The sequence below is a fragment of the Silene latifolia genome, chromosome 5 (genome assembly GCF_048544455.1).
Source record: "Silene latifolia isolate original U9 population chromosome 5, ASM4854445v1, whole genome shotgun sequence".
Lineage (NCBI taxonomy): Eukaryota > Viridiplantae > Streptophyta > Magnoliopsida > Caryophyllales > Caryophyllaceae > Silene > Silene latifolia.
In genome coordinates this window covers 20,404,026-20,689,095 of record NC_133530.1, presented here as the reverse complement: position 1 = coordinate 20,689,095, position 285,070 = coordinate 20,404,026, and the positions used below count along the sequence as shown (strand labels likewise).

The following is a 285,070-nucleotide window of genomic DNA, read 5'->3' as shown; positions in this document are numbered from 1 at the left end:
TTTCAAAAATTCGTTATAAGTTCGTTATTTGTGGGCCCATCTTTGGTGCGCCTCTTCCTCGATGCTATTTTACTCTTTTGGCCCATTCGACGATTTTCTTTCGTTCCGGTCCGCATTTTATCAGCTAGCAGCAGACTGTTGCATATTATCATTCATTTGTCCCCAGCGCAGTAGTATTTTGCAGTATTGCTCACTCAAGATTTCTTCCATGACGATCAAGATGTTCCTAGGTCGTCAAAGTATTTGTCCCAGTAGAAGCAAAGATTTGAGATTGCTCACTCAAGATTTCTTCCATGGCGATCAAGATGTTCCTAATCGTCAACACATTCCCCAACAAGAGTTCGCTTGAGATCGACGCAGGCAGGCTCAACCTCAAGTTTTTGCCAGAGTTCGCTTGAGACCGACGCAAGCGGATTCCCCAGCAGTTTCTACCGACGTCCTGCTGTCCCTCACTATATTTTGTGTTTCCCCGCGGAGTACGACAGGGTGTCGTTCTCCAGAAGTTCCTATATTCGGGATAACCTTCGATTATCCTTGACCCTTCCCTTTAGAGAGAGTTCCTCTTCGAGAGAGATAGCCTTCGAGTTAGCCTTCGAAGTATTAAGAAGTTCCTTCGTAATCCCTCGTGACCCTAATGCCTTCAGACACCAAGTTATCTTCGGACCAAAGAGTTTTGCCGAAGCGTCTTGGCCCCATTTCACCCAGGAGTATCTCGGGTATGGTCTCTTCTTATGGTGGCGAGCTTCCTTACGTAGTCTAATGGACTTTAAACGACCCTCCCCGGAAGTCGACGGACTCTAAAATGTTCCCGACGACGGGTCCTGGCTCGGACCCTTGAGCCGCCTAGCGTCGCCATAGTCGTCGGGTTGTAATCTTCGATTGACTGATGGCTATACTTTGACTTTCGCCTTGTCCAAGCCTCAGTCAAAGTGGGGGCTCTGTAGACACCTCATTTCTGCACCTCCCGCCAAACCACCCGGTGATGATTGGGCCGCATGTTTGATACGCGGAACGATTTGTGACAGTTCATAAGATTATCGTCAAGTGATTGCTCAAATATTAAATGTCTACCTCTTAGTTGTCATCTGCGTCCCGATACGGTCGTTTTGGGAGTAATTAGAGTAAATTCGGAGTCCGGGTCAAAAACCGTCTCCATTTTCTGATAACCGTTAAATCCCGAGTCAGAATATTCTGGAATGTTCCGGATATTTCTATTCCATATTTTAACAAATTTTATCTTTTGGCAAATAATATCCCGTAATATTCATAAGATAATCGAATTATTTCCGTCCTACCATAACTCAAACGCGGAAATCTTTCTTCAAACAGAGGAAACCTCTGGGAATAGACGCACAGTGCCGCGCCTCTTCCAAGAGACGCAGTGGCTGCTGCGCCTTTTCTCAGGCCCTTCTTTGCATGTCTTACGTATCTTTTTCGTACCTTTCCGAGATTCACTTCCAAAGAGTCTCCGAAACCCTAATTCCGTCGTGTGATTAGTATAAATAGGAGCCTTCGTTCCTCATATTTCTCACGCGAGTGTCCGCCCTTCTCTTCTCCCTTTGCATTCTAGACTTTGTTCTTACTTACTGGCGCCTACGTGCTTGAACTTTCGACCACGTAAGCTCGGATCTTTCCGGGTACCAGCCTCTCCGTTGCATGACCGACCAATTTGACCAACTACACTCAATCAACTTAATTAATCAATCGTTTTCCTCTTACGAGGGCACTCTCTTTGCATTCGCGTCGAGCATTCACTAATCGATATCTTAGTTCATCTCGTTTCGTCAACATGTAAGTCTGAGGGTGTATAATTCCTCTTTTATTTATTGTATTTTACTTTTCGTATCATCAATTGTAAGGTTTACGTCGAAAACACCATTAAAACCGATTTCTAAAACCGTGCTTTAAAACTCTTTTTTACAGATTTCCAGTAGACAGACGTCGAGAAAAGACGTAGCAACTGCTGCGCCTCTTCGAAGGAGCGCAGTTCCTGCTGCGCCTCTTCGTGAGGCAACCGCAGTTCCTGCTTCTTTTCTTCTTCCTCGTCCTCTGTATTTCGCTCTTTTTTTATTTGCTATTTGTTTGTCCGTTAATTCTTTGATATAATCGTCACTGATAATTCACATGTGTATTGTATCATATAATTCATCATTCATTAGTATGTTTCAATCATCATAAATCCGACTTAGATCCTAAATAATCCATATTTACGGGTTTTCGCCATTAAATTCAAACCCGGATTTTAGAGGTTCAATTTGTTCATATTGAGTTTCTGGAATTCGTCATTGATATAGTTTAATCTGTTTATTCGCATGTTCATCACATATTCGTTGTATATCCGTCGTATTTAGCCTAATTGACTTATTTCAATAGAGGACTCATTAATATTTTCATCATAATTTCATGTAAATAATCCGTTTTCGATTCATCTCATCCATGTTCATCGCTTTTATGACCATCATTCACATGTAATTAATCTATTAATCACTTCCATCCGAGTAAATAATCTAATTAACCATTAAATTCATCAATCCAAATTAACGATTTGCGCAGCTAAGCTCACAGCCTGAACTCACCCCTTGGAACAGACGCAAGAATCGGGCGCGCCTCTTCCGTGAGGGCGATCGCTTGCTTTGTTCCAGGATGATTTCTGTCCCTGAACTCCGTTTCTGCCTTGACCTAGTTTGTTTAGTTTACGTATTAATTGACTATTATTCGTATTATCACCTTCTGTCGTGTTCGTTAATTCTTTCTTTTATTCTTTTATCAAATTATCCGTTTTAAAGGTATTTTCGACATAAATCGCCTATCCAATGTAATTATTGTAATTTATATTCATTGTAATTCTTAGTCATTGTATTTCTTTCATCATTTGTATGTTTTCACATGTAAACGAGCATTAAACCCTACTTCGACCCAATTGTATGCTAAATTACGTGTCAACCGACTTAGTCTAATCTTCACATGCTAGGATTAATCTATGGATGTTGCATTGCATGCATGTAATCGACGATACATCGAGTATAGACAACTTCCCTAATCATTAGTAGAGGCCGCTATCGAGGCGGGCGGGATTAGGTGTTCGATCAAAAGAGCTTCCTAATACGTACCCTCACCCCTTACTCCAGATCTCCGTGAGCACCCGTGTTCATTGGCATCCACGAGAGTCATTCTAGACATAGAATGCTAAGGGTAACGATTGCTTAGTGTTCATGTCACTACTTTGTGTCTTGACATGACACGAGGTATTCGAACGGTTCCAATTTCCCATAAAAATTGGTGGCGACTCCATACAAAATGCAAACGCTTGTTTTTCGACCTTCACCAAGCGCCCCCGTGGGCGGCCCGCTGTCCACAATATTACATCGGTTGTTACAATATTTTGCGCGTAACACTCGTGACCAAAGCCGTGTTGGCTCGGCTAGGACCCTCCACCCGAGCTTAGTCAAAAAAGCCGCGTTTGCTTGCCTCGCTGAAACAACCCCTAGGCTACCAATAGATTTTGGCTTTTGTAAATTCTCCCAAGACACAAGATGGATCGATCTCTTGCTATCATCTCTGCCCCATAAAAATCTTCGAGTTTTCTTATCAATAGTATCACATATAGAGCTTGGGATTTTAGCCGATTGCATACTATAATTGGAAATTGTATTTAAGGTAGATTGTACGAGAGTAGAGCGTCCCACTAATGATAACCGCTTGGTGGCCCATCCCGCCAGTCTCTTGTTAATTTTTTCCTCGAGATGGGCAAATGTGTGACGGGTAACACGACCATTAATGATCGGCATTCCTAGGTAAATTCTTAGGTCCTCTATCTCTTCGAATTGAAGAATGGAACTCACTGCTTCCTTTGTACTATGGTCCGTATTGCTAGAGAAGAAAACTCGGGATTTTGCCTCACTAACTTTTTCTCCTGATGCCCGACAAAAATTATCAAGAACGTACCTTAAAACAAGAGCTTGATCCTCCGTGGCTTCGGCAAATAGTACCATGTCATCGGCAAAGAACAAATTAGTTATGCTTGGTCCATTGCGACAGAAAGTAAACGGTCTCCAGTTATTATTACGTATTTCCTGGTCGATAGCTTGTTGAAGCTTCTCCAAGCACATGACGAATAAATATGATGACAGGGGGTCCCCTTGCCGGACTCCCCTCGATGGAATAAATTGATCAGTTGGTTCTCCGTTCCAAAGAATCCTCATTCGAGTAGAAGATACACACTCCATAATAACATTTACCATTAGTTGAGGAAAGCCCATATCCTTGAGAGTGTCGTATATAAAACCCCAACGAAGTCGATCGTACGCTTTTTCGAGGTCGATTTTAATGGCCATATAACCTTTTCTTCCCTTCTTTTTTCGCATTGTATGAATCACTTCCTGGAAAATAACTATATTGTCCGTTATTTGTCGCCCCGGAACAAACCCACTTTGCGTTTCTGAAATCACGTGTGGAAGAACCCGTTTTACTCTATTTGCCAGCGATTTACTAATGATTTTGTAGGGTACATTACATAAATTGATCGGGCGGAATTGGGTGATTAATTCTGGGTTATTTTTTTTTTGGAATAAGAACCAAATGCGTGTCATTGAGTCCCTCTAGCATGCCTTTTCCTTCTAGTGCATTTATAACCATTTCACATAAAGAGGAAGAAATAAGATGCCAATTCTTTTGATAAAAGAGAGCTTGAAACCCGTCTGGACCCGGAGTCTTAAGTGAACCCATATGATTAATAACTTGCTCTATTTCAGCGATAGAAAACGGTTTATTTAGCCACTCCCAATCATCATTATTAAAATCTTGAAAAAGGTTCCAGGGGAATGTATCATTTTCTATTACTTGTTGCTCATCCGTATATAAATTCTTGAAGTAATCAACCACTATTTGCTTTATACCATCCGGGTCATCAACCAGTTCCCCTTCTTCATTTTTTAAAGTGGTGATCCGGTTCCTCCATCTTCGTACTAGGATGCTTACATGAAAATATGAGGTATTGCGGTCTCCGTCCTTAATAAAATCGACTCTTGATTTTTGATACCATAATAATTCTTCTTGTGCTAGTACATCATCCAAGTCTTTGCGCAATTTTGCTTCCAAAATAATCAAGTGTCGTTTGCGAGCGATGGATAATTCACGTTGGCAGCCTGCTATGCGTGCTAAGAGTTTATTTTTTCGTTTGAAAATATCGCCACACACTTCCGAGTTCCACGTTTGAAGCTTTTGAGAGAGGCAATCCAAACGAGATGGGAAATTACCAGTGGAAGGCCAATTATTATCCAAGAATTCCTGAAATTTTTCATGTGTGAGCCAGCAGGCTTGAAATCGGAACGGTCTTCTCACTGCGTTAAGAGGGGCAAAGCCATTAGGGGAAATCAAAAGCGGGCAGTGATCAGACTGAATCGCTGGTAGGTGGCGAACCATAGCATCTTCAAAAATAGTACTCCATTCTGAATTGCATAAAGCTCTGTCGAGCCTCGCACTTTGACGGGTCTCAACTGAATTTCCTCTCGCCCATGTGTGAGCAGCTCCAGTAAAGGTTAATTCGATAAGATCGCAATTTTCAATCCAATTGTTGAAGTTATTACATCTCCTCGCCATATTGTCATCTCCCCCATGCCTTTCACTGAGAGTTCGTGTTTCGTTAAAGTCGTCTGCCAATAACCACGGTCTGTTGTTATTCCTAGCAAATTATTCTAGTTCAACCCATAATTCTCGTCTATTTGAAGGGTCCGGGCTGGCATATACTGCAGAAAAAAACCATGGAGGCTCGCCATTCCTTGAAATTTCTAGGGTCATATACTGAAGATGCTCTGTTACTGGTTGTATTGATACAATATCAGTTTTCCAGTACAGCCAAATACCTTCTCTAAACCCTATTGCATTAACTCTCGAATGCCCATCATAGCCTAGAATATTACCGAGTTTGATAGCAGGTCGCCATCCATATGAGTTTCAACAAGCGCAAGAACAGTTGGTTTATAAGTTTTAACCACATCCTTAATGACGGTTATTTTCTTTTTGTTGCCTGTACCTTGGACATTCCAAACCATGAAGGTGATATGGGGTAGGTTGGGACACAAATTTGGTATTCTAGTATTCATAAAATCTGGTAAATAATTTAGGGAAGATAGATATGCATTGCTTACAAGTTTGAGAATCCTATCAATACTCCATGGTATCGACATCTCCATTGCTAGACTCGAAGGTTTGTCCTTCACTAGGTTGATCTTGACCTCCATTACTGGGCATTCCGATATCATCACTACCATGTAGGGAGCCTCCATCTCCGGTGTCAACGAGACTTGTATGCTCGATATCGGGGGGATCACTATGAGCTGCGGGTGTTGTGGAAGATATCGTGGCTAAGGAAGAGGGCGGTCGAGATAAGAGAAGTATGGGTGGGGGTCCATCTCGTGTGGTGGTGGAGGTACAGTTCAAAGTTTGTGTACAGGGTCCCTGTAGAAGACGCTCTATATTTTGCTCTGTGTTTGATTTTACTGGAGGGTTAATTTTTTTTGCGTGGATAGGAATATTTGTTATATCTTGTAAAGCGGGTGTTGGATTACTAGGGTTACTGGGTTTAGATACGGTATTATTGATTGGAAGAATATTATTGTTGATTATGGAAATTGTATTGGAGGATTTGGTGGATTTTTTGTGATTGACAAGATTATTTGCTTGCCTATTAAAATTGGATACTCTTTGCTTGATTTTGGTAGATTTTGAAATATTGGAGGTATTAGCAGCGTAATTAGAGGGATTGGGAATATTATTTTGACTTGGTGTAATTTTGGGAATTTCCGTATTATTAGAAAGTATCCCGAATCTTGAACCTGTATGATTTGAGCTTTTGCCAAAATTAAAGATCGACTTTTCCGAATTCGGTTCCCTCTGACCCGTATTACTTACAGGTTTACGTCGTGGTGGTTTTTTTACCATCATCCAATCCCCGAAGTCCGTTTCTTTTTCAGGGCATAGTTCTGCCTCCAACGATTTTGCATTGGGTTGCTGAAGAAGTGTCTCTGACATCGAAGTTTGATTCTCTAACTCCATATCATTATCTCCTTCAGCGGTTTTTAGACACGAATCTGAGTTGTGACCCATCCTCCCGCACTTAAAGCATATCATCTTCAAGCCTTCGTACTGGATTGTGTACACCTTCCCATATGACCGAAATTTCGACAGTAGTGGCATTGATATGTCTACCTCGACACTCATACGAGTGAATTGACCACGTTCAGCTGCAGCAGTATTTTTGTCAATTCTGACAACCTTACCTATCTTAGACCCAATCTTCATCAGAAAGGTCTCATTAAAGTATTCGACATGAAGATTTGGTATTCGAACCCACGCTGTCAAATACTTGATTCGGTTTTCGGATGGTACAAAATTAGGCACCCATTTCCTAATAGTTAAATAATGATCATCAATCATCCACGGCCCTTGAGTAATGACGAATTCATAGTCCTCTTTTGATGAAAAACGAGCAACATAATATGAGTTAGTAAGATCAGTCAGGGTTAATTTGCCCTTAATTGACTACTTTGCCTATAACTTTCTTATTAATGCTAGATAACCAATGTTCTTGTCGAACATTTTAATAATAAGAGAGTGTCTCCAAGGCTTTCGAAAGATGGCCTTTTCCATCTTGGTAAGGCATATCCGAGGGCACAGATGATCTTCATCATCACCGCTATCCTCTACATCATCCTCTGAGTCCATATCCAAATCATCCATGGATACTTCATTCGCAGAGAATGATGTCCCAAAACCTTGGACCTTATCCTTGTAGGACAAAATTGATAATGGTCGATCATGTTGAGTATATTTCAATAAACGTAAACAGTATACATCGAGTATAAAAAAAACGTACCTTAAAAAGCGGAATATAATAATATTTCATAACAATAGCGAAATAGGATAAAAATTACGGGTTGAGGCTCAAATCAATGCATAAAAAAGCGGAATATAATAATATTTCATAACAATAGCGAAATAGGATAAAAATTACGGGTTGAGGCTCAAATCAATGCATAAAAAAATTTATTCAAGCTTCAAGTATGTAGTAAGAATCGAACCTAGGACCATTTAGATAGCACTAATGTCTACAAATCTTTGTCAACTCAGATATTGAAACTTATTGTCTATGTTAGATAGTTATATTTATTTATTCTAAATTCCAAGATTGGCCCCCTTACATACTTGGGCCCTAGGCATTTGCCCCTCCAAACTACCCCTAAGTTCGGGCCTGCCTGCCTGTAAAGGGATCGTCATCCGGCTGTAGCACAATTTTTGATAGACATCTCCTTCGACGCCAATAGGAGGTGCAGAGGCAGCACACTAATACTACTTTTTCAATATGTAATTTGTGATATAAATTGTTTAAAGGAGCTTGAGTAAATTTATTCTTTGAGTAAATTTGTGCAGAGACATCTCCTTCCCCTCATCAAATTTATTCTTTGAGTAAATTTGGGGAATTTTTATGTGGGAATTTTTTTGAGGGAAATTGAGGTTGAAGAGATGAAATAGGGGGAAAGTAACACACAAAACTCAGTAATAGACGCGGGGGCAAAATCGTCATTTCATTATTTTTTTCGCCTGAAAATGGTGTTGGGTGCAAAATATAACCTGGACTAATAATTTGGGTGTAAATTAAAAAAAAAATGACGTGGGAGTAAGGGTAAAAAACGGAATTAAGCGTTGGTAAAATTGATAATTTACTCTATTCTATACGATATATTCTAATACACCATAATATTCTATAAAATATATTCTAATATACCGTTTCCTTGTCAGATTTCCTAATATTAATTAGGGTTAGAAAAACCCAATTAATATTCGTCACTTGCATACTAAAAAAACCTAAAGTAGGCATGCTATTTCCTAATTCAAGATAGCTTGGAGTTGTTACGTACCAAATCTGTCACAAATCCAATTATCAATGCTATATATTAATTACAGAAATTAAAGAACTTTAATGTAATTAAAGAAATTTATACAAGTTAATTATACTAAATAGTTTTATATTGATAGAACCGTGTGATGAACCCGATAAAGGGAACGACTCAATGTAAATATTAGTCCCTTCTATTCGGAATAATTGTCCCATTTGCCATTTCCGTCTATTCATATAACTGTTCCATTTACCATATTTGGACAGGTTTAATGACTTTTCTACCCTTGACTCTTTTCTTTATTTACGACCTCAACCACCTCTAACCCATCCTATTAGTAAACTCTTCATTATTTAACTCTCCTATATTCTTACCCCTATACAATAATTTTCATTATTTAACTACATTCCTTAATTTTCGTGCCATTGTCCATATGAGACAGTTATTCCAAATTGGAGGGAGTATATAGTTTTGGTTAAAAGTATAATATAAAGATGCCTTGATGAATAATACTTATGAAATTAACTAGTATCATCATAGAATTATAAATTAAATTAAAAGTAGTAAAAGAATAATAGTAGCAACAAGACTAATAAAATTTAACGGTATTAATGTGAGAGTAGTGACACTTATAATAATGACAATAGGAGCAGTGAATGTAACAACGAATGTAGTGAAAGTAACAGTGGTAACAGTGAGAAAAAGTATGAACAATTAAATAACCAATCGACTCAAGAAAATATTTTATTTATTTAAATATAGGCCGGATAAAATTAACGAGAATAATGAATTTAACAGAAAAAATAAATAGAGGAATTAGTAAAAGAAACAATAGTAACCACGGGAGTAGTGAACGTAATGATATTAACAAAGAATGTTGTGAAAGTAATAATATTAATAGCGGGACAGTGAACATGTCTCATAATTTGAAAATAAATTTTACATTTCATCATAATTACAAGATATGCTATAGAAAAATATATTACTAATGGTAAATGTGTGAGTTAGACAACTCCAACATACTTTAACATAGTTTATTTAATTGAAAATATTAACGGTAAAAAAACGTAGTATGGGCAAAGTCGGGCACCAAACCTAGTATATACGGAGTATACTAATCTAACGACCACAATAAAATTAGAGGATAATAATAATAATAATAATAATAATAATAATAATAATAATAATAATTGTCATTGTGTTACAATAATGTCGAGATCAACTATGGAGGAAATTCATGAAGACATACATGAACCTTTACCTTTTATTTTATTACTAGTTTAGATCAGGTGCAATATATATTAATAAAATTTTACTTTTTAGTGTACTCCATATTATTTATGGATTTTAAATTGATAATTCACTTATTTTTTATATTTCTCACCACTTTATTTTAGTTTGAGCAATAAAAATTAAAATTGTAAAAAGTCATGAAATAAGTATTTTAATGAAAGTTTATAGGGGATTTGTATTTCCATTACCTTTTATTTCTTCTTTTTGCAAAAGATTACCAATAATCCACTTCTGGCAAAAAAAAAGTCAATATCTCGACGTTTTAACGACGGTTATGTTAAGGGTACTATAGGCACAAAAATAAAACTTCAAAAATATTATTTGACACAATTAAGAGGTACCGTTCAAATTTTTGCTAATATTAATATTTTTCACGTGCATACTATGAAACATAAAGTGTGCATGCCATAAAAAAAAAACCAAAGCATCTTGCTTGTGACGAAAAGAGAGAGGGGATAAGGTGGGGCATCCCATGTGCTTCCCCACTCACCTCTCATGGGTATTTTGTGAGAGGAAATGATATCCGTCGAAGCTTGTGACGGATATCGCCGTCTTCAATGAGATTTTGTGTAAAACATATTCATAGAAGTCTATACCCGACATGATGATGAAAAAAAGAAATATAGCATCGCAATTTCCTAATCCGAGATAGTTTGGAATTGTTACCAAATCTGTCACAAATACAATCTATATATATACTAATCTGACGACCATATAAACTTGTTTTGATCTCCATAAAAGTTACTTTTAAAAAAAAAAAAAAAAAAAAAGAAGAAAAAATCAGGAAAATCAATGGAAGGAATTCATGAAGACATACATGAACTGCCATTAGTAGCGGATTGTTTTAGAATGTTGCCAAGATTTATAGTAGAGGAAAGTCAGGACGACAAATACAAGCTGCCGCCGTTCGCAGAAGAACCATGGCTAATCGCAACACATGACAATCAGAAGTGTAATAAACTTGAGAAACAAATATTCAGAACCAACATTAATTTCTACATCAAGACAATCCCGGAGTTGGACCGAAATATTATCCTGGCTGCACATCAAGGTTGGTTGGTCTTGAGAGACCGCGAAAACTGCACTATCTACTCTCTTTGGAATCCTGTCACGTCCCAATTTTTACAACTCCCTGAATTACCACTAGAAGACGATATAAAACCCGCACTTTGCCTCTTGACATGGTCCCTTGACCTTTTTAATAATCCCGAAACATGTGTGCTAGTGTTATTTTTCAACTGTGGCATAATGTTTTCGTGTACGCCTACAACAAGCCATGATTTTAGTTGGGTCAAGCAATGCATTGAGCTAGACGGTACAATTTTAAGAATAAATACAGCTGCTGTAGTTGAAGGCATTATATACGGCCTCGCCTTTGCTGTTTCTCCTAATGCTAATGGTAACATGGTTGAGAAGCTTGTGTGCGTTAAGAAGGCAAACAACGGTAGTTCTTGTTCTTTGACCATAGAACAACCTGTAAATATAAAAAGACCAGATACAAATCTCGGTCTCGGCTTCATGCTTAGTAAAGTCTTTTATTATATGGTTGAATCTGATAGGGACTTGTATTATATTTATATAACGGCCGTGTCTGATGATAATAATGCTAATAATAACATAATCCTTGATATCATTAAGGTCTGGATTTGGAGTTTCGATTTCACCAATATGGATTGGATTGAAGTTAAGTCTTTGAGGAATCGCGCTTTTTTACTAGGCACTAGTTGCACCTGGTGCTGGGCTACTCCATCACGGCCGGGAGAAGCATTCATCGAAGAGAATTGCATATACTTGGCTTTGACGGACGATGATAAAGTATATTCATACAATCTAGATGATCATAGTTGTACTATTTTGTTGCCTCATCCCTCCTTTCTCGCATCTTACTACGGCCCTACTTGGTTTACGACCCGGGATCATCAAGGGTAATGTCGTCTTATTTTTGTTTACGTGCAAATTAAATCTATTAGGGATATTCTCTCGTGTATCCCTCAACTTTAACGTCAAAAACTCTTAACGATAAGTTCAGGATATGATAATTTTTTTTTTTTTAAATTGACCGTCTTTAAGAGGTGTTCAGTTTGAAAAATAATTCACCGACGCCTCAACTCGTAGTCGGGAATTATGGTCGGTCAAAGTTTATTCGTTAAAAAAGCTTTGACCAACCATAATTACTAGCTACGAGTTTAAAAAGCGGCGAATTTTTTTTTTTCAAATTTAAAGCCTTGACGAGATAATTGGTTTGAAAAAAAAAATTACCGCTTTCGGACCTCGTAACAAAGAATTATTATCGGTCAAAGTTTTTTTGTGAAAGACAAGGGATAAAACTTCAGGGTACGCGAGAGAATATCCCTTCTGGAAAAAAAAAAAAATTATGTATGTCTCTTTCTACCGTAAAATTGGCAGGTTATTGAGAAAACAGGAAGTGTACGAACTGATCAAAGAAGAACAAGAAGAGCAAATTCAAAACATAATAAATCTAGAGTTTCAAGAGCGGGTGGAAGATACAGATACCCAAGAGCCGCCATCAGGAACCTTGTTATCTGAACTTCCTCTTGATATCTTACAATCAATTACAAAGCGTATGAATTTGTTCGATTACATGAATTTCCGTCTTACTTGTAAGAGATTTCACGAGGTAAACCCGATATCCCAATGGCGAGATTATTGCCGTTACCCTCTGTTTTTGTTTCCTAAGGATAGCAATGGGACATATGAATTATTAGATCCATTTGAAAACATTTCGCGGCTAATTACTATCCCTCACATCTCGTCTAATGTTCTCTCATCCATCGAGCACTACAAGGATGGTTGGCTACTCGTACGTTTTGGAGGAAGATCCCTAAGGTACATGTATCCTTTCACTTTTACGCCGGAGAGTTGGAAATACCCCCCTCATATATTGGGTTCTCCGCGTTTTGGATTTTCAACTTGTCCTACTTCTTCTAATTGTTTAACTGTTGGACTTTGTGGGCTCTCAACACCGTGCTTTGATTACTCTGAGTCTCCAAATGGGGAGTGGAAGTTCTATGATACGGAGTTTAACCCCGAGGAAGATATCGCCTTTCAACCTAATTATAAAACCGGACCCAAGTATCATAATAACGCATTTTATTTTCTTGGTAAGGAAGGATGCTTAGGGGAATTTAGAAGTATTCAAGGAGAAATAAGCTGGAATGTTTACAAATATCCATTTACCGAAGATAGAGATACATTGTTTGACTCGTGTTATTTAGTTGAGCTCGATGGGGAACTTGTTTCGGTTTTTATCAAAGCAACCGGAAGATGTCTTGAAATGTTTAAGTTCGACATTTCAAACAAGTGTTGGATTGAATTAGATACATTGGGAGACTACATCTTGTTTTTGAGTACTACATCGTCATATTCCCTTAAGGCAGAAAAGAGCGAGATGGCAAATCGAATATATTTGCCACGGCGTAAGGGTAATGAGATCGTCTTCTATTCGCTTGACACGCGTAAGTATCATACTTCGGGCAGTGCAGATTATGGACATGATGATTTATCTGGCACAAAGTCGCAAACATCTTGTTGCTGGATTTGGTAGTACTACGGAGTTTTTATAGTCCCTTGTTACGTACTTAATCCTATTAAGCTCATAGTTCCCCTTTCTCTAATAGCTTATATGAATTGTAATACTCGTAATAAACATCGTTTCTCGCTCAATTATTTACGATATTTTAATTAAGTTTAAATAAATGATTACAACGGAAAAAGTATTAACCGGAGTTTAACAATTAGGACAACTACTCCTCTCCAACTTAAACAACCTAGCAAAAACCCCAACCAAAGGAGCCGTATTGTACGTACAAGCTTCAGTTTGAGCATAGTTACTTCTTTTATCAATAAACCGGTCATTTTCATCCGGTCCACCAACAAGTGCACCAATTAAAACATTCACATTTGGATTACTATGTCTATACCAATTAGTGTACCCTTCCATACATCCAATAAACCTTCTTTTCCTTCTATATGATGGCAATGAAGCTCCTCTATGGTGAACCCTTTGTAGATATCTCGACCCGAACCCGACCAAATAGCTTAGTCGCATCGGGTTCGAGCCTAAGATATAGTCTACTTGTGACTTTGCAAGTGAGATTATTTCTTTTGGGGTTACTTGTCCTTTTGGACAATTCAGGGTAAGTCCAGATGTTTTGAGGTGATCGGAATATATAGTAAGGAGAAACGCGGCGTTTGAGACGTGTTGCATGTTGTTCCACTCTCGAGTGTAGAATAAACCTCCTTGTGTTCGATTCATGTTTTCGGCTGTGTTTTTGTTAAGACATCCACAAATGTAGTGTTCTGCTTTCAGTCTGTATTTGTCTAGTATGTATCTGTGGTAGTTGTTTCTCTTTTCGTCGATCAATAGCTGCCAAATGTTTAGAAGAACATATAATTAGACAGCGACGCCAGGTAACAGGATTTCGCACACCACAATATTGATATTAATAATGGATAATGATATAGCGTTAGCAGATTGATATTGAGTTTAATTATCATTCTCTCAGACACAATATAGACCCACACGGCCACACAGCAAAGAGCGAAATATGTATAGTCCACATTTTATTTACATGTGAAAAGGTGATACTGAAACTCAATATCACCCGGTGACGTTGATGTCTGGTCATAATATCATTTAGGACTATGTATTAATGATACCAATGAGAAAAATGGTAAGAATACAATAGGAGTATATATAGATTACCATGGAAGCAAGGATTTGAACACCAGCAAATTTGATATCCCAACTGAATTCATTGACACCCCAAGTAACTCCCCTAAATGAAATGGCATTCCCAATCACATACTCTAAGTACCTCTCTTTCTTTGTAGCTTTGTAAAGCCACAAACTTGCCCATAAAAGTTCATCTTCATACCCACTTTCTGAAGGGTAGTAACCTTTCACCTCTTCTACACTTTCGTCGTATTTTCCTCTATATTTGTCAGCAAACTCGAACAACTGTACAAGCGATAATCAAAAATTATTCTCGTGTAAGACAGTCTCATTTATACAGGCAGGTACGTCAACAATGCAATAACACTTCTAACATACAAAATGAACATTATACTTCTAGCTAGATTGACAATTTTATATTTTTATCTTGTAAGATTTGTTTATATACTTACTTCACAACAAAGTAATAAATTACTTTTTCCGTCTCAATCATTATTTATCTTTCATATTCATTTATGAATGATATTTGGATCAAAGGTAAACAAATGATTGCGACAACAAAAAAATTATAAGGAAAAGACAGCTAGTACTAGTACATACTTGAGATTTATAATTAGTAAATTATATGCTTACTTGTTGAGCATGGTCCAAGAGAATATTAGGGTAATGTGTGTCGGTTGTCTTAAACACTAATGAAGCGGCCGCCATTGCCATACCTTTGATCGACTAATAAATGAGAAACTCCAAAATGAAATAGGTATACAAATAAACGAGACAGAGGGAATATATTATTTTTTAGTTTGATTGATTGACATGCCTTTGATTGACTAATATATTAGTGCTTTAATTCTTTTTAATATATGGAGTATATATTATTCCTAGTAGGTAAAAAAGTATTCAAGTGTTGAACTTTAGGGACAAAATAAAACAAATTTTGTTTTTTGAGTGTTAATTTAAACGAGTGCAAAGTAGGAAGTATATACAATATAACTCCATTAAAGTAGCCTACTACACCAATCCTAATAGTTAATCCATGTTTAATTTATTTAGGCGTTTTCAGCATGCAATTTATAAGAGGTTGTACATTTTTTTATGCTAATTTGAACAAACAAGTTATTGAGTGAAGTAGAAGCTAAGGATTACAAATGATTGGGTGACATGATGGGATATTTTCTCTAAACAATTCCAAAAAGAGACTTAGACTATGAACTCAAATTGCAAATAATAAGATACTCCCTCATCTCGACCGATAGTTTTATCTGCTAGTATTACTTTGGCATAAAAACAAGGAAGCCTAGACGGATGATTTTGAACCACATAAAATACATAATCCACCTGCACATGAGAATGTCCCACAAAATGTTATCAAAAATGAACTATCGTCTGATACACCCCAAAATAAAAACAAATAACTTCTCACTAGAACACAGGGAGTATATATATTCCTCACCAAATTCTAATATTTTTATGAGATGAATTAAGATGAACTAACTTGTGTTTTCTTCAATCCTGATCTAATTTAGTGTACCTTTATTTTTTTTTTCATTTATTGATAAGATTATAAGAGGACGATAGTTTATTATTGAAATAATTGTGTTGTCATGTTATATAGGTATTTGATCAATAAAGTGCTCTGATACCATGTAGAAATTCAAGAAGGATGTGAAGTATTGCATAAAAAAGTGTTATTAATCTTAACAATAGTATATTCCATAATAAAGTCGTATTCTAAGTTGATCGTAATAGTGAAAATAGCTTTGAAAAGTAAATGGATAGATTGGATTGAATTGGAGATAATTTATGTTTTCTTTAAATGTATCATGAGTTATACACTAGATGATGTATATTTTTCAATTATCACATTTGCATACCTCGAATTTTGTTACACAAGGGCAAACGGTCTCTAAATAAAATAGAAACATTATTTTCAATTCTGAATAAGGTAATTTAATCTCTCTTAAGACATACAATATCAATCACAAATGTTATTTGTGAACATCAACTTGAACAATTCTAACAAACAAAATATCATATTTTCGGATAAATTGGATAAGTTTTCCCGATAAATATTCTTAATTTTCCCATTTCCTCATCCTATTACCTATCCAAAAAGGCAAAAATAGCCAAGTACGTCTTACATCAAGTAGAAAAATCCTTGATGCTACAAAATTTAGCTAGAATTCCAACCAAGGGAGCAGTATTATACGTACAAGCTTCAGTTTGAGCATAATTACTCGTCCTATCAATAAAATGATCATATTCATCGGGTCCGCCAACAAGTGCCCCGATTAAAACATTCGGGCTTGGTTTCGGATACCCGTACCAATTATCATACCCTTCGGTACACCCAATAAAACCTTTTTTTATTTTATACGATGGCAATGAAGCTCCCCTATGGTGGACTCTTTGTGGATATTTGGGCCCGAACCCAACTAAATAGCTCAAGCCCATCGGATTTGACCCCAAAATATAGTCCACTTGGGTCTTGATAAATAAGCCCATTTCTATTGGGCTCACTTTTCCTTGGGGACAATTAAGAGTGAGTCCGGATGTTTTGAGGTGATCGGAATATATACTGAGAAGAAACGCGGCATTTGTAACATATTGCATGTTGTTCCATCTACGGGTGTAGAGTAAACCTCCAAGGGTGCGCTTCACGTTCTGGCCTATGTTTTTGTCAAGACATCCACAAATATAGTATTCTGCTTTTGATTTGTATTGATCGAGTATGTTCTTGTAGTTTTTGTTGTCGTCCTCCGTAATTAACTGCAACATTTTTATTATACAAACATGATAACACAAAACTAAACAGAAGCATGAATTCTAGTCTAAAACTGCCTTAACTTAAAACGGCTTTCACATTCGATTAAAACAGAGGTCAAAATAAAAAAAAAAAATGTTGCAAACGATCTTATGTTAAGAAGGGTTTAAGCAAAACCAACTAAGAAACACCAGTGGAATATATGTTTACCCGGTTGGTCTCCCTTAAGATGGGTCATTTTAGTCTGAAACAATAACACGGGATTTTGAGACCATGTTACACTTAAATGTGACAACTTATGAAAAAACAAGTTACCATAAGTTGTAACACTACTAGTTGGTCATTGTGGTTACATTTGACTATAAAATGGTCAAAAAATCCCACGAAAATGGTCCGTATGAAACAAGAATTCGTGATGTTTACCATGGAAGCAATGATTTGAACAGCAGCATACTTGATATCCCAACTGAACTCCCTTACAGCCCAAGTAACTCCTCCAAATGAGACAGCATTACTAATCACATAATTCAAGTATTTCTCTTTGTTTGTGGCTTTGTAAAGCCATAAACCAGCCCAAAGTAGCTCATCCTTGTACCCACTTTGTGAAGGGTAGTACCCTTTCACCTCTTCTATACTTTCATCATATTTCCCTCGATACTTGTCAGCAAACTCAAACAACTGCGTGTTCAAAAAATTCAAATTCTTATGTAAAATGACTTGTATATACGTCTAGATGACTAGATTTGTTTCCGCGCAACTAACATTATTTTGGTTTTAAGAAGAGAATCACCTTAGAAACGATAAATTAGTCGCAAATAGCGACCAATTTGACGATATTAGAAAACTAGAGATAGTAAATTAAATTAGATGCTTACTTGTTGAGCATGGTCTAAGAGAATGTTAGAGTAATGTACATTGGTTGTCCTAAACACTAAAGACGCGGCTGCCATAGCCGCGGCTGTCTCTCCTGCAACATCTGACCCTGGATTGTTCTCGTCGACCTTATAAGCTCGTCGAGAAGTTGTCATGTCCTCCGGCCGTTGCCAACAATAGTGATCAATGCTACCATCACCAACCTAAACAAATTGTTCATATATCAATCATTATCTATTCTAGCACTACATTTTGTATACTGTTAAATTAAGAATTATTCAATCAGAGCCAAGTAATAATTCCATTAAAAATTTAGACAAATAATTTCCATCATACTCATATATAACTAAATGCAAATTATATTATGCGACCGTCATATGTGGTGATGATAAAAAAAAAGTTATCATTTTACGATAAAAAGTGACTATTTTAACTTTTTTTAATCATAAAATATTCATTTTCTCCGTTGCATAATACAACGGTCGCACACAATAACTACCGTTATCTAAAAACACCTATAACAAGAATGTCACATGAGAGGTCGTTTCGCACCCAAAATATGTATTCATTTGACACAAATTTTAGTTTCAGCTAACGTAACCGTCTAAAACTTAAAACAGGTTAAATATACACAATAAGTAAAATGTCTAGGACTAGCATAAAACCTGTATGAACTATCTAAATGGAGATACAATTTAACCCGTTTTAAGCTATGTCCGTCTTAACTCTTAACAGAGATCAATAATTATTATTCATTAGTTATTTATTTAATTTCAATTTTTTAATGGTAAAAAATCTGGTTAAAAGGTAAAAATCAGCATTCGATTATTTACTAATTGAAATAATAAATTGGTGTACCTGAACCCATAAGACATTAGGATGAGTATGAGCTTTGATGAAATAATCAGTTCCCCATTTAATTGCTTCAAGTGCATGACCATATTCCCCTGCCTCCATCAACTCTTTCCCATATTCAAGTACTCCCCATGACAACATTGCCACCGTAAATGCCATCGGAAACCCGAATTTTACGTTGTCTCCTGCATCATAATATCCTCCTACCAATTCGACCTACAAAATTAAATTAAATTGCCAATAGACTAAAATAAAATAAAAACAATTGCAAATAATTATATAATCTTGTTCAGTGATACACGTCAGGACTTTACCAGCTAAACAAAATGACGGATATTGTCCGAAAAATACTTACCCCTTGTTCAAGGCCATCAAGAAGGGCAGAATGGTACCTCCACGTGACTCTTTGGTTATGAGGCAAATGCCCTGAACGTTGTGCTTCAAAGTATAAGAGACTCTTATAAAGGGCATTTTTGTAATCTTGTGCAGTAAAATTAGAGAATGTGAATGGTAAAATTGCTAGAATGTATATCATCATGAGATTAATACTCCATTTAATTAATCTCTCCATGATTTCTTTTCTCCAATGTGATTATTTCAACTAATAAATTCCTCTTTACAAAATAATTATGTTGATATATAGACTCTAGAGGAATGAACAGTTTAGGCCCTGTTTTTTTCGGCGGATAGGAGTTGAATAGAGCTGAAATGAAGAAATAAACTGAAATTAAGCCATTTGTCAAAGACCTGTCTTACAATTTTTTTAGTACTCGTAATTACTACTCTCCTTGTATCAGTCATTTGTTTGTTTCACGTATTCTTTATAGCGAGTATTTTAACAAAGGTAAATAGATAATTGGAAAGAAATTAAAGGGAGTATTACTAGTTACATTACATGAGTACATATTAAGAAGAAAATATAACTCTACCAATTGTGTACATATTCTGTATGTTGTTTGTACATGCATTTTCATTGAACACTTTGAAATAATTAAGACTTGGACTATTAGATCACATTCTAATTTAGGAGTTAATTATTTAACTGACGAAAAAAAAAAAATTATGAATTTGGGCGAAACTCAAAGTCTCAAGTAAGACCCACCAAGAGCAATTCTATGGGGGTTATGGCTTGAATGCTATGACTTCTAGAGTTCTAGGTTTCGAGTCTCTTGCTCCCTTAAGAAAGGCGGTTGACATAGTATACGCGGTTTGCAAGCTATCAAGTATATTCAGAGGTTTTCCTAATGCACACTAAAGGCAGCTGCTGCGATTCCTTCGTCATCAGAAAAAGATGGCGTTAAGAAGTCTTCTTCAAAATTCTTTTTTATACATGGGAAATTCCGTCAAATCTACAACAAAATTTAATTTTCGAATTACTAGTAGAAAATATGTTTTTTAGCTGAAAACCAATTATGAATGAATTTTTTAGTTGCTAAAAACAAAAATTTAGAAAAATTGAAGTTTTCATTTGCAAAAATTACCTTTTGCTAGAAATTAGGTATGAAATGTTCATACAAGGATGTGATTAAACTACTTGATGATTGAGCGTTATATCCACTATTTCAATACTAATCAAACGCCAAACATAATAAAAAAATAACTAAACATAATAGATTGACGAGTCAAATAAACTGAAATCCTCGAATTCAATAAAATAGAGGAAAATTAAAAATGACATCATCGAAGAGGAAATGTACTTAACCACTCGTTTCTGAGGGAGAATATTACTTTGATAACTTAGTTTTTTTTTAACAATTGTAAAAAGACGTAACTACATACGGTTTTGGCTCATGGAATAAGTTGTGCATAAGACAATGCTCAAACAGTCAATAACAAGCCAAACATCAAGAACATCGTCAAAGATCTCTTGTGTTTGTTTTAATTTAAGTTCTCTTCATTCCAAAAAAAAAAAAAGCAATTATCTCATCTTCATCCTCCATTTCCAGCTGCAACACAAATTGGGAAAAGAGTGGGATATATTATTATTCAACAAGTAACAATCTAAACCAAGCAATTAGTCTTCATGAAATCCGTCTCACAAATGAATTTGTGACACATAGATAAAAGGGAGTGAGGGAAGGAAAAAGAGACCTGATGAGGAGTGTGATCTTGTCGAATGCGACGTCCAAGAAATAAGAATGCTAAGGACCAAAAATCCAGAGAGTGGGAGGCACAGTAGGCATTCATAACCTTCTTGAGTTTAGTAGACCTCTTAATTAGGAAGACGGTATCATGGCCATCCTAAAAAACCAACTTCAAACATATTAACCATATATATAGTTAATGGATTATACAACCGGTTGTATATACAACTTATTCAGTGTTGTGGAGCTTTGTTACAAAGTTGTCGAGCTCTATTAACAAAATTATCGAGTTATGATACAAAGTTGTTGAGCTTAACAGAATAATTATTAAGATCAATAACTTCGTCAAATAGCTCAATAACATGTAAAATAACTCAACAACTTTGTGTGAGAGTTCGATAACTTTGACGCGGTTGTACATAGCTCTTATACAACCAGTTGTAGGATAATATGTGTGTGTGTGTGCGCGCGCGCGCGTGTGTTATCCTGTTAGAATGGAATTTTTTGGTTAATGAGTGTTCATTAGTAAGCTAATTAGAGAATTAGTGTTAGTTTCAAACTATTTGGTCCATAGTGTCCACTTCATCACTTTTTATTTTTATTTTCAATTTTTATACAAAACGTTAAGAAACCTAGCGGCTTTACAAAATGTCATCGTCCAAATCTTTGTGTTTGTTTTATTTAAATTAAATAAATGAAAAGCAAGGTCATTAAAACTTCAAATGGCTTATTCCAACCATTTTTACCAACTTGCATTAGAGCATCCGCAAAGGTGAGGCTCCCCATATTTTCTCTTTCCTTCTCTTATTCGTCCACCTCATTTTTCACTAACTTTTTTATTTACCCTTCTCATTTCATAACTACATTTATGCAATGAAGCTCCTCAATTCACACACAAACATTTGGGAACCTCCCTAAAAGTAACACAAATTCTCTTGCTTTTTTTTTGGGGGGACCTTCTCTAAAAGCAGTGGAGCCTCAAATAATGGGAAGGTTGGTGCAACAATGATGATGCCCATATGAGGAGAGAGGGTGCATATGAAGAGCTATTTTTCCACCTTTGCGGATGCTCATAGGTACACTATAAAATCACCGTACTAATATGGTAAGCCGCTAAGATTCCTAGCGGTTTTGCCTTAAAAAAAACGAAGTGAAGTCACTAGATTTCTTAGCGGTTTCATATAAAAATTGGAAAAAAATAAAAAGTGATAACGTGGACACTATGGACCCAAATAGTTTCAAATAAACGCTAATTACCTAATTATTTTAACACTAATTAACTAAAAAATTCTTAAGAACGTAATTGAACTTGGGTGAAGCACACCCAGAAATACAATAATACTCCCTCCATCCCATTTATTTCGTTACAAAAATATCTATTTTGATAGATCAAAGAAAGAACGCAAAATAGGATGTAGTTACGTCTTTTTATTCGTGCGCCCCAGGTTCCATAATGTTGGGAAAAATGGGCACAAAAATTAAACGGAAGCAATAAACCAATTTTCCCCCTTGTGTTGCTAGATGGGAAATCAACTACACCAACCAAGTAACACTTGAACCAACCAAAAATACGAAAGCAAACAAGACAACTAAAACAGCCCACACAAACAAATATAACAAGGAGACACGGAGACACAAAGATATACGTGGTAAAACCCCAATGCGGGAAACATCCACGGGATCGTAAGCCGATAGCAGCAAGCCCTTCCACTAATTAATCAATAATCAAATTGGTACACCAATAAGTCTTCCCTAGAACATCTAGAGGTATACACATACATCAAGGAATAACCTTGGAACACCTAATCTCCCAAAAAAAAAAAAAACGAAGTGAAGTCACTAGATTTCTTAGCGGTTTCATATAAAAATTGGAAAAAAATAAAAAGTGATAACGTGGACACTATGGACCCAAATAGTTTCAAATAAACGCTAATTACCTAATTATTTTAACACTAATTAACTAAAAAATTCTTAAGAACGTAATTGAACTTGGGTGAAGCACACCCAGAAATACAATAATACTCCCTCCATCCCATTTATTTCGTTACAAAAATATCTATTTTGATAGATCAAACAAAGAACGCAAAATAGGATGTAGTTACGTCTTTTTATTCGTGCGCCCCAGGTTCCATAATGTTGGGAAAAATGGGCACAAAAATTAAGCGGAAGCAATAAACCAATTTTCCCCTTTGTGTTGCTAGATGGGAAATCAACTACACCAACCGAGTAACACTTGAACCAACCAAAAATACGAAAGCAAACAAGACAACTAAAACAGCCCACACAAACAAATATAACAAGGAGACACGGAGACACAAAGATATACGTGGTAAAACCCCAATGCGGGGAAACATCCACGGGATCGTAAGCCGATACCAAACCCTTCCACTAATTAATCAATAATCAAATGGGTACAACAATAAGTCTTCCCTAGAACATCTAGAGGTATACACATACATCAAGGAATAACCTTGGAACACCTAATCTCCCCAAAACTCACAAAAGTGAAAAAACAAGGAATTTGTTACCGGTGAATAGCTGCTGGAAATCAGACCTCGGGAGCTCGAATCGACGATTTAACCGGTGGAAATGAAGCCCTTGGATGTAGGAACAACTCCCCAAAATTTGGAGGCAATCCGAGTTCGTTTGGATGCCCAACCGACACTTCAAATTTTGGGTTTTTCCCTCTATACGGGTTTGCTCTTCTCACCTCTTTTCCTTTCCCTCTTTTCTGATTTCTCTTGCTCTCTTTTCTCACCTCCCAAACCCTAAAGTTGTGTCCCAATACTTACAAAAGAAGGCAGAAGTTAGTAAGGGTAAAAATAGTCATCTTATTACCCACTTACTCAACTCTCTCACATGAGTTAGGACACATAACCCATATGGTATACTAGCCCAAATAAATTAGGCTCTTCCTCCTTATGGAGGGAATACCTCAACAAATCTCCCCCTCCCGACTATAAGGAGGAACCTACCATACCCGCTTTCTTTCTACAAGCATTAAGCTTGTCTTCGGGCAAGGCAAAAGTGACTCTCTTGGATGCATCTCCAACAATCTTCAAGTTCTCATGTTGTCCCAACAACATGGACATTGTGGATGATTCACAACTCCAAGGATAACCAATGTCAAACACATCTTTCACAGCTTGTTGCGCTACACGTTGTGAGCTTCCCTTCTTGAACACCTTTTCATGCTTCTTAGATGCGCTCTTGCCATTTGGCAACTTTACCGGCTCATGAGTGAGACTCTCACACAAGGACTTTGACCCATCTTGTATGGCTTGTACCCACTTCGGTTGGTGCACCACTTCTTTCCGGTAGCTAACTTCATCTCTCAAAATAGGCTTCCTTAGTGGTGGATGTGAAACTCCATGTTTAACATAAGGAGACTTCACCACTTTGTCATCACAAGCAACACCATCACCACTCTTCTTAATTCCTTCTCCCCCATGATCAAAACACCTATGATCCACCAAAGTAGTTGGAGAAAGAGAATTACCATTAGGGAGACTTTTCTTTTCTTTCTTCTTTACCCAACCAAGCTTATGTATGGACTCCATGAAAGAACATGGCACATCACTTTTCTTCCCTTTACATACTCTAGCTTGTATCAAGTAGCACTCCAATTGTTTCTTACCTCGAGCCACAATCAATGAACCTTTAGTGAGCTTCCAATTTCCTTCACCAAAGCGATTCACATAACCATCTTCATCAAGTTTTCCCACCGAAATCAAATTCAAGCGAACATCGGGGACATGCCTAACATTCTTGAGCATCAATTTGCAACAAGTGGTAGTCTCCAAGCAAACGGTACCCATACCAACAATCTTGGACATCTTCCCATTTCCCATCCTTACATAGCCATAATCACCACTAGTGTAAGATGAAAAGCACTCCACATGTGAGGTGTAGTGATAAGAGGCACCCGAATCAACCACCCAAGAAGAGTCTTTGAATGAAACATCAAGCTTATTACCATCATCCACAAATAATAATCCATCACTAGTTGCAAATGCGGAAGTATTTTCATCATCTTCCTCCTCACTAGAATCTTGGCATTTTTTCTCCTTCTTCTTCCCTTTGTCACGCTTCCATATTCGGCAATGAATCTTCTTATGTCCCGGCTGATTACAATAGAAACAAATAAGCTCACCCTTAGACTTCCCCCTAGATTCCACATTTTTTTCCTCAAACTTCCTTGTTGTGCTTCTTCCACGACCATAATTCTCCACAACATTTGCTCCCGAATAATCTGAAGAAGAACTCAAATCTTTCCTCCTAGCTTCTTCATTCATCAAGCTAGACTTCACAATATCCATCGTGAGCTTTCCCTCCGGGGCCGAGTTACTAAGTGACACAACAAGAGTCTCCCATGTATCAGGCAACGAATTAAGGAGCAACAAAGCCTGCAACTCATCATCCAACACCAATTTCATTGCAGACAATTGATTCACATAGCCTTGAAAATTATTCAAGTGTACAACTACACTTTCACCATCCTTGTATTCTAATTTAACAAGTCTTCTCATAACCGAGGCTTTATTCAAGGCATTCTTCCTCCCATACATGGACTCAAGTTTACTCCACAAATCATAAGCATTGGTGTCATTAGCAACATGTTGTAAGACACTCACATCAACAAATTGTCTTATGGTCCCAACGGCTTTACGGTTCAAGATTTTCCAATCTTTCTCAATTACTCCGGTCGGTATCTCCTTACATAGGATAGGTTCATACAAGTCCTTACAATAAAGAAGGTCCTCCATTCGGGTCTTCCATGTAGAATAATTACCCGAGTTCAACATCACTATCCCACGAAACATATTATTATCATCCATCTCTAACAATTTCACAGGTCCACAAACCTATGGCTCTGATGCCACTATGTTGGGAAAAATTGGCACAAAAATTAAGCGGAAGCAATAAACCAATTTTCCCCCTTGTGTTGCTAGATGGGAAATCAACTACACCAACCAAGTAACACTTGAACCAAACAAAAATACGAAAGCAAACAAGACAACTAAAACAGCCCACACAAACAAATATAACAAGTGTTAGATATACGTGGTAAAACCCCAATGCGGGGAAACATCCACGGGATCGTAAGCCGATACCAAGCCCTTCCACTAATTAATCAATAATCAAATGGGTACACCAATAAGTCTTCCCTAGAACATCTAGAGGTATACACATACATCAAGGAATAACCTTGGAACACCTAATCTCCCCAAAACTCACAAAAGTGGAAAAACAAGGAATTTGTTACCGGTGGATAGCTGCTGGAAATCAGACCTCGGGAGCTCGAATCGACGATTCAACCGTTGAAAATGAAGCCCTTGGATGTAGGAACAACTCCCCAAAATTTGGAGGCAATCCGAGTTCGTTTGGATGCCCAACCGACACTTCAAATTTTGGGTTTTTCCCTCTATACGGGTTTGCTCTTCTCACCTCTTTTCCTTTCCCCCTTTTCTGATTTCTCTTGCTCTCTTTTCTCACCTCCCAAACCCTAAAGTTGTGTCCCAATACTTACAAAAGAAGCCACAAGTTAGTAAGGGTAAAAATAGTCATCTTATTACCCACTTACTCAACTTTCTCACATGAGTTAGGACACATAACCCATATGGTATACTAGCCCAAATAAATTAGGCTCTTCCTCCTTATGAAGGGAATACCTCAACACATAACATGTCAAAGACCAACAGAAAATGTTTAATTCCCGCATTTCTGATAGCAGATATGCACTGAAATCTTCGATATCATATTAAGCTTCCCCATTGCAGCAACCATTAGGCCGTGTTTGGTTATTAAAAAATGGAAATGAAGGGCGTCATCAGGTGACACTCAATTTGCGCGCCACCCTCTCACATGGGGTGAATAAAGACCCCTTCAATTAAAAATGGTTGTGAGAGGTGGCACCCAATTTGGGCGTCACCCGGTGACGCCCTATCACTATCCAATTAAAAAATTACGGAAGGGTGAATGAGGGAAAGGAAAGAAGAGAGGGAGAATACAAACAGACCTCACCCGAGACTTTGAGTTTGATATGAGCAGCCTGGTCACCCGGTTTCTTGTCTTCCTCTTGTCTTTCTGACATCTCCATTGTTCTTCTTCTCTTCTCACCTACTAGTTTTAAACCCGTGCAGAAAATGCACGGGTCGTAATTAATAACATGCGTTATCAATTTATCATTGTATATAAGAGCGCTTAAATGCGTATGATTATCCTTGACTTTGTTTATTGCCATCGCAAAACAAACAGCGATGAGAATATATTCAAGCAAAATAAAAGTTTTTTTTTTGCCAGCGGTAAAGATAAAAGCAAAATATAAGTGTATGCTTTTAAATGAATTTTAAATTCATGATCAATTTAATTGGTTAAAAGTATCTAGTGAATATAACATGATTTTAATACATTTAAACTGGTATAAAGAACAAAGAAAAATCTTATATGGAGGGTCGACGGATGTGAAAATAACTATATATTATCTCGACATGTTAAAATAAATGTACATCTATAAATTATACTCCTATAATATTTAGATCAACAATCCTAATATGCCTAAATTGTAATTGTGCCGACATTTTCAGTTCTTTAAATGCAAATATGACTAAAATATGAGTTCAAAACTATTATTCCCTCCGGCCGAATCATTTGTTATCTGTTTTTATTTTAAGTATATTATTCATTCGTTATCTATTTCCATATCAGGTAAATAACTTTTCACAAAATGACAAATATGCCCCTTACACAAATTATAGAATAGTATGACATCATACTGTAAAACGGTCTATTTTTATTAGAAAACTTTTTATTTAATGCTAATAAATAATTTGTATTTAGACAATAAAATCGTCTTATCGGCAAAACCGCTTCACAAAAACTACCATATCCCATATTATTCACTACTATCGTACGCTCTATTATTCACTACTACGTACTCCGTAAGTCCGTATTACCTACCTATAAATTCTGATTTGACATATAAACGGGTAAACCTACCAAAACTTAAAAGCTAAACAAATTATACATAACCAAAAATATGTTTTAAGTAATTAACCATACCCAGCCACCTCCTCACTCATTTTACCCCCTCGTCCCATTTCATGTGGCTCTCTACCCCTATCTTAAAGTTCCGCCGCGCTCCTCACCAGTCACCTCTTATATTTTTAAGTTCATTTAAACCAATCTTTGTTTATCATCATCTTTCTCCTTTTGCGGTCCTACCCATTCTCAAGTATCACTTTTACACTTTTCACCTCTTATTCCGATCTCTGTCGGGTCTCCACCCTAACAGAAAAAATAAAAATAAATTTTCCTCTAATTTTCCGCCTATCGACAATTTACATCAATATACATATTCTTTAATCTTTAATGCCTTTTAGATTCAAATTTAATAAATTTAATGTCAATATTGGAGTTAATTGAAGAGTATAAGTAGAAGAAATTCATGTAAGTATGATCCAAAAATTATACTCTGGGTTCTTTTATTCGCTTGGTCCATTTCAAAGTACATATTTTTTTTTCGATTTTTAAAATTTTGTAAATATGTTTTTTCCAAGATTTTTTCAGATCTAATATGCTTCTTATTTGACCATTTCTTATTTATTATATTTTAGTATATTCACTAAAGAGTTTTTTTATGTTTCTTTTAGAGAATTATTCGTAAATATTTTTTTTTGCTTTTTTTCTCCGAAAATCTCCACTTCTACATTAATTGTTACTCGTATTTTTTTCATTTTAAAAGATTTATCAATATTTTTGTTTCGAAAACCTTCAAATCTACAGTTTTTAAAAGATTCAGTAGTATAATTATAATTATTATGGTGATTTAATTTTTTTAAATAGGTCGATATATTCCGAATGATTAAATTTATTTCCGCAAAACAATTATACACATAATATTTTTAGATACCTGGTATTTTTTTATTAAGATATTATTTTTTAAGGAATTTATAATTATTTACTATACTCCGTACTTCTTTTTTAAACATCATTTTTTTTAACATGAAACCTTTAAAGAACCTAGCTTTTATACTAGGTAGATTTCTGGGAGGGGCTGCTCACAAAGCCTCGTTTGGGACTTTTTATGTTTTGATGTCTTGCTAACTGGAATTTAAAAGATTGACCAGACTCGAATGAACAGATCTATATCGGATACTCCCTCCGTCACCACTCATTTGTTTACTGTCAATTAAAATATCTCTCACAAAGACTACAGGGTAAACAGATGATCAGGACGGAGGTGTAACTGAATATCAATCTCAAATTTATCGGAATACTAATCTAGCCTCAAACTACACTCTATTAAACTGTATACTGTTTACTAAAGATGTAACTGAATATCAATCTCTAGACCGTCTTTAAAAGCTTAAGACGATCTCAAACAAGATTTTGAACCCAACTAATTACATTACTCATCATTTCTCCACAAAATTAAGTAATTAACATGCTTAAACATCCAAAATTAAATTAAACTAAAAACAAAATCAAAATCATACTAAAAATTAAACGGAATTAAATGGGGAGAAAACCTTGAACAAAGATCTATCTCATCGCCATCCTTCATTTTCATTGCAACACATTCAAGAAGTAGAATACCGAACCAAGCAATTAGTCTATTGTAGTCCGTCTCACAAATGAATATAGGTTACATTAACGTATTCACGAGTAAATAAGTGGGTGTATGAAGCGGTCTCAAGAAAAATATTGGTTGAGAACTACTCTTTGATGAATTTAAGTAAACCAGCTGCACGTTTGTATATATGTATGTATGTATGTATGTATGTATGTATGTATGTATGTAGTGTGCGCGTGCATGAGTAAATGTGTGTGACAGAGATGAAGGGAGTGAGGAAAGGAAGAAGAGACCTCATCAGGAGTCTGATCTGGTCGAACATAACGCCCTTCAAAACAGAATTTGATGGAGTATGCTTGGAGATCAACAGTTGCAGACCCGTGGTCACGGTAGGCATCCATAAGCTTCTTGAATTGAGTAGACCTCTTCACTCGAAACAACACCTCATAGCCATCCTGATCAAAAACGTAACTTCAAACGTATCAACCTTATATTTATTATTGTGAGGAGTATTTTAATCAAAAGTAAACAAATAATTGGGACGGAGGAGTAATTCTAACCCTAATCCACATAGAAAATGAAGACGAATCCTTCTATTTCAGTCAAGTCTAAATTAAATCGCTCCAATGTTGTAAGATTCCGAGGGAAAACTCACTTGCTCCATTCCCGACCCCTTTCGCTTGTCTTTTGTAGACAAAAAGGAAACTTAAAAAGAAAGGACAGTGCATAGGATTTACTATTACCCCTAACGTAGAATGTCAGGCTTATCTTATGTAATCGTCTCATTTTACTGCTGCGAGAAAAAGCGGAAAGAAGAAAGGGGGAATACAAACAGACCAGACCCTTGACTTTAAGCTTAATGCGAGCAGCCTCGTCGCCTAGTTTCTTGTCTTCCTCTTGCGTTCCTGACATAAAGTTCAGTTGATCAAAAGGGAGTTTGCTAAAGTATTTACGGTATAATGATCTGCCTCTTCCATTCATTTCGTAATGTATTAATAGTACATCGGTAATTAGGGTTGGGATTAACCTAAGCCCAACATATAACAATACAACTCGATACGATACGGGCTCAAGGCCTTATAATACTACGACTCTATTCTATTACCCCCCCTCAAGTCGGAGCATAAGGATTCAAAATGCCCAACTTGCCAACTAAGTTAACAAACTGAGAAACGCCAAGAGATTTAGTAAGGATGTCCGCAAGTTGCACAAACGTAGAGACATGAGACGGGGTAATAAGACCATCTTGCATTGCATCACGAACGAAGTGACAATCGATCTCAATATGTTTTGTACGTTCGTGAAATACGGGATTTTGAGCAATATGCAAGGCGGATTTACTATCGCTTGAAATCGGTACAGCGGAAGGATGAGGCACACCCAAACATTCCAAGAGACCTTTTAGCCATTTTATTTCACAGGTGATGGACGCAAGGGCACGATACTCTGCTTCGGCCGAGGAAAGCGATACAGTTGGTTGTTTCTTTGTCTTCCATGAGATAGGCGAGGAGCCTAGATATACAAGCCAACCCGAGAGTGAACGACGAGTATCGGAACAACCGCCCCAGTCGGAGTCACACCACCCGGTGAGCATCAAAGAAGTACGAGCACTTAAAAGGATGCCTTGACCGGGTGTGCCTTTCAAGTAACGAACGGTGCGCAAAGCAGCATTCCAATGGTCCTGTTTTGGCGCACTCATAAATCGAGAAAGAATATGCACCGCATAGGAGAGCTCAGGTCGTGTAACTGCAAGATAAACCAACCGACCAACTAGTCGTCTATATGAGCCAGGATCATCAAGTAGCTCACTTGTTGAACATTCGAGCTTATGATGTTGTTCCAGCGGGGTAGGTGACGGTTTACAGCCAAGTAGTCCTACTTCCGAGATTATGTCAAGAGTGTACTTACGTTGGCACAAAAATATACCATCTGAATTTCGAGCGACTTCGATGCCTAGGAAATACTTCAAATCGCCCAAGTCTTTCATGTGGAAACATGAATTCCGATATTCCTTAAAATCAGAGAGTGCTTGCAAATCATTGCCGGAGAGAATTAAATCATCAACGTATATTAATACATTGATACGGACCGTACCATGAACATAGGTAAATAATGAATAATCACAATAACTCTGTAGAAAACCATACCGTTTCAGAGCAAGCCCAAGTTTAGCGAACCAACACCGGGGCGCTTGTTTGAGTCCGTACAGCGACTTTCGCAGGCGACATACCAGGCCGGGTGTAGGAGATTGAAACCCCGGAGGCAAACGCATATATACTTCTTCTTCCAGATCACCATGAAGGAAGGCGTTATGTACGTCCATTTGGTGAAGATACCAATTCTTTGCGGCAGCTACAGCGATAAAGGTTCGGACTGTGGTCATTTTGGCAACGGGAGCAAACGTCTCATCATAATCCACCCCCTCTGTCTGATGGTTTCCAAACACAACAAGACGGGCCTTCAAACGCTCAATCGTGGAATCCGACTTATACTTAATTTTATATAACCATTTACTACCAAGAGCTTTCTTTCCCGGAGGAAGGCGTTCCATGGTCCACGTACCGTTATCAACCAGAGCTTTAATTTCTGCTTCCATAGCTGTACGCCAATCCGCACTTTTGACAGCTTCTTTGAAATTCCGCGGTTCCGTATGAGTATTTAAGGCTGCCAAGTAAGTACGATACGGTGGCGAAAATTTATTACAGGAAAGGTAATTAGCTAGGGGATACAACGTACCTGAGGATGACGCGGACACAGTGTTGGTGGAAGCGCTTGATGGACTACTACCCACACCTGGAAGATCAACCACATAATCACGGAGATTTTTAGACAAGAATTTGGGACGGTGACCACGACCCAAAACTTCAGGAGCTGCTGTAGGACCCACGTCCTCTGTTTCAGATGAAGGAGGAACAGAGTCGGCTGAGGCATCCATGGCCGTGGTCTCGGGCACCGTATCCGAGGTAGGGGACGAACCAGTTGCATCATCACTCGTATTGGGACCTGCCGAATCAGTGGGAGGCTCATCCCACTCAATAACATACTCACTTTCAGACCCATTGTGCGAGTAACCACCTTCCAACGTGGACTGTTCGGGGTTCGAGACAGTTAGAAACGGAAAATGCTCTTCATAGAATTTAACATCCCGAGATACAAAGAATTCCCGACGCTCAAGATCATACAAATACCAACCTTTTTGACCAGCCGGATATCCCATATGAACACATTTACGACTTCTACTCGCAAATTTATCTCCTTTCGAACGTTGGTTATGGGCATAGCATAGAGACCCAAAAACTCGTAAGCTTTGAAAATTAGGCGGGGTATGATAAATAAGCTCGTACGGTGTCAGACCATCCAATAGTCGGGAAGGAGTCCTATTGATTAAATAAGCAGCAGCTAATGCACATTCACCCCAAAACGCGATAGGAAGACCGGCTTGAAACCGTAATGCGCGGGCGACGTTAAGTATATGCTGATGTTTGCGCTCAACTCTCCCGTTTTGTTGAGGCGTCCCGACACAAGATGACTGAAATAAAATGCCATTGCTCTGAAAATACGGTTTAAGCAGATTGAATTCGGTGCCGTTATCGCTCCTAACAATTTTAATTTCAGCGGAAAATTGGCGTTTAATCATGGCGATAAATAGCATAAATTTTTCATAGACTTCTGTTTTCGTATTTAATAGATATATCCACACACCCCGAGAACAATCATCCACCAACGTGAGGAAATACCGGGCACCAGACGACGAAGGGGTGTCATACGGCCCCCACAAGTCACAATGAATCAGTTCAAACAAACACGAACTTTTATTATTGCTTAACGGAAAACTAGTACGAGTATGCTTAGCCCGATGACAAACCTCACATGGTTGTGACAAAGAGTGTTTACTAGAACGAAAAAAAGGAAGTAATTTAACAACTTGTTCGGACGGATGACCCAACCGATTATGCCATAAATGAAAATAAGAATCTACTGCCACGGAGCTCACAACATCCGGCCGCTCTTGTCGTAGGTAGTATAGTCCATCTAGCCTTTCACCTGTGCCAATCGTCAGCCTCGTATCCCGGTCCTGTATAGTGCACAAAGTTGCATTTGTTATAAACTCGCAATTTAACGCATCACTTAATTGAGAGGCGGAAATTAAATTACAATGTAATTTAGGGACGTAAAGAACAGGGTTAAGAGAGATGGACGATGTCAAAATCACACGCCCTGCTTGTGATGCGGAGATCGTCGAACCATCAGGCAACCCTACAATCCGACTGGGTATAGTGCGAATATCGCATAACAGTGATAAATTACCAGTGACATGGTGAGAGCACCCCGTATCAATTAACCACTTACCATATTGAGTATGGGTAGGCGTACCATACACTGTGACCACAGGCGGCTCCGATGTGCCAGGAACCGTTGCAGGAGTGGCAGTTTGTGTGTGAACAGCATTACTACTCTCGGCTCTGTTCTCATCGGTACGACTGTTGCTGCTGCCATCTTCACGAGGACGAGAGCCACCACGACCGCCTCCCCTGCTAAAACCAGAGCGCCCACGACTCGAATTTCCTCCACGGTTGGGCTGCTTGATACCCTTCAGTTCGTACCACCAGGCTGGTACCTCATCCATGAGGTCAAAGCACATACTTCTATCATGACCCTTGCGATTGCAGTTATTGCAACGTAATTGCTGGCGCTCAGTACGAGACAACTGCGAAGATGGGGTGTTCGCAGAACGAGCAGGAGCATGAACATTAAAACTCGCAACTTCAGGAGTGGATTCAGGAAGACGGTCACCACCACGCACCCTCTCCTCTTGAATAAGCATATGGAATGCCCTAGCCACCGTAGGTAGCGGTGTTTGAGACAAGATAACAGAACGAAGAGAGGCATACGGAGTGGGAAGCAGACCGAGCATAAACTGATGAAGACGATCAGACTCGCGACGCGCGGCATGTTGTTTGCCACTGGTACAATTAGCACAACACTTGCACTCAATTAAGGGTTCCTGCTTATCAAGGTCATCCCATAATTGGCACAATTTCCCATAGTAGACAGCGATAGACATATTTTCAAGCTGTCGACAATCACGGAGGCTGGCTTTAATGTGCTGAGTACGCGGACCATCAACAACACCAAAACGCTCCTGTAACGCATCCCATAAGCATTTGGCGTTGTCAAATTTTGGAAGCAAAGCACGTACCTCCGTCGTGATTGTGTGAGACAACCACGAAACCAACATAGAATGAATAGTTTCCCAATCATCCTGTGTACAAGGAGCTTCTGGCTCGTTAATGGTACCATTAACGAAAACATACTTACGACGGGATTTTAGGGCAATACGCACATCGTGGGCCCATTCATCAAAGTTATGTAAGGTTAAACGAACAGGAGTGATAGAATCACCTGGTTTGTCTTGAGGACCCAGGAAATACGGGGAAGAGGGATCAATTTTGGTACTCGGACCTTCGCCGTTAGTCATGGCGGCTAGGGTTTTTGTGTTTAAGATCTTAATTTTGTATTTTGATTCACTGATACCATGCTAAAGTATTTACGGTATAATGATCTGCCTCTTCCATTCATTTCGTAATGTATTAATAGTACATCGGTAATTAGGGTTGGGATTAACCTAAGCCCAACATATAACAATACAACTCGATACGATACGGGCTCAAGGCCTTATAATACTACGACTATATTCTATTAGAGTTGGTCTTACTTAAAGACTGTCTTAAGCCTACAACAGTATACAACTATCAATAAATGAAAGAATCACGTAACATAAATTGACGGTCTCAAGACCATTTTTAAAAGCTTAAGACGATTTTAAACAAGATTTTGAATCCGCCAAAATACATTACACATCATTTATCGACAAAATTAAGCGATTAACCTAAACAAAACAAAAAAAATGAAACAAAAAAAATAAACGGAACTAATAAAGAGGGAAAACCTTGAACGGCGGAGATTGGAGGACAAGAATCGTTGGTACAAGATGAATGTTGTTGAAGTAATTGAGATTGGAGAAGTGAAATTCGAGCTTCAATTTCTTGTTTTTGAGATTTCAAGGTTTCGATTTCATGGTGGATTTGATTAGGGTTTATAATTCCGTTAGACGTCATTTTGTCTCCAATTATTTTTGCGGGAAACGCTAATAATTTGATCTAACTTACGGTTGGTGTATCCTATATTCGGGGTTTGTAGGTTATTATATTGTGTGTACGAAGCTGATTTTTAAGTTATATTTTTTCGATCATTAATTGATTTTGGGACGGATTTGTGCACGCTATTTGTATGGACTTGTCATAATTGTTTATATGGGGAATTAAACAATACTTTCGGTTTTGTACTGATTAATTAGGCGGGTAGTTAAAAGAATTTCCCCGTACAAAATTGTATGACCTACGAAACAACCCCTTAGTCTAAATAATTGGAGTCGGCTTATATGAATCATAGAAGTAATCAACATCGTTCCAGAAAAACTTGGTTTAGATCGAGTCACAACACCTAGCCTATCCTTCTCGAACCAACATCTCTTGCACTAAATTCGGTTCCATTAGCACCTACCATCGCTAGTGTTTATGACTCTGCATTTGGCAATTTGTTACTCGTATTATCTATCAGCTAGTCTTCCTTAGCATAGATATATATGTCTTAATATTAAAACAGATCAAAATTCATTCCACATAGGTATATTTTACCCGTTTCAAGCTTAAAACAGATATAAAATGAGTTTCTAATCATAATTGATTGATAGGGACTGCATAATAAAGTTTGACAGAAATTGATTACATTATGAAATATTCGTATTATTAAAAAATCAGTCAATAAACGACTAGCTAAATAAAGATCATCTCAAAAATTTCTAAATTTGAAACAATTACAAACTGATATTAACCCAACAACAAAACGATTGCGCCTTTGTGCCATAGAAATCGTCCATAGCACCACTCGAAGTGTGATACTTGTCTGTGTCGAGCGAATAGAACACAACCTCGTTCTCTTTGCGGCGTGGCAAATATATTCTATTTCTCATCTCGCTTTTTTCCGTCTTAATTGAAAAAGATGATGCAGGACTAACGAACAAGGCGTGTTCTCCCAAGCTATCTAACTTCTCCCAACATTTGCTTAAAGTGTCGAATTTAAACACTTTAACCCAGCTTCTGTGTCCTCCAATAAAAACCGAAACAAGTTCCCCGTCATGCTCGACTAGATAGGACGAGTTGAGCGATGTTTTCTTATCAAATGGATATTTGTAAACTTTCCAACTAATTTCTCCTTCTACAAATTTCAATTCCCCAATGCAGCCATCCCTCCCGAGAGAATAGAACGCGTTCTTGTTAGAATGTGACTCGTGTGTCGCATTGATATGTCGAAGTTTGATTACGATGAGATAAATTAGACTAAGGAAGAAAAGGAATAAGAAAACAAATAGCTGCAAGACGGGCGACATGTCTGCGGGTCGCATGGGATCCTGGAATATGGCGTTTATGCATGCGTGATTTTCCTACGTGAGAATTGATCTTATTGGCTTGTTTCTAAGCCTTTGACTTTTTCTTTGGTTTCCTTATTTTAATAAAGTGAGTGGGTTTATCACGTCACTTTTATTTCCTTAGCTAAGTTGGTTTAGTTTATTCCGTGAGATTTGTTTATCATTATTTCCTAATTGTATTAATCTTTGTTAGGGTAGCTTAATATATAAACTCTACCCTAACCTAGTTATTTTTTAAGGAGAGATTTGTGAGGCAAACACATTGAGAGTTTTAAGAGGCAGATCTAGAAAAACTCTGTGCTCATCTTTTGTAATCTGTAATTCTCCCGACATAGTGAATTATTCTCCCTCGCCCTGGTGGATGTAGCTATCGCATTGATAGTGAACCACGTTAAATCTTTGTGTCTTTTATTTTTGCATCTACTCCGTATCGCTTCCGCACAACAATTGGCACCAGAGCTTAGGTTTTTTGGATCCAGGGAGGAGAAGATGGCAACTGACACTATAAGGATTGAGAAGTTCGACGGGAGGAATAGTTTTGCACTATGGCAGATAAAGATGAGGGCTTTGCTAAAGGAGCGGTGCATCTGGAAACCCTTGACGCCGGGTTTCTCCACGAAGGTGACGAAGACTGAAGCTTCGGCTGCGGGTGTTGAACCTAGGGTGACTGAGACGGAAGATCCTGCCTTGTTAACAATGGAGGAGAGGGCTCATTCATCGATCTTGTTGAGTTTGTCAGACGATGTCCTAACTGAGGTAGTCGATGAATCGACTGCAATGGGGTTATGGCTGAAATTGGAGAGTTTGTACATGACAAAGTCGCTCACCAATAAGTTGTTGTTGAAACAACGTCTGTTCTCTTTCAAGATGCAGATAGGTATGTCACTTCGTGATCATCTAGACAAATATAATACTATATTACTAGATCTGCGTAATATAGATGTTAAGATTGAGGATGAAGATGCTGCTTTAATTCTGCTGGTTTCTTTACCTGCGTCATATGGGAATTTTGTGGATTCTTTTGTTCTTGGTAAAGAAACATTGACCCTAGAGGAAGTGAAGTCAGCACTTTGCACTATGAGTTGCGACAAAAAGCAACTGTTGACTTAGAAAACGGATCAGGGGCAGGTTTAGTTGTTGATAATACTAAAAAGGGTGGAGTTCGAAAGAAAAAGGCTAAGGCTAATATTCCAGACACCAATACTGCTGATAATTCTGTTATCTGTTATCTATGTAAGGAACCCGGGCATAAAAGACCTAGTTGTCCTAAGTTGAAAGCTAAGTCTAATGCGGCTGTAGTTCAAAGTAAGAATTTGGAGTACGATTCTGAGGCGGACTATGCACTTGTGGTTGATTCCGTTCGTCCTATTGATCGTTGGATTCTAGATTCAGGGTGTTCTTATCATATGTGTCCACACAAGCATTGGTTTAATACTTATGAGTCCTTTAATGAAGGTCGCGTTGTTGTTGGTAACAATGCTACTTGTGAGGTAGTGGGTATTTGGTCAATCAAGGTGAAGACTGCTGAGGGTAAGAAGTGTACTTTGACTAATGTGAGACATGTTCCAGCTTTAGGGAAGAATCTTATGTCACTTGGTTCATTAAGTGATTTAGGATATGAGTTCCAGAGTAAAGGGGAGATTTTGTCTGTCACGAAGGGTTCTAGTTTGGTGCTGAAAGGTGTCAAACAAAATTCCTTGTATGTATTACAAGGTGAAACACGGACTAATTTTGCAAGTTGTGCATTCGTAATTCACAAGAAGAAGACTAAGGTTTGGCATAAGCGGCTTGGTCATATGGGTGATAGAGGGATACAACAATTGTGCAAGAGGGATCTTCTTAATGGTGTCAAGGTGAGTAACCTTGAGTTTAATGAGCAGCGTGTGTTTGGTAAGAAACACAGATTTAAATTTAGCAAGAATGTTCATAAAACAAAAGAAGTCCCTGACCCTTCGGGGTGCTGAGCTTAAGGTGGAGCATCCTTGAGCGGCCCGGTCCAGGGCTAAATGGACGCAGGCCTAGTCCAGGGCTTATTGGACGGCAGACCCAGTCCAGGGTATATTGGATGGTTATAGACTCAAGGTGGAGTCTATGGTGTTCTAGTGTGAGAGCTCAATTTTCTAGAACATGGCAGATATAAGTCTACTTGAGTGACTTGTATAGTGGTCGAGTGATTTGGAAGTCGTTTGCTAAATGCGACTGTCCGAGTCAAGGTGGATAATTGTTAGAATGTGACTCGTGTGTCGCATTGATATGTCGAAGTTTGATTACGATGAGATAAATTAGACTAAGGAAGAAAAGGAATAAGAAAACAAATAGCTGCAAGACGGGCGACATGTCTGCGGGTCGCATGGGATCCTGGAATATGGCGTTTATGCATGCGTGATTTTCCTACGTGAGAATTGATCTTATTGGCTTGTTTCTAAGCCTTTGACTTTTTCTTTGGTTTCCTTATTTTAATAAAGTGAGTGGGTTTATCACGTCACTTTTATTTCCTTAGCTAAGTTGGTTTAGTTTATTCCGTGAGATTTGTTTATCATTATTTCCTAATTGTATTAATCTTTGTTAGGGTAGCTTAATATATAAACTCTACCCTAACCTAGTTATTTTTTAAGGAGAGATTTGTGAGGCAAACACATTGAGAGTTTTAAGAGGCAGATCTAGAAAAACTCTGTGCTCATCTTTTGTAATCTGTAATTCTCCCGACATAGTGAATTATTCTCCCTCGCCCTGGTGGATGTAGCTATCGCATTGATAGTGAACCACATTAAATCTTTGTGTCTTTTATTTTTGCATCTACTCCGTATCGCTTCCGCACAACTGTTCTTATGATACTTGGGACCGATTTTTAAATTGGTCAAAAATTCAATATCCGTTTCAGAGTTAAATTCCGTTTCATAATACTCCCACTCTCCGGCTGCAGCATCGAAATAGCTAATTATCTTGTTTTTGTACCCAGTAATTCCAACGGTTAGACAATCGGAAGAAGTAGGACAAGTTGAAAATCCAAATCTTGTAAACCATTCTTGACAAGGAGGGTACTTCTCTGTCTCGTTTGTGAAAGGATTCGAGTACTGTAGGTACTCGCCCGAACTTAACAGCAGCCAACCATCCTTACAATGGTCAAAGTTTGAGATGATCTCACCAGGTTCATTCTTGGCCGAAATAATGCGTGAAACGTTCTCAAACGGATCCAACAGTTGATATGTTTTGCTAAAATCCTTATAGATCATCAACAGAGGATACTGATCACCATTAGCTCGCCATTGCGGCAGAGGGTTAGGGTTTGCCTGGTGATTCGAAGGCATAAACCATATAGGACCGTTAAAATACCGGAGAGAAGTGGAATGAGGCAACAAAGTAGTATAACTATCATCTTCAAGATTGTATGAATAAACTCTTTGATCGCCCTCTGGAGCGAAGTATATACAATTCTCTTCAATGAAACCACCTGACGATGATCTAGACCCTGCCCAACACCATGTGCAACTACTATCGTCTATTAAAAATGCGTGATTTCTCAAAAACTCGACTCTAATCCACTCCATTTGTGAGAAATCCAGTCTCCAGACTAAGACCTTAATGATATCCAAGGTGTTGTCGTCATCAATATCCCGAAACATCATAAGTATAAAGTAGAAGACACCACAACATTCAACCATACGGTCCAACCTTGCATATTCGTGGAAGTTGATTTTAGAATCCGGAAAATCTAGACCCATGGGTTGTAACGTGATTGGACTCGAACTGTCCTCGGTAACATTGATATGCACAAATGTATTTACATATCTTTTAACATCAACTGGATTTTTTATGCGACCATAAGCGTAACCATAAATAACCCCTTCAAATGCACAAGCTTCGTGTATTTCAACTTTGCTAGTACCGTCAAGCTCAAGACTTTGCTTGACCCATCTACAATTAGGGCTCATTGTAGGCCTGCACGAGAACACTAGCCCCTCCTTGAAAACCAATACAAGCTTACATGTTTCGGGATTATTATTAAGGTCAAGGGACTCCGTTAAAAGACAGATTGAGGGATTTATATTGCCAGGGACTGGTGATAATTTAGGTAGACGTAAAAATTGGGAGGTAACAGGGTTCCAAATAGAGTAGATGCTGCAATCTTCGCGGTCTCCCAGTATCAACCAGCCTTGAGACGAGACGAGAATAATGTTTTGGTCTAATTCTGGGATTGTCTTGATATACGAATTAGTGTTGGTTCGGAATGTTTGTTTTTCGAGTTTATTAGACTTTTGATTCTCGTGTGTTGCGATTAGCCATGGTCCTTCTGCAAACGGTGGCAGCTCGTATTTCTCGTCTTGATTTTCCTCCGTTATAAATCTTGGCAACATATGAACTTCCTCCATTAACGATTTTGATGATTTCTAAAACAACTAAACTTGTAAAATCAAACAAATTTGTCTACTTCATACTTCGTATATATATAATTTATATCAATTTAAGAACGTGAGATTTGGTAAGAATTCCATAAGCCGAAGCTAGCTCAAATTAGGAAATTGATGGAGATTGTATATTTGTATTTTATTATTATTTATTTACTTTATTATTTATATATAAATTAAAAAATAAATATTGGTTTCGGTGCACACTAATTCTAATGTAAACACTAGACGTGTCAAACTGGTCGGGTCCTGGGTTAAGCCATACAGGTCGAGTCAGAATACGGGTCAGCTCATACGGGTCACGGCTCAAAAAAACAGTTTCAAAGGCCTTTTTTTTAGGTTTTTTAAAATAAAAAATTATGTTTAAAAAAAATTAAAACATACCTCCTACTATCAAAAATTAATACCAGATCCAGCTTAATCAAATGCTACATGAAGATAGCGATAATATGACGAGCCGAATTGCCAGATGCTGTTTTGAGATCCCTAGTTTATAAGAAAATTATTTTTCTTTGGTTTCCATTGTTGGAAATAGGGGCTACTTTTTGCATAGTCTTTTTTCCATTTTGTCCCACATTGGTGAGGAATAGTGTTTGTGTTGTGTTTATATATGACCACACTCCTTACCATATCACTAGTGGGTCATGGGAGGCTTTTGTGGAAGCTTTGCGAGGTGCTTAAGTCGGCTCGCAGACACGCAGCACATACAAGCGTGCCCGTGCCCGAGCCCGGCCCGGCCCGGATCCGGATTCGTGATTTGGGATTTGGGATTTGGCAATCGCCTGCGGCGGGCTTTGCCTATCTTTTTGGGCCAAAACCGAACCGTTTGTTTTTGTTTTGGACTGGAGTGTCCAAAGTGCTGTTGGTGGAAGACTGTCTGATGGGATGCTATAGTGCTGCGCTCCTTTAATCCCTACCACTGACTGCTGGTGGGATGCTAGTGCTGCTCTAAATGCTCCTTTATTCCCTCCACTTCTGCTTCAGTGGAGCTTACCATCAAGTGCAGCAGCTCCCTTCCACTAATGCTGTTGATTTATTTTGCTATAAATAGATCACTCTTCAGCATTCAACAATTACACAAACATCCTCTCTTCTCTCTAATCACTTCTTCTCTTCTCTCTGCTAATAATTTCTGGGTGAAGAAATCATTTCTGTCTGTTCCAAGTCTCACAGTTCCGAGTGGGGCGAAACCGAGTTGAGAGGCGTAGTGTTATCCTTGGGGAACTACCTAGGCACTAGCCGATCGCCACCACGGTCGTATTCGAATATAGTTTTCAAGGCGTGGCCATCATACCACGTCACTACTAATCGGGTTATCTCTACTCTTTCTCATTATTCTTTAGATTTACGACTAACAATTTGAAAACTATATTATTATTCTTTGTAACAATGTCGATTATGTCTAAGAATGCTCCTGATTTGTCTAAAGTCGAACCCTTAAATGGTCGAATTATAAACGTTGGGCTCAAAAATTACCGATGTTTTTTGAAAAAGATGAAATTGATTACGTTCTTTTTTCCGACCCACTTTGAGCTCGTAAAACGAAATTACCGATGATGTGTGCCGCTTACACCTCCTGGAATTTTCGTAGTAAAGTCAAATGCAGAGGCTATTATAAAGCATGAAAAGGATAATAAAACAGTTAGGTTTCACCTCCTTAATCTTATGCATAATACCCTATTTGACTTATTTATGGTTTACAAATCTGCTAAAACCATGTGGGAATTACTAGAGAAAAATATGGGGTGATGATCTTTGGTAAAAAGAAGTATGTCGTTGGGAAATGGTGGGGTTCAGATGGTAGATGACAAACCTATAATGGATCAAGTACATGTCTATGAGAATTTATGTCGACGTAGTGAATGAAGGATGAAGCTAGATGAGATTTTTCTAGCAAATGTGTTATTGGAAAAATTCCCCCCTTCCTGGTCTGACTATAGAAACCATCTTAAGCATAAGAAAAAAGACTTGTCTCTCCAAGAACTAGTAGGACACATGAGGACCGAAGAGGCAAATCGCCTTAAAGACAAACCTGTTAGTCAATCTGTTAAATCTTCTAATGCTAATGTTGATGCTAATTTGGTTGAGTCTGGTGGTCCGTCCTATACTGAGAAGTTCAAGGGTAAGGGTAAGGCTAAATTTGGTCGGGTAAGAACCAGGGTCGGCCAAGAAGAATGGTCCAGGGAAGCACACCAAACCGGTTCCTAAGATTCAGAAACCTGCTAAGGGTCCTTTTGTCTGCTATGTTTGCGGAAAACCTGGGCACAAAGCCTACCAATGCTCCGAAAAGAAAACTGATGAAGCCAATGCTGTAACTGATGACATCATTGCTGCTGTGGTTGTGGAAGCTAATATGGTGGGTAATGTTCTGAATGGGTCTTGGACACCGGCGCTTCCCGACACCTCTGTCTTTGATAAGGGGTTATTTATCGAGTTCGAGGAAGTAGTGATGGGGTTGCGTTTTTATGGGTAACTCTTCATCCGCACCGATCAAAGGCAAAGGCAAGATCTTTCTCAAACTCACCTCAGGGAAAACACTTGCTTTAAATAATGTTTTGTATGTTCCCTCGTTACGTCGAAACCTTGTGTCTGGTGCCTTATTAAACAAAGTCTGGGCTGAAGCTTGTGTTTGAGGCGACAAGGTGGTAATGTCGCGTAATGGGGAATTTGTGGGCAAGGGTTATCTGTCTGGGGGTCTTTTTGTGTTGAACTCGATTCGATTTTTAATAATATTGCATCTACTTCGCTTATATCGTGAGTCTATTGATGTTTGGCATGGTAGATTAGGTCATGTGAATGTTGACTATATTAAAAAACTTAGAACTATGAGTTTAATTCCAAGTTTGACGAGTCAAGAATTCTCTAAATGTGTTAGCTGTGTTGAAGCTAAATTCACAAAGAAACCTAGTAAACCTGTCACAACTAGGAATACGAGTCTTCTTGAGTTAATTCACTCCGACCTGGCTGACTTCAAAAATATTGCAAGCAGAGGTGGAAAGAATTATTATGTCACCTTTATAGACGACTGTTCAAGGTACACCGTGTCTATCCGCTTAAGACTAAAGATGAAGCGAGAACAATCGTTTATAAACTTTAAAAATGAAGTCGAAAATCAACTCGACGGGAAAATTAAAAGGGTAAGGTCTGATAGAGGTGGTGAGTATAAATCTAGTTATCTAGCCGACTTTTGTTCTGCTAATGGTTTAATACATGAGACTAGTCCACCTTACTTACCTCAGTCTAACGGTGTAGCAGAAACGGAAAAATAGAACCTTAAAAGAGATGATGAATGCTATGCTTTTAAGTTCGGCCTATCGACGACATGTGGGGGAAGCTATACTTTCTGCTTGTCACATTCTTAACCGTGTACCTCATAAGAAAATTGACAAGACACCCTATGAGATGTGGAAGGGCTATCCTCCTAACCTAAGTTACCTTAGAGTGTGGGGGTGTTTGGCTAAAGTGGGTTTACCTGATTTTAGGAAACCTACTGTTGGACCAAAGACCTATGATTGTGTTTTTATAGGTTATGCTCAAAATAGTTCTGCTTATAGATTCATGTCTTTAAGTGATCGTTCTATATCTGAAGCAAGAGATGCTGTGTTTTTTGAGCATGTTTTTCCATTACAGAAGAATGTTGATTCATCTCCTAGTTTGCCTGTTACATCTATTGATATCTCTTCACTTGCTAGTAGTAGCACTTCTACTAATCATGATGCTGGACCTAGAAGGAGTAAGAGACCTAGATGTCCAAAGAACTTTGGAGCTGATTTTGTTTCAACTTTGCTGTCTGAACATGGATACACTGTTTGTGCTAGTGATGAATTTGTTTCAGCCTTTTTAATAGAAGATGACCCAAAAACGTATAGTGAGGCAATGAAATCCATTGATGCTAATTTTTGGAAAGATGCTATTAAAAATGAACTTGACTCTATTATGTCAAATCAAACTTGGAAGTTGACTGACTTACCTAAAGGTAGTAAACCCATTACAAGTAAATGGATCTTTAAAAAGAAAATGAGACCTGACGGTACAATAGAGAGGTTCAAAGCTAGACTTGTAGTTAGAGGCTTTACACAAAAGAAGGGTATTGATTATTTTGATACTTACTCTCCTGTGACCAAAATCTCGACTATTAGGACTCTTGTCGCCTTAGCTGCTATTCATAACCTTATTATACATCAGATGGATGTTAAAACTGCCTTTTTGAATGGTGAACTAAGGGAAGAGATCTATATGTCTCAACCTGAAGGTTTTTTGATTGAGGGTCAAGAGAGTAAAGTGTGTAAACTGAACAAGTCTCTTTATGGACTGAAACAAGCACCTAAACAGTGGTATGAGAAATTTAACAACACTTTAATAAGTAATGGCTATGAGGTTAATCATTCTGATTCATGTGTTTATTCAAAGGTAATAGAATCTGATTGTGTGCTCATATGCCTTTATGTTGATGACATGTTAATACTTGGTAATAATTTAGAGGTAATAATTAGAACCAAAGATTTTTTGTCATCACAGTTTGAGATGAAGGACTTAGGAGAAGCTGATGTTATCCTAGGAGTTAAGGTCATCCGAAACTCCAATGGAATCTGTCTAAGTCAATCTCATTATGTTGAAAAAGTGTTGAGAAAGTTTAACTGCTTTGATGATGTGCCTGCCAGAACACCATATGATCCTAGTGTAGCATTGTGTAAAAACTTGGGCAAGAGTGTTTCCCAAGAAGAGTATGCTAAAATCCTAGGTAGTGTGATGTTTTTGATGAACTGTACTCGACCAGATATTGCTTATGCAGTTAGTAGACTGAGTCGTTATACACATAACCCTAGCAATGAACACTGGAATGCTCTTCGTCGTTTACTAAAATACCTGAAAGGAACAATTGACTTATGTTTGCATTATAGTAAAAATCCTGTTTGTGTTAGAGGGATATCTTTGTGATGCTAACTGGGTTCAAGGTAACGATGAGATCTGTTCTACTAGTGGTTATGTCTTTACCATGGGTGGAGGTGCTATATCGTGGAAGTCTTCTAAACGGACTTGCATTGCACGCTCTACCATGGAATCGAGTTCATAGCTCTTGAGTTGGCGGGGCAAGAGGTGAATGGTTGAAAAACCTTTTAGCCGATATACCGATTAAGTGTGGGGCGGACGGCTAACACCGGTCTCCCTGCACTGTGACTCGCAGGCAGCAATTGGTGTTGCAAAGAACAGTGTCTACAATTCGAAAAAGAGACATATTCGAATAAGACACGCTGCAGTTAAACAACTCCAAAACAATGGAGTGATTGCTTTGGACTATGTGAAGTCCGAAAAACAATCTTCTTGATCCCTTTACTAAAGGGTCGACTAGGAGACTAGTCGTTGATACGTCAAGGGAATGGGGCTTAAGTCCTTAGGTCAAGAGTGAGACTTGACTAAGTCTAAAGCTTCTATTCCTATGACATTGTATGATTCATAGCCTTAATGGTAATGCTTTTGAGACGCACTTGATGAATCATACACCAGGTTGGACTTAGATCCTTAATGACTCATGTGAGAAGTGCCATTGAGGAGCACTTGAGTCACCTACGTAGGTGTAACGATCATTAGACTATGAGAAGTCTTCTGAACACATCTATCAGTACCGAGGTAAACGCATAACTCTAAAAGAGCGCGTTGCACTTTCGCGGAACGACCTTAATCTGAAGGTATGATATGTGTTGTGGGGGGTATCGACCGAAGCTCAGCTAGGAATTCAAATCGTAAGATATTCTCTCGCTGTAAGTAAGTTGTTTCCTCATTTCACTAAAGTGTCAATTCAAATCGAAAGATATTGATACCTAAGTATCCAATCCTTCCTTTACCCAGGAATTCTTCTTCTTTCTCTCTGGCGCCCCTAGTGGGGGATTGTTGGAAATAGGGGCTACTTTTTGCATAGTCTTTTTTCCATTTTGTCCCACATTGGTGAGGAATAGTGTTTGTGTTGTGTTTATATATGACCACACTCCTTACCATATCACTAGTGGGTCATGGGAGGCTTTTGTGGAAGCTTTGCGAGGTGCTTAATTCAGCTCGCACACGCGCGCGCGCGCGTGCCCGTGCCCGAGCCCGGCCCGGCCCGGATCCGGATTCGTGATTCGGGATTTGGGATTTGGCAATCGCCTGCGGCGGGCTTTGCCTATCTTTTTGGGCCAAAACCGAACCGTTTGTTTTTGTTTTGGACTGGAGTGTCCAAAGTGCTGTTGGTGGAAGACTGTCTGATGGGATGCTATAGTCTTTGCGCTCCTTTAATCCCTACCACCGATGTTGCTGGTGGGATGCTAGTCTTTGCTCTAAATGCTCCTTTATTCCCTCCACTGCTTCAAATGGAGCTTACCATCAAGTGCGTGACTCCTTCCACTAATCTTTGTTGATTTATTTTGCTATAAATAGATCACTCTTCAGCATTCAACAATTACACAAACATCCTCTCTTCTCTCTAATCACTTCTTCTCTTCTCTCTGCTAATAATTTCTGGGTGAAGAAATCATTTCTGTCGTTCCAAGTCTCACAGTTCCGAGTGGGCGGCGAGTTGAGGCGTAGTGTTATCCTTGGGAACTACAGCAAGGCACTAGGCGATCGCCACCACGGTCGTACCGGAATATAGTTTTCAAGGCAGTGGCCATCATACCACGTCACTACTAATCGGGTTATCTCTACTCTTTCTCATTGTTACTGCAGTTTACGACTAACATCCATTAGATTTGTTTTCGATTATACCTATCATTTGTAAGTGTCGTATGACGTTCTATTACTGAATTGTTCTTTAATTTCAAAAAAAATGAACCACAGTTAACACAAATGCCTACACGTTGAGTCACTAGGCAATATCGACACACACAGATGTAATCGAGCTCAATATCGACCCACATATATGTAATCGAGCTTATTGATACCAGTTGTACTGTGCAGATTGACACCTCCACATCGAGCTTATTGATACCAGTTGCCCGTGAGCTCATGTTGAAGCGGCTTAATAAGTCGACTCCAGGGATAACTAGTACAAACGGAAAGAGTCTTATGAACATACAGCCAGATTCTGATACAAATAAGTCGTGCATAAAACAAGTGTTTAAGCAGTCGATAGCAAGCTAAACATCAAAATCATCGTCAGAGATTATTTCTCGACTAAACGGCTAGGATGATAATAGAGTGATCCATTTAAGATACAGTTTTAAACATAATAATCCAGAGTCAATTAGAATACATAACTTAATTTCTGCGTCTGTGGGGCATCTTGAAAAAAGCATCTATCACATCGCCATCCTTCAAATTCAGTTGCAACACATATGATGATCAGTATAGTATGGGTCACATTAACATAATCACGAGTAAATGAAGCGGTCCCTAGAGAAATATTGTTACGTAACCAGGAGCACATATGTATGTATATATGTATGCGCGCATGAGTATGTGTGTGACGGACATAAAGGGATTGAGAGACGGAAAAACAGACCTCATCAGGAGTCAGATTTGGTGTAAGTTGACGTGTATTAAAAAAGAATGCTATGGACCAAAAATCCACAGACTGGCGGTCACAGTAGAGATCCATGAGCTTCTTGAATTGAGAAGACCTCTTCATTCGGATTAAGACCTTATCACCCTCCTAAAAAACCAACTTCAAACATATTAACCATAATGTTATCCTGTCAAAATTGTATTAAGCAAATTGCAAACTTTCCAATATATGGTGAGCGGGATAAAAAAAATATCAATAACCCTTGCAGAAGTCCCCTTTTAAGTGCCTGGACCGGATCTGACCCAGTGCAGCAAATGCGTGAATAGAAATAAATTAGGGTAGGGAGAATGAGCAAATGGAAATAGCCAGAACGGGAGGGACAGAGAGTTTTATGTCCAAATTTTTCTTTAAGCAATGGAACGCTTCATTTTTTATCCGCATTAAATCCTTACGCCTCCATTTTGTTATCCAAATAAAATAAAAAAGATCACTACCCAATGCATTTTAAAAGTTACAACGGCCGCAGCTATTTATAATAATTTAATTATGGTTGTTATTCCTCCAATATCGCTAAGATTTGGAGAGAAAACTCACATCGTCTTTTGTCGACAAAAGGAAAGTTAAAAACAAAGGAGAGGTAAGAAAGAGGAAGAATAATAACAGACCTCACCCAAGACTTTGAGAACGACGTGAGTAGCCTGTTCGCCTTGTTTATTGTCTTTCTCTTGTGTTCCTGACATCTCTTTGAGGTTACACACTACTATAACTATAACTTTCAAAATTAACCCGACTTGAGTGATCCGTTTAAATTGTCTTGATCTGATTGGACTCATATTCAAGCATTGAATTGAATACTCCCAAATCCCAATACGGCATGATTTTATTAACCAAACTTTGCTAACCCCAAATTAACTTTTACCTAAATGACTCGACATTTGACGGTATACAGTTTACTAAAGCGAACTTAGTCTTGGTTAAGATCGTCTTAAGCTACAACAGTCAGTATATATATATAACTATTGAACCACGTAGCATAAATTGACGGTCTCAACACCGCCTTTAAAAGCTTAAGACGATCTCAAACAAGATTTTGAATCCGCCAAAATACATTACACATCATTTCTCCACAAATTTAAGTGATTAAGGTAAACACAAAAATCAAACAAAAAAATAAACGGAATTAAAGAGGGAAAACCTTGAACGGCGGAGATTGGAGGACAAGAATCGTTGGTAGAAGATGAATGTTGTTGAAGTAATTGAGATTGAAGAAGTGAAATTCGAGCTTCAATTTTTTGTTTTTGAGATTTCAAGGTTTCGATTTCATGGTGGATTTGATTAGGGTTTATTATTCCGTTAGACGCCATTTTTGTCTCCTATTATTTTTGCGGGAAATGGCTCTATCAGGGTTTTAGGCTTTTAACGGCTAACCCTAATCGTTTAATGTAACCTTAGGTTGGTCGATACTCGATTCGATATTCGGGGTTCGTAGACTATCATATTTTGAGTGACGGTAATTTTCTATATCGGGAGTGGATTTGGAGTACGAGACTGATTTATAAGTTACTCGGTATATTTCTTCTATCATTAATTGGTTTTGGCATGGAATTGCACAAATAGGAAGCTAAAAAATATCGAGCTTATGGGTATATATTTTTCCTGAACTTATTTAAAATTATATTTTTATTGTATAAATGGATGAAATCAGATATTATTTAGTAATGCTCGTATTCTTTAAAATTGAACTCGAATTCTTTATTACAAAGCTCAGATTCTACACCGTACAACTGGTGTTATTGAGAACTAAACGATACTTTCAGTTCTTTACCGTGATTAATAACCCTTAAGTCTCAATAAGTCGACTGAATAAGCCAAAGAAAATCTCAGTTCAGACGGATTGGTTGCCCGCGAGCTAATGAAAGTCGGCTGAATAAGTCGACTCCAGGGACAACCAGTACACACCGAAGGAGTCTTATGAACACCAGAACATACAGCCAAGATTCTTATAACAAATGTTCAAACAGTAAATAGCAAGCCAAACATCAAAACCATTGTCAGAGATTTTAATTTGTCGACTAAACCGCTAGGATGAAAATAGAGTGATGATCCATTAACAATACAGTTTTAAACATAATAATCCACAGTCAACTAGAATCCGCAACCAAATCTTCCCGGGGCAATTTGAAAAAAACATATATCTCATCACCATCCTCCATTTCCAGCTGCAACGAACAAAATCCGTCTCACAAGTGAAACTGTGAGACTTATGATTATATGTGTGTTGACGGAAAAAGAGGGAGTAAGGGACGGAAAAACAGACCTGATCAGGAGTATGACGTGGATGAACATGACGCCCATATAATAAGAATACTATGGATTCAAAATCCACAGATTTGAGGTCACAATAGGCATACAAAAGCTTCTTGAACTTAGAAGACCTCTTCATTCGGACGACCTCATCACCATCCTAAAAAACCAACTTCAAACATATATATTAACCATCTGTTATCCTGTTAAGAATGTAATATAACTTGAGCGAAATACAATAATACTCGCTCCATCCCATTTATTTCGTTATTTTATAGATCAAACAGGGGGAACGCGAATCTATACTTCTAACAGCTAATGCCGAAGGCAACAAAGCAAATTATTAAGCAAACTGCAAACTATCCAATATTATGGTGAGCGGGATAAAAAAAATATCAAAAACCCTAGCACAAGTCCCCTTTTAAGTACCTGAACCGGATCTGACCCAGTGCAGCAAGTGCGGGAATTGAAATAAATTAGGGTAGGGAGAATGAGCGAATGGAAATAGCCAGAACAGGAGGGACGGAGAGCTTTACGTCCAAATTTTTCCTTAAGCAATGGAACACTTCATTTTTTTATCCGGATTAAATCCTTACGCCTCAATTTTGTTATCCAAATAAAAAAAAAATCACTATCCAATGCATTTTAAATGTTACAACGACCGCGGCTAATAAAAATAATTGTGAACCCTGGCATAATTGACGTGGAGAATGAGGATGAATCTCTCTCTATATCCCTCGAGCCTAAATTAAATTCCTCCAATATCGGAATTTTTTGGCAAATTGGTGTTTATTATCAAAATAATTAGGGAGTTGGGGTTGGTTTGAAACTATTTTGCCCAATGGTGTCCACGTCATCAGTTTTTATTTTTTTTTCAGTTTTTATGGTAAGCCGCTAAGTTTCTTAGCGACTTAAAAAAAATGAATAGTAAAGCCGCTAAGAAACCTAGCGGCTTTACTATTCATTTTTTTTTTTCAAAAACCGTCACCTTCAAACACTGATGACAGCCTATTCTAGAAATGAATAACCACTAAAGCCGCTAAGAAAGTTAGCAGCTTCCCTATTTCTCTATTTTTCATAAGCTTATGGCATTTATTATCTGAAAAATAACAAGAAGACAAAGCCGCTAAGTTTCGAATGAAAGTGATGACGTGGACACCATTGAGGCAAAATAGTTTCGAATGAACCCCAATTTACTAATTATTTTGCTAATTAACTCCAATTTGCCAAAAAAATTCCCAATATCGCTAAGATTTGGAGAGAAAACTCACATCGTATTTTGTCGACAAAAGGAAATTAAAGTTAAAAAGAAAGGAGAGGAAAGAAAGAGGGAGAATACAAACAGACCTCACCCGAGACTTTGAGCTTGATATAGGCAGCCCGTTCGCCTTGTTTATTGTCTTCTTCTCGTGTTCCTGACATCTCTTTGAGGTTACACACTAGTACACTACTATAACTATAACTTGCAAAATTAACCCGACTCGAGTGATCTGTTTAAATTGTCTTTGATCTGATTGGACTCATATTCAAGCATTGATTACTCCCCATACGGCATGATTTTCACCAAAATTTCCTAACTCCAAATTAACTTTTACCTAAATGACTCAACATTTGACGCACTGACGCGCGCGTCAGTATATATAACTCCCCTCATTAAATGAACCGTGTAGCATAAATTGACGGTTTGAAGACCGCCTTTAAAAGCTTAAGACGATCTCAAACAAGATTTTGAATCCGCCAAAATACATTACACATCATTTCTCCACAAATTTAAGTGATTAACCTAAACCAAAAAAAAAAACAATCAAACAAACAAAAACAAACGGAACTAAAGAGGGAAAACCTTGAACGGCGGAGATTGGAGGACAAGAATTGTTGGTACAAGAGGAATGTTGTTGAAGTAATTGAGATTGGAGAAGTGAAATTCGAGCTTCAATTTTTTGTTTTTGAGATTTCAAGGTTTCGATTTCATGGCGGATTTGATTAGGGTTTATTATTCCGTTAGACGCCATTTTTGTCTCCTATTATTTTTGCGGGAAATGGCTCTATCAGGGTTTTTATTTGGTTGGTCGATCCGATATTCGGGATTTGTAGACTATCATATTTTAAGTGACGATAATTTTCTATATCGGGAGTGATAGTATTTGAAGTACGAGACTGATTTATAAGTTACTCGGTATATTTCAAAATTAACCCGACAGTCGTTTAACTTGTCTTGATCTGATTGGACTCATATTCAAACATTGAATACTTAAACCGGTTCAGGTCCAAATTGACCCAATACAGCAATACGACATGATTTTAACCGAACTTTGTTAACTCCGAATTAACTTTTACCTAAATGACTCGATATTTGACACACGTGGGTTGTGGGGACTTTCCTAAGATGACCACATCCGATCCAAATGACCCACTTATTATATACAGAGTATATGAGTAGCGGCTTTAGTCACACGGCCCACGCTCAGTTTGTCGTGCATTTTTTTTAGAAAATCATTAAACAAAACCAGTAATTATACGATTTAAGTTCCTTAAAACCTTTCGGCTAAGGGAGAAAGTCTATCCCCATAGCTTCGTATCTCAGACACATTCTACATACACGAAGACGGGTTTTTTATAAGTGAACCTGATTAATAAAATATATACAAGGCCCCTTGTCAAGCTGTCGCTATACATTATAGCCACAAATTAGATAATCTAGATCAACATATTTCATTAATTCTTACAGCTCACCGCCATCTTTCCACAAATAAACCTTGAATGCTTGAGGCTGTCTGTTTGCAATTGAATCGTCTTGTTACCGTCCATAGCCTTGTCGTATGGCACTTACTTGCAAGCAGCTCTGCTGATCTCGGGCACAAGCTGCCCCAGCAGCAACCGACTATGGCCTGCCTTTGAGCTATCAATTATTAGTGAGGCCGATATGAGACAGGCTCACCTTATGTACAGAGCCGTGGAATAACCCATATGGCGTAGATAGTACAGTCCTAGTTGTCATGTGACATAATATACAGCTCTTGGCTAGCAATGCGGTAGCATCCAATGGCATCACCTGGTTCAACTATAAACTGCTCCTTAAATGTTCCCATTCGCCTGCTTGACAGATCAATGGAAATATCCCTGAAATTAGGCAAGCCCTCGACTTGTACGCCATCGCCACATATAATGAACTGATTCCCGAGGATAAACGATCCAGATACTCGGATTGCGACCCCATCTTGACCATTAGCACGACATTGCAGTTTCTCGACAACATGAACTAGCTTTTCGGGTGGCCATTCTCCCCCTAGTTTCCTCCGCACGTTTGATAAGCTAGAGAAGATATCATTTGGACCAACAAATTGTTTCCCAGAGAAGCTGCATAAAGAAATCATGAACGGAAAAAGAAAAAAAAAATTATTTATCAGACGGCAGGATGAGCTAGGCGCTACAGAAATGGAATGCAGCTTCGGCAGATGTCAGCTAGGTTCTACATGGTGAAGTCATTGAGTGGTCGACTGGTGGAACTCAGGTTTGAAACCCGTCAGTATCGAAACTCGAAACTAGCCTTATGGCTCCCTTAATAATGCAGTTCTATGAAAGCGAAAATGCCACAAGTCAAGACAACAAATACTACAAACCTGAAATTAGATTCGTCATTGTACAATGTCTTCATGTGCTGCCAATGTTCATCCGGTCCATCGAAAAGTAAGTAGTAATGTATCGCAAACATCTGCATGGACAAAATTAGTTAGGAAAAAAGAAGCAATATTTTAGAGACTTGGTGAACAATATTAGGCTATCCTGACAACCCTTTCAAGCGATCCTACCAAACTACAGCCTTTAAGCAGTTAAGTAAACTCAGTACGAAGATTTAGGGTATATAATAGTTTGACAGAGTAAGAACTTACATCTGCAAGATCTTTTAACCTTTGAACTGGATCAAATACACCTCGGACAAAAGCTGCCAAGTCAACTTGAGAGTCCTCATATTTAGTAATAAATGGATGTAAAAGAAGCTGCATGATGGCACAAATTAAGTGTCAGATAACATTGTATCACTGTCTCCTTACGAAAGCAAGTTGATTTCAAACTGAAGTAATTCAAACTTGAAAGGTGTATAGCTGACCTGCTCTGCTGTAGGCCTTGCATCTGCGTCCTTTTGCAGGCAAACGTCGATAAATGAACAAAACTCTGGTGAAAACTTTTGCCTGGATGGGGTAGGAGAAGGATCATCCAAGATCTTCAATAAAAATGAGGGATATGGATATAAGACAAGGATTATATCATTCTGAAAATTCTACTACCTCCATGCCAAATTTATCATCCATGTGTATCTTTGGTGGTCAACGGCTGACCATCAATTTCTCCAATATATGTAGAACTAGAATTTATGGTATTTGGTTTATGAAAAGCAACTACTTTCATATGTCAGGTGTCATTTTTAAAAGATACGGAGTACTACGTTTACCCACAAAGCCAACTGGAGACTGAAGCAGAACTATGAACCAATCTACTCCGTATTAGATTTATGAACAAATATGGAAGACTGAAGCAGAACTATGAACCAATCAATTAGAAGTCACAATTTACAGAACCAAAAAAGTGTGAAAATAGCTCACCTGTAGCATAAGATTTACGGGTCCATCATTGGCCGTGTATGGGAACTCTCCAGTGCCACACTCAAAAAGGGCAAGCCCAAGGCTCCATATATCGGCAGGATATGAATACGACTCATTACGTATTCTCTCAGGAGACATATAAGTAACAGTCCCGATAAACGTAGCACACTGAAACGTAATTAATTACACAGAATCTCAGAAACAACACCAGCAACACTATCACACTTGAATATTAAACGACTGAATGTTCGCTCTAAAGTCTAAGTAGAGAAAAAGTTTCAAAAAACTAACCATGGCCATTGAGTTCTCCAACCCAGCACTAATACCAAAATCTGTTATCTTCGGCTCTCCCTTGAGATTTACAAGCAAGTTTGCTGGCTTTATGTCTCTATGTACCAAGTGCCGAACACCATGCAAGTAGTTCAATCCCTAAGTAGTATTCACATATGAAAACTTAGCAGATGAGACTTGTCAAGTGCAAAACTAGCAGGTAACATAAAAGAGCAAAGAAACTGTAAGAGAGAATATCTGTACATGCAAAAGCCTCCGAACTATAGACGAAAGTATTGGTTCAGGTATACACTTCTGAAATTGCATGACATCTGCCAGGGATCCACCATTCATGTACTCCAAAGCAATGCTTATTTGTCCCGAGTCAGGAATATAAAACGCCCCGTAGAACTCTACCAGACCCTGCGAACAAGGTGCCTCACATAGCGTCCTTATCTCAGTCAGAAGTTGCTGTCTTTTCTCCTGCAGAAAAAAAAGACAGTATGATTAGTCGCACCCCCAAATACTTATAACTGTATACCGACTACTTGGAAAGGCAGCCTACAAATAGTGAAGAAAGCATTCAATAAGAATCTCAATGAATTTTGATTTCTCAATTATTCCCTTAGAAAGACCAATTTCAAATCAATATAAAAACTATTGGAAAACAAGTATAGTAAAAATAGCTGGAACATAAGCATAACTATGTGCAAATGAAACAGTTGCAGATCGTAATTGAAAGTCGGTGTACTTTACAAAGACCAATTACATAACAGCAACAAAACAAAAATAATCTAAGTTCGTCTAAAACTCCCAATTATGGCGACGCTAGGCAGTGCCAGTGGATAAAAATTTATTTGCAATCACCAAAAAAGTTAATATAAACAACTATCTGATCAGACTCAGAGTGACCCATCATAAGACAAAGACGTTATACCTTTTCAAAGATATTGATTTTCTTCAAGGCAATGATTCTATGTTTGGGTATGTGAATAGCTCGCTGAACGATACTACTAGCACCACTGCCTATAGCTCCAAAAACCCTCATCTCATTTGAAGCGCACTGGTATGTCTTCTCACTGTAATTTGATTCATCCACAGGCGATGAAGTACATTTTTGTAGCCCCATAGCATTAATGTTATACACTCCATACGATCTGCTCAATAAGTTAATGGTTCCACTAGTTGACGACTGTTGAATAAGGTAAACAAATTTAGCAACAAACAATCACATCTCATTGTTCAGACAATATAATTTCTTGGTGCCAAACATCATCAGAAATCGCATTCAGGCTTTGTTCCGATACAAATTAAAGAATAAAGTGGGGGCCGGAGGGAGCGGTATTAAGGTCACTATATCTTCCATCCATGTCTCATCTATATCGGAATGATTTTAAATTTACTTAAAGAGCGGAAAATGGTTCCTCAGTTTCTCTTCAACCCAACTCATTATGTTTATTAAGAACTACAGACTACATGAAGTTAGACTTTTGTTGAGATAATTCTCTAAGGGTGCGTTTGGATTGAGGAATTTGGAGGGAAAGGAAAGGGGGAGAGAGTAAGAGGGTTTAAATTCCTTTGTTTGGATAGAAAAGGAGGGTGGAGGGGTGGAGGAGTAGAGGGCCGGAGGGATTTGGAGGGATCCATTTTCCCTCTTGCAAGCCTAATCAAAATCTCTCCACAATAGGCAAGATTTGGAGGGAAATTGTATCCAAACACCCACATCCCATTCCCCCTCCCCTTCCCTCCCCTCTCTTTCCCTTCCCTACTTCCCCCTCCCCTCCCTTTCCCTCCACTTTTGCTATCCAAATATACCCTAAGATAATATCAGAATCTAATGACCTCGAGGTCTCATGTTCAAATGCTCAGCATCTTTTATTCTCTCATGCCATGCTACTCCCACACTTCACTTTGGTTGTGTGTTCGACACAACACTTTGACGCTTCATTTTAGACCAACAAATTGAAAATTTGGCGGAATAAAACCGTATGTGACACAGTGGCACTTGTAACCGAGTCAGAGCAACATTGCTCGCATGTGAAATCATTGGACAAACATTGGACTCGTGCATTATCCACTCTTCAATTCAGACAATTGATCGAACCTCAACTATCAACTTAAGCTTAATCTTCCAATTTGACTCCCCATCCATTTCCCTCCAAACTTTTCCATCCAAAAAAAGGACTAAATTTGATCACATAAAGATACTAGAACTAGAATAATGATCCATAAGAAGGCATACCATTTCGGAATCACTCCCATCGAAAGTGATACCGGAAGGAAACCCTTTCTCAGCATCAAATAATGGAGTAAGCTTCCTTTTCAATTCCTCCAATGCAGCCATTCTAGATTCACCTTCCAAGATCTACCACCTACATGAATAACCAACCAGACATCAACAACATCTTCTATAACATAATACTCCCTCCGTCTCAATCATTTGTTTACATTTAATTAAAATATCATTACACTTATAAGTGTTTCAGTCATTTGTTCAACTTTGATTAAAATAACCGTCACAGACAATAAAAATAAACAAATAATTGGGACGGAAAGAGTAATATATATATTCCCTCCGTCTTAATCATTTATTTACCTGACATGTATTTTAATCGAATGTAAATAAACGATTGAGACGGAAAGAATATCATTTTAATGCATTGGAGGACAAGAATTACAACAAGCTACAGGATTAGTTACAAATCACTGCAATATCTTTACCAAATCATGTTCTATAATAATTATAATTATAATTATAATTGAAATAATTATAGGAAAGAAAAGAGGAAATACCAGGAATTGATAGGCTTGTTTTCGCGATTTGTAGCTTTTGTTGTTTAAATTTGTGTTCAATTTTACAGGGATTATTAGTTGGTAGTCGATACATACTCGACGAAGATCATAAACTTTCCTAAACACACCGGGTAGGTGGGTACTGGGCTACTACTGGCTATGTCCGTATATGAGTAGGATTAGGAGATCGACCGGGTTTGGATCGGGTCAGTTTTAGTGTACCGAGTATCTATTTGGGCCGGGGTATGTTATCCCAAGTTTGATTTATGTGTGTGATTATCGGGCTATTTTTTGGTCGGATGCTTTTGAGTTGGGTTTGTTATGGGACAGAGAATATTTTTTGTTCAAAACAGGGTTATTTTACACAACCTATTAAAGATCGTCGACACATTACTAATTATCGTCGATAATTATTAATAAACTTCCTAAACTACCCCTCTCTCACACTCCCCCTTATAACACTATTTCAAACTAAAAACACTATTTCAAACTAAAAATTTAAAGAAAAAAAACTCGTCTCACATAACAACGAAAACACCGTCTTCAACCACATCATTTCCGTCATCAAATTCAAACATTCAACAAGGTATATATTCTTTAGTAATTTTTTTTTTAATATTTTCTTAGTTTGTATGTTTGTGACGGAATTATGATAGATGCCTTTATATGAGACGGAATTAGGATAGATGTTTTGATTTGAGACGGAATTAGTATGATTTGAGACATTTTAATCGAATTTTTTTCAAAAAAAAAAAAAAACAAAAAAAAACATGAATTGGGCTTTGGACGAAGAACATTTTCGTCCAAAACCTGGCCCAGACGAAAATGTTCTTCGTCCAGTATGGGTGTTGGACGAAAAACATTTTCGTCTAGGCCAGGTTTTCGACGAAAATGTTCTTCGTCCAAAGCCCAATTCGTGTTTTTTTTCTTTTTTTTTTTAAAAACTTATTTTTCCGTCTTGTTTTGTTTTCTTTAAAAAATAATTAATTATTAATAACAAACCCCGTCCGTGCCTAATTCATTGTTTTTTTTTTCTTTTTTTTTTAAACTTATTTTTCCGTCTTTTTTTGTTTTCGTTAAAAAATAATCAATTATTAATAATAAACCCCGTCCGTGCCTAATTCGTTGTATTTTTATTTTTATTTATTTTTTTGTAAAACTTATTTTTCCGTCTTGTTTTGTTTTCGTAAAAAAATAATTAATTATTAATAATAAACCCCGTTCGGGCCTAATTCGTTGTATTTTTATTTATTTTATTTTTTAAATTTTTTTAAACTTATTTTTCTGTCTTCACGACAAATAAAAAGAAATAGTGAAGTATAACATTATAATTAATAAATTTTTCGGTTTTATTAATTTAACTAATGAACGCTTTTTTGTTATTTTGTGAATAAATGGTCGGTGGAGGAAAAGACCGTCACGTTCGAGCTCGAAAGGGCACCAGTTTGAGCCTGAGGTAGCACCGGTGGGTGGAGAGGGTAGTACCCAGTCGTGGACTGCGCAGGAGTTGGAGGAGGAGGTGTTTCGGGCTGCTGATGAGGTAGCTGAGGATGAGGGGGTGCGGAGCGAGTGCGTAGGGGGCCCCGTAGACGGGACGAGGAGGGACGTTTCAACCGGATGTCGGATGGGAGTTCTAGTAGTGTCGTGGCTCCGAAGAAGCCGGCATTGCCTCCGAACCATCGTACTCCAACTTCCTCCAAAATACATGTAAGACATCTAGAGGGACTCGAGATCCGTTTTGAGAAATCCGATGAAGTGAACAAGCACATAACAAACCAAGTGTAGTAGTCTTTACACAATCGCAATCGATCATCAAGGCATCTTCCGTCATCTTGGCGCCTCTTTCGAATTCTCCACGCAATTCAAGGATGGCATTCTTTGAGATTTTATAAGAAGGTCTGGAGAATAATCGATTAATCCCAGTCAACTGTCTCGATCTAGATAACTCCAACAAGTGTCGGATCTCAACATGTTGTGTTTCCAACAAAGAATGAAAACGGATCCATATGCTATCAATGGCCAGTTTCGCGCTATTCAACAATTTCTTCAAATTCGCATGAGCCGACTCAACTCGGGATGTAGAAGTGTTCTCAAAATGAGTTATCTTCTTCATTCTGTACTTGGCCCATTTCTCCACGTGCGGGAACCATTGACCCTCAATATAAGCCGCCACTCCAGGCCATTGCCTTGCCAAATTGGCCCACGCCACATCAAACTCATCTCGGGTCTCCGCCTCGACTATCGCTTTAAACAAGTTACATGATATGAACTTAGCCCAACTATCCTGACCGGCCGTGATATGAAGTGCTCTCGTCTCCATGTTAGCATATATATGCCAAAGACATAGCAAGTGAGACGAATCCGGAAAAACAATGGGAATCGCGTTCAACAACCCTTGCTCGTAATCAGTAACAATAACATTAGGTTGAACGGCATCATTGAGAAGGGCCTTCAGTTGCTGTAAGACCAACCGATATCCATCCTCGGACTCATGCGTCACAAGAGCATAAGCGATCACAAAGGTCTTCCCAACGGGTATGACTCCAACCATCTCAACAAGCGGAAGACCGTATAAGTTTGTCTTGTACGTGGAATCGATTATGACCACATAATAGTATGATCGAAACATCTTAACGGCTTCTCGATGAGCCATGAACACGTGGGTTAGCTCCTCGGTCTCCCGATCAGTGACCCAGTAATGAACGTACTTATGCTGAACCGCAAGTGCTAACATCTGTTGTGCCGGGTTTCTCCCATCTCTTTCCTCGGCCCTTACTTTCTGAGAACGATTGTAGATTTGTCGCCGATTAGGTCTTGACTTTTCAGGATTCCGCTGATGCAAACCCGCACTAATAATAGCCGGTCTTACGTGAGCTCTAACTTGGGCGTCGATATAAGCCAACTCTTCTTCATCAAACTTTGCAAAGTATCTATCGCCGTCACAATACAACGTTAAAGCATGTTATGAAACCCGAATAACATGACAAGCTTCTTCCACTTATTCTCTTGTATTTCAACAACTTTCATTTGAAATTTGTAATTGCACCACACGGTAACCGTGTTAGCTCTCATTAAAGCATCGGCATCATTATTTACGGGACATCTTCCACCCATCCGACAAACAAAATAATCCTGTTTCAGACTCGTGTGACGACCAACTCTCTTGTTGCTTGCTCTTTTTATACCAAACCCGAGTTTAAGTCCGGTCTCAAATGCCTAAGTAAACCCTTCCATACTTGACGGAAATTTTTTGGAGGTCATAAAATGATTAGAGTAATCAATACCGTCGTCACCGATATTATCGTTATACACCTGCGCACGCATTTTGATAAATTAGTTAATAATAATTAATTATTTTAATTATTTTATACGAAAATAAAACGAGTCGGAAAGAATTAAAAAAATTAAATAAAAATATAATACAACGATTTGGGCCATTTACGGGGTTTATTAGTAATAATTAATTAATTTTTACGAAAACTAAAAAAGACGGAAAAAATAAGTTAAAAAAAAAATACGAAATAGGCCTTGGACGAAGAAATTTTTCGTCCAAACCCATACCCAGACGAAAAATTCCTACTTTCAGTATGGGCCTTGGACGAAGAAATTTTTCGTCCAAATCCAGGCCCAGACGAAAAATTTCTTCGTCCAAGACCCATACTGGACGAAGGAATTTTTCGTCTGGGTCTGAGTTTTGACGAAAATGTTCTTCGTCCAGCCCATTTCGTATTTTTTTTTTCGAATCCATTTTTGACTAATTCCGTCAACAAATCTATCCTAATTCCGTCTCAAATCATGGCATCTATCCTAATTCGGGAATCGATCGCTAATAAAACATAAATTTGAAACAAAATTAAATCGTACACTCACCTCGTTACTAGTTTCATTGTTGAAATCGTTGTTAAAAACGTTCTCGTTCATGTTGTTAATTACAAAACCCTTTTTTTTTTGAGAAACCGTCTTTTTTTTGGAGAGATTTTAGTGAGACGGAAATTGAGTTGTGTTAATTGCAAAACCCGCTGTTTTTTTTAGAGAGATTTTAGTGAGACAGAAATTGAGTTGTGTTATGGAGGACAAACATGGAAATTTACATTAATTGTCGACGATAATTAGTAAAAGTGTCGACGATCTTCAGCATGACCCTATTTTATAAACTATTTTACGTTATAGGCTCTGTTTGGCATGCCTTTTTGGATATCTGTTTTGACGAAAGTATTTTTTTTTTTGTCAAAAATTTCAAATAACTTATTCATTTGGCAGTATTTGGCAAGTAGCTTATCTGCCCAAATAAGCTACCTGAAATAAAACGGTTTTATACTTCAGGTGCCTATTTTTATTTTACTTACCCTTTTTGCCCTTCAATTATTTTGGAAACAAGAAAACTCACATCCTTTTCATTTATATCATGTCCTTTTACGTCATTTGACCAAATATCACTTACATTTTCAACTAGTTTTCCAAACAGTTTTAATAAAAATCAGGTACCTTTTCAAATCGTAATTTTCAGCTATCTTTTTACGTTTCAGCAAGCTTTTCAAGTTTCAAATAGTTTTTCAGGTTTCAACTAACTTTTCAGCTAGTTTCACCAAACAAAGCCTTAGGATGGGTTTCAAACTATTTCTCCCCATTGGATCAACATCATCATTTTTTGGAGTAGCGATTTACCCTAAAAATGGTGAAATCGTTAATTCAAGTAGCGATTTAACTAAAATTTGCACACACAAAATAAAAAGTGATGATGTTAGCCAATTAGGAAGAAAGAAATCGACCCTAAAATGTGAAATAGTTTGCAAAATAACCTCAGTTCGATGAAAAATGCTCCGACAAAATAATTAATACTTCCTCTTATTCACCAAGTTTTTTACATTTTCGTTTTTAGGTATGTTCATCAGATTCTTTATATTTCCTCTTTTGGATCTATATGTATGGATAAAATGACATAATTATACCTATAAAATCAACATATAGAATGTGAGCTTTTAAAACTCGACACTAAAAGCAAATGTAAAGAACTCGGTTGACTATACTAATTTTGCATAATGTAAATGTCTAGTTAGAGGGCCCGTTAATTGGAGTACTTAATTTGTTTGACAATATTCTTCGATGTTCGATTTTCCGCATGGTGTTTCCAACTTTCTCAACTTTGATACCATCTTTTGGAATTATAAATTGTTTTGGTGAAGTGAAGTCGGCTATGAGCGTATGACACCTTTTGTCTCTAATGCCGACTTGTAATATTGTACATATACTCCCAAATAAATTGTGTGTGATCTTATTCTGCCTTATCTTACCTATTAAGGTGATACGGTGTAATCAAAATTAAATAAAGAATTTAGAGAAGACTTATACATCAAGAAAATATTAGTTCAACAATTTCATGAAATAGTTTCTACGAGTTATTGATTAAAGCGGGTATAGAATGAGATTTTGTGTGCGGTTAAATTGTTTTCAAACAAGCTTGAAACATCGCAGATTTGTTGTTAAAGAGGAATAACCACGCTCCGAATCTTTAATCTAGAAAGTTACTTTTAAATCTTCAACTCATTTTCTCTCAAACTGTCTTAATAAGAATGTGTGGAGGCATGAAGCTAGTACTTCACATAACATAGAACAAAATGACTCAAACCTACAAAAGACACGCTACTTTCACATTATTAGATGTTACGGAGTAATACATTACAAACTACTCCGTACTAAACTAAGACATATTTTATTTACAGAATATCAGAATAGTGATCCGTCATACGAAACAAATTACAACTTTGTACACATACCAAAATAAGTCTTAAGAATAATGAATATACTACATCATGTCGTAAGAAAAATATACTTAGCTAGGTGGGATCGTAAACATCTCGTGGAATCCAAGCAAAGAAAGGTTGGCTACTCTTTAGCGTCATTATACGTATTTAGGTTACGTGCAAACTCAACATGCCCTAGACATGATCGATTATCACATATGCAAAAAGTCCTTCCACTTTTCTCATCTGTTGCCACCTTTTTCTAACCTTTAATTTTTTCGTGGAATTTGACAACATTTTGTGGACTTTCTTTCCAATTATATATATTATGAGTATCTAGTGACCGATCTTGGAGTAAATGATAAGAGTTAATCATAGCTAACTAAGAGAGGTTTATTGATGATAATTTTACACTAAAATATAAACAAAAAGCAGATTTAATTTCGGAACCCCTCCCGATATTATAACTTAATTAAGTCTCTGACTGCGAGTATCATTCATAGAATTCTGTTTAATAAAACTTAGTTTAATACGGAGTATTTTTATCATCATAAAGAGAGAAAAATATCAAAACGTACGTTAACCTTGCAACAAATTTTGTATATGGCTATATTTTAAGAGGATAATACTTCGTTTTTATCTTAAGACTGATATTGCCGTTATACTAAACAGGCAATCCAATAAATAACAATAATGAAAGGATCAAGTATGTGAAACCAAGTGTAATTTGGTTAGATATTTGTGTGCTTATTAAAGGCAGTATTCTTAGCTTGTAAGGGTAGATGTCCTTATGGTGCATGCAACTCGGTCTCCGATGGAGTATAAGTGTAGTTTTCAGTGCAGTTTGTTGCTTATGCATCACCTACATTATCTTATCTTCTTATGTGTAGTTGAAAATGTTGAAATTAGGTTAGGTATTAGTACAAGTTACGTTCATATAACTATTTGTTAAATAGTTGTAGGGTATCATAACTACATAAAGTATAATCCAAATTATAATAATTTTTTAATTTAGACATTTGACGAAGACATGTTAGTTTTCGGAATTTTGATGGAGTTAGGGTTTGTACTTAATGGATGCGAATGAGTAATGGTTTAAAGTTAATTCCAAAAATTAACTAAAAATATCGAAATTTTCATTTCTCGGCGAGGGCGAACACTCCTATTATACTCTCTGCGAGCTCTCCCCTAGCTCCACCACTACAACTCTACGTCTCTACTATTTTTTTTTTATTTGTATAAACCAAATTATGTTGTAAGTAGTGAAAAGGTAAATAGCAAAAAAAAAATTAACTATGCACGAGTCATGCAGCATGACGAGAATGAAACAAGTCGATGCACCAAGTGGGATTAAGTGGAGTAGTTAGGGTAACTTGTGATTAGGATAACCTTAATTGTGTTAGAGGGCTTGGCTTAATCAACTTGAAACTTATCGAGTTGTCGACTTATTTATGACGATAATGAAGCCACGAATATATTATAGAAATATAGATGTATTTTTTTTTATGACGTTGGAATTCGTAGCCGCTATATATATATATTTTTTTTGGGTACATATGAGGGGCAAGCCCCAAAGATTAACTAATAACTAGACGAGGAAATGAAACGCCTAAAATATCATCGCGTAGGGTAGATCTTAATTCTTCAGAAGGAGAATCGACTATAGTAGTAGAGATTAGCTTCTCTGTAGACGTGATTAATGTGAACTTCCCACCCATTCAAGGCTATCAAAGCCTTGCATCTTTGAACTAGCGGACGAAGATCGTTACTTAGCAAATGGTCACTTTTGAAAAAATCCACACACGGACGGTTGTCCATATGCACAAGAAGCCGAGGCACCTGAAGTAATCTAGCGTGCTCAAGTCCGCCTAGCAAATCTACAAGACTCTAACAAGATACCAAGTAGCCGCTATATGTGCATTGGGTATAACAAGATACCAGGAAGCACCCTTTTCACCAAGTTATAAGACTCTAAGATCATCCGCAACAACAAAAACATCTTTGACGCCCAAATTGGGTGCCACCCCCTCACAACCATTTTTAATTGAAGGGGTCCCCACTCACCCCATGTGAGAGGGTGTCGCCCAAATTGGGTGTCAGCCGATGACGCCCTTTCATTTTCCTTAATTAAATAGTAAGTACGATAAATCTTATTCCGAGTTAGGCCAAATATAGTATTATCATTTCGTCAAATTAGACAGAAAACGTACAACAATATGCAATTAAACACTTGCATTGGAAATCGACCGTTGTATATAATTGAGGACAAGCCATTTGATTCTCTATGTCGTCCAATCCAATATACTCCGTAATTTGTTTATAATAAAGTACCCCACCTTATCAAGTGTAATTGTTGATTTGTTGGACTTATTACATTTATCCGTTACCACTTTACAACGTTCTTAAATTCCCAACATGAAAAATAAAAATCAATCAAATGCATTATTTCATTCATAAATTTTTAAAGGCCCTACTTAAATTTGTGGGACATATATAGTTTGATTAAGTGAAAAACTGTGTATGGTAGGCTCAAGGCCTGCAGGATGCTTCAATTTTGCAAGTACATATTTGGATTATTTGAGGAAATTGATTGTTGGTGAATAGTTATACAGAATAGTTTGTCATTGATTAAAACAATTTTCGTTTTAATGGCAGGGTAAATTAATTCAAGTATATTGAAATGTTCGATGCAAGTTACTTTAATCTAAAATTAAACTCGATCAAATATTGGTTTGGATTGAATTTGATTAGGGTAAATGTGGATTTAATGGCTTCTGGGCCACGAACGAAGAGTAAACCGGTTTAAGACATGTTATGGCCGTTCGGTCTTACCATAACGTAATACAGTTCAACAACTTTTCTATAGGATCGTCTTATAGCATAGGACTGACCCAAAAGGAAAAAGTTCAAAGTTAACCTATAATTACATTCATATTTCAGTTTTATTTTGATTACCTGATATCTTATAATGAATACCGACATATTTAAATATGCAAGTTATCAAGATAAAGTATTATGTTACCAAAATAAACAATTTTTTACACATTTATTAACTTACTTAGTTGGGCTTTATGCCATTAGGCTGGTTTTTTGCTAAAAATGGTCCTATAGAACAATCTGTGAATACATTTTGATCCTTTCTCCTCTTTACCAAGTCATGCCCAACGGACTTGGACACATCCATCTAATTAAAATTAGTGTTCTAAATTCAAAGTAATAAGGGAGAGACGATTGCAAATTCCAAATGCTACCCAAATCTCAAAATATTGTAGAAATTATTGAGACTGAGGCATTACATGCAATATTTATACAGAAATGTACGATATATTTGTTGTTTGTTTATGTTCAATGGAGATATTTTTTTATATTTTGCATATAAGCTCATGAATATATAACTTTAAAAATATTATTACTCCGTAATGAATTAACTTTCTTAAGATTCCTTTGTTAAATCATCAACCACCTATTCAAAGACATAAATTTTTCCACCGGGAGGTAAAAAAGAAAATAACTGCCAATGAATGTGAATGAGTTAGTGGCATAGTGGATGGTAAACACTAAGCACAACACTTAATTAACCTTTGACTAAACACTAAAAACACTACCTTTTTAACCCAATTTTAGCGCGTCAAAATCATAATTAAACCGCCTTTATAAATTTACCATTCCTACCCACTCCGTCTACTACCTCTACGCCCCACTCTTTCGCTCATCCACTCTTTCCCAACTTCCTCTATTTATTCTCTCTTCTTCTCCTTCTCTTCTTCCTCATTTTCCCACCTTTATTTTCATTATAACAAAACAATAATGGTTTCCTATCTCCCTTGCCTTCTCTTCTCTTTACTCCTTTTATCGTCTTCCTCTTTCGCTGCCGGTATGTCTATTTACTCATTTGTCCCTAACCATGTGCATGTAACCCCTAGTATTTGGTGGAACTCAAACATTTCGTTAAAATACTCCTTACATATAATCAGTCAATGTTGCAATTCCCCGGAATAGTATAGTAATAATCTTGTTTACTTGTATTTTTAGCATTTTAGTTGATCTTACTAGGGTTAATATTTTTAACATGTATTTTAACTCATTCATTTCATAATTTCTTGTGATATTAGATTTTTTTGTGTGTGAAAAGTTGTTATTATTAGTATTGATTGATAATATTTTGCTTAGATTCTGCTATATCCAGGCAAAAACTCATATAAAACCGTTGCATATATACATATAACTTTGTAAATGATATATGGAGTAAATATAAATATATAATGCACCGATATTATACAAAACTAATCAACTTTTTGACGTAGTAAATATATAGTACTGTAAGAAGAGTATCCCTGTCGACAGTTGAGTATTTTACCTTTTAATTGCATGAAAATGAAAAACAATTGTATTGTAGTGTAATACTAATTCTTTACCCTACGTGATGTTTTGCTAATGTTACAGAAACAGGGAAAATAGGAATAAACTACGGAAGAATAGCAAACAACCTACCAACACCAACACAAGTAGTCCAACTCCTAAAATCCCAATCCATAACCCGAGCCAAACTCTACGACTCCGACCCGACCGTCCTAAAGGCCTTCGCCAACTCCGGCATTTCCCTCGTTGTCGCCCTACCCAACGAAAACCTAACCGCAGCCGCCAATAGCCAATCATACACCGACACGTGGGTCGAAACCAACATTGTCCCTTACCACCCTGCTACCGCTATTTCCGCTATCGCTGTAGGCAATGAGGTCAATGTGGATTCCAACAATGTCCCCCACCTTGTCCCCGCCATGTCGAACCTCTACGAGTCATTGAAGTCGAAGAAACTCGACGATGTTATCAAAATATCTTCACCTATTTCGTTCAATGCTTTGGGAAGTAGTTATCCGTCATCGTCAGGGGTATTTAAGGAAGAATTGGTTAGTACATTGGTGCAACCCATGTTGGAATTTTTAAAGAAAACGTCGTCGTATTTGATGGTGAATGCGTACCCTTTTTTCGCGTATTCTGGGAATTCGGATCAGATCGGGTTGGATTACGCTCTGTTTAGGCCGAATTCAGGGGTTGTTGATTCGGGTAATGGGCTTAAGTATACAAGTTTATTTGAGGCCCAATTGGATGCGGTATTTGCTGCCATGTCAGCATTGAAATTTGATGATGTTAAGGTTGTTGTAACCGAAACGGGTTGGCCTTCACAAGGTGATGAAAACGAGGTGGGGGCCAACGCCGCGAATGCGGCCTCGTATAACGGGAATTTGGTTAAGAGAGTTTTAACCGGTGGTGGGACGCCTTTGAGGCCTAATGACCCGTTGGACGTATATTTGTTCGCGTTGTTTAATGAGAATCAAAAAACTGGCCCAACTAGCGAGAGAAATTACGGTCTCTTTTACCCAAATCAAGAAAAGGTGAATATTTTATTACTCGTAAAATTTTTAATTTAGCTGATTCTTTACATACTCAGTATTTGTGATTTTGATCGTATTGTGAATTTATTTTCCGTGTTTAGGTGTATAGTATCTCGTTGACGGGAGCGGGAGCGGCGGCGGTGGCGCCAGCGGTGAACGAGGGGAGTAAGGTGATTGTTACGGGCCAGACTTGGTGTGTGGCTAATGAGGAGGCGTCTAAGGAGAAGTTACAAAATGGGCTGGATTGGGCTTGTGGTGCTGGGCAAGCGGACTGCCGTCCGATTCAACCGGGTGCCACGTGTTACAATCCTGGATCACTTGTGGCACATGCTTCGTATGCTTTCAACAGTTATTATCAGTTAAAGGCACGTGCGTCTGGTACGTGTGATTTTGGTGGAGTTGCTCATGTTGTTTCCCAATCTCCTAGTAAGTTATCCCCGTTTAATTTGTTAAATTTAACCACTAATTTTATCGTAATTTAGTTTTCCCGCGATCTCAATTATTTATTTATCTTTATTAACAAGGAGTTTGTTGCAATGCAGAATTTGGGGCATGCACGTTTCCCACAGGCTATTGATGGTAGAAATGACAAATTGACGATGAATATGATTTGGATCGTAAAGCTTCATCAATGTGTTGTTTATGGACTCAATTGTTAGACGTAGTATATTGAAGCACTAGGTTTTTATTTTTTTCAATTAGAGAACTATTGTAAAGCTCGACATTATTGTTTTTAGCTTTGTGAGCCTTATTCTTTTAAGTATGATTTCGTTTGTATTTATCACTCTAGAGATTATTTAGATGATATGAGGATGTTTGGTTATTGGTGACCTTTTGGTATATTGATTTTTCATTTAGAATTCTTTCTAGTATTTTCAATTGATGATATATTATTATTTATTAGTTCTTCAACTTGACCATGATATCAAATTCATTATTTGTACAAGTTTTGGAGAGAACTCTGACTTTAATTTTTCGTATTCACATTTAGGAATCGTAATAGAAATGATATTTAACATTATAGATGGATTATTATTGACAACACTATAATCATGAACTCAATTTATCGCATTGGTTTGCACTATTAATCATAATAATCACAATCTTAATCCCTTTCCTATCTACCATATAGCAACACATAAAGAGGTACGGATAAAATAGTCTCTCCATATAAATAACGCATCTCTCACGGTTTTTTGTGTTAAATATAGGACATTACACAGTTTACACATTTGTTAAGTTCTCATATACGTAATGCCTAATTACCTACTCAATTCCGACATTGGATGAAATAATGATTAAGAATGCATAACCAACATTTTCTTAGAATAGATGGAAGAAGAAGCTATACGAAATGATGTTGATTCATGTTGCAATTTGTCCGGATGCATTTTATAAGAACATGGAGTGTATATTGTAAACGTCAACACGCATTTACCTAATGTAATAATGGTAGTGTCATCAATTTGCAAGAGTTAGTTCAACTGCTTTTGTTGTGAGGTTAACGTAGGAAGTATTAAGTATGGCTACCCATATGCCTCTATGACTCTATCCGTACATAATTGTTGTGACTTGTTCTAATTGAGTTTTAGACAAAACTTAAAACATAACATTATCTTCTTTACATGTATTGTTTTTTCAATTCCTACCACTAGACATTAGCTACCAAAGAAAACAAAGATGACTTGTGTGAGATACGCTTTGAGCGTGTAAGAGCAGTGACGTAGTCAGAAGTGATGACTTATTAAAACAAAAATAAACCATTTGCTAGTATTTGAGGTTTCCTTGTGAAATACGGAGTACTTCGTAAGTGAATTTATGGCCACATATTTTCACTTTAATGTCGACTGTTCCACGAAATATTCTAAGTAGTATGGTAAATAAATTCTTGAGATAGTTGTTTTTTCCTGCAACATTTTATGTCAACTCTAAATCAAGCTACACTTCTAACTATCGCATTAATAAATTGAGTACTACGGAATAATAAATTGACGATTTAAAACAATTTATCGACATATTTAGCAATTGGTGCTCAACTCGACCCCCGAACTTGACCCTAAACCCGTATTCATCCCTAGATGACGTGACCCAAGTGTTTATTGTTGCAAATTGATCATTATCCCTAAATAACTTGATAAGAACTGATCCAGCCCAAATGATGTAAACCCAAAAATGACCGACCCGAATAAACCTGACCAGAACACGATTGGGTTGACCCGTTTGCCAGGTTTAGAACGTGGACGTATTTATGGCATCTAAATGGGCTTGAATAAGTAGGCCCAAACTATAGAGATCTAACACGAATGCCCTTAGGAGAGCTACGGCCCAAGGAGACATCACACAAATACACAAACACAACCTTCTTCTTCACAATTATTACGATTCAGTTAGGCTGGTTTCTCTCATACGCCGTCGATACCTGAACAAATTTTATCAATTTTTTCCGCTACTTCACTTGGGTAAGTAATATTTACCTCATTCTACAGTAATAATTATGTTTTACCTTTGGTTTTTACCCTTAATTATCCCTTGATCTATATTTCTTAATTGTCAAATTAATCACTGATTTGATCTGAATTAAAATAGTTGTGTGTCAATTAGATTTCGTTTAAGATTAAATAGATAAATATTGTTAGTTAATCTGCACAATGATCACAATGCCCGATTGTATGTGTAATTGTGTATACAATTGATTTAATGAGGTATAGGCCAAATCGAATCAAAGGGCGTAATAAATTAGAAGTGTAGAATTGCGTAGTTATGCTATAATGTACTATCTTCGTGTCAATCATTTGTTTACTTTTGATTCAAATACGTCTCATAAGGAAAAAGATAAAAAGGTAAATAAATGATTTGAGGCGAAGGGAGTATAAGATGCACCGCTCCTAAGGTGTCTTGAAGCATTTTGACTAATGCCTCACTGTCTTTAAACTAGCGATTAATGTTGACATTTATCTTGAAGAGATAAAATTCGTCAGTAAATTTGATATAGAATGCATTGCAGTGATGTAGATGAGTGGTAGAGTAAGACTTTGGTAAGTTTTAAGACAAGACTCACTTAAGATAAGATAAGACTAAAAAAAAAATTAAAAAAAAATGGAAAAGTAGAGTTGAGCTGAGTCTGACTGATAATGTATGGAGTCTGAGGTAAGTCTGAGATGAGTCTGAGCAATATAAAAATAATAAAAGTTAGTGGAAAGCTGATGTGGCAGAATCTTAAGGCTTTGGTGAGTCCGACTGATAATCTTACCTAAGCTTTACTAGTTTTTCTCGTGATGAGAAAATATGGACCGGAATTTGAAGCTTTGGTTAGTAATGTAAGAGAAACTAGAATCGCTAATGCCTGGCTGTTGACATTTGGTTGTGTGTTTTTGCAGGTCCTGGGTGTAGATAATCATGAATTGGCTGCAACGGAAGATTTTCCTTTACAATGTCACTTTTGGACTCTATATGCTAGATTGGTGGGAGCGTTATCTTTTCAGTATCCTTTATGCTTAGCAATATCGACTTACAATCATCTTCTGATCGTATTTGCTATGTGCTTCTAGTTCTTTGTTTTTCATATATAAATAGATAGCCAAATGTTCCCTGTAACAATCTATGTGCTGATAGTTATAAGTTAATGAATGCGTATTTAAGACTGTCGTGTCCAGGTTATAGAGTTTTGTAGTTTTATGTTACACAATGCCGTGCATTTGCCATTTAGAAGTGGAGAGAGTTATTTTTTCGGAGCTTCCTTTCGACAATATTAACCATACACCTACTGCTTTTAGCTGTCGTGGTATCTTGGTTTGCTGCTCAATTATAGGTCTGATTATATCTTCAAGTTTAGGTTCTTGTTGCTTTTTAAGTTAATTCAACCACATTCTTAAAAGCTTTGACGTAATAGTCAAGTGTTTAGCTAGTTAAACACCAATGTAATTAAAAGGAAGTAAAAGCAGACAAAAATTTAACTGTCTCTACATATCATCTGTGTTAATGGGAAGAGGCTACTGAATGTTCTATCACCGAACCTTTTGGTCGAATTACAGCCTATTTATTAGTTTGGTTGTTGAATCTTGATAGAGTGCTCAATGCGGCTCTGAATTAGTGCTTAAAATGCTAGCATGCAAGCCTTCCTCGTAGGCTGGTTTACCTCCTATCTAAATAGACAGTGCGGAAACCTACAGTTCCTACTCTTTATCCTTGTATGGCTATCTTTGAATTATGATTGAGTGATGAGTTAACCAATAGCCAATCAGATTTAAGGGGAGTTCTAGATTCATATCTATCTTTGGTCTCTCTTTGATTTCTCTGTGAGAAAAGCATGCTTTGCTTTGCATCAGTCAGTATCTTTTTTCCGCACCCTTTCAACTTTTCAAGAGTAAGAAGACAAGAAGTACTCATCATCGCTGCAACCTCTATTTCCCTTCCATATACGTGTTGTTATTTGTGCTCAAGTGATCTTTTTGTCCCTCTTGTTATTTGCTTGCTTGCTGCAAAATGGAAAAAGAAAATCTAGCAAAAAAAAAAAAAAATTTATAAACTTCTCGTTGTCACTTGGCAGTTACGCCAGTTAGTGTGACTGTTATAAGCTGTGCTTCAGATGTTAACTTTATGCCTATTGGCGCAATCAGTAAAAATGTGTGGTTTCAATGTTTCATGCTTAGGTTAGCATCTACATAGCTGATGTCTCTTTTGATTTTTGAGCTCCTTAGCCTGAATAGATACACTGATCATTGTGTTAATACTGTTTTTATTCAACATGGGATCACGGATTACGACAGACTTTTTCAAAAGGTAACACCAATTGTCCCCTCTTTTTAATTCTTTTATCTGAAAACTTAATATCTCCTGTGTTAAGAGCTCATGTTGGTGGTGAAGGGCATCTGGATGATGGAAACTTGACATCACCGCGGCTGTGAAAATGTGAAATATTGTTTTCTGAGGTCACCATGATTCATGTGAAAATAAATATTTGTTCTGGAATAGGTGTCCATCTAGTTTTACGGTGGTGGCAAATTTATCTGTTCCCTTTGTTATGCTCTATGTTGCTTTGACTCTTTACTTTTCGGGCCGCACTCAGTAGGTAGTGTTCAGTACGACACAACATTAGAGAATGAAATCTGAATTTCTGTATTCTACCCTTACCACTAAACATTGACTCTGGAGTTTAGTGATTTTGTGCCTTATTTCTAGACCTGGCAAACAGATCGGGTCGTGTCGGGTTCGTGTTCGTGTCACATGTAAACGGGTCATAAACCCTTCAACCCAAACCCGACCCGTTTAAATCTCGTGTCGTGTTCGTGTCGACCCACCTACATAAATGGGTCATCAAGCCTCAACCCTAACCCGCTAATATCGTGTCGGGTTCGGGTCGTGTTTTCGTGTCATGTCAATATTTGGAAAGTTTTAAGTATATTTATGTGATGAAAGATAAAAAAATTAGGATTAATTTATTAAACAGGTCATTCGTGTCGGGTTCGTGTTTAGAGAGCTCAACCCAAACCCGACCCAATTAAATATCGTGTCGTGTTCGTGTCGACCACTTACATAAATGGGTCATTGAGCCTCAACCCAAACCCGTTAATTTCGTGTCGGGTTCGTGTCGTGTTTTCGTGTCGTGTCATTATTTGCCAGCTCTACTTATTTCTCAAGCTCTACTTATTTCTCAAACATCTCTGAATTTCACTTTAGAAACACTGAAACACTAAAATTTCAAATTTATTAACTATATTTTCTAGTGTTAACAAAGTCCTTGTGTCTGGGTCATGGTGGGTCCGGCCATTGGATATGCTCGTTTCCAGTACTTGTACTCGAGTCCGGGTAATATTGGTTCGGGTAATATTCGTTCGAGTCCGAGTAACATTGGTTATGTTTATGCCTTACTTTACAATGGGTGAAAGAGCATACTTTTGCTGGTTTGGCCTACACTTTTGTGGTTGCCTTGTATGGTTTTCTTTGTTTTTGTTGTCCAGTGATTATAGACTGCTTAAGAAATCACATTCTCAGCTTCGAATGGCTAATGTTCTTGATTTGTTTTCATTGGGCATTTTTCGTGTAGGTATCTGTGGTCAGGAGTATAGAGGTTACATTCTGCTGGGAAAACTTGGTAAACATCGTCTTCTTTTTCTTCTGATTGTATTCATGACTAACTTTTTTTATCAATATTGTATCGTACTGGCATTGATCATTCAGTGTTTGTAGAAGAGTCCTTTTAATTATCGACTCACTAGTCATTATTCCTTCTGTTGCCTCTGGTCTGCGTTATTTGATTTAACTTGTGACATTGAATTTTACAGGGAGCCATAAATCCATTTGTGCTCAGTTGCTCACCAGTCCTCAGATATGATGAGGAAAACCTCCACATCTTTTCCGTAGAGTTCCTTACTTTCGTGCAAATATACTTTTCCTTAATACAGTAGTAGGTTTTTTAGCCGGGATGATTGTTATTGGATTTCACAAGTTCCACGAACGCTTATGTAGTTGTTCCTCACCTAGTTTGGTGACCGAAGAAATCCAGGATTACATGTTTAAAAAACCCGATTAACTAGGTATTTTATATAATTAGCCCTCGTGTCACTTATATTTTGTATATATTTTTTTTTGCTGTTTGATGTTTAGAATTTTTTTTGGGTTTTCACATCATTGTCATTGAGCTATCCACGGTGTCCCTGAGGGTCCTTTTTTTGCCGGAAACTCTGGTTGGAATATTGACACCATTTGCATTAGTTTAACAAATCGGGATTTAGTCAATAATCATGTACAACTGTACAAGTATTACTTATCCCGTCAATATAAAACTGGGTTTTATCTTGGTTGCTCAGTCTCCTTCCCCACACGTCGTCTTTTCTCTCCGCCCAGTCACTATCTGTATCTTTCCGACTTTCCGTCGTTTGTTCATTGATATAGGAGGAAATATCGTATACAAGGACATACTAGTTGGAAATAGTCTGTTTGCAGTGACCGTTTTTGACAGAATGCTAGTTTTGGAGATGGATTTGTTAAATAATCATATCCTTCTTTTCGCAAATTCTTATTTCAAACGGGCTATTTCCCGTCTGAAATAAGACGGATCAAATGTAGCCATTTTACGATAAATATTAGGATCAATTGATGAAAACACTCTTTAATGTTGCACTTTTAAAACTTAACACCTTATGAAAAGTTTTTTAAAACTTAATACCTTAAGGTGTATTTTATTCACATTTTGGTACTTTAATTGGATTTAGGCCAAAAAAATGGAATATACCTGCTTTAGCTATAACATTTTGTCATTAAATGATTACATTCTATTAAAAAATGGTGACATTTAGTCCGTTTTATTTCAGACCGTTTGAAGTAAGATTTATCGAGTATGAGGAGATTTTGCAAAATACGGTAAATTCGAAGAATGAGGGTATAACATTATAAATGACACACGTATCTTGTTAGTCAAGTAGACAACCGATACAAATGAGTATTTTAAAATTTATACAAATTCTTATTTAAGACCTTTTTAATTTAAGGAAGGTGTGAGACGTCCTATGTTGAGCTAGTCTTAAACAAGATGTACCGTAAAATTTAAGAGCATAATTACCTTCAAAATATTTAGGAGTATTATCACCAACAGTTAGTCTTGCTGAAGACGGGTCGGAGCAAGTGACGTATAATGCCACTCACAAAACGGATAGGGGGACAAGGTGGGGGCACCCCCATGTGCTTCCCTCTCTCCTCTATTTGGGTCATTTATGAGGGAAAATGATATCCGTCACTCCAAAGTGACGGATACGTGCCGTCACAAATGAGATTTTGTGTATCACCAAAGCTTAGCTTGCAGACCCTCATCAGCTATCAGCCAATCACCTTAAAGTTGTGCGATTGGCTACAACCACGGGTCATAAAATGCATAGACAATGACAACAGTTTGACTTAAACGAGTATGTTACAGATTTACGTTTTGCGACACGGCACGGATAGTGATGTTGAATTACTTGCTCTCCTTATAAGATACCCGTTTTGCTTGTAACGGTCACAAGCTTGTGATCTCTCACAACCTTCTTCCCATTTGCTCTCACTTGCTCTCCTTATAAGAGGCCACAAACTTGTAACGAAATAGTGCCGTCACAAATAGAACAAACCTTCTCGGGAAGTGTAGTACTAAATCTAGTAACGACAGTTCGTCTTGCTTGTGACGGTCAAGCTTGTAACCTTTCACAACCCTCTCCTACTTGCCTCTTTGTCTCACGTAACAAATTTGTGACGGATTTTGTCCGGTCACAAATGAGTTTATATTTTTTTCACGGGAATATTAGAAGTATGTTTTAAAATAAATAGTAATGACTAATGAGTAATGAGTTTTTAATTTCATGGGACAAGGGGATTGGCGATCAATCAAGGAATAACATGCCCATGTTGCTACAACATGATCTATGACCCAATCAAATTGAAAATGTGGCAAATCATTGTTGGAAGATCATCGCAATTGACGGTGTTTGATAATTGATAGGATCATAATATCTATATCTAATTATAATTTGATTTGAACAAAGTATGGGAATATTATGACAATGTTAACATGTCTTTGTCATCTACTCCGTAATTGTGTTTGTGTACACCTTTCCAGCTGTTAATTGTTTGTTCAATTGTTCATCTACCTTTTTTTGTCAAGGTCTTCCAATTATATGCACACCATTCTTTAATTGCTTTATGTATATAGTATACACAACACAGGCAATGTGTCACTAAGCTAATAATGGGATTATGGGACACTATTATTGTTCACTCACATTCATACATTTGGAGCATTATATTTGTTGACGATTCCTCATCGAGGATTTAAGTTTGAGTATGTTTAAAATGCGCCTTTAACTTAACTAAGAAGAACCCAACCTGACAGACACGTCTTTTTTTCTTTTTGGAGGAGGCTACTCTGAGTATGAGTAATGGGTACCTTGTCGGGGCCTCAACTCGCTTAATTCTGATCACCGCCATCCTTCTTTCCTTTTTGGGAAGTGTATTCTGTGTAGTGGGAATCTTGTAGGACCTCGACTTGCTTAATTCTAATCTCCGCCATCATATTCCGACCTCAACCCTTGCTTATAAATCTCAATCACCTAGCAACCACCATAGGCACCATTCCTCTCCAACCAACGCCACCAACACCAAAATACCTCAAACAAAAAGCTCTCATCTCATACGATGTCATTCCACCCTTCTTTCACCCCACAACTCTTTTCGTTAATCTTCTTTGAGATTTTTTTGTAAACAAGTTTAGGGTACGATTTTGCACTATTATGAGAGAATGGGAAATCGTTATCTATTACGGAGTACTTTTTTCATTCAAGTCCAAATCTCATATTGTCAGTGCATGTATTGTAACGTCAATAGTTATTATTACATGTTATGAAAATTTGATATTCTTATTATTCTCATGAAGGATAAATCAAACAATATCTTATATTATCATACTTTCTCTTATATATTGCAAAAAATCATGAACCTTTTTTTCGCTCATGAATAATGTAAAAAAGGTTCCCTTAATTTGAATTTCGAGTCAGATTTAAGATTCAGAACGTTAATAGAGTACGATTCATTCAATTTGGTCAGTTTTACCAGATCTAATCAAACATACCAACAACTTCAAAACAAATCCAACTACAACACAAGTATATCGTCCCGTCCAATAAATCAAAACCATATTCCAAAAATACACAAACAAAAAAACAAATCCCAACTCCAACAAATCCCCAATCTCCATTCAATCCCTCCACAAATCAAAACCTAATTTCTCCAATAAATCAATAATCCCACCTCATAACACCACACAACACATTCACATAACACTCAAACACCCCCACACATATATATACCTCACTAATAACCTTTCAAAATTCAATTAAACACAAAAAAAAAATGGAAGAAAATAACAATGATGATTCAACACAAAAACAAGAATCCTTACTACCAACAAACAATAACAACCTTAACCCTAACCCTAACCCTAACCCTAAAACCTACAACAGAATTCTTTCCCATGCACATGATGAACTCCATAGTTTTCGATCTTACCTACGTTGGATGTGCGTTGACCAATCCAATTTTTTTACCACTTTTCTCTCTTGGTTAACTTTCATCATTTTTACCCTTGTTGTCCCTGCATTCTCCCATTTTTACCTCTCTTGTCCGTCTTGCGATGCCAAACATGATCGTCCTTACGATGTTGTTGTACAGCTTTCTTTGTCGGCTGTCGCCTCGTTGTCGTTTGTCTCTTTGACTCATTTTGTAAGGAAGTATGGGCTTAGGAGATTCTTGTTCTTTGATAAACTTGTTGGTGAAAGTGATTCTGTTCGTCATCATTATACTACTCAGCTTAATGTATGTCCCAATTCCTTTTTTTCATTATGTTGGGTTTTTGTCGTGTTTTAAAACGTATACAATTGAATGGAACGGAGGAAAGTTTACATTGATTAGTTTTGAATTCTTTTGTTATGTTTTCGGGTTTTTGTTACATTTGATTGTAATATGTTGTATAAATTCCCGTGGCATAGTTTATAAAAACGTATACAATTAAATGGAACGGAGGAAGTATGCCTTCTAATTAATGAAACTTTTAATCTTTCTTAAAAGGGTATTCAATTATTATGTTTAATTAGGCTTTATTTGGTGATTTGGGTGAAAATTATTTCTGGGATTTGAGATTGAGATTTGTGTTTCTGGGTTTCATTGATTGATTTGGATATGTTAAGCTGTGATGTGATCTCAATTGTGTTTCATGTTTTACAATTTTGAATTTTTGATCCGACCCCATCTTATCCCGCAATTTGCTGGAGCTATTTTGCAGTCAATTAATTTGAATGACAATGATTGATTTATTAATTGTTGGAATTAAATGGTTCTTCTCTTGATTTTCCCTAATTAAATGCTGTTCTTCCCCAATAAAGCTTTTGCTGTGCAGATTTGTATGATGCTGATTTTGTTAATGTTACTATGGTTTAAAAATGGTCGAACTAATGTCGCTTATGAATGTGTTGGTGTCGGACTTGATTACTCCCTCCTATTCTTTAGAATCGCGGTCCTTTTTTAAACTCGTCTTAGATATTTTGAAAACGAAACATTTTAGTTCTGTGTTGTTGGATAACAAATTTGTGGCTCATGAAGCTCAGCATTTTGTTTCGGATTGTTGGACGAGTCACTGTCGAGTAGTGTCGATAAGCAATTAGGAGTAGACATCAATTTGGTCTTTGAAAGGTAGAAACTTTTATATGTAGAGTAATATATTAGCATTGACAAAAATAAAATAATCACTAATTATTATTGATTGGTCTTCAGATTAAGACAGCTTTTTTTAATCCTAGCTAAAACGACTCTATATGTTGTAGGCTTAAGAGGGTTTTAAGCAAGACTAAACCGGTGATTGGCTGTGTTAAAAGTTGGCATTGAGCGTGATCAATCTAAGCAGGATATTGCTGTCAGTCTGTCATGTGAAACTTCTAGCAAAAGACATGGAGCATGATATAACCTTTAAAGTATGAGTGGTTGTGTTCATAGATCCTACTTGTTATGGGCATTCTTTAATGTGGACAAAAAGCATAGAATGTGCTAGTCAAAAGTATCCAACCTGGATAATGCTAATTATCTGCTGGCCTTTTGAAATGTTTGCTTTTCTGCAATTACAAATTCTTATTTGAGACGGTTGTAAGCATGAAACTGATCTAAAGACAACCCATATACCTAGTTAGTGATGAGCATTTGTTAGTGCTATATATATAATTTTAAATTTGCTTTATGCTAATAACGGCTTTAAGAGAGACTTACTGAATGAAATGAGCAAAAATAGTATTACTTGGTATTATGGTGAAGCATCTTTGCTTTTTAAGCTTAAAGTCATCACTGTTTTTCTCTAAGGGCAATCTAGTCAGTTTAAAAGTGCGAAAATTTACCCAAAAAGGGAATGGTAATTGGTAAAAATCCAAAGAACTGCCGTGAAAATGATTATGTTTTACTTTTTGGTTTATGCAGAGATCACTGAAGATAGTATCAGTTTTTGTCGTCCCATGTTTTGTAGCCGAATGCATTTACAAAGTCTGGTGGTACGCCTCAGGCGGTTCACAAATTCCGTTCTTGGGTAACATTATCTTGAGTGACATTGTAGCATGCTCATTAGAGCTGATCTCATGGCTGTACCGAATATTAGTCTTTTTCCTAGTCTGCGTTCTCTTCCGTCTCATCTGCTATCTCCAGATCCTGCGGCTGCAGGACTTTGCTACTGTGTTTCAGGTCGATTCAGATGTGGCAAGTATTCTGGTGGAACACCTTAGAATCAGAAGACATTTAAGGATCATTAGTCATCGTTATCGCTCGTTCATCTTAGGAGCTTTGATATTGATTACAATGAGCCTTTTTTCCTCCCTGCTTGTCACTACCAAATCCCATGAAGGGATGAGCTTTTACAGAGCCGGAGAACTTGCAGTACGTCTTTTTTCTCTCATTCTACTAAATTTCTTTTACCAACAGTTTTTTTAGGATTATAACTAAACCCGACAAAACCGACCTGATCCAAATAACCCGTCCCAAGACTGAATATGACAAGAAACCCGCATTCACCAATCACCTGAACATTGTTGGCTGACCCGCTCCCTAACCTGAAACAGACTACCTTACTCATAATGACCAAATCCGTACCTTACCCAATTGACCCATTTGCAAAGTATAACCGAATTTCTGTATTTGACCAATTGCAGCTGTCCTCCATGACACTAGTGACAGGGCTCCTGATAATACTGAGAAGCGCTACAAAGATTACACACAAAGCACAAGCGATTACTTGTCTGGCTTCCAAGTGGCACGTTTGTGCAACAATTGATTCATTTGCTACGTCTGAGACTGAGACGCCAGTAGGCCACGTTGGCAATACTGTCTTCTCCAATTCTTGCCATGGGGATTCAGATGGGGATGATGCTGGAAGCGAGGAAGATGACGTGGACAACACTAAGTTTCTACCGGCTTATGCTTACAGCTCAATCTCGTTCCAGAAACGACAAGCTCTTGGTATGTAACACCTCCTTCCAAATCCTCTTATTAGTTCCTTCCTGATTGAATGGATCTTATATCGCCTTTTTTGTATATTGGCAGTGACGTATCTAGAGAACAACAAAGCCGGGATCTCTGTATACGGATTTATGTTGGACAGGGCCTGGCTGCAACTCATTTTTGGTATTGAAATGTCCTTGGTATTATGGCTTCTCGGAAAGACCATTGTCAATTTATAAGTCTCCATGGTTTTTCGGAACCTTATCTGGCTTTCTGCCTTGGCCTTACCAAACTGCCAAAGAATTAGAGAGAAAAATGTGACATAACTTGTTTCACTTGGTCTCGACGACAGCGAGTTTGTGAGCTATCACTTGGTTCAGTTTAATTCAGCTGTAGATACCAAACCCATTTTGGTATATAACAACATCACATTGATCGTGCATTTGATGTATAAATTTGTGTCGTGTTGAGCTGCTAGCTAGCGATTTCATTTGTTACTTTGTAATTCAATTCTTATTGTGATTTCATATGATTATATTATTACTATAATAAAGCTTATTTCACATTGTTCATTTTTTTTGTAAATGTCAACCAGTAGTATGAGAAGTAATAAAGTTATGAGAAGTAATGCTCATGACCTGGGTTCAAATCCCGTCAGTATCAAAATCGCTTTTGTGACTCCCTTTACACAGGAAGAAAAAAAACATCGTTCATCTTCTTTTAAATGGTTATCAACCATTTTTTACACCAGAAAATTTTCCAGCACGGATATTCAACTTTACCAAGAGCTATATATAGGAAACGAACAACACAACGTTTGGCACAAACGTTTTAGGTAACGCAAATTCTCATTGAAGACGGCGATATCTGTCACAAGCTTCTGACGGACACCGTTTTCCCTTACAAAATGCCCATTGCGAGGTGAGTGGGAAGCATATGGGGGGTGTCCCACCTTATCCCCTCTCCCTTTTTGTGAGAGGTCACAAGCTTGTGACGGGATTAGTCCGTCACAAGCAAGACTAGCTGTTTAGGTAATGATTTAGATTGGGAGACTTGACAAAAGTTGATTCGACCCAACTCGGACTCATTCTACGTAACAATTGATATGGTAGATAGAACGTGTGAATCTGGTGAACTATATAATTGAGCTGAGGAACGCAAGGTCAAGCAATAACCAATAATAACCTTGTATGTCAAGTCACTCAAGTGTCAAACTGTCAACCCATGACCCAACTCGGACTTGTTCGGATCAGTCATTAGATATAGTTCTCAACGTAATTTTCATCTTGGGTTATTCGAAAATAGTCTCTTTGTATTGCTAATATAAGAATAAAACTGCGTACATCCAACCCCCCTTACTCTGCAATTTGCAGTAGTCATTGAGACACTGAGATAATGCACAAATTCTCATTTGTGACGGCCGATATCTGTCACAAGCTTGTGACGGGTCAAATAAAACCCACATGGGAGAATAAAGACAAGTCATTTGTGATTCTATATACATTCTACTTTTTGTCTTATATATCCATGTGGGTGATAAGCTTGTAACGGATATATCCGTCACAAGTGAAGACCTATTGGGAGTAATATCCTTGTTATGGGATTCTAATAACACCAAGACAATTTCCTTGAATATTTTATTTTATAAATAATTTTTTTTTTATCAGACTAAAATAATTTAATACACCTAAGAATAGTTTTATCACATAGCAATTGAAATATATGTTGATAGCCTAATCTGACACTGATCACCCCACCCCAACACCCCCCATACAATATGTCAACCGATGACTCCACCTGATGATGACCCGTCATGAAACCAAATGTAACGTTATCTCGGCTCATAACCGACCCGATTACCAACTTTATTTTATTGAGGGGGTGTTTGGTTGGGAGGTTTGGAATGGAATGGAATGGATTCTAGTCATTCTAGTGTTTGGTTAGGGTATTTTGGTATGGAGTTAGAATCCTGATGGATTCTCATTCCACCCAACCCCTTGGAATCCTATACCCACCTCCTCCCATGGATTCAAACTCAATTCCTTCATGTTTATTTTTCTAATGAACCAAACATGTTTTGGAAAGTATGGACTTTGAACCTCATGCTCCTATGGTTTCTCATTGAGTCATTTCAATCAATTTCATTCCTAAGTAGTGAACCAAACGACCCCTGATAATTGTAGATACAAATGAGAGCGTGAGTTGGTCAGTTTAGATTAGGACTTCAATTAGAAAGTTTCCAACGTGAAAATATTCTCTAAAATATTCTCACCTAATAATTTGTTAATTTATGAAGTAGACTACAATTTAACATTATTTAATTTTTTTGATTGACACATAATCACTACATAGCTTTCAATCATCATAAATGAATTCACTTGCAACTTAGTACCTTCAACGTGGCATCAAAGCTGTACTTACTAAGAACAAAATGCCTCATAATTAAAATTAACACAAATCTAAGCTTATTATTAAATTCAAGCAAGTCATTACCAAGAAAGGTATGTCATTAACAGTTACAGAGTCAGGATTTAAACTGAAGGAGCTAACTTGATATTATGTAAGATTGAATAATTTCCTAGTTTAGGTGATTATGATATTCATATAGATAGCTAATTACAATATTTGGTTTCATAATTACAAAGCTTACAATATGAAAACAATATATACAGTTACCTAATTACAAGGTAATTAAATATTTACATAATATTACCTAATACCATATGACAATTGTATGATGCGACGACATAAAAAATGATCATTTTATGATAACAAGTAACCATTTTTTACTATAAGGGTCACAACAATAACTACCGTTAATTAATCAATCATCGAACATTTAATAGCCAAGTCGGCCAATAAAATTACGACAATCAATAATTGTCCTCTAAATCGGCCTACTTAGTAGTACTATATATATATATACGATCTAGATGATTAATAAATACATTTCGTTATCAAATTTTCTTCTTAAACATTACACATTATTTGCTGTTGTTATTGCGTGTACTACTGTGTACCAACAATTTAAGCCTTTACTGTTGTACTTCGTACCTCATAATTTTGTCAATTACATAAAATCCCATTTTATTAATCACACCTACAAAAATTCAAAATTCCCAATTTCACAAACAAAAAAAAAAAGAAAAAGAAAATCCTGGTTCTATAGGCTCGAATCCCGGCTATTAACCTTTTTTCTGAACTTTTGGTAATTACTTGTTTACATTTATATCGGTCGTGGTGTTTATAAATTGGGATTCGAACCCAAGTCAATCCCAAGTCATAAATATTAAATACGACGAATTTACCAGTTAAGTTAGCTGACAGCTTGACACGTGCGTGTCGATGTTATGTTTGTAGGGTGATATAAATATAAAGCTGCAGCATCAGTAATCAACAGTTGATGATTGTCCCCCAGGTTTGCCTCTTTATGTTATGTTCAGTATTAGTTACAACAAATTAGAATTAGTTGTCAACTTTTTGCTTAATTAATTCCATCATTTATTTACCTTTTATATTTATTGTGTCGAGTATTTTAATCAAATGTAAACGAATGATTGAGATGGAGAACGTCCCTCAGGCTGGTGTTTCGTATATTAGATGGTCTTACCTGTGAGATCAAGCCATTATCCAGATAATTGAACAAGGATATATATACCAGTACTTGGTTTGATTTTGATATAACATGTGAGATCGTCTCATGCAAGACTCACTCGTAATATAGTTGGGTTAAGTCATCAGTACTCAATTTGATGAAGTTTAGATTGAGGAATGTTACTGGAACAGTGATGATAACTTTTTGAGGAGACATTTGCACTGAGTGATCAATCTGTTTGTTATTTTGAAGGAAATTCCTGTTTTTTTTGGGGTACAATAGAGGGGACGAACCTGAAAGACAAACTAATTAGCTAATAGATGAGGGAGGGTCACTCCAAGGACGTCTTCCCGAAGAACAGTGAACATTTTTAGGAGACGTTTTTGTTATTTTTGCGAGTAGCGAATCTGAAATGAAGATCCGGTGTCAAATTCAATGCGAAGTATATCGTATCAGACATTAACCAACTGATGTTTTTAATTTTGCTTTCCTGTTTTACATTTTGTACGCGTTTTGTACTCTCTTTGAGTTCTTGATCAATGCTTTGGTTTGCTTTCAGGTGTGAAGTAATATATAAAAAAGATGACAGATATCGGAACTCTGAACAAGCAGAATAATGCAGATATTGAAGATAATACAAACAGGTTTTGAAACCGGTTCTTAAATTGCTGGATTTTCTCTTATATGTATGCTCTCTGTGAAATTGATATAAGCTCGCTTTGCAGGTTGCATGATACAAATCAATATCTGAAACTGAAAGATACAGGAAGCTTTGCGGCACCAACAGAATGCTTAATACCTAGAAAACAGAACAACCACAAGACATTCGATCGAGTACTCTCTTTTGCCAATGATGAATTACAGACTTTTCGGACCTGCCTCCGCTGGATGTGTGTTGACCAATCTACTTGGTGGAGTGCCTGCATTTCTTGGTTTGTTTTTGTTATATTTGCCCTCATTGTTCCGGCCTTTTCCCATTTTTACCTCGCTTGCCCTACTTGTGATGCTCATCACCACCGCCCATTCGACACTGTTGTGCAACTCTCTCTGTCCAGTGTTGCTGCACTGTCATTTCTTTGCCTGTCTCATTTTGTAAGGAAATATGGTCTCCGGAGATTTCTGTTCCTCGATAAGCTTGTTGATGAGAGCGACTCTGTCAGACATCATTATACTACTCAGTTCAACGTATGTTCCTAATTTTTATTGTATAAATTCTCCCAGCCGACATACGAGTTTCTAACATGCCTATCATTTTATGCAGAAATCATTGAAGATACTGTCAGTATTCGTCATTCCATGCTTTGCACTCGAATCTGCCTACAAAATCTGGTGGTATGCCTCTGGGGCCACCCAAATTGGATTCATGGGTAGCACCGTGTTGAGCGATTCCATAGCCTGCACATTCGAGCTACTGTCATGGCTGTACCGGACGCTAGTATTTTTTCTGCTGTGCGTTCTCTTTCGCATGATCTGTTACCTCCAAATCCTACGGCTAAGGGATTTCGCCACTGTATTTGAAATAAATTCCGATGTGGGATCTGTGTTAATTGAGCACCTTAGCATCAGGAAGCACTTAAGGATCATTAGCCACCGTTATCGTAGATTTATCTTAGGGTCCTTAATTTTGATCACCATGAGCTTGTTTACTTCCTTGCTGGTGTCTACCAGACCCAATGCTGATATGGGCCCTTTCAGAGCCGGAGAACTTCTCGTAAGTCATTCTTTCTTTGCAGAATTCATAAGTCTGCATTGAAATTGAAAAAACGAATGAAACGGCCTGAAGCTTTGGTATTTGTTTTGTTTTGCAGCTGTGCTCCATAACTCTTGTGGCCGGGCTCATGATTATACTGCGGAGTGCCACAAAGATCACACACAAAGCGCAGGCAGTTACCCGCTTAGCTTCCAAGTGGCATGTTTGCGCTACTATTGATTCGTTCAACATTTCCGAGGCTGAAACACCTGTAGCACACTATGCCCGTCATCCCTTTTCCAGTGTTAGTCCCGGGCATTCAGATGAAGATGAAGCTGGCGACGAGGAAGATGATGTTGACACGACAAATTTCCTCCCGGCTTACGCCTACAGCTCAATCTCATTCCAGAAAAGACAAGCTCTTGGTAAGCTAAGATTCCTGACAAATTTTGTGAAACATATTCTGTAATTTCTTATCTAATTTTCAGCTAGAAGAACACAAAAACTTAAATGAGACGGTAACTATGTGCGTATATAAGACTTGCTGTACAGGAGTATCACAACTTATGCTTGAAATTTATATTTGGCAGTGAAATACTTCGAGAATAACAAAGCTGGGATAACTGTTTACGGGTTTATGCTAGACAGAAGTTGGCTACAACTAATTTTTGGTGTTGAGTTATCCTTAACACTCTGGCTACTTTCAAAGACAGTCGGAATATCTTAAACAAAGTCCGCCTCAGAAATCAGACTCCTCCTCGGAGTTACTCTTTGTCGAAGAGTTCCCCTTCGATTTGTCAGTCGAAAATCAGAAGGTTTATGTTAGTATTTTTGGCAATGTGGGGTGTGATTATAGAATGTATTTTTTGATTACTTTGCAACTTTTCGAGATCAATGGAAACATGTTGTATAGTATGCAGTTTGATAAATTGAGTAATGGTGTAGTACTGTGTAGACGGTTGTACAAAAACTCAAATAAAACAACTGTACGACTTGCAACGACAATAATAAGGTAAATTCTCAAACATTCTACACCCTCCACAATTCACACCACGAGGCCACCATAATATCCATTAGAAATCATTATATAGTCTTCACGTTCGAAAAATCCCAAACCAGAAGCTCAAAAGAGGAAACAACCAAGAACATGAGTAAGAGAGATCATAGTTATACTCGAATTCATATGCTAATACTTTAACAAAGAAGTTAATTCATCGAACAAGAACCATAGAAGTTGGAAGACAAGCACACAGCATGAACAGGAACTCAGGTAATTCCTAAAGAACCAGAATCGAAGACAACCAGAGGCACACGGGCTTCCAATTAACAAAAACAATGACCATGAGGAATATTGTTTCAAACATAAGTAGGGCATACAATGTCAATAACAAATTACGGTTAAAAAACACATTCGACAATTTTTTTCAGTGCAGCTTAGAAAAGAGAGAAAAAGGTTGGACCAACCTTTGCTACTTTGGTAAACATAACTATAAACTTGGATACAAGAGGGGCTTGGCATCACTGATGCCTCGAAATGGCGTCAATGTTGGAATAACCTTTGTTACTTTGATAAAGTTCAAGAAGACCCGGTGCATCCTCCTTAAAAGGTTCAATAAATATCTTTAAGAACTGAGCCTCAGTTTTTTTCGCCGCAGTATAGAAGTTGTAATCTAACAAACCCTTCTCCTTCAAAACCAACAACACCCTATGCCTAGGCGCCATTCGCTTCTCGAGGCTTAAACTCAACAACACAGAATGTGTAGCTAAGTAATCAGGCTTGTAACCCAGCTCAGTCATCAAAAAACCCGACTTTTTCCTGATATTTTCTTCAGATATTATAAAAACTAGAGGATTTCTCCTCATTAATTCAGAAACATCATCTTCAGTCCATCCCAAGCTTTTGAACAGTTGACATTTCGACTCGATTCTCTTCTTACTAGAACTACACAATAACTGTATGCCATACAAAAACATCCCAGAATTTCGAGGAATCCCCAATTCCTTTTCAACCCTAACCAATACATTTCGAAAAAAAATTGATGTCCTCATAAAGGGTCTAGGACGCTGAAGAATACCATTCCGAATAATTTCAATATCAACACCATACTCATTATTCAACAACGCAATATTTGAATTAAAATTTTTCATACCCGATGTTGTCATGTAAAATTGAGCTCTCCTAAAAAACTTGATTATATTTTCATTACTACCCAGAATCGTTCTGAAATCGTTAAAATGATCCATATCCATATTTCTACGAAAACATGAAGGACTAGATGACATGAAAGAAACTAAAGCAGACCCATAAAAACCATGATCTTGGAAAAGTTTAAATTTGGGTTTTAGGGTTTTGTCGATATTAGCAGCTAAGATTCGAGGGTAGCAAGATACGACCTTTATAATATGGGCATCATCAAAATCTTGTTGCTTTAGAAAATCAACAACAGAATTAGCATTATTAGTGAATTTGGAGTAGTTACCATTCTTGGAATGTAGTTTGGTGGAAATGGAAAGAGCTTGTTCATCAGAAAAACCCAGATGGTTAATCAAATAATTGGTGTAAAATTGATTTGGGGATTTAGGGTTTTGATTTGGGGATTTGGTTGAATAGAGATGAAGATTTTGAAAATTATTGTGCAAGTTATACACAATTTGAACGCTGTATTTGCAACGAATTCTCAGCATCTCGCTTTCTTTGTGTATTCAACTCAAACTGAGAATTTGTGTTTAGTGATAATAACTACGGCCCTGTTCGATAATCAACAGATTTATATTAGCAGAAGCAGATTGGTCAAGCAGATTATAACGGAGAAGTGGTGATTTAGCCCCACAACTCTTTATAATTGTGAAATTAAGCCTCATAACTCTCAATTGGAGTAATTTAGCCCCAATACTTATACATAAAGTGAAATTGGCCCCAATTCAAATTGTATCTAATATCTCCCTTGAAATCAATATCTCGTCAATTTCTCCTCAATTTCTCCTTAAAATAATAAGAAAAAAAAACTTGTACTCTTCATATACGTATTACAATTTCACATTTTCCGTACATAGTTGTTTCTTCATAAACGATATACATTTTTCAAACTTCTGTAACAAAAAAAAATAAAAGCAGTAGCAGCCATAAGCAAACACTCCCATGTCTGACATGTCTATATATTGAACAACCATATAATATACCAACACAAATTCTCACTTTAGACGGACACTTTCCGTCTAAAGCTGTAGACAGATAGTGTCCCACTTGCCCTCTTACTTGTATTTTGTGGGAATTTGAATTTGGGCCAAATTACACTTTTTGTATAAGTAATGGGGCTAAATTACTCCAATTGAGAGTTATGAGGCTTAATTTCACAATTGTAAAGAGTTATGGGGCTAAATCACCACTTTCCCGGATTATAAATGACAGATTGGATTAACAAGTTTGACTGGTATATTTCAATTAACAAATTTAATAGAAGTGTTTGTTAATTAGTAGATTTTGGTTAATAGAATGTTGTATCTATGTGTAGATTGTTGACGGATTCATATTTCACAATCTATTAATGTAAATATGCTGGGTAGAGCAGCATATTGGAAAACGGTAGATTGAGCTCCAATCTACTCTTTCAGTATGCCATTTACCAAACACTTAAAATAGTAGATTGGTGAGTCAAACATGCTAAAAGTCTTGAATATGCTGAAAATTTTTCAATCCGCCGTTTACCAAACACGTACAGCTCCTGGAATAGTACATTAGTACCTGGAAATTTTACTCAGACAAATGGATCAAGATTTGGGTTTGGGTTCGGTTCGGGTCATTCGGGTTTGATTTGCAAGAATTCGAATCGGTTCAGGTCCTTTGGATTTGGCTTTGCAAGAATTCGTGCTGGTTTTCGAAGTTATTGGGAATAATAATCACTTTTCAATAATAAATGTAACACCCCCATATTCCAAGTGCCTTACCAGGACCACTTAGGTATGGGGGATGTCACCATCTCGGTTTCCCGAGGCAATGATACTCATAAGACAATAACGAAACAACATTTAAATAGTACTCCCTCCTATTTTCTTATATCTTCCCCTTTCTTTAGGGTACAAAAATTAAGAAAGGGGAAGAAAGAAGGAATAAAGTAGAATAAAGTATTGTAAGTGGTGAAATTTATAGGTGAGAGAAAATAATAAAGAATGAATGATGAATAAAGAATAGATAAAGTAATGAGAGTTGTTGATTTTTTAGGAGAAAAAAATTAATAAAAAATGAATGAAACTTACCAAAAAAGGAAAGAGGGAAGATAATCAAACTTGTGTGAAAAAGGAAAGAGGGAAGATATAAGGAAATTGGAGGGAGTATAAGTTTAGTGAATAAATACAATCCGGAAACCAAACTGATAAAATGTGAATACATGTTCTCCAAAAACCAAATGTCGAAAAGCTAAACATAATGTCTGACAACAGCGGAAGACTTCTAATCAAGAGTGATGACTCATCCCGGCTAGCCCATGTATCTCTATCATACCTGCTCAACAACTGCTCACCATCCCCGAATGGATCACCATAGTTTTTAAAACAATAAACGGGGTCAGTACTAATCACACAATTTATATAATCCAACAACACAATCAACACAGCTCAAACATCACAGATATACTCCGAACTCCATTCCCAACTCCACAATACTGACTACACACTAAAGTGTGTGGCCCTGCTAGAGTGCCCATCGCAACAGGTCACTCAACGCCGCCAGTGGGGGACCGCAGCCGTTCCCACCTAATCCCCGCTCATCTCCGTCGAGCGATAAACCCAAATCCATTAATGTGCACATCCCTTCTGTGACGGGTTCCACAGAAGGCGAATAATGGGCGTGAAGCCACTCCCGCAAGTGACTCTACTCAGCCAGGGACGCGCCCCGAAGAACACAGACAGATACAATCAATCACAACTACTATCAACAACCAAATCCAACAACCGTCACAATATGAGTATGATAATATTCAACAATCACAAATCACCACAACACATTATGGGACTAATACTGAGTAGGGAAAACCCTACCTGGAAAGCAACACAGTCAGACGATCTCAACAACTGTTATCAAAAGGCCTCTTCTACGAATCCTCCTCCTAACATACAATCATACAATTACTACCAATCAAGAAACACAACAAAACCCCCAAATCCCCAAATTAGGGTTTAACTAACTTTAACGAAATATCATAAAGACAGTACGTAGATCTTACCCTCGACGCAAGGATCACAAAGGTGTAAAGAAAGATGAATTCCGACCTTCCAAGCCCCGGGATTTGCCAACAATGCGATTGATGCGAAGAACGTAGATTGTTTTCTCTTTTGAAAGTAATTAGGTTGTAAAAGTGTATTATGAAAGTGACGGAAGTGTTTAAATATTAATTCGCATTATTAACAAAACCCGACAAATCATCCCCCCGTAAACCGGCTACTCGATCGAGTAACTGACATACTCGATCGAGTGCCGCCTACTCGATCGAGTATCAAGGCTACTCGATCGAGTACCCAACAGGTCAGAAACTATTTTAAATCGTAAACCACGCTTACTCGACAGAGTAAGGCCCACTCGATAGAGTACCCAGAGGCTCATAAAACCGTAGTATTACAGTAAATATTGGGGTCGAGTTGAATAAGTTCGGTGTCAATCCGAATTTTAAATTCAATTCGGGTCCTCACTTTGATTTGGGTCGAGTTATTCAAGTCGGATCACTTTTGTATCTACAAATCTGGAATAGTACCAGTATAGACTCAAGACTCGTATAGCCATATTCTAGCACCAGCTCGGACACTCTTGCAGTTGTATACTTTATACTTCCTCCATTCAACTCCACTCTACCACTTTGCTTTTTTACGTTCGCCAACGCGTGTTTTACGCGGTAAATATCGTTAGCTACGTATTTGCAAAAATTATAAAAGTTGGATATTTTTAATGTACTCGTAAAGACGAATCAAACAAGATCCGACATGAATATATTTTCACTTATGTATTGAGAGAAAATCAAGAATGAATGTGCACTTGTGAATAGTGTAGAAAATGGAAATAGGTAGAGTTGAGTTAAATGGAGGAAGTACATACGAAGTACTAGTGTTAAAACAGTACAAAAATGCACAGCATGTTTTTAAGAATTTTGTGGTTAACAAAAACAATAAAATCTGTAATTTGTAATTATCAAATAATAATTAGGCAATTTATATATATACTAGTTTAGACCCCGTGCATTATATGCACGGTATTTAAAGTTTAATATTTTATAAAATTATTTATATAATATTGATACCTTATAATTGTTTACATTTGTCATTATTGTATTTTACTTGGATAAATAAAAGCTGACACTGAAAATTATTTAAGAGAATTGAGTAATAAGTTGAAATATATTCTAATGAAAATATTTTTATAGCATAAAACTAATGAGTTTCAATTTATATTTTTTTTTTCAAGTTTCTTTGTCACGAAAGTAATAACAACAATCGTTTTATACAGAATATGGGTCAACTCATCATCTAATAATAGGATCATTAAAAAATTTAGTAATTTATAATTTTATATCAATTTTTTTATTTTAATTAAAATAATATAGTTTAGAGTTTAGTGAAAATAATCTAATTTGATGAAAAGATTAATTTTAATGAAAATATAATAGATGAATTAAATTGTAATTGTTATTTTTCTTATTTAGTGAATGAACATAATTATCATTAGTTTCCTTTTTTGAGAATATGTTTTTTTGGCGGGAAAATAATAGAGTTCACCTATTTATTTAGTAAATAGGGAATTAGATGTTTTTTTATTTTTTTTTGATAATGGGTAGTAAATTTTTTGGACAATGGTTTTGTTTTTCATCGTATACTAGGTTTGGTGCCCGGCTTCGCCCGGGCTACCTCTATTTACCGTTAAATTTTATTTTCAATGAAATAAAGTATGTTGGAGTTGTCTAACTCACACGTTTACTATTTGTAATATATTTTTCTACAGCATATCTTGTAATTATGATGAAATGTAAAATTTATTTTCAAATTATGAGACACGTTCACTACCCTGCTATTAATATTATTACTTTCACGACATTCTTTCTTAATATCATTACGCTCACTACTCCCGTGGTTACTATTGTTTCTTTTACTAATTCCTCTATTTTTTCTGTTAAATTCATTATTCCCGTTAATTTTATCCGGCCTATATTTAAATAAATAAAATATTTCCTTAAGTCGATTGGTTATTTAATTTTTCATACTTTTCTCATTGTTACCACTGTTACGTTCACTACATTCGTAGTTACTTTCACTACTCCCACTATCATTATTATAACTGTCACTACTCCCACGTTAATACCGTTAATTTATTAATCTCGTTGCTGTTACTATTACTTTTACTACATTTAATTTAATGTATAATTCTATGATGATACTAATTAATTCCAAAAGTGGGGCATGTTAATTTTAAGGAAAATCACTATATTCTTGTGTTTTCTAAATTTAATTACTTTAGTTTAATGTAATTTCCATAAATATTCTTCATCAAGACATCTTTATATTATACTTTTAAACAAAACTATATAATATTTATATTGAGGTCCCTTTATCAAGTCCATCACACGGTGCTATCGATTTAAAACTATATAGTATAAGAGCAAGTACAATGGTTGAGCAATTATGTACTAGCTTAACTTTGTCATATTAGATTTTAAGCAACAATAATTTTAAGATACAAATTACTCCAATGGTTTAGCCGGTGTACTAGTAGTTTGGATGAACCTCACATATTATTTTTTTTATTTTTTTATATCATCACTATTTCCCTATTGGTCAATTTATTCTTGTGGGGTCCATTTAAGCTAGTAGCTTCATGAAGCTACTAGCCTAAACTAAGCTAGTCTACATGCAAGGCTCCAATGGTTGGGCTACTAGCTTGCAATTTTAAAAAATTGCAAGCAAGTCCCCAAATCAAACCATTGGACTTGCTCTAATTAATTTGTATAGATTTCTTTAATTACATTGAAGTCCCTTGGTTTCTGGAATTAATATATAGTACTAAGTTTGGTGCCCGGCTTCGCCCGGGCTATATCTATTTACCGTTAAATTTTATTTTCAATGAAATAAACTATGTTGGAGTTGTCTAACTCACACGTTTACTATTAGTAATATATATTTTTCTATGACATATCTTATAATTATAATGAAATGTAAAATTTATTTTCAAATTATGAGACACGTTCTCTACCCCGCTATTAATATTATTACTTTCATGACATTTTTTGTTAATATCATTACGTTCACTACTCCCGTGATTACTATTGTTTCTTTTACTAATTCTTCTATTTTTTTTGTTAAATTCATTATTCCCGTTAATTTTATCCGGCCTATATTTAAATAAATAAAATATTTCTTGAGTCGATTGGCTATTTAATTGTTCATGCTTTTTCTCATTGTTACCACTGTTACTCTCACTACATTTGTTATTACATTCACTACTCTCACTGTCATTATTATAACTGTCAGTACTCTCACATTAATACCGTTAATTTTATTAATCTCGTTGCTGCTACTATTACTTTTACTACATTTAACTTAATTTATAATTCTGTGATGATATTAATTAATTCCATAAGTGAGGCGTGTTAATTTTAAGGAAAATCACTATATTATTGTGTTTTCTAAATTTTATTACTTTAATTTAATGTAGTTTCCATAAATATTTTTCATCAAGACATGTTTATATTGTACTTTTAACCAAAACTATATAATATTTACATTGAGGTCCCTTTATCAGGTCCATCACATGGTGCTATCGATTTAAAACTATATAGTATATTTAATTTGTATAAATTTATTTAATTACATTGAAGTCCCTTGGTTTCTGGAATTAATATATAGTATTGATTGATTTAGTACATTGTATTTGTTAGAGTTGATGTGCGGTCCCAAGTCGTCACATTTGCTTGAGAATCAACCACATAACTTTGTTGGTTGTTGCTTTAATAAATAAGGAATAAGACCAAAACAATACAAACGAGAAGAGAACGCAATTATAATGAATACCATTCATCTCTTAATTTAAAAATGACAGAAATAGCCGACCCAAATCGACCCATAAATAAAAAAAATATGTAGCAAGTTTGTAAAATACTTTTTGTTAGTCAAATTAATACTAATTAAAGTGTTTTAACCACGGATAGAAAATGACTCATACCCGAAAAGCATTGGATACACTATACTAACATCATTTGGTCTTCAATCATTAAATCAGCATAAACCTGAGAAGTCAGGGGCACGATCATGCCCATGAGGCCATGAGAACGAAGCAAATCTTTGTTTAGTTGTATGCCTCTTCGTAAAAGCACCCGCGATAAAAAAAACTTACACATTGTTGTCAACGATGAATCCTGATTTACAAAAAATAAAAAAAAAAAAAAAAAAAAAAAAAATTCTTAAATCTCCTTGCCTTCTTAATCTAGGTAACATTTAAGGAACAACACAACCTAGTTCACAGAAAAAAAATGCTTGCCATCACCAAAACTATGGTGGAAAAATCAACATTGCAAATACTTTTACATAATTGTTAATGTGATTTAATTTATTTTATTCTAGTTACATAGCATTAAAGAATGTATCAACAAGATTACGGGGGATTTTAGGAGATTATTAGACAAAATTGCATGTGTCAACTTCATAAAGACACAAATTAATAAATTTTGATCAAATCTATGAGTTATTTTCCTAATAATACATCTTTTAGTCTTTTACCTTTAAATAAAAAAATAACCCCACATCTCAAATATTTAATTAACTTTAATTAAATCAAATCTTATAATAAAGAATAAAAAGGGTAAACAAATGAAAGAAAACGGAGGAGTACATCATTGTATAAATAGACACACATCAAAGCTCATTCTACATCCATCATCCAAACTTCGCTCGGTTTATCTATTCTGGACACACTTGCATCTCCTGAACTCTGTAACATTCTTCGTGAAGACATTTTTGGGTCATCTATCCCCAGAGTAGTAGCTAATTAGTCTCTCTCTTTTTTCTTTTTCTTTTTCGGGGCTTCCACCTTCGATTGTACCCAAAAAAAAACTATGACCGTGACTAGGCTTAACCCTACCGTATTACGGCTAATCCATTTATGTTTACTAACCGTTGTATTTTTGTGTGAATATTCTCAAACAATTTGCACAAAACAAAAATCAAATTCTAAGGCCGGTTTACGTTTGAGAATGATTCATTCAAACTCCCCCAAGGCACCAACGTATCAACCCGAACTTAATGACTTAGAGAGAACGAATAAATTGTTAGCCATGTCAGACTCTAGGATGCGTTACCTTGCTAATAACGACACTAGTCGAGAAGGCGTGTCTAGGTATCATAAGCCAGATATGGCACCTGAAATGAGAAAATCTAGTAGTGATGTTTACTATGTCACGTTAGGACTCGGACAAATTAACGATGTCAATCATCCATTCCACGATATTTATCTTCTTTTTGATATTGGAAGCGATTTCACGTGGACACAATGTGAAGGATGTCGACAATGCTTTTATCAAAATTCACCTTATTTTCCGCGGACAAGATCTCAAACCTACCAACCGTATCCGTGTTATCAATGTCCCGGTGGGCAATGCTACCAAGATCATTGCACAATAACGAATAGCTACATCGATGGAACGACAATGAACGGGATTTGGGCGACTGAAACCTTCACCTTTTCCTCTCCGTATTTGTTTGATGAATCCATCCATGGACTCATTTTCGTTTGTGCCATTGAAACAAGTAATTTCCATGCGGGTATGTCTACCACACTTGCTTTATTTTCCCTAGGGATGGCAATGGATCCCGAATCCTGTCCAGATACTGGGATCCATATCCAAAGAGTAGAATCTAGATCTCAATATTTTGGATCCACTAGATATTGATATGGATCAGATCCGGATATAGATCCATATGGTTGAGATCCAGATCCTACCTGAATCCAATTTTATTCAATTTTAAAAACAAATTAAAGAAATAATAAAATTATATATTCATTTCTTAAAGTTTTTTCATATAATAATGTATGGTTTATTTTTCATTAACATTTTTCAATTTCAAATTTTTTTCTGTTATCGCTACTGTATTTTATATTTTATGAAACTTTATTTCGATATACATTTGTACTCTAATATAAAAAAAATAATATGTTCAGTTGTAGTATAAGTGTATAACTCAAAAATAATATTTTAATACTTAAAAAATGATTTTTTTTATCATAAAACGCATACGGGATAGATCCAGATCCAGTCCATATACTGAGGATCATCTAAGAATTGCACACCCTGTGGATATGGACCGGATCTGGATCCATCATAGCACATAATAAGGATCTGAATCTGAATCTTATAAGATCCTATCCAGATCATATTCATTGCCATCTCTAATTTTCCCTCTCAAAAAATAAAACAAGTGTAAAATATTCACTAGTATAACATATAACATATAACATATTCTTAGTGGCGGAGTCAGGAATTTAAGTCAGCGGTGGCGAAAATTTTCAACGAGGGCAAAACGGTAATATTATAAAGAGCCTTTAAAAAAATTCGAAAATTTTAACTAAAAATTTCGAAATTTTCAAACGGTAGCGTGGGCGATCGCCCCTGCTAGCCCCCTCCCTGGCTCCGAAGGTAAATAACATATACGAGTTTGTTACATGCAGCCAATGTTTACAACAATCAGATAACCGGAGTGTTAGGGATGGGAAAAGGAGAAAACTCGTTAATTTCACAGCTTGGACACCAAGGCGTATACAGATTTTCGTACTGTCTCCAAGATAGTAACGATCATGTTGGCGCTTATTCACAAATGATGCTAAGTTTTGGTGACGATATAGGAAGACCTCCAATAATGTCCGTAACTCAAATACTCACAAATCCGAATCAACCAAGTTTTTACTACGTCGATTTAATTGACATTAGTGTGAACAGACGAAGATTAAATATACCATATCAATACTTAATGATGCAACATCACAATTCAGGGGGAACTATTTTCGATTCAGGGTCGGCCATAAGTTACCTCGTCTCAAATGCTTTCGACATTTTTAAAAGGGCGATAGAAAGATATGTTGAAAGGAATAATGGTCCTTCCCTCAGACTGATCACAAATCCAAATGATTACGGTTTTGAGGCGTGTTGGGAACCACTTCATGATTCGCCGACTGTTAGTTTCCCAACCATTACGTTCCATTTTGGAAACGATGCAGATATGGTTGTACAGCCGAATCAAGTGATTTCCTCAATTCCTTCTCCCGGAGTCCCTAACCCGGGTTTGTATTGTTTGTTTTTAGGTGAAGCTACCACAGTCACAAATCAAATTGGGGCCTTCCAACAGGTTAATCAGCGGATGATAATAGACCATCAAACAATGCAATTCTCTTTTACTGCAGAGGATTGCTCTCAGAGTACTTGGTGATAATTTGGTTCGGACTTGGGAGTAGAGTTTAGGTAGCATAATACTCCCCTAATACACACATTATTATTCATGCAATTTCTCAATAAAACTTATCTTTCTAATACGTAATATATTAGCCTGGCAACTTGCATTATTAAACTACTCCGTATAAAAGTTCATACGGAGTATACATACTAGCTTCATGTTGCTGCAAAACTTATTTATATTATAAGATTGTTAGGGGGTATTTATGGTACGTAGAGATTACCTGGAATTCTATATCCACTTTGACCTTACCCATAAGATCAGAGCAACAACAGTGATTATGAAACTCAAAATGGATTTGTTCTTTGACACATCATCGACTTAAGTAACCCGATTGTCACTTCTACATTCATGCATGTAAGGGTAACAAATTAATTGTAACTTTAAAAGAAATGCGGGTATGAATGTTGATTTTGTAAGAGTATCGGTTAGTCTTGTTGAAGACGGGTTGGAGCAAGTGACGGGTAATGCCACTCACAAAACGGATAGGGGGGACAAGGTGGGGCACCCCCATGTGCTTCCCTCTCTCCTCTATTTGGGTCATTTGTGAGAGGAAATGGTATCCGTCACTCTAAAGTGACGGATACATGCCGTCTTCAATGAGATTTTGTGTACTCATGAAGTCATGGTGGACCCAAAGATTTTTATGATGGGGCTACAATTTTTTTGCAAATGTTGTCCGCTCATTGTACTTCCTTCAAGAGATGGAGTTATACGTCTTTCACAGAGTGACGGAGTCAGGATTTTAACTTAGGGGGAGCGAAAAATTTTAGGGGGGTGAACGACTAATTTCATAAGGCACCCCGAAAAAATTTCGAAAAATTTAACTAAAAACTTCGAAAATTTCATCCGCCGGGGGGCGACCGTCCCTACTAGCCCCCCTAGCTCCACCACTGCTTACAAATATCATTTTCTCTCACAAATGACCCAAATAAAGGAGAGAGGGAAGCACATGGGGTGCCCCCACCTTGTCCCCCTTATCCGTTTTGTGAGTGGCATTACCCGTCATTTGTTCCGACCTGTCTTCAGCAAGACTAACTGTACGTCTTACTTCCTCCAATTCACCATATTCTTCCCTATTTCCTAAAACGGTTATTCAGGTTTTCTTCCCCTTTCTATTTTTGGTAACTTTTTAATCTTATTTTATTCATACCTCTCTCCTATTACCTCACCCCACCCAACTCTTTTAATCCTATTTTATTCCTTACTTTAATATTTGTGGCCCACAATTCATTATTTAACTCTTAATTATTCATCCCTCTCTCCTATCACCAATGTAACACCCCCATACTCCAAGTGCCTTACCAGGACCACTCAGGTATAAGGATACTACCATCTCGGTTGCCCGATGTACTGAATATCATAAGACAATAAAGAAACATACTTTTAAAGTAATTATAGATTAAGTGATTACATGTTCAAACCAAAACGAATAAAAGGAATTACAAGGTTCTCATACGGTCTACTGACTAAACTATCAAAGCTACTAGACTTCGTCGACACGGAAGAAGACTAAGCGCCACGTGATGACTCATCCCGGCTATCCCATACGCGTCATATCACACCGCTCAATAATCGCTCACCACCCCGAATGGATCACCACGTTTTTAAAACATTTAAACGGTCGGTACTAATCACACAATCCAATACATATATCAACAATAAGATAAACAGCAATTTGAACCGTCACACACACACACACACCACCAAATCCCATCGTCTCAATCGACCGTCCCTTTGGACCGACCCCGCGATGGGGGACCGCGGCCGTTCCCACCTAAGCCCCGCTCATCGTACGAGCGATAACCCCGTCCCATTAATGTGCACATCCCCTTCCGTGGCGGGTTCCATGAAGGGCGAAACTAGGGCGTGAGATCACTCCCGCAAGTGACCCCACTCAGCCGAGAACGCATCTCGAGAACCATCAACAAAGACAACCACAATCACAATCACAATCACAATCACAATCATCATATCAAACAACTAACTACAAAGACATCACCAATATCCCATTATGGGACTAATACCGAGTAGAAATCCTACCGGAAAGCACAACACGCAGACGGTATCTACAATTTGTATCAAAACGGCTCCTCTACGAATTCTCCTCCTATCATACAAACACATAAAGACTACACATCACAAACTACACACCAAAACCCCCAATTCCTAAATTAGGGTTTAACCAATCTTAACAAAACATTATAAAAACTATATTAAAAGCTTACCCTCGACGCAAGGAATCCAACGACACGAAAAAACGACAAGAACCGACCGTCGAACTCGGAATTGCTAAGAATGCGATTAGGAAGATGAAGTGGTCGCTTTCTCTCTTAAACGGGTTTTAGGTTTTGTAAAAGTGAATTAAAACAATGACGAATATGTTTAAATACCTTAATCGCATAATTAACAAAACCCGAGAAAACTCCCGTAAAACCGGACACTCGATCGAGTACCCAAGGTACTCGATCGAGTACCCCCTTACTCGATCGAGTACCCTGACTACTCGATCGAGTACCCAACAGTCGAAACTATTTTATCTCGCAACTTACCCTTACTCGACAGAGTAAGGGCTACTCGATAGAGTACCCCAAGACTTATAAATACGGAGTATTACGGTCTTCCCTCCTTAAAAGGAACTTCGTCCCCGAAGTTCAACCCATACATAAAAACAACCATACAGACTCGACCAAGACACAACAACTTAGCTAAGGACTCAAGAACTCGACCGAACATAGAACATGAACTCTTAACACCCACTCCACCAACTATGTTTACTTCCACAACATGACTCACTATACCGTATCTACCACATATATATCTCTCACGATACCAACTCCATACATAACCAACTACCATCCTCTAATGCTGCTAGCTCCATAATATCATCAACTATCAAATCCAATACCAAGACACTCATAGACATCAAACGGGATGTTACATTCTACTACCCTTAAAAGGAACTTCGTCCTCGAAGTTTACTCACACTCGTAACCTCATCATCCAACTGTCAATACTAGCGAAATATTCTCACACTCCTAAACATCACGCTACTACAAGCACGGTCATGACCTTTAATAAAATCACCCACAACACGAATCGATCTTTTATTCTACATCAAGACTCAACTTCCGAATATATTACCATATGTACAACCATCAAAATCTGTTTTATCGCATCCTACTCCTCTTAAGACAAACGTTACGTCCTCGTAACTCACTAATACCAAACCATATCTATATCTCATTACCCTCTGTACCACCACATGTCTAAGATAACCGTCTATAACCCAAACACTCACCATTCTTATATCCAAGGCTCCCATACATAAACATTTCTCATTCCTCAACTCATTCGGCAGCGCACCTAACCTATACCATAAACTCGTAGCAAAACCATACCCACTCTTCATTATTACTGCTAAACAACATACCTCTATACGTAAGACACTTATCTCCCAGAAGCATAACTCACGGTCCGCACTCGTTACGTACACGCACACTAGATCCTCAAGTTCTTTCTTTCATTACCGCAAAATTCATACACAACTTAACATGACACTAATTTCCCCAACACCCTACACTCACTGTCTCAACAAAAGATTATGAACTATCTGCCGCTTTCAGCTCATTACAACACATGTTCAACGAATCATTTTCCATCACCATGTCTACCGATGTCTCATCTGAAAACAAGATCAAAATTACCGTAGCAACCTCTCACAACCGTGTCCCATCAACAGATTATCACTATCCCATGACCACAACGAAACATATACAACTCTATTTCACATCATACTCTACCTCATTCCCAACTTAACCTGGTAAAGAAAACATGAATAAGCAAGACAACCGTCTATCAAAGACAAACCGAAACTCGCAGAGAGCAACATCAAACAAAACAACAATCTATGTATAATCGGGTATGTACTTTGAAACTCGAATCATAATCATCCCGCCTACTCCACCACAACCGGTGACGGCATCACAACACCGCCACCAACAACCACACCGTAGTGCGAAAATACCCGCATCACAACACTATGTACCGTGCCGGGATCACCACCCGAGGCACCACAACCACATCGATAGACATCACAATCGCATACAATTCCCATAAATACCGACTCGGCTCAAAGATATAACTTCTCAGACAAGAAAAACTTACTCAAATCCACCTTATTAAATCACCATGCAACATATTATATGGATAAACAAAGAAAAAAGATAACATCTCATGAACATCATCTCTATCATTTCCGGAATACACATGTGTTATCAATACACATAAAATTATAACTAGCCATGTCAAATCAATCAAATTATTACCTTTTTGGATATCATTCAATTAAATTACCGTGTCCAACATATATATTACCGAACATTCATAAAACAATTTTATAATTATCATACCATACCACTTCTTGTGAGGTCAGAACCTCACACAAACATTTACACATATCATAGACCGTAATCACAACCAACTAGTCAATCCCGACCACGTAAGTTACCACTCGAAAAAGGTTACTGCTGCCCGAGTTTAACTCATATGCCCCTCATAACATATTCCCCCATTCGCACAACCATCACTTCCCGCCAAATATAACCATACCTTCACTATTCAACTAATAGCGTCCGCCTCATCTAACCACATCTTATACCCTCTCACAATCATACACAACAATCGGGTCCCTACCAAATCAACCTCTTTAGAATTGTTACCTTTCTAATATTCCATCACTCTTAACCATTAGTGATAACACCACAATGCCACCATTGCTCGTATATCAAATCTCTTACACTCATATCAAAATAACATGGTTTTTCTACCATTTTTGGTTAACATTGCAAATAACGAACATCAAACCCATCCACAAAATTACCTCAACATTATTCCCAATGCTATCTTATTTGTATTGTCATCCAACTCTCCACCAAATATCTCGTATCGTGCCAATACTCCACCAACTTCTTACTCCCTTAATTCCTCGAAACTCATTACCAATCATGTTGCCCTGAAACTCCTATATAACCTTTAGCTAACATCCTCGTGATACCATCACATATTTCGATGATTCCTTATCTTTATATCACATAGCTCCGGTGAACATTTTCCTCAGCTTACTTTTATCCTTCTTTTCTCTTTACACTCAATAATACCAATTAATAGTTCAACTCCTTATTCCTTCTAGCTAACTCTTTAGAAATCTGGTTACCCCTTCGTTGCTCCAAAACTCAATTCCATTATTTTCTACCGACATCATCTCACTCTTTCTTACCATGGATCTTCTCTTATTATGCTATCACTCATACTTGCCACTAATCTATCCATAGAACCAACGTTTAATATTCAAACAATTGCATCCCCCTTTTTACATCTCTAGAAATCAGAATTCATTTAATACCGTTAATTACCCAAGGAAATCACACAGTAGTTTCATCTTTTAATAAACCAAACCTCCCAAACTCACTCACTGTCTACAAATACACCTCGCGACATGTCTCCACAAAGTTCACTATATATTACTCTTCTCAACCCCTTTAAACGAACTTTCACTACATAAATCCATAACCCACACGACTCCTAACCATTTCCCTCCTTAACTCTTTACACATCTCAAGCTGCCACTATCCACATCCTTACTTTCAATCTTTTTTATTCTCACGTTCATTATACTCACATCATCCCTTGCCCATATTCACTTACTTTTACCTTACTCAACACACAATCATATCACTCATCCCGTCTCGCAAAACGTGCGCCATGCCTCAATAAACTATACCAATCTTCCTTTTCTTTATCCACCATCTATCATAATCACATATAACTCATGTCCTCCCCACCGAACCCATACTCATCATAGTGCCACTCTTTACATCATAGGATTGGGTAACTTACGCTTCAGGACCAACACATACGTAAAACAATGCATAAAGAAGTAATACAACACCTTTGAATTAAACATAATATGCAACGAATGTAAAAAAAAATAGACATATGACCCGAAACACGCATATGACCTGCACGGACCCCACTCGATCGAGTACCAGAACCTACTCGATCGAGTTGAGGCTACTCGATCGAGTGCCCAACATGCTCGATCGAGTGCCCGACTCTTAACCCAAACGGACCTTCGATCTCGACTTACTCGACCGAGTAGCCCGGCTACTCGATCGAGTGACCCCATACTCGATCGAGTGCCCGAGGTACTCGATCGAGTGCCCAAAAACACGATTCTGGTCAAAATAACGACAAGTACCCACTCGATCGAATCAAACCCACTCGATCGAGTCATGCAGACTCGTGAATACTACCCGCATGTTATCTCACATACCCCAACGTACTATGCATTCATTATTATTTCAACATTATGATTACAACTACGCATTCAAATCTGCGCGACTCCTCATACAATTAACAAAATAATCTACTTCGTGTTATCAAGTGCCACGTTATAAACAACCATCATGCTTTTCATCCAATTCGTTATATAAAACACATATCATTGAACCTCTATTCTTCATGTTACTACTCACCAAAAGCCAAACATTACCATCTATCATGCTCATATAACATTCAACTTTCTATTACCCGCATGTTTTAAATTTTCATAACTTTTCATAACACAAACCACACCCCTACACTACAAATCCTATTTCCATGTTGCTAATACAACAACATTACAAATCTACTTCATCACACATCATCATATACGAACTACTTTCTTTTTCTACCATATCATTCATCATTCTCATATACTTTTCCAACGATTCCAACCAACATGTCAACCAACTATCATGCAACATGCTTTCAACAAACCATATAAAAGACAATTAACATACACGTCGCACATATACACACGGACTCCACGTTCCCATACCATGTGACTGGCTTAAGTATCATGGGGCCAAGATTTTGAAGTGAGGGCGCCTACTCACCCAAAACCTAGCATCAGCCGGGGCTCCCATTACACATACACCAGGTTCATTTTATTAGACTCCCTATGTTCATTATGTTCATTTGTTACAGGTTCCAAAATCGTCGCTCTGATACCATTTGTAACACCCCCATACTCCAAGTGCCTTACCAGGACCACTCAGGTATAAGGATACTACCATCTCGGTTGCCCGATGTCTCTTGAATATCATAAGACAATAAAGAAACATACTTTTAAAGTAATTATAGATTAAGTGATTACATGTTCAAACCAAAACGAATAAAAGGAATTACAAGGTTCTCATACGGTCTCTGACTAAACTATCAAAGCTACTAGACTTCGTCGACACAAACGGAAGACTTCTAAGCGCCACGTGATGACTCATCCCGGCTATCCCATACGCGTCATATCACACCTGCTCAATAACTGCTCACCACCCCGAATGGATCACCACAATTTTTAAAACATTTAAACGGGGTCGGTACTAATCACACAATCCAATACATATATCAACAATAAGATAAACAGACAATTTGAACTGTCACACACACACACACACACACCACCAAATCCCATCGTCTCAATCTCGATCGTCCCTTTGGACCACCACTGCGAGTGGGGGACCGCGGCCGTTCCCACCTAAGCCCCGCTCATCGTACGAGCGATAACCCTGTCCCATTAATGTGCACATCCCCTTCCGTGGCGGGTTCCACGAAGGGCGAAACTAGGGCGTGAGATCACTCCCGCAAGTGACCCCACTCAGCCGAGAACGCATCTCGAGAACCATCAACAAAGACAACCACAATCACAATCACAATCACAATCACAATCATCATATCAAACAACTAACTACAGCACATCACCAATATCCCATTATGGGACTAATACTGAGTAGGAAATCCTACCTGGAAAGCACAACAAGCAGACGGTATCTACAATTTTGTATCAAAACGGCTCCTCTACGAATTCTCCTCCTATCATACAGCACATAAAGACTACACATCACAAACTACACACCAAAACCCCCAATTCCTAAATTAGGGTTTAACCAATCTTAACAAAACATTATAAAAACTATATTAAAAGCTTACCCTCGACGCAAGGAATCCAACGACACGAAAAACGACAAGAACCGACCGTCGAACTCGGGAATTGCTAAGAATGCGATTAGGAAGATGAAGTGGTGGCTTTCTCTCTTAAGCGGGTTTTAGGTTTTGTAAAAGTGAATTAAAACAATGACGAATATGTTTAAATACCTTAATCGCATAATTAACAAAACCCGAGAAAACTCCCCGTAAAACCGGACACTCGATCGAGTACCCAAGGTACTCGATCGAGTACCCCCTTACTCGATCGAGTACCCCAGCTACTCGATCGAGTACCCAACAGGTCAGAAACTATTTTATCTCGCAACTTACCCTTACTCGACAGAGTAAGGGCTACTCGATAGAGTACCCCAAGACTTATAAATACGGAGTATTACAACCAAACCCTACCCAACTTTTTATCAATATAATACTCCACTAGGTTTGGTGCCCGGCTACGCCCGGGCTACCTTTATTTAACATTTAAATTTTATTTTATATGAAATATGATTTCTCTAAATTTCCATATTTCCAATGGAGCCAAATAAAGACTCATTATTCTTTGGTTATGAATTATAATGGAATAAATCAAAATGGCTCACTAAAGTGGCCGCGCTTCTTTCTTTTGTAAAGTGGCGGTCCTTCGATGCAGTTCTCGACGCAATTTTCATCTTGGGCCACTCGGAAACAGCGTCTTTGTGTTGCTAACACAAGGGTAAGGCTGCGTACATCCGACCCCCCCTTACCCTGCAATTTGCGGGAGCCATTGAGGCACTGGGGTAATGTTGTTGTTGTTGTATACATTTACAATTTATATATTGAAATTATGATGAGAGGTAAAATTAATCAACAAATTATGAGATACGTTCCCCTCTCCCGCTGTTAATATTATTACTTTCACTACATCCCCTGTTGATACTATTACGTTCACTACTTCTTCGGTTACTGTTGTTTGTTTTACTATTCCTGCTATTTTTAGGATTAACCCGTTAGTTTTAGTTTTGTCAAGCTCGTATATTTAAATAAATTAATATTTTCTTAAAATAGAATTGTTAGTTAATTTTTCACACTCTTTCCGTTGTTCCTACTGTTACTTTCATTATATGTGTTGTGACTACTATTACTTTCACTTCTCCCGCCGTCATTATTTTTTCTTTCACTACTCCCGCATTTATTATTGTTAATTTTACTATTCCCGCTGCTGCTAGTATGACTTTCACTACTCTCATTGCTATATATTATTGTTGTTTTTACTACTCATATGGAAGGTTACTATCATAATAGTTGATTATTATATATTTAAATAAATCTGAAATATTAGTTTAGAATATTATTTAAGAGCAAACATTATTATTTACTAATTTACTACTCATATGGAAGGTTACTATCATAATAGTTGATTATTATATATTTAAATAAATCTGAAATATTAGATTAGAATATTATTTAAGAGCAAACATTATTATTTACTAATTAAATTACAAATTTAATGAATTATGGAATGTTATATTTTTTGGAAATCTGAATTGATTTACTTACCTTTTAATAGTTTCCAAAATATAACATATACTTATATATTATATTTATGTATGTTAAATAATTAACATATTTATACTAATTAGTACCATAAGTGGGACCCGTTTATTTTAAGGAAACTCGCCATATTCTAATATTTTCTAAATTTATATTTTTAACCAAACCTATATAATATTTGCATTGAAGTCCCTTGTTCAGGTCCATCACACGGCGCTAGCGATTTAAAACTATATAGTATAATTAATGTGTATAGATTTATTTAATTGCATGAAAGTCCCTTGGTTTCTGGAATTAATATATAGTATTGATTTCTTAATCCTTGTGCCCAAACTAAAGAGGAAGAAAATAGAGGATTGGAGGGAGTATAACTTTAAAATGGATAAGTATCATTTTATTTGAACATTTAAATAATTTTTTTGTTTTTCCTCGTGAATAATGCTTTTGTCTTATTTATCATATTTGACTCGTTATAAACTTAATTAAGACGGATACATAAACCAGTCTTAAAGAATTTGTTCAGTACTTTTACATAATAATCTCAACGTGCCATTAAAAAAATGTATCCACAAGATTACGAGGGGTTTGAGGAGATTATTAATTAAAATTGCATGTCTCAACTCTAAACGTAAATTAAAGAAACAAATTATGATCAAATCTACCAGTCATTTTCCTAAATCATAAATTCATAATAGAGAAAATCTTTCTAGTTTTTACCTTTAAATAAAGCCATAAAGGGAAATAAAAAATACAACGTAGTATAACATATTCATCATCTATAAACTTAGATCAATTTATCGATTCGCAACAATGACCAAGACTAAGATTAACCCGACCGTATTACGGTTAATCCATTTATATTTATCACTAACCGTTGTTTTTTTATATGAATTTTCTCAAACAAATTGTACAAAACAAAAACAAAATTACAAGGGTTTACGTTTGAGGATGATTCATTCAAACTCCCCCGACTCACCAACTTATCGACCTCAACTTACTGATTTAGAAAGAACGAAGAACTTGTTAGCCATGTCGGAATTTAGGATGCGTTACCTTGCTAATAACGACACCAGTCAAGAAGGCGTGTCTAGGTATCGTAAGCCAGATATGGCATCTGAAATGGGAAAATTTCAGGCTCTTTACTATGTCACGTTAGGACTCGGACAATTTAACGATGTTAATAACCGAGTCCACAATATTTATCTTCTTTTTGATACTGGAAGCGATTTCACGTGGACACAATGCGAAGGATGTCGACAATGCTTTTATCAAAATTCCCCTTATTTCCCGCGGACAAGATCTCAAACCTACCAACCGTACCCGTGTGATCAATGTCCCGGTGGTCAATGCTACCAAGATCATTGCAGCATAACGAATGGATACGTAGACGGGATGACGATGAACGGGATTTTGGCGACTGAATCCTTCACCTTTTCCTCTCGCTCTTCGTTTGATGAAACCATCCCTGGACTCGTTTTCGCTTGCGCCATGGAAACAAGTGGTTTCCAGTCAGGTAATTAAGTCTTCTACATAACAAATGTCAACTAGTTTAGTTGGTAAAATCACGAAAGATAGCTCGTGGTAACTAGTATGGGTTCAAATCCCCTAAAAAAAGCATATCTTTCCTGTCCGAACTACCTAAATTTACCAATTAAATTTTAATTTATTACTTCCTCTGTTCTTAAATAATTGACGTTTTCAATTTACGAGATGAGCATTTGAATTTAATTTATACAAAAATATACTCCCTCCATCCAACTCCACTTTGCAGGTTTCTCTTTTACACACTATTCACAAGCGGACATTCAACTTCAGTTTTCTCTCGATACATAAGTTAAAATATATTCATGTGAGATCTTATTTAATTCGTCTTTAAGAGTACTTTAAAAATATCTAACTTTTATAATTTTTACAAATACGTAGCTAAAGATATTTACCGCGTAAAAGTCGCATTGGCAAACGTGATAGAGCAAACCTGTAAAGTGGAGTTGAATGGAGGGAGTATTGGTTAGAAAATTATAAAAATTACACCATAAAATTCCTTACGAATAGAGTTTTAATATGAGTATACATTTCAACATATTTAGTCATATATTTTGAGAGATATTAAAGAGAAGTGAATCTCGAAAAGTGAGAATGACAATTAAAAAAAAAAAAAAAAAAAAAGAGGGAGTATATATTTATCATTTATAAAACATTTTTATATGACAATTTCAAAATTTCTGATTATTAATATAAATTTTGATAACCAAATTATATGGCACATTCATAAACTCTTTCCTGTTTATGTATTCATTTGAAATATTTTGCAGCCAATAGTTACGACAATCCGATAACCGGAATCTTAGGAATGGGTAAAGGAGAATTCTCATTAATATCACAACTTGGACGCTATGGCGAATACAGATTCTCGTACTGTCTCCAAGACAGTAACAATCATGCAGGCGCTTATTCACAAATGATGTTAAGTTTTGGAGCCGAGATTGGAAGAACTCCGATAATGTCTGTCACTCAAATACTCTCAAATCCAAATCGTCCAAACTTTTACTACGTCGATTTAATTGACATTAGTGTGAACAATAGAAGATTGAACATACCACATCAATACTTCATGATGCAACGTGACAATACTGGAGGAACTGTTTTCGATTCAGGGTCAGGCTTAAGTTACATCGTCTCAAATGCTTTCGACATTTTGAAAAGGGGAATAGAAAGATATGTTGGAAGGAATAATCCTTACCTAAGACGGAATACAAATCCAAATGATTTCGGTTTTGAGGCGTGTTGGGAACCTCTTTATGATTGGCCGACGACTGTTAGTTTCCCAACCATTACGTTTCATTTTGGAAATAACGCAGATATGGTTGTACAACCAGAACAAGTGGTTTCGTCAATTCCTTCTCCCGGAGTCCCTAACCCGGGTTTGTATTGTTTGTTTTTAAGTCGAGCTACCACCGATATCAATATAATTGGCGCCTTCCAACAGGTAAATCAGCGAATGATAATAGACGTTCAAACAATGCAACTCTCTTTTGCTGCAGAGGATTGCTCTCAGAGTACTTGGTGATAATTTGGTTGGGATCATCGGATTTGGGAGCTCGTTTAGTAGTATGATACTTTGTACTACATACATTATTATTCATGTAATTTTTCAATAGAACCTATTTTTCCAATACGTACTACATTAGACTCCCAAGGCAGCTAACATTGTTAAACTAGCTATATCCCTATTTTTCAATAAAACCGAACTTCCCATAACGTTATTTATGTTCGTGTTTTTGGCAATGTGAAATGTAATTATAGTATGTATCACGTACACTCGAGGGTTTACTCAATGCGCAAGATAGCGGCTGTGGTTTTTCTCGTCACCAAAAAAAAAGAGTAATAATGTTGTATAAAAGGTTGTACAAAAACTAAAATAAAAACCATTGTATGATTTGCAACGACATTATTTTTGGATGTGTTATTATAAGGCCAATACAATACAAAGGAGAAGAGGAAGACAAATCATAAAGCCAACCAATTACTCCACTTCGTATATAGCAAATACTACCATACTAATCTCCTAATTTAAAATGAGAAAAATGGTATCTATGAAAATGGTTTGATCAGTATGCTTGGATATAAGTAGTTTCGACTAAAGAAACTCAAAAATTGACCAAAAAAGAATTAATTTGAAGATGACCTGAAATTGAAATTGAGGTAATCCGTGTTAGATTTAAAAATGTACTGACCAGGTATAACCTTAGAAAATGAGATGGGTAGAGACCTAGAGTACTAAAGTTGGTTAAGGCTCTGTTTGGTAAAACTAACTGAAAAGTTAGCTGATTAGGTAGCTGAAAACTGAAAAGGTAACTGAAACCTGAAAAGGTAACTGATTAGGTAGCTGAAAATTAATAACTGATAAGGTAGCTGATTATATAAAAAGTGTTTGGCAAACTAACTGAAAAGGTAACTGATTTTGATGAAATGACGTAAAAGGATATGATAATTATTTAATAGTATAAATTTAAGGGGTAAAAACGGAAAATTAAATCAAAACAGGTACTGAAATCTCAAATGCTACTCTATGTAGTATTTCATTTCAGGTAGCTTATTTGGTTAAATAAGCTACTTGTCAAACGCGTACAAAAAAATAAGGTACCTGGAATTTTGGTCAAATAATCTACTTTGACCAAATCAGGTACCTGAAATGTCTTGTCAAACGGAGTCTAACTCTACATGTCTAAACACACTTACATCATACATGTCATGTCGGACAACAATCCTTGACTATTGTTGTAAAAAAAAAAAAAAAAAAAAAAAATCTCGAATACATTTGTAGGCACTACACCAACATCATTTGGTCTTGAAGCATTAATAAATTATGGATAGCGATAGGGCGCCACCGGGTGACACCGATTTTCGGCGCCACCATAATTAAAGAAAAAGGAAAATAAAAATAAAATATTTGTTTTCGTTTTTACGCCAAAGTTTAAAGGACATTTGTGTAATTTTATATCTATTCAATTAAAATAATAGTCTACCTAAACTAACTTTTATTTATAATATTTTACACCAAATAATTTATTTAATATTCATTATTAGTAATTACTTTTCTTCATCATTGTATTGTGTATTCATCTACTTAATTTTTATTTACAAGCCAATAAAAGAAAAAATAATACAGTAAGATCTTTTTGTGAAGACATTGTTGAAATTAGTTCTGAAATTGTGATATGTAACAAAGAATTTCTCTTAATTTAATCCGTCGCGGAGTCAAATATGAACTCTAATACCTACTACCGTACTCATGTACTCGGGTAGCCTACTGGCGAGTGGCTACTAAGTACTACCTATCAAGCACAAATCTGCATCATTCACTTGTTAAATACTCCGTACTACGTACTCCATAAGCTCGCACATGGTTGAACACGTTGTAAACAAACCAAGCATTTGGTTGTTGTAACATTCTCCACAAAAAATGGCATGACTCTAGCGAAATCCTACTAATTTTTTCTTTTTTTTACTATTAACTACAGTTAGTGATTCAATTTTACATACCTAAACTACCCTTTTTTATTAATTAGTTTAAAATTCAAATTTTAGAGAAGAGAAATGAAAAAATTTACGTAATTTACTATAATAACCCCGGTGGCGCCCAATTTGAGTACCACCGGGTGGCGCCATCTCATTTTCCATAAATTATTTGGTCAATTGTTTACCTTTTTGTACAATTTTTTTGCAAAAGCATGTGCAATGAGAAAATCATATGCTGTTGTCGACGGAAGATCTCTTTACTTTCTCAACCAAGGTAACATTAAAGGAACAACGACACAAATTAAATTAGTTCACAAATAAAATGTTTGTCATCACCAAATTACTTAAACTATCGTGGAAGAATCAACAAATACTTTTACATAATAATTATGATTTATTTTATTTTATTCTAATTACATAGCATTAAAATTGTATCAACAAGATTACTAGGGGTTCTAGGTGATTATTAAATAAAAATGCATGTCTCAACTTCATAAATTAAGAAACAAGTTATGATAAATCTTTCTTGTTTTTATCTTTAAATAAAAAAATACTCCATTTATCTCAATCATATTGTATTTATTACCGATTAAAATACATTTAAAAAAATTAAAATAGTAAACAAATGAATGTGACTGAATGAGTAGAATGTAGTATAAATACACATGTGAAAAAGCTCATTCTACGTTATCCATCATCTAAACTTAGCTCAATTTATCCATTTTGGACACTCTTATTGTCTCCGCAACATCCTTCGTGAAGATATTATTGGAATACCTGTCCCCGTGTAATAGTTAATTAGTCTTTTCTTTCCGAGGCTTCACTCCTCTATCTACCAAAAACAAAAACAAAACTATGACCAAGACTAGACCTAACCCAACCGTATTACAACTAATTCATTTATGTTTACTAATTTTTTTGTGTGAATTTTCTCAAATAATAATTTGCACAAAACAAAAACCAAATTATAAGGGATTACGTTTAAAGATGATTCATTCAAACTCCCCCAAGTCACCAACATATCAACCCGAACTTACTGATTTAGAAAGAACGAAGAAATTGTTAGCCATGTCGAAATCTAGGATACGTTACCTAGCTAATAATGACACTAGCCGAGAAGGCGTGTCTAGGTATCGTAAGCCAGATATGGCACCTGAAATGAGAAAATCTAGTAGTGCTATTTACTATGTCACGTTAGGACTCGGACAATTTTCTGATATCAATAATCCGTACCAAAATATTTATCTTCTTTTTGATACTGGAAGCGATCTCACGTGGACACAATGTGAAGGATGTAGAAATTGTTTCTATCAAAATTCACCTTATTTCCCGCGAACAAGATCTCAAACCTATCAACCGTACTCATGTGGTCAATGTCCCGGTGGTCAATGCTACCAAGATCATTGCACAGTAACTAATAGCTACGTAGATGGAACGACGATGAACGGGATTTTGGCGACCGAAACCTTTACCTTTTCCTCTCCGTTTTTGTTTGATGATATCATCCATGATCTCATTTTCGTTTGTACCATTGAAACAAGTAACTTCCATGCAGGTATGTCTACCCCAACCTCGTTAATCTCTTCTTCACATGTCTTGTACATAAAATTATCAAGGTAAAATAGTAAATTCACAATTTACTAAACTAAATTTAATGAATGAAAATGAGAATGATAAAAAAAATAATTAAATTATTTTACAGAGTATTACTCCGTATTTTTTATAAGATTCGGATCACCTTTTAAAACACTAAATTTTAGAATTTTAAAGTTTCTTCATTCAATTATTTACATTTTTATTTGTTTTAACAAATTACGATAGTAAGTTTTGAACGTGGATTTGAGATTTTTTTTCACATAGCTATTATGTTACTAATCTCACATAAGCTAAATTACTGCCACGTCACAATTAATTATCGCCATGTCACATTTATTTTGCCACGTCACATTAATTAGGTGTTTTAGTTACTCTTTTAATTAAATTGTATAGATTTTGTGTTACTATATTGCTCTTTATATTGTACTTCATCCATCTCGATAAATTTGCTTTAATTTATTTTTCCTCACAAAATAAAGTAAATGTAAACTATCACTCGGATAGAGGGAGTACCTGTATACGATGTTGACTTATTTGAGTTTGTTACAATGTTACATACAGCCAATGTTTACGACAATCCCATAACCGGAGTCTTAGGAATGGGCAAAGGAGATTTCTCATTAATTTCACAGCTTGGACGCTATGGCGAATACCGATTCTCGTACTGTCTCCAAGATAGTAACGATCATGTTGGTGCGTATTCGCAAATGATGCTAAGTTTCGGAACTGAAATAGGAAAAACTTCGATAATGTCCGTCACTCAAATACTCACAAATCCGAAAAAACCAATTTTTTACTACGTCGATTTAATTGACATTAGTGTGCACAAAAGACGATTGAACATACCACATCAATACTTTACGATACAAGGTGACATTAATAATTCAGGGGGAACTATTTTCGATTCAGGGTCGGCCATAAGTTACCTCGTCTCCAATGCTTTCGACATTTTTAAAACGGCGATAGAAAGATATGTTGGAACGCATAATACTTACCTAAGACGGATCACAAATCCTAATGATTACGGTTTTGAGGCGTGTTGGGAACCAATTTTTGATTCGGCGACTGTTACATTCCCAACCATTACGTTCCATTTTGGAAACGATGCAAATATGGTTGTACAGCCAAATCAAGTGATTTCGTCAATTCCGACTCCAGGAGTCCCTAATCCGGGTTTGTATTGTTTGTTTTTAAGTCGATCGACCAATGATGTAAATGTAATTGGTGCCTTCCAACAGGTTAATCAGCGGGTGATAACCGATGTTCAAACAATGCAACTCTCCTTTGCTGCAGAGGATTGCTCTCAGAGTACTTGGTGATAATTTGGTTGGGACTTGGGAGAGGAGTTTTATGTAGAAGGAGAATTGTTGCTTGATAGTAGTATGAATGTATGACTCTAAATTCCCTTTCAATCATTTGTTTAATTTTTATTAAATAAATGACTGAAATGGACTGGTAGCATTGTTAAAGCTTTTTATATTGGAAAATACAAAACAAGTACATTGGCTATCCCCTAGTACAAGTGTTGTCACATTTTTATTTACTCTGAAAATCATTTTCTTAAATAAGGAAGCTAATAAGGAAACTAACAATAATAATCTATTTCATTAATCGCAAATAAATTTTAATGCTAGATAAAGATAGCCCGGACAGGATCGAATACCAATACTAGTCTCTCTAAAGACGGATATGTCAGTCTTAAAATTAAATAAAAGGGTCAAATATGTTAAGTATGACAAAAGTAAAATGCCTAAAGAATAACAAAATATTTATCTTATCTTTACAAGTGAGATATTACTACTCCATTTTAAGTCTAAGAGGAGTATTTCGGACTTTCCGTCTAGCTCAAAATATGGTAAAAGTAATTTATGCATAAACACCCACGGCCACGGCTACATGACAGATATGGAGTAGTCAGTAGTGAAGTCATTTGTCATACTTAAACCCATGTAGGATTACACAATGACATTGGCGTGTTTTGACAACAATCAACGTCTTTATACGAAGTAATTGGGTGTTAAGTGTGTTGTATTTTTGTATAACAAAGATTACAAACAAGTAATTTATACAAACAAAGGCACTAAAACAGAAATGAAAACAATATAAGACGGTTTATTATACCCAATCGAATCGTGTTGAACACACTTTCCTTAGAGTATTTCGACCCTATAGCCTTTGGGTATCACGAAATTTCTGTAGGATAAGACAATTCCTTTGTCTAAGGCAAGAACAAAGAACAAATAAACAATAAGAGGGTTTGGTTTTTACTTTGTTATGTCAAAAATGCAGTGCAAAATGTCTAACATTTTATTTCACTCGTTTCATGTATATATATATACATAATAGATACAAATAGTGCACTGTTATTTAGAGGATAAGAATGTTGGATAACCAACCAATCATTATGCAATGACAACTTAACCGCCAAATCAAAGTATTAATCACGCGCAAAAAACGGAAAGAGAATACAACCCCTGTCCAATTCTTATACCATACACCCAGCTGGGTGTATGGTACTTCCTACTCTCACTATTAAAAATAAAATAAATAAGATAAAAATTCACTCACATGATTAAGCAGTTAACAACTCTTATCATAAACTCTTTTTCCTCCCCTTTTATACCTAGATCTTTCATACTTACAAAAAGAATAATGCATAAAATTTTATTTTATATTTCATTCAAACCTATTAGTTTTGTATTCTTAGATTTGTATTTTGATTGATAATCTTCTAACTCATCAGGTAAGTGTATTAATTGAATGAATTTTTATATTTTGTCTCATTATTTATGGTTAGTTTTGTGATTTTAGGAGTGTGATTCATCATATAGCAGTATCATATTCACTTTTATTTTAGTGAATATGATAATTTAGTTTGATGGTGGTCATATTCATCATATGACACTATTATAGTGAATATGATTGTGTAATTTGATGAATATGTATTATGGAATGTCATATTCAAAATGTGACACTATTATATTCACTTTGAGTTCAGTGAATATGATAGTGTAATTTGATGAATATGTATTATGTAATCTCATATTCACAATAAGACACTATCATATTCACTTTGAACTCAGTGAATACGATAGTATAATTTGATGAATATGAGAGATTAATGTCATATTCACTCAATGACCCTATTATATTCATTTTGATTTCGGTGAATATGGTGGTTTAATTTAATGATTATGAACTATTAACTTCGCAAATTTAAATACGACTAGATGAAACTATAAATTTGATGAATTTGATATGATTTTAAAATTGATAAGTTGAGTAATTTGCAAAAGAAAAAGAAACGTAGAATAAGTAGGGGGTAGTTATTCATGTACTGGGTAGTTAACTATTTTTTTTTTTTTTATCTTTTTCATAACTCCTATGGGAGTATCATGCTCCCTACTCCTGGGAGTATGATATAATTCGGGGCTATGTAACCCCGATCGGGGACGTAACAATTCCGTAATTGTCAATTTTTGCTTTTTAAAATCCGCTAAGTATGTGACATACTTTGACCTGAGTATAAAACCCCGATAGGGGATATAATATACTACAACACTTTTGAATAGTGTCTCTTATCCACTTTAACCATGACTCGATAAATCCGATTATATATGAGCGTACCCTCCGTACTCTCCTACTCATATTATATCGATTCCGAGCTCAAACCAATTTTGACACGAAAACCCGAATGCACTTAAATGTACTTGTGATCAAAATCACCAACAAAGTGATGACTGATGACTGATGACAAGAGTTTTGCCCTAATCAAAAGTCGATTATGGCCCTGTTTGGTAAACAGCGGATTAATTTCAGCATAAGTAGATTGCAAAAGCAGATTATAAATAGCATATTTTATCAGAAGGTTTGACTAGCATATTATAATTAGCAGAATTAATTTCAGTGTTTGGTAATTGGCAGATTACGATTAGTAGATTGTTAGTTTTCTTTGTAAAATAGAGAAAAATTTCCTATTTTACAATATGCTAACCAATATCTTTGGGGTAAAGATATTGTAAAAAACAAAGATATTGACCCCAAATATCTTTGTTTCAATATCTTGTTTACCAAACACTAAAATTAGCATATTGATTGGTCAAACATGCTAAACCCCTTGAATATGCTAAAAATTGGTCAATATGCCGTTTACCAAACAACGCCATATCTTAATCTATTATGAGAAGAAAAGGTAGATAATTATTCTCAGTTTCTCACAAACAATATATAGTCTTCCTACCTCGAGCACACCCTCTCAAAGTCTATTTATTTTGTCTCTTCCTTTTTGTGCTTATTTATCATCTTATCAAAGTTTCATACCTAAGGTAAATAAATGCACATTTCTTCTCTTTTTTTTCCTTTTACGGATTGCATTAACTTGTTCATGTTGTTCTTGTTTTCTTCAAGTATTAGGATTTGTTCCTGTCATTTGTCAAGCCCTCCCCACCCGGCTTGTGGGCTGATTTCTTATCACCCCATGAGCCCTGCCCAACCCATCACCTTGGCCAAGCTGGACTCCACTTTCAAAAGCCCAAGACCGCAAATAACACACAAAAAAATAAAAAGTAATATTCTACCCGATCAAGACCCTTAATTTTTCGACTTTCTACATAGACTGACTTCTACACTTTTTAAAACATACGTAGACCCTAATTATTGTCATTATCACTAAGTGTACCCCTTAAACTTTATTGTCCATCAATTAAACTCAGTTTTAGGCGTTAGGTAATGACTTGGACGCGTAACCAAACTTGTCTTTATTTTACCAGGTCTGTTCTAGCTAGACCTGGTAAGATGGATTAATCAAGTCGAATCATTTTGGTTCGGATCATTTTGAATTTGACACATATTTCGGGTCGAATTGGATTAGAACCCGATGTCTAGCTCTAATGCCATGGGTGTATATTCCAAAAAATTTAAAATTGCTATTAGTAGCCCCACATTAATAAAACACACGCACTAAACTATTTAATAAGTACTACTCCGTATTAAATTGGGTAAACACTTGAACAGTGAACACAGTGTTAGTGTGTTACCCTGCTACCCCTTTTCCTACCTGGAACACACGCACACACGCACACACTCGCAGTCTTTTTCTTTGTCTCTCCTTTTTTTTGTGCTTGTTTAGCATCTTATTATCAATCTTTCATACATCAGGTAAATCACAAATTAATGTACATTTCTTCACTTTATTTTTCTGGGTTTAACATTTACAGTTACAGTACTTGTTATTTTGTGATTCTTGTTTGAGATTATTAAAGTTGTCAGCTTTTTTGATTTTACTGCTGTTTCAATCAGTTAAACATTGAATTAATAGAATTCAGGTAATTTTAGTATTACCCAATTTAGTTTTAATCCTTAATATGTTGTTAAGAATTTAATTTGTTGTTTCTGTGAATTGGGCATGCTGTAATTTTAGTATTTTACCTAGATATTGTAGTAATACAGTAAATTTTTAAGAATGAAAGTAGTTGTTTTTGATAAATTAAACAGGACAGATTTTGCATTTTTATCTGTTTCTGTAATTGAAGAATCTGAATGGCTGGTACAAATTTATATTGATTACTGTGAATTGGGTATATGCTGTAATTTTACCGGATATTATAGTAATACAGTAAATTTTTAAGAATGATAGTAGTTGTTTTTGATGAATTAAAGAGGTCAGATTTTGCATCTGTAGTTGGAGAATCTGAATGACTGGTACAAGTTTCGGTTGATTGACCATCGAATTCAAATGGAGACGATATATTTGTTTTGCAGTTAGTCTCTTCTTAAGACAGAGGTATCCGTTTTATAGCTAAAACGGAAACTTTTGTTATTTCCTAGATACTATTCTTTTGTCTCATCTATGCAAGTGGGTAATACTTGACCCGTTTTAACTATACAATGGATATTTCCGTAGTAAACAAGAATTTGTGATTTGAGATTAAGGTAGGAGGAAGGTTATAGGAATTTGGCATGCTGTGATGCTGTATTGTTGAGGAATTGTAATGTCTAGTGATTTTTGTGTGAAAAGATATAAACTTTTGTTTTTTAAAATCGATTTTTATGCAGTGAAAATGCAAGCCTCACTTGTTATTCCGAATGTGAGCTTGAGCATTGCCTCTCCTTGTGGTTCAAGACGCGTTCGAAACCCTCAAAGCTACTGTCCTTTAAGATGTGTAGCCTCTGTGTCGGCCCCAACAACTTCACCATCATTAGAAACTGAACAGAAGCTGAACAAGTACAGCTCACAAATAACCCAGCCCAAGGCGCAAGGGGCGGCGCAAGCAGTGTTGTATGGGGTTGGGCTCTCGGAGGAGGATATGAGCAAGCCTCAAGTTGGTATTTCTTCTGTTTGGTACGAGGGTAACACTTGTAATATGCATTTGTTACAGTTGGCAGAGGCTGTAAAGGAAGGAGTTTATGAGGCCGGGATGATTGGGTTTAGGTTCAACACTATTGGTGTTAGTGATGCTATATCTATGGGTACTAGAGGCATGTGCTATAGCTTACAGTCGCGGGATCTCATTGCCGATAGTATAGAGACTGTCATGGCTGCTCAGTGGTATGATGGGAACATCTCTATCCCTGGGTGTGACAAAAATGTAAGTACGACTCCTTAAATTTTGGTCATTGCCGTGCTGCTAGCATTATATTGCAACAGATAGTCTTTAATTCTGTATTGTTTGCTCAAGTCACTAGAAGCTTTAGAAACAACCGCTGAATTACTACCATGCTTGGACTATCTATTAATTTTGGTCATTGTCATGAGGTCATTTTCAGACTAAGGCTTTGATGTCGTTGTTGCTGTTGGTCTCATTTTGCTTGGTTTGGTTTCCTAGTGCCTTAGGGAGGCTACGACCGTCTTTTTCACTAGAAATTTTACCGTTTTGACTTTTCGAACTTGGTTATAAATTTGTAATACAATGAGACCCAACACTAACTTGCTGTTTTCGTTGGTTGGAATTCTGTAGATGCCGGGTACTATCATTGCAATGGGGCGCCTTAACAGACCAAGCATCATGATCTACGGTGGTACTATTAAGGTGCGATTTGTAGCTTATAAAATTTTAATCTTCATCAATAATCCCTGCTTGCCCTAATGGATGATTGTTTGCTTGTTATTTGCAGCCTGGACATTTCCAAGGTCAGACCTTCGATATTGTTAGTGCATTCCAGGTATGTTATTCAAAACTTTTCTTGTTATTCAGTAAATATTGTTAATCCATTGCACTTAGAAAGATTCTCTCTTAATTTTTCTCGATGAGAATTCCATCTATAGTTAGCATAACAGACTAATACTGATTTTTGTGCCTTGGACTCTCTCTGAGTTATATGTGCTATCGTCTATATCTATGAGGTGAAACAAGTGCTTGTAGAGAGATGCATTGTTGGTACAGAAGTAGTTGGGGAAGGAAATAGAGGGAAGGGACTCTCCAAATTTTCCTTTTGTTGAGGGATTTAATGTGTCTTATTGGGGGGAAAATGGTTCCCTTCACTTCCCTCCAAATTAATTTGCTATCAAAACAAAGGAAATCGCTCCCCTCCCTTACCTTCAAAATCCCTCCATCCAAACAAAGGTTCTGGTATATTTTTTAACAGATTTTTTATAATCATTATTGCTTGTTTCTATCAGGCATTATATCCTGTATGAGTTGCTCAGACACTACTTGTATATTAGTTTGTTATACATTAGATAAAGGGTTATAGTAGAATAGTAGAAGTGGCATGGCGGTATCTGTTTTGATCCATCTAAAGTTTTCTCCTCCGATCCTTACATGCATTATTCAAATTTTTGTTTCTGTCTTTGTCGCAGGTTTATGGAGAATATGTTAGTGGGGCCATAAATGACAACCAGAGAATGGATGTCATTCGCAATTCGTGTCCTGGAGCTGGAGCTTGTGGTGGTATGTATACGGCTAATACTATGGCGTCGGCCATCGAAGCCATGGGAATGTCTCTTCCTTACAGGTATATATGCCGATCAGAGTTTCAAAAACGTTAATGATTTTGTGTTTCTCAAGAGCACTCATTATAGTTTTCTCTCAATAGCTCATCAACACCAGCCGAAGACCCATTGAAGCTGGATGAATGCCGTCTTGCCGGAAAATACATCCTTGATTTACTTAAAATGGACCTTAAACCTCGTGATATAATAACGGAGAAATCTTTGCGTAATGCAATGGTCACAGTTATGGCCCTTGGTGGATCTACGAATGCTGTTCTGCATCTAATTGCCATTGCAAGGTAATAGATACTAAAATCGCTTTAATAACTCTTCAACGTAAAATTGAAATATCTCAACACTGTTGCCTGTTTCTTTGCAGGTCTGTTGGTGTTAATTTGACTCTGGATGACTTTCAGAAAGTCAGTGATCAGGTTCCTTTCCTTGCCGATCTTAAACCCAGTGGCAAATATGTCATGGAAGATCTACATAAGGTACTTGTGAAACGCTGTCTTTTGAAATCATTCTAAAAAAGTTTCCGTCTCGTCGTGATATTTAGCTTACATAACTATTTGAAATGTATGGGCCTATGTAGGTTGGTGGTACACCTGCTGTCATTCGTTACCTTCTTGAACTTGGACTTTTAGATGGTGATTGCCTCACAGGTATTCCTTCCAGGGACAATTTCGTTTAAATGTTTGCAAGACATTCCTTTTTAAAAAATCCCTTTTTGTTGTGTATTTTCGCTCACTCTTGTTATTTTCTTCTGTTTACTAGTAACTGGGCAAACACTTGCTGAAAACGCCAAACTCTTCCCCTCGTTGTCTGAAGGCCAGGTATGGTTCATGTTTTCCTCGCTGCTTCTTGTTTAATTGCATTTAAGTCGATTTTCTAATTTATTCGTTCTTTTTTATGAATCTGTGTGGTGTGTTACAGCAAATAATAAGGCCATTGTCAAACCCTATCAAAGAAACGGGGCATATCCAAATATTGTATGGGAATCTGGCTCCTGATGGCTCTGTAGCAAAAATCACCGGAAAAGAAGGATTGTATTTCTCTGGTATGATTGCTTATCCCTTTCAAATAACTTGTGACTAGGTTTGTTATGACTTACGATTACTAAAAGCGGCCGCTTTTGTTAACCTTCAGGTCCAGCCCTTGTTTTTGAAGGAGAAGAAGCTATGATTGCTGCCATCTCTGAAGACCCTCAACGTTTTAAGGTAACTGTATTTTTAGTATATTAATGTTCTTTTTCATTTATAAGCCGAGGAAATTCATGTACTAACTCATTTCTATATTTAAAATACATGTCTACAGGGTAAAGTTGTGGTTATTAGAGGAGAAGGACCCAAAGGTGGACCAGGAATGCCTGAAATGTTGACACCTACGAGCGCGATAATGGGAGCTGGCCTTGGGAAGGTATTTTGACATTTCGACAATGTCTGCACAAACTAATGAAAATTTCCCTTCAATAGATTATCAGTCACTGTTGAATCTTACCTCCCAAATTAAACGAGAATCTTCTATATCGGTAATTTTAACTTCCCAAAGAGAAGAAAAATCAATTTTTTTCGAACTGTGTACTCCAAATCTCAAATTTTGAGACACATTTAATTTTTAGACTATAGATTATTTGTTATCTTAAATAAGCCATATCGATTTCTTCATCTCCCATACATTTTCTGAACACGTGTTTTGCATGACCTCATTCTAGTTTGTGACCAACAAGACTATGTTTCAAAGAAGTTTAATGGAGGGTTAAGCTGTAAGGTTTACTCATTTACTGCAATTAGGACTGAATAAAGTAATAGGAATATTTATAATAGTTGGGCCTCAACCATAACCTTAAGGTTTGGTTGAGTTGGTTCATCTATCATGGTATCAGAGCCAGTGTGACCGAAGGTCACGGGTTCAAATCCTGGCAACCTCAAAACTCCTCAAAAAAACTCGAAGTGGAAACCCAGCACACGGTACGGGGGAGCCGGTGCACAACTAACCACGGTTTTGGTTGAGTTGGTTCATATATCATAAAGATTGCATTTCAACCCCAAAAAGACACCAAACTCGTGTTTGCAAATCTGTTTCCCTGATGCCATAAGTAATGTCATGTATGGCTGCAGGAATGTGCTCTTTTGACAGACGGAAGGTTTTCAGGAGGTTCACATGGATTCGTCATTGGTCATATTTGTCCTGAAGCTCAGGTTAATTTTGTTTTTATGTTCTACGGAGTAATAATCTCCGTCATTTACTTCTCTCCATAGTTTCTTTAGTCACTGGAGGTGAAGTGTGGGTCAGAAAGAAACCACCGCTGTATCTGTATGTGGCTGAAATTTGTGCGGACTTAAATGTTATAGGAGGGTGGACCAATTGGTCTCGTCCAGAACGGAGACATCATCACAATCGATGTGGGGAAGAAAAGAATGGACGTCCAGCTGACAGATGCTGAATTTGAGGAAAGAAGGAAAAAATGGACAACACCCGCATATAAGGCTAACAGAGGGGCTCTCTACAAGGTACTCTCCTAGCTTATAGATTTTCACACACTACACAAGTGTTATTCACAAGTATGCTGGTAAAATCTGCATGATACTTGACCCAGATAACCGTATTAGAACTTTTTTTTTGTTTCTACCATTACTTATGATAGGAATCGGTGCTATAAGTTAAAAAGAAAAAATAAATGCAAATCTTTACGCAAGTTTCATTTTGGGTCATCGGTAAACAACCTCTATGTGTTCAACAAAGGGATATGCTGCATACATCGATCCTTCCTTACCCTACCATTTGTCGGTGTTTTGAGGCGCTAGGCTAATGTTAATTGTAAGTATTGGTATTTGGATAATCGGATGGTTTTACAATATCGTAGGGCAAAAACGTGTTACAATAGGGAGTTAGAGACTGAGAAATTTAGCCTCTCATTCATTAACCTTGAGTCCAGACACGCGACTAATTTTATGTTTTGGCCTTGATTATTTTTCGTCTTCAGTATATCAAGAACGTGCAGTCGGCTTCAAAAGGTTGCGTTACCGATGAATAGCCAGCCAGATAACAACCTCGTCCTGTCAATAGCGGAAACAGGCATACATCTCACATTTGATTCTTTCCCTCTCTGGGCTTATATTTATAGCTCTTTCGAGTTAGGATAGAAGGTTACGATGAGTTTGGCTTACGGCGGATTTTGTATTGACTTCCTTCAATGTTGTTTTGGCTCTTGTATTTTTAGGCTGTTGTATCGGTTGTGAGTGACTTTAATTAACTTACGACATCGGACATTGGTTTATTTTGCTCTAATAAAAGTTGGTGAGCAAAGCAAAATTAACCAATCACATATGTATTGTTTGTTGTACCACTCTTCTTGCTTGAAATGAATAAATGCTTCATTGTTTCAAATTTCATGTTTGGTTGTTTTTATACTTTAGTTGGGTTTACAAGTTCTTTGCAAAGGTGCAATTACTATGTACATCTAACCCCGCTTACGTTTATCTTGCAATTTACAGAAGTCATTGAAACATTGGGTAATGCAATTAGAATGTACATCTAATTAACCCCCCTACCTTACCATTTATGGAAATTATCTAATTAACCCCCCTACCTTACCATTTATGGAAATTATTCCAACATCGGGGCAATGCAATTGGAAAGGGATTCTCTCCATTTTCTCTCACAATCTCTTTAAATAATAATTTCCTCTTCTACCCTCATTTTTCTTTATTTTTTATGCGTAAATTTAGAACCGTTAGATACTGTTAAAATGCAATCTAGAGCATTAATATGAACTTGTCTCTTCATTTCTTTTTAGAAATTGTTGAAACGCCGGATAATGTTTTTGTTAATGTTGTTATTTGTAATTTACAAGAACTAGTTTTAAACCCGTGTAAAATTGCACGGGTATGTATTTGGGCCGGTATTAATGATTTTGGATGATTTTTTTTTTTTTTTTGCATTTCTATTGTAATTATCTAGTTGGTCTAAAACAGCGACCTACATAATTAATGTTTACACTTGTTTCAAATACGTGTTCAAATGCAATGGTTTAAGAGGAAATAACGTAATAAATTATTGTAAATAAAATTTGCATACATTAAAAACTTTACACCCCAAATAAAGAAATATAATTTAATAATCTACTTTAACACAGTTTAGTGTAACATCAGAATGTCAAAGCTTATTTGATTTATTGGCGAAATTAGTGTGTGCTAGTAAGCCCATATACAATGAAGTACATGGATCGATAAATAATATTTCGTATTTTGTTTTGATAATTAAATATTTCTTATTTTTAACTAACAAATTCAAAGATGCCGTATTTATCATAAAATTTTGAATTGTTAAAATAAAATTAATAATCCGTATACAAATAAAATCAAAGTGTAAAGCTTGGGCTATTATCGCTTTGGACTCGTTGTCAGTAAATTTATTGCATATGTATAAATATAGTTTTATCAAATTATTCAGAATGTATAAAATTATTTCATAATATTATTTTCATTTATTCCGATTTGTAATTCATACCGCTTATATGCCATTAATTTCATTTATTCGGAATGTATAAAAGTATTTATTCTACGACGGAATTTGTAGGATATTTGTATTGGCGGAATTCTGAAGAAATATTCTCCTTTGCACACTAACGGGTTCCACCATAACATGAATTTTAAAAAAAAAAGACCGAATTAATGAGGTGGCACGTCCTGGATTGAGTATTGTCTTCTAAATTAATAAAGATAAGATTGTTGAAACACCGATATAATGTTTTTGCTAATGTTGTTATTGTGTTGTTATCCATGTATAAGGCTATGTTTGACAAGACATTTCAGGTACCTAATTTGACCAAGCAACCTGATTTGACTAATAATTCAGGTAGTTGTTTTACCTAGTGATGTTTGGTAAAGTCATTTCAGGTACCTGAAATGACTTTTCAGGTACCTGAAATAAAAAGCTACTCCAGGTAGCTTTTTAAAGTTTCAGGTAGCTGAAATGTTCTACTTTACATATTTACCCTTTATTTAAATTAATTTATTATAATATTAATGTCCTTTTATGTCATTTTACAAAAAATCAGTTACCTTTTCAGTTAGTTTTACCAAACACTTTACAATTAATCATTCTACCTTATCGTTTCAATTTTAAATTAGCTTTTAGTGTACCTTTTTAATCAAATCACCTTATCAGGTTTAGTACCTTTTCGGTTTTGATCTTTTCACCGATCGATTTTACCAAACAGAGCCTAAATGCGTGAATATTACCTCTGCCATATGATTTACAAGACAAGACCACGTCTCAACAATTACATTAAGACACCTTCAATAAATAAAACCAAAATTCACAAGTTTATAACAACATCTGAATTAGAGAGAAAATTAGCGTTGAAAATTCGAATTTTTGGTTATAAATTACAGAGTAAAACTTTTAAAAAATTGGGAAATATCAAAAAAAAAAAAAATGAATGTGAACATGAAGAAATATTGACAAATAATTATTGTTTAAGACCGTTTTATATATGAGAATATGACTGGCTTTTACACATTCAAATATTTGTGTTGGTATGTACCATAAAAAAAAAAAAAAAAAAAAAAAAAAAAAAAAAAAAAAAAATTGTGTTGGTGCCATTAAGTAGGTGTTTGACAAATAAAAAACCGTCTCACATATAAAGCGGTCTTATTTCTTTTACCTTGGGTTCCCGAATTCTTCAAGTCGCAACCTAAACCAACGAGAAACATAACAGCCAGCTGAATCCTGCAGAGCGCACCCGCCAACATCGTCCTCAGGTTCGTCGATCCTTACCTCGTTATTTTTCTTGTCCGTTACTCGCTCCGACTCAGTCAATTGTTTAATTTTTTTTTTTAAAATATTCGTCACATAAAATGTTTGAAGGAATTCTATATAACTTCGTTTCTGTGCAACTGAAAAGTGAGATGCCCACCAAGTGTTTGATGAAATTCCCATTTGAAATTGCTCTGTTTTTTTTTTCAATTACATCAATTAAATAATGAATTATACTTGCTTAATTCCGGGTTTTAACTAAGATGAAGTTACTTGGATGCGTTATTTGTGTTTGCTTAACATGATGATCATCAAATTCTTGATTGCTAGATTTAGTTTGGCTATGAATTACGAGAGTTTGTATATATCGTAGGACGTCTCACCCTTTAAGACGGTTGATAGTTGACAATTTGGTACTCCCTCTGCACAACTGTTTTCACCCCATTTCAATAAAATACTCCTCGCATATATTAGAGAAATGAGGTGAAAACAGTTGTGCGGAGGTCCAAAGTGGTTTGAGACCGAACTCGTTCTGATGCGACTTGTATTTTTAGCTAAAGCAGCGAATCCGTAGTTCTATATTAACCGACCCATATTTTGAATCGACCTAACCTGACTTATGAATAATTTGACATGTGACCTAAAATAGAACCGAATATGACCACAAAGCACAAACCCTAATCGTCTGAACCCGGCCTTGGGAGTTGGGACAACTCCATCTTTTTGAGCTACAAATTGAGTATCTGAGTATCTGACCTTATCCGACATGACTTGCCAAAAATTATCCAACTCGAGAAGATCCACATTCACCCAAAATGACTGATTTAAAATCTTACTTGAGATTATAAGCTGATAACATGAAATTGCAAAAACCCTATTGATGATGAGCCAGTTGAATCACATTAACTTGACCCGTAACCACTGACCTATATGAATCGAGTTGAAGTGAAAGTTTAAAAATTGCACATTACTATACATGCAAATCAGACGTGACTGAAATGAGCTGATGATCCGACCTTACTTAATAGGAGTAGGTGTCTATGTATACATGCAAATATTAGTTTCTTTCTTGATTGGTTGTAGTATACTTGTATGACCAGAACTCTATTCAGCATTTGAGGGTTTTACTGAATCTCGTCATATAATCCGTATGAACTAAATGATGACTGTGAAATGCTTCAAAGAGTTGCAGGTGTAACTGTGTAATGATTAGCGAAGTTTTTCTGGATACAGTAACAAATTTTCAATATTTACCGCTTTCAGGATTATACGGTTATAAAATGCGGAGTCAGCGTTTAAAGAAGAGCATCACCGACAGCCCAAAGCAACTTGCAAATTTAATAGACCTTGTAAATCTTCCAACGCCCCTGCGAAATTTTATTGGCCAATCTCAGATTTCTCGCTTGGGTTGTTTCATGCGAGTTTGGTCCTACATCAAGGAGAAGAACCTCCAGGTACATCCAGATTTCTCCTCTTTTTCAAAATTGGTTGATGATTAGAGGACTACCCTTCATGAGAAGACTGTTCTTTATTCGGAAGCTTTTGATCAGCTTAGGAATTCTTGCTCATCAGGCCATATCTGACAAACTCACAACCCTGATACTCCAATAAATGCATGAAAAATCTGTAGTTTTTATCATTAATATTGAACTATTGCCATATAATTGGTTTGCTCCGTACTGAGATAATTGATTAGACATGAATTTATGTTCCACCACAGTTAAGGTATACAGTCTTATGATTGTATACTTCAATTAAGGTACTGGACATGGGACATAATTTCAGCTAGCTGAAGTGGCTCGCCATAAAGTTGTGTTTCCCCTTAATTTTATAAAAATTCTCAGTAGTTTAGTAATCCCTCCGTACCGGTTAATTGTTGCCCTTTGGTTTTGGCACAAAGACCAAGGAAAGAGCAGGGGGCCAATTACTAAATGACAAGTGGACCATATTGTGTGGATTATCAAATTGATCATCAAGTTCATTCTTAATTTAGAAATGACAACAATTGACTAAGACACCCCAATATGGAATAGACAACAAATGACCGGGACAGAGGGAGTAGTTTATACTGGTTACTTTCCATGAGTAATTTATGTGGATATAAGTTTATACTCTGTCTCAGCCCTGACTAGAAATTCTGCAGGATCCCAAGGACAAAAATATTGTCAATTGTGATGCCAAGTTGAAGAGCATTTTGCTCGGGAAACCCAAGGTCGAGCTAGCAGAGCTTCCTTCCTTGATTAAACTGCATTTCCCCAAGCAGCCCAAGGATCCCAAGTGATATGCACTAATGAAGTCAAGATGGCCTTTAGTTTTTGCTGATAGCTAGTAATCTACTGTGCGTCTTGCGTCAAATTCTGTCAATTAAATTGGTGTCGAGGATACTACAGACTATATTTATGTATGAATTTTTCACATAAATTTATGAATATATTGTTATAATTAGAGACCTCTTTTTTCCTCGGCCTGGTGCCGTGTCAGGTGTGGTGGGGTGGGGGCATGTTCTATACGAGTATTACATTCTCTGGGGCCACGGGTCACTGAACAACCGACAAGTTATTTCATGTACTAGTAGTTTGTTAACGAGAGATTCAACCATTGCTTAATTTGGAAAAGTGTTCTCAGCAGCGCCTAAGCTTTTGCTTGGTTGGTGTTAGCTAAAACGTGTTGGGGAAGCGTCTTGTAAACCTGGTGTGTCTATCGTCTTGACATTTTTTAGTTTTTATATTATACCCTCGTGCATTTGATCACAGGAACCATGCAGTTTAAGGACTAAAGGTTTGCTTCATGCTACCTTGGACCAATTCTAAGGCAATCCCAAGTATATGCTATTTATATTATCCAAAAAAAGTATATGCTATTTATAAAGCTTGTAAATGTTATTGCTACATTTATGGATAAATAGATTTGCAAATCAAGGGAATTTTTGAAGACCAGCTAGAAGACATCATGGATTAAAAAAAAACTTTGGGATTTTCCCATCTATACCCCGTGGTTTTCACTCTTCCCAACTGTACCCTCGCGTATCAGAGATTACTAACTGTACCCCTAAGCTTACCTAATGAGAAAATTGGATTATCCATAAATGTAGCAATAACATTTATGCAATTGAGAGGACAGTCATCACTGCTGCTGCCTAAAATACAATCAGAATTAAAACGTTAAAACGCTGTTTATTGACCGTGATTCTTAAATTAAGTATCTTGAGAGACCGTCTCAATTAAAGCAATGTGAAATATACTTGAAACCGGGAATAAACTCTACCATTTCATTTTCCACTATAGAATTGGAGCCTCAGAAGTCCACTTGTTCACAAGATGATACCTACTAGGAAGCTGCTGCTGCACCTCAATGACACCTACTAGGAAGCTGCTGCTGCTGCACCTCTTATTATATAAACATCACCATTTATGAAGTTGTAGTCATCACTCAAAACACACATTTTCATCCCTTTTATCACCTGCTCATTTCACAAAGCTATGGCTGATTTGGGAGCATTGATCTCCATTGCTGAAAATGTCTTTAAACTCTTACAATCTCCTGTCCTCAAAAACATGAGGGACTGGGAATCCGATCTCGGAAAACTTAACAAATCTGTCTCTTTCATCAAGGACATGCTTCTCGATGTGGAAACAAAACCCGAGCTCTCTCGAGGAGAACAACGTTGGGTTGATGAGCTGAATGAAGTTCTTTACGAAGCTGATGATCTCTTTGATGAGGTCATCACTATCGCTAAGCAGAAGGAACTCAATGCGCCAGGTGCTAAGTTCTCCAAGAAGGTCTTAGATAAGGTGAGTCGTTTCTTTTCTTCTAAGAATCGTATTCTTGTTAGTTATAATACTTCTCAAGAGGTTAAGAGCATCCAGAAAAAGTTGGATGCTATAGCTAAGGATCATGCTAGATATGACTTTAAGGTTGACCCTCAGGCTACTTTGAAAAGGAAAGAGGACACTTGTTCCTTTTTAAATGCAACCCATGAGAATATAATTGGAAGGGAGGATGATGTGAAAGCGGTTGTAGACATGTTGCTTGACCCTAATGTTGAGGAAAATGTTGGATTTATTGTTGTTGTGGGAATAGGAGGGTTGGGCAAAACTGCTCTTGCTCGACTTGTGTATAATCACGATAGGGTCGGAACTAGATTTGAGAAGAAGTTATGGACATGTGTCTCCGACCAAGATGGAAAAGGATTAGATGTCCAAGCAATATTAGGTGATATTATAGAATCGTCAACAAATAAGAAGCCTAGTGATGTCTCCACTATGGAGTCCATGCAAACAAAACTTCAGGAAGAATTGAAAAATAAGGTTTACTTGCTTATATTAGACGATGTATGGACTGAAGATCCTAATGAGTGGAGTAAGCTGAGCAAATACTTGACAATTGGTGGTAGGGGAAGTAGAGTAGTCATTACTACACGTTCGGAGAAGACAGCTGAAGTGGTATTAGGAAAAGCCACTCACTCTAAAAAGTACATGTTACAAAGTTTGTCTGATGAGAATTCGTGGCATTTGTTTGCGCTCACGGCATTCGAACGAGAATCAGATGAAGCAAACGACCCTGAATTGATGACGATTGGCAAAAAAATTGTTAAAAAATGCTCTAATGTCCCCCTTGCTATAAAAGTTTTAGGAACTCTTTTATATGGGCAAACACATAAGTGGGAATCATTCGAAAAGAATCGAATACTTCACATTGAAACAACCAAGAATCCAATTATGTCTATCTTAAAACTCAGTTACAACAACCTCGAACCTCCTGTGAAAAATTGTTTTAGGTATTGTGCTTTATTCCCTAAGGATTTTGAAATGGACAAACGTGAGTTGATTAGTCTTTGGATGGCGCAAGGATACATTGGTGATAGTGAGGACTGCTTTTTAATCCTATTAAAACGGTGTTTTTTTCAAGATGTGGAAAGAGATGACTTAGGTGATATTGTATCATTGAAAATGCATGATTTAATGCACGATCTTGCTCAAGAAGTCGCCGGGGACGAGATTGTTGTGTCAAATAGTCCGCCAAACAACTTAAGGAGAAAGCCTCGCCATTTATTTATTGATGCGAAAGAAGTGGCGATTAGCTATGTCCATGAAAGTAATATTCGTACATGTTATATGAATAACGTCCGCATTCATTCGGACGTGGTGAACACTCTAGTATCTAATTGGCGTTGTCTTAGATCGTTACGCTTGTATTTGCCGTTTGCCGGAAATTTGCCGGAGTCAATCGGAGATTTGTTACACTTAAGATATCTAGATCTCTCTAGAAATGGGAAGCTCAAGACTCTCCCGAATTCAATTACAAAATTATTTAATTTACAGAGTTTGATTTTGGAAGACTGTTGGAGCTTGAAAGAGTGGCCAAAAGATTTTTGCAAATTGGTAAATCTTAGACTCTTGGATATAAATTCGTGTTCAGGGTTGACTTGCATGCCTTTGGGCATTGACCAGTTGACTAATTTACGAGACCTAACCTACTGTAACGTGAGAAAAGTGAGTCCAATTAGGAAGCAATTTGGGGGACAGCTGAAAGACTTAAAATTTCTTGTCAATTTAAGGGGTCGGCTTGAAATCAGGACCTGTGGAATTCTTGTAAGTGAGAATGAAAATAAATGGGAAGGCGGATATTTGGAGCACATTAAGAATCTGAAGGTGATATGCATATATTTTAATAAAGAAGCTCGTGAATCCAATAATGAGGCTCTGATTGAAAGGCTGCAGCCAAATAGAAATCTCGTGGAGTTGTCCTTGGATAATTATAATGGTACTGAAATTCCAAGGTGGGGAAGAGCACATGATGACTGGTCTATTATTCTTCCTAAACTTGTCAACATCCAGCTTGATAACTTTAAGAGGATACATGGTATCCCATTGTTGAGTAATTTGAAGCATCTGAAATTTTTGACTCTTTCCAGGTTGAGTAATTTGGAGTACATGGAACATGGTGCAATTAGCCGCGGTTGTTCTAGGTCAAAGGATGTATCATTTTTCCCATCCCTTGTGTATCTCCGTATTGAAGGTTTGACAAGGTTGAAAGGATGGTGGGGTGGGGTCTGTGAAGGAGATAGCAGCAGCTGCATGCCACATTGGCAACCACCATTTCCTCGTCTCTCAAAATTGGCCATCGAAGAATGCCCTGAGTTGGCATCTCTTCCTCCTTGTCCGACCCTAGAATCCCTACACTTAACGAGAAGCAGTAAGTCGTTGCGGATATTACCCGGTCAAGGACCTGCAAATTTAGATCTCAAATTAAAGGTGTATGTAGACAGTGTGGGTTATCTCACTACTCTACCTGCTAGATGTCTTGCCGATATCGTGATACAAAACGATGATGAATTGAAGAGGTTACAGGAATATGAAGAGGTGTTCAAGAGCTCTTATTCTTCTCTGCAAAAGCTTGAGATTATAAGGTGCAAAACGCTGACGAGTGTTTCAGAAGTGTCGGAACATCTCACTGCGTTGGAAGACTGGGCAATTACCTTTCCTAATCTTGTCGAGATTACACTTAGTAATTGTGAGAGGTTGGATGGAATCCCATTGTCGAGTAATTTGAAGCATCTCAAAAGATTGACTCTTTCCAAGTTGAATAATTTGGAATACATGGAGATTAGTGCAATTAGCCGCATTGGTAGTTCTGGGTCAAAGGATATACCCTTTTTCCCATCCCTTGAGTATCTCAGTATTAATGGCTTGGAAAGGCTGAGAGGATGGTGGAAAGAGGTTGGTGAAGGTGATAGCAGCAACTGCATGCCGCATTGGCAACCACCATTTCCTCGTCTTTCAAAATTACTAATCAACAATTGCCTCAAGTTGACATCTCTTCCTCCTTGTCCCAGCCTAAAATCACTAAAGGTGAAGAGGAATAACAAAGCGTTGCGGATATTACCAGGTGAAGGACCTGCAAACTTAGATCTCAAATTCTATGTGGAAGTAGACAGTGTGGGCTATCTCGCTACACTGCTTGCCTTCCGCCTTACTCATATCAAGATTAGTGGCGATGAAGAATCAAAGAGGTTATCAGAAATTGAGGAGGTATTCAAGAGCTCTTCTTCCTTGCGAAGCCTTGAGATTGAGAACTGCGGAAGACTAACAAGTGTTATACCAGCGTTGGAGCATCTCACTGCGTTGGAGTCGCTATCACTAGGTGGTATACCTGTAGTGGACGAGGAATTCGAGGATGACATGCCTTGGAGATTCCTACGTCACAATCTCCGTTCCCTTGAGTTGAGGTCCCTTGACGCTCTGCGAATGCTGCCTAGAGGGATTAAGCACTTGACCGCCCTCGAAAAGCTCTCCATTACTGATTGTAAGTGGTTGAAAGCTCTACCGGAATGGATAGGCTGCTTATCATCACTTCAGTCCCTCACGATCAAACATTGCGACAACCTCAAATCACTAGGCGGAATCCAAAGCATCACTTCCCTTCAGCAACTTGTTATCTATGAATGTGTATACCTAGAAGAAACATGTGAAGAACCAAGGGGTAAAGAGTGGCCTAATATTCAGCACATTCCTCACATCTCCCTTGGAAAATATATGCTTATGCATAGACATTGATGCTACCACAAAAGGCATGTTTACTTCTGTTAAATTGTTTACTTTTTGTTAAATTTCTGTGTACAAAAATTCACTCTTTCCCGTGTGAAGATTTGAGTTTTTCTCCTCTTAATCTCTTTCTGAGTCCTTTGACTCTTTTCACTTGTTTTTACCTTATTATGAACTTGTTTAAGCTAAGTGTTGCATATGTGTTTCAAGAATCTGGGTTTGCTTAATGGTTACCTCGATCTTTAGGTCATAAATTCTCTTGCCATATCAACTTGCTTTGGATAATTTTATGTAATTTTTTGTAACTTGTTTAAAGAATGATGTTTCTTAGAAGTGAAGCATGTCAGATACTCAGATGGGTTGATTTCGGACGTTTAGGCCGAATTATGCCATCAAGGAACTTATTTAAGTTTTCGTGTTCTTTGGATCACGAGTTTTCTAGTTTAAGTTGTATCACTTGACAAGTCAAGAAGTTACGTTTTATCATACTTTTTTCTTTCGACCTTATCATTGTAGTTAAATAAGATGAGGGCCAAATGGTAAAACATTTGCTATTTTGCTGTTCATCTGTGTTCTTCTTGTTAACTAACCAGCCTTATCAATTTAGATCTTTGTTAGTAGGAACATTCCACTGTTTGAAATTTGAATCTTCACTTGTCTTTTGTTGTTTATTTAGGTAACTATTCTACGTACGGAAACTTTTTGTTCATCAGGGGTTTGTCATGAATATGCAAACCTTCTGGAGCTAAAGCAGGAGTTGATATCCGAGTCCCACCGACAGCTGATCAAGCGGCACTTGAACAATGTACTGCTGATGAGTAGACGCCTGCATCACGCAATGTGACATTCAAGGTAAAATCATTGACTTGTCTTGTTTGAAGCAACTTTTTTTTGGGAGAGTGCAACAATACATGATCAACAGATAGTTAATGCAAGAAGCTTTTCTTCCAAATCATTGTTGCATGACTGGGTTAACTGTTGAATTGCTTGGGCAGTATAAGCAGAAGGTTTCAGTGACTGACAGTACGAACCCCTGGTGGACCCTCTTAGAAGAAGCTACCCTGATTTCAGGTGGAAACCTTGAGAAGCCGGAAATATTATCCCTTGGCTCCACTGATGCTCGCTCTTTTAGGCAACAAGGGATTCCTGCAATTGGGTTTCTCCCATTGCTAATACTCCACCCCTATTCCATGACCACTATGAGGTAACTACTTTCTCTGCGTATTTAATGTATCTCGTGTATCTGTTTGGGAATTGGTAACTGTCCAGTTTTGATGCAATGCTCTATGAATGTCACTAACAACCTACTCCGTACACAGTATTTTCATCGACCTTTCACTTTTGCAATCTTTACTCACTACTTTTCTAGTGGGGATTAAAGAGAGGCAAAGTAGAGGAAGGACTTTTATATCAAGCATTTAGTGTCCTATATGATTCTATTAAATATTGTGTCTCATCATTCCAAAATTTGACTCATGACAAGCTCGGTAGCTGAATATGTACTCATGTATGACACGCGTAAGTAACCACTTATGTCGTAACAACTGCATGCCTCTAAGTAGTCTCATGCCACATTTAAGTTGTCATCGAGCCGAGTTTCTTGTTACCTTGGCTTTTCAGAAACCAAGAGCCTATGTAACTGAGACTGGGTTAGAAGTATCTGACGCACAGTGCATGCCGATGTTTCTTTACGCAATTTTGGAACCTGTAAGCTCATTCATATGCAGTAGAGCTATTGCATTCTAAGTGTCCCTGTGTTTTACTTGCTGCAGTTCCTAAATGAAGCAGAATATATGAAAGGAGTCGACGTTTATGCTTCGATCATTAAGGCCAATCAAAGATGAATTATAGTTCTGTGTTTCTCTGTTAAGCGGCATTCTTGTTTCATGTTGTAAGTTTACACCCATGCAATGTACGGATTTTGTAGGTTTTTTTTTTTTCGTTTTAGCGAATAATTTGGTAGGTTTAAAATAATCCCTCTTATGAGATAGTGATTGGTAATATAGATTTGAAGTTCTGATTGTCAATAGAGTATGCTCAAACCGAGTCTTGATACCCTCTCAATATGGACATTATTTATCAAGAGACTCAAAGCTGTCTTCTCAAAATCGAAAGCGTCATATATATTTAAACAAACAGAAGGAAAACTACCCCTCGAATTTATTTGTAAAAATTGTGCCGACTTATGTAATACGGAGTATTATCTATTTGCATAATACTAAACCTACATAAAATGATGTAATGATAATATTAGATTAGATTCATAATAAAAATTAAGTCATATTACATCACAAATACTCGTGTAAGATGGTCTTTTACAAGTTTATTGAATGTAAGACTGTCTTACACGAGACTAATTACTAGTACAATCCAATCTTAACGGAATGTAAATTGACCAAACTAAGGGAAACAATTACAACTTTCTCTTAAATCAGTCTCACCGAAGTTACAATTATCTTGATAAAATATCTTATCAAGTTCCTCTATTCGTTGTCTGACATATTACTCGGAATCAATGGTAGTATTTCCCGCCAAATTCAAATCCTCCGTACAATCTTCTTCATATTCAACCCTCTTTAACTCTCCTCTCACAAATCCACACCAATGTCGTCAAAACTGGCGTCGGAATGGGGATTTGGGGAAGTGCACGGTCAGTGTTCGATGAAATTCCTCTTAGAGATCCAGTGTCTTTTACGGCATTGATTACTGGGTATGCTGTATGCATCTCGTGGGTAATTTGAAGGATGCGCGTAAACTGTTTGATGAAATTCCTGTCAAGGACGATGCTGTGTTATGGAATGCAGTTATAGCTGCGTATTCGCAGAGTGGTCAGTTTAATTTGAAGGATGATGCTGTGTTATGGAAATAATTGCGAGAGATCGCAACCGCTTTAATCATTGATGGCTCATGTTCCTGTATGGATCAATGGTGAAAACTCCTTCATTCTTTTTGAATTATAACATATACAGAGTATTCATTACTAGTAATTGTTACCGAATACTTCATTACAACTGTTTCTCATTGTTACTCCTATTACTTTAATTTAATCTGATTAGTTAATTTAATGAACAATGCTGAATGATCATGGAATGCTTTTAATTTAGTTAGTTACTTTGAGACCCATTTCACAATTGAACTTGAAAGTAAACTGTATTTGAAGTCGTAAAATGGTATTCCCTCCATTCCAATTTTATTGTCCCCTTTTCCTCGATAACTTATTCCAAATTAATTTAGTCGGAAAATGAACCTTAGCCAGTAGGACATCACTTTCTTGGAAATGCAGTGGCAGCTGCTAGTCACACGCTTCTTCAACTAATGCGCGGTTCTTTTTATTAATAAATAATCAGTAGTTGTATGTTTGATTATTATTTAACAGTCAATTGGAGTGATGGCGTAGCTTGAAGCAACTCGTTTTATAAATGATCAGTAGTTCTATGTTTTATTATTATCTCATTTTAATCCCTTTTTCATCCTGTTACTCATTTCCTGTTTTTTTCTACCTACTCTACAAAATCATGGCTGATTTAGGAACACTGATTACTATTGTAGAAAAGGTCTTTCAACTATTACAGTCTCCGGTCCTCAAAGACATGAAAGACTGGGAATCAGATCTCGGAAAACTGAACAAGTCCGTGTCATTCATCAAGAACATGCTCCTCGATGCAGATATGAAACCCGAGCTCTCCCATGGAGAACAGGGTTGGATAGAGGAACTCCAGGAAGTTCTTTATGAAGCTGATGATCTCTTTGATGAGGTTATCACCATCTCTAAGCAGAGGGAACTCAATGCTCGTGCGAAATTCTCTAAGAAGGTCTTAGATAAGGTGAGTCGTTTCTTTTCTTCTAAGAATCGTATTCTTCTTAATTACAATACTTCTCAAGAGGTTAAGAGCATCCAGCAAAAGTTGGATGCTATAGCTAAGGATCATGCTAGATATGAGTTTAAGGTTGACCATGAGCCTACTTTGAGAAGAAAAGAGGACACTTGTTCTTTTTTAGATGAAAGCCATGAGAATATTATTGGAAGGGAGGATGATGTGAAAGCGGTTGTAGACATGTTGCTTGATCCTAATGTTGAGGAAAATGTTGGGTTTGTTGTTGTTGTGGAAATAGGAGGGTTGGGGAAATCGCTCTTGCTCAACTTGTGTATAATCATGATAGGGTCGGAACTAGGTTCGAGAAGAAGTTATGGGCATGTGTCTCTGACCAAGATGGAAAAGGATTAGATGTCCAAGCAATATTAAGTAGTATTATAGAATCAGCAACAAATAAAAAGCCTAGTGATGTCTCTACTATGCAGTCCATGCAAATTAAACTTCAAGAAAAATTGAAAAATAAGGTTTATTTGCTTGTATTAGATGATGTATGGACTGAAGATCCCAATGAGTGGAGTAAGCTGAGTAAATACTTCACAATTGGTGGAACGGGAAGTAGAGTTGTCATTACTACCCGTTCGGAGAAAACAGCTGAAGTGGTATTAGGAAGAGTCACTCACTCTAAAAAGTATATGTTAAAAGGTTTGTCTGATGAGAACTCGTGGCGTTTGTTTATGCTGACGGCATTCGAACGAGAATCAGATGAAGCAAACGAATCTGAATTGACTAGGATCGGCCAAAAAATTGTTAAAAAATGCTCCAATGTTCCCCTTGCTATAAAAGTTCTAGGAACACTTTTATATGGTCAAAGACAGAGATGGGAATCATTTGAAAAGAATCGAATACCTCACATTGAAACAACCAAGAATCCCATTATGTCTATCTTAAAGCTCAGTTACAACAACCTCGAACCTTCTATGAAAAATTGTTTTAGGTATTGTGCTTTATTCCCCAAGGATTTTGAAATGAACAAACAAGAGATGATTAGTCTTTGGATGGCGCAAGGATACATTGGTGATAGTGAGGATTACTTTCTAATCTTACTAAAACGATGTTTTTTTCAAGATGTGAAAAGAGATGACTTAGGTGGTACCATATCATTTAAAATGCATGATTTAATGCACGATCTTGCTCAAGAAGTTGCAGCGGACGGCATTATTGTGGCAAATAGTCAGTCAAGCAACTTAAGCAAAAAAATTCGCCATTTATTTCTTGATGGGGAAGAATGGACCAAAAGCTCATTCAGTGAAGGAAATATACGTACATGCTATATGAATACAAAGATCCCCTCCGACGTGGTGAAAACTCTAGTAGCCAATTGGCGTTGCCTTAGATCACTACGCTTATTTGTGCCAAATGCTGTAAATTTGCCAGAGTCAATTGGTGAATTACTACATTTAAGATATCTAAATCTCTCTCATAATGAGAATCTCAAGACACTCCCAAATTCAATTACAAGATTGTATAATTTAGAGAGTTTGATTTTGCTAGGCTGTCATAGTTTTAACGAGTGGCCGAAAGATTTTTGCAAATTAGTAAATCTTAGGCTCTTGGATATAAGTTCTTGTTCAGGATTGACTTGCATGCCTTTGGGCATAGGCCAGTTAACTAATCTACGAGACCTAACTGAGTTTAAAGTTGGTAAAGCGAGTTCTAAAGGGAAGCAAATTGGAGGACAGTTGAAAGACTTAAAATTACTTGTCAATTTAAGGGGTCAGCTTGAAATTGAGATCGACAGAAACCTTGTAAGTGAGATGGAAAATAAATGGGAAGGCGGTTATTTGGAGCACATTAAGAATCTGAAGGTCATAGAGATAAATTTTCCATGTAGAGCTGGTATAATCAATAACGAGGCTCTGCTGGAGAAGCTGCAGCCAAATCGAAATCTCATGCTGTTCAGATTAGATGGATATAAAGGCACTGAAATTCCAAGATGGGGAAGAGCACATCCAACTTCGCGGTTGTCAAAGGTTGCACGGAATCCCATTGTTGAGTAATTTGAAGCATCTCAAATCCTTGTCTCTTGCCATGTTGAATAATTTGGAGCACATGGAGACCAATGCAATTGGCCGCGGTGGTTCTGGGTCAAAGGATTTACCCTTTTTCCCATCCCTTGAGTTTCTCAGTCTTTGGCGTTTGGAAAGGATGGCGGGGAGGGGTCTCTGAAGAAGATAGCAGCTGCTGCATGCCACATTGGCGACCACCATTTCCTCGTCTCTCAAGAGTGTGTATCGAATTATGCCCCAAGTTGACATCTCATCCTCCTTGTCCGAGCCTAGAATCACTAGAGGTAGTGCTCAGCAACAAGTTGTTACGAATATTACCAAGTGAAGGACCTGCAAACTTAGATCTCAAATTAAATGTGGAAGTAGACAGTGTGGGTTATCTCACTACTCTGCCTGCTAGATGTCTTACTGATATCGTGATACGAGACAATGATGAATTGAAGAGGTTATCGGAATTCGAGGAGGTGTTCAAGAGCTCTTCTTCCTTACAGAAACTTGAGATTAGTAGGTGCAGAAGGCTGACTAGTGTTTCAGGGGTGTTGGAACATCTCACTGCTTTGGAGTCGCTATCACTAGATGATATACCTGTAGTGGACGAGGAATTTGAAGATGACATGCCTTGGAGATCCCTAAGTCGCAATCTCCGTTTCCTCAAGTTAGAGTCTCTTAGCACTCTGCAAATGCTGCCTAGAGGGATGAAGCACCTAACTGCCCTTCAAGACCTCGACATTAGTCATTGTAAATCGTTGAAAGGACTACCGGAGTGGATAAGCTGCTTGTCATCACTTCATTCCCTGATGTTCATTGATTGCTCCAACCTCAAATCACTAGGCGCAATCCAAAATATCATTTCCCTTCAGAAACTTGAGATCCTAGACTGTCCACAACTAAGAGAAGCATGTCAAGAACCAAGCGGCAAGGAGTGGCCCAATATTCGACACATCCCTCACATCTCCTTCACTCACTGGTGGGAATAAAAAAAGGTGCGCCATTAACACGAATCTAAGCCTGCGTAGCCATTCAATAAAATTAATAAAATTGGTATCCATAACTTGTTTCCTTTCTCTGTTTGCCAGCCTTCTTGTGATTGTTATGTCATGTGGGCAGTTACTTGTTTCTGATACTTTGGTGAACCAGGTGCTGATAAATAGAAGCTTTGAATTCAGTTTTCTCATAATTTTTTATTAAATATTGCTATATAAAATATTATGTTATGTCATGGAATATTTGATTGGTCATGGAATCAGATCGACGTGTTTTCCATGTCCTTTTTTTTTTTATACTAAGCCTATGTAGCTCAGATCAGGTTAGAAGTATCCAACACACACGGATGCATGTCCATGTTTCTTGCACTGTCGCTTCTTACACAACCGGAGGCTGTAAGCTCATACATATGTAGTAGAGCTATTGCATTTCAACTGTCACTTTGTATTACTTGCTGCAGTTCCTAAATGAAGCAGTATATATATCAACAATGCTTGGGCATCTACTGTCACTTTTTTTTTAGCAGCTTGAAGAACCCAATGCTTTCAAAGATGAATTATAGTTCTGTGTTTCGCCCTAATGCAATACATGGTTTATATAGTTGTGTCTTCATCAGCAGATAGTCTGTCCAAATATAAGTACATTTCATTTTCTTAATGGAGATATTGAGATGCTCTAAGTTTTACTCTGTATAACTTTGTCAAAAAATATATTTTAGTTAGGTTATACGAATAGTCAAAGTCACATCTCTTGCTCATTAGTATCTTGTAAAACAATAAATTAACTTGGCTAGTACAGACGATAGTGGCTTGTTCTAAAGCCGACTTTCCTGCCGAAGCTCATGTAGAGGCACCCACGGCAGGATCAATTATCTTGGCAATAATAATTCTTTTAAAATCGGGAAGTTGTGGGTTTTTAAGATTTTCAATACCCTGTGTTTGCTGAAGCAACACTTGTTCGAGGATGAATTTATAAGCTCATGTATGTACAGACGATAAAGTTGAGATTTGTTTGATTGTCCCTTTTGATTTATAGCTTTTGTTAACGTATTCAAAGGATTTAACATTACATTAGTAGCTTTTGTCATTAGTTATGGGCTAATGGCTACTCGGCTACTGTTGCAGGATTGTGATGTACTTCCTCCATTTAAGTTATTTATTTCTTCCGTCCCAATCAGTTTACTATTTTTTGTGAGGGTTATTCTAATTAAAGTAATTAAATGATTGAGACGGATAATGTAATAATCATTGTTTTTGGCATAAAGATTAAGGAAAGGAGAAACTGGCCGCATTTTTGTGCAGGTGAACTCGCAAAAAAAATGGTCAATTTACATTACATAAGTCCCAAAAACAGAATGATTAACCAGACCCTCAAAAAATGGTCAAGTAAACAAATGGTCAGGGTGTTTGTTTACATAAGTCCCCCAAAAACAGAATGATTAAACAGAATGATTAACCAGACCCCCAAAAACAGATTGTCATGTGTAGAGAACTTAACAATTAGAAGTAATAATAATAATATATAAATGAACTTTGAATTTTATTTTTAATTATCTACAATTGTTAATGTGTAAAAATACTAAGAATTAAAATAGAATGAATTCTACATTTTTATGATTAAAAAAATAACATTGTTAGTTTAATTACAAAAACTTATACTTATTTTTATGCATTTGAAGCATATAACTATTTTTGTAATTTTTGTTACAATATACGGGGTAACAATTTAAACGGAGTAAAAAATTTAACAAATAAAAAAGTGAAAAACACACACTGATTTTAATAACATGAGTAAAATCTGCATATTTAAATATAAAATTTACGACATTTAAGATACGTATATTGGGCTAATGAGATAATAATGAATAAAATAAATTGGGTCCAACTATAAAAGTTGCGGTGTTTGATAAGATACACATAAAGGCCATATATTAGGTCCAATACATATCAAAGATAAAGTTAGGCCCAATTTCTAGCTAAAAGCATTTAGGCGGGAAAATTTTCAGTTTTCTTATTCTTTTATTATAAGGGGGATTTTTCACTCCATTGTAGTTTGATATGAAACAAAAAAAATTGCAATGGAAAACTAATCAAAGAGAATTGTAAAGTTATGAAATGTGTATTTTTATGAAAATATTTTTATTTTACCATAAAACTAAGAATCATTTTATAAATTTTCTCCAATTATTTTAATGATTTTTTTCCTCACGAAACTAATAGTAAGAATGTGTCAAATTCTCTAAAGTTATAATTGTTGCATTAATGAAAATTACCAAATTATATTTTATAGTTTAACACCAATTTTATTTTATTTTATTGAACAAAATTATAATTTTGAATTTAACCAAAAAATTATACTCCCTCCTATCCACTCTTTTCTTCTCTATTTCCTAAAACGGATTATTCAGGTTTTCTTCCCCTTCCCTTTTTGAGAAAGTTTTTATTAATATTATACTCTTACCTCTTTCCACTCATCAAACCCCACTATATACTTTATTAATATTTAATTCTAATTATTTCTACCTCTCTCCAATAACCAAACCTCACCCATCTCCTTTATTAATATTTAATCATAATTATTCATACTTCTCTCCAATTACCAAACCCCACTCATATATTTATCAATATTATACTTCCCACCCTTAATCTCCGTGCCCACTTCAAAAGGGAAAAAAAGGATGGATAGGAGGGAGTAGTTAATTATAAAATTATATTTTAATGAAAAGATAATAGTTTAATGAAGAAAGTTTTACTTGTTTCCTTAGTTAGATAAATGCATTTTGGAGGGAAAACTAAGAGAATTTTTATTCTCTTAGTAGTAGGGGGGATTAAAATCTTATAATAGCATTGTTAATCACTAATTAACTCACTCCTCTTCCTTTCTTCTTCCTCAAAATCTCCATATTCTTTATCTTTATCTTGCATTTCATTCGAAACTCCATTCAAAAGCAATATCCATTACTTATCTCTTCTTAAAACCCTATATATTATGAGTATTGTGCTTGTTAGGTAAATTTTTTTCCTCTTATTGAATTATTCTATGGTGGAGGAAATTTGGATTGGTTGGGGAAAATGAAGAAGGGTGCCTAATTAGGATTGGTGGGGAAATGAAGAAGGGGTTAATTTAATGAAAAATTATTTGTAAGTAAATGATTAGAGAGAAAAAGTAAGGTCCTAATTATGTTTCCGTTAGTTTTGATAGAAATATGACTTTAAACGACAATTAGCATTTGGTATCTCTCGACAAGTCAACATAAAATTTTAGGTACCGTTGGGCAAATATAAAAAAAGCACAAAAAATTGTTTTATAAGACTGTCTTATAATATAAGACCAACCCATAACCCAAAAGCCCAAATAATTAACTTATAAGTCCCTTTTTCAATCAAATAACCAAAACTCGCAAAAATTAAGTTAATATACTTGTAAAAAAAACATTTTATTTTGATAAATTAAAATTTTATATTAATAACTTGTATATTTAAATAGGTTAGTTTTTATCATAAAATGTCGTGTTGTTAAACTAAAATTAAAATAAATATTATATTAAATATTATCTTTGGGCTTCTCTCCTTTTAGGCCAGTCCTATGCTATAGGACGGTCTTATAGGAGAGTTGCTGTAAAAAAAAGTAAGGTATCATGGTGTCAAAGAGGTTAAATGTTAGGTATTCCCTGACAAAAAACCCTTATATATACACTTGTTACATACATGAAATTAAAAAGAAGCAAAGTCTGAGTTCAATGTTTCTTTTCTTTTCTACGTGCAATTTGAGATTGTTGCGTTGCTTGCGTAGATTTCCATCTTCCATCTAATTGTATGGCTTAATTTTTGCTTTGTAATTGTGATTTTTTTTTTTTTGGCGCTACACTTACAAGTTTCTCTTATCTAGACACAAATCAATTGGAATTATATGAACTTCAAGTACTCTATTTAGTGTCTGTTTGACCTAGTTTGTAAAAATGTTTTTGGACTCAAAAATACTTTTTGACCAAACGCATAGTTTTCTAAAAGTTCAACAAAAATTCTCAAAAGCTAAAAATCCATATTTTTGCCCATAGAAATAAAAGCAGCTATTTGTTGTTTGTTTCTGCTTTTGAAAAAACACTTTTGAAAAATTAAGCTTGAAAAACAAAAACTCATTTTTGAGAATCGAGGCCAAACATGCTCTTAAGAGTCCTTCCTTCTTTATAACAGTGTAATTTTTTTTGAGTTAATCTTTTTCAGGTAAAAGTGGCGCCAATAGAGGACAAGATGATGGAAAACCGATTAAGATGGTTTGGCCATGTGAGAAGGAGACCTATGGACGCACCAGTTAGGAGGCCGGAGACTTGGAGAACAGAAAAGGCCCCTAGAGGTAGAGGAAGACCGAGACAGACATGGTTGAGAGTGATAGAGCACGATATGAGATTTCTGGGACTTGAGGAGAGTATGGTGACGGAGAGGGCACAATGGAGGGAAAGGATACATGTTGATTTCTAGTATTTTATATTTTTTGACATATTTAGTGTTTTTATTTAATTTTAAAAAAAAATTATTTGTTCTTCTCTCCTTTATTACATTTTTCTACCGACCACTTTCTTATATATTTTACTTGGTTCACTTTTAAGGCATTTCGGATCCTTAATTCTATTTCGGTTTTCAAAATCGTTTTAATCTTCCCTCTCGATTTAAATTTTAAGTTTTTATAAAAGAAAGCTGAAATTCGATTTTAAAACCTGTAAGCTTTACCTTGACTTTCCATTATATTTTCGCTCCCCCTTTTTGTTTTTCATTTTCCCTTTTCTATTCGCTTTTGAGGTGTGCGTTCACCTATGGATGGTTCTAAAGGATGATTCATGTCAGCCGACCCCAAATCATTTTGGGATTAAGGCTCTGATGTTGTTGTTGTTGAATCTTTTTCACGTATACGTATTATGTACTCCCTTTGTCTCCCTTTGTCCCAGTCTTTTGTTTATCTTATTTTTATTCTTTATGAGGGTATGTTAATCAAACACCCCTTTATGTACCAAAACTTCAAAATTACACCCCTTTGTGTTTTTTTTTTACAAAATTACACTCATAAACTACCATTTTCTAAAAATTTGATACCCATTCTTAGTCCGGCAGCAACGAAAGAATTTTCCGATTGATTAATGTAAGATTTTTTAAAATTTTAGCATAAGTTTCCTGTTATACCCTTTATTTAAATCACTAACATATTTCCTATTATATATATTCACTCATTTATTTCTATTTTCACACATTCATCCTTCTCTCATTGTTCTTCATTTTCAGTGTGAATTTTTTTCTCTCAACTTCAGCCATTCATTTGAGGATACCATTTAATTTTCAAACTATGCAATTAGTAAAGTATCATTCAAATTTTCAGAGGGAGATATGAGAGCATGATGCAATTAAGGAGAGAGAAAAATACTTTAATTTATTCCGTAAAAAATAGAGATTGTGCACAATCAGAGCTCCTTATTGTTGATTTAAGATGATTGTGGTTGATTTGAGATGAAAGAAATTGAATTAATTTAGGGGAAAATTCAGGGATTTAACCTTGTTTAGTTTGGATACCGTGAGAAATGAAAATGTAAAATGAAAGGGGTAAATGATAGGCCGATGGGGTGTATATAAGTCAGGAGCAAAACGGTCAGTTTATAATTTGTTTAGTCGGATAAGTAAACGGGTATCAAATTTTAAGGAAATGGTAATTTATGGGTGTACTTCTGTAAGAAAAACATAAAGGGGTGTAATTTTGAAGTTTTGATATATAAGGGTTGTTTTTATCAATTGACCATTTTTTTTAATTATATGTGGTACAGATTTGTAATTTGCCATACAAATTGATGATTTACCATGTAATACTTATTACTACTTACATATTGGTTTTCGTTTGATTAGTTGAGAACTGATGATATTACAAATGAGAAATGACAAGTGATATGTAATTTAGAGAAAATTGTAGTATATTTGTATAGATAACTAAGAAGAATAAAATGAGAAATTTTAATTAAATTTGCGGATAGTGTCCATTTAAAGTAAGATTTTTCGAAAAAATTATCATTTGGAAAAAATTAGCCGTACCAACAGTTACAAATGGATTCACTGTACTGTAATAAATTGGAGATGTCCCTACATGACATATCAATTGTGTCAAGAGCCGTTGCCAACAAGCAATTGAAAGTCTTATTCATTTCTCGCAAGACCATCCCTGAATTTAGGGTGGAGAGGATAGCCTTTGTGCAATCATTCTTCACAAGGTGCCAACATCTTTGATAAAAAATGGCCGGAATACCATCGGGCCCTGGTGATTTCATCGGTCCCATCTGAAACACGGCTCGTCGGACTTCCTTTGCAGTGAAGGGCTTGCCCAGAGAGTCCATATCATCATTCGAAACCCTCCAATGAAGGTTCATAAGGACATGTGAGAAGGAGGCTGGATTAAAATCTTGATCATGTTGGGAAAGATGAGTTTGTTGAGGTAGGGTGTAAAGATTTACAAAAGTTTCTTGAAAGCAGTCGCTAACCTCATCAGACTTGTAGGTCCAAGAGCCATCACTCCTTTTAATGCCCAGGATATAGTTTCGTCCCGCACGGCCCTTGACCCAGTTGAAGAAATACTTTGTACAAGTATCACCATCAACCATCCATTTCATCTTTGCCCGTTGTTTCCAATAGATAGCAGCCGCTTTTGCAAACTCACGCACCTCCGCATTAACAAGCTCATATGCCGCTTCGCCCTCCCCCGAAGTAGCTAACTCAATACCATGCTCCAGCTTCTTATCAAAATCGTCCCACTTTCCGGACAAGCAATTACGCTTGTCAAGTGCCCACATTTTTACATGATGACGTACCCTCGCAAGTTTCCTAGCTACTCGGAAAGTAGGAGAGCCAACATCATTAAAATTCCAGACCCTCCTTATAATCTGTATACACTCTGAGTAATCCAAAACCCAAGCATCTAACTTATAAGGTTTCTTTCCCTTGATCGTGGTAAGGTTTAGATCAATTTCAATAGGTGCATGATCAGAAATCTGAATCGGATAATGTTTAATACCCGTGTCAGAAAAAAAAGTAAACCATTCCTTAGACCCAAGAGCCTTATCAAGGCGCTCATAAACCCTATGTACACCTTTTCTATTATTACACCAAGTAAACCTAGGCCCCTTAAAGGGTATATCTAAAAGCTCATTCCGCAATTTCCAATTATTAAAGGAGCAAGCCCCGCGTATATAGTCATTCCGAGTACTAAGCTTATCACTCCCAAACTCCACTTGGTTGAAATCTCCAACAATAAGAAATGGATGATTTAGTTGTTGCAAGTAATCTTCTAAGCCCTCAAAAACCCTTTCTCTTAACTCAAACTTAGAAGCACCATAAAACAAAACAAGATACCATAAACGCCCATTTAATTTCTCGACGGATAAGATCATAAAATTATTACATGCCACAATAAGGCTCATCCTAGCCTCCTTCCTCCAACTAACCCAAAGACCACCCGCAACCCCATTAGCATCAACACCGGTGGCCTCAACAAAACCAAAAGAGCGAAATAAAGGGCTAACACTATTTACATTACACTTTGTTTCGATTAGAAAAAGGAAATCATAATAAGTACTACTAATTAGCGCTCGTAGTTTAGGAATCGTAGGGGCGAGCGCATTATTAAGTCCCCTACAATTCCAGATTAGTCCGTTCATGGCGATAGAGGAGGTTGTGAAGGCCCAACCTCCACAAAGCCATCATCAAAGTTCACAGAGGAGTCAGACTCCCCCATTTCTTCATCTTCATCCGCAATCTTGATACAAAAACTAGCCGTCTTTACCTGAATAGGCACATTCTGGCTTTGCTTCCCAGTAATACCTTCATTCCAGCATCCCTTCTTCGCCAAAGTTCCCAGGTAGTCTTTAGCACGACCTAAGGAACTGACATAGTCAGAGCTGACCAAGCCCTCAGTAACCTCAGTGCATCATTTCCGTTTTTTGGCCATTCGAATCACTTCCTTTAAGCTGGACTCCATGTCAGAGTGGCAATAAACATCAGCCAATCCCATACATCCATCTGAAGAGCCCTGAATTTCAATGTTAGCAAACAAGATTGCTTTATTCCCAACAGCTGGAGTAGTGAAGAACCTGCCCCCAACAGAACCAGTAGTAGCAGCAATATGACCAGCATCAGAACCATTCCCAGTATCAGAAAGGAGGCCAGTATTAGCCTCAACGCCCTTTAAGAAATCTTCAAGAGGAAGAAGAGATGAGAAACCCAAGTCCAATTCTTTACCTTTTCTGGTTATAGCAGTAGAGGAGAGGTCACACTCGGTTTTGTTCATAGTCAGAATATCCACATTACCCTCAGCCTTCACAACCCCACTAAAGCCCACTGTGAGAACCAGATCAGTATTGATTGCATCTGTATTGACTTGCTCAGGAGCTTGTGGAACCACATCAGCAACAGTGTCAGCGTGAATATCATCAGCAGAAATCAAGTTTATAGCTTGACTAAAATCAGAAGAGTCATGGGAAGGGGTATCCCAATTGATCAAGCTCTGAGATGGGGTGCCTTCAGGAAAAAGAGAAGCAGTCCCTGAATCAGAATCATTGATATAAATAACCTCATTCAGAAACTGATCAACCTGATTGACAGCATCAGAGGTCTCCTGCAAAACCAAATCGTCATGAAAAGCCCCTTCACCATTAACAGCTTGAACTCCAGCATCAAAGTGCACCACAGTACCATCAGACTGATGATATCTAATAGGCAACCCCCCAGGAGGAGGGTCAAAAGTCTGGTTAAATCCCCGGTGATCATCATCCATGCGAGCCCAATCAATATCTCCCTCAACTCTATTAAGGATTTCCTCCTGAATTCTTAAATCTCTATCAAGAACGCCACTCAAGTTACCCTGCCCAGAATAAATGAGATATGGATCATTTTGTTGCATTTGATGAAGTTGCTCCAAATGAGCCATAGCCACATCTCCTTGTTGGTCAAAGTCCTCACCAACACTATGAAAATCCTCATCTCCCAGCCACCCCCCAGCACCAGGTACCCCCCCCATCATTATTCGGTAAATCTGCCCCCATGATACCTGCCTCATTTTCAAGACCATTAGGTTGCTGCTCAGTACCCATGTCCACATCCTGAGAGCCATTCTGCACATTATTTAAATCAGGTTCATTACCCTCATTGGGTAGGATGCCATCATGGGCATCAACCATAATGGCATCACCCAAATGAGGCGGAGCCTGCTCCTAATTTTGACCATAGCCACCATTTGCCCCTATCCCCCCATCTCCTACCTGGAAGACAACAGGCCCAGAAAAAGGCTGGGCTGTTACAGCAAAGAGCATCCCAGGTAAGACCCTACCACCTGGAGTAATACCCAGGTCAAATTCTATTACCCGTTCAGGTGACTCCCTTCCCTGCCTAGACCCCCTATCAACGCCATTTCTAAGACGAACTTTAGAATTGATGAACCTAGTAGTGGGTGGAGTAGCCCTTAAATCCAAATTGAACATAGTGTGGTTGCTGTTAGATTGAAAGACTACAAAACCCTTTTCCTTCGTCCTATCCAGCATCCCATTTATACTCGACACAATAGTTGTGATACTCTCTCGGCATTGAACTCCCTTGTGACCTCCTTTCCCACATTTGATGCAGTATTTGAAGATCTCCTCGTAGCGAAATTGAACCCATAGCAGATGACCAGCTTCCATGGCGAGGAAAAAACCGAGAACAAGTGGCTCATTTAACTTAATACCCACCCTCAGCCTAAGATAGTCATGATCAGGAACTACATCAAAAGGTTCGACAAAAAAACTCTGACTAAGCAACTTACCCGCCAAATTGGCTATATCCATTGTTAAGTATTCAAACGGAAGTCCGTAGACACGGACCCAGACATCCGCATAAGGAAACCTGACAGTCCTTGGAACTGTGTCAGGATACCAGCGAGCAAAGACCATCACAGCACCGTCATGAGTAGCAATGCTCCTTTCCAGGAGCCCCTCTTTGTCCTCAGCATCCTCACAGAAAAGGATATAAATTTCTCCCATCTTATAAGCCTTAACCCTAGCCTTTGTTCTCCATTTCTTACGAATAATGTCATTGACCTTTTCAGCTTCAAAAAGGCGATTGTCGACCAGGAATCCCAAAAAGCACTTCCCCCAAAAGTCCCTGGATTTCCCAAGAGGAGCAGGATCCACATTCATCACTCCCCCAGACCTATGGAAGCGCCAGAGATTGATGTGCAGTGGGTTCATTGGTTGGAAAGAAGCATTTTGATGGTTTTGATGATAGTTCTGGTGGTTATAGAAGTTTTGATGAACATCATTCCTCTGATGATCACCGTTTATTTCATCATCAGTATTACCAAAACGCCCAAATTGATTTTCAAAATCCATTGAGCTTGATTGAAGCTGTTGCAAGTAGTGTAAGAGAAGAGATTGTATATGTGTTTTGTGATAAGATGATTGAGGAGGTGATGAAGTGAATGAATGAGAAAACAGACCCATAATCCCAATTTATAGAAGAACCCTAAAATCCCAGGAAATCAAATAAAAACGTTTCTTGACAACCCAAATTAATTACTGATTGGGTGATGGATAACTCGAGCCACCCAAAAATAAAACTCCAATTAAAAGACCAGCAGTGTAATGATGAAGGAATATCAAAAGATTTGAAGAATAAAACTCAGAAAAAGCAGAAGCTAGGCATGATTCCCCAAAAACCCCCAATTAAATACACTGCTCAACAATCATTGTAATAAACCTTAAAAAGAAGCTTAGGAGAATGAATAGGTAGGACAAGACTTTTCAGAAAAAAGGAGAATGAAAAATTAAACGATGAAACCAGGAGAGGAAAGATTTGAAAGAAAAGAGAGACTGTAGGAATTCCCCTTTTCCAGAAAAAATAGGGTTTCCGACACCCAATTAAATGTAGAGTTTTGCAATCATAAGAAGTAGGTAATAGCTGAAAGAAACCCACAGATGATAACTTTTTCGATAATTGAAGGAAATTAGAAGGATAAAGTGTGAATATCAGAAGAATTTTGGGGTTAATCAAACACCCAATTGAAGAAGAAGGGTGGCTGTTTGGGGAAGAACAAAAACTCTCGAAAGAGAGAAAAGCTCTCACTAGATTTTTAGAGAGAGATTTTTTTTCATTTGTAATGTAGTAAGGAAACAATTGGACTAATTCAAACTAATATTTACTCGATAGATCAAATGAAGCATTCAATTTCTCAAACTCATCTAAACTCGATTTGAATTTGTGTTGTTGATCCAATATTTACTCAATTCATCTTTGTAAAGTCATGGAAGAATATTGAAAAAAAAAAAAAAAATTGAGAAGTGTACGATTTTAATCATATCAAGTAAAACTAGACCTAACAAACGGGTTATTCAATTTGGTTTTGTATTGGGTTTAAATCAGTTCAATAGAAATTGGGTTAAGCCTAATTTTGGTTTCCATTCGATTTCGATCAGGTTCATTTCGGTTAGCCACTTTAATATTTGTGTTATTTTGAGTCGGGTACGGTTCAAGTCGGGTTAATATCTATTCAGTTAAGTTTCGAATCATAGTTTTCTTGAGTTCACTGTCAAAAATTAGCTTATATGTACTTCCTCTGTTCTTATATGATGTACCCATTTGTTGAATATATGAGTGTAGTATTTTAATAAAATGGATACATAAGAGAATGGAGGAAGTACCTTATATTTTTCATTTTGAATGTAGTAAATCATAATATCATGAATAAAAATAAAGAATTAATGAAAAAAGACCTAAAATATGAGTGTATGTTTATGAGTTTTTAAAGATTTCTAATTCGACTCAATCAGTTAGGTTCTTATCGGTTTAGGTATATTCAGGTTCGGGTATCATTCGGTTATTCTTGAAATATGTTCAGTTTCGATTCGATTTGAATTGACTAGGTTTCAGATACTATTCAGGTTACTCATATCGAGTGCTCGACAGGTTATTAATTCAAATATTTTCGTTCAATTTTTCCAAATTAGGGTTTATTTTATCATGTCTAGTAAAATGGATCTAAATTACAAAAACTTGTGTAACAATCCATCAACGATATATGGAGTACTTGTGTAAGTCCCTCTTACCATAAAACACAGACAACCGGACTACAAACCCGAATAGTTGAAACTTGAAACACCTATAATCGTGTCTTTCTGTTTACGAAAACTAAACCAACAACAATGTCGCTTCTAACAATGGCGTTTCGAAGATCCTTTACGACGTCGTTTAGCACTAATCTACACAACACCATCGTACGTAGTAACGGTCCTCGCCATCAATGTCGCACCTTTAATTACCTTCTCTCTCCGCTTCTCCGCAACAACAACAGTGGCGTCTCCTTCTTCTCTACTCACACTCTCCCTCACCTCCCTGACGAGGTTCTGTCTCTCCTCGTCCGTTTTTCGGCTTTTTTTGAGCTTTTGTTGCGTACTATTGGAGTTAATTTCTACTTTTCCGCCTCAATCATTTGTTTACCTTTTATATTCATTGCGAGAAGTATTTCAATCAAAGGTAAACAAATGATTGAGACGGAGAGAGTATATTTTTTGCTGCTGCTGCTGTTGTTGAATTCATTGATTATATTTGTATGTAGTAATTGTATGTGTGTTGTGAATATCGTAACATGAATCAGTTCAGGTTAGGGTTATGACGGATTTTTTCGATTTTTGTTTTGTTATTTGAGTTTGAAAGTGTAATTAAGTATAGTATGTAGGGTTGTGCAGAAAGTTATTAGTCGGTTTTACGTGCGAGATCAATCTATTGACCTAGAATTGAATGAGGAATTTATGATTATTTGAGTTGATCTAAAACGTCAGTCCGTCTGATATAGGGCTCACCGATAAGGTTAGGAATTCCGAGTGTGAGCTGAATAAGGTGATAATGTAGAAAAGCAAGGATAATTGTTCTATTGGAAAGAGTGGAAAGGTGGATCCTAGGAGTTTGGAAGTCATTTGTGGAGAAGGCAAGGAAGTTGTTGGGAACTGAGTTGACTTACTTTACCGATTAGGTGATTCTGTGATGGATTTTTTTTAATGAAATGAGACATTACTGAGATTTTTTGGAAAGTGGAGTTTTACCTGGGGTAGTAAAGAGGAGGCTAGGTTCGGTTATTATTGGTGTTGAAGTAGAGTTGGGAAGATTATGGAGTGAGGTGTTGTGAAGAAGGAGATCAATGGCGTAAAGTGTGGAGTAAGAGATAAGTTTTTGGACAGGTAGACTGAATAGACATAGTTTGTTATCCTAAAACCGGAACGTAAGAGTCTAAGAGATGGGACGTGGGAAGTGGTTAGGTGTTGAGCTAGGTATGAGGAGAGCTGTAGAAACATAGGATTATAAGTATTTGGGCCATGAGGATGAATGGTGTTCGACAAAGAACAATAATAAGGAGCCTGCAGATATTGCATAGCTTGCTAAAACGTGTAATGCAAAGGTATATTCGCGAGATTTTGCCTCTCAAATGTGTACTTGTATTGAAGTTTGGAGAGTAATTGTGCTGAGGTAGAAAATTAATTTTTGTGGGAGATGAGGCCAGATTGATTTAGACTTTGTTTGGATGGAAGAACTCGAGGGGGAAAGGAAGGGAGGAAAATGGAAAATGAAATAAAGTGATCCATTTTCCCTAGATAGAAAGCGGTCCAAAGGATTAAAAGGCTGACTAATCGCTAGTTTCTTCTGAGTGAAAAGTGGTAATTTTACAGTACAGATCATGATGATGTGGGTAATACGGTGATCAGAGATGAAAAAGAAATTAAATATACTGTTTGATGTATGGTTTTCAGTGCCCTACATCCTAGTTCTCTGATTCGACTTGGTTTCTCAGGTAACATTTGATATTCTAAACTCTAAACAATGCAAAGAGTGATGATGAAACATCCTCACTGGATAACCATTTCCAAGCTACTCGTGTTTATATGAGGACCATAATGTAGATGTCCCTAATAACCTCTGCTTCCTTAATCTATAACAAAACTAATACTTCGTATGATTCTATAAACATATTTGATTTGATTTAATAGTCAAGCTTGAAAGGTACAACAGTTTGTCATTCCTTGTATACAAATTAACTTCCATGTGTGTGTGTGTGTGTGTTTGTGTGTGCCTGGCGAGAGAACAGACAACTTGATGATGATTCCTGCATCTCTTGGGATGCTTAGACGGTGTCATATTGTTCTTCAGAGCTACTTGTTATGCTGATAGCTTTCTTTTTATGGGCTTATATTAAACTTGGGACAGTTAAATTACACTGTTCTGATTCACTTTCTTATTCTTCATATTGTCTGAGTTATTGGCTTATTGCTGCTTGCTGTTTTACAATTTTTCACGGCTTCTGGTTGCAGTTATTAAAAGTAACAATCAACTGATTCAACACTCAAAATGCGTGGTTTACAAAGTCCTTATGAATCTACTATATTGATCTTGTTCACTGATTGCATTTTGCAGGCGCAGTTATCCTCTATGACATACATACTTGATGGGTTGAAGGATTTGTACAATCAGAAACTGAAGCCATTGGAGTTAGCTTATAATTTCCATGATTTTGCATCGCCGTTGCTGGTAATGAGTCTGTAAATCCAGCTTTTTCTCTATTTTTGTTTGTGCTGCTTATTAATGTCTCTCTTTCTAGGTTCTGATCGATTTTAAACTGGCATGTTGCTGTCAAGTCTGTATCATTTAACCTGATTATTTCTGTTTCATTCTCTTGGGCAGGCAGACAGTGATTTTGGTGCAAAACCAATGGTCATGCTTCTCGGACAGTACTCTACAGGAAAAACCACATTCATTAAGCACTTGCTGAGAAATAGTTATCCAGGTAGCTATATGCTCCCCTGAACTGTTCTTGCATCCACTTCAATTGTTAACTTTAAATATCCTTAACATATCATCTGATCATTCTCATTGACTGGTTATAGGAGCACATGTTGGGCCAGAGCCAACGACAGATAGATTCATTGTTATTATGGTAACAAGGAAATGTATTACCTTTTAGTCTTTAGCTTGTCATGCTTAAGTTTCACGTATCTTTTTATATGCATAAAAAGCATCATTTTTTTGGGTTAATTTGTGGTTCTTCTCTACAGTCTGGTCCAGATGAAAGACGTATTCCAGGAAACACAATTACAGTTCAAGCTGATATGCCATATAGCGGGCTTACAGGATTTGGGTCTGCCTTTTTATCAAAATTTGAGTGTGCCCAAATGCCACACCCGGTTAGTAGCCAGCACTTAAACCTTGAATGAGCTTTAGATCTTCCAAGATTAATAGTTAGATGTGAACTTTGTTTTCTTGTTGCCTCTACTGTTTTGAAGCTCTTGGAGCATGTGACTCTCATTGATACCCCTGGAGTATTGTCAGGAGAGAAGCAACGGACAGATAGAAGTTATGACTTTACGGGGGTGACATCTTGGTTTGCTTCCAAGTGTGACCTTATCTTACTTCTTTTTGATCCCTATAAACTTGATATCAGTGATGAATTCAAGCGTGTGATCTCATCTCTTCAAGGTCATGATGATAAGATACGTGTTATTTTAAACAAGGCAGATCAGGTGGACACTCAACAGGTAATTAACATGCTCAAATCTGCAGTGCTTTCAAACATGATACTTTCTCCATAAACTCTTCAGATAGACAACTTGCTAATTCTTACGGTTTATGTTCTCTTTCCTTCTTTTCCTCTTTTCTTTTCTTACTAATCCCGTTTATATAACAGTTGATGAGGGTCTATGGCGCCTTAATGTGGTCATTAGGAAAGGTTTTAAATACTCCTGAGGTTACTCGGGTTTATATCGGGTAAGGTTCTTTTAATTAAGCTTATTAAGCATAAAACCTTGTGTACTTTGCTGAAACTTATGCTTTTGGTGGTTCTTTTATGAGGTGTAGTGACTTGAACATATGTTTCTTATTCTACTGGAGACAAAGCCTCATTGTTCATTGATTTGGATTATGATGGAATAAAGTAAAATGGCTCGCAAAACTAGCTGTGCTTTAATTATGGTGAAGTAACAGCAATTCTACTTTTCATTATGGGTGATCCAGAAGTAGTCTCTTTGTGCTGTTGAAACATGTGATTACATAATGGTAGTTTGGATCCTGCAAAAATGTGTCCCCAAGTCCTTTATTTGGAGATTTCAAGGATCTGACACTCGAATCCCTACCTATATCAGATCCTTGTACCGAGTTCGAGCATCACATGTTAAATAGTCGTAAGACTGTACACCTGATAACCTTGTCCTGCCAATTACGAGTGAACTTAAGGCATTTGGGTTATTATATTATTGTTGTTGGTGGTGACTGAAATGTATTTTAATATGCAGCTCATTCAATGACGTGCCTCCAAATGAAACTGCTGCTGCTAATCCATTGGGACAGGACCTTTTCATAAAAGAACAGAACGATCTCATAGCTGATCTTAAAGACATCCCAAAGAATGCTTGTAATCGACGAGTAAGTTTAATGTTTTATGACTCACTAAGAATGAACCAACCAACAGTGCTGGTGCATGTTTGTTTAGTCTGATATGTTTATGGTTTCTAAGTTAAAACTTGCAGGCTTGTAGCAGAGATGGTAGTCACTGGGAATTTGCTGCATTTATACTAAGTATGCTTTTGCAAAGAGTAAGTCTCACATTGTTTGTTCTTCTCAGGTTAATGAATTTGTGAAGCGCGCTCGAGCAGCAAAAGTCCATGCCCTCATTATTGGTCATCTGAAGAAGGAGATGCCTCTTTTGATTGGCAAGGCCAAGGCCCAAGAAACTCTTATTAAAAATTTGGATGTTGAATTCAGAAAGGTTTTGTGCTAATCCCTATACTTACTTCAGTTTGATTTTGTATTGTTTGTTTTCTAGTTATTGTGCTTGATGTATTCTTGTCAACCATCTGGATAGTTTTTGACCAAATTTCTTATTGGTACAGGTACAAAGAGAATTCCACTTACCAGCAGGTGATTTTCCCGATGTTGAGAGCTTCAGGGAGGTTCTCATGGATTATAATATTGACGATTTTGAGAAATTGAAACCAAAAATGATCCAAACTGTTGATGACATGCTAAGCAAAGACATCCCCGAGCTTCTCAAGAATTTTGGAGGCAACTATTAAATGTGTGTGAAAGAAAGAATCTGCAAGGCGCCATTTCCCCTCGTAGCTTGAGGATTGGAGTACACTTGGAAGAAATAAAGCAAGAGCAAAGTTACAATCTAAAGTGTCTTTGTGAACTAACAAATAGATGAAATAGGAAGATGACTGAAAACTGTTTTCATCTAATGTTTTTTTTTTTGGTACAAAGTTTTTCATCTAATAATGTGATAAAACTTAACATCATTTAACAAAGTCAGTCGTTTGTTTTTCACCTACAAATGTTATGAAGTTATAAAGGTGCTTGTGTGGATTAATGGTATACACAATTTTTGATGGAAAATATTTATTGATCAGTGGGTTTTTTTATTTTATTGTTTTGTGCTTCCTCTTTTATGCAAAGGAAACGATTACCCAAGGACGATATTCGTAATCTTCAGTCCCGTCCCTGCCTTGTAAAATTTAACATGCAGTATGCATTTAAATGAATACTTAGGTGGCCAGACCATGATACAGTTCAATGTGCTGCACAGGCGAATGTGTAATGCAACTGATGGGAGCAAGGTGTATCTTCTTGAAAATCAATGGCCAGTATAATCTTTTGATGTGTCTGCAGGCTCTGCAATAAGCTCACAGCCATTATGTGCAAGATGCAACTTTCCCTAAATTATATTTGCAGGAAGATACAGGTACACTCTTTGCTCTTTTCTGAATCTTTGCGGTATTATTTTTATTATGCCTTCCATTCTCTTTTCTGAATCGTTGCGGTATTATGCCTTCCATTCCATTATAAGTGGTTTACATTTGCTTTTGAAACAGTTTTAGGAGTAATAAATGCACATGTGTTGATGATATCTTTTGTGATTCAGTTAATTTAATACCCTTGTGATTAATGTGGAACCCATTTTCCCCATGGGTTGGTCAAGTGCAGAATGTCTTTTAAGTGAATAAAATATGCTTACAATAGAATTGTAAACAATCTATTTGAATATCTAAAAAAGAAAACGTAAAATACTTCTTCGAATAGACGGAGTAGTCTTCTACCTTGCAAGGCGATGGGATTGTGTTGCATAAGCTACTAGGAGTACTACCTAGCGCCTCTTCTTTTCACTAATTGTCTCGATACAAGTTGAGGGAAGAGGAGAGAAGAGTGAAAGGAAGGAAGGGTAAAGAGACGGCAGTATTTTCCTTCCAATTCTTATTTATGTTGGAAGGATTCTAATTTGATTTTTAGGAGGGAAAGTGAGTCCTCCCCCTCCACTTCCTTCCAACCCAAATAAGAGAAATTACATTCCTTCTTTTCCCTCCCCACATTTTCCTCCATCCAAACATAGCCTAAGCTAGAAATCTGGTTAATTCTTTGTTTGGATGGAAGGATTTTACGGAAGTGATGGAAGAGGGGGTAATTTTCCTTGTATGGAATTTTGGATAATAAATTGGCCGGGTCGCAAAATAGAAGGGTATAAAAAATTTTCCGCCATAGTAAAGATTTGAAAAGAATACGCCATACACCCATCCTCTTCTCTCCCCAGCCCGTCCTAAATTTGCATAAAAAAAGATGTTGCCGAGTGTGGGACATGTTTAAGTTATGGGCGATGTATATAATCAAATTAATCATTGGGGTTATGCAACATAGGTTCAATTTCCCCCTACTTTGGATCAAACAATAAATAATGAAAAAATAAATATAAAATAATGTCTGGGATGCTTCCTTTATCATCATCCTGCATGAACGGCTCTATACTTGTATCTCTTTGCTGCGTAAAGGAACCCACAGAAGTTGATAATACTAAGCACAGTGAGAACCCAGTAAAGATAATCAAACCGACCAGTGTTGATATTCTGTGATAACCACGAAATGCGCCTTTTCTCACTATCTTCAGTGATGGAAGTAATAATATTATTTAATATTGTCGCGGCAAAGCAACCCATTCCTCCAGCAACAGCTGCATAAGCAGATCCAATGCTTCTCATGGCATCAGGTGCTTCCTCATATAAGAACTCTAGCAATCCCACGATGCAGAACACCTCTGCTATCCCGATCAGGCAGTATTGGATTAGCAGCCAAAATGCGCTTAGATCTGGCATTGGGCTCAGAAAGCTTGCCTCATACCCATGACTTATGGCGTAGTTTCTCCTGAATCTCTCAAAAACCCCTGCCCATGCCACTGAGAGTATAGAAATGGCCAACCCTATGCCTACCCTTTGAAGCTGAGAGGCTCCATGTGGGTGTCCTGTGATCCGTCGTGAAATAGGGACAAAGATGTAGTAGTAGAGTGAGAGAACAAGGAAGATGCTGAGGGCGGGAAAGACGGGCATGCATGTTACTGGAACTTTGAGGCGACCCATATGTGTATTCATGGTGTAAGCTTGTTGGACTGATAAAGTTAGGAACTCTGTTAATACGAGACTCAGCATAATGGTGCAAGCAGGTATTGGTAAGAGTTTTATTAGGATTTTGACTTCTTCTACTTGGGTTACTGTGCATAGCCTCCAAGGGCTTGGATCCATCTCATCTTCCTTTAGCTGTAGAGCTGCTTTGTCCAAACATCTGCACCCACAGTAAATAAGAACAACATCAATACTTCGATGCTTTAGGCTAGTTTCAGGACAGGTCATTAAGGTCAGCTTCAGCCTTTCAAGACGGGTCATTGTTGTTTTGAGTCATGTCAGGTGCACCACAATCGGGTTATTTCGGATATGGGTCACTTTTGGTTGTTTTGTGATTAGTGGTTATGGTGGGTCAAGTGTGTGCGTGTCATTTTGGGATTGTTCCACATTGTTTGTGCCAACTGCCACGTCTGCTATGGTTGGGTTTACATTGAGGTGCTCTCCTCAGATTGGAGTTGGGTCAATTCTGTTGGGATCATAGAATACCAGGTAACTCAAAAGTACGCTTTTGATCTACGATTGTGTCATCAAACTCTTCAAAATATTAGATGTCTTGACAAATATACAGAAGTTTTTGCTCCCTGATTGCTTAGACTAGTCATTTTATGTTGCTTAACTAAATTGTAGTACTAGGAGTAATATATTTGCGCATCTCTACCATCTACAGTACTCGTCTTTAAATCAGATGAGGAGGCTTTTACCTGAAATCATCAGTGTGAGCAATCTTGGCACTTCCTTTAATGGCAGATTTTTTCCCTGGAAGCTCATATAAACCAATCAGCTCACTGCTAGTGAAAGAGGCATTTCTTTTGCGGAAGGCTGCAATCAGAACTTGGGCAATACGCGTTAAAGGGCTTCCCCCAGGCAGCCTATGCCGGTAGATTGGAGTGCCGATAAAGAATAGTGCATTAGAAATGGCCATGCCTATGGCTAATGAACCAAATGCAGCAGCCCAGCCATGTTGCATTTGGATATAGACGATGATGGTGAATGCCACAATAGCTCCAAGGGTAACAGACAGATAAAACACATTGAAGAACTTGTCCAGGTGATCCTTATAGTCTTTACTCCTTTCATCAAATTGATCAGCCCCAAAAGAGGAGACGCAAGGCCTTATGCCCGCGGCTCCAAACCCCGTTATGTAGAGAAAAGTGTAGAGATAAGCCATTTGCCATGTCTTTGCAGGTTCACAGTTCCCCAGTAGGAGTGAAAATTGATCACACTCATCTTGATTTGGCACTAATGACTTGATTGTTGCACACAGAGTTATCCCTGTCAAGCCCTTTTCAATGCAGACAGAATGTTAATGAAGGTACATATTCATCTCCTACTCCCTATGTCTTGTTCATTTTGTTTACTTTTGCTTTTGGGTCGGTTTTTATGCCAACATGTGTAAATAGGGTAAGGAGAAATACTTGTGTCCTCCGGGAGGACGTCCTCCTTACACTCAAAGGAAGAGGACCAAACCTCCCTATTTCCATTTTGGTCCTCTTCCTTTGAGTGTAAAGAGGACTTCCTCCCGGAGGACACAACTATTTCTAGTAGGGTAAGAGTCTTTATTTTTGGTAGGTTAGTGTGACAATGGGAAGTCTATCAGACATATGGGTCCAACTCACAAATAAAATGGGGTGAAATAATCTCTATTTTAACACAACCACCTCACTTAAATATAAATCTTAAACATAGTTGAGATGGTTGACAAAAGAATGTGTAAACTACATTATGTTAGGTTCATATTTATTAAAGGGACAGAAATGGGTTGGTTAGTTACCATTAGATAGATGGTTGTGAATATGGCAATGGTCCAGTATCGACCAAGGTAAGCATCAGCCAGAAAACCGCCGAGGACAGAGGATGCTTGTGATATTCCCAGGAAATTATTAACAGCATTGGCTGAACTTGAGAAAGGCCTATGCATAACATAGAACATAAAAGCCACCATGTTCACTGAAAGACCAAAATATGCCATTCTTTCTGCCATCTCATTCCCTGCAAGACCACCAGAAACACACAAAATACTCCGTTTAAATTATTTTGTGAACAGCAATACAGAACAAAATTACACTAGTCCTTAATTTCCCTTGTGGCGGGTAAGAGGGTTGGATGTACGCAACCTTACACCGTGTCAAAATCACACATGTTCAGTATGACAATGATATGACACTCTGGTATGTCGTGATAGAGCATAATAGTCTAATTTACTCTATTTACTCTATTCTGTCATTTTCTGAGGAGAATAATAGTGACGATTCATCGTGAGGATCACATCAACCATTGTACATAAGAAACACAATTTTTTTTATTAAATAATTTTTGCTTTATCCCTTTTTAAGGGTATAGTAGATGATAGATCGTTGGTCTCATATTATAATATGCTCTTCTACTATTGATATATAATGAAATAAATGATGCTGAAGGAAAAAGAAGTACCAAAGATGAAAAAAGCCGCAACCCAGCCGCCAGTTTTAGCAATATCATGTTCAGACATAGACTTCCTGTGTATATTAACAGGAGTACTCCCCACTGTATAACCACCCCCAATAGCTCTCTTTCTATCATCTGACTCCATAAAATACAACCCCAACTTCTTTCTCCTCGACGCGTGAGAACTGCTATTCTCCGAACCCATGAACCGAGCTGGTGTTCCATCGACTTCCGGTGACCTGATTTCTGTACTACCCATGCTTACTGTTCTGGTCTTACTGTTCCCTGGTTTTTAGTCACTTTCTAAGTTTATTATAGGTTATTAAAATCATAGTGAAATGATTATTTAGAGTATGGTCAAGTTTGGAGTAGATAGTTGGAATAAAATTAGCATTAATGTTTAGAAATATAGAGCTGTTAGAAGATGGTAGATGTAGACAATGCAAGTTTACTGGACGTCTCTGAGTTAGCATATTAATTTCATGTCACTACTCAAGTACAGGCATTGATTGATAATTAATATGACTAGCTGAAAAGTTGGTTGGGTTATTCCACCATTTTGAGAGTAATGGTCGTTTGTTTTTATTATAGTAATGTTTTTTTGGAAGAATTAGTCCTGTGTGAGGCGGTTTTACACATTTATTGTAAGACCACCTGTTATATATACCTAAATGACCTAACAAAATTTTTTTTTATTAAATCTCTTGTAAGGTTATTCTGGTATTTAATAGATGGTTTTACAATAGTTTTGTGGAAAACCGCGTCATATAAGTATTTGTCTATTTGAACTAGACTAGACATCTTTGAGACACTGAAAATGATGCAAGTAGAAAAAGAAAAGTCAACAATAATGTCTATGTGGTTTAATGGCGGTAGACTTCGTTAGAGAAGTCGAATGCATGCAGTAACTTTGTTTTAGATAGTTATCTATTGTTTTTTATAGGTGAGAAACATAGATAACTATTGACGGGAATAGAGGGAATATTAATACTCGGTAATACTTTGTAGGGTGGTGAGGAATTACCTGTAATGAAAAACACGAGTGACGAAAGAAATTGATTGCACCATGGTCAATCATACATTCATACTAGAGCAATTATCGGAGAGCATTTAGGCTGAGTTAAAGCCTGTCGCATTTATGAACCCAACTGCACCAGCATGGAGTGGAAATCAACAGGATCTTGTTTGCATTTCAACATAATCCCACTCTTTTTCAAACTACAACCTTATCTTTGCTTCTACTGATCATTTGTTAGTTGTTACCCTGAACCCAGTACGAGTCCAAATTTTCTCCATTTCTTCGCTCCTATATGTTACAGTGCAATTGTATCCTGTTCTTGTATGTTGTGATGTGATATGGGGAAACTAGAACGATAAAATGTTGAGAGGAGGTTTACGAAAGTGTTATGATTCGAGTAATTTCACTCATAAAATTGAATTGATTCGAAGCGACATTAGAAGTATATGCATGCATGTCTTGTTGTTTCAGTAGTTTGTTGAAGTAGGATCATTTTGCATTTGTACTTGATAGTTTACATGAGAAGAGCAATATACATTTACTTGCTCTTTTACTCAAGTTTCATTCATACCACGTTTACAGAAAAAGTGTGGCATGATCAACCTACCCCCATTCTTTCATACACTTTGCCTCTTTGGCCACCTCGCTCATTCCCTAGAAAAAACTGTTAATAAGTGCTCATTATTAACATCAAGATGTTGTAGCTTGTTTGGTAAAAGGTGAATTGATAATAACAAGTTAATAATGACCCACTCAAGAAAAAAAAAAGTTACTTTTACATCCTGATATAGGTAGAGTCGTAGAGAAAGGGAAAATCCGATCGTCTTTACCTAGATTGGGGTGTGAATTTTCCCTTACTATCCAATAAATTTCTCTTAAATCAAAGCAAGAATAAACAAATATTGTAATCCTTGATAACAACTTCATATAAAACGATTTATGTAACCGATAACATGTAAAAATACTTTTAAGAGCATAACAAAGACTTTGGACGCCCTTATGTCAAAAAACCCGACAACAGTCGATCAAAAAGTTGTAATTGTTCAAAATTTCAGACTTGGTTACAATGTCCATATTTGGTTAAGAGTTAGATGTACGTACATTTTTTTTTGGTTCGATTAGGAGTCGGTCATTGTAATTACTGTCTATTACTGTCTTTGTTATCAATTCCCTTTTTTAATCGGTATAATAAACACAAAAAAATGAAAAGAGAGTAAAACGGGAAGAGCCAACTTGAAAATGTAATACACCGTATAAAATAGGTGTCGACTCTGAGAATCTGCGATGACGTGACTAAAAGAGGACGACAATGTTTAGCACACTTCCACACTTGTTGACCTACACGACTACAAAAATTTCTTCTACATGACCTGATAAAACTAAGCTCCTCCTCATGAACCGGTCAAAACCAATCCATCCAAAAAAATACAACAAAAAATCAACCATATAAGTGGCCCAACCCAAATTAACCGCACATAAACAAAACTCTCCAGATTATAATCCAATCCGACACGATCCGCACTCGAAAAGTCGAAATAACCCGATATCCAGTTATTCACTTAATCAAAAACCCGACTCGAAACCACCCGATCAGATACCGTTTCTCATCCAGTTATCCGTCAACTTGCGTTGCCTTCTTCCCCAAGCATAAGCAGCTGCAAAACCACCTTACAATCTTACATCCCTTCCACAATTATTTCCCCCAATTTTCATTCCCCAAAATCCCTAATCTCACAAAATTCAACAATGTCGCTAACTAGGGTTTTCGGAAGATCATCGTTAACTGCAATCAAACGGTGTCGCAACCTCATTTCTCCGCCGTCATTTCACCACCATCAACAACAACTCAATGTTGTTTATCGTAGTCTTCATTCTCTATCTAACTTCTCTCACAAGGTACTTCACCACTTCTTCTCCATTCATTCTAATTTCTGCATTTTTATAGGATTTTAGCATTTTCTAGGGTTTTAGCATCTTTCATTATGTCGTTATTGCTCATGATTATCGATTTATCATCAAATTAGTGTTATTAATGTTATATGGATAATGAATTTGATGATTTTGGTGTGCCGTAATTGTCGATTGGGTATTCTCTTGATTTCTAGGGTTTTAGTAGGGTTTTACAGTTTTTCTGCTTTTTTTTGAAGTTTGCTGATAAATTTATGTAGTTTTAGCTTTAACTGTTGATTGATAAGTTTCTGAGACCATTTATGTTTGTTTTACGGTCGAATTTGCGAGCTTTATGTGGTTATTTTCTTAATTTGATGCCATTTTGCTATATTTTGCACTGATACTCTCGCCAGTACTCGAATCCCTCCGATTGGAATAGGAGTAACGGTGCTTAGATTTATCATGTATGCAACATTTCCACTTCCACTGGAATAAAAAAAAGTCGTTACCCGTTTGTAATTGATCCTTTGTTGAAAGCGGTTACTTCATGAAAAAGAACTCTTAAACGGCTATAAGACGCTTTTTTGTGCGGTTTATTGTAACTTAAGTCAAAAGAGGAAAGTTTGTATGACTCTTTTGAGAATTGACAGAATTAATGGTGGTACAACTATGTCCAAGGTTGTTGTATCCAATAATTTAATGTGAGGTAATGTTAAACTTTCGGCTTTAAGTCATTCTCTATGACGAATTGATGACAGCTGGATCTCTGCCTTGTATCAAGGGCTATTGCTTCGTGATTAATTGATTCTTAAGTGTTCTTATCGCTGAAGCTGTAAGGGATTTAGATTGAATTGTTAATTCAGGGGATTTGGTTGTACGATAATACTTCTAATAACTTGCTATGCTAAATTTGTCCTGGAAAAGCGTTCTCTAATCCCAAATACATATGTTTCAATTTTGGTCAGGCGCCTTTGTTTCATAGTAGGTTACAGTGTCATGCTACTACTTTGTGTCGTTGTGGAATGTCAACATCTGCACCTCATGAGCAAGAGAATGAAACTAAAAGGGGTGCTGCGAACCAAGCAGATGAGACTGATTCTTCAGAATCTTTGGAGGAAACAGGTTCTATTTCAGATTTAGAACCTACATCTCAGTTTGTCAGAACTCAGAAGCCAGAGTCGAGGCACTTAAACAACCGTATTTTTTTTTCCAGGTTCTGAAGTATCCCTCGATGACCTTTCCAGAGAGGAGCTGGTGAAAGTCTTTCTTGAGAAGAAAGAAGTCCTTCAGAAGAAGGAAAAAGAGTTTTGTGAATGGAAAGACAAATTTCTCCGTAGTTATGCTGAAATAGAGAACGTCATGGAACGTACACGGCGTGATGCAGAGAACTCGAAGAAGTTTGCTGTGCAGGTTTGTGTCTTCTGATTGTTTTTGGACTTCTGCTTCTATGAAGCGCATTGAATGTTGGCCCTCTTGATAGCTATTTGAAACTTTTTTATCTCTAATCTGTGGTACAGAGCTTTGCCAAGAGTTTACTAGATGTTGCTGACAATCTATCAAGAGCTTCTTCAGTGACCAAAGAAAGTTTCAGCAAACTTGACGTTTCGGGGGATACAGTTGGAGCAGTGCCAGTTTTGAAAACTCTGTGGGAAGGTGTTGAGATGACTGAGAAGCAGCTTTCTGAGGTGATCTAATTTTAGTTCAAAAATATTCATTTTGTTTATTATTGTGAATCTTTGATTTGATTTATTGCCACCTTATCCCACCTTTTATGAATTAAGCTTGATGTTTTGAGAAGAACTGAGCCCTAGTGGGCGACGTTGCGTGTTAGCTTTTCAACAGTTGACCTATCTCTTTCAATCTTCCATTAATGTCCTTCGTGTTAGTTCTGGGCGTGTGGCTGAACTTCTTACTCTTTTTCTCTATTTAAGCTTCTCAAGCCGTGTACTTCCCTTTGTTTGCACATAAAAAAAGAAGACAACTGTGTACTAACCTAATTATTCGACAGAGTTTTCTACAGTTCTTTTTTTATGCTTTGATGTTAAAATTGCACTATACACTCCCGTGTTTGACTTTGTTCTTCCCGTATTTAAGAACTGTGCCACATTTGGAAATAACAAACTGGAGTGGGGGGAGTATAGTTAAGAGGTCTGTTAAAAAAACTTGCAGAACTAAGATGCCAGTGACTGATTTCATCATGGTGACACTGTTTGTTCCTTCAGGTTTTCAGGAAATCTGGTATTGAAAAAGTTGATCCTACCAATGAGCAATTTGATCCAAACTGCCATAATGCCGTGTTTCAAGTACCCGACAGTTCTAAGCCGCCGGGTACTGTTGCTGTTGTTCTTAAGGTAATGTTCAGTGTTCTGATGTTCTAAAACTTATTTCTATCGACTATAAAAATTAATGGCTTCTGAGTTCTGACTACTGTCAGCTGGTGTTCCAATGTTATGAAGAGTAGGTTCTACAAACCTGAGTATCAATGAGTCACGAGTCCAATAATATACCATCTGAGCTTTCTTGAGTTGTACTATGTATAACGAGTCAGCTATTCACCTAATTTGTTCTGCTCAGCAACATTGTAGTTTACCTCAGTTCAACAAACTTCAGTAGAAAAGGACGGGGTTATCCTCTTCACCATTTAGAGCCCTGACTTCTTCACAAACTACTCCGTATTATTTTAGCCTTGGCATATGCATTTATTAGAATATTTAATTTGGAATTAGATCAAGTAGTTCTTGAGTGGTCATACAATTCTACTATACTTATAGCTCGTATCCTCAATGTTGATACAAGGGTTCCTAATTCCATGTGTGCGTATCATGTGGTTTGCGATATGCTCTTAATAGAGAGTCTAATATGTTTTTCTTAAGCAAGCGCCATGGTATGATATCCTCAAGCTGATTAAGCAATTCATGAGGGTTTGAGGAAATCCGGTAACTCAAGTTGAAACCACTTTTGGTTCACCTGTTAATCTGTGATGTTTATCTTGTAACTTTTGGTGCTAGCCAATTGGCAACTATTGCCAATTGTTGTAATTTTGACTGTAGCTGTCAGACGTCTACTATCAGTGAAATGCTGTATGTACAAATGATGTCTGGAGTGGTAGTATGGTTAAAGTAGGAGTTGATTTTCATTAGTGTGTTGACTTTCCCCTCTCTTTTCCCTAGCTCGAGTCATCTATCATTTCCAAACCTTATGTTTCAACTTTAACGTCAGTGATTCACTATATTATTTGTTCAGAACATGCTCTATAGTTCGTGTATTAAATTTGTACTGATCAGAAATTAAATGCTCAAATGAGGGCATGCGAACTTTAAAGTAACATCGTCTTTGGTGTGCATGCAGGCGGGTTACACACTTCACGACAGAATCATCCGACCAGCTGAAGTTGGTGTTACAGTTGCATTGGAAAATACTGAGGCCAGCTCTTGAACCCAAGATGAAGAATTTTTCCCTTATTTGTGATTATTCGACATGGCCCTTTTCTCCCATATTAGATTCTAGCTTTTGGGCAGTTATAATCTTGACATATAAATGTGTTTTCCATAGTGTCCAATAATGTCTAGACTGGTTCTTATTGGTTACCAAAAGGCATGTTAGCCTGAAAAATCATTAGTTGGGCCGTTTGCTTACCATTAAGATACATATAAATTTTGTCGAAAAACAATGAGCTGATTAGTTCAGATTTTTATGGTATTTAAACTATTACAGAATTACCTCTGAAACATATGGTGTCTTTATCTTGTAACACGATACTTTTCTTTACCCATCATCGATGGACTGGATGAAATGTTGCTGTTGCGCATTGTGCGCAGTTTTTCCTTGTCTTTTGGGTGACATGGATAATTTTTGAACATCATATAGTAACCAGAGCTGTATGTCAAGTCCTTGGGGTCGATTTTGGGAGCGGTATTGAGGGGAATTGTGGCTATATTGGGTGAATATCATCCTTGGAGATGTGTTGGAGTTTGAGTAACCTCATCTTTTGATCGGTTGGTAACAGGTTGTATCGTGTTCAGGTTTAAAACATTGTTGCGGTTTTTCCTAAGTTGGATGAATAATACGGAGTATTTATTTGGTTTTCGAGTTCCACTTTAGTGAATGTCAAGGTGTCAAACTGACCTGTTATTTCACTACGGAATAAGAGTCATCTCGCCGTCTTGGGGTTAATAGATAACTGGGCTATTTACCCTGCTACTTCGTACTCCCTCCTAGTTTGATTGTTGGTTCCCTTTCTTTTGCGCACCAAAATTAAGGAAATGAATTTGGACCATACAAAACACCCTACCCCACATGGAATTGGATTTGGACCACACAAAACTTACCAAAAAAAGGAAAGGGGAACCAACACCCGACTAGCATGAAAATGGAAAGGGGAACCAACAATCAGACTAGGAGGGAGTATATCATATTGGTTTCAATTTTCAACAGCCATAAATTGGCGATTCAAATCCTCTATCCCATTTCGTGTCCCATCTTGTGTCGCATCACTTCTCCTACTGACACATAAGCGAGTTGCTTTTCCAACTCTAAATCTAAATGTTTAACCCGTTAGAACAATGTAGGACCTTCCAAGTTTAAACACCTAAAGCCAATTTCAAAGCCATTAAACTAGACCAGTGAAAACTGACCCGAGTTTTATTCCACTCAATCGTAGATTCGTGGGTTTCTAATTTCTACCCCAGGTGTTGTGCTTGTTGCTTCTGAAGAGGTTTCTTTACGATAATTTGGTGGATTCAAATAAACCAACTCATACTCAACTCACATCCAAATAGAGGATATGATTCATATGAAATTAATCCATAACACGAATTGACCCGACCCTATCCAACCATTGTTACATACTTATACTTGATAACAACATACCAAAAAATGACCCAAGCTCGAAATGGTTCCGACATGAACTAACCCAACACGTATCTAGCCCGACCGGCTGACCCGATTCGACACCGTTTGATCTCCCTCCCAAAATCCCTAGAGCCCCTCTCACCATATTTCATTTCCTCGTTCCCTTCTTCCCCAACCTCCAGAACCTTCATCCTTCCTCGATCAATTTTCCCCCAATTTCTTCCCCCCTAATCCCTAAATCACAGAAAATTCAATAATGTCGCTAATTAGAGTTTTCGGAAGATCGTCGTGTGCGGCCGTTGCACGGTGCCGCAACCTCATCTCTCCGCCGCCACTCCACCATAACAACCACCATAACTTCATCTCTAACTTCTCTCACAAGGTACTTTACTTCACCTCTTCTTTCCCCAATTAATTATTTCTAATTTCTGCATTTTCTAGGGTTTTACCATTTCAATTACTGTTGCTGTATTATCAAATCAACAAATTCTTAATGTTATGTTAATTGAAAACTGTGAATTGAATTGAGAATTTATGATTTTTGTATGCCGTTGTTGCGGATTGCTTATTGTTCTCATTTCTAGGGTTTAAGTAGGGTTTTACAATTCTCGCGATATTTTCATTCCTATTGCTGCCAAATCAATGCAATTTGAACTCTATTTTTTAATTTTTAACTTTGGGAGACTAATATATGCAATTTTAGCTTTATTTTGTTGAATTTGTAGTTTTTCGCTATTGTTTGTTTGTTAATCAGATACATTTTGTTTTGCGTTTGTTTTGTTATTGGATTGAGGTAGTTTTCGAAGCTTCGAGATTTGGAGTAGTTGTTAAGCTCTGATTTAAATGTGAATTATTGTGTGAGATTATGTATGAGCTCATGCATTGGAGGTTCTTATGGTGTTTACCAATGTGAATTTAAGCTTCATGTATATTGATCGTAAAAATGTTGTCTTCAGGCTCTGTTTGGTTGAGGAAACGGTCCTTTAGTCGTGCTGTTGTTAATAAGAGTCATTTTCATGTGTTTTGTGTAATTCAAGCCAAAAGAACAACGTTTATTTGGCTCTATCAGAGTATCAGTAAATCAGTGATGCGCTAGTGTTGTTTAAGGCCGTCTTAAGCTTACAGTATAATCATTATAGTTTATCATTGAATGAACCATATAGCATTGAACTTGATGTCTTTAGCTTAAAACGGTCTCCAATGAGATTTTGTAATCAGTAATTGAATGGATCAGCAGCAACCGTGACTACGTCAAAAGTTGATCCATCAAATGATTTAACGTGCTGTAATATATCTGGGTTTACCCTGAGGAATTGATAGCAGCTGGATATCTGCCGTATTCAACTGCTAGTCTGCTACTGCTATGTGATCAATCGATTCTTATATTTTGCTGTAGCTATTAGGGAATTTGAGTTTATTGTTAAAGCATGAGATTTGGTTAATAAGATAGTACTCGCTCCGTCCCAGTCATTTGTTGTCCTTTCATTTTGGCACAAAGACCAATAAAACCACTAAAAATACTAATTTACCCTTTCACTCGTGCGTCATTACCAGCGGGAACATCAGCTTTGCTAAAAAAAAAGGTGGGGCCCAGATTTAAAAAGTGGGAACCAGCTTTCATTTTGGAATCAGTAATGAGGATTAACGAAATATTCAACTCCCTCCAAAGTATTGACAAGGGGTAATATAGACATTGAACCTTTTAAAAGCATCTTAAACTAGAAAGGACAACAAATGACTGAGACACCTAAAAAAGGAAAAGGACAACGAATGACCGGGACAGAGGGAGTACGTCTTAACGACATGCTGAAATTGTCCTAAGCGACTTAAGATATGTACACATCCCCTATTCTTAAATTCATAGTAATCATTTCTGTATACAGGCCTCGTTTTTCCATAGTGGGTTACAGTGGCCTGCTAGTTTCTCTCGTTTTGGAATGTCGACATCTGCGCCCCATGAAAACGAGAAGGAAAACAAAGGGGATGCTGCCAACCAAGCAAATGAGACTGCTTCTGCAGAATCTTCCGAGGAAACTACACAAGAAGCAGGTTCTGCTCCAGATTCAGATCCTACATCTCAGTCCGGCAAAAGGAAACGAGGCGCTAAAAGAACTGCATTTTCTGATTCAGATTCTGATGAAGACCTTGATGACCTGTCTAGAGAGGAGCTTGTGAAGGTTCTATTCGAGAAGGAAGAACTCCTTCAGAAGAAAGAAAAAGAGTTTGGTGAATCGAAAGATAAATTTCTCCGTAGTTATGCTGAAATAGAGAATGTTATGGAACGAACACGGCGTGATGCAGAGAATTCAAAGAAGTTTGCTGTGCAGGTTCGTGTCTTCGGATTGTTTTGGAGTTAGTTCTGTGTACTGCTTTGTATGGAATTTTGTTCCTCATGACAGCTATATTGAATTTGTTTGCCTCCAAACTGTGTACCTACAGAGCTTTGCCAAGAGTTTACTAGATGTTGCTGACAATCTTTCAAGAGCTTCTTCAGTGACCAAAGAAAGTTTCAGCAAAATTGATGTTTCAGGCGATACAATTGGTGTCGTTCCAGTTCTAAAAACATTGTTGGAAGGTGTTGAGATGACTGAGAAGCAACTTTCAGAGGTAATCAAATTTTAGGTCAATATGATTCATTTTTTTAATTGCTGTGAATGTTCCATTGGACCCCCCACCACACCAAGTTTTATCATATGTACCCTTCAACCTTCCTGCAACTTTTTGAGTTAGGTTAGATGGATTGAGAAGAACCGAACATCTGTGTCCTTCGAAGAGTTTTGAGTGAGCGTTTGAATAACCGTCCTCTCTTTTTTATTAATATCTTTAGTACCAGTAGCATGGGGACGAGTGTTGCCAGTGTATGTTACAACTTATAATCTTATTCTTTGCTTAGTTCGTTTTAATTTATGCACTTGCTGTAAAATTGCATTATGGAGTATAATTTGTAGGTCTCATAAAGATGCTACTGATATGTAATTTCTTCATAACGTCGTTTGTTCTTTCAGGTATTCAGGAAATCTGGTATTGAAAAAATTGATCCCACCGATGAAAAATTTGATCCAAACCTGCATAATGCCGTATTTCAAGTGCCTGATAGTTCTAAGCCTCCGGGTACTGTTGCTGTTGTTCTTAAGGTAATGTTTACTGTTCTGACCTAGTGACCTCTGAAACTTGTTACTATCAGCTATCACTGGTGCCAGACTACAGCGGGCTGATCCCTCTATGTTATGTTCAGTTGGTTCAACAAAAATCTGACACCAACTTATCTGCCATTGGATATATATGTCTTATATGTTGACACGAGACCCATAAGATTGTCCTATAATATCATCAGGTTTTAATCTAAAATTTTCAGTTCGGTTCAGTATCATTGTAGTTTACCTACCTTGTCTCTTTCCGACAAATTTCAGTTAAAAAGAACGGATAATCTGCATCCACATTATAGCATCATTGTAGTTTTGACATCTGCTTTTAGTAGGATCATAAAAATAATGGCACTATTTGGCATTTGCGAACAGATATAAATAGCATGCGTCTCCTCATTTTAATGCTCAAATTAGGGCAAGTCAACTTTAAGATAACATCATTGTATTTGGTGTGCTTGCAGCCGGGTTACATGCTCCACGATAGAATCATCCGACCAGCTGAAGTTGGTGTTACTGTTGCATTGGAAGATAAGGAGGCTGACTCTTGAAGCCAAGATGGAGAATTTCGCGAGAGCAGATTCTCTGTCCCACAAAAAAAAAGTGGGACAGTTGATCTCAACTCGAATTTGGCCCCCTAATCATTGTGATTAATCAATATGGTCCCTTTTTCCATACTAGCTAGATTCTAGCTTTGGACGGTTTTAGTCTTGGACATATTAGATGTCTTTCTTTTTTATAAAATTGAGTGTCGAATAATGTCTAGAGTCTAGACTTGTTTTTATCGCTTACTATGATGTTGCATGTTTTCTTGAACGACCATCAGCTGGGCAGATTGCTTAGCACTAATATACGCAAATTTTGTTGGAAAACAAATGAGCTGATGAGTCGAGATTTGGACGTTGATTATGGTGTTCAAGCTGTTGCTGAATTACGTTTGAAGCATGTGATCACTTTATTTATTTCGTATCCTGTATTGCTCTCAATACTACGCCTTTTTTACCCATTAACAACAATAGAGTGGTTGCGCTAATTAGTTGTATCAGTATTTTTAATATTAAGTACTGAGATATTGGCCGGCTCTTGCTGCTTTCCTGTACATTAATTAGCCACATTGAGGCATCAAACTAATAATAATTCTTGCAACAAATGTTGATAATACCGGAAGTGATTCATTCTGATCATGGTTGATGTCCAAATTCTGGTTTTGAGTATTTGACGATGTGTGTAATTTTGCTCAAATCGCAAATTGGCAACTAACAATATTCTCTTAACAGCTATGGGTAAACTTGACTACTTGAGTACTCAATAATTAATAAGTAAATCTCGATCAAACATAAAAACTTGGCCATGTAGGCAATTAGGCAACGGAATTTATTTTCGCAGTACGGTATTTACTCATCTTAGTACTTTTTACACTGAATTTTCCATTTGCCTACCCTTACCAAAATAACATCAAACCTGATTCTCCCTATTGGAAATCTCTCTCTCTCTTCTCCAAATAAGCAATTTTTATGATTATAGATGACAATTTAAGCTTAGAATAAATATTTAATTTGCTAATTGTATAATTGTTGATCAAATTAATGATTCTTATTAGTCTTCTTTTCAATTAATTAGTATTTATGTTAAAATTAATTTAGGGTTTGTTTTAATTGATATGGGAGAGTTGGTGGTTGGTGGTGGCTGCATGACGCATCGACGGCAAATAGAAGAGGGCGTCGCCGGCGAGATGCTCTGGATAAGGGCTCAACGGCCGGTGAAGGTGCGGGGGCAGGGGGCAGGGGCGGGAGAGAAGAGGAAGATGGAGTCAGAGGAAAGGCGGTAGAGGTATTACGGTCTTGGTGACCGATGCCGGTAGAGGAGGCACCTGGGTTCGCCGGCGGTAGGCGACTAGGTTGACGGCGTTGGGCAGTGGTAGGGTGGGTGTTATGGGGGTGGGAGGGGCTGGTTGTGTGGTTGTGGTGCGGTGGTTGTGTAGTTTATTTTTGGGGTTTTTTTTTTCTACAAAGTGTTTCCAATGTAGTACACAAGAAATGAGAGGGACAAAATAGTCAACTATGTACTGAAACGAGTAAAATGTGTACTGCGAAAATCAGGACCCTTAGGCAAATAGCATTGTTTGTAATATTGTACTCAAGAATAAAGAGACAGTGAAACAACATGATTCCTATATGACCTAATAATACGGGGTAATTAAAATAAACAATGAGTAGATACATAATCAAACTAGAAAATCTTTTATCTGGTCTAATGTTATTTACTATGGAGTATTACAATGTTATCCAAGCAAGTTAGATCATTGCACACTCTAAAGAGTAGTTTATTGTGACATTCACTCCACAAAAATGCAATTTGATTTCCAGGTTGAAGCCTTCTTCTCTTAATAACATCTTTGTACCAACCACCCGTGATTGCATAACAACGAAATAGCGCCAATACGTGATCGTTACCACCATCTGATCGCCGGTGTTACAGTCCAGCATATTAATCTCGCAACCTCGGCTCTTTTCGGTCAAGTTGTTAAAAAGATGAAGTATGGGATCGTCTAATAATTCCAGCGGAATCCAAAGGAGGGAGCATTGTGCGTCGCAATCAGTATTTGCTAAATGCGCATTCATCATAATCGATGTTGATGAAATAGGTAGCTTGAATAAATTCTAAGGTTTCAAGAAAGGATTTTAAGATGATAAATTACAAGTCTACAATGCATCCAGGGCCAAGTGTATTTATAAGATAGTTAAATTACAAGTCTACAATGCAACCCCACCGTCGGCGACCTAATCGGTCGGCAAACCACCTCCCTCTAACGTCGACAACAGTTATTATAGTGTGGGTGCGTAAAATAGGAGGAAAATGGGTGTGTGAAATTAAGATAATAGATTAGAGAGAAATTAGAGAGGGAAAATGGGAAGAGGAAATGAGGAGGGTATTATTGTCAATAGTGTACTGTAATGAGTAAAATTTATACTGCGAAAATCAACACCCTTAAATAATTATTTGACAATTACTTGGGTTTCAATTAGTCCTAATCATATTCTTAGTATGATACAAGATCCCTTGCCTATTTGTGTTCTAATAACTTTTACCCAAAAAAAGATTTTGGTGGTTAGAACTCCCAAAATTCAACAATTTAATAAATCAACTAGAAAATTAAGTTAATAAAAAATATCAATAAGATTATACTAATATACACTAAACTCAGTAATACGGAAAACCGACAAAGCATAGAATTTTGATTGAGCAAGACCACCGCAGGCGGCGGACCGACGACCATTCCACCAATGACGGTCAACGCGGACCACCGTTGACTCCCCTCTTCAGTCTCCGATCATATTTCTTATCAAATTGATAATCAAACGGTCATCCGACTGCCATTTTCAGGTACGATTTTGGGTATTATGGTTCCATACTTGATTCTTTTCAATTAGTTTAGGGGAAAAAATCCAATTTACATTTCTCTTTGTCCTTTTTAGTCACTTTGTGATAGTCGTATGAATTTAACTTGTTTTTTAATTATTATGTTGTCTGAATTTGCTAGTAAAAAAAAAAAAAAAAAAAAAATTGCTAGTAAATCTGCATTGTTTATGAATGCGTGTGTAATTCTGTCTATTATTTTGTGCACTCACAAACCTGTACCAAGCTTGTTCATGAGCTGTTTGCAAAATTAAGTTCATTAATACTCCGTATTTAATAGGCATTCCCAGAAAGCTAGCGAGTTAGTCTTGCTCAAGACCGTAATAATTTAAGACTTCTCAAAACCTTCTTTCATTTTCACCTTTATTTTAATCGTGTGTGAAAGCCGTCTTAAATCAAAACACTGTTAAACTGGAATTGATGAAAGCTAAAATATCAATGAAATGACAAATTGCAATGAAATGCAATTTTTTAACAAATATTATAGGGTAAGACATCCCATTTTTAAATGATTTGTTTTTTTACGCACATCGTCTCACATTGTAAGACATTTTCACGCAAGAGGTAATTTAATTACTAAAATTAGACCTGACAAACAGATGAAGCCGTGTCGTGTTCGTGTTAACTTTAAACGGGTCATCACTACCCAAGCCTAACCCGACTCAATTACATAAATGGGTCATTTTTATATAACCCAGTCCGACCTGTTTAACCCATTTATCTTGTAGCAGGTCATTTTTACCCTTTTAACCCAATAAACTAATAAATAAGCTAAATTTAATAGCCTTGGACTTGTTTGGTTGACATAAGGGAACTAAAGTTCCCGGGAACTTCAAGTTCACATGAATTTCCAATTCATGTGAATTCCCAAAAAGTGTTTGGTTTGCAGGTGGGAAGTTATTTCATGTGGGAAGTTCCAATGACCAAGGGGGGCTTGGTGAGTGACTTTCCACATAATGGAGGAAGTAGATTCATGTGGGAAGTTCTACTTCCCATGATTTTGGCAACCAAACAACATCATGGTTTTACACTTCCTAGGAATTTTAAAATCCCATGATTTTAATGGGCAACCAAACAAGCTCTTATTATCCCAAAAATGAAGAATGAGTGATTATTTTTAAGTTGTTTGGTTGGATTATTGACTGAACTCGGGTATATTATGACACCTTTAAATAAATGGGTTATTAACGTTAACCCGACCCATTTAAGTTTCATGTCGTATCCGTGTGAACCCAATTACTTAAATGGGTCACAACCTCTCAACCCTAACCCGCTAACTTCGTGTCGTGTTAATTATTGCCAACTCTAACTAAAATCTGTATAGAACCTAATCAAAAATGAACTGCAAGGATATCCACTTGTTGTTTACAAAGTGGGGTAGTGGCAGCATTAATCTAAGCCAAGTAAACAAACAAACTATTGGTATATGTAAGGATAACTATCTTCTGAATCTGATAACCCACAAATCTGCAAACTGAGAAAAAAAAAAGTGAGATTGAGAGTATGGCTGAAGGAATATTGTTCAACGTAGCTCAGTCACTTCTTACAAATTTAGGCTCGAGAGCATTAAATGAGGTTGCGTCTACATGGGGTATCAAATCCCATGTCGAAAAGCTGAAAAACACAATAAATACCATCAAAGATGTTATGTTAGATGCTGAGGAAAGACAAGTTGAGAGCCACACTGTGCGTGGTTGGCTTGACAGGCTGCGACCTGTTGTCTTCGCTGCAGATGACTTGTTTGATGAGTGTACAACAATGGCATTGCAAAGAGCAGTCATGGGCAGTGACAGTGACGGTATATCTAAAGAGGTACTCAGTTTCTTTTCCCACTCCAACCAAATTGCTTTTGCCTTCAGTATTTCTAGTAAGATTAAAAAGATTAGGAAAGAACTTGATGACATAGTTAAAGACAGCTCTGAATTTGCCTTGGTACTACGCCCTCATGGGGAAAGCGTGGAACAAAGGCTAATTAGGCAGGTGAGAGGGCAAACTCACTCTTTCATAGCTGTAGATGATGTTATTGGTAGGGAGGATGATCGAGAGGCCATCATAGATATTATGATGGCTTCTCATGCTGCGGAAGAACAACGACTAGCTGTCATCCCTATTGTAGGGATCGGAGGTTTGGGGAAGACAACTTTAGCTCAACTGTTGTATAATGATCAACGCGTTGAGAAGAACTTTGAGCTCAAGTTATGGGTTTGTGTCTCTGAAGTCTTTGATGTGAAGGAAATCACAAAGAAGATTATTATGTCAGCGACAAATAGCACGTCTCAGAATTTAGAGATGGACCAGTTGCAAGGCCAACTAAGGAAAGAAATTGGGGGAAAGAAATATTTACTTGTCCTAGATGATGTGTGGAATGAGAAGCCTGAGGAATGGCTAAATCTAAAGGCACTTTTAATGGTTGGTGGAGAAGGAAGCCAGATATTGGTAACTACACGATCAAGAAAGGTGGCCGATATCATGGGCAGTGTTCAGGCTTATGAGTTAAATGGCCTTTCCGAAGAGAAAGCATGGAAATTATTTAAAACGATGGCATTTAGTCCTGGCGAATCTCAAAAGCAACCGCAATTGGTGAAATTAGCGGAAGAGATTGTGAAAAGGTGTGTAGGTGTTCCATTGGCCCTAAGAAGTTTAGGCACTCTTCTACGTGGAGAAGAAGAGTGGAAGTGGATTTCAATTGCGGGTACTAGCTGTCTGAATTGGCCTGATAGACAGAACAACGTTATGGCTATTTTAAAGCTCAGCTATTATCACTTGTTGTCTCCATTAAAGAACTGTTTTGCTTATTGTGCACTATTTCCCAAGGATTATAAATTTGAAACAGATATGTTGATTGATCTGTGGATGGCGGAGGGCTTTGTTATTCCATCTGGTAAAACTCAATGTTTAGAAGAACTTTGTCACGAGTATTTAATGCAATTGCTGCAAAGGTGCTTCTTTCAAGAAATAACAAGAGATAAATGGGGAAGTATTTCAAGTTTCAAAATGCATGATTTGATACATGATTTGGCCATAGAAGTGGCTGGAATCGAGTCTCAGAGTAAAGTGGCGTACTTACAGGACCGAGATATCAATGTCAAAATCCGCCACTTGTCCTTTGATCACTATTATCAGACTGGCTCATGGAAGATCCCAAGTTGCATGCTAGAGGCGAAGCAATTGAGGACTTTTCTTTTGCCAGAGTATAATAGATCTGGATCATATTTCAACAAAGCTATTCTTCAACAGCTAATCTCAAACTTCAGATGCCTGCGTGTGTTGGATATGCGTGATCGTGGGGTCAAGAGTCTACCCAAATCCATTGGCAAGTTAATTCACTTAAGGTACCTTAATCTGTCCTTGAATCCTATAGAACAACTTCCACATTCAGTCACAAGACTATATAATTTGCAGACATTGATTCTCTATGGTTGCCAAGATCTTAGCGCATTACCTATCCATACTAGAAAACTTACTAATCTTAGGAACCTCAATACTCGTTCTTGCGATTCTATGACCCACATGCCGTCTGGCCTCGGGGAATTAACCTCGCTTCATAAATTACCCATCTTTATAGTGAAATGTGAAGAATCTAATACCCTACAGTCCGATGCTTCCACGGCTCAGTTAAGGGACCTGAAGACACTTAATAACCTAAGTGGATCCTTGAAAATAATTTTTTTCAACTGTCTAATGGACCCTGCAAGCGAAGCAAGAGAAGCAAACTTACATAGCAAACACAGGTTGACTGAGTTAGTTTTGGAATTGGAGGGCACAGCAACCTCTGGCACTATGTACCATGATGAGGCTATTTTAGAAGGTCTGAAACCACACCAAAACTTGAAGAAGTTGGATATATATTCATACAATGGTAGAACGCTCCCAAGTTGGGCAATGAGAGATAGTTTCTGTAAGACTCTTCCAAATCTAGTTGAGGTCCATCTCTCTAAATTCAAAAATTGCCGAGAAGTCCCTTCTTTCAGCCAACTCCCTTTCTTAAAACGCATGTCTGTTGAATGTTTTGATCAAGTGGAGTACATGGAAAGGGTTTATTTATCACAATCACCCCCTCAAACATTTTTTCCATCTCTTCAGGAACTTAGACTCGAAATGTGTACATAACTTCTCTTCATAAATTACCCATCTTTATAGTGAAATGTGAAGAATCTAACACCCTAAAGTCTGATGCTACCGCCGCTCAGTTAAGGGACCTGAAGACCCTTCATAACCTAAGGGGATCGTTAAAAATAAGGGGGTGTTTGGTTGGGTATATTGGAATGGAATGGAATGGATCTAATCCATTCCATTGTTTGGTTGGGGTGATTTGGAATGGAGTTAGATACCCAATGGATTCTAACTCCACCTCAACCCCTTGGAATCCTATACCCACCCTCCCCCCTTGGATTCAAACTCCATTCCTCCTCTTTATAATTTGTGGTGAACCAAACAACATTAGACAAGTATGGATTTAGAACCCTATACCACCCTACTATCAAACTCCATTCCATTCCATTCCGACTTGTTGAACCAAACGACCCCTAAGTTTTTTTAACTATCTAATGGACCATGAGGAGGCTATTTTTAACAATCTAAGAGAAGCAAGAGAAGGAAACTTACATAGCAAACACAGGCTGACTGAGTTAGTTTTGGAATTTGATCACCGTGGCAGTATGGACCATGATGAAGCTATTTTAGAAGGTCTGAAACCACACCAAAACTTGAAGAAGTTGGATATAGATTTCTACAAAGGTAAAAAGCTCCCGAGTTGGGCAATGAGAGATAGTTTCTTTAAGACTCTTCCAAATCTAGTTGAGGTCCATCTCTCTAATATCAACAATTGTCGAGAAGTCCCTTCTTTCAGCCGACTCCGTTTCTTAAAACGCATGTCTGTTAGATGTTTGTGTGAAGCGGAGTACATGGAAAGGAGTCTACTTGGTATTGATTTATCACAATCACCCTCTCAAACATTTTTTCCATCTCTTCAGGAACTTAGACTCGAGTGTGTACATAAGTTGAAAGGATGGTGGGAGGACATAGAGACGATAGATTACAGTGATCATGTGAATATATCTCACGAGTCAAGTCACCATCATCCTCTATCTCTGTCATTCTCCAAACTTACAAAATTGGAAATAAGTTTTTGTCCGGTTCTAGAAACCTTTCCACTTTGTCCTATTGTCGAGGAATTAACACTACGGCATGTCCCCAAACACCCCACTTTGTTATCAGAAGTAACAAGCTCTCAAGCGGGTGGTGATGTTGGCTCTTCAGTCACCTCATCTGAGTACTGTTCAAAGCTGAAGACCTTGAGCGTGGATGAAGTTGAACACCTGTTTTCTTTGCCGCGAGAATGCTTAGTTCATATTACTTCATTAGCTATTACAGATTCCGAGTTGCTCAACACTTGCATGCTCAAAGATGTCTTTCAGCGTCTTCCTTCTCTCACCTCTTTGACTTTTTTATGTTTTGAACTCACATCAATTTTTGAGGGCCTGGAACATCTCACTTCTCTGGAAAGTTTAGTCCTGAAGAATTGTACGGAATTAGATCTCTCACAAAATAGACAAGTCGACTCTGACATGCCATGGAAAGCCTTGAAAAGTATTCGTTCGTTGGATATTCTTTACCTTCCTAAGCTACATCATCTCCCTAATGGGTTTCAACACCTTACAAAGCTAGTAAGTCTGAAAATAAAATATAATCATAATTTGAAAGCACTTCCAGAATGGATAAGTTGCTTCTCGTCTCTTGAGTATATGTGTTTGATGAAGTGTGGCAAGCTGACATGTCTGCCTGAAGGATTTGGTAAGTTCACTACCTTATATGAACTCCAGATCGAGGATTGTCCGGGATTAACCAAGAGATGTGCTGGCCCAACTGGCGACGACTGGCCCAAGATTCAGCATATCCCGCTACTTTCTGTCAAAGAGAATTCCAAAATGATCTACCGTGTCTGTCGTGCATAGATCATCAGTCAGATTAGTAATACTACAGTGTAAGAATTTGTTTTTTCTTGTAATGATGTATTCTTACAATTTTCCTTCCCGGTAGTTGTCCGCTTTTAAACATATTCAATGATTTATACTCTGTATTAACTCCTTAATAGTGTCTGCAACTCTGCAAGTCTAACTCTGGAAGTATGGCTATGAGAGAATGATATGTCATGTTGAAGTAACAAAGATTTGTGTTTGTGAATCCTGATTTAGTAGATGATTTTTCCATTTCATTTGGACGGTGTTACGTTTCAGTAGCCCGTGCTTAAGACCGCCTTGAGTCAAGACCTCTTTCAACTCTTTTTTTCGTGTTACTTAAATCGGTTGTAAGTGTCATCTTAACTTAGAACGGTCTTAACCAAGAATTTGTAAAGTTATTTCACACTGTCGTTTTCTGCTAAACATTTTCAGTTTTATCCTTTTCCTCTCGATCTTATCGCTTCTGCTCTATCCATTTCTGTTGTTTATTGTAACTCTGTAACATCCAAAAGCAAGAACGAACCAGGATTACGGTAATTAGCAACAGCTTCAAATTCATTACTGTATTATTTATCCTAATATCAGAGCTCCCATCTCCCAACACAATTCTCAGATGAACATTGAATCACTTAAATGGGAGCAACATATTTTTCACACGAGTCGATACTCGGAAAATCTAATGATTGAGTGATCAGGTTCAGGTCTGGCCTGAGCAAAAGGATCTTGGTATTTATTTCGGATTGCCAACTGAGGTTAGATCTTGCTGCACCAGATTCTGAAGTAGACGGCGTGATGCAGAGAATTTTTCCTTAGTTATGCTGAAATAGAGAATGTTATGGATCGAACACGGCGTGATGCAGAGAATTCAAAGAAGTTTGCTGTGCAGGTTTGTGTCTTTGGATTGTTTCGGATTTAATTCTATGAAGCGCTTGGTATGTTGTTCCTCATGGTTGCTATTTTGAACTTGTTCAGAGCTTTGCCAAAAGTTTACTAGATGTTGCTGACAATCTGTCAAGAGCTTCTGCAGTGACTAAAGAAAGTTTCAGCAAAATTGATGTTTTGGGGGATACAATTGGTGCCGTTCCAGTCCTGAAAACGTTGCTGGAAGGTGTGTACTGGTCTTGTGCTTGCACATGAATAAGGTGGCGGTGTTGCCAGTGTATGTTACAATCTTATTCTTTGCTGACTTTGTTTTAACTTAAGCACTTGCTCTGAAACTGCATTATAGGAGTATAATTTATAGGTCTGAAAAAGTTGCATAAATCAGATGCTACTGATATGTGATTTCTTCATAACGATGTTTGTTATTTCAGGTATTCAGGAAATCTGGTATTGAAAAAACTGACCCCACCGATGAAAAATTTGATCCAAACGTGCATAATGCCGTATTTCAAGTGCCTGACAGTTCTAAGCCTCTGGGTACTGTTTCTGTTGTTCTTAAGGTAATGTTCAGTTTTCTGACCTTGTGACTTTTGAAACTTGTTACTATCAGCTATCACTGATGTCAGCCTACCGTTGACTGATCCCTCAATGTTGTGGTTGATTTGGTTCAACAAAAATCTGCAGCATTAACGAGCACCCAACTTATCTATCATTAGATAGATCTCACTGTATAATGACCAATAATAGCATCAGGTTTTTACCTAAATTTCCAGTTAAGTTCAGCATTAGTTGTAGTTTACTATACCTCCATTCAACAAATTTCTGTTGAAAAGAACCGGTACTCGGCTTCCATCGGTGTAGTCTTGACATCTGCTTTTATTAGAATCATTTTCTTTATTCTATCAAAATATTTCATAAGACAGAAAAATGGTACAATTTGGCATTTTCAGACAGACATAAATAGCGTGTCTCCTCATTTTCATGCTCGAATTTGGGCCTGTGAACTTTATGATAACATCTTTGTATTTGGTGTACTTGCAGCCGGGTTACATGCTTCACGACAGAATCATCCGACCAGCTGAAGTTGGTGTTACTGTTGTATTGGAAGATAAGGAGGCTGACTCTTGAAGTCAAAATGGAGAATTTCGCGAGAGCGGATTCTCTGTCCCACTTTAAAAAGTGGGACAGGTGATCTCAACTCGAATTTGGCCCTCTAATCATTGTGATTAATCAATATGGTCCCTTTTTCCATACTAGCTAGATTCTAGCTTTGGACGGTTTTAGTCTTGGACATATTAGATGTGTTTCTTTTTTTATAAAAACGAGTGTCGAATAATGTCTAGAGTCTAGACTTGTTCTAATCGGTTACTATGATGTTGCATGTTTTCTTGAACGACCATCAGCTGGGCAGATTGCTTAGCACTATTTATACGCAAATTTTGTTGGAAAACAAACGAGATTTGGACGTTGATTATGATTTATGATGTTCATGGAGTATTACAGTGTTGTCCAAGCAAGTTAGATCATTGCACACTCTAAAGAGTAGTTTATTGTGACGTTTACTCCACAAAAATGCAATTTGATTTCCAGGTTGAAGCCTTCTTTTCTTAATAACATCTTTGTACCAACCACCCGTGATTGCATAACAACAAAATAGCGGCCAATATGTGATCGTTACCACCATCCGATCGCCGGTGTTACAGTCCAGCATATTAATCTCGCAACCTCGGCTCTTTTCGGTATCAGACAGACTCAAGTTGTTAAAAAGATGAAGTATGGGATCGTCTAATAATTCCAGCGGGATCCAAAGGAGGGAGCATTGTGCGTCGCAATCAATATTTGTTAGTGTCTGTCTTACTGAAAAATGCGCATTCAAAAATGCGCATTCATCATAATCGATGTTTATGAAATAAGTAGTTTGAATAATTTCTAGGGTTTCAAGAAACGATTTTAAGATGATAAACTACAATACATCTCGGGTGAAGTATTTATAAGATAGTTAAATGATTACTTAGACTATTACTTGGGTTTCAAGAAACGAGTATCTTTAGTCCTAATCATATTCTTATTAATATGGTACAAGATCCCTTGCCTATTTGTGTTCTAACTTATACCCAAAAAAGAAACTTTGAACCAACCCAAAATTCGGCAATTTAATATATCAACTAGGAAATTATGTTTAATAAAAAAATATCCATAAGATTATGAAACTCGAAAAACTAAACTCGGTAATACAGCACATAAAACCGAAAAACTCGACAAAACATGGAATTTTAAAACCAAATTAGAAAGCTTCAAACTCATTAAAACGCTTTGTATAATGAAACTCCTTTGATTGAGCAAGACCACCACAGGCGGCGGACCGACGACCACCATTCCACCAATGACGGTCAACGCGGACCACCGTTGACTCCGCTCTTCAGTCTCCGATCAAATCAATAATGAAACGGTCATCCAACTACCATTTTCAGGTAATATTTTGGGTACTAGGGTTCCATACTTGATTCTTTTCAATTAATTTAGGGGAAAAAATTCAATTAAGATCTTCTCTTTGTCCTTTTTAGTCAATTTGTGAGGTAAATTATTAATTACTATGTTCTCTGAAGTTGCTAGTAAATCTGGTTGTTTATGAATGCATGTGTAATTCTGTTTAAGTTTGTTTATTATTTTGTGCACTCACAAACCTGTACCAAGCTTGTTCATGAGCTGTTCCCAATGTTAAGTTCATTAATAGGCATTCCCGGAAAGCTAGCGAATTAGTCTTGCTCAAGACCGTCTTTATTTAAGATTTCTCATAACCTTCTTTTATTTTCACTTTTATTTTAAATCGGATGTGACAGCCGTCTTAAATCAAGACGGTGTTAAAAAGAATTGGTGAAAGCTAAAAGCCTAAAATACCGGTGAGCTCACAAGACGTAACAAAAATAAAATAAAAGGGTTAACTGTACTGGCATAATGTATGCTGACACACACATAATCTAATCAAAGTCTTTAAGTATTTGAAGTTAGTCTTTAAAAAAGCATTATTTACCAAGTGGGGTAGTGGCAGCATTAATCTAAGCCAAGTTGATCTTTCCTAATCTTCTGAATCTGATCACCCACAAATCTGCAACCTTTGAAAGAACTGAGAAAAAAAAGTGAGATTGTGAGTATGGCTGAAGGAATATTGTTCAACGTTGCGCAGTCACTTCTTACAAATTTAGGCTCTAGAGCATTAAATGAGGTTGCATCGACATGGGGCATTAAAACCCATGTCGAAAAGCTGAAAAACACGATAAATACAATCAAAGATGTCATGTTGGATGCTGAGGAAAGACAAGTTGAGAGCCACACTGTACGTGGTTGGGTTGACAGGCTTCGACCTGTTTTGTTCGCTGCAGATGACTTGTTTGATGAGTATACAACAATGGCATCGCAAAGAGCAGTCATGGGCAGTGACGGTATATCTGAAAAGGTACTCAATTTCTTTTCCAGCTCCAACCAAATTGCTTTTGCCTTCAGTATTTCTAATAAGATTAAAAAGATTAGGGAAGAGCTTGATGACATAGTTAAAGACAGCTCTGAATTTGCCTTGGTACTACGCCCTCACGAGGAAAGCGAGGAACAAAGGCTAAGCAGGCAAGTGAGAGGACAGACTCACTCTTTCATAGCTGTAGATGATGTTATTGGTAGAGAGGATGATAGAGAGGCCATCATAGATATTATGATGGCGTCTCATGCTGCGGAAGAGCAGCGACTAGCTGTCATCCCTATTGTAGGGATCGGGGGTTTGGGGAAGACAACCTTAGCTCAACTTTTGTATAATGATGAACGCGTTGAGAAGAACTTTGAGCTCAAGTTATGGGTTTGTGTCTCTGAAGTCTTTGATGTGAAGGAAATCACAAAGAAGATTATTATGTCAGCGACAAATAGCACGTCTCAGAATTTGGAGATGGACCAGTTGCAAGGCCAACTTCGGAAAGAAATTGGAGGAAAGAAATATTTACTTGTTCTAGATGATGTGTGGAATGAGAAGCCCGAGGAATGGTTAAATCTAAAGGCACTTTTAATGGTTGGTGGGGTGGGAAGCCAGATATTGGTAACTACACGTTCAAGAAAGGTGGCCGATATCATGGGTAGTGTACAGTCTTATGAGTTAAATGGCCTTTCTGAAGAGAAGGCATGGACATTATTTGAAAAGATGGCATTTAATCCTGGAGAATCTCAAAAGCAACCGCAATTGGTGAAATTAGCGGAAGAGATTTTGAAAAGGTGTGTAGGTGTTCCATTGGCCTTAAGAAGTTTAGGAACACTTCTACGTGGAGAAGAAGAGTGGAAGTGGATTTCAATTGCGGGTACTAGCTTTGTGAATTTGCACGATAAACAAAGACAACATTATGGCTATTTTAAAGCTCAGTTATCATCACTTGTTGTCTCCATTAAAGAACTGTTTTGCTTATTGTGCATTGTTTCCTAAGGATTATAAATTTGAAACGGAAATGTTGATTGATCTTTGGATGGCGGAGGGATTTGTTATTCCATATGGTAAAACTCAATGTTTAGAAGATCTTTGTCACGAGTATTTAATGCAATTGCTGCAAAGGTGCTTCTTTCAAGATATAACAAGAGACGAATGGGGAAGTATTTCAAGTTTCAAAATGCATGATTTGATGCATGATTTGGCCATAGAAGTAGCTGGAATCGAGTCTTGCAGTAAAGTGGCGGACTTACAGGAGGGAGATATCAATGTCAAAATCCGTCACTTGTCCTTTGATCATTATTATCAGACTGGCTCATGGAAGATCCCAAGTTACATGCTACAGGCGAAGCAATTGAGGACTTTTCTTTTGCCAGAGTATAATAGATCTGGATCATATTTCAACAAAGCTATTCTTCAACAGCTAATTTCAAACTTCAGATGTCTGCGCGTGTTGGATATGCGTGATCGTGGGGTCAAGCGTTTACCCAAATCCATTGGTAAGTTAATTCACTTAAGGTACCTTAACCTGTCCTCGAATCCTATAGAAGAACTTCCACATTCAATCACAAGACTTTATAATTTGCAGACGTTGATTCTCTATGGTTGCCAATGGCTTAGAGCATTACCTATCCATACTAGAAAACTTACTAATCTCAGGAACCTCAATACTCTTGATTGCAAATCTATGACCCATATGCCATCTGGCCTCGGAGAATTAACTTCTCTTCATAAATTACCCATCTTTATAGTGAAATGTGAAAAACCTAATACCCTAAAGTCCGATGCTACCACCGCTCAGTTAAGGGACCTGAAGACACTTAATAACCTAAGTGGATCGTTAGAAATATTTTTTCTTAACTGTCTAATGGACCCTGCAAGTGAAGCAAGAGAAGCGCACTTACATAGCAAATACGGGTTGACTGAGTTAGTTTTGAGATTTAAGAACATGTACTCTCCCGCTAAACACCATGATGAAGCTATTTTAGAAGGTCTGAAACCACACCAAAACTTGAAGAAGTTGGATATATATTCATACCAAGGTAGAAAGCTCTCGAGTTGGGCAATGGGAGATAGTTTCTTTAAGACTCTTCCAAATCTAGTTGAGGTCCATCTTTCTTTGTTCGAAAATTGCCAAGAAGTCCCTTCTTTCAGCCGACTCCCTTTCTTAAAACGCATGTCTCTTGAATGTTTTCGTGAAGTGGAGTACATGGAAAGGAGTATACTTGGGATTGATTTATCACAATCACCCCCTCAAACATTTTTTCCATCTCTTCAGGAACTTGAACTCCATGGTATATTTAAGTTGAAAGGATGGTGGGAGGACATAGAGACGATAGGTTACAGTGATCATGTGAATATATCTCACAAGTCAAGTCAACATCATCCTCTATCTCTTTCATTCTCCAAACTTAAAAAATTGCAAATAAATTCATGTCCGGAACTAAAAACCTTTCCACTTTGTCCTATTGTCGAGGAATTAACACTATGGTCTGCCAACAAACACCTCACGTTGTTATCGGAAGTAACAAGCTCCCAAGCGAGTGGTGATGTTGGGTCTTCAGTCACCACATCTGAGTACTGTTCAAAGCTGAAGACCTTGAGCGTGGATGAAGTTGAACACCTGTTTTCTTTGCCGCGAGAATGCTTAGTTCATATTACTTCATTGGCTATTGGGGATTCCAAGTTGCTTAACACTTGCATACTCAGGGAAGTCTTTCAGCGTCTACCTTCTCTCGCCTCTTTGGCTTATTTAGGTTGTTCACATCTCACATCAATTTTTGAGGGGCTGGAACATCTCACTTCTCTGGAAAGTTTAGTCCTGAAGAATTGCACGGAATTAGATCTCTCACAAAATAGACAAGTCGACTGTGACATGCCATGGAAAGCCTTGAAAGGTATTCGTTCGTTGGATATTCTTCGCATTCCTAAGCTACATCATCTCCCTAATGGGTTTCGACACCTTACAAAGCTTCTCAGTCTGCAACTACGATATAATGATAATTTGGAAGCACTGCCAGAATGGATAAGTTGCTTCTCGTCTCTTGAATATATGCATTTGTTGGAGTGCCCCCAGCTGACATGTCTGCCTGTAGGATTTAGTAAGCTCACTGCCTTATATGAACTCCAGATCGAGGAGTGTCCGGGATTAACCAACAGATGTGCTGGCCCAACTGGTGACGACTGGCCCAAAATTCAGCATATCCCACTACTTTCTGTCAAAGAGAATTCCAAAATGATATACCGTGTCTCTCGCGCATAAATCATCAGACAGATTAGTAATACTACAGTGTAATAATTTGTTTTTTCTTGTAATGTATGTATTCTTACGATTTTCCTTTCTGATATTTGTCCGCTTTTAAACATATTCAATGATTTGTACTCCATATTTCTTTCCCTCGGAAGAAGTAAAGATAGTCCTTAACTCCTTTTTTAGTTTCTTTAACTCTGGAAGTATGGCTATGAGAGGATGATATGTCTTGTTCTAACAAACATTTGTTTTTGTGAATCCTGATTTAGCTGATGATTTTTTTCGTTTCATTTGACCGGTGTTAAGTTTCTGTAGGCCGTGTTTAAGACCGCCTTGAGTTAAGACATGTCTAGGTTAAGGTGTTGAAGCCGAGTAGGAAGATGTTGTAGCTTGGGAATTATACGGAATTCCATCGAACGGAGATTGCTCAAGGTTTTCTGTAGTTCTGTGCTTAGGCCCAGCAAGAATGCTGTAATGCTTTATTTGTATGTTCAATGGATGTAGCAATCTTGGCGAAAGTATGAAAATTTTCCAGTGCGAAAATACGTCAAGTAAATGTGTTTCCTTTTTATAAACTGAGTGTCGAATAATGTCTAGACTCATTCCTACTGGTTACTATATGGCTTGTTTTCCTGAAAGACCATCAGCTGGCAATCTTGGTTAGCGTTAAGAATCACAGAATTGAGGATACCTACACGATATGCTTGACTAATTACGAATACTAATTCACCATCAACGTACTCTACTCTATGCTTAACTGAATTCACCATTCGTATGTGTAGACACCAAAATTTTACATTTTTGGTATCTATTTATTTTATAGTATCTTTAGTATTTTAGAGATAATTATCAGAAAATAATGTGATAATATCTTAGAATATTCTAAAATATGTCGTCTTGTCCTCCAAACCACTTTATTATAAATACAACTCTATCTTTAGGGTTTAGAGGAGAGAATGAATTAAGTCCTTTTTTTTTTTTTTTTTTTTTTTTGACAGCTGTAAAGAAAAGTTTACGATCTCATGGCCTGTTGAGCCAGGCCATGCGCTAAGCTATTAAGATGTCTTGGAATAAAATTAAAAGACAAACAATGAAAAGAGGTAGAACTATCCCGCATATCTTCCAAAAGTTCCGCTATAAGATGATCCGCCTTGGCCACCCCTGCAAGTTCATAAAGAAGCTGTAAGCAATCCGACGAAGTCTGCGCATGAAGATGCCTCTCCGAAGAAGCCCAATAGAGAGCATCCCGCACCCCCAACGCTTCCGCTTGCATTGCTGATTCCGCTCTAGTCCGCAATTGCCAACGCTTCAGTTCCCTGCCTGTCCGATCATACGCCACCCATCCGAAAGCTGTCGCACAATTCCGATTCCAACTAGCATCCACTTCAATACGAATGGTATTACAGTGGTCAGAGGAACCCACCATCCGGAAAGGAAACCCCTCCTTAATAGTGGATTGAGTAGTGGCAATGGCCATTTCATCTGTCCCTCTAGGATCATTCTTGAGTCTTCTCCCGTCTTCATGATTAATAAGGATGTTGACTTTCTCCCTAATTAAATTAAAAAAGTACCCGGATATGACCTGCGAGTTCAGAGGGAGACCATCAAACTTAACCCTATTTCGAAGATTCCACAGACCCCACATAACTGCCATGAACATTATCGTGCGCTCCTTTCCTCCTTCCCCTCTAGCTAAGTAGCTAACCCAATCAATAATCCGATTCATCGATCTTCGATGGATCCGACATTTTCAACCCTTATACCTAGATCCGAGCCAGCCCAAATCCTGCTTGCAAAAACACAGTCTCGAAACAGGTGTTCCACCGTTTCCATATGTCCTTGAATGGTCCCGCACATGCCGCAATTGACACCTACTTCCATTTTTCTCTTTATAAGTTCTTGTCCCACTGGAAGTGTGTTCGATAGAATCCTCCAGATAAGAATTTTCCAGCCATTTGGAATTGGGAGATGCCATAGCTGCTTCCTGCAGAAACCCTTCTCCCGTTCTCCCATCCTAATTTTATCCTTCCGGGATCCATTCCGACCGATATAATCTTCAAAAGCCATCCCGTACCCACTCTTAACCGTGTAAGTCCCATCCCGCGTGAAAGGCCAGAAAACCTTATCAATCATCTGCCCGCTTCGAATAGGAATAGCCAGGATCCTGTCCGAATATTCCTCCTTAAAAAGTGACCGAACGTAGGGCTCATTACAATCCCCATTTGGCAATAGAAGATGGCATACCTGTAGGTTAGCCAAATGAACATCATTAATACCAAGCCAGCAGTCTCTTGGTTCCGGGCATGCACCCCCAACCCACCTGGATAACCATACGTTTAGGGTAGAATCGCGTCCCGGCTTCCATCCCATATGTGCCTTGACCAATTGAAGCCCATAGATTAAACTACGGACTCCCCATGACGCTTTTGATTCCTTTGATGTGTCCACGTCGCCGCTAGTAACCATGTTTGATCCAAATAATTTTTGACGAAAAATCTTGCAAAACAAAGATGTGTCACCAGATAATAATCTCCACCCATGCTTGGCCAACAAAGCTTGGTTTAAACACGCCACATTACGTATCCCAAGACCTCCATTACTCTTAGGGAAACTCAGGAAGTTTTTTTCGCACGGTGAATGTTCTTCCCTAATTTACATCCCGTCCACCAAAATTGTGCCAAAAGAGAATTAATCTTTTTGGCCACACTTACCGGAATCTTAAAGACCGATAGAAAGTAATTTGAGAGATTTGATAGGACTGATGAAATTAGAGTAAGTCTTCCCGCTGATGATAAGAAAATCCCATTCCACGAAGAGATGCGTTTAGTAATGTGCTCCACCAAGGATTTGAAAATACCTTTTTTTGATTCCTGAAACTCCGCCGGTATACCAAGATATTTCCCAATACCTTTGTTTGCCCTAATCTGAAAGACCTTTAACATATGCTGGACCTTTGCTAAGGTAGTATTTGGGCTGAAGATGATACCTGATTTTGACGGATTTATTTTTTGTCCAGACATCTCACAATAATCATTAATAATGGACATGAGATTCTCCGCCGTTGCACCCTTATCCTTGAAGAAGAAAACCGAGTCATCCGCAAAAAATAGGTGGGTAATTGGGCTTACCCCCCTACAAAGAGGAAAACCATGAATATGTCCTTCATCATGGGCCGCATCAATATTCGCTGAAAGAACCTCCATGCATAAGATAAAAAGATAAGGAGACAGTGGATCGCCTTGTCTCAGCCCACACGAAGGCCGGAATTGAGGTAACGGTTTCCCATTAAAGAGTATTTCATAACTTACTGTAGTAACACAGCTCATAATAAGCCTAATCAGCTTCTCGGGGAAGCCAAACTTTAGGAGTACTGATTCCAGAAAATCCCATCTTACCCTATCATAGGCCTTACTCATATCCGCTTTGAAAGCACATCTACCATGTTTACCCTTTTTAAACCGCGAAATATTATTAATCGCCTCATGCGCCAATAGAATATTATCACTAATGCTTCTACCTAGCAGGAAGGCATTTTGTGATACACTAACCAGGGAACCCATTACTTTCGCCATCCGATTGGCTATACATTTGGTAACAACTCGCATTATCACATTACAGAGACTAATAGGACGATAATCCGAGACTCCTTCTGGTGTATCAGTTTTAGGAATAAGGGTAATGAATGTTCTGTTAGTCTCCCTTAAAACCCTACCAGAGTTCAAGATGGAAAGAACCGCATTGGTAAACTCACCTTTGATAAGCGACCAACATTTTTGGTAGAAGTAAGCTGGTATGCCATCCGGGCCCGGAGCTTTAAAAGCCCCCATCTGGAAAACAGCTCCCCTAACTTCTTTAGCTGTGAACAGTCTACCTAACCTGTCTCCTTCGTCCGGTGTCACCCCCCGCGTGACGTGTTTGAGTATATTAGCAAAGACCGATCCATCCCGTATCTCCACACCATGACCCGATGCTAAAAAAAGATCCATGAAGGCATTCTGGAATTCACCACCAACAAAAACGTCATCGTAGTGCCATTGGCCATCACATCCTTTAATCCCGTGGATGTGATTACGTCCTGCTCTCCCCTTGACCCAATTAAAAAAGAATTTTGTACATGTGTCCCCATCCACCGTCCACTTTAATTTTGCTCTTTGTTTCCAAAAGATTGCAGTGGCTTTGGCAAACTCCTTCACTTCATCATTTGTGCTATCATATTCATCACATCCTCCCCCCTTGCAAGCTAGATCCATCCCCAATTCAAGTTTTCTGTCAAAATCATCCCATTTCCCTTGCCATTCCGCCTTTTTATCAAGAGTCCATTTTTTAACACTATTCCGAACTCGAGCCAACTTTCTAGTGATACGGTAAGCCGGGGACCCCTTATCACTCGTACTCCAAACCTGTCTCACCTTTTGAAGACAATCCTCATAATCTAATGCCCAAGCATCTAGCTTAAATGGTTTTTTACCATCATTCTTAACCATATTTAAATTAACTTCGATCGGGGCATGATCCGAGATTTGGATGGGGTAGTGCTTGATACCAGAATTTGGGAAAATGGAGAACCAATCTTTCGAGCCCAAAGCTTTATCAAGTCGCTCATAAACCCGTTGATTGCCCTTTCTGTTATTGCACCATGTAAACCGCGGTCCCTTAAAAGGAATCTCCACTAAATCATTCCTTAACTTCCATAAACTGAAATCCTCCGCTCATTCTATCGGTCTCTGACTACTACTTAATTTATCACAACTAAACTCAACTTGATTAAAATCTCCCACTATCAGAAAGGGATAGTGACATGTTTCCATCCATTTTTCTAAGTCCAAAAACACAGAGCTACGCATGCTTAAACATGGAGCACCATAAAAAAGCACGAGATACCATAATCGTCCATTATATTTCTCGACAGCAAGGATAATGAAATTATTACAAGCCTTCACTAGTTTCATTTTAGCTTCATTTCTCCAACCTACCCATAAACCACCCGAAGCCCCCACGGCATCAACCCCAAAATGTCTACTAAAGCCCACAGACCTAAAGATAGGGAAAATTTGGCTTGCACTACATTTCGTCTCAATTAAAAACAGGAAATCATAAAAATTACTACCTAATAACGCTCTTATTTTAGGAATTGTAGGGGAGAGCGTGTTATTTAGACCCCTACAATTCCAAAAAAGACCCATCATGGTGAAAGAGGAGGTTGTGAAGGCCCAACCTCCGCAAAGCCATCCTGATCAGCCGCCATGCCATTCACCGACGGATTAGACGAATCACTTGAATCAAGCATTATCACATCCTCCACATTAACCCGAAAGCCCCAGGTTTGCTGTTGTTGTGACCCCCTTTTTATTCCCGGACCCCAGCAGCTTCTCTTAGCCATCTTCAACAGATAAAACTTAGCATTTTCCAAGGACGATCTCGCCTCCTCTGGAATGATATAATCATGGGCCTCAGTACAACATTTCCTCTTTCTGGCCGCCCTGATTTCATCTTTGAATGTCTCCCGCTTCTCAGAAACATGATACGCATCAGCTAAACCAAGAAAACCATTAGAGTTACTCTCCACTGGTAACGCAGCAACCTGCCTCGACTTAGCACCATATTCAGGGATATCAAAGAACTTAAGCTTCTGCCCAACAAAAGGAGACTTGCCTCTGACCAGTCCCACCTCCTTCTCGTATGCATCCTACATCATTTTCTCCAAAGGGACCAAATTGGATGATCCCTCATCCAGTTCTTTACCCTTCCTAATTATAGCAGCTGAAGAAAGAGATACTGCTCTAGCATTCTCCTCATTATCAGTGTTAGACGCTTGCTCCCCAGCCCCTGAAACACCCCCAATAGCCAGCTGAAGTTCAGTATTAACCACAGCAGTACTGTCAGAGGATATAATGATAACATCCTCCTCCTCTCTAGCTGCAGAAGAATCCTCAGAGGTATAGCTAGCTCGATCATTTAGCCACTGGTTAGCTGTCCCCTGAGAGGTTGAGCCATCAGAGTCAAAGGCTGCCCCAGCAGGAGCAACAACCTGTGCTCCCTCATGGGAGCCCAACACATTCAGATCATTATTATCAGCAGCATTATTAGCATTAACCTGGTCAGCAGCATTATTAGCCTCCATCACTGCATCCACAGCCATTGCAGCCAACTCACCCCTAAATTCCATCCCTTCACCATTCTCATTAACTTGCCTCGAACATTGACCCACCTGCCTTGTAAGAGCTCCCTCCGGATAATGATACCAGGAAGGTAAACCCTCAGCTGGTGCCTCAAAAGTCTGGTTATATCCCCTTTGTTCATCTTCCACTTGAGCCCAATCTAAATCACCTTCAATCCTACAGTTTATGGCAGCTTGTATTCTCTCATCCCTATCCACCACCCCACTCAAACTATCATGCTGTGAGTAGATGACATAAGGGTCCTCTGCTTGTAATTGAACCAACACTCCCTGTTGCAACAAATTCATCTCCCCCTGCCCCTCCAATTCTTGTCCCTCCATCTCTTCTCCTGCACTATGAAAACTCTCATTATTAGTATCCTCTTCCTCCAACCAGCCCCCCGCACCAGGCACCCCATTTCCATTTATCAACTGAGCATCAGCGTGCATCTCCATATCCTGTAGCTGGTCTTCATTATTAAGCCCCTGCCCCTCACCATTTTCCACCCCCTGAGTGTCAACTATAACCACATCCCCATTAGCATTTCCATTTTCAGGGATAATCCCAGCAGCCATACCATTGGAGGGACCCCCATTATCCTGACTCAGAGTTCCATTAGCCAAACCACCATTCCTTACTTCCTGCCCATTGCCCTCAGCCCCAACTTGGAACACCACAGGTCCAGCAAAAGGCTGATCTGTAACTGCAAACATCATCCCCGGCAAGACCCTCCCCCCTGGTGTAGTGCCCAGGTCAAAGTCTACAACCCGTTCAGGTGACTCCCATCTCCTCCTTCTCCTCTGCTGTCCTCTTGCTTCACCCAACTTAACCCTCGAAGACAGGAACTTTGTGGTAGAGGGTGTAGCACGAAGGTCAAGGTTGAACATAGTATGATTGATATTAGCTTGGTAGACTGAAAACCTTTATCAACCGACCTATCTAACATACCATTGATGCTAGACACCACAGAAACTAAGGATTCTCGACATTGAGCCCCCCTATGTCCAATTTTCCCACACTTGATGCAATATTTGAAAACTTCTTCATACCGAAATTGGATCCATAAAAGGTAACCCCCCTCCATTGCCAAAAAGAAACCAGGCATTAATGGTTCATTAAGCCTCAAGTACACCTTCAATCTCAGATAATCATTGTCCGGTACCAAATGAAAGGGTTCAACTTGAAATTGGTGACTGAGTAACTTACCCGCAATTTGTGCTACCTCCATAGTCAAATATTCGAAAGGAAGTCCACAAACCCGTACTCCAATCTCAGCATACGGGAATCGAATAGTACGAGGAACCGTATCCCTAAACCATTTAGAGAAGACCATTACTGCCCCATCGAAGGTAGCAGTAGTCCGTTGCAGCAGACCTTCCTTATCCTCATCATCAGCACAGTGAAACACAAAAACTTCTCCCATCCTAAAAACTGTGATAGCACCCCTTGTAGTCCACTTCCTCCTAATGACATCGTTCACTAGCTCAGCCTCAAACAATCGTAATCCACCGAGAAAGCCCAACACACGGTATTCCCAAAATTCTCGTGACTTCCCAGAGCGGCCGGGTCGGCATTGATAACCCCTCCGGATCTTGGAAACCTCCAAATATTAGCATGTAGTGGATTCTGAGGGTGGAATTCAAAGATCAGGAAAAGGTTGGTGAGCATACTGATGACCCACCCCATTCTGAAGATTCCCATTGCCCATCTCCCCAGTCACATAGTCGTTTCCCCTTGATAAACCTTGAGCATTCATGATGAATCTTTTAATTGAAGAAACAGAGGAATAAAAAAATGGCTGGGTTTCCAAATTCAGAAGATTGTGATTTTTGTATCGAGATTTTTTCTTGGTATTTAAGAGATTTATGTAATGTGATGAGTTTGATGAAATCCCAACAGCCATTACAAGTGATTTAAATAGTAGGAAGAGCTACACTTATCGAAGAGGAAGATCAAACGACGCTATAATCAATGCAGCTAATACCCAATCAGCCAAAGAATTAAACTTGAGCCACCCACACCTCAATAAACCCCAACTAAAATCCCTTCTCCTCAATGATTACAGGAATAGGAAGGGATAAAGGATTAAAGATCCGCCCCTTTTTGCAGAACTGGAATCTAGGGTTTCAACCACCCAATAAAATCCCCAAAACGTAAATGATTACTACCACTTTATTGAGAAACCAAAGGATCTAATCGAAAAAACCAGAAACCTGACACGAATTTGGGGGAAACAAAAAGAAGATTGAAGAGGTTAAAAGGGAATAAGCTCAAAAGTAAGCTAGGATTAGGAAGAAAATTAGGCTTTCGAAAGAGGGAGGAGCTCTCTGTTAGTTAGAGAGAGAGAGAATTTTTTCCTAAAGAAATAAAAAAATGTTTTTGAGAATGAATTAAGTCAAATGACCTCGTCTTACTACTACCAAATTGTAGGTAGATGGAATAAGTTACAAAACGACCCCATCATCTCCCTACGGGATTAAGTCTATAAGACCTTCGTAGTACTATCAAAACCCCAAACCCTAGAGATGGAATCAAGAGATCAACGGAAGCGGAAGTTATAACCCTTAATCTTTCAGTTATAAAACAAACTCTTGTTTTCCGTATTATTTTTGTTCCTCTTTATTGTTTATCACATGTTCAAATTTTATGGTTTACAGTATGTATAGTCTATGAGTTTTGGCTTTGAGTATTTGACGATGTGAGTAATTTTGCTCAAATCGTAAATTAGTAACTAATAATAAAGACAATCGTAAGATATTATATTGAATTAATTATTATTGATGCATCAGTTATATTATAAGACGGACACTACTTGTCTTAACCTAAAGACGGGTTAAATATACCCATTATTGGATGAATAGGACAAAAACAATGCTATAGGTGATATTTGTTTTGTCTTAAGTTTAGGACGGATAATACCGTCTAGAAAAAGACTAGCTGATAATACCATCTAAAACAGGACTAGCTGACAAAAACAATGCAATATGTGACCGTTACCACCATCCGTTACCACAAGCTGAAGACGATAAAATTCTCAAATGTTTTTTCCTCCAAAAGAAATCCGGTTAAATAAGGAAACATGCAAGACTTTCTTTAAATTAATTATTGTTTTTTCATTAAATCTTTTAATCACGGTAATCTTTTCTAAATTCTAAATTACAATAATTTAAATAAAATAAAACAAAACTGGTATAAATCTAAAGATTTTAAATGGTTAAATCTTTTATTAGTTCTATTATTATATATTAGTAAATGACTTAACACAAACTTACTTCGTATAAAAAAAACTATAATTTGATATTATTAGTTATGTGACAAAACAAGTTATTAAAATTATTTATCAAAATTTATAAATTTAAATCAATATTTTTCTGGTAAAAGAATATTTTCATTAAAATGGACTTTTCATGACTTTACTCAATTAGTCAATTATCTTGATTAGTTTCCCAGTTCAATTTTATTTCTCATATGAAAATTAGAGGAGTGTAATATGAAAAATCAATTACATGTAAATAGTAAAAATCTATTAATAATACATTACAAAATAAAAATTCTATATATACCGCACATATATGCGCGAGATCTGTATAATAGATTAACTAAGAAACTAAAATTATGATATAAACTAATAATGCATAGAGTTATGGGAACACCAAGCACCATTTAGAATTTAAAAAAGGTAAAGATAAAAGGAAAAGCTCACTGAGTCACTAATACGTAGAGGTGGCAATCGGGTCATTCAGGCTGGTTACGGATCAGGTCAAAGCAGGTAGGGTCATATCGAGTTCGGGTTATGCTGGGCCAGTGACGGGTTCAGGTCGGCTCGATTCGTGACGGGTTATCTTCGGGTGGCAAGTCGGGTCGGGTTATTAGTCGGTCAGTGTCGAGTCAGGTTATCACCATATATTTTATCTTATATATTTAGTTTTAGGTGGTAGTTATATTTAAATAATGGGGAAGTGTATTAATTGTAGTTTTAAGTAAAAATAATTAAGATGAATGTCAATTTGATGTTATTTAAACTATTATTAACCTAGTTCATTATTGGGTCATCTATCTGAGAAAATATCGGGTCACGGGTCGGGTCGGTTCAAGTTGGAAAAAATAAGGCTGCTATCAATTATCGGGTCGGGCCGGGTCGGTTTCAGTTCACTCATTTTTCGGATTGTATCGAATCGGGTCGGCTTTTACCAGCTCTGCCGCATAAAAAACCGAAAAACTCGTCAAAACATAGAATTTTAAAACCAAATTAGAAAGCTTCAGTTCAGACTCGTATACGCTTTGTATAATGAAACTCCTTTGATGACCACCACAGGCGGCGGACCGACGACCACCATTCCTCCAATGACGGTCTACCCGGACCACCGTTGACTGTGCTCTTCAGTCTCCGATCATATTTCTTATCAAATCGATAATCAAACGGTCATCCAACTACCATTTTCAGGTACGATTTTGGGTATTAGGGTTCCATACTTGATTCTTTTCAATTAATTTAGGGAAAAAAATCAATTTCGATCTTCTCTCTGTCAATTTTAGTCCCTTTGTGATTTAACTTGTTTTTTAATTATTATGTTCATTGAAATTGTTAGTAAATCTGCTTGTTTATGAATTCGTGTGTAATTCTGTTTAAGCTTGTTCATGAGCTGTTCACAATTCCCGGAAAGCTAGCGAGTTAGTCTTGCTCAAGACCGTCTTAATTTAAGACTTCTCAAAACCTTCTCTTATTTTCACCTTTATTTAATCGGTTGTGAGACCCATCTTAATCAAGGCGGTGTTAAACTAGAATTGGTGAAATCTAAAATATCAGCTAGCTCACGAGACGTAACAAGTGGGATAGTGGCAGCATTAATCTAATCAAAGTCTTTAAGAATTTGAAGTTGGTCTTTAAAAAAAGCATTGTTTACCAAGTGGGAGTAGTGGCAGCATTAATCTAAGCCAAGTAAACAACTATTGGTATATGTAACTATCTTCTGACTCTGATCACCCACAAATCTGCAACCTTTGAAAGAACTGAGAAAAAAAAAGTGAGATTGTGAGTATGGCTGAAGGAATATTGTTCAACGTTGCGCAGTCACTTCTTACAAATTTAGGCTCGAGAGCATTAAATGAGGTTGCATCGACATGGGGCATTAAAACCCATGTCGAAAAGCTGAAAAAAACGATAAATACAATCAAAGATGTCATGTTAGATGCTGAGGAAAGACAAGTTGAGAGCCACACTGTACGTGGTTGGCTTGACAGGCTTCGACCTGTTGTGTTCGCTGCAGATGACTTGTTTGATGAGTGTACAACAATGGCATCGCAAAGAGCAGTCATGGGCAGTGACGGTATATCTAAAGAGGTACTCAATTTCTTTTCCCGCTCCAACCAAATTGCTTTTGCCTTCAGTATTTCGAATAAGATTAAAAAGATTAGGGAAGAGCTTGATGACATAGTTAAAGACAGCTCTGAATTTGCCTTGGTACTACGCCCTCATGAGGAAAGCGAGCAACAAAGGCTAAGTAGGCAAGTGAGAGGGCAAACTCACTCCTTCGTAGCTGCAGATGAAGTTATTGGTAGAGAGGATGATAGAGAGGCCATCATAGATATTATGATGGCCTCTCATGCTGCGGAAGAGCAGCGTCTAGCTGTTATCCCTATTGTAGGGATCGGAGGTTTGGGAAAGACAACGTTAGCTCAACTGTTGTACAATGATGAACGAGTTGAGAAGAACTTTGAGCTCAGGTTATGGGTTTGTGTCTCTGAAGTCTTTGATGTGAAGGAAATCACAAAGAAGATTATTATGTCAGCGACAAATAGCACGTCTCAGAATTTGGAGATGGACCAGTTGGCCTTGCAACTGAGGAAAGAAATTGGAGGAAAGAAATATTTACTTGTTCTAGATGATGTGTGGAATGAGAAGCCTGAGGAATGGCTAAATCTAAAGGCACTTTTAATGGTTGGTGGAGAAGGAAGGAAGGATATTAGTAACTACACGATCAAGAAAGGTGGCCGATATCATGGGCAGTGTTCACGCTTATGAATTAAATGGCCTTTCCGAAGAGAAGGCATGGACATTATTTGAAAAGATGGCATTTAATCCTGGAGAATCTCAAAAGCAACCGCAATTGGTGAAATTAGCGGAAGAGATTTTGAAAAGGTGTGTAGGTGTTCCATTGGCCTTAAGAAGTTTAGGAACACTTCTACGTGGAGAAGAAGAGTGGAAGTGGATTTCAATTGCGGGTACTAGCTTTGTGAATTTGCACGATAAACAAGACAACATTATGGCTATTTTAAAGCTCGGTTATCATCACTTGTTGTCTCCATTAAAGAACTGTTTTGCTTATTGTGCATTGTTTCCTAAGGATTATGAATTTGAAACGGAAATGTTGATTGATCTTTGGATGGCAGAGGGCTTTGTTATTCCATATGGTAAAACTCAATGTTTAGAAGAACTTTGTCACGAGTATTTAATGCAATTGGTGCAAAGGTGCTTCTTTCAAGATATAACAAGAGATGAATGGGGAAGTATTTCAAGTTTCAAAATGCATGATTTGATGCATGATTTGGCCATAGAAATAGCTGGAATCGAGTCTCGGAGTACAGTGGTGGACTTCCAGGACGGAGATATCAATGCCAAAATCCGTCACTTGTCGTTTGATCATTATTATCAGACTGGCTCATGGAAGATCCCAAGTTACATGTTAGAGGCGAAGCAATTGAGGACTTTTCTTTTGCCAGAGTATTATAGATCTGGATCATATTTCAACAAAGCTATTCTTCAACAGCTAATCTCAAACTTCAGATGCCTGCGTGTGTTGGATATGCGTGATCGTGGGGTCAAGAGTCTACCCAAATCCATTGGCAAGTTAATTCACTTAAGGTACCTTAATCTGTCCTTGAATCCAATAGAACAACTTCCACATTCAGTCACAAGACTATATAATTTGCAGACATTGATTCTCTATGGTTGCCAAGATCTTAGCGCATTACCTATCCATACTAGAAAACTTACTAATCTTAGGAACCTCAATACTCTTTCTTGCGATTCTATGACCCACGTGCCGTCTGGCCTCGGGGAATTAACTTCGCTTCATAAATTACCCATCTTTATAGTGAAATGTGAAGAATCTAATACCCTACAGTCCGATGCTTCCACCGCTCAGTTAAGGGACCTGAAGACACTTAATAACCTAAGTGGATCCTTGAAAATAATTTTTTTTAACTGTCTAATGGACCCTGCAAGCGAAGCAAGAGAAGCAAACTTACATAGCAAACACAGGTTGACTGAGTTAGTTTTGGAATTGGAGGGCACAGCAACCTCTGGCACTATGTACCATGATGAGGCTATTTTAGAAGGTCTGAAACCACACCAAAACTTGAAGAAGTTGGATATATATTCATACAATGGTAGAGAGCTCCCGAGTTGGGCAATGAGAGAGAGTTTCTGTAAGACTCTTCCAAATCTAGTTGAGGTCCATCTCTCTAAATTCAAAAATTGCCGAGAAGTCCCTTCTTTCAGCCAACTCCCTTTCCTAAAACGTATGTCCGTTGAATGTTTTGATGAAGTGGAGTACATGGAAAGGGTTGATTTATCACAATCCCCCCCTCAAACATTTTTTCCATCTCTTCAAGAACTTAGACTCGATGGTATATATAAGTTGAAAGGATGGTGGGAGGACATAGGGACGATAGATTACAGTGATCATGTGAATATATCTCACCAGTCAAGTCAACATCATCCTCTATCTCTGTCATTCCCCAAACTTACAAAATTGGAAATACATTCATCCTCGGAACTAAAAACCTTTCCACTTTGTCCTATTGTCGAGGAATTAACACTACGGCATGTCCCCAAACACCCCACTTTGTTATCAGAAGTAATAAGCTCTCAAGCGGGTGGTGATGTTGGGTCTTCAGTCACCACATCTGAGTACTGTTCAAAGCTGAAGACCTTGAGCGTGGATGAAGTTGAACACCTGTTTTCTTTGCCGCGAGAATGCTTAGTTCATATTACTTCATTGGCTATTACAGATTCCGTGTTGCTCAACACTTGCATGCTCAAAGATGTCTTTCAGCGTCTTCCTTCTCTCACCTCTTTGACTTTTTTATGTTTTGAACTCACATCAATTTTTGAGGGCCTGGAACATCTCACTTCTCTGGAAAGTTTAGTCCTGAAGAATTGCATGGAATTAGATCTCTCACAAAATAGACAAGTCGACTCTGACATGCCATGGAAAGCCTTGAAAAGTATTCGTTCGTTGGATATTCTTTACCTTCCTAAGCTACATCATCTCCCTAATGGGTTTCAACACCTTACAAAGCTAGTAAGTCTGAAAATAAAATATAATCATAATTTGAAAGCACTTCCAGAATGGATAAGTTGCTTCTCGTCTCTTGAGTATATGTGTTTGATGAAGTGTGGCAAGCTGACATGTCTGCCTGAAGGATTTGGTAAGCTCACTACCTTATATGAACTCCAGATCGAGGATTGTCCGGGATTAACCAAGAGATGTGCTGGCCCAACTGGTGACGACTGGCCCAAGATTCAGCATATCCCGCTACTTTCTGTCAAAGAGAATTCCAAAATGATCTACCGTGTCTGTCGTGCATAGATCATCAGTCAGAGTAGTAATACTACAGTGTAAGAATTTGTTTTTTCTTGTAATGATGTATTCTTACAATTTTCCTTCCCGGTAGTTGTCCGCTTTTAAACATATTCAATGATTTATACTCCGTATTAACTCCTTAATAGTGTCTGCAACTCTGCAAGTCTAACTCTGGAAGTATGGCTATGAGAGAATGATATGTCATGTTGAAGTAACAAAGATTTGTGTTTGTGAATCCTGATTTAGTAGATGATTTTTCCATTTCATTTGGACGGTGTTACGTTTCAGTTGCCCGTGCTTAAGACCGCCTTGAGTCAAGACCTCTTTCAACTCTTTTTTTCGTGTTACTTAAATCGGTTGTAAGTGTCATCTTAACTTAGAACGGTCTTAACCAAGAATTTGTAGTTAAGTTATTTCACACTGTCGTTTTCTGCTAAACATTTTCAGTTTTATCCTTTTCCACTCGATCTTATTGCTTCTGCTCTATCCATTTCTGTTGTTTATTGTAACTCTGTAACATCCAAAAGCAAGAACGAACCAGGATTACGGTAATTAGCAACAGCTTCAAATTCATTACTGTATTATTTATCCTAATATCAGAGCTCCCATCTCCCAACACAATTCTTAGATGAACATTGAATCACTTAAATGGGAGCAACATATTTTTCACACGAGTCGATACTCGGAAAATCTAATGATTGAGTGATCAGGTTCAGGTCTGGCCTGAGCAAAAGGATCTTGGTATTTATTTCGGATTGCCAACTGAGGTTAGATCTTGCTGCACCAGATTCTGAAGTAGACGGCGTGATGCAGAGAATTTCTCCTTAGTTATGCTGAAATAGAGAATGTTATGGATCGAACACGGCGTGATGCAGAGAATTCAAAGAAGTTTGCTGTGCAGGTTTGTGTCTTTGGATTGTTTCGGATTTAATTCTATGAAGCGCTTGGTATGTTGTTCCTCATGGTTGCTATTTTGAACTTGTTCAGAGCTTTGCCAAAAGTTTACTAGATGTTGCTGACAATCTGTCAAGAGCTTCTGCAGTGACTAAAGAAAGTTTCAGTAAAATTGATGTTTCGGGGGATACAATTGGTGCCGTTCCAGTTCTGAAAACGTTGCTGGAAGGTGTGTACTGGTCTTGTGCTTGCACATGAATAAGGTGGCGGTGTTGCCAGTGTATGTTACAATTTTATTCTTTGCTGAGTTTGTTTTATTTTATGCACTTGCTGTGAAATTGCATTATAGGAGTATAATTTATAGGTCTGAAAAAGTTGCATAAATCAGATGCTACTGATATGTGATTTCTTCATAACGACGTTTGTTCTTTCAGGTATTCAGGAAATCTGGTATTGAAAAAATTGATCCCACCGATGAAAAATTTGATCTAAACCTGCATAAGGCCGTATTTCAAGTGCCTGACAGTTCTAAGCCTCTGGGTACTGTTTCTGTTGTTCTTAAGGTAATGTTCAGTTTTCTGACCTTGTGACTTTTGAAACTTGTTACTATCAGCTATCACTGATGTCAGCCTACCATTAGATAGCTCTCACTATATAATGACCAATAATAGCATCAGGCTTTTACCAAAATTTTCAGTTTAAGTTCAGCATCAATTGTAGTTTACTATACCTCCATTCAACAAATTTCAGTTGAAAAGAATGGGTACTCGGTTTCCATCATTGTAGTCTTGACGTCTGCTTTTATTAGAATAATTTTCTTTAGAAATATATCAAAATATTTCGTGAGAGAAAAATGGTATAATTTGGCATTTGCAGACAGACATAAATAGCTTGCGTCTCCTCATTTTCATGCTCAAAGTAGGGCCTGTTAACTTTATGGTAACATCTTTGTATTTGGTGTACTTGCAGCCGGGTTACATGCTTCACGACAGAATCATATCCGACCAGCTGAAGTTGGTGTTACTGTTGCATTGGAAGATAAGGAGGCCGACTCTCGAAGCCAAGATGGAGAATTTGCGAGAGCGGATTCTTTGTCCCACAAAAAAATGGGACAGGTAATCTCAACTCGAATTTCGCCCCCTAATCTTTGTGATTAATCAATACGGTTCCTTTTTCCATACTAGCTAGATTCTAGCTTTGGAACTAGCTTCTAGTAGCCTGTAACCTTTCCATCTTATTGTAGAGATGTCGAACTCTTCTTCATTTTATCAATCTACCGTCAAGCAGGCACTGGTTTGATTATCTGCTAGAATGCTACTGCTGACCTATTGATATTTACCATCAAGATCTGCTTGTTTATGAATTCGTGTGTATTTCTGTTTTAAGTTTGTTTATTTTGTGCACCCACAAATCTGTACCAAGCTTGTTTATGAGTTGTTCATTAATAAGCATTCCCGGAAAGCTAGCGAGTTAGTCTTGCTCAAGACCGTCTTAATTTAAGATTTTTCAAAATCTTATTTTATTTTCACATTTATTTTAAATCAAGACGGTGTTGATGAAAGCTAAATTATCAACGAGCTCACAAGATGTAAGAAAAATAAAATAAAAAAGTCAACTGTACTGTCAAATAGGTTGTGCGGAACGGGTAGCTTATTTGCCTAAATAAACTACTTTTTTAGTTAAGTAGTTTAGACCCCGTGCAATAAATGCATGGTATATAGAGTTTTTTATTTTTAATAAATTACTTATACAAGAACTTTATTTACAAGAAAATACATTTATTACTTTCTCTTTTGGGTTTTTTATCCTGTGCCTAGTGGGCATAGTTTAGAAAAACCCATACAATAATGATATCTCATTAATTGTTTATATTTCTCGTCGTGGGCATAGGTTAGAAAAATCCATACAATAATGATATCTCATTGATTGTTTATACTAGTTTGAATGCCCGTGCGTTGCAACGGGGGTAATAAACTTATTTATAATGCAAAAAAAAAAAAACATTATAAGGGTTTAATATTTACATTATATGTCTAATGATTGGTTTACATATTATTAAAATATCTCTTTCAAAAAAATAAAAGATTAATATATACGTGGGGTAACTCTTATTTATATTAATCACCCTACCTTATACTAATCTTTCGATGTGGGACAATTCTATTATTTATATGTAATATATTCACCAAACTTGGATTATTTTCTGATGTGGGACAATTCTACTATTTATACGTAATATATATTCATCAAACCTGCATTATTTTTCAATGTGGGACAAATAACATACTCAGAATTACACTATCTTTTTTCCACTTAGTTCGACATCCAACCAGATCCCGAATACCGAATACGGACAATTGCTACTCATTATATCTAATAGTTATATTTAAATTTAATAATATGATCAAGTACTCTCCATTAATATTTGTACGTTGTTTTTCTTCAAAAAAAAAAAAAAATCATAATTGAGATACAGAAATTTTTCGTGGTACCCCTTAATTTTGTCAGATTTTCCATGTTACCCCTACTTTTAAGAATTTGTCTACGGTACCCTTGAGGTTCCATTTTTTTGACCATGGTACCCCCTAATTATGTAAAGGTTATTAAATGGACGTTAAGTTTGATGGCGTGGCAATAAAATAACAATTAAAAAATAATTCCCCCTTTATTGTTTTATTGGTACGAATATCTCTCTCTTTTAAATGAAAATTTAATTAACTATATCAGTATAATATTATAAATTTCTCATGGTACCTTTGAACTTTGATAGATTACACATGGTACCCCTAATTTTAAGTTTCTATAAATGGTACCCTTGTATTCACCTTTTTCTTTCTCAGAATACCATTTGACAACTTCCGTCATAAGCCCATTACTCTTATGACTTGGGGACGCCTTTTTCTTTTGTTATCTATTACACAAACACTTCATTATCTAATTCCTAAATCCATATTTTATTTAATAAACTAACATTTAATACCTAAATAACAAAACACAAATAGCATGGCATGCTCAATTACTCATCTAGTTACTCATAGGAGTAATAGCGTTATGAAAAAAAGTAAACACAAGGGTATTATATGTAGAAACTTAAAATTAGGGGTATTATGTGTAATCTACCAAAATTCGAGGGTATCATGAAAAATTTCCGTTATAATACTGACCATTTTATCGCTCTTTCTCCCACCTAAAAAAATGTTACAACTTTAAAAATTTAACATTTAATTCAAGATTATGTTTAAAGTCTCTTATATAATAAGTATACTTTGAGAGATTAATATATTTTGGGTGAGACCTAAGTTCCAAGGATAAATCCTATTTATAATCATGGGATCACCTCAAACATGATAATCTTCGATGTGGGACAATTCAACTATTTATACGTAGTATATATTTATCACACCTACATTCTTTTTCAATGTGAGACGAATAACATATTTAAAAGTACACCATATTTTTTGAACCTAATTCGACATCCAACCCGATTTAATAATAAGTAAATACTATATTATCTATTAATATTCATACATTTGTTTTCTATTTTTTTATCATAATAAAAATATGTGCAAATGATATGAACCTATACTCTAATGATAGAAATTTTTTTAACACAATTCTAATTATATTATTTAAACGTAGTATATTTACCACACCTACATAATTTTTTAAATGTGGGACATATAAAATCAGTAGGTAGAAAATATAATGATATAAACTTTTAAGAGCACTCCAAGACAGTACTTAAGATACTCAAATGATTTTTGGTTGATGCCTAAGTTCCAAGGATGCCTCTTATTTATAATCATGGAATCACCCACCTTGTGTTATATTTCGATGTGGAAAAATTCTATTTTTTATATGTAGTATATTTGTCACACCTATATTATTTTTCAATGTGGGACATATAACATACTATGAAATACACCATCTTTAATATGTGCAAATTATATGAAATCTATACATACTCTAATGATAGCATTTCTTACCATGAATCTAATAATATTATTTTACCGACATTATTTCTTTAGTTTTGTACTCTGTCAGGAGACTACCATTAGTAAAACCTTTAGTTTTGTATTTTTGATTTTCTTGCTCATGTTCTTAGCTCTTTTCCGGGTAGTTCTCAACGATTTCCACTTTATTTTTTATATCATATCGTAGATAATGATTGAAAATCTTAAGAGCTCTTTAAAACAATATTTATGAGACTCAATTTTTTTTGGGTGGATCATAAGTTCCAAATATGCCTCCTATTTATAATCATAGGATCACATCATCTTGTACTAATCTTTTGATGTGGGACAATTCTGCTATTTATATGTAGCATATTCACCGCACCTACGTTATTTTCCAATGTGGGACAAAACATACTAAAAAGTACACAATTTTACATATTACGAAGTACACCATCTTTAATATGTGCAAAGAATATGAAATCTATACTCTAATGATAGCATTTTTTACCACAAAGCTAATTATATTATTTTCATAATTTTTTTAGCAATATATTTTTTGCCAAATGAAATGTAAAAGGTTGATATAAAAATTGGAAATATCACTTGAATATAATTTAAGAAATATACATATTATAATAATTAAAAGATTCTCCACTTTATTTTTTACATTAAAAATTATACTTTCCTAAATTGATTTTTGATGATGTGGACGCTCTCAGATCGCTCGAAAAAACTCTGTTTTATATATATATATAGATTTCTCGTCATAGTATAGAGAGTTTTTTTTTTTAATAAATTACTTATATAATAATGCTATCTCATTAACTGTACATATTTCTCGTCATTGTATTTTGTTTTGAGGAAAAAAAATTGTAACTGACAACTAATCAACAATTAATCAAGAGCATTGAGTAATGTGCTGAAATGTATTTTAAACAAAATATTTTTTATATCACAAAGCTAATGAGCATTGAGTAATGTGCTGAAATGTATTTTAAACAAAATATTTTTTTATATCACAAAGCTAATGATTCTAACTTTTAAATTCTTTTAATTTTTTTTGTCACGAAAGTAATAATAGCGATTTGCAGTTTGCTTTATATATAATACTATGAGTCAAGTCATTCTCAAATAATAACATAAATAAAATATGTAGCAATTTATAGTTTTATTTTAATCTTATTTATAATTTTATTAAGAGAATATAGTTTAGAGTTTCATGAAAATAATATAATTTAATGGAAAGATTAATATTAATGAAATATAATTTAATGAAATAAAATATAATTATTAGTTTCCTTATTTAGTAAATGGACTTAATTGTAATTATCCTTCTAGAAAGATACTTTCTGTAATGAAATTTTTTAGATCCACCTATTTTTTAGTAGACAGAGAATTTGCCACACTTTTTCGTATAATCAATTATCTTATTAGCTCTAAATTTTCAGCTAGCTTTTTCAAGTTTTCCGGTTTTAATTAGTTTACCAAACAAAACCTTAATTTAAAATATTAAAAATAAAATAAAAATAAAACCAAATTAGAAAGCTTCAACTCATACACCGGCTTTGTATAATGAACCACAAATCAACAACACACTTTTTAGCAAGACCACCACAGGCGGCGGACCGACGGCCACCATTCCACCATGGACGGTCAACGCGGACCACCGTTGACTCCCCTCTTCAGTCTCCGATCATATTTCTTATCAAATCGATAATCAAACGGTCATCCAACTACCATTTTCAGGTACGATTTTGGGTATTAGGGTTCCATACATGATTTTTTTGAATTAATTTAGTGTGATTTTTGGGTATTAGGGTTACTTTCTGATTTGAATTGCACTTAGTAGTAGTATGAATTTAACTTGTTTTTTAATTATGGGAATTTCTATATTTGGTAGTTGGTACCACTAACTTTTATCAGTAACCATCTACGTAACCCTAAACTTCTATTCCGTCAATTTGTTCCATTAATTGATGGCGTGGCTGCTTATTTAACCTTTCTTTTACCTCACCCTCTTTGGCGGTGGTGCTACGAGGGTGCAGCGGCGTGAGTGGTGGTGCGATGAAGAAAGGGGTTTGGTCACTAGGTGGTTGATGAGTAATTGTCATCAGTGGGAAAGATGAATTAATGACAGTTTTAGACTTTTATGCATCATTTAGCGGAGTAACTACTAACTACACATATATTGACGGAGTAAAAGTTTAGGGGTATTACGATTTACAATAGCTATTGATAAAATTTAGGGGTATCACCTAGAACCACTCTACTATTCTTTAATTATTTAACACTGAACATCTTCTCTTGTCGGTTTTATTTTCATTTTTCAAAGCTTAAAAGAAAAATTGCCTCTTCATCTTGTTTGACCGTATTATCATGTGCAGTCCACTATGGGGTGTCGTGTCATGTCTATTATACTGGTCAAGACACTTGTTTGACTGAATCTGAGTGTCTTTTAAATTTAAAAATAAAGTGTCCGATACCCGGATACGCGTCGGATACGACACCTTGTCAAGGAGTCTGAGTAACACAGCTATGATGATGCATGTTTTCCTGAAAGTCCATGAGCTGGGCAGATTGCTTAGCACTAATAGTAATATACGCAAGTTTTGTTGGAAAACAAATGAGCTGATGTGTCGAGATTTGGGCGATTGTTATGGTGTTCAAGCTATTGCTGAATTACGTACATTTGAAACTGTGATATCTTTATTCCGTATCCTGTATTACAGCATTCAAATCTAGTAATGGAACTAGTTTCTAGTAGCCTATAACCTTTCCATCTTATTGTAGAGATGTCAACTCTTCTTCATTTTATCAATCTGCCGTCAAGATCTGCTTGTTTATTTTAATCGAGTGTCACAGCCGTGTTAAATCAAGACGGTGTTAAATAAGAATTGATGAAAGCTAAATTATCGGCGAGCTCACGAGATGTAAGAAAAATCAAATAAAAAAGTTAACTGTACTGGCATAATGTATGCTGACACAAACATAATCTAATCAAAGTCTTTAAGAATTTGAAGTTAGTCTTTAAAAAAGCATTGTTTACCAAGTGGGGGTAGTGGCAGCATTAATTTAAGCCAAGTAAACAATTATTGGTATATGTAACTATCTTCTGAATCTGATAACCCACAAATCTGCAACCTTTGAAAGAACTGAAAAAAAAAAAAAGTTAGATTGAGAATATGGCTGAAGGAATATTGTTCAACGTTGCTCAGTCACTTCTTACAAATTTAGGCTCGAGGGCATTGAATGAAGTTGCATCGACATGGGGTATCAAAACCCATGTCGAAAAGCTGAAAAACACAATAAATACAATCAAAGATGTCATGTTGGATGCCGAGGAAAGACAAGTTGAGAACCACACTGTGCGTGGTTGGCTTGACAGGCTTAGACCTGTTGTATTCGCTGCAGATGACTTGTTCGATGAGTGTACAACTATGGCAACGCAAAGAGCAGTCATGGGCGGTGACAGTATATCTAAAGAGGTACTCACTTTCTTTTCCCACTCCAACCAAATTGCTTTTGCCTTCAGTATTTCAAGTAAGATTAAAAAGATTAGGAAAGAGCTTGATGACATAGTTAAAGACAGCTCTGAATTTGCCTTGGTACTACGCCCTCATGAGGAAAGCATGGAACAAAGGCTAATTAGGCAGGTGAGAGGGCAAACTCACTCTTTCATAGCTGTAGATGAAGTTATTGGTAGAGAGGATGATAGAGATGCCATCATAGATATTATGATGGCGTCTCATGCTGCGGAAGAGCAGCGACTAGCTGTTATCCCTATTGTAGGGATCGGAGGTTTGGGGAAGACAACTTTAGCTCAACTGTTGTACAATGATGAACGAGTTGAGAACAACTTTGAGCTCAAGTTATGGGTTTGTGTCTCTGAAGTCTTTGATGTGAAGGAAATCACAAAGAAGATTATTATGTCAGCGACAAATAGCACGTCTCTGAATTTAGAGATGGACCAGTTGCAAGGCCAACTAAGGAAAGAAATTGGGGGAAAGAAATATTTACTTGTTCTTGATGATGTGTGGAATGAGAAGCCTGAGGAATGGCTAAAGCTAAAGGCACTTTTAATGGTTGGTGGAGAGGGAAGCCAGATATTGGTAACTACACGTTCAAGAAAGGTGGCCGATATCATGGGCAGTGTTCAGGCTTATGAGTTAAATGGCCTTTCCGAAGAGAAGGCATGGAAATTATTTGAAAAGATGGCATTTAATCCTGGAGAATCTCAAAAGCAACCGCAATTGGTGAAATTAGCGGAAGAGATTGTGAAAAGGTGTGTAGGTGTTCCATTGGCCATAAGAAGTTTGGGCACTCTTCTACATGGAGAAGAGGAGTGGAAGTGGATTTCAATTGCAGGTACTAGCTTTGTGAACTGGCCTGATAAACAGAACAACGTTATGGCTATTTTAAAGCTCAGTTATCATCACTTGTTGTCTCCGTTAAAGAACTGTTTTGCTTATTGTGCACTGTTTCCTAAGGATTATAAATTTGAAACGGATATGTTGATTGATCTCTGGATGGCGGAGGGCTTTGTTATTCCATCTGGTACAACTCAATGTTTAGAAGAACGTTGTCACGAGTATTTAATGCAATTGCTGCAAAGGTGCTTCTTTCAAGATATAACAAGAGATGAATGGGGAAGTATTTCAAGTTTCAAAATGCATGATTTGATGCATGATTTGGCTATAGAAGTAACTGGAATCGAGTCTCGGAGTAAAGTGGCGGACTTACAGGAGGGAGATATCAATGTCAAAACCCGTCACTTGTCCTTTGATCATTTTTATCAGACTGGTTCATGGAAGATCCCAAGTTACATGCTAGAGGCGAAACAATTGAGGACTTTTCTTTTGCCAGAGTATAATAGATCTGGATCATATTTCAACAAACCTATTCTTCGACAGCTAATTTCAAACTTCAGATGCTTGCGCGTGTTGGATTTGCGTGATCGTGGGGTCAAGATTCTATCCAAATCCATTGGCAAGTTAATTCACTTAAGGTACCTTAATCTGTCCATGAACCCTATAGAAGAACTTCCACATTCAATTACAAAACTTCATAATTTGCAAACATTGATTCTCTACCGTTGCAAATGGCTTAGAGCATTACCTATCCATACTAGCAAACTTACTAATCTTAGGAACCTCAATACTCTTGATTGCAATTCTATGACCCATATGCCATATGGCCTCGGAGAATTAACTTCTCTTCATAAATTACCCATGTTTATAGTGAAATGTAGAGAATCTAATACCCTACAGTCCCATGCTACCACCGCTCAGTTAAGGGACCTGAAGACACTTAATAACCTAAGTGGATCATTAAAACTAATTTTTTTTAACTTTCCAATGGACCCTGGTAGTGAAGCAAGAGAAGCAAACTTGCATAGCAAACACAGGCTGACTGTGTTAGTTTTGAATTTTCTCTGTGGCACTATGGACCATAATGAGGCTATTTTAGAAGGTCTGAAACCACACCAAAACTTGAAGAAGTTGGATATAAACTTATACAAAGGTAGAAAGCTCCCGAGTTGGGCGATGAGAGAGAGTTTCTTTAAGATTCTTCCAAATCTAGTTGAGGTCCGTCTCTCTGTCTTCCGAAATTGCAGAGAAGTCCCTTCTTTCAGCCAACTCCCTTTCTTAAAACGCATGTGTGTTAGACATTTTTATAAAGTGGAGTACATGGAAAGGAGTCTATGTGGGATTGATTTATCACCATCACCCCCTCAAACATTTTTTCCATCTCTTCAGGAACTTCGTCTCGATGGTATAACTAAGTTGAAAGGATGGTGGGAGGACATAGAGACGACAGATTACAGTGATCATGTGAATATATCTCACCAGTCAAGTCAACATCATCCTCTATCTCTGTCATTCTCCAAACTTACAAAATTGGAAATTTATTCATGTCCGGAACTAAAAACCTTTCCACTTTGTCCTATTGTCGAGGAATTAACACTATGGCCTGCCAACAAACACCTCACGTTGTTATCGGAAGTAACAAGCTCCCAAGCGAGTGGTGATGTTGGGTCTTCAGTCACCACATCTGAGTGTTCAAAGCTGAAGACCTTGAGCGTGGATGAAGTTGAACACCTGTTTTCTTTGCCGCGAGAATGCTTAGTTCATATTACTTCATTGGCTATTGGGGATTTGAAGTTGCTTAACACTTGCATACTCAGGGAAGTCTTTCAGCGTCTACCTTCTCTCGCCTCTTTGGCTTATTTAGGTTGTCCACATCTCACATCAATTTTTGAGGGGCTGGAACATCTCACTTCTCTGGAAAGTTTAGCCCTGAAGAATTGCGACGAGTTAGATCTCTCACAAAATAGACAAGTCGACTGTGACATGCCATGGAAAGCCTTGAAAAGTATTCGTTCGTTGGATATTCTTCGCATTCCTAAGCTACATCATCTCCCTAATGGGTTTCGACACTTTACAAAGCTTCGCAGTCTGAAGCTACAACAAAATGATAATTTGGAAGCACTGCCAGAATGGATAAGTTGCTTCTTGTCTCTTGAATATATGCGTTTGTTCAAGTGTCCCAAGCTGACATGTCTGCCTGAAGGATTTAGTAAGCTTACTACCTTATATGAACTCGAGATCGAGGATTGTTCGGGATTAACCAACAGATGTGCTGGCCCAACTGGTGACGACTGGCCCAAGATTCAGCATATCCCACTACTTTCTGTCAAAGAGAATTCCAAAATGATCTACCGTGTCTGTCGTGCATAGATCATCAGACAGATTAGTAATACTAAAGTGTAATAATTTGTTTTTTCTTGTAATGATGTATTCTTACGATTTTCCTTCCCAATATTTTTCCGTTTTTAAACATATTCAATGATTTGTACTCCGTATTTTTTTCCGTGGAAGAAATAAAGATAGTCCTTAACTCCTTATATAGTGTATGTAACTCTGCAAGAATGGCTATGAGAGAATGATATGTCATGTTGAAGTGACGAAGATTTGTCTTTGTGAATCCTGATTTGGCCGGTGACCTGTGTTATGTTTCAGTAGCCAGTGCATAAGACCGCCTTGAGTTAAGACCTCTTTCAACCCTTTCCTTTTGTGTTACTTAAATCGGTTGTAAGTGTCGTTTTAACTTAGAATGGTCTTAACCAAGAATTTGTGGTTAAGTTATTTCACACCGTTCTTTTTAGCTAAACATTTTCAGTTTTATCCTCCGCCGCTCTTGTCGCTTTCACTCTGTCCGTTTCTGTTGTTTACTGTAAGTTCGCAACATTCAAAAGCGAGAACCAACCAGGATTACGGAGAAACAAACTTCAATATCATTTTATCATAATTCATTTACTGTATTATTTATTTATTCTAATACTACATATTCCGTATATCGTACTTGTAGAAACAAACTTCAATAACACCTTGTACCAACCACCCGTGATTGCATAACAACGAGCTAGCAGCCAACAGAATCTGAAGGCGGGAGCATTGTGCGTCGCAATCAGTATTTTTTTAATTGGGATTGCCAATTGAGGTTGGATCTTTCTATAAGGAAAATTCCTTGGACCTTGCTTCTGCAGAATCTTCCGAGGAAACTACACGAGAAGCAGGTTCTGCACCAGTTTCTGAAGTAGACCTTGATGACCTTTGTAAAGAGGAGCTTGTGAAGGTTCTGTTTGAGAAGGAAGAACTCTTTCAGAAAAAGGAAAAAGAGTGTGGTGAATGGAAGGATAAACTTCTCCGTAGTTATGCTAAAATAGAGAATGTTATGGAACGAACACGGCGTAATGCAGAGAATTCAAAGAAGTTTGCTGTGAAGGTTTGTGTCTCAATAAATGGTGCATAACTCAGATGGTGCATAACTCAGATGCTACTGATATGTGATTTCTTCGTAACGACGTTTGTTCTTTCAGGTATTCAGGAAATCTGGTATTGAAAAAATTGATCCCACCGATGAAAAATTTGATCCAAACCTGCATAATGCCGTATTTCAAGTGCCTGACAGTTCTAAGCCTCCGGGTACTGTTGCTGTTGTTCTCAAGGTAATGTTTACTGTTTTGACCTAGTGACGTCTGAAACTTGATACTATCAGAGTATCAGCTATCACTGGTGCTAGACTACAGTCGGACTGATCCCTCTATGTTATGTTCAGTTGGTTCAACAAAAATCTGACACCAACCTATCTAACGTTAGATATATGTCTTGTATGTTGACATGAGTCCCATAATATTGTCTTATAATATCATCAGGTTTTAACCTAAAATTTTCAGTTCAGTTCAGTATCATTGTAGTTTACCTACCTTATCTCTATCCGACAAATTTCAGTTAAAAAGAAAAAATAATCTGCATCGACATTATAGCATCATTGTAGTTTTGACATCTGCTTTTATTAGGATCATAAAAATAATGGCACTATTTGGCATTTGCGAACAGACATAAATAGCATGCGTCTCCTCATTTGAATGCTCAAATTAGGGCCTGTTAACTTTAAGATAACATCATTGTATTTGGTGTACTTGTACTTGCAGCCGGGTTACATGCTCCACGATAGAATCATCCGACCAGCTGAAGTTGGTGTTACTGTTGCATTGGTAGATAAGGAGGCTGACTCTTGAAGCCAAGATGGTGAATTTTCGCGAGAGCGGATTCTCTGTCCCACCAAAAAAAAAAGTGGGACAAGTGATCTCAACTCGAATTTCGCCCCCTAATCATTGTGATTAATCAATATGGTCCCTTTTTCCATACTAGCTAGATTCTAGCTTTGGACGGTTTTAGTCTTGGACATATTAGATGTGTCTTTTTTATAAAATTGAGTGTCGAATAATGTCTAGACTTGGTCTGATCGGTTACTATGATGTTGCATGTTTTCCTGAACTACCATCAGCTGGGCAGATTGCTTAGCACTATTATACGCAAATTTTGTCGGAAAACAAATGAGCTAATGAGGCGAGATTTGGACGTTGATTATGATTTATGGTGTTCGTGGTGTTGCTGAATTAAGTTTGAAGCTAGTTATGATTTATGGTGTTCATGGTGTTGCTGAATTAAGTTTGAAGCTTGTGATCACTTGATTTATTTTGTATCATTGCTCTCAAAACTACGCTTTTTTTACCCATTAAATAGAGTGGTCGATAATATCCGGCTCTTGCTGCATCCTGTACATTATTAGCCACATATGAGGCATCAAACTTTACCCTTGACAAGCCAACAGGAAGGCAAAATGATGTAATAAATAAGCTCCGTAAAATAAAACGGAAAAAGGAATGAGATTAAACTGCAATTTCTCCCTAAACTACGCGTAAAGTAAGTAATCCCTTCAGCGTACGAACTGTGTGCCAGGCTCGAATAAACACATGATGGAGTAAAGCCAACGACTTAAGCAGTAATGTATCGTATGTTAAATAATAATTCTTGCAACAAATGTTGATAATACTGGAGGTGATTCATTCTTATCATTGTTGATGTCCAAATTTTGGTTTTTGAGTATTTGACGATGTGTGTAATTTTGCTCAAATCGGAAATTGGCAACTAATAATTTTCTCTAATAATAACTATGGGTAAACTTGAGTACTCAATAGTTAATAAGTAAATCTCGATCAAACATAAAAACTCGGCCAAATAGGCAATTAGGCAAATAGCATTGTTTGTAATACTGTAATAAAGAATAAAGACACAATGAAACAACACAATTCCTATCTGACCTAATAATACGGAGTAATTAAAATAAACAATGAGTAGATACATAATCAAACTAGAAAATCTTTCACCTGGCCTAATGTTATTTACTATGGAGTATTACAGTGTTGTCCAAGCAAGTTAGATCATTGCACGCTCTAAAGAGTAGTTTATTGTGACGTTCACTCCACAAAAATGCAATTTGATTTCCAGGTTGAAGCTTTCTTCTCTTAATAACATCTTTGTACCAACCACCCGTGATTTCATAACAACGAAATACCGGCCAATACGTGATCGTTACCACCATCTGATTGTCGGTGTTACAGTCCAGCATATTAATCTTGCAACCTCCGCTATTTTCGGTATCAGACAGACTTAAGTTGTTTAGAAGATGAAGCATGGGATCGTCTAATAATTCCAGCGGAATCCAAAGGAGGGAGCATTGTGCGTCGCAATCAGTATTTGTTAGTGTTTGTCTTACTGAGAAATGCGCATTCATCATAATCGATGTTGATGAAATAGGTAGCTTGAATAATTTCTAGGGTTTCAAGAAACGATTTTAAGATGATAAACTTCAATGCATCTTGGGTGAAGTATTTATAAGATTGTTAAATGATTACTTAGACTATTACTTGGGTTTCAAGAAACGAGTATCTTTAGTCCTAATCATATTCTTAGTACAGTTGGTCTTGTTTCAGACGGACCATTTTGGTCTGATGTAATAAGACGGTATTTTGTAACCATTTTACAGCCAAATGTGACCACTATTGAAAAACAAGTTCTACAAAGTTTGGAAATCGACAATACCATCATTTGTGGTTACATTTAACAATAAAATAATCCACATATGTTGTTTAAAATCAAAAACGCGAAAAGTGATCGCCCGTCTGAAATAAGAATAATTTGTGTTCTTACTATGGTGGTACAAGATCCCTTGCCTATTTGTGTTCTAACTTTTACCCAAAAAAGAAACTTTAAACCAACCCAAAATTCGACAATCTAATACTCAACTAGGAAATTAAGTTTAATAAAAAAATATCCATAAGATTATGAAACTCGAAAAACTAAACTCAGTAATACCGCACACAAAACCGAAAAACTCGACAAAACATCGAATTTTAAAACCAAATTAGAAAGCTTCAAACTCATTAACGCTTTGTATAATGAAACTCCTTTGATTGAGCAAGACCACCCCAGGTGGCGGACCGACGACGACCATTCCACCAAAGACGGTCAACGCGGACCACCGTTGACTCCCCTCTTCAGTCTCCGATCAAATTTCTTATCAAATCGATAATCAAACGGTCATCCAACTACCATTTTCAGGTACGATTTTTGGGTATTAGGGTTCTATACTTGATTCTTTTGAATTAATTTAGGGAAAAAAAATCAATTTAGATCTTCTCTTTCTCCTTTTTAGTCACTTTGTGATGTTAATTGCACATAGTTAACTTGTTCCATACTTGATTCTTTTTAATTAATTTATGAATTTAACTTGTTTTTTAATGATGTTCTATGAAATTGCTAGTAAATTTGCTTGTTTATGAATATGTGTGTAATTCTGTTTAAGTTTGTTTACTATTTTGTGCACTCACAAACCTGTACCAAGCTTGTTCATGAGCTGTTCGCAATGTTAAGTTCATTAATAGGCATTTCCGGAAAGCTAGCGAGTTAGTCTTGCTTAAGACCGTCTTAATTTAAGACTTCTCAAAACCTTCTTTTATCTGCACCTTTATTTTTATCGGGTGTGAAAGCTGCCTTAAATCATGACAGTGTTAAACCGGAATTGATGAAAGCTAAAATATCAGCGAGCTCGCGAGACAACAAAAATAAAATAAAAAAGTTATATGACCTATAAAATGACAAATTGGTTTTTCTATCATATACTCTTATACATAAAAGTTGAATATGACAAGTTGCAATGAAATGCAATTTTCTAACAAAAATTATAGGGTAAGACGGACCATTTTTAAATGAGTTGTTATTTTACACATTAAAACCGTCTCACATTGTAAGACATTTTCACGCAATAGGTAATTTAATTACTAAAATTTGTATACAACCTAATCTAAAATACAGTGCGTGGATATCCACTAGTTGTTTAGTTGTTTACCAAGTGGGGTAGTGGCAGCATTAATCTAAGCCAAGTAAACAAGTATTGGTATATGTATCTATCTTCTGAATCTGAATCTGATAACCCACAAATCTGCTAACTGAGAAAAATAAGTGAGACTGAGAGTATGGCTGAAGGAATACTGTTCAACGTTGCTCAGTCACTTCTTACAAATTTAGGCTCAAGAGCATTAAACGAGGTTGCATCGACATGGGGTATTAAAACCCATGTCGAAAAGCTGAAAAACACGATAAATACAATCAAAGATGTCATGTTAGATGCTGAAGAAAGACAAGTTGAAAGCCACACTGTGCGTGGTTGGCTTGACAGGGTTCGACCTGTTGTGTTTGCTGCAGATGACTTGTTTGATGAGTGTACAACAATGGCATCGCAAAGGGCAGTCACAGGCAGTGACGGTATATCTAAAAAGGTACTCAGTTTCTTTTCCTACTCAAACCAAATTGCTTTTGCCTTCAGTATTTCTAGTAAGATTAAAAAGATTAGGAAAGAGCTTGATAACATAGTTAAAGACAGCTCTGAATTTGCCTTGGTACTACGCCCTCATGAGGAAAGTGAGGAACAAAGGCTAATTAGGCAACTGAGAGGGCAAACTCACTCTTTCATAGCTGTAGATGAAGTTATTGGTAGAGAGGATGATAGAGAGGCCATCATAGATATTATGATGGCGTCTCATGCTGCGGAAGAGCAGCGACTAGCTGTCATCCCTATTGTAGGGATCGGGGGTTTGGGGAAGACAACTTTAGCTCAACTGTTGTATAATGATGAACGCGTTGAGAAGAACTTTGAGCTCAAGTTATGGGTTTGTGTCTCGGAAGTCTTTGATGTGAAGCAAATCACAAAGAAGATTATTATGTCAGCGACAAATTGCACGTCTCAGAATTTAGAGATGGACCAGTTGCAAGGCCAACTAAGGAAAGAAATTGGGGGAAAGAAATATTTACTTGTTCTTGATGATGTGTGGAATGAGAAGCCTGAGGAATGGCTAAATCTAAAAGCACTTTTAATGGTTGGTGGAGAAGGAAGCCAGATATTGGTAACTACACGTTCAAGAAAGGTGGCCGATATCATGGGCAATGTTCAGGCTTATGAGTTAAGTGGCCTTTCCGAAGAGAAGGCTTGGACATTATTTGAAAAGATGGCATTTAATCCTGGAGAATCTCAAAAGCAACCGCAATTGGTGAAATTAGCGGAAGAGATTGTGAAAAGGTGTGTAGGTGTTCCATTGGCCCTAAGAAGTTTAGGAACTCTTTTACGTGGAGAAGAAGAGTGGAAGTGGATTTCAATTGCGGGTACTAGCTTTGTGAATTTGCCTGATAAACAGAACAACGTTATGGCTATTTTAAAGCTCAGCTATCATCACTTGTTGTCTCCATTAAAGAACTGTTTTGCTTATTGTGCATTATTTCCTAAGGATTATAAATTTGAAACCGATATGTTAATTGATCTTTGGATGGCGGAGGGCTTTGTTATTCCATCTGGTAAAACTCAATGTTTAGAAGAGCTTTGTCACGAGTATTTAATGCAATTGCTGCAAAGGTGCTTCTTTCAAGATATAACAAGAGATGAATGGGGAAGTATTTCAAGTTTCAAAATGCATGATTTAATGCATGATTTGGCCATAGAAGTAGCTGGAATCGAGTGTCGGAGTAAAGTGGCAGACTTACGGGATGGAGATATCAATGTCAAAATCCGTCACTTGTCCTTTGATCATTATTATCAGACTGGCTCATGGAAGATCCCAAGTTACATGCTAGAGGCGAAACAATTGAGGACCTTTCTTTTGCCAGACTATAATAGATCTGGATCATATTTCAACAAAGCTATTCTTCGACAGCTAATTTCAAACTTCAAATGCTTGCGCGTGTTGGATATGCGTGATCGTGGGGTCAAGAGTCTACCCAAATTCATTGGCAAGTTAATTCACTTAAGGTACCTTAATCTGTCCATGAACCCTATAGAAGAACTTCCACATTCAATTACAAAACTTCATAATTTGCACACTTTGATTCTCTACCATTGCAAATGGCTTAGAGCATTACCTATCCATACTAGAAAACTTATTAATCTTAGGAACCTCAATACTCTTGATTGCAATTCTATGACCCATATGCCATCTGGCCTTGGAGAATTAACTTCTCTTCATAAATTACCCATCTTTATAGTGAAATGTAATGAATCTAATACCCTACAGTCCGATGCTTCCACTGCTCAGTTAAGGGACCTGAAGGCACTTAATAACCTAAGTGGATCATTAAAAATAATTTTTTTTAACTTTCTAATGGACCCTGAAAGTGAATCAAGAGAAGCAAACTTGCATAGCAAACACAGGCTGACTGAGTTAGTTTTGGAATTTGAGGACTGTGGCAATATGGACCATGATGAGGCTATTTTAGAAGGTCTGAAACCACACCAAAACTTGAAGAAGTTGGATATAGATTCATACAAAGGTAGAAAGCTCCCGAGTTGGGCAATGGGAGATTGTTTCTTTAAGACTCTTCCAAATCTAGTGGAAGTCCATCTTTCTTTCTTCGAAAATTGCCGAGAAGTCCCTTCTTTCAGCCAACTCCCTTTCTTAAAACGCATGTCTGTTGAATGTCTTCTTGAAGTGGAGTACATGGAAAGGAGTCTACTTGGGATTGATTTATCGCTATCACCCCCTCAAACATTTTTTCCATCTCTTCAGGAACTTAGACTCTATGGTATGTTAAAGTTGAAAGGATGGTGGGAGGACATAGAGACGATAGATTACAGTGATCATGTGAATATATCTCACCAGTCAAGTCAACATTATCCTCTATCTCTGTCATTCTCCAAACTTGCAAAATTGGAAATAAATTCATGCCTGGAACTAAAAACCTTTCCACTTTGTCCTATTGTCGAGGAATTAACACTATGGGATGTCAACAAACACCTCACTTTGTTATCAGAAGTAACAAGCTCCCAAGCGAGTGCTGATGTTGGGTCTTCAGTCACCACATCTGAGTACTGTTCAAAGCTGAAGACCTTGAGCGTGGATGAAGTTGAACACCTTTTTTCATTGCCGCGAGAATGCTTAGCTCATATTACTTCATTGGCTATTAAAGATCCAAGGTTGCTTAACACTTGCTTACTCAAGGAAGTCTTTCAGCATCTCCCTTCTCTCGCCTCTTTGACTTATTTATGTTGTTTCCATCTCGAATCAATTTTTGAGGGGCTGGAACATCTCACTTGTCTGGAAAGTTTAGTCTTGGAGAATTGCTGGGAATTAGATCTTTCACAAAATACACAAGTCGACTGTGACATGCCGTGGAAAGCCTTGAAGAGTATTCGTTCGTTGGATATTCTATACATTCGTAAGCTACATCATCTCCCGAATGGGTTTCAACACCTTACAAAGCTTCGCATTCTGAAACTAGAATATAATGGTAATTTGGAAGCATTGCCAGAATGGATAAGTTGCTTCTCGTCTCTTGAATATATGAGTTTGTCCAAGTGTCCTCAGCTGACATGTCTGCCTGAAGGATTTAGTAAGCTCGCTGCCTTATATGAACTCCAGATCGAGGATTGTCCGGGATTAACCAACAGATGTGCTGGCCCAACTGGTGACGACTGGCCTAAGATTCAGCATATCCCACTACTTTCTGTCAAAGAGAAATCCAAAATGATATACCGTGTTTCTCGCGCCTAGATCATCAGACGGATTACTAATACTACTGTGTAATAATTTGTTTTTTCTTGTACTGATGTATTCTTACGATTTTCCTTCCCGATATTTGTTCAATCTTTAAACATATTCAATGATTTGCCAAGTGTGTGTACCTACAGAGCTTTGCCAAGAGTTTACTAGATGTTTGCTGACAATCTTTCAAGAGTTTCTTCACTGACTAAAGAAAGTTTCAGCAAAATTGATGTTTCGGGGGATACAATTGTTGCCGTTCCAATTCTGAAAACGTTGCTGAAAGGTGTGTACTGGTCTTGTGCTTGCACATGAATAAGGTGGCGGTGTTGCCAGTGTATGTTACAATCTTATTCTTTGCTGAGTCTGTTTTAATTTATGCACTTGCTGTGAAATTGCATTATAGTAGAATAATATATAGGTCTGATAAAAAGTTGCATAGCTCAAATGCTACTGATATGTGATTTCTTCGTAACGCCGTATGTTATTTTAGGTATTCAGGAAATCTGGTATTGAAAACATTGATCCCACCAATGAAAAATTTGATCCAAACCTGCATAATGCCGTATTTCAAGTGCCTGGCAGCTCTAAGCCTCCGGGTACTGTTGCTGTTGTTCTTAAGGTAATGTTCAGTGTTCTGACCTAGTGAAAAGAACGGGTACTGAGCTTGCACATTATAGCATCATTGTAGTCTTGACATCTGCTTTTATTAGAATCATTTTCTTTAGAAATATATCAAAATATTTCGTGAGAGAAAAATGGTACAATTTGGCATTTGCAGACAGACATAAATAGCTTGTGTCTCCTCATTTTCATGCTCAAATTAAGGCCTGTTAACTTTATGATAACATCTTTGTATTTGGTGTACTTGCAGCCGGGTTACATGCTTCACGACAGAGTCATCCGACCAGCTGAAGTTGGTGTTACTGTTATAAGGAGGCCGACTCTTGAAGCCAAGATGGAGAATTTTGCGAGAGCGGATTCTTTGTCCCACAAAAAAGTGGGACATGTAATCTCAACTCGAATTTCGCCCCCTAATCTTTATGATTAATCAATATGGTTCCTTTTTCCATACTAGCTAGATTCTAGCCTGTAACCTTTCCATCTTATTGTCGAGATGTCGAACTCTTCTTCATTTTATCAATCTACTGTCAAGCAGGCACGGGTTTGATTGTCTGCTAGAATGCTACTGCTGACCTATTGATATTTACCATCAAGATCTGCTTGTTTATGAATTCGTGTGTATTTCTGTTTTAAGTTTGTTTATTTTGTGCACCTACAAACCTGTACCAAGCTTGTTCATGAGCTGTTCACAAAGTTAAGTTCATTAATAGGCGTTTATTTCCAGAAAGCTAGCGAGTTAGTCTTGCTCAAGACCGTCTTAATTTAAGACTTCTCAAAACCTTCTTTTGTGTGAGCCGTGTTAAATCAAGACGGTGTTGATGAAAGCTAAATTATCGGCGAGCTCACAAGATGTAAAAAAAAATAAAATAAAAAAGTCAACTGGCATAATAGGCTGACACTAGACCTGTTAAACAGGTTGTGCGGAACGGGTAATTTATTTGCCTAATTAAGTTACCTTCTACGGATAAATGGGAGAGATGGTGTGGGCATGAGTTGGAATGAAGATTTAATTAAGAATATTTTGGCGGAAAAAAGTGTAAATGCTATTTTAGCACAACCAATTTGTAGATCACATGCGAGTGATGAAGTCTATTGGTTATATAATACTGATGGTATCTATAGTGTGAAAAGTGGATATGGGAATCTTTTTGGTGCTTATATGGAAAGACTGGGAACACGTAAAGACAAGGAAAGGCTTAGTGATGTTGGACGCATGTGTTTGTAAACGTAAACTGTGGAGGTTACCAAGACCACAAACATGGAAAGTTCTTATTTGGCGAATCATTACTAATTCACTTTCGGTGGGAAGTAGTTTTGCACGACGAAATATTGGGTGGATCCGGGATGTAAATTTTGTAGTGGTGGAGATATGACCATGGAAACGATGGAACATTTATTTCGGGACTGTTTTGTGTCCCGAAGGTTATGGGCTTGTTCCGAACTTGGAATTCGTACTGATTATGACTTTTTTTTAAGCATTGGAACATGGGTCATTGATTGGGTGTCTTATTTGAAAAATTTAGAAGGCATGAAGGAACGTCAGGTTCGGTTTTTAGCAATGATTTGGTGCATTTGGAGTATTCGTAACCGAATTCTTTTCCAGGGAATGGATTTTCATCCGAACATGTTCTTCAATCTATGGACACAAGTGGTAAGCACGGCGGTACGGGCTATTGATGTTGATAAAAAAAGGATCATGTATCACTATGGGAAATACTAGTACTGTTGAGAGTGAAAGTATGGATTGGATTCGTGAAAGTAACCCGGTGTGTGTTGTGGGCAAGATCAGATATTGTGATATTGTTCGAGTGATGGTTGATGCGGGATGGAAGGGGTTGAATAATGCGGGGATTGGTTGGATCGCTATGTCTGGAAGTGGGGAGAGGTTGTTTTGGTCAAACAAAAGGATTAGAGCTGAATCGGCAATGCAAGCTGAAAGTCTTGGTGTGTACTTGGTACTCTTATGGGGAAGGGAAAGGGGCATTAGACATTTGGAGATCTCCTCGGATTGCCTCTCCTTGGTTCGTCAACTGACAAGGATGGAGAAACCGCATCATCTTCTCAAGGCTACTTTGGATGATATTTATGTTTGTTTTTCCTTTTTTCATTGCTTAGCTTTTAGTTTTATTCCAAGATCTTTTAATACTGTTGCCCATAACCTTGCTTGTAAGGCTATGGTTAGATAGGTTTACCCTTTTTTTCCGCTGCCAACAAAAAAAAAAAGTTAATTTGTCAAACATTTTTTTTCATATAATCAGTTATTTTATCAACTCCTAATTTTCAGATAGCTTTTCAAGTTTCAGTTAGGAGTTGTTTGGTTGCCTCTTAAAAACATGGGAACTTGAAAATCCCATAAATTGGGATTTTAGCCACTTATTTTGTTGCCTTTTTTTAACTAAAACGGAGGAATTGGAACTTCCTACATGAACTTCATTCCCACATGATGTAGGAATTCGCTTACCTAGCCCCCCTTGGTCATTCCCAATGCCTAGTTGCCTACATGTTTTATATTTGATAATTACTATTCTAATCTTATTCAAACCATTTATTTATTTTTTATATATTTGAGAGTAATTAATGTTATGAAGGATAAAACATAAGTATTTATTATCAAAAATCATGGGAATTAAAATGTTCCAACAAAACAACATATAGGAACTTAATTTATGGGAAATGTGAATTACTTAACGGCAACCAAACAGGTTTAAGTTATTTCCCATTAATTACATATAAGAACTCAATTCGTAATGAATTTTCTACGTAATTAAATTCCTACGTAACCAAATGATTTCTCTTAGTTTTTCATATTTCCCGTATTTCAATTAATTTTACTAAACAAAACCTCAATTTAAAAAAAGAAAAAATAAAACCAAATTAGAAAGCTTAAGACTCACCCGCTTTGTATAATGAAACCCCTCTTATTCCGTCCATAAACCACAAATCAACAACACACTTTTAGCAAGACCACCACAGGCGGCGGACCGACGAACACCATTCCACCAAAGACGGTCAACATGGACCACCGTTGACTCCCCTCTCCAGTCTCCGATCATATTTCTTATCAAATCGATAATCAAACGGACATCCAACTACCATTTTCAGGTAATATTTTTGGTATTAGGGTTCTATACTTGATTCTTTTCAATTAATTTAGGGAAAAAATATCAATTTAGATCGTCTCTGTCCTTTCTAGTCACTTTGTGATGTGAATTGCACTTAGTAGCAGTATGAATTTAACTTGTTTTTTAATTATGGGATTTTCTACGCAGTACCCTTTCGATTTTCGAAACATATTTGGTACCACTGACTTTTATCATTAACCATTGACGTAACCCTAAACTTCTATTCTGTCAATTTGTTCCATTAATTGATGGCGTGGCTGCTTATTTGAACTTTCTTTTGATTTAATCATATACTCCCTCCGTCCCAGTTAATTGTTGTCTGGTTTTAGACAATGACCGAGAAAAGAGGAAGGGGCAAATTATTAAATGCGAAGTGGAATAAATTGAGTTTGAATGATCAAATTGCTCATCAAACTCATTCTTAAAATAGAAGAGTAACAATTGACTCTGACACCCAATATGGAAAAGGACAACAAATGACCGGGCATAGGGAGTAATTAACATCTAATAATATTAGATTATTATGTATGTGTAACTAACTTAACATTATACCCATCGTATCTCACATCAAACCTAACCTATAACCACCCTAACCTCACCCTACCAAAAAAAAGCTTGTGGTTGTGTGATGAGGACTTGGCGAAAGTTAGTGGTAGCATAATAAGTGTGGTGAATGTTGTGACATCATGGCCGGCGGTGTTACGAGGGTGCAACGGCGTGAGTGGTGGGGCGATGAAGAAAGGGGTCAGGTGGTTGATGATTAATTGTCATTAGTGGGAAAGGTCAAGTAATGATAGTTTTAGACTTTTATGCATCGTTTAGCGGAGTAACTACACATATATTGACGGAGTAAAAGTTTAGGGGTACTACGATAGCTATTCTTTAATTGTTTAACACTGAACATCTTCTCTTGTCGGTTGTATTTTAATTTTTCAAAGCTTAAAAGAAAAATTGTCTCTTCCTCTTGTTTGACCGTCTTTTCATGTGTACTCCACTATGGGGTGTCTTGTCGTGTCTATTATACTGGTCAAGACTCAAGACACTTGTTTGACCGTATCTAAGTGTCTTTTAAATTTAAAAATAAAGTGTCCGACACCCGGATACGCGTCGGATACGACACCTTGTCAAGGAGTCTGCGTAACACAGCTATGATGTTGCATGTTTTCCTGAAAGTCCATCAGCTGGGCAGATTGCTTAGCACTAATATACGCAAATTTTGTTGGAAAACAAATGAGCTGATGTGTCGAGATTTGGGCGATTGTTATGGTGTTCAAGCTGTTGCTGAATTACGTACATTTGAAACTGTGATATTTTTATTCTGTATCCTGTATTACAGCATTCAAATCTAGTAGTGGAACTAGCTTCTAGTAGCCTATAACCTTTCCATCTTATTGTCGAGATGTCGAACTCTTCTTCACTTATCAATCTACCGTCAAGCAGGCACTGGTTTGATTGTCTGCTAGAGTGCTACTGCTGAGCTATTGATATTTACCATCAAAATCTGCTTGTTTATTTTAATCGAGTGTGAGAGCCGTGTTAAATCAAGACGGTGTTAAATAAGAATTGATGAAAGCTAAATTATCGGCGAGCTCACGAGATGTAAGAAAAATCAAATCAAAAAGTTAACTGTACTGCCATAATGTATGCTGACACAAACATAATCTAATCAAAGTCTTTAAGAATTTGAAGTTAAAAAAGCATTGTTTACGAAGTGGGGTAATGGCAGCATTAATTTAAGCCAAGTAAACAACTATTGGTATATGTAACTATCTTCTGAATCTGATAACCCACAAATCTGCAATCTTTGAAAAAACTGAGAAAAAAAGTGAGATTGAGAGTATGGCTGAAGGAATATGACATTCGTGACTCTAGTCCAACAAATAATGAAATATGACATTTGTATTGGGCTTTTTTTCGTTATTTGTTGGACTAGAGTCACGAATGTCATATTTCACTGTTTGGCTCGATCCCGTTGCATTGCAACAGTTTCTTTTGATCTGTACTTATATTTCACCAAAAAAAAATAGCAATTTACATTGCCACCCGTGCAGTGCACGGGTTCAAAAACTAGTACGCTTTGTATAATGAAACTCCTTTGATGACCACCACAGGCGGCGGACCGACGACCACCATTCCGCCAATGACGGTCTACCCGGACCACCGTTGACTGTGCTCTTCAGTCTCTGATCATATTTCTTATCAAATCGATAATCAAACGGACATCCAACTACCATTTTCAGGTACGATTTTGGGTATTAGGGTTCCATACTTGATTCTTTTCAATTAATTTAGGGAAAAAATCAATTTCGATCTTCTCTCTGTCATTTTTAGTCCCTTTGTGATTTAACTTGTTTTTTAATTATTATGTTCATTGAAATTGTTAGTAAATCTGCTTGTTTATGAATTCGTGTGTAATTCTGTTTAAGCTTGTTCATGAGCTGTTCACAATTCCCGGAAAGCTAGCGAGTTAGTCTTGCTCAAGACCGTCTTAATTTAAGACTTCTCAGAACCTTCTTTTATTTTCACCTTTATTTAATCGGTTGTGAGAGCCATCTTAATCAAGGCGGTGTTAAACTAGAATTGGTGAAATCTAAAAATATCAGCTAGCTCACGAGACGTAACAAGTGGGATAGTGGCAGCATTAATCTAATCAAAGTCTTTTAGAATTTGAAGTTGGTCTTTAAAAAAAAGCATTGTTTACCAAGTGGGGGTAGTGGCAGCATTAATCTAAGCCAAGTAAACAACTATTGGTATATGTAACTATCTTCTGACTCTGATCACCCACAAATCTGCAACCTTTGAAAGAACTGAGAAAAAAAAGTGAGATTGTGAGTATGGCTGAAGGAATATTGTTCAACGTTGCGCAGTCACTTCTTACAAATTTAGGCTCGAGAGCATTAAATGAGGTTGCATCGACATGGGGAATAAAAACCCATGTCGAAAAGCTGAAAAACACGATAAATACAATCAAAGATGTCATGTTAGATGCTGAGGAAAGACAAGTTGAGAGCCACACTGTGCGTGGTTGGCTTGACAGGCTTCGACCTGTTGTGTTCGCTGCAGATGACTTGTTTGATGAGTGTACAACAATGGCATCACAAAGAGCAGTCATGGGCAGTGACGGTATATCTAAAGAGGTACTCACTTTCTTTTCCCACTCCAACCAAATTGCTTTTGCCTTCAGTATTTCTAGTAAGGTTAAAAAGATTAGGAAAGAGCTTGATGACATAGTTAAAGACAGCTCTGAATTTGCCTTGGTACTACGCCCTCATGAGGAAAACGAGGAACGAAGGCTAAGTAGGCAAGTGAGAGGGCAAACTCACTCCTTCGTTGCTGCAGATGAAGTTATTGGTAGAGAGGATGATAGAGAGGCCATGATAGATATTATGATGACCTCTCATGCTGCGGAAGAGCAGCGACTAGCTGTTATCCCTATTGTAGGGATCGGAGGTTTGGGGAAGACAACTTTAGCTCAACTGTTGTACAATGATGAACGAGTTGAGAACAACTTTGAGCTCAAGTTATGGGTTTGTGTCTCTGAAGTCTTTGATGTGAAGGAAATCACAAAGAAGATTATTATGTCAGCAACAAATAGCACGTCCCAGAATTTGGAGATGGACCAGTTGCAAGGCCAACTAAGGAAAGAAATTGGGGGAAAGAAATATTTACTTGTTCTAGACGATGTGTGGAATGAGAAGCCCGAGGAATGGCTAAATCTAAAGGCACTTTTAATGGTTGGTGGGGTGGGAAGCCAGATATTGGTAACTACACGATCAAGAAAGGTGGCGGATATCATGGGCAGTGTACAGACTTATGAGTTAAATGGCCTTTCCGAAAAAAAGGCATGGAAATTATTTGAAAAGATGGCATTTAGTCCTGGAGAATCTCAAAAGCAACCGCAATTGGTGAAATTAGCGAAAGAGGTTGTGAAAAGGTGTGTAGGTGTTCCATTGGCCATAAGAAGTTTAGGAACTCTTCTACGTGGAGAAGAGGAGTGGAAGTGGATTTCAATTGCGGGTACTAGCTTTGTGAATTGGCCTGATAAACAGAACAACATTATGGCTATTTTAAAGCTCAGTTATCATCACTTGTTGTCTCCATTAAAGAACTGTTTTGCTTATTGTGCACTATTTCCTAAGGATTATATATTTGAAACGGATATGTTGATTGATCTTTGGATGGCGGAGGGCTTTGTAATCCCATCTAGTAAAACTCAATGTTTAGAAGAAGTTTGTCACGAGTATTTAATGCAATTTCTGCAAAGGTGCTTCTTTCAAGATATAACAAGAGACGAATGGGGAAGTATTTCAAGTTTCAAAATGCATGATTTGATGCATGATTTGGCTATAGAAGTAGCTGGAATCGAGTCTCGTAGTACAGTGCCGGACTTCCAGGATGGAGATATCAATGCCAAAATCCGTCACTTGTCCTTTGATCATTATTATCAGACTGGCTCATGGAAGATCCCAAGTTACATGCTAGAGGCGAAGCAATTGAGGACTTTTCTTTTGCCAGAGTATAATCGATCTGGATCATATTTCAACAAAGCTATTCTTCAACAGCTAATATCAAACTTCAGATGCTTGCGTGTGTTGGATATGCGTTATCGTGGGGTCAAGAGGCTACCCAAATCCATTGGTAAGTTAATTCACTTAAGGTACCTTAATCTGTCCTTGAATCCTATAGAAGAACTTCCACATTGTCACAAGACTTTATAATTTGCAGACATTGATTCTCTTTGGTTGCCAAGAGCTTAGAGCATTACCTATCCATACTAGAAAACTTACTAATCTTAGGAACCTCAATACTCTTGATTGCAATTCTATGACCCATATGCCATCTGGCCTCGGAGAATTAACTTCTCTTCATAAATTACCCATCTTTATAGTGAAATGTAAAGAATCTAATACCCTAAAGTCCGGTGCTACCACCGCTCAGTTAAGGGGCCTGAAGACACTTAATAACCTAAGTGGATCATTTAAAATATTTTTTTTTAACTATCTATTGGACCCTGCAAGCGAAGCAAGAGAAGCAAACTTGCATAGCAAACACAGGCTGACTGAGTTAGTTTTGGAATTTGAGGACTGTGGCACTATGGACCATGATGAGGCTATTTTAGAAGGTCTGAAACCACACCAAAACTTGAAGAAGTTGGATATACGATCATACAAAGGTAGAGAGCTTCCGAGTTGGGGAATGAGAGATAGTTTCTTTAAGACTCTTCCAAATCTAGTTGAGGTCCATCTGTCTTTCTTCAATAATTGCCGAGAAGTCCCTTCTTTCAGCCAACTCCCTTTCTTAAAACGTATGTCTGTTATATGTTTTTATAAAGTGGAGTACATGGAAAGGAGTCTACGTTGGATTGATTTATTACCATCATCCCCTCAAACATTTTTTCCATCTCTTGAGGAACTTAGTGTCTTTGGTATGAGTATGTTGAAAGGATGGTGGGAGGACATAGAGACGACAGATTACAGTGATCATTTGAATATATCTCATCAGCCAAGTCAACATCATCCTCTATCTCTGTCATTCTCTAAACTTACAAAATTGGAAATAAATTTATGTCTTGAACTAAAAACCTTTCCACTTTGTCCTATTGTCGAGGAATTAAAACTATGGGATGTCAACAAACACCTCACTTTGTTATCAGAAGTAACAAGCTCCCAAGCGAGTGGTGATGTTGGGTCTTCAGTCACCACATCTGAGTACTGTTCAAAGCTGAAGACCTTGAGCGTGGATGCAGTTGAACACCTGCTTTCTTTGCCACGAGAATGCTTAGTTCATATTACTTCATTGGCTATTAAGGATCGCAAGTTGCTCAACACTTGCATACTCAAGGAAGTCTTTCAGCGTCTACCTTCTCTCGTCTCTTTGAATTTTTTATTTTGTTTCCGTCTCATATCAATTTTTGAGGGGCTGCAACATCTCACTTCTCTGGAAAGTTTAGTCCTGCGGGGTTGCAAGAAATTAGCTCTCTCTCAAAATAGACAAATCGACTGTGACATGCCATGGAAATCCTTGAAAAGTATTCGTTCGTTGGATATTCTTTACATTCCTGAGCTACATCATCTCCCTAATGGGTTTCAACACCTTACAAAGCTTCTCACTCTGAAACTACAGCATAATTGTAATTTTGAAGCACTTCCAGAATGGATAAGTTGCTTCTCGTCTCTTGAGTATATGTGTTTGATCAAGTGTCCCAAGCTGACATGTCTGCCTGAAGGATTTAGTAAGCTCACTGCCTTGTATGAACTCGAGATTGAGGATTGTCCGGGATTAACCAACAGATGTGCTAGCCCAACTGGTGGCGACTGGCACAAGATTCAGCATATCCCATTACTTGCTGTCAAAGAGAATTCCAAAATGATATACCGTGTCTCTCACGCCTAGATCATCAGACGGATTAGTAATACTACAGTGTAATAATTTATTTTTTCTTGTAATGATGTATTCTTACGATTTTCCTTCCCGATATTTGTCCGCTTTTAAACATATTTAATGATTTGTACTCCATATTCAATGATTTTTTTCCTTGGAAGAATAGAAATAGTCCTTATATAGTGTCTGTATGGCTATGAGAGAATGATATGTCATGTTGACAAAGATTTGTCTTTGTGAATAATCCTGATTTAGTTGATGATTTTTCCATTTCATTTGGCCGGTGTTAAGTTTCAGTAGGTGATACGAATTTTACTCGAGAGAATAAAACTCGTACGAGTGCAGCGGAAACAAAGAAAGAACAAACAAGATCCGAACGTACTAGGTACGATCCGATCTGATTTGTAAGGATATTTGACAAACTAGACCTATAATTTGTCAATGGGGTTGATTGAACTCAAGACCTATTGAGAAACAATCTAGTTAGACTCGAATCGCGTCGAAAACTAACTGAATTTTGGTATGTAAACTACACTCTCAAAATAAAAAAAAAACACAAATTTTCTTTTCTTGATCTTTTCTTATCATTTTTGAATTCTTAATTCTAAAGCAAAAGCAGGCTACAAATAGCCAAACAAATCAGCCGTTTAGGAGCTACAAGCAAATGAAAGGCTAGCAATAAACTTGCTAATTCAAGACAATAAAGCTAGGTTAATTATGGCTAATAAATTACCCAAAAGCTAATAACTAAATAGGACTTAATCCCTTTATTAACTATCGCAAAATTAAGCTACAAAGTGAGCAATTCAACGGACCCAAGTAACCAGGGGCACGCAACGACTCCTCGAACAAAATAATCCTCATTTGAGCTACTCATTTCCGTATCAGTAGGCCGTGTTTAAGACCGCCTTGAGTTAAGACCTCTTTCAACCCTTTTTGGTGTTATTATAAATTGGTTGTGAGTGTAGTTTTAACTTAGAACGGTCTTAACCAAGAATTTGTGGTTAAGTTATTTCACACCGTCATTATACTTTCAGTTTTATCCTTCACCACTCTTATCACTTTCACTCTATCCATTTCTGCTGTTTACTGTAAAATTCAAAAGCGAGATCCAAGATTACGTTAATTAGCAACAGCTTCAAATTCATTACTGTATTATTTATTCTAATACTCCATATTCCGTATATTGTACTTGTAGAAACAAACTTCAACATCGGTTTATCATAATTGATTTTAAAGTTCTAAGCAGTGAATCTTGCCACTTGTTAACGTCTCCGGCAAATGGAGAGTAATCTGTGTAGGTAAGATAACGTCATTGTATTTGGTGTACTTACAGCCGGGTTACATGCTCCACGATTGAATCATCCGACATAGTAAATACCAAAATTAGTTTTTTTTGGTGTTGACCTGAGAGTATCCCCACCGAAGGAGTAAAAGCAATCTCCTTCAGATCGAAAGGCAATTTAATGGGTTGACCCCTCTCAAGTTTGGCTTTTTCATTCGCAAGAGTCAGGAATCGAACCCCTGACCACTTGTTTAAGAGATGAGAGCCCTTACCACTCACACCAGCCAACTTTGGTAAATACCAAAATTAGTTGTATCAGTATTTTTAATATTAAATATAAAATAAATAAAAAACTTATCTATCCAGATTAGTGTTAATGAGATCAATAATTTCAAAATTGAAGAGATCCAACATTAATATTAGGGTAAAATTTTCCATGTTGCACGTATTTAACATTAATAACACTGGTGATTGATTAATTAAATGGCGATTTTAGTAGTCAAAAGCAAGCTTGTGGCATTCACAAGCAAGACTTATTAATCATGAAACATAGAGCACCCAAGTCCCACCTCCGAGCACAGTTCTCAGATGTCCATGGAATCAGTTCAATGGGAACAACATATTTTTCACATGGGTCAATACTCGGAAAACCTAACATACTAGTAGTACCATGTTTCAAGCAACAAAATGATAGAGTGATCATGCCCAGGTCTGGCCTGAGCAAAAGGATTTCAGAATTCAGGATACCTACAGTAGTACAGTCCTACGCGATATGCTTTACTAATTACGAGTCCTAATTCACCATCAACGTACTCTACTCTATGCGATAACAGACTAATTAAGACTACTAATTCACCATCAACATACTCTACTCTGTTCTCTACATCCGCCAGTCTTGCTCACCTTCTCCGAGTTTGATCTATCCGTCATTCAGTTAGTTTCTCCTTGAATACTGAGATATTGGCCGGCTCTTGCTGCTTTCCTGTACATTAATTAGACACAATTGACGCATCAAACTTTACCCTTGACAAACTAGCAAGAAGGGAAAATGATGCAATAAATAAGCTCCATAAAATAAAACGGAAAAAGGGATATGAGGTTAAACCCGCAGTTTCTCCATAAACTACTATGGAGTAAGTAATTCTTTCCGTGTATGAGCTGTGTGACAAGCTCGACCACAACATAAGGTGAAGTGAAGGCGGTGGCTACATATTAATTTAAAATGTTAATAATACCGGAGGTGATTCATTCAGGTCATTGTTGATGTCCAACATCCCGTAGCTATCATCGCTGTCCATTGTTGGCCTTTCCTGAGATAGGTGAATTTTGTCAGCAGAGTCTTGGTCGGCAACTCTTTTGGCTGTTACCTTCTTCTGATCCTTCGTCACAGCAATCTGTACACGGTACACCCATGAATCCAATATATGCAACTTAGTCTAAGGAAGCACAGAAAGGTAACATTACTAGAAGATGCAATGAAAAGCCAAAACTGACTCAGTATCCACAATTCCACACGGTATGTTACTTCAGCTCTTCACTTAGCTAACCGTTAGTGTGCCACGTGACTGATACGTCTCAAACAGGCATTTCATACCCAAGTTTAAAACTTAACTCCAGCAATAACTTCACCATATCCATTCATAATTGCTAATATATACGGAGTATCACAGATTGCGAAACATGTTCATTTTCATGGGATTCTCGCAATTTAACCACTAAAACATTGGTAACGAATAAACGAAATTATGAAAGCGTGTTTAGGTTAAATGTAAGATGAAAACCGCCTTACTCAGGAATTTGTGACCAAGAAAAGGGTTTAACAGGTCTTTCCAGTACATCATTCAGTACAACTCCAACTGTTTGCTCCAAAAACCCTAACTTTCTATTAAAACCCTAGAATCCCCAAAAACTAACCACACAAATACATTGTAAGACGTCTCGGCCAAAACCTTAAGCTAATGGTTGCGATTAACCTGGGGAATTACTAATTACGGACAAATTATACCATAGGCATGATTTTCTTGTGAAATAATACCTTACAAATAACAAAATTGTCATTTTGGGTCGGAATCAAACTTATTTCTCAAACTGTCGTCCAAACAGCATTGATAAAATAATTAAATACTCCTTCCGTCTCATCCAATTGTTTACCTTTTATTCTTTGCGACGGGTATTTTAATCAAAGATAACAAATAATCAGGACGGAGCGAGTACTAACTATATAAAACCCGAGACAAGGAACAAACACTACACGACAGTAAATAAACAGTTCCAAAAAAAGGAAACAAACACTCACCGGAGTATAACGGAACTTACGACGGCGAGAGACAAACCCACCACCATCCCCACTACCGTCTCCGCCGCCGTCGACGGCGGCAGCAAGTGGGGTCCACTTACATAAGAGAATGGAGGAATTGGTTGATTTGTTGTTGTTAAGCTGTGGTTTAGACCCGCGAGTGTTCTTCTTGGAAACCGAGTCGGGTACAGAAACTGGGACCCACATCTTGTGCCATTTCCTGACGGGCCCACTGAAGTTGACGGACGAAGAGGAGTTCGGCCCGTATGAGAAGAATCGGGCTGAAGCTCGTATTGGACGGTTGTTTGATGTTGTGGGTCCTCCTCCTCCCTTACCTACCTCCATTTTTTCAACCTCTCTCTGAAAAAGCAATCTTTTTTTAATGTTTGTTTTTAGTGTGTTTTTAATTATCTTGGAAGGAATTTAAATCAGATAATGTAGTTTGAGACCGATTTAGATTTAAGACGATATTTTATGTTATACGATTTATGTTCTTTAAAATGATTAGGGGGTAAGCTTAAGATTGACAAAGTGTCTTGCTTGTGACGGGCTAGTCTCGTCACTAGTTGAAGACTTCTCACAAAAAGGGAGAGAGACAAGGTGGGGCACCTCATGTGCTTTATCACTCACCTCCTATGGGTATTTTGTGATAGGAAACGGTATTCGTCACAAACTTGTGACGGATATCGTCGTCTTCAATGAGATTTTGTGTAAGATTGATGATTATGTTGGGTCATAGGCTGGTAGCTTAGTGGTTCTGGTTAGAGTCCTTGGAGTGGCGGCCAAATGTCGGATTGGCCTATCTCGGTGATGGGCCACTTTTTGGGCAACCTGCGACACAGGCTGACCTGGCTCCCACAAGCGAGTCGATCCCGAATCCCAATGCTGAAAAGGAAACAAAATATTTCCTCTGTTTCATATGATAGTTTAGGTTTGCTTTATGAACGTATGACACCAACGTGTAACATAAAAGATAGTTATGTGAGATCTGGTTTAAATCGTCTTATCGAGTGCATTATGAAAATCAAATTTTTAATGATGTAACAAAAGTTGTATTCAAGATTCTTCTCACTTATGAATAGTGCCAAAAAAAAGCAATCGTAAACAATCCAATGGGACAGAGGAAGTATAAATAAAAAAATTGGTTGGGCTCGACCCAACCTCCCTAATGCACCATTTTAGGGTGGAGTGATTTGGGCCAGCTTAGTTCGGTGGCCTGCTCTATTTGTGGTACTGTTTTATGTCTTCATCAATTGCTTTAATCCAATTCTATATAAATGTAGATGTAGATATTAGCTAGTACTCGTATAACACTATAATGGATAAACTTATTACGGTGTTCACGGGAGTTTGAATCTCGTTAGCATTATATTGCCTTTACAACCTCCTTGTACGAGAAAGAAGAGAAATAATCGGACCTAGTGAAATTTTGAGAGTATTCTATAAATAATCAATTATGAATATTATTTTTTTATTCAACAACTCTTAGGCAAAAATGTACAATAAAAGCATCAGCAATGGTAAAACCGAGTGATGCATGTTCATCACCTAAAAACTTGCTAATAACTACCATTGCTGATGCCCTAAATTTTCCTTTTACAACAACTAGTTTTAAACCCGTGCAAAATTACACGGGTATGTATTTGGGCCAATATTAATGTTTTTGGATGTATATTTGTTTTTGCATTTCTATTGTACTTATCTAGTTGATCTAAATCTACGATCTATATAATTTATGTTTAAATTTGTTAAAAACACGTGTTCACATACACTGGTTTATAAGGAAATAACGTAATCTACTCTTGTAAATAAAAATTGCATACATAAAAAACTTTACATCCGGATAAAAGAAATATAATCTAATATAATCAACTTTAACATATGTATGTAATTCATTTGCATTTTATGTTCGATGCCGTATATAAATGTTATTCCTTCTTGAAATTATGTAATTTTATTATTATGTAATTTTGTTTTAAAAATTATGTAATTCAATTTCATTTACTCGCATTTGTAATTCATTCTGCGTATATATTATTAATTTTATTTACACGGAATGTATAAAATTATTTCATAATATTAATTCATAGAATTTTTTCATAATATTATTTCATATAATTTGTTGTAAGACGGAATTTATCGCATGTTTAAAAAGACGAAAATCTGAAGAAATAAATACATTGCACACTCACGGGTCCCACCATAACATGAATTTCCAAAAAAAAAAAAACTGCATTAATGACGTGGTGCGCTGAGGATTGAGTATTGTCTTTTGTATTAATATAGATACAATTGGTCTCCCTTGTGACGGGTTACCATTTGTGACGGATATTTTGTGAGATAAAATGGTAACAAAATGGGTTAGTGGAGGAAGGGGACCACATGAATAGTGTTGCAGAGAGAGAAAAAGTGGGTACATTGTGAGATAAAATGGTATCCGTCTTCAGCTTGTGACGGATATGTCATGTCTTCAATGAGAATTTGTGATATAGATAAGATTTGTATTAATATAGATAAGATTATTAGGGGCTCAACATGAAATTTAGAGCAAGGCGCCAAGGCCCTTAAGATTTGGTGCACGTTCTTGTATATTTCCTTCTAAAGTATTGTTAATTTGTTATTAATCCTTATAACTAGTGAGCCTTTTCTTTCATTTTGAGCAATATTTTGACTTTTTAGTGGTATATTTAACAATCAGATGATAGAGAGGAGAAGTGTCACAACTTCTTACGTGTAGATATCGTAAAACTGACTCAACTTAAATAATCTGATTTAAATTCAAATAGAGGATTTTAACCTGATTAGAAACTTATTGGAGTATATTAACTATATGTCGGTATTGGAATGTACCGATGAAGACAAAGCATACGCGGAATGTGCAGGAAGATATTAGTGCCCCTTCATGAATCAATGTGTCCCTTAGTGAAAATATAACTACATGTTGGCCGTTGTATTATACTATTTATAAAATACTATTAAAAGCCTAAACTAAAATTGCTCATAAAGTCCACGTCAATAAAGCCACATGTGATTGTAAAAAGCCACGTCAGATTAACGCTATGCCACATTTGCTTTGCAAATGACACGTATGCAATAAAATTGCCAGCACATAAACTTTTATCAATTGCCCAATTGGACATGCTCTATCCTCAACTTTCAATTCATATGCCATTTCTTATCGAGTGTCCTTCCAACTCCATCCATATTTATTGATTTTACGGTTAATCCACCCTTCCATTTGCTTTTTAGTTAATGCAATTTAAAATTAAGATCAAATTTGTATCGTATGAGTTATATGAATTCCTAGCCTAAAAAAGCCACGTAGACAATGCCACATGGGATGAAAAAAAGCCAATAACAATGTCACTTGGCAAACTAATATGACATGGATTATCAATTCTATAAATAATATAAAAAGGGTAACTTTGAGTGTTATCCATCTCCATCACATATTGTATAGATGCCACGTGTAATATTTGTAATGTCTTATTTTGTTGATTGTTTTAGCCTGTTGCGTTCACTGCAAATACTAGACGGTTTTTCCTCTCCTTCCGCTAGAAAAAACTGTTTACATTCATTAAGCAATAATATGTATCGTTCACATTAATTACGACAAAATGAACCTAATTTAATCCTTATCTGCAAAGTAATTACTTATCAATTTATGGGAGACTGATAGAAAATGAATTTTATTTGTCCTAGCAGTTTTGGATATATGGAACGTTTGGTAGTCTCCATCTGGATGAATATATCTACAATCTATATAAATGCTGAAATTGAAGATACGATTTCCCACCGGTCGCAAGAAGTCGAGAACCTCCTTAAGATTTCAGTAGCAAAATTGTAGATAAGGTAAGTAGATTTCTATATCATGAACTCATATCATTCCAAAGTTAAATTAATTAAATTGTCTCTTTTCTAATTGTATTTGAATATATATCCTGATTAGATGAATGCTCTTCAGTAGCTCTTCGAAAGCATTTTTATTGTTTTTTTCCTTTTTTTTTTTATTTTGTGTGTAGGTGTTAAAGCAACTAGGGAAGAAAAATATCAATGAGGGGGTGAAACTTGAAAGCAGTGCAAAATGAGGAATCAATTTCTAATAAGATGAGAAAGTGTTACACTGGAGTATTACATATCAATGACCTAGAAAAAAACAAAAAATAATATCCTGCAATATATAAATCTCAATTATGTATTTTGTTGTTGTTGAATTTAGATGTTTTTGTTCTTCATATTGAACTAAATTTGAACAAATTGTCATCTAGCGAGGTGCATGAACCAATTACAATGTTCGCTGATTTTATATTCAATACATTTGTAATACGGAGTATGAAATATATTTGTATAGTGTCTCCATGACTCTTCTATCCCAGCTTTTCAGATCTTAATCTTCTTTGGTTGTTTTTTAGATTACTTCTTCCATTCTACTCCAGCTGTCTCCTGTCCATTTCAGGATGATTTATGGTCACATTGCAGCGAAGAAAAAGAAGGTTTATATAAAGTTCATATAATTCAGCCTACAATATATTTACTGCATATAAATTTGTTGCTTGCTCATATAGCTTAACACTTTCTCATTCAACTTATGACTCGTGTTGCAGGTGCTAAGGTGTTTAAGCAAAGGTTTACCATCCCGAAGGAAAAGAATGGCCAGTGGCAAGCCCAAATTACAACTAAATGTGATTATACAAAAGTGGTTAACTGGACGAGGCCAAGGATATAGAAGGACATGCAAATGAATTACTCGACTACCGTTGCACATACTTTACATTTTTCATATACTCCATAGTAGATATTACAATCACTTTCATTGCTACCTGCTTACAATATATTTTTGTGAATTCGTACAACAGTTTTGGTATGATGGACCGGATATTTTAAATAATTATTTTACGGATCAATTACTAAGAGATACTTACTGTTTTCCCGAAACACCTTATTCTGAGTTCTGACAATAGACAATAAGAAGGAAGTGAATAGACCCGAACTAATCGAAAAGCATCTCGTGCATTGCACGGGTCTCAAAACTAGTTATGTAGTAATATAAATAGAAGTTTGTTGTAAACCAAAAATTATGCAATTCATTAATAATAATTACACTTGTATAATTTATCAAAATTCGAATTGATCCAACCTTATTAAGCCTGATTTGAATGTTCGTTATCGCATACTAATCACTGTCCCCAAATAACTTAATAACGCACCCGAAAATGTTCCGAATTCAAAATGACCAATTCAAATTGATTCAATCCACTCCACATTTTATAAACCCGGAAAAACTCGACCCAAACCCAACCCAAGTAACTCGTTTGACATGACTAATTGGGAGCGCATAAGATGAGATACTTCCCACATTGATTCCCTAGAAGAGTCCAATTGTGTACTCAATAGAAGGGTTCCTTCAATTAAAACGATTTTATTCTATAATTTGCAAAGATTGTACAAATTCTAGCATAAATTCTTTGATACATAGAAAAATGAAGAGATGATTGAAGGTGAAGAACGACATTGAATGCAGAAATGCATGTGAAAGTTTTGGTATGGTGTGATGGGCCATGTGGATGGGCCCAAAGTGGGTTACTTGGTCTTGGGAATAGTGAAGTAAAAAAGAGTAAGTAGATCAGTAAAAGTTGTTGCTCTCAGACTCCTATTTTGGCCTTCTACTCTGCCAGCTTACTGCCAACTAGTATGATCTTATTGCAGCAACCCCACCTAAAAAAAAAACTAATCTACTCCCTTAATAACTAAATTAATTAAATTAATTCTTGCCCTAGAATCCGCCTTACTAAAGAGGAAAAGACGATGATTCGCAGACCATGGAGAAATGCACTCATTATCAAAATGTTCGATAAGAAAATCGGTTATCTTGCCCTAATGCGTAAACTCCAAACCAAGTGGGCGATCAAAGGCAAACTTACTCTGACTGATTTAACGGAGAACTACTATGTGGCTCGATTCTCTTCGAAACTAGACTATGAACACGTCCTAACTCAGGGTCCGTGGATGATCGACGATCATTACTTAACTATCAGAAAATGGGTTCCTAATTTCATTCCAACAGATGATAATATTAAGTATCTAACTGCGTGGATTCGAATTCCAAGACTACCAGTTGAATACTTTAATGAGATGTTTCTCAACAAGATAGGATCTAAAGTAGGGAAGGTGATACGTATTGATAAAAACACAGCTTCAGCGGAAAGAGGCCAATTCACTCGATTAAGCGTGGAAGTCGACATTTCAAAGCCTCTACTATCGAAGTTTCGTTTAAACGGGAAGGTATATTGCATCCAATACGAAGGTCTACGAATGATTTGCTTCCACTGTGGCAAGCTAGGTCACGAAACGGATAATTGTCCAAGTCTAAAATTACCGAATACAGAGGACAAGGACGATGGAACGAAGGAGAATTCGGAGGGTTTATCTCATGATGTTACTAATCCAGTTAGGATGCCTCTTAGACCCGAGGAGCAGGATAGCTACGGGGACTGGATGATGGTTAAGAAACCTCCTAGGAGGAAGCCTACTCCACGAACAGAGGCCGGACAACCACAACCGGCCAAATCTATTTTCAATCTTGGAAATAATTCTAAGGAGGGCAATACGAGATTTGATATTTTACAAAATCTTACGGAATCGAATACGAATCCTTCTCAACCCGTTTTTGGCGCAGTTAGCAACAGCCCTACTACTATTCGAAATCCCACAAGTTTAGCAACTACTTCCAATTTCCATAATAAAAACAAAAATATATCTTTTGCTTCCCATAATAATCAAACCAGAAAATCAACCAAATATATACCAAAATCCAAAAAATCACAAAATATTCCCTCTACTATTCCAAAAAACTCAAACCTAATTTTGAAAGATATTACTAATTACACGTCTAACAGCAGCAACTCTATTTCCAACACTAGTTCAAACATCCCTGCCTCTCAACGTCTTAATACAGCTACAATTACAATCGAACAAACAGAAGCAAACAAGGAAAACCATGGACACCCCACCATACGTATCTTACCTATTCCGTCCTCTTCCCCAACCCAGATGCCTCTCTCAATGCCCGGAAGTAGCGATGATCCCGCCAACCCAAACAACGAGAGTGCGAACCCAGCCGGAGATGCTCGCTCCTTATATGGCGGTGATGACTTCGGCAAGTCCGATAATGGATGTCAAATTCCAGGTAGCAGCAAACAATCCAACGGAACTACTTCTGGAGCTATCGATTCCATGGAGTGTTGATAGCATTCTCAAACTCGTAAGTAGAGCCTATCTAACATCGTTACCTTATTTACCTGATTTTATGAATACACAAATTCCAAATTTGGTTCCAAATTTACCACAAATCTCCTTCTTGGTGTGGAATGTTCAAGGTACGGGTAGTAAAACAAAAATCAATGCGATTAAGGAGGTCACCAAATTATTTAAACCCACTGTTATTGCTTTAGTTGAAACCCATATGAATAATGATCATGCCATCAAGTTGGGTAACATAATCGGTTATAGCGGCCAAGCTCGAGTTAACGCTCAAGGATACAGTGGAGGTATATGGTTATATTGGAGGCCCGATATTGTCTCTGTTTCGACAGTGGCAGAACATCAGCAGTTTATTACTGTCGAAATTGCGAGAACAGGGGAAGTACCATGGTTCTTCTCGGCTGTTTACGCAAGCCCTGATCCGACGAACAGGAAAGAGCTCTGGGTCGAATTACAAAACTTCGCTAAGACTAATAATCACCCCTGGCTCTTAGCAGGAGATTTTAACGAAACCCGGAATTTGAGTGAGAGACACGGAGGAGACGCCAACATGGCTCGCAGATGCGAGAATTTTAATAACTGGATTGATAATTGTGACCTTATAGAGCTCGCTTTCTCAGGCGCGGCACATACATGGGCTAGAGGGAATTCTGTTGAAACACGCCAGAGTGCAAGATTAGACCGTGCCCTTTGTAATGCTAGCTGGAGTACTATTCATGAGGACGCTTTAGTGAAGCACTTACCGGCAATTCAGTCAGACCACTGTCCCCTTCTTATATCACCCAATGGATTTGCTCCACTTTCTGCTATTAATAGACCCTTTCGCTTCCAAGCTTGCTGGATGAAGCATGAAAATTTTTCTGAATTCGTAGAGGAAAGCTGGCCGGAGGAAGGGATTTTTCCTCAAAAATTGACAACATTGGCATCGAAATTGAAAAGCTGGAATGAACACACCTTTGGCAATATTTTTCATAAAAAGAAGGAGCTCAGGGCGAGAATTGGCGGATGTCAGAGAGAGCTATCGCTGCGAAGAATTCCGTACCTCATTAAACTGGAAGCTAAATTACGGCGGGAATTAGACGAAGTAATGGAGCAGGAGGAATTGTTGTGGTATCAAAAATCAAGGCTCGAATTTATTAAAGACGGGGATCGTAACACTTCTTACTTTCATGTGAGTACTTTAGTGCGACGATGGAAGAATAAAATTACTTCTCTAAAAAATACCGAAGGGGAGTGGACTGAGGATGCAGAGGAAATCAAAAATACAATTGTCCAGTTTTATAAAAACTTATTCACGGACGATCATAACGAACCAATTGAAGATCGTCTGCCGTGGGATCTATTTCAAGCATTCAACAATAAAGATTGGGAATGGTTGTCTCGACCCTATAGCATTGCGGAAATTGAAAGCGTAGTTCACAATATGGGTTCGTTGAAAGCACCTGGGCCAGACGGCTTTCAAGCGCTCTTTTATCAGAAAAATTGGAGTCTAATTTCACAATCCTTATGTGAGATGGTGCTAAAAGCTCTTGAGGGTAAAGGATTCCCCGAAGGTCTTAATGATACTCATCTGGTTCTTATTCCTAAGGTAACGAGCCCCGAAACGATTTCTCAATTTAGGCCTATTGGATTGTGTAACGTATCTTATAAAATCATTAGCAAAATCCTGGCCAATCGAATTAAGAAAGTCCTACCCCACTTAATATCTGAAACTCAAAGCGGGTTTGTCCCGGGAAGACAAATTACCGATAACATAGTGGTGTTCCAGGAGGCAATCCATTCCATGCGTAAAAAGACAGGTAGTATTGGGTTCATGGCTATAAAAATAGATCTTGAAAAAGCCTATGACCGTCTAAGATGGTCTTTTATCAGGGATACCTTACAAGACATGCAATTCCCGATTCTTATAGTGGACGTCATTATGGAATGCGTGACCTCTACACGACTACAAGTACTATGGAATGGGGAAGCGACAGAGCAATTCACTCCGACTAGAGGGGTTCGTCAAGGGGATCCACTTTCCTCCTACTTATTTGTCATGTGTCTCGAAAAATTGCAACAAGCAATAGATGTCGAAGTCTGTAAGAAAAATTGGCGACCAATTGTGCTCGGTCGAAATGGACCTTCGATCACCAATTTATTCTTCGCGGATGATATGGTCATTTTTGCTGAGGCGACAGAGGAGCAAGCTTTAGTTATTCGGTATGTGATAGATAATTTCTGCTCGGTTTCCGGTGAAAAAGTCAGTGCTTCAAAATCACGGGTGTTCTTTTCGAAAAATACCGAGCCCAGTACGAGACATGTAGTAGGTCAAGCTTTGGGTTTTGAGGAGACAGATGACCTTGGAACCTACCTCGGTATGCCTACTATAAATGGACGAGTTACCCGGCATACATTTGCTCATCTAGAAGAGAAAATTCATAAGCGTTTATCCGGGTGGGCCACGAAACGATTATCTCTTGCGGGACGAGAGACATTAGTTAAATCTACTCTATCTACTTTGGCCAATTATAGTATGCAGACGGCTAAAATTCCACGAACATTATGCGATAATATTGATAGGAAAACTCGACGTTTTTTATGGGGTGGTACGGAGGATAAGAAGACTATTCACTTGGTCAATTGGGAAACAATTCAACAACCGAAGTCACGAGGAGGGCTCGGCATCACTTCAGCACGGCAGGCTAACGCTGCCTTTCTTACGAAGCTTGGATGGAGGGTTATTTCGGAACCTCATAGTTTATGGTCCCGAGTTTTACGAGCCAAATATTGCAAGAACAGGTGCGATATAGACATATTTCAACCGAAGGCAGGTATGTCAAATGTATGGGCTGGTATCTCATCGCAGGCTAAGACAATTGTCAAAGGAACGGCTACAGCTGTAGGTAATGGCCGTCGTACTCTCTTTTGGGACCAAGCTTGGGTGGACGGCATACGCTTAGCTGATCATATCATTTCTCCTCTTCCCGATTCTAGCTTGTCATCAACAGTGAGCGATATGTGGATTGAAAACCACGGGTGGAATTGGGACCTATTCTCCAACTTCCTCCCTGAAACTATACTTCAAAAAATAGCATCGGTTTCATTGATCGCAGACCCGGACCAAGAAAATACTCTTTATTGGCGCGGCACGAATTCCGGTAAATTCTCTATTAGCTCTGCACTCGGTTATCTCCGGGAATCGGACCTTGCCATGCCAAATGAAACCCCGTGCTGGAAAACAATTTGGAAACTACCCGTTCAACAACGGCTTAAAATGTTTTTATGGCTAGTTGCTCACGATAGAGTTATGGTTAATGTGAATCGGGTTAAAAGAAATTTGAGCGATAACCCTATTTGTCCGAGATGTGAAAACGAGGAGGAGACTACTGAACACTTGCTTCGAGGTTGCCCAATTTCTCGCTCAATTTGGTCGCTAGTTGGGATCGACAACAACAATGCCTTCTTCTATAACTCGCCTTTCAATGATTGGCTTCTACGAAATGCCAGTAATGATGTGGAGGTTAGTGTCCTTGATTGGCCCATCTATTTTACAGTCACTTGTTGGTGGATATGGCGATGGCGTAACAATATCGTCTTCGGACGTGAGAATGAAAATCCCATACACCCACATACTTTCCTATACCAGCAATTCGAAGTTACAAAAAAAGCATTTGACAAATTTGATTTCCTCATTCCTACACCTCGGTCACGCCATGTTGAGTTATTAATTCGGTGGTCCCCTCCGCCATATGGCTGGGTACTACTGAATACGGATGGTGCAGCTAAGGGGAATCCGGGTCCAGCTGGAGGAGGTGGAATCTTCAGGGACACGACTGGTAATTTTATGTCGGCTTATTTCTTATCTTGTGGAAATTGCTCATCAATGAAGGCGGAGCTACTAGCTCTACTAACTGGCTTGGAACGAGCTAGGGAATTGCGAATTCCAAAGCTCCTAGTGCATATGGACAATTCACCTTGCGTGGATATCGTCAATGGAGAACAATTGGTTAGCAATAGCCTCAAATTTATTATACAGCGATGCAAGAACCTTATCAATGATCCCATATGGTCCGTCAAGCTGGAGCATATATACAGAGAGGGAAACAAAGCAGCCGATATGCTTGCCAATCAAGGGATAGATTCTAGTATTACTCCTACTTATTTAGATACCCCTTTTGATAATCTTCGTACTATTCTTAGGGATGATGTTTTCGGAGTTACCACTCCTCGCATTGTAACAAACATTTAATTCGGGGCTTAGCTCCTCTTGAGCACCGAAAAAAAAAAATAGATATAATATAGATATATTAATATATACGTAAATTTACACTCTGATCAGTTGTATTGTTTGTAATGCAAAGCTATCATAATAAGGGGTCGCATTCAATACTCAACCCACCAAAATAGTCAAAAAGATCATCAGCATTTGTTATCCAACAATTCGTAAACATGAAATTTTCATAAGTATAAAACACAATATGAAACTTTCCTACCCAAAATTTCATTTTTAACTCCAGTCCTAAATCCTAATACAGTAATTCAAATTCCAATAAACCTTAAAGATTAATACTATGAATTAGATTTTGTTTAGGAGTGATAGAGGAACCAACTCAACCAAAACCTTAAGGTGATGGTTGAGGCCCAACTATTATAAATATTCCTATTACGCTCCCTCACTCGAATGCCCGTTGGGCTTGAAGAGTGGTTAGTTGTGCACCGGCTCCCCCATACCGTGTGCTGGGTTTCCACTTCGAGTTTTTGAGGGGTTTTGAGGTTGCCAGGATTTGAACCCGTGACCTTCGGTCACACTGGCTCTGATACCATGATAGAGGAACCAACTCAACCAAAACCTTAAGGTGATGGTTGAGTGATGGTTGAGGCCCAACTATTATAAATATTCCTATTAAGGAGTTTAGGTAATAAGTACTCCATAATCTATCGTATGAATATTTTATTAGTTTTTGGTGTACATCGGAGCATTTTCTGTTGCTAATAATGTATAATCCTCTTGTTACGGGTGCTTTTATGAAGAGAATTTATCAAAAAAATTACTCTATTTTTATAAATAAGGATCGAACTCATAACTTTATAATTAACAAATAAAATGAGCAATCACCACACAAATTCAGTGGATTATCTTGACACATTAGTATAACATTGAATAGAAAGAAGATCGATAGTTGTTGGCAAGCACAAGTGACTAGTTGTAATAGTAATCAACTTTTTTAAGGTTGTCTACCCGTGAAGATTGGTTGATAATTCTTGAAATGTGCATGCATGAACTCCATATGTGCCCATACTTGTACTAATCAACTTTTGCTTTGAATAATGAATATCTTTATTATATTCTCTTGTTTAATTCTCCTAAAATAAACTAATGTTTATATACTTTGTTGCGCCTAAAGTGTAATGTTTGTAGTCAAAGCAACACCATTTTCAGGCTTGGTGGTCAAAGTACAGTAACTTAATTGTCGTCATTTGCACTAATCTTAATTTTTCATAAAGTAATATTAATTTTTGTGACACTCTCATTTATTGCGGAAAAGTAAACACGTAATTCTAGAATAAAACTGCATGGATATGTTTGTAATAGGTTCATTTGGGTAAAAACCTGTAATTTTTAAAACCTGAACCTGTTATAAAGATATCCAAATTGGAAAGGTGTCAAACATCAAGGTCTAACTAGAAGTTTCATAACCTAACCATCGCTAAAGTCGCGAATAGCAAATTATACAACCAAATGTAAAGAGGGAGACATATGTCCCTAAAATGTATGTGACATAAAAAGTGTTTAAGGGTCACCATAAAATAAAGCCAATCTAGGTCCCAAGGTTACTTTGCTCGCTAGCTCGTCCATGTACCCCATATATGCATCACTAATTGTCATTCGCATTTTATACAAATACGAAAGCCACGATCGGTGGGGAGTAACTCCGAGTTCTCCCGGCCACGAAATGTCATAATTAATATAACATGTAAACATAAGAATATGAATACGAATCACACATAGCCTTAGCATATAGATGCTAGACAATCGTACTTATCATGTGAATAACAATATAACAACACATAGTCCTAGCATGCGAATACTAGACCAACTCATACTACACTATCATGTGAATCACATAACATCCAGGAATCCAAACTCTATCAACCATAGCCGGCTTGCATCTCACCTTCTATGATTCATAGAATCACCATACAAGAAAGGGCAATATATCAAAGACAGGCATAAGTTCTTAGTACGGTCAATAGTCAATCTGTAACTCGAGTCTATACCACGAGGTAGGGAAGGTAATCGAACCGGTATCTTGGCTCAGAGGTTCTATCAAAACATGGTCAAGACACAACACAAGCCTAGCCTAAAATCTGCGCAGACCTAGACATGCGGATACACACCACCGCACCCAAGACCCATGATTTTTCTAAAACAAAGTGAGTACCCTAAGGAGTCCACCAAAGGGTTGGCTAGTACTTAAGCTGACCACTTACTATCAAAATAAGTAACGAGGTCATGCCCCAACTTGGATATAATCCCACCAAGTCAGGAACACAGAGGCTATCAAACAGTGAACATACACTCGTCAAAGACTATAATGACCTATCTATGATGAAGGCCGAAATACTCACCTAGGACCTAGTCCCAGCTAGTCCCAGCTTGAATACTTTAGCCCACACCACACAAGACAAGTAGGATACCCAATTAACCATAAAAGGGCAAAGAGTCCAACTTACCAACATAAATGCTAACATTCTATCATGTGAAAGGCTATATAAATGTCTATTCAAATGAGACAATCCAACAATATCCTCAATATCAATAATAATCCAAATTCATTAACCGTTAATCTCATAATTCATGAGAACAAGCTAAAATGGCAAAGAGGCAACAAGACTGAAGTATAAGGCAGCCAATTCATCCAACAACCAACATGTGAAATGATAATTACAAATATCAAGACATAACATAAAATTTCCAATAACAACCAATCTTACCTCAAAGACAAACCCTCGACCGAGTCCCATGACGGGTCATCGGTCAAATCGAGGTGACCGGTTTAAACCTAGTTTGACCAAACTCGTTCGGTCAATCGGCCCCACTTCGAGTCTTTGCCTACTTTGGCCCAAATCATAAAATTTATCACAATATAATTCTCATGCTATTTCTAATTTCTATCATGTGAAAAACGAAAGTAACACATTATCAATCACCGAAACACTTAACAAACAACAAGCACAACATTAACTACTAATGTGACATTAATTCGTCGAGTAACTCGGAATAGTTACCTTAAGCTAGCAAAGAGACAAGCAATAAACTTGAGAAAGCTTCTAAAACCCAAAATTACTCTTCATCTTCAACCACATATGAGCCACCTAAAATAATTATGTGAAAGGACGATATTAACGAATTATCGTTATATAAAATATGAGACGGGATTTAAATAACTCGAATAACTCAAACTTGTCTTATAATAATAAATATTCTATTATATAATTTAACATGCCAGTTAAATAAAATATTATGAGTGACGAAAATGGGGTAAACTGGTTGTTGGTTGTTGTTGCTGATAGAACGAAAGAGGAAAGGAAGAAATGAAAGGGAAAGTGACGGGTCAACAACAAAATAATATTAGTAATACTAAAAATAATAATAATAATAATAATAATAATAATAATAATAATAATAATAATAATGAGACACCAGCTAGCTTGCTAGCTACTAATTATACATACGTTTCTTCATCGTTAAGTAATTTCGCTCGTTTTTAAAATCGTCTCGAGTTAAATAGAAGCGATTTTAGTAAAGTTTTTCGAGATAAAACATACTCAATAATAAATAAATTTAATGAATGAAAATAAAATAAACTCAGCTAGTTAACGTAAATAATAAGAAATCGGCTTGAAACGGAATTATTAGCGATTTTTACGAAACTAACGAATATTAATAAAAAAAAATTGCTAATTTAGTGAAATAAGCTCAAAATAGCTAATTGGACGGTTTTGTTCCCAAAATCCATCTCGGGTTCACTTAAAACAACTTTCATAAGGACTCGTAAAGAAACGGAAATTATTAAATAAATAAACTCGAACTAATTTCAATAAACTCGAACTAACTTTAAATAAACTTATTAACGATTATTAAATTTAACGTAACGAATTATAATGAAATTAGTTAATTAGCTGAGAAAATAAATATATAAATCGTTAACCAACGTAATTAAATTTAAAGTAGCAATTAAAAGAATTTTATCCAACTTATTAAAATACGGGGTGTTACAATTTTAATATTATAATATGATTGATGGGGCATATTCTGCACCGCTGACCAAGTCAACATATTGAGCAAGGTCAAAGATATCCACAGCAAGTCAACGGCTTAGGCAGCCTAGCCGATGCAGCCCATCGGCTGTCAGCCTGGGTCTCGGCATGGCAACTTGCCGGTAGGGGCACATACCCGCGTACTCACATCCAAGACCCCTCGGCGGTGAGTCAACAGGGCCCGCCGGCCTGCCATAGGTCCCTCGGCCGAGGGGTAGATCAGTCTTTCCACCTGCTAGCCACTTGGCCACTTGGACACTACGTGACAAAAGGTGAAAGTCTATAAATACTCCTCAACCTTCATTGAGGAAAGGATCCACAACTGAACCTAAGAAACACTATTCATCTGGTATAATCTTCCTTATCTCTCTACAATATACATTCAGCCAAGTAACAACTTACCTCTCTAAATTCGACTTGAGCGTCGGAGTGAGTACGCTTGGCACAAAGCCAAGCCCTCGGTTCGTTCATTGTTGCGGGGAGACCGAGAGGAACGATATAAAGGCGGATTCAGCTCAAGACATCACTCTACAAGCCACGGGTGGTAACAATACTTGCTCTGGAATTACAGCCCGGAACAATTGGCGCCGTCTGTGGGGAAGCGCTACTAGAAGCTAGTCACATTCATTCCCAAACAAAAAAAAAAAAAACAACAAAAACCCACCCAAAAAGCTAAGAAGATGTCGAAACAACAAGACGCGATCGTGACCAAGACGAAACCGCATTCTACCAAGATGATACCTTCAACAATTCTTGAGTCGTGCAGCCCTCCACCGGCGGAGTAATCCAACCGGAGTTCGGGATGCCAATAATACCGGACACGCCGCTGCCAGCCAACCAGGTCACCATCATGGGACATGTGGTTGACATAACAAAACCGAAAATGGTCCTGGACCTAATTAGCAATACGCCTTTGCTCACCTTTGTCACGCCGACAAGAGCGGCGGAAACCGTCCAGGAGACCGGGGCCCAAAATGTGACTCCGAGAAATTTGAACGGAGCACTAGGAGAAGCTGACCCAGTCAAGTCGCCGGGGGAGCCCAAAGTGGGCGTGGTAGACCTAAGTCCTTCCCGCGCTCATGGGAGGACAGCGTCCCCGCAGCACGAACGAGGCTTACCCGAAGGAGCGAGAGGAGTCCGACTCGGCGAGTTGGAGAAGAAGTCCGAGTCGAAGAAGGAGTCCTTCCCGCTACGAGGAGAGGAGCCGGATTAGGAATGCGAGGAGCCGATCGCCGCGCGTCGTTCGACACGTGGTCGACGGCCCCTCAACGCCTACGTCCTAGAAGTCCGGTGCCAACTAAGCTCAAGTTGCCACCCCTATCATACAAAGGAGATAGTGATCCGGCCGACCACGCTGAGGCTTTCGAGTCTTACATGTCGGTATGGGAGCAGCCCGATGAGGTCTGGTGCCGAGTTTTCCCAACAACTTTGCATGGGATGGCTCAAAGTTGGTACAAAGGGCTTCCTGACGGCTCGGTATACTATTACGCCGACCTAAGAGACGCCTTTCTAGCCCAGTACTCTTGCAACAAGAGAAGGGCCGTGGAGACATCGGACCTCCTAACTATCAAACAGGAGGGAGGCGAGTCTCTACGAAGCTATGTGAAGAGGTTCGACGGAAAGGTCCAGCAGATTCGAGAAATTAATCCCGAATTGGCGGCCTTCGCGGCGATGAAGGGCCTCCCGGGGAGACTTAAAAAATGAGCTCATCAAGTGCGGGCCCGAGCTTGGATGCCGCGGGAGGATGGCCGACCAGGCCATCAAGGTAGAAGACTATCACAAGACCTGGGTAGGCCCGGTGAGGCCGAGCACTCGAAAAAGAAGAGCGCCGGGAGGACAACCCGGATGAAAGACGCGTGACAACAACGGATCACGGTCCGATGAAAGACGCCGTGAGAATAATAGGTCACGGTCGGACAAGTCTGCCGGGAAAGCGAACTCGGCGGATGCCGGGGAGCTCGGGAACGTACTACAAAAAACGGTACGATGATCACACCCCCCTAATCGTATCGGCCGCCGAGGTCTTCGCGTTGAGCAAGAACGAGGGCCAGAAGTGGGAAAGACCCCCTAGGCCGAGGAGTGACGGTGACACGAGCCAGTACTGTGAGTACCACGGCCACACCGGACACCTAACCAACGACTGCCGGCATCTGAAGAATGCCATTGAAGAATTGATCCGGAAGGGGAGCCTCGGCAAATATGTTGCCGGAGGCCAAAAACCGGATGCCGGCGGGTCAAATAGCAAGTCCGTCTTTGAACGGATAGGAGTAATCCATGTTGTCATCGGGGCGCGGGAACGATGGGTCCGCTCATGGGCACAAACGGCACTGGATGAACCATATCGGGCCATCAACTTTGTGCCCAACACACCCACCCCCGCTCCCAACATCCCCGATATGACCATCGGGCAGGAGGACTACGAGGGAGTCATCGCTCTTCACAGCGACCCACTTACAGTCCACCTGGACATAGCCAACCACTTGGTGAAGAGGTGCCTGATTGACACAGGCGCCTACACGAACGTTATGTACAGAGAATGCTTTCTCAGCCTCGTCGAGGGTTGAAGATTTGAGCCCCGCACCAACCCGTTGTACGGCTTTTACGGGGCCGGTCTGGTACCCCCAGGGTCGGTCAGTTACGGTGAGGTTCGGCGGGGAGGTGCGACCAAGAATGTTATGTCCGGGTCGTAGTCATCGACGGCACGTCCGCCTACAACGTTCTCATAGGTCGGGTCACTTTGAGCGAAATCGCATTTGTGATATCCATCCGGGCCACGACATTGATATACATCTCGGACCGGGGGAAGCATATAAACTCGTCTCGAAGAACGAGAAGGACCACGGCGTATGGGAGATACACACTAACGGCCCTTCCACGACGGATAGCTCGAAAGCCAGCATCGTTATTTTTAGCCCGAACGGAGACGTGTTTGAGCACGCCTTGAAGCTTACCTCCTTGGCCTCAAACAACGAATCCGAGTACGAGGCAGTGATAACCGGAGTCAAGCTAGCAGAACCGCCGGGCGGAGCATGTCGTGGTGAAAACAGTTCGCTCTTATTGACCAACCAGATCAAAGGAGAGTACAAGGCTCGGGACCATAGGACGACAAGGTATCTAGAGAGGGTGAGAGCCGGCGCTTCAAAATTAAAATCCTTCCAGATACAGCACACTCCCAGGTCCGAGAACGACCGAACCATCAGCATGGTTGAAGGAGCAGAGACAGAGGAGGTGGAGATCGATCCAGGCCGCACCGTAACCGTCGGTGTCAACCTGGAACCAAAATTCAGGGCCGAACTCCAGGACCTGCTAAGGAAAAATAAGGACGTCTTCGCCTACTCAGCGGCCGAGATGCCGGGCGTGAGCCGGGGGGTAATTACTCACAAGCTAAACGTACTTCCCACCGCTCGCCCCGTCAAGCAAAGGATGAGGAACTCCTCAGTCGAGAAAGATGAGGCCATCAAAGCCGAGGTAGATAAACTACTTACGGCGGGTTTTATTATGCCTTGCACTTATTCTGAGTGGCTAGCCAATGTTGTGATGGTAAGGAAATCATCGGGAGCATGGAGAATGTGTGTAGATTTTACCAATCTTAATAAAGCATGCCCCAAAGATTGTTATCCTTTGCCTCGAATAGATAGCTTAATCGACGCCACGGCAGGCTACACCATCTTGAGCACTGCTAGACGCCTTCTCGGGTATCACCAGGTATTCATGGTGAGGAGGACATGCCTAAATGCGCATTCATCACCGCTAACGGCACATACATGTACAAAATGATGCCGTTTGGTTTGAAAAACGTCGGCGCAACGTATACAAGACTGGTGGACAAAGTGTTCCAAAATAAAAAAGGGCGAAACATTGAGGCTTACGTCGACGATGCTATTGTGAAAAGCAAGTCGACAATGCGAGCACTGGCCGATTTACGAAACATTTTGTTCACTAAGGAAATACAAAATGAAGCTCAACCCAATGAAATGCAACGGTGTCGGCGGGTAAATTCCTCGGTGTACTTGTCAGTGCCAGAGGCATCGATGCAAATCCAGACAAAATCCAAGCAATCCTAGACCTGCCGGAACCAAGGAATCGAAAAGAGGTTATGATGCTGACCGGGAGAATGGCGGCTCTCGCCCGTTTCATCTCTCGGTCAGCCGACAAGAGCACCCCATTCTTCAAAGTGTTGAAAGGGAATAAAGACTTTGGTGGGGAGGAAGCAGAGCACGACTTTCAAGCAACTGAAAGCTCATCTTCAGACTCTCCCAACTCTGTCCAGGCCGATACTGGGGGAGACGTTATACCTATACATAGCAGTTACCTCGGCCACGGTCAGCGCCGTGATCATCAGGGAAGAAGACAAACAGCAACACCCAATCTACTTTGTCAGCCATACACTGTTGCCCGCCGAGAGAAATTACCCACTAATTGAAAAAGCAGCCTTCGCCGTCGTCGTTGCCACGAGGAAGTTAAAACCCTACTTCGACGCACACCCCGTGACGGTCCTAACCGATCGACCATTGAGAAAGCTTTGGAAAAATTCGAACAATCCGCGGAGCTCATCAAATGGGCGGTGGAACTCTCGGTTTCGGCATTCAAAGTACAAACCAAGGCCTTCGATAAAGGGGCAAGCACTTGCAGATTTCTTGGCCGAATGCACATATCAAGAAGAGCCAAACCCAGGCATATGGGAGGTTTACACCGACGGCTCCTCCACGACGAACAGCTTAGAGGAGCCGGCATCCTTATCATCAGCCCAAACGGGGACGAGTTTGAGTACGCCTTGAAATTCACCTTCTCGGCCTCGAACAACGAATCCGAATACGAGGCGGTGATAACCGGAGTCGAGCTAGCTAGGGCTGCCGGAGCAGAACACATTGTCTTTGAAGACAGGACTCCTTTGTTGGTTACTAACCAAATCGGAGGGGAGTTTGAGGCTCGGGACGACGGAATGATAAGGTACCTAGAGAGGGTAAAGGCCGACATAGCGAAATTGAAATCTTTCCAAATCCAATGCATTCCCAGATCCGAGAACAACCGGGCCGACGCTCTCTCCAAACTTGCCAGCTCAACCATCAAGAATGTCAGCCGAACCGTCTTTGGTAGATATCGAGGAATGCGAAGAGCATTGCGAGACCGTCGGCATGGTGGGCAACATAGAGACCGAGACAACGTGGATGACTCCGATAATGAAATACAAACTTACCGGTGAATTGCCGGAGGACCGCAATCCCTCGGCCAAAATAAAAAGGATCGCCGCCAGGTACTTGGTGTTCGAAGGGGCGTACGAGAAGATCCGTAATAAGACCACTCTTGAAGTGTGTCGGTCCAGCCGACGCAAAACTGATACTGACAGAGATTCATGAAGGCATCTGTGGACACCACATGGGGGCAAGAACACTAGCCCACAAAGCTCTCCGAGCTGGCTACTTCTGGCCCACCATGCTTCAAGATTCCAGAACAAAGACCAAGAAGTGCACTGGCGTCGGATGCATGCCCGGTGATACACGCTTCCTCCGAGACCTACAACCGGTGCTTAGTCCCCTTCCTTTCGCACCGTGGGGGATGGACATGCTAGGGCCGTTCCCAACGGCCTCCGGAGGAAGGAAGTTCTTGATCGTCGCCGTTGATTACTTCACCAAATGGGTTGAAGGCGTGAGCGATCGGCGAAGACCACGGCGGCCGTCGAAAGGTAACTGGGAAAATGTTATAACTCGCCGGATTACCCCAAGTTATAGTATTTGACCACGGCCGAGAGTTTTGGAGCGACCTGATAATGAACTGGTTAGAAGAGCTTGGCATCAAGTTTGCGTACTCCTCGTCCGCCACCCACGAGCAACGGGCGGCGGAGGCGGCCAACAAAACAATCCTCAGCGGTTTGAAGAAGAGGTTGAAGACCTTAAGGAAGGTGGGCGATGAACTACCCGGTGTCTGTGGTCCCTTCGGACCACGGAGAAAGAAGCAACGGGGTACACCCCCTTCCACTTAGTCTACGGTTCCGGCGATCCTACCAATTGAAGCGCGGTGCCAACATTCGAACGGCTACCTTTAACCCGATTGAAAACGAGGAAGGCACGAGAGCTTCCTTAGACCTGGTCGAAGAAAGCCGAGATACAACACGCCTCAACTTGGCAGTATATCAAAACCGGATGAAAAGAGCCTACAAATAGAAGAGTCCACAAAGGGACCTAAAAGTGGGAGACCTAGTCCTAAGGAAGTCGGCTGCCACCAACAAAGGAAATATTCATGGTAAACTGACGGCCAACTGGGAGGGTCCCTACAAGGTGGTTGAAGAGATGAGGCCGGGCACATATCGGCTGACAGACATGGGAGGTGTGCCTTTGATGAGCCATTGGAACACCGATAACTTAAGGAAATACTTTGTATAGCGGCGGAGGTGTCCAACCCCTTGTGGACACCCCAACGCACGATCATAACAAGCAAATGAATCACCCAAGTTTTCCATCAGAGTGTTTGTCCCCTCCACAAAATTGCCACCAGGCGGGCACTCAAAGAGAAGAATTGCTATCGAGCCATAACCCCGATTACCTCGGCCTTAGCCGAGAGCGACGGGGACACAATGACCTATACGCTAAAAGAAATGCTAAAGACGTTACGCAGTTGAGATATGCATTCTAACTGACTCGGCCATGCCGACGGTAAAAACGAAGGCACTCAATTAATAACGCAAGAAAATAAGTAAAGGTTCGTGATCAAAGTCCCGGCCAAGCCGAGGACCGAAAAGATAAAACTTTATTGAAAATGATTGCAAGGAGAGTACAGACGACGGCCGTCCCCTTAACGATAGCCTAAACTCTACCTACCGAAGCTTTACAAAAAGCTAGGAAACAAAAAAAAACAAAAGGTTACAGACTTGGGATTTGAAGCGCCAAAAGATGGCAGGGAGAGAAGGCTCAATAATTGGCCCCCGAACAGCTAAAGCTATCCGAGACGCCGGGTGAGTCTGGTGACGACCGCCCGTCTCCCTATGCCTGTTGCTGCCCTCCATCAGCAGCAGCGGCATCCTCGGTGGCCGGCTCAAGAAGAGGGCTCGACATTTTCAAGTGCCTTTAGCCTGTCACCCTCCTTCACCTTTGCATCATAGGCCGCCTTGGCCTCAGCAATCTGAGCCGCCTTCGCCGCCTCCGCCTTCTCCGCAGCCGCTGCCTCCGCAGCATCAGCCATCTCGTCCAAAAGCTGGTCAAATTTATCCCACGGGAAAGAGCCCTCGGGGACGAGTCTTCTTATTGCCTCCCTGGTCGCCTCCTCGGCCTGGTCCCGGAATTGGGCGTACATTTTAGGGAGAATATCATCTTGAAGCATTGCAATATCCTTCTCCTTTTGAGCAAGGGCAGCCTGCGCGTCCCTGAGCGCCTCCGCCTGGTTGTGGAACAGATCCTTCCACTTTTCCCCCTTGGCAACCACGGCGTCATAAGCATCCTTGTACCTGTCCCGCTCCTCCATCATCTTGGCAGTGGCGGCATCAGCTTCCTCAACTTTGGCCCTCTCGGCCGCTAGCAACTTCTCAGTTTCTTCCACGCGCTTCTTGGCAGCGAAGAGATCCAGCTTAGCCTTCCCGGCTTCCCCCTTGCGGAGAGGTCAAGTTTAAGCTTTGCGATCAGTGGCGCAGCTTGGGCCATGGTTTTCTCCTGCTCCGTGATGTAGGAGCCGGCTTGTTGGGTCCACTTCGCCAGCCTCTTATACAATTTCACACCCTCTGCCACAAGCTCGGAGGCAGGAATTTGCTGAGCTGAGGAGTCAACGATGACATTTCTGTCACCCGCCTTCTCAGTAGCCTTCTCAGGCTGCTTCCCTATTTGCCGTTCAGTGAGAGCGGCAGCTGCCGAAGGAGGATCTACAAAAAATTTACACAGAGCATCCATGTCACCATGCATTGACACATCAGAAAGCCGGTCATCTGGGATGTCCAACGAACCAGCTAAATCCGAACCACAAGTTAGATCCGTACCAGTCTGGACCCTCTTCGTTCGGCGGGGTGAGTCGATCTTCTCCCCGCAACGATGGAAGCAGACGGAGGCTCTTTTCTCTTCTTCGGAGGAGAAAGGGCCTTAGCAACGGTCACCGCCCCATCAGTGATTTCGATGACCTCCACAGGCTTCTGAACCACTGGGGTCGAAGAGGGAGGCGCACGACGCCGCCGCCAACACGGACTGTTGCCTTCTTTGTTCTCTTTGGCACGCCCGAGAACCCTTGCACAGGCCGCCGCCGGATCCAGTGACTTCAGCTGCTTATCCATGAGTTCGTTGGGAGACGGCCTACGATCACGCAAGTCAGCTGTAGGATGCTGTTTAACGACCTTCCTGTCCTTGTCAAGCCCTAACCTCTGCAAGGTCCTCTCAGACAGATCCTGGCCAAACCGGTCTGCAAAAAAATCAAACAACGGTTACATAAAAGAAGTAAAACAAGGCTCTGAAACAAGAGCATAACAGGCAAAGATGGGCCTCACACCGACCCCACTCACCCTGGCTGAGGGCCGGTATGAGGCCGACGTGGCAGAGCAGCTCATCCTGAAGAATAATCTGAGTCGGGGGCAGCCATCCCTTCTCAGCATCAAACAGCTGCATCGCCCGCTTCTCATCCTCAGTAAGAGGGACCATCGAAGCGTCCATTTTAGCTTTACCCCGGGAGGTACACTCCTCGTACTCTTCCCGGTTCTCACACCGCAAGTAAACAGGGCCCTGGAAAGACCGAGGCAGGGGGTAGTCCTCCGGCACTTGAACATATACCCATCGCCGTTGCCAGTCTTTGCAAGAAGTAAGTTTGGACACGGAGACGAAGCCTGGCTCCGCCTGCACGCTATACCAACCCACTTTACCAGCGATTGACGGCCGTAGATGATGAAGGCGGCGGAATAAGTTGACTGTCGGGATCTCCCCTAAAAAAGACGAGCCACACAAAGCCAACTATCGTCCTCATGGCCAGCGGATGTAGTTGGGCCACAGCGACGTTCATAGCTTTGATGATGGCCATGACGTATTTATTCAGAGGAAACCGCAGCCCATACTCCAGGTGCCTGATGTACACGCCGGTGTGACCCGGTGGAGGGCAACAGACCACCTGACCCTTCTTAGGGATAACGATCTTGTATCCCTCACCGAAGGAGAAATGGCCTCCGAAAAATGTCTCGCCGGAACAACTAGCGAACTTATGGAACCAAGCACGGTCAAGACCAGTCGTGCAGGGCTCGCCATGATCCGGGATAGACAGCCTCCCACCATCAGAAGGAGTCCTCTCATCCTCATCAGCATCGTCATCCTCATCCTCCCGTTCCTCCAAAATTGGTGGATCGACTACGGGAGAAGGAGACCTAGGGCCCCCAAACCTTATCGGGATGGCGTCTAGTATCCCCTCCCCATCAAGACGCGACGGGGAACCCCCCGCCGCAGAAGTGCTAGTCCCGGCGTCAGCAGAAGACATAATAGCAATAATTATTTAACAAAATAAAAGTGAAGAAGTTTGTTTGTTTATCTTGAAGAAAAACATTCGCCGGAGTAACAACTCTGAGAAATAGAAGACAAAGAAGCCTTTGAAAGTTTAGAGAGGAAAATTTTGGAGAATGAAATTGGTGGCCAATTTCACGGAATAACTGCCCTATTTATAGGGAAAAGCCCATGAAGAAGGACCAATCAGAGAACAGCCCATGAAGCGTCAACCAATCAGCGTGCAGACACGTGTCGGACATGCAACCACGGGATGTCAATCGTTGCAACAGTCGAACGTCAATCAATGCAACAGTGACCAAGCGTCTTCAACACGCCCATTCGTATCTCTCCGCCTATTCACCTTCCTCAACAAATTCCCAAGCATCTGTTCTCCGCCGGCCACATGATCAACCAAGCTAGCGGCGCCGGCCGGGGCAATCAAAAACAACCGGCACTCTCAACCCTGGTCTCGGCCAGCGTCACTTTCTTTTCCACATCGGATGCCCTTTACGCATCCATGCGGAGGGGGGATATGGTACGGCCTAAGAAAAGACCAGGCCGAGGTAAAAGAAGCCGCCGCAGAAGAAGCCGATGCAGAAATTTTTTACAAATTACTTGCGCAGAATATACGCTCAAACGTACATCGGAGCCCATACCACGGCATAGACTACGCTGGGGGCAAATTGATGGGGCATATTCTGCACCGCTGACCAAGTCAACCTATTGAGCAAGGTCAAAGATATCCACAGCAAGTCAACGGCTTAGGCGGCCCTAGCCGATCGGCCCATCGGCTGTCGGCTGGGTCTCGGCATGGCAACTTGCCAGCCGGGGCACATACCCGCGTACTCACATCCAAGACCCCTCGGCGGTGAGTCAACAGGGCCCGCCGGCCTGCCATAGGTCCCTCGGCCGAGGGGTAGATCAGTCTTTCCACCTGCTAGCCACTTGGCCACTTGGCCACTACGTGACAAAAGGTGAAAGTCTATAAATACTCCTCAACCTTCATTGAGGAAAGGATCCACAACTGAACCTAAGAAACACTATTCATCTGGTATAATCTTCCTTATCTCTCTACAATATACATTCAGCCAAGTAACAACTTACCTCTCTAAGTTACTGACTTGAGCGTCGGAGTGAGTACGCTTGGCACAAAGCCAAGCCCTCAGTTCGTTCATTGTTGCAGGGGAGACCGAGAGGAACGATAAAGAGAGGCAGGATTCAGCTCAAGACATCACTCTACAAGCCACGGGTGGTAACAATACTTGCTCTGGAATTACAGCCCGGAACAATGATATTGTTCAATATTAAGCACTCTAATTATATGCTAAGAATTGACTTAAGGTCTCGTTTGATTACCTATCTAATTCATGGGAAATTTTGAGAAGTAAAGATGATTATTTGAGTGTGACCGTATGCTATAAATCAGCCTCGGTCGTAAATTGGATTTTCGTGTAAAAGCGATGTATACTTGCTTTTTGAGCATGAAGTCGGATAATGTACCTCCTGAAAAGACCTTGGACACGTGGTAGAAGAACCAGGAGAAAAAAAGGTGGTTCGATACGACCTCCCGAATGGCTCATATTGAAGTATAATACACAGTTTTCGGAGATTCCGGGGTCCCGGAAAAAAAAATGTCCGGAAATTAAACGGAGGATTCCTTGTATCAGATAAAGAGGCCACATAAATTTGGAGGAGTAAAGATGATTATTTGAGTGTGACTGTATGCAATAAATCAACCTCGGTCGAAAATCGGATTATCGTGTAAAAGCGGTGTATACTTGTATAGTTGTTTTCTGGGCATGAAGTCAAATAATGTACCTCCTAAAGAGACCTTGGATACGTGGTACAAGAACCAAGAGAAAACAAAACGTGGTCCGATACGACCTCCCGAAAGGCCTAAATTGAAGTATATATAATACACGGTTTTCGGAGATTCTGGGGTCCCGGAACAAAAATATCTGGAAATTATAGGAAGGATTCCTTGGGTCAGATTAAGAGGCCACACAAATTTTGAAGAGTAACGATGGTTATTTGAGTGTGCCAATATGCAATAAATCTGGCTCGGTCGAAAATGGGATTATCGTCTAAAAGATATGTATACTTGTTTTTCCGGCATGAAGTCTAACAATGTACCTCTTGAATAGAGCCTTGACGACTTGACACGTGGTAGAAGAATCGGGAGAAAGTGGTAGAAGAATCGGGAGAAAAACAAACGTGATCCGATACGACCTCCCAAACGGCTCAAATTAAAATATATCATACACGGAATACGGAGATTTCGAGGTCCCGGAATAAAAATGTCTGGAAATTGAATGGAGGATTCCTTGGGTCGGATTAAGAGGCCACACAAAATCTGAAGAGTAATGATTGTTATTTGAGTGTGCTGGTATGCAATAAATCAGCTTTGGTCAAAAATGGGATTATCGTGTAAAAGCGAGGTATACTTATTTTTTGGGTATGAAGTCGGATAATGTACCTTCTGAAGAGACCCTGGACACGTGGTAGAAGAACCTCGAGAAAAATAAATGTGGTCCGATATGACCTCTTGAACGGCTTAAGTTAAAGTGTATAATACACGGTTTCCGGAGTTTACGGGGTCCCTGATCAAAAATGTCGGAAATTTAATGGAGGATTCATTGGGTCAGATAAAGAGGCCACCAAAATTTTGAGGAGTAAAGATGATTATTTAAGTGTGACCGTATGTAATAAATTAGCCTCGGTCGAAAATCGGATTATCGTGTAAAAGCGATGTATACTTGTGGGCATGAAGTCGCATAATGTACCTCCTGAAGAGACCCTAGACACGTGGTAGAAGAATCAGGAGAAAAAGAAACGTGGTCTGATACGACCTCCCGAACGACTCAAATTGAAGTGTATAAATACACAATTTTAGGAGATTCCGGAGTCCCGAAAAAAAAAGGCCGAAAATTAAACGGAGGATTCGTTGGATGAGATAAAGAGGTCATTGAAATTTTGAGGAGTAAAGATGATTTTTTGAGTGTGTCCGTATGCGATAAATCATCCTACGTCAAAAATCGGATTATCATGTAAAAGCGATGTATACTTGTTTATTGGGCTTGCAGTCGGATAACGTATCTCCTGAAGAGACCCAGGACACATGGTAGAATAACCAGGAGAAAAAGAAATGTGGTCCGACACGACCTTCCGAACAACTTAAATTGAAGTGCATATACATGGTTTTCGGCGATTTTGGGGTCGTGGATAAAAAATGTCTGGAAATTAAAAGTTGGATTTCATGGGCCAGATACAGAGGTCATACAAATTTTGAGGACTAACAATGCTTATTTGAGTGTGCCGGTATACAATAAATCAACTTGGGTCGAAAATCGGATATTTGTGTAAAAGCAATGTATACCATTTTTTTTTTTTGAAGTGTTAAAATTTGTGTAATAGCTAGTAGTACATAGTAGGTTAATTAGTAGTAGTTAGTGTTGATGCATGTTGAATTAGGATAGAAGATATTTTTTTTAAGTGTTAAAATTTGTGTAATAGTTAGTAGTAGTTTTGTGTAATGTTAATATTTTTAAAATGATAATTTGAATTAATGTTAATTAGATTAGATATTTAAAATGAAAAAGTAGTCATGTTACTTAGTTTTGTTTTTAATATTATTGAAATATTAATGTTCACATTGACTTAGTACCCGTTCAAAAAGTACTCATTAGGAGTAATTTTTGAATAGTCCCCGTTTTGGGACTGTCTTTGTACGTTTCAAGTCACTTAGGCAGTAAACATGTATTTGTGATTTGTTAATGAGGAAAGAGTTCAGTGACAATTCCTTTAATGTTCTTTGAATGCATATGTGGAGTAATTATTTATTCTACATTGTGTATTTGGAGAACTAAGGGGAATTGCTGCCGAATTTTTTCCTCATTAATAAATCAAAAGTGCGTGTTTGCTAATGACTTGAAACGTACATTGATTGGTTTAGGTTGGAGTGATAAGGACCCAATTCTAAAAAAAAAAAGACTACTTGTTGACAATAGTTATTTGTTGGTGATAATGTTTATTGAGTATTAATTTTGGTTGTTATTGTGTTTTTATGACATATATACAAACAAATTGAATTGTAGATATATATAAATATGAAAAGATTAGAACGACAATTGATGTATGAAAGATTAGACGAAAAAAAGAAACTGAAGCGTGAATTTGCAAAGGGGGTGAAAGAGTGTATTAACTTCGTGGAACAAAGTAGTATGTATAAGAATTTTGGTGAAATAATATGTCCATGTAAGAAATGCAATAACAGAGCTTTTAAAAGGAAAAAAGTAGTTGAAGATCATCTTTGGTCGAATGGTTTTTCCGATAATTACTATGTATGGACGTATCATGGTGAGGAAATGTCTACCGAAGGAAGTTCAAGTAGTATCGTAGTTAGTGAAAATCGTTACCGTGAGCTCATGGAAAATGCATTACGTGATAATGTTGAATAAATATTGGAGGAGCAACTCAATCCCGACGACCTTAGCGATGAAGAAGTGTGTTATGAAACCCCAAACCCCCAAGTTTCTTCCTTCTATAAAATGCTAGAAAAAACTGAACAACCAGTGTATGAGGGAAGTAATATGAGTTTGTTGCAAGCGGCAGCTAGGTTGGTAACACTCAAATGTGAGAATAACATATCTTTTAGATGCGCGAATGGGTTGTGTCGTTCGTAGGTGACATTATTCCAAAGAATAATGACATGGCGCGCAATTTTAATGAGATTAAGAATGTGCTTAAGGGACTCCAACTACCCCGCCAGAAGATTGATGCATGTCCTACTGGATGCATGCTTTTCTGGGAGGAAAATGCTAATCTTGAGGAATGTACAAAGTGTCATGAATCTCGGTATAAAAGTACAAAAAATTCAAGTGGGAGGCGAATTCCTTGTACACCGTTAACTTATTTCCCGATTGCGCCAAGGTTACAACGATTATGTGCAACCAAGCAGATAGCAGGTGAGATGAGTTGGCATCATAGAAACTCTCTATTAAGAGAAAGGGGGACAATGGCACACCCAAGTGATGGAGAAGCGTGAAAACATTTTGATAGAGAGCATCCAGAATTTGCAAGTGAGCCACGTAATGTTCGGCTTGGTTTGTGTACAAATGGATTTAATCACTACAACAAAAACGCGGGATACTGACGGAAAAATTGAAGCCATACTGACGGCATTTTCGTCGGTATTTCAATTTACTGACGGAAATTCCGTCAGGAATCAGGGTCAGCTTATTTCGTCAGTAAAATACCTGTACTGACGGAATTTCCGTCAGTCTTCCAAAAAACTGACGGAACTTTGACGGAAAATCCGTCTTTATTTCTAGGTCAAAAGTGACGGAAAATCCGTCAGTTTTCTGCCTTACTGACGGAATTTCCGTCAGTGTTATCTGACACGTGGCATTTCACGTAATTTACTGAATTCACAATAAAAAGAGGGCAGTGACGGAATTTCCGTCAGTAGTTTCTCTTTACTGACGGTAATTCCGTCAGTTGTCAAGACACGTGGCAGGTCAGTGTTAATTCTGGGAAAAATGATGAAGAAAAACAGTGACGGAAATTCCGTCGGTTTTTCTAAATTAATGACGGAATTTCCGTCGATTTATTAAAAACTGGAATGGAAAACTGACTCTTTGCCCGACCCACGATGCGTTTTTTGCATCGTTTCAAATACAGCCTGCTGCCCAGCCGTGATGCCTATTTGCATCGTTTCTAATATAAACAAAACCTGCAAAACACATCCAATCGTCGACCGCCAAGCAGGAATCCATTTTCACGTCGACCGCTAATGCGGGAATCAATAGACAACAAAAGAGAAGGGGACGCAAATTGTTTTACATAAAAACATAGTCAAATTTGTACATTGTCTTACAAATTAAACACGAAAGAGAATTGTCTTACCATGTCTTTCATACTCCCTACTAGACGACAATACTAACTAAACTAAAGTTCTAACCTAAAGGCTCTAACCAAAAGGCTCTAACTTAAAGGCTCTAAGTGTTTATAGGCTCAATAAAACTACCACCAGTAACTCCAAACCCGTCATCAACACCCCCAAAGTCATCCCGTCTATGTGGAGTAAATTGTGAACACGTGTTTGGGGGTTGAGATGCTTGCATATCAGCCCAAGCCTTTCTCATTGCCGCCATTTCTTCAGCCTGTTCACGAACCTGTCTTTCAAGAGCAACTCGAGTGGCTCGCTCATCATTCATTTGGGTGGAAAGCTGTGAAATCATGCTAGGAGCATAAGATAAAGACCGTCGGCCAGCTTTGTTAGGAGGAAGATCATACCATATTTGGGCCCCTGTATCTCTGTCCCAAACATCCGGTTCTTCTCGTCAAAGCCTCCTACTGACCTTGTAGTAGGCCCGAATCTCGTCGGGAGACTCCCGGTGGCAATGGTGACTCATCTCCTCTTGGAAATCAAAAAAAAAAAATAGAAAATCGTCAGAAATGATATATATACCTATCTTTATAAGAAAGAGATTATCGTTCTTTGTAATAAAAATAAATATTAAATTAAATTCAAGAATTTACCTCAATATCAGATGTCAACTTTATATACCAATAATTTAAGTGACTGTACACGTCACAATAATTGGTCCACTGACGGAATATCCGTCAGTTTTATAAAAATCCTAACGGAAATTCCGTCAGTGGACCAATTATTGTGACAACCTTTCATCAGTAAAGAATAAAAATATCTTGGCCAACTGACGGAAATTCCGTCAGTTTTTCTAAAATACTGACGGATATTCCGTCAGTATACCAAAGTAATTTCCAGCTGTTCTCCATTATTGCGTGTGAAACCCACTGACGGATATTTCGTCAGTATTAAGGAATTACTGACGGGATTTCCGTCACAGGTTTTTTGGCGCCTTTGACTTGGTCAACGCGCCAATAGATACTGACGGGGTATCCGTCAGGAAACGTTACTGACGGAATTTCCGTCACAATTCCGTCAGTAACCCGTGTTTTCTGACGGCCTCTTTTTTTCGTCGGTAGGGCCGTCACTAACCCGCGTTTTTCTTGTAGTGAATCCTTATGGGCAATTTGGGAGGAATTACTCATGTTGGCCCGTGATTGTCACTCCATACAACTTACCTCCTTGGTTATGTATGAATCGACAATTTATGTTCTTATCTCTGCTCGTTCCAGGTACTAAGAACCCTAGGACAAATTTGGATGTGTACCTACAACCGTTGATTAAAGAGTTGAAAGAACTTTGGGAAACTGGCGTGTACACCTACGATGTTTCTAAGAAACAAAATTTTCAATTAAAGGCTGTATTAATGTGGACGATCAATAATATCCCGGTATATGGCATGCTTTTCGGTTGGTCCACAAGTGGGTACCGTGCTTGTCCTTATTGTCAAGAAAAAGAACATAGATTTTTTTGGCTTAAAAATAGCAAAAAGGTTTGTTGGTTCGATTGTCACCGTGAGTTCATAAGACCTGATCATCCTTTCCGCAACAATTGTAAGCATTTTCTAAAGAACAGAAAAACTGAGAATCGCATAGCCGCGTCGAAATTAACAGGTGATGAAGAGTGGGATTCCGTTAAAGACTTGCCAAAAATAGTTGATGCTTCTGATTAAGAATTGAAAAGATTGAAAGACAAGAATGAAGGTTGGTGTAAACAAAGCATACTTTGGGAACTTCCTTACTGGAAAACGTTGTTAATTCGACACAACTTAGACGTTATGCACATTGAGAAAAACTTTTTTAAACAACTTATCAACACGATGATGGATGTACCAGGTAAAACTAAATTTGGCCCTAAGAAAAAAACTAGACTTTAATGAACTTTGTTATAAACGGCCAATATTATCTAGGTTTATTTTAGAAACTGGGGAGAAAAAGGCTCTATGTGAATGGGTTGCTGATTTGAAATTCCCGGATGGTTATGCTTCAGATTTGAGTCGGTGTGTTGACCATAAAAATAAGGTGTTGCATTCCATGAAAAGTCATGACTGTCATGTCTTTATGGAACGGCTACTCCCTGTTGCCTTGAGAGAGTTTCTCCCAACTGGTTCTTGGAATGCAATAACTGAGATCATCCAATTTTTAGAGACCTGTGTACTTCTACGATTAGAGTTGATTCTATGGAACGTCTAGAGAATAACATTGCGGAGATAATATGCAAGTTAGAGAAGATATTTCCCCCATCTTTCTTCAATTCCATGGAGCATTTGCCAATTCACTTACCTTATGAAGCGAAGGTTTGAGGACCTGTTCAATATCGATGGATGTATCCATTTGAGAGATTTCCTAATCATATAAAAAGAAAGATTGGCAATAAAGCTCGGGTGGAGGGTTCCATATGCAATTCTTTTTTGTTAGAGGAAATTGCAAATTTCTGTTCCCTATATTTTGAAAGTCACATTGACACAAAAGCGAAAGATTTAGATGTTGGTGTGAATTCCGATGACGACATAGATTCAATTAAATTACCCGAGTTATTCAATGCTGACATGGGAACTACAACTGGGAAATGTATTCAGAGGCACTTGAGTCAGAAAGAGTATGAAGATTCTCATTTTTATGTGCTAAGGAATTGTTGGAAATTGTTAGAGCCTTATGAAAAGTAAGTTATTATTTCGTCATTACTCAATACATTTTTAATTATCAAATTAGATCAAAATTATAGGTAATACATAATTAAAATATTTTCCTGCTATATATAGGGAATTTGAGACACATATCAAACTCACATTTCCTGGTCATGTCCTCTGATGATGTTTGGAGCAAACATGACAAAAGTTATCCGAAATGGTTCCGAAATGAAGTAAGTAATACGTTTGACTCATACTATCATATACCAATCCATTTATTTTGTTTGTCCATATCATTAGTTATGGAGATTATTAATATATATATATATATATATATATATATATATATATATATATATATAGATTTAGGATCCGGTGAGAACGACCACTCGGTGAGAACGGTGAGAACAAGCTAATTTAATCCACATCAAATTCCTTTTAAATCCCGATAAATACAAATTCTCCCCTACTCCCTGCCACACTACCATTCCCATTTTCTAAAACAAACCACTAGGCCACCATCCTGATAGCCGTCACCGGAGGTTCGACTCCACCTCGTCGGCGCCGGCAACCACAAACAGGTGGTCAATTGAAACTCCCATTTTCCTTCCCTCCTTAAAAATTAACCATCCCTCATCTTCCTCATCACCACACATCACATCACCTATTGCAGCCACGATTGAACCATCGACGATCGTCTCTGATGTCGGCGCTAACTCCGGCGACAAATTATGAGCTATCGTCAAATGAATATTGTAGTGAGAAAGTTTTTGATATTGTGATTGTTGTCGACGACGGCTTAGAAGTGGCCTGGTAGTCTTCGTTTGAGTTGTTGTTGGTATGTTGGTTGCAGGTTCGGAATTTTTGATGAATGTTGCTGACGTCAGTGGGTTCGTCGCGCGTCACAGGTGTTTGCCGGCGGTGCAAACCTCTAAAATTCCCGATTGAACCCAGATCCATATTGATGTATCTGGTTTCTATAATAGTGTATCTCAAACCAATTTTAGTGTACCTAATAACTAATTTTGTGTATTAATGATAGATACATCAAAGTAGTGATTAGATACACAAAAAAATAGTGTAGATACCCGTAGTCGACAACAACCAAATACACACAATACCCATAGTCGTCAAGAATTGACGAAGATGAGATCTCAAACAGCATTCATTCATTTTAATTCAACTTCTTTGGACGCCATTGTAAGGTACACTTTCGGATGGAACGGGAATCACGCCGGAGCTATATCAACAAAAGAGTGGAGTTATGAGAGGCGTGAAAGAGGGAATCTTCAGGTGTGCGCAGAGATACCCGAGAGACACGACCACCACAGAGGGAATTGAAAGCACGGTGGTCAGATGAGAATGTCGCCGGTTCTGCTCCGGTCGTCGTTGAAAGCAACAGGAATATTGGGGATGAGTGAGGTTGAGGGTCAAAGGGGTAATTTGGAATGTGAACATAACAAATGGGTTAGTTAGCTGATAGCGTTGTAGTTGATTTTTGTTATTTAGTAAAAGGTTAGTGAGTTGTTCATATTGATTGAATTAAGGAACAAAATATAGTGAAAAGGAGAAAAAAAAAATGAGGCTTTGGGCAAATGGAAGCGTCTGATTGTTGATGGTAAAGTTCAGATTTGGAAAGAAGATGATGAAGACTGATACATGAAAATAATGATGATAGATGATGATGGGTAGATAATGGAATGATAATGCTGGGATTTTGTTAAATAAAAGTTTAGAGTGAGTAGTATGCTTGTCTATAAATATTAAATACTAGGTACACTTTGTTTTAATCATTTCTTAGATGCATTTTTGATTATCGTAGGTACACTTTTTAGCTGAATTTTATACATTTTTTAAGAATGTTGATACATTTTTTTTGGATCATAGATACACTTTTTACTTAAATTCTATATACACTTTTTTAGAACGTAGATACACTTTTTTTTATTCTAGGTACATTTTTTACCTGAATTCTATACACACTTTTTTTAATGTATCTACTATTACCATTAACGTATCTAACAGCTAGTCTTGCTTGTGACGGGCTAATCCCGTCACAAGTTTGTGACCTCTCACAAAAAAGGGAGAGGGGACAAGGTGTGGCACCCCCCATGTGCTTCCCACTCACCTTTCAATGAGTATTTTGTGAGAAGAAACGGTATCCGTCACAAACTTGTGACGAATATCGTCCGTCTTCAATGAGATTTTGTGCGTATCTATTAGTATTTTTAATGTTCCCGAATGCAATTCTTTTTAATCAAATTTGGTCAACCTGCTCTCGTAGTCTCGTGCCTTCATCACACGGTTTAAGAAACCTTAATACAATCACGCATTTGTATTTAAATTAAATTAAAAAAAATGCAACACACACATAGTTATCACAAGCAAATCTAGCACATACATACTGATTACTTTGTTGTATTGTTTCAAAGGTTATCCACTTATATCCTAATCCTAAAAAATAAAAGTCAGAGGCAAAGTGTAGAAATCAGAAAATCAAGCTATGGACCATGGTTATACCACATACAATGCAGATCAGTCATTCATTTTATAACAATGCAGCGAGAATCGATCGAATTAAGAGATTCAAATTTCTTATAATTCCATCGTGATAGCATCTGTCGTTCGTGGTGGCCTGTGACATCATCGGTAAATTCAGCCACCATGACGACCACCGTTAGAATTAAGAACTGGAGTTTGCAAATCAGAATGTTGGGATTAATGGTGTTCAATGGTTTCATCGGAGGTTCGACTGTGGTTCGTCGGTCTTGCTGGTAGTCGATGTCGACGGCGACGATACGTGTTGGGGAAGATGACGGGTTGTTGGTGTTTGAGGATGGAGGGACAATTTGCGATGGTTCGTTGGAGTTGTTGGTGATCGTTTCCGGCAAAGACGACATGTACTATATGGTGACGGCGGGTGAGGGTGGTTGTGGTCACACAAAAACTGGAAACTCGTGGTGGTCGCCGGTGAGTGTTGATCGATATGTTGGAGATAGGGTGGTCGCCGGTGAGGAGAATGGTGGAGATAGGGTGGTTGAGGAAGAAGGATAATCGGGATCTGGGATTTGGGCTCGTGGTGTCCAATAGTTTCCCCAGAGTTGCGCCGGCGTCGGGATATTCGTCAGTTGATGATCGGTGAAGGCGTTGGCAGATAATAGGGAAGATGGAATGGCGGGGGTTTTGTTGAAATTGGATGTTGAATTAGCAGAATGTTAAAAGAATGGGTTAAATCAGTTTGTTCTCACTTTTTGCACCGAATGTTCGTTTGCAACGGATCTTGACTCTCTATATATATATATATATATATATATATATATAGATCTAGGATCCGGTGAGAACGAGCACTCGGTGAGAACGGTGAGAACGTATTAACTATCCCTTTTTATTAATTATATCACACACATCTCGTATAAATAAATACACACTACATCAAACTTAATCAACTCATCTCCATCCACCCCTACGACCAGCAGTCACCGGCGACCTCCACCGGTCACACTCCGACCAGCCACCACCATCACCAGACGCCGGTGACCGGCACCACACCACGCTAGCTAAATGTCGACCTAACCACCTTAATTTTACATCTCTCCTTAAACCGTTACCACCTCTAATCTCCCGACCACCACTCATCAGATATCGTCATTGCCGACGTCGTTAACCAGCGTCACCAGCAATCTATCGGGGATCATCCCTGTGTCGGCGCAACTCCGACAACAACAATGAATACCACAAACCCCTAACATCCCCGATTATTGAACCCCTAATTTCCCGATTTGGAGGTCCACCTCCTTAACCACCCTATCTCTACCATCCTCCCCGCCGATTAACTCTTCTCCTAAGGTGAGATGTTCAACTCCGATGCATCAGCAAGTATTACTCGTTGGAAATCAGAGTACTTTTGTGGCCAGGCTCAGATAAGTTTCTTCCCGGCGCAATTTTGTGGTACACGAAATTAGTGTATCTAGTTTGTATATTGATGTATCTAGAACCAATTATGATGTACCTAGTATGTAATTTTGTGTATCTATGATAAGATACATTAATTTCGTGGTTAGATACATCAAAAGATATTGTAGATACATCAAAACAGACGGTGTCCAGGGCTCCCGTCGGAGTTACGCCAACACCGACAAGGTAATCTGGTGGTACTGGTCATCGTTAGGGGGCGACGGTAAACCACAACTATCGCGGAATATCTCACCAGCACTCTTTCGACCGTTCAACGCCTCCTTCACTAAACAACCACATACACGACCCTTTCGCCTTCTTTCTTAGATCTATCCATATACCTAGATTTGATTCGCTGACTATGAGTGGTGGATTGATGTTGTGTGAAATATTGTCCGAAAAAGGATGCCATGTGGGGGTGATGTTGCCAGGTGGTGAACGGATTTGGAAGTGACGATATATGTGGATTATTAGATTAAAAAAGGTTCAGCTGATTAGGAAATTGCAGTGGGTTAATAAAAAACAAAAAAATTGATTGAGACTAGTGATTTATGCGTAAAAGAGGAGATAAAGTAACCAAATTGAAAAAATTACAGAGGAGAGAGAAAGTGTAAGAATAAGAGTGGGTCATATGATCAGTGCATGCATAAGTTGGGATTGGGCGCGTGTAATTCTTTCCGTGTAATTTGTTTTAATCCCCTTTATTTATGATCGTTCTCACCGTTCTCACTGAATGATCGTTCTCACCGGATCCCACCTCTATATAGATATATATATATATATATAGAGCAAAGTTCTTCTAAGTCCCTTTTTTTTTTTTGAGTCCATAAGTCCCTCCCACAACCCTTGGATCATGCATGGTGGAAGGTTGAGATTGAAAGCAAAAAACACACTTAACACTAATTAATTCACTTCTCTCTCTAGTTTTAATAATACATTCACTAATTCATTATCATACACAATTAACACCATATTTTGTCTTATACTTCAAAGTTTACGATAATTTTGTTACATTTTTTTTTCTGTTTTTTTTTTTTTTTTTTTTTTTCGAGACAAGTTTTTTTGTTTCGTTTTTTTCGTTTTTTTTTTCGAGACAAGTTTTCGACATTTTAGGATTTTACGAGTGTAATTCTAACGGCAAAAAGTGTAATTTTAAGAAATATTTTCGAGAATTTAGCGTTTTACAAGTTTAACATCAATCTTTTCCGAGTGATTTTAACGAATAATATTTTCAATTTTTGTCATTTTATCACAAGTTATTGTAATTTAGCATTTTACGAGTGTTATGTTAATGACAAAAAGTGTTATTTTAGTCCAGGTTAGTGTAATTTCAGTCCAATGAGATTGTTATTTTTAGTCAAGGAGAATGTAATTTTAGTCCAGAAATGTGTAATTTTAGTCCAGAAAAGTATAATTTCAGTCCGTTGAGAATGTAATTTTAGTCCATTGAGAATGTAACATTAGTCCAATGAGAATATGAGAATATGAGAATATGACCAAGTCCATTGAGAGTATAACATTAGTCCAATAGAGCTAAGTGTAATTGTAACAGAAAATAGTGTAATTCTAACAACAAAAAGTGTAATTCTAACAACAAAAAGTGTAATTTTAGCAGAAAAAAGTGTAATTCTAGCAAAAAAAAGTATAATTTTAACAGAAAAAAGTGTAATTCTAACAACAAAAAGTGTAATTTTAGCCGAAAAATGTGTTATTCTAGCAAAAAAAAGTGTAATTTTAACAGAAAAAAGTGTAATTCTAACAACTAAAAGTGTAATTTTAGCCGAAAAAAGTGTTATTCTAGCAAAAAAAAGTATAATTTTCACTGAAAAAAGTGAAATTTTAATGGAGGAAAGTGTGATTTTAACAGAAAAAGGTGTAATTCTAACAACAACAAAAAGTGTAATTTTAGCAGAAAAAGTGTAATTCTAATAACAAAAGGTGTAATTTTAGCCGAAAAAAGTATAATTTTAACAGAAAAAAAGTGTAATTTTAATGAAAAAAAGTGTAATTTTAACAGAAAAAAGTGTAATTCTAACAACAAAAATTGTATTTTTAGCCGAAAAAAGTATAATTTTAACAGAAAAAAAGTGTAATTTTAGCGGAGAAAAGTGTAATTTTAACAGAAAAAAGTGTAATTCTAACAACAACAACAAAAAGTTTTGTAATTAACAAAAAAAACACCCCACAAAAACCATTAACCTTTGGATCTCTATAAAAAAACAAAAAAAAAAAAAAAACATATCAGTTCACAAGTGTGAACGAAAAGTCCCCACCACACTCCACCTTCTTCTTTCTTTGCTGTAAAACAAACCCCAAAATACACACTACAAACAGTTTAGAAATTTTGTTTAAAAAAATTTGATACACAATTAACTATTAATGAAACACACTAAAACAAACAAACAAAATAACAAAAATAATCAAAAGTGTGAACGGAAGAAGAAGAAAAAAAAAAGTAGATCTGGAAAACGAAGGGTAGGAAAGTCGTGGTGGGGGAGGGAGCTCCGGGTGGTGGCAATGATGTTGGTTGTCGATGGTGGCAGTGGTGGGTGGGGATGTGGGTGGTAGCGGTGGTCGTGGTGTCAGGTGGTGTGGGTGTCAGGTAGAGGTCGGGGTGGTGGAGATGAGGACGACGTGGTTGGTGTGGTTGGTGTGGTTGGGTGGTGGTGTGTCGGATTGTGGTTGTTAATGTGGTGTGGTGGCTGTGTGCACGTGATGGTGGTGTGGTAGTGATGTGGTGGTCAGAAGGTGGTGAACTGGTGATGTCGTTTTTTTATTTTCTGATGTAGTTTTTTTTTTGTGGTCGTGCAGTGGAGGTTGCCGGGGGACTGGGGGAGTAGTGGTGGTTGTCGGCGTTGTTGTTGTTGTTGTGGGGTGGTGTGTCGGATTTGGTGTGTGGTGGTGGGTTGGTGGTAGATGGTGTCGGGTGGTGGAGGTTGTGAGCGTGGGTGGTGGGTGTGGCTGTGAGGAGGTGAGTGTGGGTGGTGTCGGGATGGAGGGTGAAGGTGGAGGTGGTGGTAGCCGGTGGGTTGGGTGGGAGAGAAAAGGGGGGGAAATTTTTGGATTTTTTGGTTTTTGAATTTGTTTGGTTTTTTTTAGAGAGGAGAGGTTTTTGAGAGATAAAAAATGAGTGAAATTATGAGATATGAGAGAGAAGTGGTGTTTGGAAAAGTATATATATTAAATTAGTAGTTAATTAGGGAGAGTTAGTGATTAATTAGTATAGGTAGTGAGAGAGTGAGTTTAATGAGCTTTAATCCCTTCTTTTTGCTTTTAATCCCAACCCTTCATCTTCCTCATCCAATGGCTCTAAAGGGAACTTATGGACTCAAATGTAAGAGGTGGACTTAGATGATCTTATTACTATATATATATATATATATATATATATATATATATATATATATATATATATATATATATATATATATATATATATATATATATATATATATATATATATATATAACACCTTAATTAACATATTGTTTTATTGATAATCTTATAGATTAAAGGACCCTTTAATAATAGCTCTAG

General features: G+C 37.8%; 30 protein-coding genes, 1 long non-coding RNA gene and 2 pseudogenes across 45 annotated transcripts; 22 read left to right on the top strand and 11 right to left on the bottom strand.

Annotated features, from left to right (window-relative positions):
- The first annotated feature begins 12,561 nt into the window (after positions 1-12,561).
- On the top strand, positions 12,562-13,752 carry LOC141655013 (F-box/kelch-repeat protein At1g57790-like). Its single transcript, XM_074462117.1, has one exon. It carries the CDS (start codon positions 12,562-12,564, stop codon positions 13,750-13,752), a length of 1,191 nt encoding a protein of 396 aa, XP_074318218.1.
- Positions 13,753-13,935: 183 nt separating this feature from the next.
- LOC141655012 (endoglucanase 11-like) lies at positions 13,936-19,943 on the bottom strand. Its single transcript, XM_074462115.1, has 6 exons — positions 19,728-19,943; positions 19,376-19,588; positions 18,520-18,720; positions 18,068-18,322; positions 17,137-17,649; positions 13,936-14,292 (listed from the first exon to the last, which is right to left on the bottom strand). The coding sequence occupies exons 1-6, from the start codon at positions 19,941-19,943 to the stop codon at positions 13,936-13,938; spliced, it is 1,755 nt and encodes a 584-aa protein (XP_074318216.1).
- Positions 19,944-21,283: 1,340 nt separating this feature from the next.
- Positions 21,284-27,575, bottom strand: LOC141655980 (uncharacterized). Its single transcript, XR_012548273.1, has 3 exons — positions 27,476-27,575; positions 21,464-21,613; positions 21,284-21,318 (listed from the first exon to the last, which is right to left on the bottom strand). It is a non-coding gene; the product is annotated as an uncharacterized LOC141655980 (long non-coding RNA).
- Positions 27,576-29,668: 2,093 nt separating this feature from the next.
- LOC141655011 (small ubiquitin-related modifier 1-like) lies at positions 29,669-36,171 on the bottom strand. Its single transcript, XM_074462114.1, has 4 exons — positions 35,982-36,171; positions 30,869-30,936; positions 30,325-30,486; positions 29,669-29,704 (listed from the first exon to the last, which is right to left on the bottom strand). Exons 1-4 carry the CDS (start codon positions 36,148-36,150, stop codon positions 29,669-29,671), a joined length of 435 nt encoding a protein of 144 aa, XP_074318215.1. The 5' UTR covers positions 36,151-36,171.
- Positions 36,172-36,816: 645 nt separating this feature from the next.
- Positions 36,817-41,947, bottom strand: LOC141655979 (uncharacterized). Its single transcript, XM_074462956.1, has 2 exons — positions 40,339-41,947; positions 36,817-37,364 (listed from the first exon to the last, which is right to left on the bottom strand). Coding segments are annotated over exons 1-2 (1,554 nt in total). The 5' UTR covers positions 41,891-41,947; the 3' UTR covers positions 36,817-37,362.
- A 7,209-nt stretch (positions 41,948-49,156) lies between these two features.
- Positions 49,157-50,143, bottom strand: LOC141655010 (small ubiquitin-related modifier 1-like). The gene is made up of 3 exons (XM_074462113.1): positions 50,069-50,143; positions 49,401-49,550; positions 49,157-49,210 (listed from the first exon to the last, which is right to left on the bottom strand). The coding sequence occupies exons 1-3, from the start codon at positions 50,141-50,143 to the stop codon at positions 49,157-49,159; spliced, it is 279 nt and encodes a 92-aa protein (XP_074318214.1).
- A 1,185-nt stretch (positions 50,144-51,328) lies between these two features.
- On the bottom strand, positions 51,329-53,817 carry LOC141655978 (small ubiquitin-related modifier 1-like). 2 transcript variants are annotated; one of them, XM_074462955.1, is made up of 5 exons: positions 53,551-53,817; positions 53,055-53,122; positions 51,721-51,867; positions 51,568-51,622; positions 51,329-51,535 (listed from the first exon to the last, which is right to left on the bottom strand). In XM_074462955.1, the coding sequence occupies exons 1-5, from the start codon at positions 53,717-53,719 to the stop codon at positions 51,525-51,527; spliced, it is 450 nt and encodes a 149-aa protein (XP_074319056.1). In that variant the 5' UTR covers positions 53,720-53,817; the 3' UTR covers positions 51,329-51,524. The 2 variants fall into 2 exon arrangements, with proteins under 2 accessions (XP_074319056.1, XP_074319055.1); XM_074462954.1 differs by having other exon boundaries at positions 51,329-51,622.
- A 488-nt stretch (positions 53,818-54,305) lies between these two features.
- LOC141657020 (mitogen-activated protein kinase kinase 3) lies at positions 54,306-59,520 on the bottom strand. The gene is made up of 10 exons (XM_074464129.1): positions 59,372-59,520; positions 58,821-58,950; positions 57,516-57,770; positions 56,843-57,061; positions 56,600-56,737; positions 56,309-56,476; positions 55,816-55,929; positions 55,598-55,705; positions 55,328-55,419; positions 54,306-55,064 (listed from the first exon to the last, which is right to left on the bottom strand). The coding sequence occupies exons 2-10, from the start codon at positions 58,920-58,922 to the stop codon at positions 54,695-54,697; spliced, it is 1,566 nt and encodes a 521-aa protein (XP_074320230.1). The 5' UTR covers positions 58,923-58,950; positions 59,372-59,520; the 3' UTR covers positions 54,306-54,694.
- A 1,484-nt stretch (positions 59,521-61,004) lies between these two features.
- Positions 61,005-63,030, bottom strand: LOC141655008 (protein FAR-RED IMPAIRED RESPONSE 1-like). The gene is made up of 2 exons (XM_074462112.1): positions 62,933-63,030; positions 61,005-62,301 (listed from the first exon to the last, which is right to left on the bottom strand). The coding sequence occupies exons 1-2, from the start codon at positions 63,028-63,030 to the stop codon at positions 61,005-61,007; spliced, it is 1,395 nt and encodes a 464-aa protein (XP_074318213.1).
- A 5,762-nt stretch (positions 63,031-68,792) lies between these two features.
- Positions 68,793-71,345, top strand: LOC141657019 (glucan endo-1,3-beta-glucosidase 12-like). Its single transcript, XM_074464128.1, has 4 exons — positions 68,793-68,986; positions 69,556-70,505; positions 70,607-70,931; positions 71,048-71,345. The coding sequence occupies exons 1-4, from the start codon at positions 68,920-68,922 to the stop codon at positions 71,080-71,082; spliced, it is 1,377 nt and encodes a 458-aa protein (XP_074320229.1). The 5' UTR covers positions 68,793-68,919; the 3' UTR covers positions 71,083-71,345.
- Positions 71,346-73,640: 2,295 nt separating this feature from the next.
- Positions 73,641-77,323, top strand: LOC141655007 (uncharacterized). Its single transcript, XM_074462111.1, has 5 exons — positions 73,641-73,652; positions 73,883-73,986; positions 75,212-75,284; positions 76,549-76,596; positions 76,787-77,323. The coding sequence occupies exons 1-5, from the start codon at positions 73,641-73,643 to the stop codon at positions 76,907-76,909; spliced, it is 360 nt and encodes a 119-aa protein (XP_074318212.1). The 3' UTR covers positions 76,910-77,323.
- Positions 77,324-80,174: 2,851 nt separating this feature from the next.
- LOC141657017 (uncharacterized) lies at positions 80,175-84,071 on the top strand. The gene is made up of 4 exons (XM_074464126.1): positions 80,175-80,840; positions 82,485-82,934; positions 83,207-83,513; positions 83,598-84,071. Exons 1-4 carry the CDS (start codon positions 80,379-80,381, stop codon positions 83,732-83,734), a joined length of 1,356 nt encoding a protein of 451 aa, XP_074320227.1. The 5' UTR covers positions 80,175-80,378; the 3' UTR covers positions 83,735-84,071.
- A 3,578-nt stretch (positions 84,072-87,649) lies between these two features.
- LOC141657016 (uncharacterized) lies at positions 87,650-89,734 on the top strand. Its single transcript, XM_074464125.1, has 5 exons — positions 87,650-87,734; positions 87,816-88,275; positions 88,352-88,801; positions 88,899-89,205; positions 89,371-89,734. The coding sequence occupies exons 1-5, from the start codon at positions 87,673-87,675 to the stop codon at positions 89,505-89,507; spliced, it is 1,416 nt and encodes a 471-aa protein (XP_074320226.1). The 5' UTR covers positions 87,650-87,672; the 3' UTR covers positions 89,508-89,734.
- Positions 87,681-91,504, bottom strand: LOC141657018 (uncharacterized). The gene is made up of 2 exons (XM_074464127.1): positions 90,245-91,504; positions 87,681-89,219 (listed from the first exon to the last, which is right to left on the bottom strand). Exon 1 carries the CDS (start codon positions 91,463-91,465, stop codon positions 90,299-90,301), a length of 1,167 nt encoding a protein of 388 aa, XP_074320228.1. The 5' UTR covers positions 91,466-91,504; the 3' UTR covers positions 87,681-89,219; positions 90,245-90,298.
- Positions 91,505-99,084: 7,580 nt separating this feature from the next.
- Positions 99,085-101,230, top strand: LOC141655006 (aspartic proteinase nepenthesin-2-like). Its single transcript, XM_074462110.1, has 2 exons — positions 99,085-99,571; positions 100,476-101,230. The coding sequence occupies exons 1-2, from the start codon at positions 99,085-99,087 to the stop codon at positions 101,228-101,230; spliced, it is 1,242 nt and encodes a 413-aa protein (XP_074318211.1).
- Positions 101,231-111,838: 10,608 nt separating this feature from the next.
- Positions 111,839-113,876, top strand: LOC141655005 (aspartic proteinase nepenthesin-2-like). Its single transcript, XM_074462109.1, has 2 exons — positions 111,839-112,322; positions 113,122-113,876. The coding sequence occupies exons 1-2, from the start codon at positions 111,839-111,841 to the stop codon at positions 113,874-113,876; spliced, it is 1,239 nt and encodes a 412-aa protein (XP_074318210.1).
- Positions 113,877-116,896: 3,020 nt separating this feature from the next.
- On the top strand, positions 116,897-118,743 carry LOC141655004 (aspartic proteinase nepenthesin-1-like). The gene is made up of 2 exons (XM_074462108.1): positions 116,897-117,383; positions 117,986-118,743. Exons 1-2 carry the CDS (start codon positions 116,897-116,899, stop codon positions 118,741-118,743), a joined length of 1,245 nt encoding a protein of 414 aa, XP_074318209.1.
- A 3,676-nt stretch (positions 118,744-122,419) lies between these two features.
- On the top strand, positions 122,420-128,746 carry LOC141657015 (dihydroxy-acid dehydratase, chloroplastic-like). Its single transcript, XM_074464124.1, has 15 exons — positions 122,420-122,581; positions 123,479-124,011; positions 124,381-124,452; positions 124,538-124,585; positions 125,223-125,377; positions 125,459-125,653; positions 125,734-125,845; positions 125,947-126,016; positions 126,129-126,187; positions 126,288-126,411; positions 126,501-126,571; positions 126,669-126,770; positions 127,472-127,552; positions 127,706-127,864; positions 128,338-128,746. The coding sequence occupies exons 2-15, from the start codon at positions 123,484-123,486 to the stop codon at positions 128,386-128,388; spliced, it is 1,827 nt and encodes a 608-aa protein (XP_074320225.1). The 5' UTR covers positions 122,420-122,581; positions 123,479-123,483; the 3' UTR covers positions 128,389-128,746.
- A 2,284-nt stretch (positions 128,747-131,030) lies between these two features.
- LOC141657014 (protein TRI1) lies at positions 131,031-133,574 on the top strand. Its single transcript, XM_074464123.1, has 3 exons — positions 131,031-131,119; positions 132,378-132,568; positions 133,258-133,574. The coding sequence occupies exons 2-3, from the start codon at positions 132,395-132,397 to the stop codon at positions 133,393-133,395; spliced, it is 312 nt and encodes a 103-aa protein (XP_074320224.1). The 5' UTR covers positions 131,031-131,119; positions 132,378-132,394; the 3' UTR covers positions 133,396-133,574.
- Positions 133,575-134,396: 822 nt separating this feature from the next.
- On the top strand, positions 134,397-140,766 carry LOC141657013 (putative disease resistance protein RGA1). 3 transcript variants are annotated; one of them, XM_074464120.1, is made up of 4 exons: positions 134,397-138,684; positions 139,335-139,510; positions 139,654-139,862; positions 140,431-140,766. In XM_074464120.1, the coding sequence occupies exon 1, from the start codon at positions 134,594-134,596 to the stop codon at positions 138,668-138,670; it is 4,077 nt and encodes a 1,358-aa protein (XP_074320221.1). In that variant the 5' UTR covers positions 134,397-134,593; the 3' UTR covers positions 138,671-138,684; positions 139,335-139,510; positions 139,654-139,862; positions 140,431-140,766. The 3 variants fall into 3 exon arrangements, with proteins under 3 accessions (XP_074320221.1, XP_074320222.1, XP_074320223.1); XM_074464121.1 differs by lacking the exon at positions 140,431-140,766 and adding an exon at positions 139,978-140,424; XM_074464122.1 differs by lacking the exon at positions 140,431-140,766 and adding an exon at positions 140,239-140,424 and having other exon boundaries at positions 139,654-139,915.
- Positions 140,767-141,382: 616 nt separating this feature from the next.
- LOC141657012 (putative disease resistance protein RXW24L) lies at positions 141,383-142,884 on the top strand. Its single transcript, XM_074464119.1, has 2 exons — positions 141,383-141,586; positions 142,208-142,884. The coding sequence occupies exons 1-2, from the start codon at positions 141,559-141,561 to the stop codon at positions 142,882-142,884; spliced, it is 705 nt and encodes a 234-aa protein (XP_074320220.1). The 5' UTR covers positions 141,383-141,558.
- A 68-nt stretch (positions 142,885-142,952) lies between these two features.
- LOC141655003 (putative disease resistance protein RGA1) lies at positions 142,953-144,530 on the top strand. Its single transcript, XM_074462107.1, has one exon. It carries the CDS (start codon positions 142,953-142,955, stop codon positions 144,528-144,530), a length of 1,578 nt encoding a protein of 525 aa, XP_074318208.1.
- Positions 144,531-157,638: 13,108 nt separating this feature from the next.
- Positions 157,639-162,980, top strand: LOC141657011 (EH domain-containing protein 1-like). Its single transcript, XM_074464118.1, has 10 exons — positions 157,639-157,917; positions 159,980-160,093; positions 160,247-160,349; positions 160,450-160,499; positions 160,618-160,746; positions 160,846-161,097; positions 161,247-161,326; positions 161,851-161,980; positions 162,180-162,323; positions 162,448-162,980. Exons 1-10 carry the CDS (start codon positions 157,720-157,722, stop codon positions 162,628-162,630), a joined length of 1,383 nt encoding a protein of 460 aa, XP_074320219.1. The 5' UTR covers positions 157,639-157,719; the 3' UTR covers positions 162,631-162,980.
- Positions 162,981-164,184: 1,204 nt separating this feature from the next.
- Positions 164,185-168,911, bottom strand: LOC141657010 (protein NRT1/ PTR FAMILY 6.1). Its single transcript, XM_074464117.1, has 4 exons — positions 167,428-168,911; positions 166,769-166,986; positions 165,699-166,279; positions 164,185-165,157 (listed from the first exon to the last, which is right to left on the bottom strand). Exons 1-4 carry the CDS (start codon positions 167,678-167,680, stop codon positions 164,326-164,328), a joined length of 1,884 nt encoding a protein of 627 aa, XP_074320218.1. The 5' UTR covers positions 167,681-168,911; the 3' UTR covers positions 164,185-164,325.
- A 1,107-nt stretch (positions 168,912-170,018) lies between these two features.
- Positions 170,019-174,057, top strand: LOC141657009 (grpE protein homolog 1, mitochondrial-like). The gene is made up of 6 exons (XM_074464116.1): positions 170,019-170,335; positions 171,295-171,451; positions 171,543-171,739; positions 171,847-172,014; positions 172,552-172,680; positions 173,678-174,057. Exons 1-6 carry the CDS (start codon positions 170,186-170,188, stop codon positions 173,762-173,764), a joined length of 888 nt encoding a protein of 295 aa, XP_074320217.1. The 5' UTR covers positions 170,019-170,185; the 3' UTR covers positions 173,765-174,057.
- A 1,139-nt stretch (positions 174,058-175,196) lies between these two features.
- On the top strand, positions 175,197-179,262 carry LOC141657008 (grpE protein homolog 1, mitochondrial-like). Its single transcript, XM_074464115.1, has 5 exons — positions 175,197-175,562; positions 177,064-177,507; positions 177,620-177,787; positions 178,186-178,314; positions 178,788-179,262. Exons 1-5 carry the CDS (start codon positions 175,437-175,439, stop codon positions 178,872-178,874), a joined length of 954 nt encoding a protein of 317 aa, XP_074320216.1. The 5' UTR covers positions 175,197-175,436; the 3' UTR covers positions 178,875-179,262.
- A 2,104-nt stretch (positions 179,263-181,366) lies between these two features.
- On the top strand, positions 181,367-190,036 carry LOC141657005 (putative disease resistance protein RGA3). 4 transcript variants are annotated; one of them, XM_074464111.1, is made up of 6 exons: positions 181,371-181,707; positions 183,473-185,072; positions 188,396-188,586; positions 188,673-188,808; positions 189,014-189,142; positions 189,624-190,036. In XM_074464111.1, exons 2-3 carry the CDS (start codon positions 183,499-183,501, stop codon positions 188,511-188,513), a joined length of 1,692 nt encoding a protein of 563 aa, XP_074320212.1. In that variant the 5' UTR covers positions 181,371-181,707; positions 183,473-183,498; the 3' UTR covers positions 188,514-188,586; positions 188,673-188,808; positions 189,014-189,142; positions 189,624-190,036. The 4 variants fall into 4 exon arrangements, with proteins under 4 accessions (XP_074320210.1, XP_074320213.1, XP_074320212.1 ...); XM_074464110.1 differs by having other exon boundaries at positions 188,673-188,859; XM_074464112.1 differs by lacking the exons at positions 188,673-188,808; positions 189,014-189,142; positions 189,624-190,036 and adding an exon at positions 187,563-187,723 and having other exon boundaries at positions 181,370-181,707; positions 188,396-188,486.
- Positions 188,536-189,710, top strand: LOC141655002 (grpE protein homolog 2, mitochondrial-like). Its single transcript, XM_074462106.1, has 5 exons — positions 188,536-188,586; positions 188,673-188,808; positions 188,904-188,953; positions 189,014-189,142; positions 189,624-189,710. The coding sequence occupies exons 1-5, from the start codon at positions 188,536-188,538 to the stop codon at positions 189,708-189,710; spliced, it is 453 nt and encodes a 150-aa protein (XP_074318207.1).
- A 1,036-nt stretch (positions 190,037-191,072) lies between the features above and the next one.
- LOC141657007 (disease resistance protein RGA2-like) lies at positions 191,073-195,375 on the top strand (annotated as a pseudogene).
- Positions 195,376-205,960: 10,585 nt separating this feature from the next.
- Positions 205,961-223,812, top strand: LOC141657003 (disease resistance protein RGA2-like; annotated as a pseudogene).
- LOC141657006 (disease resistance protein RGA2-like) lies at positions 216,627-221,777 on the top strand. Its single transcript, XM_074464114.1, has 2 exons — positions 216,627-219,890; positions 220,642-221,777. Exons 1-2 carry the CDS (start codon positions 218,068-218,070, stop codon positions 220,661-220,663), a joined length of 1,845 nt encoding a protein of 614 aa, XP_074320215.1. The 5' UTR covers positions 216,627-218,067; the 3' UTR covers positions 220,664-221,777.
- A 1,826-nt stretch (positions 223,813-225,638) lies between the features above and the next one.
- Positions 225,639-240,693, top strand: LOC141657002 (disease resistance protein RGA2-like). 9 transcript variants are annotated; one of them, XM_074464108.1, is made up of 4 exons: positions 233,810-234,041; positions 236,173-236,301; positions 237,125-238,699; positions 239,715-240,693. In XM_074464108.1, the coding sequence occupies exons 3-4, from the start codon at positions 237,151-237,153 to the stop codon at positions 240,452-240,454; spliced, it is 2,289 nt and encodes a 762-aa protein (XP_074320209.1). In that variant the 5' UTR covers positions 233,810-234,041; positions 236,173-236,301; positions 237,125-237,150; the 3' UTR covers positions 240,455-240,693. The 9 variants fall into 9 exon arrangements, with proteins under 9 accessions (XP_074320206.1, XP_074320202.1, XP_074320205.1 ...); XM_074464107.1 differs by having other exon boundaries at positions 233,811-234,041; positions 236,929-238,699; XM_074464105.1 differs by lacking the exons at positions 233,810-234,041; positions 236,173-236,301; positions 237,125-238,699; positions 239,715-240,693 and adding exons at positions 225,639-225,852; positions 226,996-230,652; positions 230,809-230,923.
- A 1,707-nt stretch (positions 240,694-242,400) lies between these two features.
- Positions 242,401-244,521, bottom strand: LOC141657001 (uncharacterized). Its single transcript, XM_074464099.1, has 3 exons — positions 244,024-244,521; positions 242,963-243,121; positions 242,401-242,709 (listed from the first exon to the last, which is right to left on the bottom strand). Exons 1-3 carry the CDS (start codon positions 244,366-244,368, stop codon positions 242,662-242,664), a joined length of 552 nt encoding a protein of 183 aa, XP_074320200.1. The 5' UTR covers positions 244,369-244,521; the 3' UTR covers positions 242,401-242,661.
- Positions 244,522-285,070: the final 40,549 nt, after the last annotated feature.

Bases quoted from the DNA above. Each gene is read 5' to 3' on its own strand.
- LOC141657013 (XM_074464120.1), top strand. From the start codon at position 134,594: ATGGCTGATTTGGGAGCATTGATCTCCATTGCTGAAAATGTCTTTAAA.
- LOC141657016 (XM_074464125.1), top strand. From the start codon at position 87,673: ATGACAGATATCGGAACTCTGAACAAGCAGAATAATGCAGATATTGAA. The intron at 87,735-87,815 runs GTTTTGAAACCG...CTCGCTTTGCAG, and splicing joins ATTGAAGATAATACAAACAG to GTTGCATGATACAAATCAAT. The intron at 88,802-88,898 runs GTAAGTCATTCT...TTTGTTTTGCAG, and splicing joins TCAGAGCCGGAGAACTTCTC to CTGTGCTCCATAACTCTTGT.
- LOC141655013 (XM_074462117.1), top strand. From the start codon at position 12,562: ATGTATGTCTCTTTCTACCGTAAAATTGGCAGGTTATTGAGAAAACAG.
- LOC141657018 (XM_074464127.1), bottom strand. From the start codon at position 91,465: ATGCTGAGAATTCGTTGCAAATACAGCGTTCAAATTGTGTATAACTTG.
- LOC141655008 (XM_074462112.1), bottom strand. From the start codon at position 63,030: ATGGGTCTTGGACGAAGAAATTTTTCGTCTGGGCCTGGATTTGGACGA. The intron at 62,302-62,932 runs GTATGGGTTTGG...TGACGGCGATAG, and splicing joins AGTAGGAATTTTTCGTCTGG to ATACTTTGCAAAGTTTGATG.
- LOC141657006 (XM_074464114.1), top strand. From the start codon at position 218,068: ATGGCTGAAGGAATATTGTTCAACGTTGCTCAGTCACTTCTTACAAAT. The intron at 219,891-220,641 runs GTACCTTAATCT...CCATCTCTTCAG, and splicing joins GGCAAGTTAATTCACTTAAG to GAACTTCGTCTCGATGGTAT.
- LOC141657020 (XM_074464129.1), bottom strand. From the start codon at position 58,922: ATGGCTGCATTGGAGGAATTGAAAAGGAAGCTTACTCCATTATTTGAT. The intron at 57,771-58,820 runs GTATGCCTTCTT...CTTATTCAACAG, and splicing joins ATGGGAGTGATTCCGAAATG to TCGTCAACTAGTGGAACCAT. The intron at 56,738-56,842 runs GTACAGATATTC...AATACTACTTAG, and splicing joins TAGTTCGGAGGCTTTTGCAT to GGATTGAACTACTTGCATGG.
- LOC141657008 (XM_074464115.1), top strand. From the start codon at position 175,437: ATGTCGCTAATTAGAGTTTTCGGAAGATCGTCGTGTGCGGCCGTTGCA. The intron at 175,563-177,063 runs GTACTTTACTTC...TTCTGTATACAG, and splicing joins TCTCTAACTTCTCTCACAAG to GCCTCGTTTTTCCATAGTGG. The intron at 178,315-178,787 runs GTAATGTTTACT...GTGTGCTTGCAG, and splicing joins CTGTTGCTGTTGTTCTTAAG to CCGGGTTACATGCTCCACGA.
- LOC141655012 (XM_074462115.1), bottom strand. From the start codon at position 19,943: ATGGAGAGATTAATTAAATGGAGTATTAATCTCATGATGATATACATT. The intron at 18,323-18,519 runs GTAAGCATCTAA...TTGAACACGCAG, and splicing joins TCTTAGACCATGCTCAACAA to TTGTTTGAGTTTGCTGACAA. The intron at 17,650-18,067 runs GTAAACATCACG...AAAATGTTGCAG, and splicing joins TTCAAATCATTGCTTCCATG to TTAATTACGGAGGACGACAA.
- LOC141655004 (XM_074462108.1), top strand. From the start codon at position 116,897: ATGTCGAAATCTAGGATACGTTACCTAGCTAATAATGACACTAGCCGA. The intron at 117,384-117,985 runs GTATGTCTACCC...TGTTACATACAG, and splicing joins AACAAGTAACTTCCATGCAG to CCAATGTTTACGACAATCCC.
- LOC141657011 (XM_074464118.1), top strand. From the start codon at position 157,720: ATGTCGCTTCTAACAATGGCGTTTCGAAGATCCTTTACGACGTCGTTT. The intron at 160,350-160,449 runs GTAGCTATATGC...GACTGGTTATAG, and splicing joins GCTGAGAAATAGTTATCCAG to GAGCACATGTTGGGCCAGAG. The intron at 162,324-162,447 runs GTTTTGTGCTAA...TTATTGGTACAG, and splicing joins TGGATGTTGAATTCAGAAAG to GTACAAAGAGAATTCCACTT.
- LOC141657002 (XM_074464104.1), top strand. From the start codon at position 226,767: ATGGCTGAAGGAATACTGTTCAACGTTGCTCAGTCACTTCTTACAAAT.
- LOC141657009 (XM_074464116.1), top strand. From the start codon at position 170,186: ATGTCGCTAACTAGGGTTTTCGGAAGATCATCGTTAACTGCAATCAAA. The intron at 171,740-171,846 runs GTTTGTGTCTTC...TCTGTGGTACAG, and splicing joins CGAAGAAGTTTGCTGTGCAG to AGCTTTGCCAAGAGTTTACT. The intron at 172,015-172,551 runs GTGATCTAATTT...TTGTTCCTTCAG, and splicing joins CTGAGAAGCAGCTTTCTGAG to GTTTTCAGGAAATCTGGTAT.
- LOC141657005 (XM_074464109.1), top strand. From the start codon at position 183,499: ATGGCATTGCAAAGAGCAGTCATGGGCAGTGACAGTGACGGTATATCT.
- LOC141657019 (XM_074464128.1), top strand. From the start codon at position 68,920: ATGGTTTCCTATCTCCCTTGCCTTCTCTTCTCTTTACTCCTTTTATCG. The intron at 68,987-69,555 runs GTATGTCTATTT...CTAATGTTACAG, and splicing joins GTCTTCCTCTTTCGCTGCCG to AAACAGGGAAAATAGGAATA. The intron at 70,932-71,047 runs GTAAGTTATCCC...GTTGCAATGCAG, and splicing joins TGTTGTTTCCCAATCTCCTA to AATTTGGGGCATGCACGTTT.
- LOC141657012 (XM_074464119.1), top strand. From the start codon at position 141,559: ATGGCTCATGTTCCTGTATGGATCAATG. The intron at 141,587-142,207 runs GTGAAAACTCCT...TTACTATTGTAG, and splicing joins TGTTCCTGTATGGATCAATG to AAAAGGTCTTTCAACTATTA.
- LOC141655003 (XM_074462107.1), top strand. From the start codon at position 142,953: ATGCAGTCCATGCAAATTAAACTTCAAGAAAAATTGAAAAATAAGGTT.
- LOC141657014 (XM_074464123.1), top strand. From the start codon at position 132,395: ATGCGGAGTCAGCGTTTAAAGAAGAGCATCACCGACAGCCCAAAGCAA. The intron at 132,569-133,257 runs GTACATCCAGAT...GAAATTCTGCAG, and splicing joins TCAAGGAGAAGAACCTCCAG to GATCCCAAGGACAAAAATAT.
- LOC141655006 (XM_074462110.1), top strand. From the start codon at position 99,085: ATGTCAGACTCTAGGATGCGTTACCTTGCTAATAACGACACTAGTCGA. The intron at 99,572-100,475 runs GTATGTCTACCA...TGTTACATGCAG, and splicing joins AACAAGTAATTTCCATGCGG to CCAATGTTTACAACAATCAG.
- LOC141655010 (XM_074462113.1), bottom strand. From the start codon at position 50,143: ATGTCAGGAACACAAGAGAAAGACAATAAACAAGGCGAACAGGCTACT. The intron at 49,551-50,068 runs GTCTGTTATTAT...TTGGTTTTTTAG, and splicing joins TTCTCAAAGTCTTGGGTGAG to GAGGGTGATAAGGTCTTAAT. The intron at 49,211-49,400 runs GTCTGTTTTTCC...CTGAATTTGAAG, and splicing joins CAAATCTGACTCCTGATGAG to GATGGCGATGTGATAGATGC.
- LOC141657015 (XM_074464124.1), top strand. From the start codon at position 123,484: ATGCAAGCCTCACTTGTTATTCCGAATGTGAGCTTGAGCATTGCCTCT. The intron at 126,017-126,128 runs GTATTCCTTCCA...TCTGTTTACTAG, and splicing joins AGATGGTGATTGCCTCACAG to TAACTGGGCAAACACTTGCT. The intron at 127,865-128,337 runs GTACTCTCCTAG...TTTCGTCTTCAG, and splicing joins ACAGAGGGGCTCTCTACAAG to TATATCAAGAACGTGCAGTC.
- LOC141655005 (XM_074462109.1), top strand. From the start codon at position 111,839: ATGTCGGAATTTAGGATGCGTTACCTTGCTAATAACGACACCAGTCAA. The intron at 112,323-113,121 runs GTAATTAAGTCT...AATATTTTGCAG, and splicing joins AACAAGTGGTTTCCAGTCAG to CCAATAGTTACGACAATCCG.
- LOC141657017 (XM_074464126.1), top strand. From the start codon at position 80,379: ATGGAAGAAAATAACAATGATGATTCAACACAAAAACAAGAATCCTTA. The intron at 82,935-83,206 runs GTACGTCTTTTT...GACCAATTGCAG, and splicing joins ACAGAGCCGGAGAACTTGCA to CTGTCCTCCATGACACTAGT. The intron at 83,514-83,597 runs GTATGTAACACC...GTATATTGGCAG, and splicing joins CCAGAAACGACAAGCTCTTG to TGACGTATCTAGAGAACAAC.
- LOC141655011 (XM_074462114.1), bottom strand. From the start codon at position 36,150: ATGACGTCTAACGGAATTATAAACCCTAATCAAATCCACCATGAAATC. The intron at 30,487-30,868 runs GTCTGTTTGTAT...GTTTTTGATCAG, and splicing joins AGCTTAAAGTCAAGGGTCTG to GATGGCTATGAGGTGTTGTT. The intron at 29,705-30,324 runs GTCTCTTCTTCC...ATTGATATTCAG, and splicing joins CAGATCAGACTCCTGATGAG to TTACACCTCCGTCCTGATCA.
- LOC141655979 (XM_074462956.1), bottom strand. From the start codon at position 41,890: ATGGAGGAAGTTCATATGTTGCCAAGATTTATAACGGAGGAAAATCAA.
- LOC141655007 (XM_074462111.1), top strand. The intron at 73,987-75,211 runs GTATCCTTTATG...TAGCCTGAATAG, and splicing joins GTGGGAGCGTTATCTTTTCA to ATACACTGATCATTGTGTTA. The intron at 76,597-76,786 runs GTAAACATCGTC...TGAATTTTACAG, and splicing joins CATTCTGCTGGGAAAACTTG to GGAGCCATAAATCCATTTGT.
- LOC141655002 (XM_074462106.1), top strand. From the start codon at position 188,536: ATGGATCGAACACGGCGTGATGCAGAGAATTCAAAGAAGTTTGCTGTG. The intron at 188,587-188,672 runs GTTTGTGTCTTT...GAACTTGTTCAG, and splicing joins CAAAGAAGTTTGCTGTGCAG to AGCTTTGCCAAAAGTTTACT. The intron at 189,143-189,623 runs GTAATGTTCAGT...GTGTACTTGCAG, and splicing joins CTGTTTCTGTTGTTCTTAAG to CCGGGTTACATGCTTCACGA.
- LOC141657010 (XM_074464117.1), bottom strand. From the start codon at position 167,680: ATGGGTAGTACAGAAATCAGGTCACCGGAAGTCGATGGAACACCAGCT. The intron at 166,280-166,768 runs GTAACTAACCAA...TGCATTGAAAAG, and splicing joins TCACAACCATCTATCTAATG to GGCTTGACAGGGATAACTCT. The intron at 165,158-165,698 runs GTAAAAGCCTCC...CTGTGGGTGCAG, and splicing joins GCTCACACTGATGATTTCAG to ATGTTTGGACAAAGCAGCTC.
- LOC141657001 (XM_074464099.1), bottom strand. From the start codon at position 244,368: ATGGAGGTAGGTAAGGGAGGAGGAGGACCCACAACATCAAACAACCGT. The intron at 243,122-244,023 runs GTGAGTGTTTGT...TACCGTGTACAG, and splicing joins GTAAGTTCCGTTATACTCCG to ATTGCTGTGACGAAGGATCA. The intron at 242,710-242,962 runs GTATTATTAACA...ATTAATGTACAG, and splicing joins ACCTGAATGAATCACCTCCG to GAAAGCAGCAAGAGCCGGCC.
- LOC141655978 (XM_074462954.1), bottom strand. From the start codon at position 53,719: ATGGCGTCTAACGGAATAATAAACCCTAATCAAATCCGCCATGAAATC. The intron at 53,123-53,550 runs GTTTTCCCTCTT...AAGAGATGTCAG, and splicing joins TCCAATCTCCGCCGTTCAAG to GAACACGAGAAGAAGACAAT. The intron at 51,623-51,720 runs GTCTGTTTTTCC...TGTTCGTTGCAG, and splicing joins CACGTCATACTCCTGATCAG to CTGGAAATGGAGGATGGTGA.